The 288,358-nt window shown below is 38.1% G+C and overlaps 5 protein-coding genes across 13 annotated transcripts; 4 read left to right on the top strand and 1 right to left on the bottom strand.

Annotated features, from left to right (window-relative positions):
• Positions 1-9,405: 9,405 nt before the first annotated feature.
• Positions 9,406-27,216, top strand: PRRG4 (proline rich and Gla domain 4). 2 transcript variants are annotated; one of them, XM_060606295.3, is made up of 6 exons: positions 9,406-9,562; positions 10,229-10,353; positions 17,191-17,354; positions 18,939-18,987; positions 20,174-20,306; positions 25,465-27,216. In XM_060606295.3, the coding sequence occupies exons 2-6, from the start codon at positions 10,251-10,253 to the stop codon at positions 25,697-25,699; spliced, it is 684 nt and encodes a 227-aa protein (XP_060462278.3). In that variant the 5' UTR covers positions 9,406-9,562; positions 10,229-10,250; the 3' UTR covers positions 25,700-27,216. The 2 variants fall into 2 exon arrangements, with proteins under 2 accessions (XP_060462278.3, XP_060462277.3); XM_060606294.3 differs by lacking the exon at positions 9,406-9,562 and adding an exon at positions 9,605-9,889.
• Positions 27,217-53,545: 26,329 nt separating this feature from the next.
• QSER1 (glutamine and serine rich 1) lies at positions 53,546-135,067 on the top strand. Of its 4 annotated transcripts, none has more exons than XM_078433355.2 (14): positions 53,748-53,849; positions 55,589-55,690; positions 89,204-89,316; positions 90,370-90,531; positions 93,225-96,905; positions 109,136-109,458; positions 110,414-110,530; positions 111,639-111,772; positions 113,506-113,723; positions 122,005-122,142; positions 124,522-124,619; positions 129,955-130,107; positions 131,339-131,434; positions 132,411-135,067. In XM_078433355.2, the coding sequence occupies exons 4-14, from the start codon at positions 90,435-90,437 to the stop codon at positions 132,549-132,551; spliced, it is 5,196 nt and encodes a 1,731-aa protein (XP_078289481.1). In that variant the 5' UTR covers positions 53,748-53,849; positions 55,589-55,690; positions 89,204-89,316; positions 90,370-90,434; the 3' UTR covers positions 132,552-135,067. The 4 variants fall into 4 exon arrangements, with proteins under 4 accessions (XP_060462282.1, XP_060462280.1, XP_078289481.1 ...); XM_060606301.3 differs by having other exon boundaries at positions 53,761-53,849; positions 55,592-55,690; XM_060606297.3 differs by lacking the exon at positions 55,589-55,690 and having other exon boundaries at positions 53,547-53,849.
• A 20,054-nt stretch (positions 135,068-155,121) lies between these two features.
• DEPDC7 (DEP domain containing 7) lies at positions 155,122-172,216 on the top strand. The gene is made up of 9 exons (XM_060606302.3): positions 155,122-155,265; positions 163,850-164,240; positions 166,068-166,195; positions 167,097-167,286; positions 169,738-169,949; positions 170,716-170,858; positions 171,045-171,170; positions 171,278-171,356; positions 171,894-172,216. The coding sequence occupies exons 1-9, from the start codon at positions 155,193-155,195 to the stop codon at positions 172,085-172,087; spliced, it is 1,536 nt and encodes a 511-aa protein (XP_060462285.2). The 5' UTR covers positions 155,122-155,192; the 3' UTR covers positions 172,088-172,216.
• A 5,260-nt stretch (positions 172,217-177,476) lies between these two features.
• Positions 177,477-209,783, top strand: TCP11L1 (t-complex 11 like 1). 5 transcript variants are annotated; one of them, XM_060606303.3, is made up of 10 exons: positions 177,477-177,575; positions 180,377-180,563; positions 191,056-191,188; positions 192,778-192,898; positions 193,973-194,193; positions 196,471-196,607; positions 198,991-199,187; positions 202,644-202,825; positions 204,568-204,740; positions 208,150-209,783. In XM_060606303.3, exons 2-10 carry the CDS (start codon positions 180,401-180,403, stop codon positions 208,350-208,352), a joined length of 1,530 nt encoding a protein of 509 aa, XP_060462286.1. In that variant the 5' UTR covers positions 177,477-177,575; positions 180,377-180,400; the 3' UTR covers positions 208,353-209,783. The 5 variants fall into 5 exon arrangements, with proteins under 5 accessions (XP_060462286.1, XP_060462287.1, XP_060462289.1 ...); XM_060606304.3 differs by lacking the exon at positions 177,477-177,575 and adding an exon at positions 177,773-177,861; XM_060606306.3 differs by lacking the exon at positions 177,477-177,575 and adding an exon at positions 178,207-178,285.
• Positions 209,784-215,667: 5,884 nt separating this feature from the next.
• On the bottom strand, positions 215,668-288,009 carry CSTF3 (cleavage stimulation factor subunit 3). The gene is made up of 21 exons (XM_060606308.3): positions 287,785-288,009; positions 272,814-272,915; positions 272,596-272,691; positions 236,919-236,951; positions 236,424-236,521; positions 235,355-235,421; positions 235,230-235,264; positions 235,011-235,137; positions 233,268-233,345; positions 231,674-231,836; positions 229,336-229,445; positions 228,868-228,984; positions 228,535-228,609; positions 226,758-226,901; positions 226,025-226,127; positions 221,650-221,719; positions 220,076-220,271; positions 217,815-217,968; positions 216,999-217,093; positions 216,797-216,857; positions 215,668-216,384 (listed from the first exon to the last, which is right to left on the bottom strand). Exons 1-21 carry the CDS (start codon positions 287,809-287,811, stop codon positions 216,182-216,184), a joined length of 2,154 nt encoding a protein of 717 aa, XP_060462291.1. The 5' UTR covers positions 287,812-288,009; the 3' UTR covers positions 215,668-216,181.
• Positions 288,010-288,358: the final 349 nt, after the last annotated feature.

Raw genomic sequence — 288,358 nt, 5'->3', positions numbered from 1 at the left:
GCAACCCATGGGGCGCCTGGGTGGCTCAGTCGGTTGGGCGCCCAAATTTGGCTCAGGTCATGATCTCGCGGTCCATGAGTTTGAGCCCCATGTCAGGCTCTGTGCTGAGAGCTCAGAGCCTGGAGCCTGTTTCAGATTCTGTGTCTCCCTCTCTCTCTGACCTTCCCCCATTCATGCTCTGTCTCTCTTTGTCTCAAAAATGAATAAACATTAAAAAAAAATTTAAAAATGGAAGCAACGCAAATGTCCATCGACAGATGAATAAACAATTAGGTGTATATAAGCACAATAAAAAGGAGTGAAGTGCTGATACATGAAAATGTAATGCTAAGTGAAAGAAGTTGTTCACAAAAGACCATGTATTGCATGGTTCCATATGAAATGTCCAGAAGAGGCAAATCTATGAAGACAGAAGTAGATTAGTGGTTACCAGGGATGATGGGAAGGGGAAATAGGTTGTAACTGCTAGTAGGTATAGGGTTGCTTTTTGAATGATGAAAATGTTCTAGAATTAGATAGTGGTGATGGTTGTTTGCACAACATTGTAAATATACTAAAACTCATTGAATTGTACATTTTAAAATGGTTAAAATGATTCATGTTAGGAGCACCTGGGTGGCTTGGTTGGTTAAGCAATCGACTTTGGCTCAGAGCATGATATTGCAGTTCGTGAGTTTGAGCCCCATATCGGGCTCTGTGCTGACAGCTCAGAGCCTGGAGCCTGCTTCGGATACTGTGTCTCCCTCTCTCTCTGCCCCTCCCCCACACACACTCTGTTTGTCTCTCTCTCTCTGTCTCTCAAAAATAAACACTTAAAATTTTTTTAAATGATTCATTTCATATAAATTTTAAAATTTTATGTTATGTGAGTTTTATGTCATTAAAAAATGGTATTTATATCACTACTCATCTTTGTATCCCCTAGAGTGCCTAAGGAGATATCCTGAAAAAAATTATTTTCTTTTAAAGTGAAAGATATTTAATATGGCCTTTAAGTGCAAAGGTGAACTGATTTGAGTAACTTCTTTAAATTATAGTGATTGCAATTTGCATGCATAACAAACCATAGACAAATGCTAATTTACTACTCTGTAGAAATTCCAATAGACTAGATTCAATTAAAACAAAACAGTTCCAACAATCTTGGGATTACACTTGGTTAAAATACCATCTAACAAAAAATAGTAATAGGGAACTCAAAAAAGCAGAACTGTAAATATCCATTGAATATGTTAAAAAAAAAAAAGGTTAATTAAAACAAGAGGCTATTTTAAGCCATTTTTTAAATGTTCATACCCACCATTGACAATGGGAAATTATGGTCTTTTTGTCATTTCCCATTATATGTAAATGAGCATATACATTTATAACACTTTCTAGAGGGTAATTTGACAACATGTATAATACAGACATAAATTTGTGGCTAGAAAAAGACCTGGAATGATTTATTCCAAGTGCTACACTTGGAGATATAATTAGCCACTTTTTCCCCTTGTCCTTATCCCCTACCTTTGTCTACAATAAGTGTAAGTGTTGCATTTGTAATAGACCATAATAAAAGCATTTCTTAACCAGTTTACTTTGTTGAAGTCAGCTTAACTTTTAAAAAACTTTTCTGAATAAACTACAACTTAATGATAGACCTGGAAAATGACAAATATAGAGATCACTAAGAAGACGTTAGATCTGCAATTAGAGAATGATTCATGAGATACCATCTTTACAAATCAGCAATGCAAAAGTGCAATAGTGAGGTCAATGAAAATAGATGAGTCAATAATCTCTTGTAATGTTTAAGAACAGAATCTCTACACTTATCGAAATGAATTGCTAAATTGCTTTCTAATATGGTTATTCCACTAGTGAGCAGAAAATGCCCTTCTTACCACACCCTTCTCAGGATTGATGTAATTAGCAAAAACAATTAGTCTCATTTTACTTCTCATCTCTTTGACTATAAGTGAAACTGAATGTTTTCTAAGGTTTACTTACTGGCTATTCATATTTCTTCTCTGGGATGTTGTCGGTTCACGTGTTGTATGTTTTTTAAATAATCTTTTTCCTTGTTGATTTGTTACAATACTTTAAAAGGTAAAGATTTTAACTCCTTCCCTGTCATACATGTTTCAAATATTTCCCCCAGTTTGTCATTTTCTTTTTGACTTTAATCGTGTCTTATAATGTGTAAAAATATTTTATTTTTACGAAATCAAATATGTTATTTTTTTCTTTATTACTTTTGCTTTGCTTTTATTATTAAAGAGTCCTTCTCAACTCTAGGAGAACATACTATCCACCTATAAGTTCTTCTAATTCTTTTATGGGATAATTTTTTTCATTTTATTCTTAAAGCCATCTGGAGTTTACTAGGGAGTAATATGTGAGACAGGCAACTAACTCTTAAAAACACATTTTTAATTCAACAAAATTTTCTATGACATAAGCATTTAATCAGTTCTTCAGAGTTCATTTGAAAAGGATTAGTCTGTGTAGAAACAACAATTTTCTTTTGGAAAAGGTATCTTTCTACTAATTAACTTCTATATTATTTGGATGTTTTACAAAGGGTATATATTGCTTTGCTGTTAAATAATTGGGAATTTATTTTTTAAAAAAGAAAGAAAAAGTATCTTTTTCCTTGCATGACAGGTTGACGCCATATGTCAGAGTCAGATCATGGACTTCACCTTTTTGTGACTAAAAGAGAACAAAAGAAACTCTTCATGATTCATAGGGCATGAATCATGAATGCTAGATGATTAAGTGAAATTCTAATACCAGTGGGGTGAAGTGGAAATTCTATTGGGTAGAAACCAGAAATCCTAGTTTCTTTTTTTTCTTTTCTTTTTTTTCAGAAACCCTAGTTTCAATGCTCCCCCTGATTCACTTACTAAATTTCTTAAAATTTCCATACCTGTTTGTCAATGCAGTGAAAAAAAGATCTTGGTTGTTAGAAAAGATGGGCTTATAAATTAACATAGTAAAGTATTAAAGGCACCTTGAACTAAACATCTTCATGGACAGTGTCAGCAATTCTAATCATCCAGGAACTCAGGAAACCTAAAATGGTTTTTAATTAATAAGCCTCCTCTGGAGGACTCTGCTGTTATTTCAGTGTGCGTAGTTCTCAGAGTTGAATTTACATTGAAGATGGTGGATTTTCAGAGGTGAACATTGTGGGAATGAGAGACATTTCATGTTACTGCTAATGAGACTGAAATAATACTGTATTTTAAGAAACCTAACCTTCCTTTCTATTTCTGCTACTTTTAACATATTTCAGCTTTTTGAGATGTTAATCACATATGTATTCACAAATGCTCATAGAGGTGCACACCCCATTAATTTATGTTTACTAACATTCTTGCAAATTTGTGTATAATAATACTGATGTAGGTAACCACATGATTGCCTACTAGCATATCTTCATGTCTATCTTTAGCACATTGATGAAAAGAACAAATAGGGGCACCTGAGTGGCTCAGTCGGTTGATTGAGCATCTGACTTCACAAAGGTCATGATCTTGTGGGTGGTTCATGAATTCGAGTCCCATATCGGGCTTGCTGCTGTCAGCCTGTCAGTGCAGAGCCTGCTTTGGATCCTCTGTTCTCCTCTCTGCACCTCTCCTGCTTGCTCTCTCCCCCAAATAAATAAATATTTAAAGAAAGAAAGAAAGAAAGAAAGAAAGAAAGAAAGAAAGAAAGAAAGAAAGAAAAGAACTAATAAAATCAGGCAATGGGCAAATCTGGTAAGATGATTAATACCTCTGAATCCACAACTGGTAAAGAACTCTCTGCCTAAAGTCATCTAGGCTTTCAGTGAAACTGATGAAAAGGAGGCTTTACTTATTTCTTCATTCAGAAAATAGTAATCTGCCAGGCACTGCACTAGGCACTGAGGGAAAAGATTGGGTTGAACCACATGAAACTGCTGATATTAAGCATTTTCTTATCCATAACAGTGGCAATTTCATGTGGTTCAACCTAAGAAAGTTATAGAAATTCTTCAAAGAGGGGAAAAAAATAAGAGAGTTGAAAATCATGAGAAAAACACAATTTTCCAAAGTAACAACTTAGAAGAAATATGAGAGAATGGCAGGAAAAAGATATTATTGGGGAATGGGAAAAGGGAACACAGAAACAAAATAGAAGAGAATGGTAAAAATGTACGACCAAAAAAAGAATTCCTTTTTAATTTTTTATCTAGGTATAATTTATATACAACATTATATTTGTTTCAGATATACAACATAATGATTCAGTATTTGTATACATTGCAAAATAACCACCACAATAAGTCTAATTAACATCCATCATGACACGTAGCTACAAAAAGTTCTTTTTCTTCTGATGAGGACTTCTAAGACCTACTCTCTTAACCACTGTCAAATATGCAGTACAGTATTAACTATAGTCACTGGGCTGTACAGTACATCTCCATGATGTAATGATGATGCCTGTACCTTTTGACCACCTTTACTCATTTCACCCACCCCTCACTCTATGCCTCTGGCAACCACCAATCTGTTCTCTTTATCTACAAGCTTGGGTGGAGGGATTGTTTGTTTGAAAAATGAATACATTCTTAATAATTAATTTAATTCATTCAGTATGTATTTATTGAGTGTCCAACACAATAGATAATTTCATGAAAGGCACAATATGTGCCTCAAAAGGAAAATTTGGTTGTCCTTAAAGAGGAAAGATAGACCAAAGTGCCCCATGTTTATAAATTCTAAATTCTGAGGGGAAAAAAAAAATGGAAAAAAAATATTGAGGCAGTAGGGGAGCTATAACAGAGGAAACCATAGTAGAAATATAAAAAATATATATAAATTCAATACAAATCTGAGAAAAAGAAAGTAAAGTTGGAAAAAAATAAGAGTCCTGATAATAGAAAAAAGATTCAGCAGCAATGTTACCTGATAACACAAAACTGAAAAGTATAAATCAAGTTATCAAAGCAAGAGAAGCTAATAAAAGTAAAATCTAAAAATATTTTAGTATCCCTTTTGCCACATAGAAAATTATATTAATTTCCCATTTTATATAATTATAAGTGAACAAAGGATAAAATGTGTAATTTGTGTATACAGCCAATTTTAAAATTTATAGTTTCATATGATTACTGTCCTTTTAAGTCCTATATATTATATAAAAGCAAGTAATCCAACACTACCTAGAACAGGAAAGAATAATTAGAAAGTCACTTAAATATAACCTTCTTTACCCTTCTATTATCAAAGGTGTTCAAAGAACCATAGAATTTTAGCATAGGAAGAAATCTTAGAGTTCATTTAGGCCAAATCCTCAATGTCTCAGAAGAGGCAGAGAGAGTTCAGAGAAGTAATTTGTTCAAAGTGATCTAGTGAGAAAGAAGCAATTTTATTCATTCTTTCATTCACTGAGCAGTTAGGAAAGCCTGCTATGTGTTAGGTGAGGTACAGAGATTATTGAATTTTGTTCCTTGCTCTCAAGGACTGTCAGAGTGGCAGTGTTCAGAGTAGAAAAGGGAGAGCCAAAAGTTTTGCTAATGCCATTACTGTACATCAGTAAAAGAAATACTACTTTAAAAGCCACATTTTATATGTCAAAACTCAGTTATTGAGAACTGCCATTTGAAAGCTTCAAGCCAGGGTGGTACAGAAAATAAAAAAGGAGAGTCCTTTACCAAAGAGGGATAAACAGGATCCTGGGTTTTAGATTTCCTAAGAGTTCCTCTGTATAACGTGTCTCTAATCAGTCCCAGTAACATCAATACAGAGTTAGTCATCGTTCTTTGAGGCAGAATAAATGAAAGACACTTAAACGTTGTCAATTGTATGACTAAAAATGCATGATTTGTTTGAACTCCCTTTTCACACATGTGCATGGAAAGCATGGTTTTGCAATCGATGTCACATGACCTTGTATATGAAACAATCTGTTTTTACTTAGAACATCATGATTATATGAACATGGGTTTACAAAAAAAGAAGCAGAAAAAAATTGTGTCAATCAGAAAGTAAGATTATGATGATAAACTAAGTCTGAAAGAATTATAATTGTAAAAATGCTGAAGTTTGAACAAAGAGTGAGAGTTTTGTGATCAACTGTGACATAAGTCCCTGTCACAGGCCCCTGAGGGTAGTTTGGAAGCATGTTGATTCAAGTTCCTATGTGCCTGTAAGGTCTATAAGGATTACCTTTTTTTTTTTTTTTTTTTTTTTTTTTTTTTTACAGCATGGCATATAGCTCTTAGTACTACTCACAGCATGACACAGAACCTGATGACCATGAAATCGGATTACCTTTCACACTGTTCTTGATTTTATTTAATTTTGTTATTAATCATTGTTCTTGAATGATAGAATTAAAAATGAGTTGTAGTCAAAAGTTCCTTTAGAGGGCTTCACATAAATGTTTAAAATTAAATCTTTAGTCCCTTTGCCTATTTGCTGAATTTGAACATACCTGCACTCGAATATATAACCAACCTTGAACAGTAGGAGTCTTTCATTTTCCACCTACTGATTTTACTGGGATAAATTAAAACAGCAAACAATTGCTGTTGAAATGTCAAGGCTAAAATGTCACAGAAACATAAGTTCAGTAAAGTTGTATCTCCTGTTCTGAATAGGATAATGACACAGTCATCAGTGTGTCTATAAGAACGTGGATGTGACCTTACATTGCAAAGCTTCATGGCCGCAACCTTAACATTTCCTGTCACAGTCCCTGAGTCAATCCTCATGCCCACACAGTAAAATGAGTTTTCATTTCATTCTTGAGTTCACACAGGTAAATGGGTGGGTATACGCTTAAACTCAGAGATGCATTATCACATTAATCCAAGTCATTCATCTCATTGCTCTGACTTTTTTCTTATTTCTTTTGAAATCAAGTAACACTTTACCTACTGCCCTCCATTGCTTCTTAATAACTCAGAAAAGCACAGGGAAGGGGCACCTGGGTGGCTCAATTTGTTGAGCATCCAACTCTTGATTTCGACTCAGGTTGCAATCTCACAGTTCGTGGGTTCCAGCTCCAATCAGGCTCTGCTTGGGATTCTCTCTCTCCCTCTCTCTCAAGAATAAATGAATAAACTTTAAAAACAACACACCACTGGGAAGAATCAAGAGCCAGGCTACTACTTGGCCAATGACTATTCAAGACCCTTTACTTCTTCGTGCTTCATGCTTCAGTATCTCTCTTATAATATCTGACCCAATTCCACAGATGGCCAGAATAAAGCACTTAAAATTCCTTGGAAGAAAAGCATAGGAATATTGTGACTTTAAAAAGCAAATGCCACAAAGAAGAAAATGAGCACAGCAAGTAAATAACAGAAGAAATTGGCAGTGTGGACAATTGGCAGTTGTTACTGGTTATTCTCTTTTTTTCTTTGTTATCTAATCCCAAAATATCTTGTAATTCTATAGCGGTTGAAGTTTGTGTGCATACTGCCAAATGCTATAAAATTCCTTAGGATCCAATATTACAGGGAAACATGCAGGGATGTAATTCACCACTGAGAAACACTTTCATTTCTGTATCTGACTCCCCTCTCAGACTATAAACTTTGATATTTGATGAGAGCACAAAGCCTCATTTGTTTTGGTCCAAATATCCAGATATGTGAGTGGATGCATTCTACCAAGGAATGTCACCAAAGTTCACATCTGCTTATTCCACAGCATGAGGCATTGACCATTTGCCTCTCCCCATATAGTGTGAAGCAGTTTTCCTACATGAAAATAAATTGCTTCCGTCCAAAAAAATAATGAATTGAGCATGAACAACATAAAAGGTGCTCTGCTGGGTACCATGGAGGATGTAAAGATAAATAAATCAGTTCCTGCCCTTATGAGAACTTTACAGGCTCACATTCTTGTTTCCTGTTCTAAGATGTCAACCACAAGAAATCATTTCTAGTCTCTTCTTTGTCTGATCTCAGTTGCTTAAAAACGATAAAAGGATTGAAGGAGAGAAGAAGGATCTATCCTAGAAACAAGTTAGAGAACAAGGTGGACAAATGGAAACCGAGGAGGAAAAAATATGGAAAAGGGGAAAGAAAGAGCACTATCCTGAAGGAATCAATGAAGACAACATTTCTGCAGAAAATTTAGGAAGAATTCAGTTAATTCTAAATAATTAGAATACAGTAGGCAATAGCCTTTGTGAGCAGAAAAAAATAATTGGGTGGATACTGAATTAATAAAAAACTAGAAAGGGGGAAAAAATGTTTCCTCTGATTTCCAGCAAGTGCCAAGCCACTTTGGTCAAAGCACAGAATCTTTTTTTTGGTTTGTTTTTTTTTTAATGTTTATTTTTGAGAGAGAGAGAGTGCAAGCGGGGAAGGAACAGAGAGAGACACAGAATCGGAAGCAGGCGCTGGCTCTGAGCTGTCAGCACTAAGACCAATGTGGGTAGAGCTGGAAGTCAGGAACTGTGAGATCATGACCTGAGCCAAAGTTGGAGGCTTAACCGACTGAGCCACCCAGGGACCCCTCAGAATCTTAAGTAATGTTTCAAAGAATTGTGAAGCATGTTATTTGGACAATGAAGGGTGTGAATGTTACCTGAATAGGTCCTCTTACAGCCTGCTGCCTTCATTACTTGAGGCACCAATTCTCAAACGATTGGGTCTCTGGACGCTTTACACTCTATCAAGGGCCCTATAGAGCCTTTACTTATGTGAATTATATCTGATTATATCATATTACATAGTAAAACTGAGATATTTTCAAAATATTATTCCAAACCAAGACAACAAAGTGTACTTTTTTGTTGTTTCCTCGTAAACTCAAAGAAAAGTTCAAGATTTCAAGATGTTTTTGCTTTTGTTTTTTTTTAAATAATGAGGTTACAGTTATCCTGGCAGGTACGATCAAAGACAGCTAAATTACAGTACTGAGAACAAATTAACTTTATTAATCTCTATAGAAACGTACATGTGGATACTTAAACCTACTACCATAGAAAACACAATAATATCCACACAGGCATTCTATTAGAGTGATGACACCATTCACGTCAAATGGCCTCTGGAAATTTCCGTTGTACAGTCGTGAGACAACGGAAGTGAAAAAGGCAAATCATGTCTTTTTACCCTAATGGAAATAGTTTTGACCTAGGAGACCCCTTGAAAGGATCTTAGAAACATCCCAAGACCTGGCGGACCACGATTTGAAAACCAATGCAATCGATTAGTTTTAAAGTCACTTCCCATTTCCTATTACTAGTGAAGTGTATTTTCTCTGGTGAATATTTTGTTTTCGTTCCCGGACCACCCTCTGAGAACCGCTGACCTAAAGTAACCACAAGACAGACCTCTAGCCCAGGAAAATCCAAAGCGACAAGCCCGCGGGATGCGCCGGGGGGCGCTCTGCTTACCACCGAGCACTTTTGAAAATGCCCCCTGAACTCGCAAGCAACGCCGGGTCTAGAAACCAGTCCAAAACCTGCCACCCGCGCGCCAAGGCGGGGCCAGAACTGGCTGCAGGCGGCCGGGCTCGCCCGAGGCTCCCGGCTGAAGCTGCGGCGGCTCGGGAAGCACCCGCGGATCGCCCGCCCGCCGCAGGTAGGCCGGCCCCCGGGGAGGAGGAGCGCGGCGGGTGCTCCCCAGGTAGCCGCCTCCGCCCTCCCTCTCCCACTGCTCTGCTCCGCGGCCTCTCGGGATCAAGGCAGAAACTTAACGCCGCGCGTCCCCGGGCGCCCCTCCGCAGACCCCAGGCGCTTCCACGGCCCGAACGCGGAGGCCACTCCGGCCTTGAGGAGAGAGAGGCCGGGATTGTCGCCGAGATTTGGGGGTCGGGGACGCCGGGACGGAGGGTCTGGCGGCCTCAGGGACCACCCGCCGACGGGGCTTCGGCCCGGGAACTGCAGGAACATGCGCCCAGAGCCTCAGGTGCGGGGCCCGACGGCTTGGCTAGGGCCGGGAACGGGTTTCTCAGAGCGGGGCCCCCTCGGCGGACCGGGTCCGATTGGAACTGAAGGTAGAGGGCTGCCCGCGCCGACAGGTGTCCGCTCAGCAGTCGGCAGAGCCCCGGGGGCGCAGCATTTGTCACTAGGCGCTCTCAGAGCCGCTTTCCGGGCGCTGGTCGGGCCCGGGTGACCGAAACCCGAGAGCGGGACGCAGTCGGGCGGTTGCTGGGAGCGCAGCAGGTGGGTGACTCAGTTCCCACGAAAACTCAAAGCGCTGAGCCAGAGGCTTTTTTGACTTTTTGCTGTTGTTATTTTGTTTCAGTTTGTTTGGCAGTTACCAGACTATGTTTGCACTTCTGGTTTTTCTCAGCCAACTGCACATAGTTACCTTCGCGTTTCCTCATTGCACCAGAAGTCCAAAGGAGTCTGGGCATGCTGGAGAAGAAGGTAAGCATGGCCTCCGTTCCGAGGAACCCCCCCCCCCCCCGGAAACCCGAGCCACGTATTACAGATCTCCAGCGAGAAAGTGTAGTCTTTGAAATTACATGCCCCCATCAATCATAAAAAGCACCAAAATATCCCTTAGTTTAATTTGTGGTTTATTTGGCAATGTTGTGGTTATGTTGGGTACAATTTATACAAATTTATTTCTGTAGGTTACTTTTGATAAATATATATTTAAGACCTTGTTTGTGGTTCACTGAATGGAAAGCCTGTTTCACTTTCTGAAAATCAGTGAGTGCCGTTTTTCTAGATGAGGCTATGTGGTAATTATAATGAGCATAATTACTTGTTCTTCCTGGAAAGATGGACAGGGAGTCCAGGATCTAGTCTGGACTTGTGATGAGACCCTGGGCAAGTTACTTAACCCTTCTCCACTTGAATTTCTTCCTCTGTAAAATGATGGGAGTGGGGAGTAGAATGATCTGATCCCTGAGGTGCTTTTTGACATCATATTGTCTGATTATCTGGATGAAGTCAGATGGTTGTGGGAAGATTAGGCTTGGGGCTTGCTAACCTAGAATTTCATACCTTGCGGGTTCCAGGTCATAAACAGACTAGTTCCTGATCACATTTTAAAAGTCTATCTTAGAAAAAGCAGACAAGAGGGGTGCCTGGGTGGCTCAGTTGGTTAAGCCTTGGACTCTTGGTTTCCGCTCTCTTGGTTTAGGTGAGTCCAAGCCCCACATTGGACTCTGTGCAACAGTGAGGACCCTACTTGGGATTCTCTCTCTCTCCCTCTCTTTCTGCCCCGCCCCCACTTGCACTGTCTCTGTCTCTCTCAAAATAAATAAACTTTAAAAAAAGAAAAGAAAAGCCAGAAAAGAAAAAAAAAATTGGCTTCGGTTTCAGCATCCTTCTCTCTGCCTAGCCATTATGCTTCCCTTCTCTACACATTCCTGTCCCTTGTTCCTTCTCATCAGATCTAGTCTCAGCTCATTTTCATTTGGGAAGGATCTGTTACACTAATACTCCTGGATAACTTATTAATGATTAATAAAGCTGAGTGTATTAAACCTTCCAGGAGGGTGTGTGTGTGTGTGTGTGTGTGTGTGCATGTGTGTGTGTGTGTGTGTATTTTAAGATAGGACATCTTAACCCAAAAGGATAGGTATCTTAACCCAAAGGAGTCAAACCCTAATAGCAGAATTCTAGGCAATGGATAAGCTAGCTAGTGAGTATAGGGACAGATTTTAGAAGGAGATCCTTCTCGGTGCCTCCCAAGTTACACCACATATGTAAGATTGAAGGTCTACACTCAGTGGGACCAGGCGCTGATCCCCAGTATGCTTATGAGTATATTCATTCATTCACATAATACAGACATAAAAGACATTCTCAAGGACATCACAGACTATGGAAGGAATTTAGAGATCATACTCGAGTGCAGAATACTGGAAATATCTGTGGGAAATGTAAACAAGGAATCCTGTATTTCTTAAGTTTATTTATTTATTTATTTATTTATTTATTTATTTAGAGAGAGAGCGAGCATGTGGGGGAAGGGCAGAAAGAGAGGGAGAGAGAGAATCCCAAGCAGGCTCGGAGGTGTCAGTGTGGAGTGTGGAGCCCATTGTGGGGCTCAATCCCGTAAACCTCAAGACCACACCTGAGCTGAAATCAAGAGTCAGATGCTTAACCGATTGAGCCACCCAGGTGCCCCAAGGAATCTTATATATTTAAAGAGCTAATTTGTTCAGTTAGTAATCACTTTATTATCACATACTATGTGCCAGGCCCAATGCTAGGTGCTGGAGATACAGCAGTGAAAGACTAGTCCCTGCCCTGGAAGACCTCTTCATCTGGCAAAGGGGGTAGGATGTAAGGAGATAATCTCCATAAGCTCTGTGACAGAGGTAGGGACAGAGAGCTCCAGAGAGAGGAAAGAGTAGCAGTAACTCTGTCTCTGGAGAGTTGTATGGCACAGAAGCCAATAATAAGTGGTGATATGAAAAGTAAACAGGAAAATAAAGGACCTTCAGCTAAACTCTGATAAAGCCCAAGGGTGGAGTTGAAATGACTTAAAAGGAGTTTATTTAGAAAACATGGCATGAGAGAGGGAGAAGGAGAGAGGGAGCAAATAAAATCCCTGGGTTGGTGGGTTTGAAACATCAGAAAGCAGAGACAGCCTCTTAGGACAGCCTTAACTGGGAGAAATAAACATGGGAAGAGAACCTGAGGAGGCAAATACAAAAGTACTAAGGACCGCATATCCTCCAGCAATGGGCGGAGGGAAAATAGGAACTCTCACAGGAAGTCCCGAATGCCCCAGGACCAGGAGGTTTGCTTCTTTGGATAACAAACAAATTGACAGTTACATAGGACCCAAACAACAAAGGACAGTATTTCTCCTAAGATCAAAAGGGTGGCAGGAACAAGTTTAATGAAGCACTGAAAGTCTGAGGTCAACCACTGATGGAATCAGAACTTTCACACTCAGGGAAGTGGCAAACAGCAGCCCCTGGAGGCCATGTTTAATTTGGGGGTGAAGATTTTACTGGCATAAATATCATCCCAAGAACAATAAAAATGTTTATGATTCTCTCTTTCTTACTTTCCTTTCAAGTTGAAAGTAGTTCTATTGAATCCCATCTGGAGGGCACAGAGTATTTTTTAAAAAAATTTTTAATGTTATTTTATATTTGGGGGGGGGGGGTGCAAAGAGAGCCAGAGACAGAATTTGAAGGAGGCTCCAGGCTCCAAGCTGTCAGCACAGAACCAGATGTGGGGCTCAAACCCACAAGCCATGGAATCATGACCTGAGCCAAAGTCAGACACTCAACCAACTGAGCCACCCAGTCGCCCATGGAGAGCAGAGTATTTTTATAATTCAAATAACCTGCTTGAAGGAAAGACCAACCGTGAGAAATTTGTGTTGCTTTCTTAGCCAATAAAATGTAAAGATCTAGCCACATCTGAGAAATAGCAATACAAAAGCAGATTTCTAATTCTCCATTCTAAAATTAGCTTTCATATAGTAAGTATAGCTAAGTTAGGCAGGCCATGAGTTACTTCATCACTGGTTTAGTATTTTAAACCTACAATAAACTGAGTAATACCAGATTATACCTATGAATTGTTTTAACTAGTAGAATTTAGGTCGAAGAGTTTCTTCCCAATATAGAAAAGTTGAGTTCATTCATTCATTTAGTAAAGTTTTTTGAGTGCCTTGTCTGTGTCAGGAACTGCATGCCTACTTGAATGAAATTTTTTCTTCTAATGAGGGAAACAGTGGTAACAAGTAAGTGGGTAACACATATAAAACACCTGATGGTGATAAGTGCTATGGAGAAAAACAAAGTATAGTAAGGGACAGGGGAGTGCCAGAGGTGGGTGGGTGGGGATGGGAGTTAAGCTAACATTGAACAAAATCCTGAAGGAGATGGAAGAACAAACTGAAAGAAGAAAGTTCTGTTCAGGAGAAAGAGCAAGTACAAAGGCGCAATGGAAGCCAGTGAGGCTACAACACAATGTTAAAAACAGACTGTAGGGAAGCAAGGCAACCCCTTCGAGGGCCAATGTAAGAATCCCAATGAGAGATGATGGTGACTTGGAAATTTTTTCATTTTGTCTCTATTTGGTAGTAGCATAAAATCTATAAGAAGACAAAGGAGAATAAAGAATAGAAAGATTTCATCATACTGGTTGCCTTTTAGAATATTTTTTTCTTTCCTTTTCCTTTTAGAGAGAGAACATGAGCAGGGGAGAGGGGCAGAGGAAGAGAAAATCCCAAGCAGGTTCCACACTCAGCACAGAGCCCAACTTGGGGCTCGATCCCATGACCCTGGGACCAGGATCTTAGCCAAAATCAAGAGTCCAACACTCATCTAGGGGCGCCTGAGTGGCTCAGTCGGTTGAGCATCCAACTTTGGCTCAGGTCAGGATCTTGCAGTTTGTGAGTTTGAGCCCTGCATTGGGCTCTGTGCTGACATCTCAGAGCCTGGATCCTATTTCAGATTCTGTGTCTCCCTCTCTGTGGCCCCTTCCCTGCTCATGCTCTGTCTCTCTCTGTCTCTCAAAAATGAATAAACATTAAAAAAATTTTTAAAAAAAGGGAGTCCAACACTCATCTGACTGAGCCACCCATGCGTCCCTAGAATATTTCTGAAAACAGTTATCAACAGTGATTCCATTCTAGCTTCCCCACCACCCCAGTCCAAATAGCCCATACATGTTATTTATAACATAGATATGTATATGCTGGAATAGTGCAGGCAAATAGAAACATAATGTAAACCACATAAATAATTTAAAATTTTCTTTTTTTCTTTTCTTTTTTTTAATGTTTTTTCACTTTTGAGAGAGAGACAGAGCATAAGGCAAGAAGTGGCAGAGAGAGACACACACAAAGACTCTGAAGCAGGCTCCAGGCTCTGAGCTATCAGCAAATAGCCTGATGCAGGGGGCTGCAAGATCATGACCTGAGCCAAAGTCGGGACACTTAACCTACTGAGCCACCCAGGTGCCCCCAAAATTTAAAATTTTCTAATAACCATATTAAAAATGTAAAAATAATTGATAAAATTATATGTTTTTCATATATTTAATTTAAGCCATTATATCCTAAATGTCATTTCCAAATATAAGCAATATAAGACATTGATATATTTCACTTTTTTAATTAAGTCTTTCGAATCCAGTGTATATTTTACATTTATAGCACATGTCAATTCAAATTGGCCATAGTTCAGTTCTCAATAGCCATATGTGTGCCTAATGGCTATTGTATTGAACAAAATAGCTCTATAAGATTCAGACCTATTTGGAAAGGTGATTGATTAGTGGAAAAAAAATATCTTGGACAAGGTGTGACTGTTCTCAAGGGGCTAAGAATAAATGGCTAACCTGAGATCATTCACAAATCAATATTAATCTTTCAAGCCATGCTCTCTCATTAGTACTCAGTATTTCAGTTGCCCACTTTAATATATTCTTCCTTTATAGTAATGGTTAGCAGTGAGAAATACCAAATTCTTTTAAGCATTTGTTGTAGTTTTCAGTTTCTGAATTCCAGTCTTGGTAATGTGACCTGGAACAAGATTTCTTTTTTTTTTTTTTTTAATGTTTATTATTTATAGTATGCGTGAACACAGAAGGGAAGGGGCAGAGTCCCAAATAGGCTCCTCACTGTCAGTGCAGAGCCCCATGTGGACTTGATCTCAGGAATCGTGAGATCATGGCCTGAGTGGAAATCAAGAGTCAGTCGCTTAACCGACTGAGCCACCCAGGTGCCCCAGGAGCAAGATTTTTTAAGCATTCTTTGTGTGATACCAGAATGAGTTTAAAGTTTGTGGGTTTTTAAAATACTGCCATGGTGGGACATTTTGGTTTTGTGTCAACCTATGCTAAACTCTATCGTGTTTACCATTTACCTTCCCAGAAAAGATAGAGGGAGTCTTATAAAGTATTGGAGACACATATTTGGAGGGTAGGTAGAAGGAACTAATTCTTTAGGAGGGGCTGAATGTCTTTTTTTTTTTTAACGTTTATTTATTTTTAAGAGAGAAACAGAGAGAGACAGAGCACAAGTGAGGGAGGGGCAGAGAGAGGAGAGAGAGGGAGACACAGAACCCAAAGCAGTCTCCAGGCTTGAGCTGACAGCAGCCAGCCCAACATGAGGCTTGAACTCACAAACCGTGAGATCATAACCTGAGCCACCCAGGCGTCCTGGGGCTGAATGTCTTTTAATTAATCTTATAATTAACCTATAATTTTATTAACTTAGAAGTTTAAAATTTTATAAGTTTTTAGTATAAACTTGCTCTAAAATTTTTAATATATTGGGATGCCTGGATAGCTCAGTTGGTTGGGCATCCGACTTTGGCTCAAGTCATGATCTCACACTTTGTGAGTTTGAGTCCTACGTTGGGCTCTGTGCTGACAGCTCAGAGCCTGAAGCTTGCTTCAGATTCTGTGTCTCCCTCTCTCTCTCTTCCCCTCCCCTGCTCATGCTCCATCTCTCTCAAAAGTAAATAAACATTAAATTTTTTTTTTTAATTAGGGGCGCCTGGGTGGCTCAATCACTTGAACATCCAACTTTGGCTCAGATTATAATCTCACAGTTCATGGGTTTAAACCCCAAATCAGGCTCTGTGCCAACAGCTCAGAGCCTGGAGCCTGCTTTGGACTCTGTGTCTCCCTCTCTGTCTCTTCCCCTTCCCTGCTCTCTCTCTCTCTCTCTCTCTCTCTCAAAAATAAATAAACATTTTAAAAATTTTTAATTAAAAAATTAATATAAATGTATGAATTTATAATTTTAAAACATAAAAAGATCTTAGTAATAATTTAGTTCATTTTCCAATTTTACAAATGAAGAAATAGCAAACCAGAGATGTAAGTGACTATCCCAGGATACACAGCCAATAGCTAAGCCAAATCAAAACCGAGAATCTCTGTCTTCTCTTAGTCCAATACTCTGTCCATGACACCAAACTAATTTTTCTCAGTCAAGATAATAGAGAGCCAACCCTTTAGAAGTAGAATAGTCTGACCTGTCATTTCTTGGAAATGTTATTATCTGGAGGGAAAAGTGATATTTAAATAATTTTCATTTATGCTAATAATTTGGGCATAAATCAAAATTATACTTATGCTAGTATATGTATTTCATATTTAACAGAAATTATTTTTACTGATGAGATTTCTTTTTGTCAGGACTTAAAACCATACAAGAAAATTTGGTATAATCTTACATCAAGAGAATTATTCACTTTTCCACAGTTAAAACAGAAATCTTCTGCCCTATTTTTATCAACCTTTGAAATCTTTCTATTTCTTTATTAGTCTTCACATCAAAAGAAGAAGCAAACCTTTTCATACGTAGACACCTCCTATACAATAGATTTGATTTGGAGCTCTTCACGCCCGGTGACCTAGAAAGAGAGTGCATAGAAGAACTTTGTAATTATGAGGAAGCCAGAGAAATTTTTGTGGATGAAGACAAAACGGTAATTTGGTTGATAATGTTAATTGACTGGAAATTATTATTATTAAGTGATACTTAAAGTGTCACTCTCAGTCATCAGAGATTTTATGGTTAAAATAAAATCAAGATTGTATACCTGTTACCCCTCTTTACTTCTTTAAAATGAAAATTAAGCTATTTAAACTTGGTTTTTATATTTGATTAAATGGGCTTGTAGTAATTAGCAAGTTGTCAATTATGCTGTGATTTTGTGTGTTTAATGTTTATTATATTCAAAAACAATTATAAGGCAGAGTGAATTAAATTTTAAGATATTATTTGAGTTAGTTCTCGGACTCTTAGTTAGCTTCAATCATTCTAGACTCAGAAATTTTCCTATCAGTGACCTTATCTTTTCTGATTACTGTTATGTATTAACAATCTATTATGTCAACTGCTCTGCCAAAGACTGAAGATACAAAATATATAGTCTCTGCATTCAGGAGTTTATTGTTTGGTATATCTGTGTAATTCAAGGGAAAAAACTTTCAGAAGTTCTCCCTTTTTAAAATTTATTTTGAAGGGGGTGGGGAGGGACAAAGAGGGAGAATCCCAAGCAGGCTCTACACTGTCATTGCAGATCCCGACTCAGGGTTCGATCTCATAAACCGTGAGATCATGAACTGAGCCAAAATCAAGAGTCAGACACTCAACTGACTGAGCCACCCGCATGCCCCCTAGACGTTCTCCTTTAAAATAGAATTAAATCCTATCTATTAATCTTGGAACAGTACAAAAAAAAAAATGGACAGCACTATCCCTGTATAACCTGGCACATTCTTAAAGAATGTTAAGTGATCCAAATTCTTTACTTTTGTAAATTAAATAACAGCTCCTTTTTCCCTTCCTCAAGAGTCCTGTTTTACTCTTTGGTCAATAAGAGCTCCAGGTATCCTTCAAATGCAGGTATTAATGGAACTTAGTTCCTTTTTCTTCTAAAATTGCTCCCAGCCTCTCATTCCCCACTGATATCTGCCACATCTTTTGGAGAAGGAAAACAAAGTCTGTACTTTGTAGTTGTGCCTGTTGAAATTTTATTCTGTTTGTCACAAACCCATTGAATGATTTTATCATGGTTCCTTAAAATCTGCTTCATTCTCTCAGGAAACACTGAACTTACAGAATCTCAAGGATGTCTTTCTCAATCAATACCTTTCAATAAAATCTAGCAAACTTAGGGCCCACCTAGCACAGAAAAGTTCAGACTCCTTTTCAAACTTGGTAATGGGTCCACGGTTTCAGCTCCCACCTTTGGTGCTGTCACCAACTCACTGATAGTTTCACCTGATGCCTGAGTGGGGACTCTGAGCAGGTGAAGGGAGAACGGCAGGGTACAGCAGTGGGGAGCTGGCACGGCCAGTAATCCCCTGACCAATTTCAGAGTTGGGAGAAACAGTGGTGGGTGGTAGTGCTTTAGTTAAAATGAGTCACACCCTCTAGCTTGAATAAACTGGTATCTTACCTGTGGCACATGCCAAGAATTTACCACCCCTGTGTGGGTCATTGGGACCAAATGAAATGATAATAAAACAATGAAATAAACTTGGCATGTTTGCTTTTCTCTTAGGTGGCATTTTGGCAAGAATATTCCATCAAAGGACCAACCACAAAATCAAGTAAGGCAAGAATTGACCAAATTTAATGTTTTTCCCACCCTCTCTCTATTATAATACATTTTAGTTTCATTGTTTGAGTTTGGTTGTTGCTCAACATACATGCCTTGTAAACCCAGGGAAGATTTCTCAATTATACACTGGGCTATCTAAGACAGAGGAAGCCATGTTCATCTTTACACACTGAAAATCAAGTTTGGTGAGATACTAGGGAAATGAGATAATAGGCTTAAAGGTGTTTTAAACAACTCAGCTAAGTCGAGACTTGCACAGAATAAAAGTAGGACTCCATTAGTTCCAAGTAGTAAGCTATTTTAATGTTTTTTTCTCTTTTACCATTGCAAGTGAGTGGAATACTTCTGCTACTAGGTGAATTAAGAGTGTTAGAATTCAGTAACTTCTACAGAGGGGAGATCCTTTATTTTATCTATATTTATCATTTGTAGCTGCTTTTTAGTCAAGTCTTCTTTGCCAACTCTTTCATTCCCCTCAGGTAGAGCCCCAGCTCTGAGGAGACTTTATTACATTGCTATGCTAGTGTTTCTTAGTACATTTATCTGTGTATTTAATACTGAAATGTGCCTAGTTAGACAAAGAATGTTTTGTTTTGTATTTTTTTAAGTTTATTTACTTATTTAGTAATCTCTACACGCAACATGGGGCTTGAACTCATGACCCTGAGATCAGGAGCCACCTGTTCTTCCAACTTGGCCAGCCAGGCACCCTAGAATATGTTTAGTCTTAAATACTATTCATTTAATATGATCTATTTAAAGTAAATGAGGGGCACCTGGGTGGCTCAGTTGGTTGAGCATCCAACTCTTGATTTCAGCTCAGGTTGTGATCCTAGGGTCAAGGGATTGAGCCCCATGTTGGGCTCCACGCTGAGTGTGGAGCCTGCTTGGGATTCTCTCTCTGTCTCTGGAAATAAAGAAATAAACTTAAAAAAAAATTAAATAAAATAAATGAAACTATAACTAGGACTTTTAGGAAGTGCCATTTACAAATTTTTCAGGTCATGTCGCTAACACAAAGACTTTTTAGAAAAATCAATATTATTAGATGCTTAATAGAATGTTTAGATCCAGTGTTAAATTTATTGAAATCATAGGTAGTGCTTTCCAGTTAGTATATATTTTTAATGATTTTAAAATATTAAATAAATATTAACTAAATGACTTCTCTTAAGATGGCAACAGAGAAAAAATTGATGTCATGGGCCTTCTGACTGGATTAATTGCTGCTGGAGTATTTTTGGTTATTTTTGGATTACTTGGTTACTATCTTTGTATCACCAAGTGTAACAGGCAACAATATCCAGGGTAAGTACCATGTAAAAATATTTAATTCACTATTATACATTCTATATTGTTATTTTATTAAAAACATTTTTGTAATGTTTATTTATTTTGAGAAAGAGAGAGTGTAAGCATGGGAGGGACCGAGAAAGGCGGGGAGAGAGAATCCCAAGCAGACTCTGCACTGCCAGAGCAAAGCCCGATGCAGGGCTTGATCCCACGAACCACAAGATCATGACCTGAGCTGAAACCAAGAATCAGATGCTTAACCAAGTGAGCCACCCAGGCACTCCTCTATGTCGTTATTTTTAAATGGATAAAAGTGGCTGCCTGTTTTTTTTAAGTAAATTTTTTATTTTGGAATAACTTTAGATATACAGGAAAGTTGCCAAGATAATGCAGAGTTTTCCCATCCTTCATCCAGTTTCTCTCATTGTTAACATCTCACATCTCACACTCCCAGAGAACATTTGTAAAACAAACAAACCAATACCGGTATGTTACTGTTAACTAAACTTTAGACCTTATTCAGATTTCACCAATTTTGCCATTCATGTCCTCTTTCTGCTCTAGGACACAGTCAAGATACCACACTGCATTTAGTTGACATGTCCCTCTGGTCTCCTCTAGTCTGTGACAGTGGTTTGGTTGCCTAATTTAACACTTATATAAACAATCTATTGACGCTATTTCCAAGGTCCTTCAAAAGAATATAAGAGAATTCACAAGTGTCAACTTGAGTGTTTAATATTTCCTTCTCAAGCAGGAGGCAGATACCAGTGTCCTCACATTGTTTCCAGAAGCAAGAAGTCCCATCATTTACTCCGAGTCCCAGTATGAGCAGATCTAGCCATGTGGCTACCCAATGAAATCAGTGTAACTAGTTTTAAATTCAAACATTTTATTGATATTTTAAATAAAAATGAATGAAATAAAATGGTTACCACTTGAAGATAATAGCACATTAATAAAGCTTCATAAGGTTTCATAAAAGCCATAATTGTCTAGATAATAGAATCTCAGCATCCTCATAAAAATGAAAAGTTATTCTCCTCTATATTATCTCTATTACCTTCTCAGTAAGTGTAGATGAGTAAGTGTAACAATAACCTCATTTAAAAAAAAAGTACTAAGTGCTAAACAGGCTATTTGAAATTGATGCTTACATATCCCTATTCACACTTTCAAAATCTATGAAAAGCTCATGACCATGACCAGGTGATGAAAGAGTTATGCAAATGGTGGTGATGGTTGAATAACATTGTGAATATAATTAATGCCACTAAGTTGCAACACTTAAAAATGGTTAAAAATGGCAAATTTTATGTTATATATATTTTGCCACAATAAAAATTTTTTCTTCATTGTAAGTTAAGAGTTTAGGACAACAAATGTGGAATTAGGATTCATCTACTGGAGAATAAAAACTAAAGCCATGGGGTGCCTGGCTGACTCAGGTTGGTAAAGCATGTGACTGTTGATCTCAGGATCATGACTTTGAGCCCCACGTTGGACATAAATATTACTTAAAAAAAAACTGAAGCCACGAGAGTAGGCAAATATTCTAAGTGTGATGAAAAGACAGATGGAGAAGGACAGAGCCTTCAAGGATGCCCACAACAAAGGTGCAGAAAGAGGGTGGAGGACAGGGGCAACATATATTGTAATTCCATCCCCGAGCTGGAATTCCTGAACAGCTCCCTGAGGCATTAACATGACCTGTGTGCATGGACAAAGGAGTTTGTCAGAGAGCTCTGTAAATCCTGGAAAATTTTGAGAAACGAGAGAAAGTAAGGAAGAACTTACTTAATTCTTCTTAAGCCACTATCTTTTAAGCTGAGAGACTTTTATTAATTTACTTTATTTAATATAGAAAATGAGCAAGGTCTTTCCATTTTCTAGGACTTTTGACTAATATTTTATTCAGGGTGGCTTTCTCCACAAGTAGGGGAGGGAGTCCTGTAAACTCACAGGCTAATGAAGATACAGGCAAAATTGACTATGGAGACTCTTCTTGCCTTTTATCTTTCTTTTCCACCCCATTCATAATGTCTTTCCCAAAAAGTTCGTGTATACCCTCACGTTTAATAATTGCACTCAAGGTCTGTGATAGCCTAGCCATTATTCAGTGTCCTCATGCATGGCGTTTTCTTCTCTTTTGTTTTTCTTCATCTTTCTACTTTCTGCACCACTACATCTTCTTTCTTACCTTATGCTTTTTTTTTTTCCTCTGAAATCTTGTAGCTTCTTCCCTGCTTTAGGTTAGAAGCAGAATACAAAGGTAGCAAAGTAGTGCCATTATTGTGTATGTTTTCTGTGTATGTTGTTGTAAAATTTAAAAACCCTGAATATCTCTTATTTTATTTTTTAAAGTTTATTTATTTATTGAAGTAATCTCTATACCCACCATGGGGGCTTGAACTCTTGACTTAGAGATCAAGAGGTCCTATGCTCTACTGACTGAGCCCTCCAGGCACCCGTAATATCTCTTTATTTTGTATTTTTGAATGTTTATCCATTTTTGAGAGAGAGAAAAAGAGCACAAGGTGGGAGGGGGAGGCAGAGAGGGAGACAGAGGCTCTGAAGTGGGTTCCATGCTGACAGCACAGAGCCCGACACAGGGCTCAAACTCAAGAACTGCAAGATCAAGACAAATAAAGTTGCTTCCTGGAAAGAAAAAAAAAAAAAAACTGCAAGATCATGACCTGAGCCAAAGTCCGATGCTCAGCCGAGTCACCCAGGTGCCCATCTCGTATTTTGAAAGCAATATTAGTGAGGTGCCTGGCTAGCTCAGTCCATAGAGTGTATGGAGTCTTGATCTTGGGGTTGTGAGTTCAAGCTCCACGTTGGGTATAGAGATTACTAAGAATAAATAAATAAACTTTAAAAAATCATAAAAAAATAAAAGTAGGATTAGTTATTAATGTTAGTGTAGTATAATGCTATACAGTTCACACATCGGTTTTACATCTGTTTTCTCACTTTGATCCCCAGAGCAACCTTTTGAATTTTAGGGGACACTAAAAACTAGGTTTATGAGATATTCTCTTATTTGGGGATTAACTTTTAAACACTTACTAAAGTACTTTTCATCTATTATCCCAAGAAATTCTTCTAGCAGAGTTATTTGTTCTCTTTCTGTATTTCACAAGTCTGGAAGTGGGGGAAGGGTGAGGAAATATTTGAGAAAGAAAAAAGTAAAAAATAAGATTATTGTCAGAAAAGTTGTCTCATTCCTCTGTCCAAACATGCCAAGAAATGGGAAATAAGATCTTTTCATTTCTTAGTTCCTGTATTTTATGGAGAAAAATGGGCATAAGATGATGTCAGTTTATTTGAAATGTTATTGGTGCATACTTTCTGATATGAATCATTTAAGATGTATATAAGAAATCACTGTGTAGATTATTTAATAATTTTTATATTGTCTCTTATATCTTTAAAGTTTGTTTGTTTTGTGAGAAAGAGAGAGAGGGCATGAGCGTGTACACTCATGCACAAGCAGGAGTGGGGCAGAGACAGAGGGAAAGAGAGAATCCCAAGCAGGCTCCATCCTGTCATCTCAGAGCCCAATGTAGGGCTCAAACCCATGAACTGTGAGATCATGACCTGAGTCGAAATCAAGAGCCTTACATGTACCAACTGAGCCACCCATGTGCCTCTGTCTCTATATCTTAAAATTTGAAAGTAGACATGGAAAATTTTATTTGTTCAAATAAAACACTTGTCTCTCCTATTCTCTGTCAGCAAACAAATAGAACTTTTGGTCATAAGCTAATGAAGGTGGCAAGTGACTAGCCTACCATGACTATGTTCCAGATTTCTGGCAGAGGAGGAATTGTGTGGAGCCCTCTAAGTAAGCTTGTGATGGATGCTCTCAGTCACCCCCAGCTAACTGAAAGGCTAGTCATCCTGTCTCCTTCCCTCTAGTTTCATATCTCATTATTACCTCCAAGGAAAAGGTGTTCCAAGGTGCAAATTGACTGCCTTGGTTTGGAAAAGTTTCCAGTATTTTGCATCTGCTTAACTCTTGTTAGGAAGAATATTGTAAATATTGTCTAGAAGTTGGGGATTAACCTATGAATTCTAACTATCTTATCAGCCATAGCTCTATGAACTTGATTTACACATTAAGTGCTTCATGTACAGCCCACTTCACAGTCTAAACCAATAAATTTACTAATGTTTAAATTATAATTGGTAATTCAATAGTGAGAAGGGAAAACAAAGGTTCATAACACCAGACCTGTGTTGCATATTAATTTTCATTGGCTGGTGTAGCTGACAAAGTTTTGTGAAAATGGTGGGGCTTGAACTAGGCCATATTTTTTAAAATTGTTGGTCTTAGGTCAATGGAGTGCGGAAAAGACAATAATCTGAGAAAGCAAACAATGCCAGTGAAAGCACAGAGGCAGGACAGAGAATTCATTGCACATAGTACTTTCGCAAGAGCAAAAAGCTGTAAAAAATAAGGTGAGGCCAGGATAAGGGAGGCTCTAAAAAGGAGGCATGGAGTTGAACTTGACTCAGTGGAAAGTAGGCTTCAGGTTACACTTTTGCAGGGAAGAGGGACATGACAGAAGTGCTGTTTAGGAGGAATGGACCAGGCAGCAGGACTGCAGGGGCAATAGGAGAGAGACAGGCATCACCTGTTGTGATTATCTCTGTGACATCACTTCCCTTGGCTTGGAGTAATGCTGCCTTTCAACAAGAAAGGATTTGGTTTCACAACATATTTTGAGAAAGTTCTCTGTCAGGAGTGGGAGAAAAAGGGAATTAGTATGTTTTGAGCCCTTATTATAGTGTTCCAGACACTGCTTAGATACTTTAAATATGACATCTTTCTGAATCCACACAATACAACTCTGTTGAGGTAGCTATTATTATCCACATTTTATTGAGGGGGAAACTGAGTTAGATTACTTGCCTTTGGTCACGTAGCTATGAAATGATAGGATCCAGTTTCATACCTGTGTCTGACTCCAAAACGCTTGCTCTTTCATCAGAGTTTATGTGTAAAATAAAACTGTTGTTATAGTAATAACAACAACTTTTATGAAAAGTTCAACTTTTGATAAGCTTTTGATCAACTTTTATCAACATAGTCAGTTGGGTTTTATAATATTGCCATTTTAACCTAAAATGCTGCCTTTCTAGATCTAACCGCAGTCTCTCCGTTTAGTTCTTCAGCCACCTATGTAAGAAGGGGCCGGCACACTCCCTCCATCATTTTCAGAAGACCTGAGGAGGCTGCCTTGACTCCATCACCACCTTCCATAGAGGACACAGGATTACCTTCTTATGAACAGGCAGTGGCACTGACCAGAAAACACAATGTTTCCCCACCGCCACCATACCCCGGGCCAGCAAAAGGGTTTCGAGTATTTAAAAAGTCTATGTCGCTCCCATCTCACTAAGCCCATCATGGTGGAAAAGGAGATTCCTGTTATTTGAATGCTTTGTTTTCCCTGAACCAAAGAGACATGTCATATCAGCCCTTTATGACAAACTCTAAGGAGCAAAGAAAGAATAAGCATGTGTACCACACCACAGAAGTTCTGTTGGCATCTTGGACCTGAACTTGATCATTATCAGCTTGATAAGAAACTTTGATTCCATGTCTTTGCAGTAAAGAAGAGAGCACTTTTTTGTTTATTTTAATGGTTCAAAAACTCTGTTATGGATGCCATAGCTAGAACTAGTAAATATCCTTTGTACAGATAAAGGTTATAGATTTCTTGCATTGAATATAAAAAAAATGATTTCTGATCAGTAGATTACCAAAGTCAGCATATTGGACTCACCCTTTATTAGGATTTCTTTTTGGTTGGAAATACTTTACAAAATTTGATACTTCAGTATAAATTGGTGGCCTTAATCACTGGGTTTTACATTTTAAATAATTGCATAGTATTGAACTATAATTTGTAGGTTTTAGTTGTTAACAATTGCTGTCAGTCATGTTTTGCTATGGGGAGTAGGGAGTAATTTAAAGAAAAGTCAGTTGCTAGAGAGTTAGTTCTTCAGAGGGTATAGGGTTGCAATGGCAAGGATTTGCAAGGGCTGTAATACTGTCAAATAAATACATAGGCTTCAAATCTAGGAGTGACTAGAACTTGATAAAGTTGCCCATTCTACTGACATGTCCATTTTCATTGCTAAATTATCTATGTATCACTATATATAATTATTTATCTTGAAAATGTGTTGAAGTTTATAAATAATAGTTTGAGAACATAGAAAATTTAATTTACTTTTCTGCTATTAAAATAATGCTGACTAAGGGGCGCCTGGGTGGCTCAGTTGTTTGAGTGTCTGACTTCGGCTCAGGTCGTGATCTCACATTTCATGGGTTTGAGATCCACATCGAGCTCACTGCTATCAGCATGGAGCCTGCTTTGGATCCTCTGTCCCCCTCTCTCTCTGCCCCTCCCCTGCTTTGCTCTCTCTCAAAAATAAACATTTAAAAAAATAAAATAATCTTTTAAAAAATAATAATAATAATACCGACTAAAGTTATCAACAACCCCTTGTACCTCTTAATGTCTAGACCCGAAACACCATAAGTAATCGTTTTAACCTATACTTTTTGTCTCTTCTTCTAATTGTAGATATGACTAGTCTTCCTTAAGAATGTAGTAGAATATAAGCTATAAACCTCTGGAGTGAGTGTGTTTGCACACATTTATGTAAGTGGGTGTGGATGTAAATGTGAATTTGTTTTCTCTTTGCAGGAACTTAAGAAATAACATACTCCTGGCAAATAAAATAGAAAATTCTGTTCTTTTTGTTTTGCTAGGCATTGCATTTTCCAATTATTTAAGACCATGTGTAAAATTGTATTTTGTTTTATAATTTTTACAGAAGTGAAACTAAAACCCACATGTATTTGGTAATTCCTTCCAATTAAATGTTTACAAAGTATAAATTATCATTACAATATGTGTGTGTGAGTGTATATGTCTCTCTTTTAAGACAACATGATCTTAAGGCGGATATAAGCAAGACCTTAATCATTTCAGACTGCAACCACTTTATCCTTCTAGATTATGGGGTCTCTTTAGTTGCTTGGCACAAAGAAATCATCTAGCAAAATTTAAGTATAATTTTAAAAAGTAGTCTTTTTACTTTTTTATTTTTATTTTTTTAATATGAAATTTATTGTCAGTTGGTTTCCATACAACACCCAGTGTTCATCCCAACAAGTGCCCTTCTCAATGCCCATCACCCACCCTCCCTCCCTCCCACTCCCCATCAGCCCTCAGTTTATTCTCAATTTTTAAGAGTATTTTTATTTTTTTAAAGATTTTATTTTTAAGTAATCTCTACACCCACTGTGGGGTTCAAACTCACAGCCCCAAGATCAAGAGTTGTATGCTCCACAAACTGAGCCAGCCAGGCACCCCAGGAAAAGAAGTCTTAAAAAATTTTTTTAATCTTTATTTTACATAGGTTCCATGCCCAACGTGAGGCTTGAACTCACCACCTTGAGATCAAGAGTCACATGCTCCACTGACTGAGCCAGCCAGGTACCCCAAAAGTAGTCTCTTTAGAGCGTCCTACATTACCTATAAAAATTTTACCATTATGGGGCACCTGGCTGGCTTAGTCAGTAGAACATGCAAGTCTTGATCTGGAGGTCATGAGTTTGAGCCCCACATTTGGTGTAGAGATTATTTAAAAAAAAAAAGAAAATTACTATTAATCATACCTTGACTTCCCATAGGTACTTTTCTGATGTAACTTTGCACTTTGCCCTTATTTTAATTTTCTTTAAAATGTCAGAGGCAGGGGCACCTGGGTGGCTCAGTCAGTTAAGTATCCAAATTCAGCTCAGGTCATGATCTCATGGTTTGTGAGTTCGAGCCCCACATCGGGCTCTGTGCTGACAGTTTAGAGCCTGGAGCCTGTTTAGGATTTTGTGTCTCCCTCTCTCTCTGCCCCTCCTCCACTCACACTCTGTCTCTGTCTCTGTCTCAAAAATAAACATAAATAAATAAATAAAATAAGAACTTAAAAAAAAATAAAATGTCAGAGGCAAATTCTACTTTGCTCATTTTGTAGCAGTCAGACTGAGGTGTAGAAGGATAACTTGCCCTAAATCTAACATGTTGGTGAGAGCTAGGTTTAGAAAGGGCAAGCACACTTTTCCAGGCCCATCTCATACCTATAGAATTATGCTGTCTCAAATTACAAAGAACAGGGACCTTATTACTTAATTCTAGTTCTGTATGAAAAATTGATGACCATTTGTCATATATACGTAAGTGTATATAGGTATATGTATATGTATGTGTCTAGAATTGCATTGTCTCAAATTATGAAAAACAAGGATCTTATTACTTAATACTAAGTCTGTATGAGAAATTTATGAGCATTTGTCATATATGTCATACATATGTCATACATAAACATATATAAGTACATATATTACACATATGTGTACATATTCTCACACACATGTATTTCTTAGGATGAATAGAAATATAAGACAGGCACCTGGCTGGCCCAGTCAGAGGAGCATGCCTCTCTTAATCTCAGGGTCATAAATTCAAGCCCCACATTGGGTATACAGATTATTTAAATAAATAAACTTTTAAAAGAAAAGAAAAATATAAGATAAGATGTATCTCTTATTGAATCATAATTTGAAATATTCCTTGAACTTGTTTACTACCACTGACACACGAGAGTCTAATTGCAAATCTAACTTCAGAAACTATGACAACCCCTCTCTCCCAGCAGTAGCCTAGATTTGTTATATGCCATCATTTAGGGTAAAACAGTTGCTCTAACTTGAATTAATCTAGAATTCATCACTAAGGTTGTGAAATCCCTGGTATTTGTAAAACATCCAATGTTGAGCTCATAATGCTTTATACAAAGGAAAATGTGGTATGAGACTACACCAAAATAAAATGCTTCTGCACAGCAAAGGAAACCATCAACGAAACAAAAAGAGAACCCACTGAATGGGAGATATTTGCAAATGATACATCCAACAAGGAATTAATATCAAAAATATATAAAGAGCTTATACAACTCAACACTGAACAAACAATCCAATTTAAAAGTGGGAAGAAGAACTGAACAGACATTTTTCCAAAGAAGACATATAGATGGAAAACAGACACATGAAAATATGCTCAAAATCTCTAGCCATCAGGGAAATGCAAATCAAAACCACGATGAGATATCACCTTATACTTGTCAGAATGGCTAGTATCAAAAAAGACAAGAAATAAGTGTTGGCAAGGATGTGGAAAAAAAGGAACCTCATGGACTTTTTCATGGGGAATGTAAATTAGTACAGACACTGTAGAAAAGAGTACAGAGATTCCTCGAAAAAGTAAAGATAAAAAACCTTATGATCCAGTAATTCTACTACTGTGTATTTACCCAAAGGAAATGAAAACACTAATTCAGAAAGATAACACTATGTTTTATTGCAGAATTGTTTACAATCACCAAGACATGGAAGCAACACAAGTGTCCATCAACAGATGGATAAAGAAGATGTGGCATACATATAATGGGGTATCACTCAGCCATAAAAAAAAGAATGAGATTTTGCTACTTATGACAACATGGATGGGCCTAGAGGGTATTCTGCTAAATAAGTCACACAGAGAAAGACAAATACCAGATGATTTCACATATAGGTAGAATCTAAGAAACAAACAAACAAAATGAACAAACAAACAGACCCTTAAATGCAGAGAACAGATTGATGGCTGCCAGAGGGAAGGTGGGTGGGGAGATGGGATGAAATAGATAAAAGGGATTAAAAGGTATAAACTTCTGGTTATAAAATAAATAAGTCACAGGGATGAAAAGTACAGCACAGGAAATATAGTCAATAATATTTTAAACATTGGTGACAGATGGGGACTACCTTTATCATGGTTAGCACTGAATAATGTATAGAATTGTTGAACATATGTTGTACCTGACACTAATATAACATTGTATATTAATTCCATAACTGGTAACTGCTTATAATAGAAAAATATCTTAATATAAAATTATTGGCATATATTTCTCTCATTCAGCAGTCTGAATTCTTGTAGTACTTTGGGTAGTGGATTTTTTTTGTTTGATCTGTTTTATTTGTGCTTCTTCCCCAAGAAACCTATTAGCGTTAACCATTAAATCTATTTTGAAATAAGGTTTGTATTTAGGGGCGCCTGGCTGACTCAGGTGGAAGAGCATGGGACTCTTGATCTTGGGGTAGTGAGTTCAAGCCCCATGTGGGGTGCAGAGATTACTTAAACAAATTAAAAAAAAAAACAACACTTTGAAATACAGTTTGTTTTTAACTAGATCATTACAACTCCTCCATTACAATCAGGAAATGATGGAATATGGGTGTAAAAAGGGAACTGGACAAGAAAAAAGACAAATAGGCATTAAAAGGTTATACCTTCAATAGGATATTTAATTCTACACAGAATATTGTTTTTTCAAAATGAAAAAAATCAAAGAGCACAAATTGTGTCAAAGTTTTTCATTTAATAATGTACCCTCTGATGGGGCATGTGGGTGGCATCCAACTCTTGATTTCAGCTCAGACTGTGGTCTCATGGTCATGGGATCAAGCCCTGCAATGGGCTCTGTGTTGATCATGGAGCCTGCTTGGGATTCTCTCTCTCCCTCTGTCTATACCCCTCCCCTGCTTGTGCAGATGTGCACACAGACGCCTCTCTCTCTCTCTCTCTCTCTCTCTCTCTCTCTGTCTCTCTCTCACTTTCTCTCGAAATATATAAATAAACATTAAAAATAATAATAGGAGCACCTGGGTGGCCTAGTCAATTAAGTGTCTGACTCTTGATTTCAGCTCAGGTCATGATTCAGCTCGGTTTGTGGGACTGAGCCCAGCATCAGGCTCTGCGCTAACCCTGTGGAGTGTGCTTGGGATTCTCTCTCTCTGTCTCCCTCTGCTCCTCCCGTACTTGTTCTCTCTCTCTCTCTCTCTCTCTCTCTCTCTCTCTCCCTCAGAATAAATAAATAAACTTTGAAAAACAATATTGTACCCTCCGAATGAATACAGAGTGGGGTAAAAACTCTTGAAACTATAAAAACTAGAACAACAGTGTCTTCTGTATCTTTGGTTTCCCATTGGCCTGTAAAATTCAAATCAATTTTTCTACCTCTCAGATAATTTATGTGTGTGTGTGTGCTTTTCCTATATAGGTACAAGAGAATTTTTTGATAAGAAAAAGTTTGTAGTGCTGCTCAAAAGCTTAATTTTTTGTTCTAGAACTGTTTTTTTTCTAATTTAATGTGAATTCTATTTTTATCAGTTATTATTTTGCTTTGAAATATTGTGTATAGCATTTATACTATTAGAGGAGTGTCTATAATGTCTGTAATTTTTAAAAACTAGGGTCTTTTCCTCTCTGACCTCAGCCGCAGCAATTTCTTACTTGACACATCCCCTAAAGGCAAGGGAATTAAAAGCAAAAATGAATTACTGGGACCTTATGAAGACAAAAAGCTTCTGCACAGCAAAGGAAACAACCAACAAAACTAAAATGGACCCAACGGAATGGGAAAAGACATTTGCAGATGACATATCGGACAAAGGGCTAGTATCCAAAATCTATAAAGAGCTCACCAAACTCCACACCCGAAAAACAAATAACCCAGTGAAGAAATGGGCAGAAAACATGAATAGACACTTCTCTAAAGAAGACATTGAGATGGCCAACAGGCACATGAAAAGATGCTCAACGTCACTCCTCATCAGGGAAATACAAATCAAAACCACACTCAGATATCACCTCACGCCAGAGTGGCCAAAATGAAAAAATCAGGAGACTATAGATGCTGGAGAGGATGTGGAGAAACGGGAACCCTCTTGCACTGTTGGTGGGAATGCAAATTGGTGCAGCTACTCTGGAAAACAGTGTGGAGGTTCCTCAAAAAATTAAAAATAGACCTACCCTATGAGCCAGCAATAGCACTGCTAGGAATTTACCCAAGGGATACAGGAGTACTGATGCATAGGGGCACTTGTACCCCAATGTTTATAGCAGCACTCTCAACAATAGCCAAATGATGGAAAGAGCCTAAATGTCTATCGACTGATGAATGGATAAAGAAATTATGGTTTATATACACAATGGAGTACTACGTGGCAATGAGAAAGAATGAAATATGGCCTTTTGTAGCAACGTGGATGGAACTGGAGAGTGTGATGCTAAGTGAAATAAGCCATACAGAGAAAGACAGATACCGTATGTTTTCACTCTTATGTGGATCCTGAGAAACTTAACAGAAACCCATGGGGGAGGGGAAGGAAAAAAAAAAAAAAAGAGGTTAGAGTGGGAGAGAGCCAAAGCATAAGAGACTCTTAAAAACTGAGAAAAATTGAGGGTTGATGGGGGATGGGAGGGAGGGGAGGGTGGTTGATGGGTATTGAGGAGGGCACATTTGGGATGAGCACTGGGTGTTGTATGGAAACCAGTTTGACAATAAATTTCATATATTGAAAAAAAATAAAATTAAGATATTCAATAAAAAAAAACCAAAACTAGAGTCTTGTAGATCCTATCTACGTGACATTTAGGAACATATATGACATATACTGATACATTCCACTTTCAACCATTGTTTTGAATGCACATTTTTCTTACAGCCTTAATTATATTTTTGTTTTAATGGATTTCCCTAAATCCAGACACTTTTATACATGTAAATAAACTTTATACTAAATAACTATCTGTTGCTTGTTTCAATTAAACATTCTTCTTTTTTTTTTTTTTTTTTTTAATTTTTTTTTTAACGTTTATTTATTTTTGAGACAGAGAGAGACAGAGCATGAACAGGGGAGGGGCAGAGAGAGAGGGAGACACAGAATCTGAAACAGGCTCCAGGCTCTGAGCTGACAGCACAGAGCCCGACGCGGGGCTCGAACTCACGGACCGCGAGATCGTGACCTGAGCCGAAGTCGGACGCTCAACCGACTGAGCCACCCAGGCGCCCCTCAATTAAACATTCTTCTTATGTAATGTGAAAAATATTGTGAATTTAATGTGAACAGCGCATTTCAAAACAGTGTTTACAAAATGGTGTTGCTGTGAATATCTTCTATTTAAGTGGGGTTAGCCTTCTATTTAAACAATTTTGTTACACTTGTGAAAGTGCTATTTTGCTTTTTATTTTTTAAGTTTATTTATTTTGAGAGAGACAGGGACAGTACAAGTGAGGGAGGGGCAGAGAGAGAAGGAGAGAGAGAGAATCCCAGGCTGGCTTTGTACCACCAGCCCAGAGCCCAATATGGGGCTCAAACCCACAAAGCCATGAGATCATGACCCCAGCCAAAACCAAGGGTTGGACACTTAACCGACTGAGCCACCCAGGTGCCCTGAACGTGCTATTTTCTTTGATGCAGTTGTTTTTAAAAAATTTTTTTAGCGTTTTAATTTATTTTTGAGAGACAGAACAGTAGCAGGGGAGGGGCAGAGAGAGAGGGAGACACAGAATCTGAAGCAGGCTCCAGGCTCTGAGCTGTCAGCACAGAGCCCAACGTGGGGCTTGAACTCACCGTGAAGTCATGACCAGAGCTGAAGTCAGTCTGTCAACCGACTGAGCCACCCAGGTGCCCCTTAACACAGTTTTAGCATTTAATATGTTGTTTGAGGCAAATATATTACTCCTTAAAACTGAATTTATTTCTGTGGCCTATATCTATACATAATCTAAAAATGATAAGAAAATGTAGTAATGTTATATTAAATTATGGGAATAACATTACTTCCAGTTTAAGAGAAACATATTAAGTAATACTGAGTATCCAGGCACCTGGCTGGCTCAGCAGAGTATCTGACTCTTGACCTCAGGGTCATGAGGGCAAGCCTCATGGGGGTGTAGAGATTATTTAAAAATAAAGATTTTTAAAAAGTAATACTAAGCATCATACCCATAAATAAACACTGGTTATTATTAAACATTACTTCATGCTGAACATTTAGACTACCTCAAAATTTTTTTGGATCCAATTGAGTTATACACAAATGTTAATACTTATACTCCTTAAAATTATAATTTTTTAAATTTTCTTATTGTTTATTTAAAAAAGTTTTTTGTTTAATGTTTATTTTTGAGAGACAGAGCTCGAGTGGGGGAGGGGCAGAAAGAGAAGGAGACACAGAATCTGAAGCAGGCTCCAGGCTCTGAGCTGGCAGCACAGAGCCAGATGTGGGACTTGAACTCACGAACCTCGAGATCATGACCTGACCTGAAGTCAGAAGCTTAACTGACTGAACTACCCAGGCGCCCCTCCTTAAAATTACTTTAATCAAGGGAACAAGAAGAGAAGCTAGTTACGGGGAGAAAATATTTGCAAAATACTCATCTGATAAAGGACTGTTGTCCAAATTATACAAAGAACTCTTAGAAATCAACAATAAGAAAACTAACAACTCTGATTTTTAAAATGGACAAAAGAACTGAACAGCCACCTCACCAAAGAAAATGTGTGGATGGCAAGTAAGGATGTCAGCATTGTATGTCATTAGAGAATTGCAAATAAAAGCAACTAAGAGTTACCACTACACGCCTATTTAAAATGACCAAAATCTATAACACAAACACTAAGTGTTGGTGACAATGTAGAGCAACAAGAACTCTCATTTATTGCTGGTTGAAGTAAAAAATGGTACAGTCACTTTCGAGGACAGTTTGGCAGCTTCTTACATAACTAATTATGCTTACCGTTTGATCCAGCAATCATGCTCCTTGTTATTTACCCAAATGAGTTGAAAATGTACATCCACACAAAAACCCTCACATCAGTGTTTATAACAGTTTTACTTACAATTGCTAAAACTTGGAAGCAACCAAGATGCCCTTCAGTAGGCAAATAAACCATGCTACTTTAAGGTAATGGAATGGGGGGGGTGGTGAGCCTGAGTGGCTCAGTTGATTAAGGCTCCCACTTCGGCTCAGGTCATGATCTCACGGTTTATGGGGTCTTTGTAATTCCTTTATCAGATGAATCTTTTGCAATTATTTTCTCCTAGTAACTAGCTTTTCTTCTCATTCCCTTGATTGTGGGGTTGGGCTCTGTGCTGACAGCTTGGAGCCTGGAGCCTGCTTTGGATTCTGTGTCTCCCTCTCTTTCTGCCCTTCCCCCACTCACCCTCTGTCTGTCGGTCTCTCTCTCTCTTTCTCAAAAAATAAACAAACATTAAAAGATAATGGAATAGAGGCATCTGGGGGGCTCAGTTGGTTAAGCATCCAACTTTGGTTCAGGTCATGATCTCACGGTCATGAGTTCGAGCCCCACATCAGGCTCTGTGCTGACAGCTCAGAGCCTGGATCCTGCTTCAGATTCTATGTCTCCCTCTCTCTCTGTCCCTCCCCTGCTCATTCTCTCTCTCTCTCTCTATCAAAAGTATACATTAAAAAAACGTTTTTTGAGATAATGGAATATTATTCAATGCTAAAAAGAAATTAGCTATCAAGCCATGAAAACACATGATGGAAATGTAAATGCATGTTACTAAGTGAAAAAAGCCAATCTGAAAAGTCTATATCCTGTATGATTCCAATTTCGCCTGGAAAGGTGAAACTATGGGAATAGTAGAAAGACCAGTGGTTGTAAGGGATTAGGGGTGATAGGTGGAGCAGAGAGGATTTTTAAGGCAGTGAAACTACTCTGTATGATATTTTAATGGTAAATACATGTCATTACATGTTTGTCCAAATCCACAAATTGCACAACAGCAAGAGTGAACTGCAATGTAAACTATGGACTTTGGGTGATAATGATGTGTCAACATAAGTTCATTGATTAAAACAAATGTACCACTGTGGTGTGGGATGTTGATAGTGGGGGATGTTGTTTGTGGGAGGAGGACAGAGGGTATTGGGAATTCTCTGTACTTTCCAATCAATTTTGCTTTGACCCTAAACCTGCTCTAAAAAGTAAAGTTTATTAATAAAAACAAATTTTTAAGACAGAGTTTTCCCAGGGCCAATTGAAAGGTTTTTTTTTTTAAATACTTCTTTATATGCTATTAAAGATTAGGGGGGAAATGAATTGGCTTAGTAATTATTTTTGTGTATATTTAACTAGACAAAGTGAAATTTCAAGGGAGTCAAAAATATATCCTAGATTTTGATTACTGTGATGAGATTGTGAAAGAAACACAGATACAAATTTTTAAAAACTACATGGCATAGCCACATCATCTAAGGAGGAACCTGTCCTAACAGTTTAGTGAATATGCTTCCAACAGAAACACTAATTTACAGGGCACCTAGATGGCTCCACTCATGCTCTAGCGCCCTCTCTCAAGAATAAACATTAAAAAAATAAAAGAAACACTAATATGGAGAAGAAGAACTTTGGGGATTACAACCATAAAGATTTAGGAGGTGGGGATGATTAGAGATACCCTTACAAAGTTAATGCAATATTGTCTAGAATCCATTGCTGATTCTAAGCACATTTTTCCTCACTCAAAGATTGGAAGAAATGATGCAGTCACTTGTAAATTGGTTAGGAGACAGGTCTAAAAGATAGAAGTCAGAACTCTAGTTGAAAGTCACAAAAGCTTGGGCCACCTGGCTGGCTTAGTCAGAAGAACATAGGACTCTTGATCTCAGGGTCGTGAGTTCCAACCCCACGTTGAGCATGGAGTCTACTTAAAATAATAATATTTTTTTTTAATAAAAAAAGATTCTAAAAAAGGAAAAACACCAAGATTCTAATTGGCCAGGCATGGATCATATTTGCGAGCAGGCCTGGTTCATGTACCTATCTTGTATCCAGAGGGCAGCATATTTTGATTGGAAGTTGGGGAGAGACAGTTCCCTGAAAGAAGTGGATGCTATTACTAAATCAGGGGCAAAAGGGTGTTGAGCAGAAAAACCAGAAGCTCTCATCAGATCAAAAACCATCCTTGGGGAGCTTGGCTAGTTCAACTGGTAGAGCACAGTAGAGCATGCAACTCTTGATCTCGGGGTTGTGAGTTTGATTTCCACGTTGGCTATAGAAATGACTTAAAAATAAAGTCTTAAAAAAAAATCATTCTAAGACAGGTGGCGAGACCAGTTAGGATCTCTTGTACCAAACCAGATGAGGTGGGGCAGGGACTAAACAGTCCAGAAACAACAGGACAGTCAGAAAGAAGGCTATTAGGGGTACCTGGGTGGCTCAATCGAGTAAGCGTCCAACTTCAACTCAGGTCATGAACTCATGATTTGTGAGTTTGAGCCCCGCATCAGGCTCTGTACTGTCTGTCAAGCTCTGTGCTAACAGCTCAGAGCCTGGAGCCTGCTTTGGATTCTGTGTGTCCCTCTCTCTCTGCCCCTCCCCTGCCCCTCCCCTGCTCATTCTCTCTCTCTCTCTCTCTCTCTCTCTCTCAAAAATAAGTAAACATTTAAAAAATTCTTTAAAAAAAAGAAAAAGGCTATTAGACAGTAGCCCTAACCTCATTTGCATTTCAAACCGATTACATTTGTTGAGGACTGTAGTCGTTTTCTTTTGCTGTATAACAAATTTAATGCCTTCAAACAATACACATTTATTATCCCACAGTTCCTGAGTCAAGAGTCCAGGCGCAGCTTACAAGGTCCTCTCCTCCGTGTCTAACAAGGCTGCAATCCAGGTGCTGGCCAAGCTGTGTTCTCATCTGCAGGCCTCAATGTGGAAGAACCCACTTTCGTGCTCACTCAGTTTGATGGCAGAATTCAATTCCTTGATCTGTAGGACTGAAAGCCCTTATAGGCTGGAAGCTAAAGGCCGACCTCAGCTGCAGAGGTTACTTGCATTTTCTAGAAGCTGTTTGCAGTTCCCTCCACATAGGATTTATCAACATGGGCACTTTATCAACCCAGCTGAGAGATCTTTGGAGTGTGTCTGCTAGAAAAGGAAGCCTTATGTCATGTAACATAATCCCAGCAGTGATATCCCATTACCTTTGCTACTTTCTATTGGTTAGAACAAAGTCACAAGTTCTAATCTGCACTTGAGGAGAGGAGAGTTACAAAGGTATGAATACAGACCTGAGGAATCATTGGGGATCACCTTACGGTCTATATACCGTAAGCATCTATCATGTGCCAGTTTCTAGGCCAAATAGTTTCTCTATTATCTCTCAGTTCATATGAGTATGTTAAAAAGTCTTTCAGTTATAAAGTGTTATAGAAATGTGAGTAAACACCTAATACTAATATTATTATTGTTTCTTGAAGACTTTGTAATGTCTCAGTATTTACCATTTTCATTCATCTTGTTCATTTTCCTACAATTGTTAGCATTAAACAGTCTTGAGTAGGTTAAAGTGTTTATATAAAAGACAATATTTTTTAAAGTTTTTTTAATGTTTATTTTTGATAGAGAGACACACAGAGCACGAGCGAGGGAGGGTCAGAGAAAGAGGGAGACACAGAATCCGAAACAGGCTCCAGGCTCCGAGCTGTCAGCACAGAGCCCGATGCGGGGCTCGAACCCACAGACCGTGAGATCATGACCTGAGCCAAAGTCGTACACTTAACCAACTGAGCCACCCAGGCACCCCATTTACTCTCACATTTGATTTACAATTTGTTGTGTGTAATGTTCTAGGTTAAAAATCATTCTCCTTGGCATGTTGTAGATATTGCTCTAATATCTTTTTTTTTTAATGTATTTATTTATTTGTGAAGAAGAGAGAGAGAGAGCATGAGCAGGGGAGGAGCAGAGAGAGAGGGAGACACAGAATCTGAAACAGGCTCCAGGCTCAGAGCTGTCAGCACAGAGCCTGATGCGGGGCTCGAACCCACAGACCGTGAGATCATGACCTGAGCCGAAGTTGGACGCTTAACCAACTGAGCCACCCAGGCACCCCATTTACTCTCACATTTGATTTACAATTTGTTGTGTGTAATGTTCTAGGTTAAAAATCATTCTCCTTGGCATGTTGTAGATATTGCTCTAATATCTTTTTTTTTTTTACGTTTTTATTTATTTTTGAAGGAGAGAGAGAGAGAGAGAGAGAGCATGAACAGGGGAGGAGCAGAGAGAGAGGGAGACACAGAATCTGAAACGGGCTCCAGGCTCTAAACTGTCAGTACAAAGCTTGATGCGGAGCTTCAACTCACGAACTGTGAGATCATGACCTGAGCCAAAGTCGGACGCTTAACTAACTGAGCCACCCAGGCACCCCTGCTCTAATATCTTTTACCATCTAATTGCCATTAAGAATTCTAATAGCATTCTTGGGGTACGTGGCTGACTTAGAGGAGCATGTGGCTCTTGATCTTGGGGTTGTGAGTTTGAGCCCCACATTGGGTATAGAGATTACTTAAAAAAAAAATCTAAAAATTTCTAATAGCATTCTCATTCAATTCCTTTACATATGACCTTTTATTTCCAATAGAACCTTTTTTTCCCCTTAAACCATGAAAATTTATTTTCTTACAATTCTGAAGGCTAGAAGTCTTGAGATCAACATCAGCAAAGCTGATTTCTTTGGAGGCCTCTGTACTTGGTTTGTAGATAGCCATCCTCTCTCCATGTTCTAGATGGCCTTCCCTTGATATATGTCTCAGTCCTGATCTCCTCTTCTTAGAAGGACACCCATCAGGAGTGCCTGGGTGGCTCAGTCAGTTGAGCCTCTGACTGTTGATTTCGGATCAGGTCATGATCTCTTGGTTGGTGGGTTTGAGCCCCATGTCTGCACTGTAAGTGCAGAGCCTACTTGGGATTCTTTCTCTCCATTTCTCTCTACACCCCGCCCTGCTCTCTTTCTCTCTCAGAATAAATCAATAGACTTAAAAAAAAAGAAAAGAAGAAGGACATCAGCCATATTGGATTAGGGCCTACCCTAAAGCCATCATGTTTACTTAACCAACCCTTTAAATATCCTATTGTCAAATCTAATCATATTCTTTTTTCTTTTTTAATGTTTATTTATTTTTGAGAGAGACAGAGACAGAGCCTGAGCCTGGCAGGGGTGGGGAGTGGGGGCCTGGTTCAGAGAGAGAGGGAGGCACAGAATCCGAAGCAGGCTCCAGGCTCTAAGCTGTCAGCACAGGGGGCTCAAACTCACGGACTGTGAGATCATGACCTGAACAGAAGTCGGACGCCTATCCGACTGAGCCACCCAGGTGCCCCAAATCTAGTCATATTCTTAGATACTGAAGGTTAAGGCTTCAACTTCAGTTCATCCCATAACACTGGTCTCCTGTTTTTGTTCTTGTCTCCTAAAGTCCAGTTTCCATCCTCTGGAACCTTTTCAAATCTTTTTATCCCTGGTGATCTCCAATTCATTATTCTGAGTCTTGGTATAGGTTTTCATTTATTGTTCATGGTATCTAATATCTCCTTTCAATATAGAGATCTGTGTCCCACCTCCACACCCCCAAATCTAGGAAATTTTCATCTATAATTTTTGGCTTCATGTATAATTTTTTCTTCTCCTTTGTTTCTTCCACTTTTTGTGTGATTCCTAATGGTTGAATATTGGACTTCCTGAATCGATCTACTATTTTCCATTTCTTTCTCCATTTATCCTACTTTCTGCATAAGTTCTTATACTTTAACTTCCAACTCTATCAAATTTTAACTTTTTTTAAGATTTTATTTTTCTATATAACCTCTACCCCCAATGTGGGGCTTGAACTCACAACCATGAGATCAAGAGTTGCAAGCTCTACCAACTGAGCCAGCCAGGCACCCCGAATTTTAACTTTTTGAGATTGTCATGTCTTTAATTTCCAAAAGCATTGTTTGTATTCTATGAATTGTTTCTGACATTTATAACAACTTTACTTGTGTATAATTTACATGTTATAAAATGAAGCCATCTTCAGTGAGCAGTTCCATGAATTTTAACAAAAATAGACACCAATGTAATAATCATCCCAAGTGCAGAAAGTTCCCATTTGTCCCTTTCCTGAGTCTCTAGCCTCAGGCTACCACTGATCTACTTTATGTCACTATAGATTAGTTTGCCTATGTTAGAATTTTACATAAATCGAATCACATGACATGTATTCTTCAGTGTCTGGTTTCTTTCATTCAGCAGAATATTGTTGAACATATTTGTAGTTTATTTCTATTTATTGGTGAATAGATTTTCATTGTATTGATATTTATCCATTCATCTGCTGATAAGCACTTTTGAATAAAGCTACAATGAACATTCATTTATGAGTCTTTGTGTAGATACATGCTTCCAGTTCTTTCGGGTAAATACATAGGAGTAGAACAGCTAGTAATAGGTGAGTGTATGCTTAACTTTATAAGAAACTACCAAGTTGTTTCTCAAAGTGGTAGAACTATTTTACACTCCCAAAAGGAGTGTATAAAGGTTCCAGTGGCTCCATATCCTTACCAAGTCTTGCTGTTATCAGTCTTTTAATTTTACGCACTCTGGTGGGTATGTAGTGGTATCTCATTGTAGTTTTAATTTGCATTTTCCTGATGAGTGATGATAGAATATACCTTTTTATACGCTTGTTAACCATTCATGTAACTTCTTTTATCAAGTGTTTATTAAAATCTGTGAACACTTGATTTATTTATTTATTTATTTATTTGGGCGCGGGGAGCAGGCAAGCATGGGGAGAGGGCCAGAGGGGGAGGGAGAGAGAGAGAATCTTAAGCAGGCTCCATGCTTAGCGCAGAGCCCAACACAGGGTTTCATCCCATGACCCTGGGATCATGACCTGAGCAGAAATCAGAAGTTGGATGCTCAACCAACTGTGCCACGCAGGCGCCCCTCTGTGGCCATTTTTTAAATTGCCTTGTTTATCTTAACTTTTGAGTTTTAAAGAGTTCTGTATATGTTCTGGAGATAAGTCTCTTGTCATGTATGTGTTTGGCAGATATTTTCTCCTAGGTCGTGGCTTGCCTTTTCATCTTCTTAACAGTGTCTTTCAAAGAGCAGAAGAGTCCAATTTATCAGCTTTTCTTGTAATGTTCATTGTCTTTTTGTGTGTCCTGCCAAGAAATTATTGTCTGCCCCATAGTTGTGAAGATTTCCTTATGTTTTCTCCTGGACATTGTGTAGTTTCAGCTTTTACATGGAAGTCTAATTTTTATGTGTATATGGAGTTAGGGTCAAGGTTCATTCCCCATCCCCCCCATCAAACTATGTAGTTGTGTTAGCAGGATGTATTTACAAGGCTATCTTTTCCCCCACCAAATTATCTAAATTATCTTGGAGCCTTTTGTCAGAAATCAATTGAAGATACATTTGGGGTTCTCTGATCCATTGGTCCCTATCCTTATGCCAATATCATACTGTTTTGCTCACTGCAGCTTTGTAGTTGAATCTTGAAAATAAATAGCATAAGTCTTCCAACTTTATTCTTTTCCCGAATTACTTTGGCTATTGAAAGTATTCTGCATTTCCATATATATTTTAGAATCAGCTTGTCAACTTCTAAACCAAAATACTTTGGAGAATTTTACTAAGATTGAGTTTAATTTATAGAAAAATTTAAGGAGGGGGTGCCTGGGTGGTTCAGTCGGTTAAACGTCCAATTTCAGCTTAGCTCATGACCTCAAAATTCTGTGAATTTAAGCCCCACCTCGGGCTCTCTGCTGTCATTGCAGAGCCTGCTTCAGATCCTCTGTCCTCCTCTCTCTCTGCCCCTGCTCCACTCATATTCTCTCTCTCTCTCTCTCTCTCTCTCTCTCTCAAAAATAAACATTTTAAAAAAAGAAAACTTTGGGGTGCCTGGGTGGCTCAGTCGGTTAAGCGTCTGACTTCAGCTCAGGTCATGATCTCGCAGTTTGTGTGTTCAAGCTCCACATTGGGCTCCATGCTGACAGTGTGGAGCCTACTTAGGATTCTCTCTCTCCCTCTGTCTGCCCCTCCCACAATTGCCCTTTCTCTCTCTCTCAAAATAAATAAATAAACTTTAAAAAAAAAGAAAAATTTAAGGAGAATCAACCTCTTTTTTAAGAGTTGATAGCTCAGAGCCCCGATGTGGGGCTTGAACTCACGAACCATAAGACCATGACCTGAGCCGAAATAGAGTCAAATGCCCAACTGACTGAGCCACCTAGGCGCCCCACTCTCTCTTTTTTTTTTAAGAAGAATCAACTTCTTAACAATTGAGTCCTCCATTCCATAATACATTTTTCAAGATATTGAGGCCTTTTAAATTTCTTTCATCAATGTTCATAGGTTTCAGTGTAGAAGTGTTGCATATATTTTGTTAAGTTCATCTTTAAGTAGTTCATGTATTTTTACACTATTTCAAGTGGTATTTTAAAAATTTGAATTCTAACTCCTGGGTGTATACCCAAGAGTATTAAAAACATGCATTCACACAAAAATTTGTGTACAAATAGTCATAGCAGCATTAATCATAATGACCAAAATGTGGAAATACTCAAATGTCCACCAACCTATGAATGAATACACAAATGTGGCATATCCATTCAATGGAATATTATTCAGTGGTAAAAAGGAATGAAGTGCTGATATATGCTGCAACATGATGAACCTTGAAAACATTATGCTAAGTGAAAGAAGTCAGACACAAAAAGGCCATTCATAGCATATCATTCCATTTACGTGAAATGTCCAGATTAGGCAAATCCACCGAGATAGAAAGTAGATTAGCAGTTATCAGAGGTTAGAAGAAAGAGGGGATAGGGAATGTTTGATGATGGCTATGAGGGAATTTGGGGTGGTGGTGGTGGTGATGTAAATGTTCTAGAATAAGATACTGGTGATGGCTGCACAATCTTATGAATATACTCAAATCCACTGAATTGTATACTCTAAAATGGTGAATTTTATGTTTTGTGAATTATGTCTCAATCTTTAAAAATCTCATTCTCCAATTGTTTATTGCTACTATATACAAATATGATGTTTTTTATTTATTGACTTTGTATCCTGTGATCTTGTGAAATTCAATTATCAGTTCTACTTTTTTCAATAAATTCCTTAGGATTTTCAATGGCATAATCATGACATTCACAAAGAGAGTTTTACTTTTTTATTTATATTTCCTCTAATTGCACTGACTAACCCTACAAAATGGTGTATGAAAGTAGGAGATATTGGAAGAAAATGTGGCAAATGTTAACATTTATGAAATGTTAATGAATGATTTAAAGGTATTTTTTGTACTATTCTTTAACTTTATGTCAAATAAAAAGTTTAAAATCAAAAACCAAAAACTATGTGTGTGCCAAGCACAGTTCTTTTTTTTTTTTTTAATTTTTAAAAAATGTTTATTTATTTTTGAGAGAGACAGAGACAGAGCGTGAGCAGGGGAGGAGCGTGAGTAAGGGAGGGGGGGAGAGAGAGAGGGAGACACAGAATTTGACTCAGTCTCCAGGCTCTGACTGTCAGCACAGAGCCTGACGTGGGGTGAACTCACAAACCGACCTGAGCCAAAGTCGGACGCCCAACCGACTGAACCACCCAAGCGTCCCTGTTCTAAGCACAATTGTAAGTGTATATGAAATTATTTAATTCTCTCAACACTTTGGTGAAGCAGTGGAAACGGAGACCCAGAAAGGTTGAGTAGCTTACCCAAGGTCACACAGTAAGCAGCAGAAGCAGTATTTGAATCAAAGCAGCCTGGTTCCAGAATCTATGCTCTTTAACCATTGTGCTATTCTGTCTCTCCAAAGAGTGCATCTTTAGTTTGTATTTTATTCACAAGGACATTCATAGTAGGTCAGCCCCTCTAATTTATTTAGTTTCCATTAGGTTATGTTTCTCAACTGGAATTCCTCTTAATCTCAGGTTTTTGTTTTGTTTATTTATTATTAATTGTGGCAGCTGGAGAAGAACCACTGAACTTTATTGACGTTAGTAGATAAGTGTCTGAAAAAAAGTGGTAGAGAGTTGTCACTCAAATCAAGATGGCACAGAAGGTGAGGATGCTCAGGTCACAAGGATACCTTGTATAGTGCTTGGGGCAGAGGGACTTATGTCTGAAACTAACTGTAAAGAGAAAAGGGACCAGTTGTGATTCTAAGCTCATCAGTACTATAAAGCAAATAGCACAAGTGTGGCTGCTATGACCTTAATTTCAACAAAGTAAGTCTAAATGGATCCATGCATTCATGCTGACATGATACACTCAACATAGTGCTCTCATGGACTGTCAGTGGAAGAGAAATTGATACACTCTTTCTGGAAAATAATTTGACGATATGGATCGAGGACATGAAGGAGCAGTCATTAAGGAGCATTGAGGAGCATTTGTGCTCCAAGACAAAGAAAGTCCACTTCTAGGAATATAGCTTAAAGAATCAAAGGATTACATATTTTCAGAAAGTTGCTCATTGCAGTGTATAAAGTAAAAAATTAGAAATGAGGGGAGCCTGGGTGGCTCAGTCAGTTGAGCATTTGGCTCTTGGTTTCAGCTCAGGTCATGATCTCACAGTTCGTGAGTTTGAGCCCCACATCAGGCTCTTTGCTGAAAGCATGGAGCCTGCTTTGGATTCTCTCTCTGCCTCCCTGCTCATGCCCTCTCTCCTTCTCTTGAAATAAATAAAACTTAAAAAAAAATTAGAAATGAATGTCCAACAACAGTTGAAAAGTTAGTTGAATTATGTCAATATAGTAGGACTATGATGTAGCTATCAGCATTTTAACAAAATAAGAAAACTATTATAGATAAAATTTTAGCACTAAGAATTAACCAGCCACTGTTCCATTTCCTAAATACAAGCAACTCTTATTTTGGGGCCCTGTTTTTGCTTTCTGCCTGAGCTCTAGCTACTTTTCTAGCCCTGTACTTTTGAAACCAACTTCATAGAGGCCTCAGAGTTTTATAAGCTGTGTTGGTAATTGCGTGTGGGGAGCAAAGGAGAGGGCCAGCAAGACTCAGGATTCCACTTTTATCAGTATTATATACTAAGGGGGCATGTAAGCTTTCATTGGGAAGAACTACAGTGTGTTTTAAAAAAAGACCCAAGCTCACTTGTTTCACGCTTTATATGGATAACATCTTTGGGATTGTCTGCCCCAGTTCTAACCTCTTGAACATGCCTTTAGAATGTAGCTTTTAGCACTTTTAACAATACTCCTTTACTCTACCTTGTTGCCTATGTCAGTCCACACCTGAAAAGGGAAGATTCAATAACAACGTTGCCTTGGGAACAGCCACTTATAAAAACATACATAAAAATTTAAAGTGCTAAAATTAAGTAGTTATATCAAATAATAGTATAAGACATGTTTCCCCGAAAGCAGAACCCGAAATAATGATTTGAATGCAGGTAGTTAATTGGGAGGCGGCAAGAATGACTGAGCAGGGAGTGGAACTGGGCAAGAGGACAAACTAAAGGGTATATTATCAAAGTTGTTGCTGTTAGCAACAATGGCTCCCTTCCACTAGGACCACTGAGAAGGGTGCAAAATGCCTCCCATAGCAACCCATCTGGAACCCGGGAGGCTGACTTATTCACTGACTTCTGTTCTCTATGATGGGAGAGATGCAAACTCCTCTACACTCCAGCAAGCTCCAGTGGTGTCACAAAAAGTGGAATACAGAAAGACACATGCAGTGTCTTGGGATAGAATGCTGTGAGCATGAGGTAAGTCAGAACTGTCTCAGAGGTGAGCCAGGGGATGTGATGTGGGCACCAGAGGGGCCTGCTATAACATGTCATGAGCAATGCTTCCTCTGAGTTTTTAAACTTGTGAGAAAGCAGTCACATTACATGAGCAGCATAAAAATGAGCACATACACATAAATATAATAAAATTGGTATAATGAATAGTCCAGCGCTTACCTTGCTACTTTCATAAATGTTCTCCATGAGTGGATTTGTGTGTGTGCATGCACACGTGCATAACTATGAAGAGACTGAGTTTCATTTTCTACCTTGAACAGAGCCATCACTCCATAGAAGCAGAAAAAACTTGAAGATACATTGAGCAAGAGGGTATAAGTTTCCCCAGAATTTGCAGGTATTTGGGAGAAGTTTTGGACTTCCACAAGGTATGTGAGCCTACCATATCTAATCTTAAGTAACTGAGAAATTCCATATGACAAAATTGAATCTGTTACCAAGTAATGAGATGCTAGTAGTTAGTAACTATATACTAACATTAACATGCATGAAAGGGGTGCTGGGTGGCTCAGTTGGTTAAGTGTCCGACTTCGGCTCAGGTCATGATCTCACAGTTCGTGAGTTCGAGGCCCCACGTTGGGCTCTGGGCTGATGGCTCAGAGCCTGGAGCTTGCTTTGGATTCTGTGTCTCCCTCTCTCTCTGCCCTTCCCTTGCTCATGCTCTGGTTCTCTCTTGCTCAAAAATAAACATTGAAAAAAAATCGTGCATGATAATTAGGTGAAGTGTAGACCACTCCGAACTATCTTCCTTTCCCACTACCATATCTAGGGCTTTGGGACAAAGGGAACAGAGAAGTAACAAGGGAGAGGATATAAACCAGCATTGCAGGGGGCTTTCTGTTCAGGCAGAGCATGCTTTGGGGTCTTAAACTTAGGCTGTAGCTGAAGCATCTAGAGACTTGAGAACACATGCTCTACCATCCCTGGTTGAAGTTCAGTCCTTCAGCAGCAAAACCCCTGGAAAGTATTTGCCTCACATTGTATTTATAAACAAGTAGGACAACAGGAAAATAGTGGGACTGTCTTAAGTAGTGAAATGTTTTTTCTTTTCTTGTTGTTGTTGTTGATGGTGGTGGTGTGTATGTATGTGTGTAAATCTATGAAGGGCCTCTGCTTCTCATGTTGGTACACCGATGTTCCATCTAGCCTGAAGATATAGACTACAGTGGGACATTAGGAAGGGCAAGGGAGTGTTTTCCATGGTTTTGATCATGTTATTCCATGCTTAAAATGTTCTCATGGCTCCTTAATGTGAGGAAATTTACTAAAGTAATTGTTTTGGTATTGGGCCAAATATGTGATTTGAACATAAAAATAAATAAATATGGCAATGGATTATAATCCTGTGTTCAAGGACCCCCCCAAGACCACCTTCACATTAAAAATCAATAAGTATGGTAACAGATTATGACCCACCCCCGCCAAGAACACCCTCTTGTTCAATAATTTATTATAGGAATTCAAAAGTCAGAGAAGTTGTTATACTGATGGTTATAGTTTATTACAGTGAAAGGTACAGATTAAAATTGACAAGGGAAAATGGCACATAGTGCAGAGGGTAAGGGAGACCAGGTGCAGCTTGCAGTGTTCTGCCCAGTAGAGTCCTGTGGGCATTAATCAGTGAAGTACTGCCAACCAGAGAAGCTCACCTGAGCCTTGGTGTCCAGGGTTTTTACTGGGAGTGGGTCACATAGACATGACTGACTGCTCTGGTGGCTGACCTTAATTCTCCAGCCCCTCCAGAGGTCAAGCTGATACTGTGTGGTCCAAAGACCCCCACCATAAACCACATCATTAGCATATCTGGTATGAACCAAGGCCTCAGGTAAACAAAGATACTCTTAATGGGCAGGGTATTCCAAGTGCTTAGAAGTTATTGCCCTGGAACCTGGCAAGGGCCAAATCTTTCTTTACAATGTACAGGATTTGGACAAACTGGACCTGCTTAGTTAATCCTTTACTACACAAGTCCATCGAATAAGAATCCATGAGTCTGTACTGAAATAGATAAGGAAAATTCCTTCCTGTAGAAGAATGATCACCTATTATAGAACAAATGATGGAGTTAGAAAAATTACTGTTTGGTAAACATAATAATAGTTGCTTCAAGAAAGAATCACTAGTGGATGTAGCACTGAGTTGATTGGTGACCCCCTAAAAGATGTGTCCATGTCCCAATCCTCAGAACATGTGAATGTGACCTTATTTGATAGAAGGGTCTTTGCAGGTGTAATTAAATTAAGATCTCATCTTGAGATGAGATCATCCTGGATTACCCAAGTGGGCCCTAAATCCAATGACAAGTGCTCTTATAAAAGACATAAGAGAAGGGGTACCTGGATGGCTTAGTCAGAAGAGTGACTCTTGAGAAAAAAAGAAAAAGAAGAGCAAATCTTGATCTCCAGGTCATGAGTTCAAGCCCCATGTTTTAGTAGAGATTACTAAAAATTAATTAATTAATTAAAACAAAACCCCCAAAATGTAAGAAAAGACAGATATACAGAGGAGAAGGCCTTGTAAAGACTGAGACAGAGATTGGAGTGCCATGGCCACAACCCAAGGAATGCCACCAGAAGCAGGAAGAGGAAGAGATGAATTCTTCCCTAGAGCCTTCAGACGGTGCACACAGCCCTGCAGACATCATCATTTCAGACTTCAGAATTGTGAGACAGTAAATTTCTGTTGTTTTAAGCCAGTTAGTTTGTGATAATTTGTTGCAGCAGCCACAGAAACTAATAAGGAAGCTAAAACCAGTGGTAAAAGAAGAATGCCTCAGGAATTCATGTAGTCTTAAAGTGCCCACAAGATATTAATTATAAATTTTTTGTTTATTTTTTGAGAGAGAGACAGTGCAAGTGGGGGAGAGGCAGAGAGAGAGGGAGACACAGAATCTGAAGCAGGCTCCAGGCTCTGAGCTGTCAGCACAGAGCCCCACGTGGGGCTTGAACTCACAAACCATGAGATCATGACCTGAGCCGAAGTCAGATGCTTAACCAACTGAGCCACCCAGGTGCTCTGATACGTATTAATTATAAAGGAAAATATGGTAACTCTTCAGTGGAGAAACCTGGCAGGACCAAGCTTATGGAGTTTTGGAGTCAAACAAACATAGGTGGCCTGAAGCTTCACTTGCACCATCATCAATTTGTAACTTAACTTCATTAGCCCTCAATTTCCTGTAAAATGGAGGTGATAAAAACCAATACCCACATCTTAAGGATATTTTGAGGATTAAGTGTAATAATCTATGTAAAGCCCATAGCACAGGACCTAGCACATACATATTCAATACTTACTGGTTTTTCTTTTTTTAAAAGATTTTTGTTGTAAGTACTCTACACACGACGTGGGGCTTGAATTCACAACCCCAAGATCAAGGGTGGTACAGTCCAACAACTGGGTAAGCCAGGTGCCCCTATTTATTGGTTATTTTGATGAGAATAGCTATCATCTACAGAATGAGGTTAAAATTTCCTGTAATCTATTCAAAGAGATAAGAGATACACTCAATGAAAGACTTCATGATCAGGCCATACCTGTATCTTTCCAGGTCATACTTAAATTGTTCTTCATCCCCAGACCTCCCGGTCTTCTACCATTCAACCTTCCTTTTTCTAGACTCCCGATCAGCTAAGCCATTCATCAGAGCCTGAGTCCATCCACATCCATAGCTCAGACCATTTCTTTATACATACAAAATTGATGATCAAGTATGCTTCTTGAAGTTCTGCTCACTGAGAGGAATGTGCCTTATCACTGTCTTTCAGTGACACCTCTGAGTGAGGCTGTGGCTTCCAAAGAAGCAGGCTCTTCTGACTCCATTGCTAGCTCCCCAATGGATACGACAGGCAATGGAGAGCAGTCGAAGATGACTGATAGGGTTAAGCCTCATAGAGAAAGTAATAGTGGGACTTACTGTATTTCTGATATTTTAATTTCTGATGCTGACCTAAGGGACTAGAATTAGGGTTGTCCTGGCAAAGATGGGGCTTATGCCAGAAAAGAAAGGAAAAATGAATAAGTAAGCCCCCTCCATCATCAATCCATTTCCCACTCCCGATATACTTGGTAAAACCACAAACTTGACCTCCTTGGATCTTTCCAGTTAACAGCTGGTCTGTTTGTAACATTAAAATATATAAACTCATTGACTGCATTTCCAGTTAGGCAAGCCCAAATTCTGCTTTTCCCAACAAACTAATAAACAAGGCTGCCTCAGTGGAGATGGAGTTCCACTGTTCTCTCCTCCATCTGATTGCCTCCATCACCTTAAAGCAAGTGGCTGAACGCTGGGCCTCTGTTTCCTCAACAACAAAATAAGGGTGATGAGCTACCCAGTCTAACTCCAATCTCCCTACAAGTTGAAATACTTTGTGATTTTTCTAATGGGAGGGAGGAAAGCTGGAAATGTGAGGACACCATTCATGATATATTCTGAGGCATTAATAACTCCTAGACAATAAACTCAGAAGGAAGTGAAGATGGAGGTGAGGAAGAGGAAAGACTCCTTCTGAAGTGTAAGATTTCAATTCCTCTTGCCACCAAACTGTCTTTGATTGCATTGATTTTCAAAACTTGCCCCTAATTTTAGAATTGCGATAGAAATAGCGGGCAAAGGAACATCATATATGATGACAGAGGAATATTATTTTTAAAATATTCACCAAAAAGTTCCCTTAATTTCTTTTCTGATTTATATGACATAAATAAACTACATAAAGGTGTGAGGGACTATAAAGGTTTTATTACCACTTGTTTGGTATTGCCTGCATATCTGAGTACCAGTTGTGGGTATCTCAAACTAAGTGCCATAAAACATTTACAGCATGCCACCCCACTTCCTACACTTTCGGTGAAGACAAAACTTGAGTGCTCACAAAAATACTTATAAATGTAATAGTTAGTAGTGAGAACTTTCTTCTTTTATTTAGATTACAGATCTTCAGTCTGTAGCAAGAAAAATAAATGTTGTAAGGAAGATTTATGTTACTTCTCGGCAGGATCTCAGATTATCTGGCAAATTCCTTCCCCAAGGAAAACTACTTTTCAAAGAAACCCTCAGTAAATGCATACTGGAATTAACATAAAATTGGCAAGATCACTTGTGTCTAGGTGTTGGAATTCATTTGTAAATAACGACTGCTCACTTCCTTGCTTCCCCACCCGGGGACCAGACTCCCAAGCATTACAGGTGCCGAAAGACTTAGAAAAAGAAAGGAATAGGAACAAAAGGATGTTGGCGCCAGGAGGAAAACAGAATCTCCCAGAACAAAAATAATCTCAGAAGGAATAGCAGAGTCAGTATCAGGTATTACCGAAATTTAAACTGGCTCTTAAAATGGTGAACAGTTTTATTAACTAGGTCTTCTATTATGCCTGTCTGTTTAAACTTTTAAGCTTATCTTGAGGGGCAGATTTCGGTGCTAAGCACGTAATAGTTATTAAACTAATATTGACTTTTTTAAGGGTGATGGTCAATAAATATAAACTTTACTGTTTAACTTTTACTTTATGCCTTAAGGACCAAACGATGATTTCTATGATCCCTAAAGTTCACTACTCGTGAGTTATAGAAGAAACACAGCTCTGATATAAACACAGAAGATCTTCAAATAATAATTAAATTAACCCCTGCCAAACAGCGTGGTCAGATAGGAAATGTTTGGGTAGAGTCTTGCTGAAGTCCCAAGACTCAAACAAAAAACTCCAACACAAAGTGTGAACAGTGAGTTTAAATATATTGTAATTAAAGTCATCCAGATGGTAGTTGGATTAATCAATGAAGAGGCAGTATTTACCTTGGGATAGAAGATTCTGAAATCCAGAATGAGAAAATCCCTAAGGTGGGGGTGGGGACAGTTAATAGGAGCCCCTGGGAAAGGTCTTTTCAATGAGGATTGGAAAATAATACGTTTGAATTTGAATCTCTTTGAATATAAATCTCCCCTAACAGCAGGAAAAGGGTCCTCTAGCCCAGCAAGCTTTGTGCAGGAAGGGAGTAAACGGAACTGTAAAACAGCCCGCTCAGCTGTTTCTGGTTTGGGACTGGGAGCAGAGAAAGAAATCGCGATGTGGGAACTGAGTATTTGAGACACTCAAAATAACTCGAAGGGTCAAATAACGAACTCCAGGCAAAGCGTTGACAAGCCTCCCCCTTTGTAGCACCTACGCTGGGTTTCCGCTCAATTTCCCCTCCCTCGCGCTAGGACAACTGCAGGCGCGGCCCCTTCCCACGCGGGACGCGGCGAGCGTGGACAGCTCCCCTTGGAGCAGCCGAGGGCGGGAAGTCCGCGGCCCGTTGGCTACGGCTGGCGGGCAGCCCTCCGGGTCCCCGAAGCCGGCTGGGCTGGCAGGCCTCGAGCCTTCTCCGCCCCGGCTGGCCTGAGAGAGGCGGCCGGTGGCGGCAGAGGCCTCGCGGGCCGCCCGTCTGGCCCGCGAGCGGCGAGCGCGGGGCGCCGAGGGGAGGCGGGGCGAGGCCGTGGGGCGGAGGGGGGCGGGAGGTGCATCCTGGGAAATCCACCAACATGGGGCGAAGCGGCCACCGCCGCCGCCGTGAGTCCCGGCCGCGGATGCCGCTGCTTCCCTGACGCCCAGCTGGGGCCTCGCGGCGCGCCGCGGCCTGGGTTCCCCTGGCAGAGACCGGCCAGCGCGCCCTCCGCCCGTCCTCCCGCCGGGGCCATGTGAGGGGGCAGCTCCCTCCGCCGCCGCCTCCTCCTCCTCCTCTTCCTCCCCCCGCCCCCTCCCTCCCCTCCCGCCCCCCTCACACTGGGCCCTAGAGGAGCCCCCACTGCTGCCCGCCCTCCCTACGCAACCCCCACGATGGACAGGAACTACGCGACCTCCGGCTTCGCGGACCCGCCGCCGCCGCCCGCGCCCCCCGCCGCCCCCGCCACCGCCAGCGCCGCCGCACCACCCCCCGCCCCCGCCTGGGCCTACGAACCCCGAGCCGCGGCGGCCGCCGCCGCCAGCAGCAGCTGCAGCAGCGGCAGCAGCCCCAGCCTCAAGGCCAGGTAGGGAGGGTGGGCGGCGGGGTCGTCGTGGGCCAGGAAAGGCCGGGGATGCGTTTGGGGCCTTCGCTCCTGTGCAGCGCCGCCCAGGGGTCCGGGCCGGGCGGAGAGCCTTCCACTCTTCTCCTAGCCCATGCCCGCGTCGGGAGAGGCTGCTGATGACTCCTATGAGGTGGTCTTGGGGTGGGTGGGGGCGCCCAGTGCAGGATTCGCGCCCGGGGCTGCTCGGGGACTAGGAGTAAAAGGGAGGGCTGGGCGGGAGTCGTGGGTCTCCGTCACCTCGCGGGTCTTGGGCTCTCTCACATGGTGAAGTTTGGGTTCGTGCCTGAACTCGGCGATCAGGGAGACCCGGGACTGGCTCCGGGGGGCCGAGGGGGGCTCTGAGGAGTTCCGGGCAGTGACATTCCATTGTATTGGAATGGACAATGTGGTTGGGGACCCCGGCAATGTGAGGGTGGGGGAGGCGCGAGAGGAAGAGGCGTCGAGCTGTGTCTCTGACATTGGGAGACCCGGGAGGGCTGGATTGCGGGAGAACCCCTGGGGCGTGGGGGCCCGGGAGAGGGCCTGGAGGGGCGCGAAAGCTGCGAAGGGGCTGGGTGACATATGTTTGCGGTGGTGGCCAAGACTAAGCTATTTCTCTTCCACGCGTTCAAAGTTACTGTTGGGTTTCCTCCCCTTTTAACAACAGCAGGAAGTAAGGGAGCTTTTTTGCCTTCTGTATCTTGGGGAGACTAGGAGTTGGGAAGAAATTGGAGCGGGGGGTCAGCGAAGGCCATAAAGGTTGAAGAACAGAAGCATGCTTCTCCATCTCGGCTTCTGAAACCCCGGTTCATTATGTAGAGCGGGGTTCGGTTCAAGAGTTCATCTTTGCTCCATCATGACCAAGAGAATCTAAAATGTTGACTCTTACTAGATATTTAAGCTCGCGGGAAATGTGTAGTAGTGCCACACTTTGAAATGGTCCATTTGAATGATAACTGGAAGGCGTGGTCTGCTTTGGAAGATTCGGGAGCGGGGTGTTTTAAAGCCACCTCTGCCGAACAATGCAGAATCTGGTAGGTGCAGCTTCTGATTACAAGGACCAGGGAATCCTGGGTTGCTAATGACTTCATCCTCAGCTACCAACAGGAAGCTTCGTGGCTTTATGATCTCATCAGATTTCTTCACTATTGTCACAACAGAAGTGAACTTTTTTTTACTTTATATATTACACTGTTCTAGATTATCTTCTTTGTTTTGATCAAAGTTCCACGTTCGTGATTTGGAAAATAATGTGTGAAGAGTAGCTGGTCTTTTGTCTTAAATACTACCTCGGGATGATTCTGAGAGAATGAGAAAAATTTGGTTCAAGAAAAGGGAAATAAGCTTTCTTAGAAAATTTTAGGTCCTTTGTTTAAAAGAGCTGGGATTTAAAAAATAATAATGTGATGTGCCAATTTGGAGCTAAATAATTGAAACTTTTCAGAAATAGTCATAACTTTGTATTATATACAATTAAGACATTTCAAGGAGTTTTATGAAAAATGTTTGGCACTTTTCCCATTGATTTTTTTTTGATGCTAATTTTACTATTCGTTTTTCAAGTGGCTTTTGCATTGAGTACGATAATTTACAAATTAAAATTACTTTCTCTTCAGTAAACAGTAATGATAGGTATTTGTGTATCATTTTTTATGTTTTAAATTAAAAGTATTAGGTAAATGGAACAATTTCTACCTAGTTATTTCTGTTATTTCTTTTAGCAGAATACTTCTGAGGCAAGAAACTAAAATCTACTTGTCATATTTTCCAAATGTTATTTATCACAGTAACAAAGAATGACTTCCCAAACACATTTGAAAACAGTAAGTAGATTCATTTGGGACACGTAATCTAAAAGAGATTTATTTTCTGTTTTTTGGAAGTTATTGATTCTTAAATGCTAAGCCCCCCCCTTTAAAAATATGTATTTTGGGGGTGGAGTCAACTAAATTTTAGCATAGAACATGCAGGTTTTCCCCCTCCCCCACCAACTTGCTTTGTTAACATCTTGTGTTAGGATCAGGCCATCTGTACAGGGCTACGCACACTTCTTAATTGTACCTCATTTTATTCTTCAAATTGTGCAATGTCCTCTTTCATTTCAGTTATATAGAAAATACTGAATCTGAAATATGGCTTGTAAGTCTTTAGCTATTCTGCATTTTTAGAAGCCTATTCATATTTTTATAACATTTTTAAAAGCTTTTTCATAATTCATATATCAGTTGAATGTTTTTGTTCCCCTTTGCGGCAGTTTCTTCTTGAAGGTGCAAATGAGTACTAGTGTAATGATATATGGATACTTATCCATAAAGAATTAGTCTGTCACCTTGTTTCCAGTAACCTATTCAGAAGTGAACAGATGGTAATGACATTTAGTTGTTACTGACATGGGATCTAACATCCTACTTGTGTCTTTGCTTGGTCCTGAGATGGAACATTTTCATCAGTTGATGGGAAAGAACGTGGTAAACAATTTTTCATTACTTTGAAATAATACTTTTTTGGTATAACAGCTCCATCAGATACGAGGTATTTCTCTTGTTTTACAATTAAAAAATAAAGAGCTAATGGGAAACTCCAACCGTTTATCTTAGGGCGTATAGAGGGTTTTCTGAATATTTCTGAATATATCTGAAATACTTGCTAAATAAATGGGAAATTCAGGGATAAAAATTGGTCCTATAAATCTCCATTTTTTTTGGTGTGTTCTTCGTTAGTTTTAGGGACTGAATGACTGTATCTTTGCCTATCACCATGCATTTGGAAATACTTTTGTGGGGCTGTCTTAGATACCTTTGTATACCTTTTGGAAATAAGATGATCATCAGGAAGCTGCATACCTGCTGCCTTTTCTCTACCTGTTATTTATATCATGTACAGAACATCAAGAGGCTGTTTCCATCATAGTGATGATAGATATGTTTGTATTTGAATATGTACCAGAAAGTGACTAAATAAAAATGCTTTGTTTAAAGTAGGTTTATATCTGTTTTTGTAATTTTGTCACTTGAAACAGTCTATTTTTTTGCCACCAGTTTTTAAAATTTCCTGATACATAAGTTCTTTCTGATCGTATAGAATGTGTAATGAGTAGGGATAAGTACCCCTCCAAAAACCAGAAAAATAATTAACTTCTCTAAAACTGGTCAGCTATCTTGAGGACTTTTTGGGTAAGTTTTAAATCTAGAGTTTCTCTCAAGGCTTTTGGGAAAAGACCTTGTAAGATCACAATTTATGAGTAGAGACAATCCCAAATTAGTGAAGGGTTATTTCAAACAAACTTTTGTTATTCACAAAGTATTTTCTCATAGAGACCATGTTGTAAATAATAATAGATATATTTACTGAGCTAATTTGTGCTAGTTACTGTTTTAAGTGATGCATATGTGCATGCATACACAAAACACACACACAAACATGCTTAATCTTAATCCTCTGAGGTAGGTATTATTTTTACCTTTTATGAATGAGGAAACTAAGGCATAGAGGCATTAAGTATAACAAAGTCAAAGTATAATTAAGTGTAATATATTTATAGCCACCTAGTAAATAGGGGAGCTGGGATTTAAACCTGGGCATTGTGGATCTGGAGCCTGCATGTTTAATTACTATATTGGACTACTTCATGGTAAGATAGTCTAACAATGTAATCTGCCTATATTATGAGTTAAATGAGCTTTTATAGCTGGCCTAGAAACCTACCATCATTAGTATCATGTCACTGTTGACCTTTTTTTCCCAAGGGAAATGTGCTTTTTTTTTTTTTTTTAAATTCTTTTAAATGTTTATTTTTGAGAGAGACAGAGTGTGAGCAAGGAAGGGGCAGAGAGAGAGAAGGAGACACAGAATCTGAAGCAGGCTCCAGGCTCTGAGCTGTCAGTACAAAGCAATGCGGATCTTGAACCTATGGACCGTGAGATCATGACCTGAGCCGCAGTCAGTCGCCCATCTGACTGAGCCACCCAGGCGCTCTGAAACATGCTTTCTTTTACTTTCATAGCACTGTACTTTGCTGGTTTTCCTCTTACCTTTCTAACCCACTGCTTTTCCCTGTTCTTCATTAATTCTTCCTCTTCTGATCTCTACGTGTCGCTTGCTCAGGACTTTGAACTGATACAATTTCTAGTGCTTTCTCCTGAGGATAATTACATCCATGCTATGACTTCTGTTTTTTTAAGTTTATTTATTTATTTTTGAGAGAGAGAGAGAATGAGCTGGGGAGGGTTAGAGAGAATCCAAAGCAGGCCCACACTGTCAGTGCAGAGCCCGATGTGGGGCTCAACCCCACAAACCGTGAGATCTTGACCTGAGCTAAAACCAAGAGTCAGGTGCTTGACTGACTTAGCCACCCAGGTGCTCCATGCCTATGACTTTAAATACCATCTCTGGAGATGCCTATGTATATGTCTAAGGCACAAACCTGTTCTGATCACCTAATCACATAAACAGCTACCTCTCTGAGCTTTTACTTGGGTATATAAGGACCATTTAGTGATGAACTCCTGCTCTCCCCACCTATTTCACCTCTGCTTCTCTAATAAGGCCTGTCTCAGGAAGTCACACTTTTGTCCATATAGTTACCCAGGTCAACCTGGGAGTTGTGTGTACTTAGTCACCAATCCCTCCTGCTTTTTTTTTAATCTCTTAAATATATCTTGAAATTGTCTACTTCTTTCTACTCCTTTCCCTTCTACTGCTCCACCCTGATCCAAGCCACCATTATTTTTCACAATAACTGCAGTCTCCTCCAAACTAAACAATCTTTAACCTTTTCTTCCTTCAGTTAACTCTTAGAGAATTCAGACTGATTTTTTTTTTAAACATAAATTTGCTAGTTTAATTATGTTGCCCCTTTGCTTTATAAAACCTTTCCATGGTTACTCCTGCATCTTAGGATCAAGTTTTTAAAATTTATAAAAACAATGTATATGGCCCTGCATTTACTGGTCCATTTTAAATTCCTTGGGCCATTCTAAATTCCTTCCTACCTTAAAACTTTCATACATGCTGTTACCTCCACTTAGACAACTCACTCTTTCCCTCCCTCTTTACCTGACTTCTTAAGGTATTTATGTCAGAGACTCACTGCCTTCCAACCTCTGTCCCATGTTGTTTTGTGCAATGGTATATATGTTTTCACACTGTATTTTAGTGTACTTTAATATAATTCTTAGAAATATCATATACTTATATGCTATTTATGTAATAGATACCTTCCTCTTTAGAACGGAAGTTCTTTGAGGGACAGTTTTGTGTACTGCTATATATCTAGTACTTACTCTAGTGTCTGGCATATAGATGGTGCTTAATACATATTTATGACACAAAAGCCTGAACTCTTGAGTTAGTTTGGTAATTGGAAGCCCTTTCCTTCCTGCTGCAGCTTCTACTCCTTGACCCTGTAGTAGGAACCAAGACAAAGGGCTTAGGACATTTGTGATTATCATTGGTTAGAAGTGAGGATGTGGGCTGCTGCTTGTTTTCTACATTTCCTTGCTATGCTCTCTGGAACAATGAATACTAAACTGTATCTAGCAAAACTTAGTCCAAGTTTTTTTTCCATTCATTAAACAAATATTTGAGTGCCCAAAGTACGCGAGACACTATTGCTTTATCCCAGGTATTACATATTTCTTCAGTGAAAACTTCAGAAATCATTCATTTGTGCATTCATTAAAATGTATTGAGCATCTTTGAGTTTCTGTTACTGAGCTAAGTTCTATAGGCTACCAAAAAAAAAAATGAAAAAGACACTGCTTTGCCTTTCAAAGAACTTGTGATCCAAAGAGGAAACAGGATAATATCACTTGCTGCCTCTCTGCTTGGTTTCTAAATGTTGAAGTGCCCAGGGGCTTGGAGTTCCAGACTTTTTCCTTCTCTCCTCACTTACCCTGGGTGAAGTTGCCATACACATCATTTAACTTTCAAATTTATATTTGTATATTCATATCTAGTTACAACGGGGCCTCCGCATCATCTCCACTTGGGTATTGAGTAGGTATTTCAAACATACTATATCCAAAACATGGTTATCACCCTAAGCCCTAACCTGGTCCTCCTTTAAGCTTCCCAACCTCAGTAAATAAGATCACTTGCTTAGTAGTGCTGGCCCAAAAGACTGGAGCCACCTGTGATTCATTTCTTTCCGCCCATATTCATCCCCTCGGTAAATCCTGTTGGTTTGATCTCCATATCCATAATTTCCCACAGGACTGTGCAGTCCCTCCTATTGCTTTCCTTGTTTCCACTTTAGCCTTCTAGAGTTTATTAAACATGCAACAGCCAGTTAACATTGCAAAATACATATCAGGTAATGTTGTGACCCTGCTTAAAACCTTCCATTGTTACTCAGAGGAAAATCCAACGTCTTTATCATGGCCTACAAGGCCCTGTGTGATCTGAGCCTCAGCTAATTCTCCAACCTCATTATTCTACTCCCCCTACCATCCTTCAGCCATGCTGGCTTTATGTCTGTTCCTGAAACATGTTAAGATTATTTGTGCCCTAGGAATTTTGCGCTGGCTGTTCTCTTTATCTGGTATTCTTTTCACAGGTCTTCCGCTTTGTTGCTTCTTCTGGACACCCAGGTCTTCACCCAGGCCTCATAAAGGCCTTCTCTGCACTATCTAAAGTAACCTCTCATCATTGCATCATATCATAGAGTTTTGTTTTCTTCATAGCATTATCACTGTCTGAAGTAGTTTTGTAGAATTATGTGTATTGTTACTAACCTTTCCTCATCCCACTAACTACCACTAATAGAATGTATATTCCATGAGGACAGAGATCTTGTCTGTCTTGTTCACCTCTGTAGAAGGCAGCTTGGAGTAGTGGTTGATAGCATAAACTCTGAAGTCAGAATTTTTGGGATTCTATTTTGACTCCACTTGCACTATGATCTTAAATAAGTTTCTTAATCTCTCTGTGCCTGAGTTCCTTGTATAAAATGAGCATTTTTGAAAAAATTTTTTATGTTTATTTCTTTTTGCGAGAGAGAGAGAGCGTGAGCGAACATGAGCAGGGGAGGGGCAGAGAAAGAGGGAGACACAGAATGTGGCAGGCTCCAGGCTCTGAGCTGTCAGCACAGACACCGGCACGAGGCTCAAACCCACAAACTACAAGATCATGATCTGAGCCGAAGTCAGATGCTTAACCAACTGAACCACCCAGGTACCACAAAATGAGCATACTTTCCAGAGTTCTTGAAAATTAAATGAAATAACTCAGAAAAGTGTTTAGAATGGCATCCATATTCTGAACTATATAGAATATTAGCTTTTTTAAAAAAATTTTTTTTAATGTTTATTTTTGAGAGAGAGACAGAGCGCGAGTTAGGAAGGGGCAGAGAGAGAGGGAGACAGAGAATGTGAAACAGAGATCATGACCTGAGTTGAAGTCGGACGCTTAACCGACTGAGCCACCCAGGCACCCCTAGAATATTAGCTTTATTGTCAGCACTTAGGACAATGTCTGGCAGGCACATTATAAGTGTCTGCTAAACATTCAGCAAATGAATTGAAGCCCTGTAGTACTAAGCAGAATATTTGTTTCTTTTTAAGTGTTACCAAAATGCTTTGGGGACTTAGAAGGAAAAATTAAATAAAGTTCAAGGGGATCATGGAAGCCTTGTCAGGTATATTACATACATCTGACCTGAATTATTGTTAATGTTGCATGAATAGAATAAGGGATGAGCATGAAGTAGGGGTGCCTGGGTGGCTTAGTCAGTTAAGTGTCTGACTTCAGCTCAGGTAATGATCTCACTGCTCATAGGTTTGAGCCCCGCGTCAGGCTCTGTGCTGATAGCATCAAGCCTGAAGCCTGCTTCAGATTCTGTGTCTCCCTCACTCTCTGCCCCTTCCCTGCTCATTCTCTCCCCCCCACCTCTCTCAAATATAAACATAAACATTAAAGAAAAAAAATTTTAAAAAGGAGGAAATGGAATCAGACCAGTTAAGGGCTGATCCTTAAACTGACAGCATCACTTACGGTCAAAGCAGTTCTGGGCCCAGTGTAGAGTTATGGGAGAAAGACTATACAAAGGTGTGTTTCATTGGGGAGGTCAGCAGAGTAACACTCTACCACAGTGTATTAGTGCTAGACTTGGACAGCTTTGATGACAGACTACGGAGTATAGTCTGTACATCTCAATAGGAAGCTTTGAAAGGTTTTTGAGAAGGATGATGATGATATGAGCAAATAAGTGTTGTAATATTATTTTCTCAGTTAAGTACATAATGCATTAGAATTGGCAGAGGTAGGGACACCTGGCTGACTCAGTCAGTTGCACATCCAACTCTTGATATCAGCTCAGGTCCAGGGTTGTGGGATGGAGCCCCGTGTTGGGCTCCGTGCCGAGCATGGAGCCTACTTGGGATTCTCTCTCTCTTTCCCTCTGCCCTCTCCCCAACTCACTTGCTCTCGCTCTAAAATAATTTTTTAAAAATTGGCATAGGTATAACACAGATACCAAATGAGAGGCAATTCATCAGTCCAGACAGGAGGGAGGTTGTATTAGTCAAGGTTCTCAGAGAACCTTGATTCTCAGAGAAATATTCTCTGAGGTTCTCAGAGAATATTCAAGGTTCTCAGAGAAATATATGATTTGTAATGGATGTGGATGGAGTATATGTATATATATATGATAATTGTGGTATCTATCCATGTATGATTTATTATGAGGAATAGTCTCACACGATTATGGAGGCTGAAAAGCTCCATGCTCTATTCTTTGCAGTCTGGAGACAAAGAAGGCCTGTTGTGTAATTCAGTCTGAGTCCTAAGGCTTGAGAACGAGGGGAGCCCATGACATAAATCCCAGTGTGAGGGCTGGAGAAAATGAGATGTCCCAACTCACACAGTGAGGCAGGAAACGGGGGGCAGTTTATTTCTGGGGAAAAGGAGGCAGAAACATGCTTAATCTGGGTACCCAGTGGCCAGTGAAGGTGACCTTGTCATCTTTACACCTGTAGGCATCTATTTAATCTGTACTTAATCTCCAAATAAAGATAACAGTAAGATCATAATTTTTTCTAGCAGGATACAACTATCCTGTGTACAACTGAAAACCTGCCAGTCCCTTCCCCAGGAGAGCAGATTAAGTCCTTGAGTGATGTTTATTCTTCTCCTTGATATCCTATAACTTAAATACTGTGATGTAAAATTAATAATACTTAAGTACTGTGATAGAAAATCAGTACATCTTATGTCACATGATAAGGAAATAAGAGGAAAGAAAACAAATATACATGGACACAAAAACATAAGCAAAATAAGGAGGAAATACTCATGACAATTATAGTCCTGTTTCTTTAGCTGGTTATATACTCATAGTTAGTATTGTAACTACCTCTTCCACTACCCATTCTGTTTGCCTTCAGCAAGTATCTCAGCTGCCTGTGGTTCTTTACCTGGTCGGGTGACCCAACCTTCATTTCTAAAGGGCCTGTACCATTATGGTCCTGTTTGGACTTAGTTGTTTTAGTTTTCCGTTGACTTTAATTACAGGGCATGGTAATACTTGGGCATCACCTTAAGGGACTTCCTGTATTCCACACATACTCATCATTGCTTGCATTGTAGAGTATTTCAATTTCCCCTTGGTAGAGTAGGAATTCCTTTTTTTGTCTGTTGATTCAGAGGCATGAGAAGAAGCCCAAAGTGGCCGAGTGGCAGTCTTAACTTCCAGTCCAGTAGAATCATTGTTGAGTCTCCTAATGAAGCATTTTTCCTGCTGGATCTTAGACCTCCAGGCCAGCAGAGCATAAAGTCACTGAAACTGGGAGTTTCACTTAGTGGTTCACTAAGGATGTTAATGAGTGGTGACACTCTAATTTCTCCCTTGATTCCTAGGCCCATGAAAACAATACTAGGCAACAGGATGATGATTCAGAACATATACAGAGTTCTAGAGAACCTTGCCCCAGTCCTAGTTGGTGCTTAAATAGTCTTCAAGAGGCCATTCTACCATTCCATCAAGCCAGCTGCTTCAGGATGATGGGATACATGGTAAAACCAGTGAATTCCATAAGAATGGGCCCACTGTTGCACTCCTTTTGCTGTGAAGTGAATTCCTTCATCAGAAGGAATTCTGTGTTGGAATACCATAATGGTGGATCAGGCATTGGCGTTCCATAAGTCCACAGATGATAGTTGTGGCAGAAATCCACATCCAGAGTAAGTATCTATTCAAGAAACAACAAAGTGTTGCCCCTTCCATAATGGAAGCTGTTCAGTGTAATCAACCTGTCACCAGTAGCTGATCACCCTGCGGAATGGTACCATATCAAGGGCTCAGTGTTGTTATCTGTTGCTGGCAGATTGGGCACTCAGCAGTGGCCATAACCACGTCAGTCTTAACATGTGGAAGTGCATGTTGCTGACCCCATGCATAACATCCATCCCTGCCACCATGGCCATTTTGTTCATTAGCCCAGAGTGGCTGGTGAAGAATGTTCTCTGATATCCACAGACCAGGTCATTCTATCCACTTAATGATTAAAATCCTCCTCTGTTAAGGTCACCTTTTGGTAAACATTCACACAGAAAACAAATCTTTGATTTTTTTGCCCATTCAGGTGTGTATCCATATACTTTCTTTGTCAGCAGTTTTCCAGTTATGTTCCTTTCAAGTCCCAGGCCATCCAGCCAAACCATTGGCTGCAGCACCTGAATCAATATATAATTGCTCTTCTGGCCATTTCTCTTTTCAAGGAAAATGGACATCCGGGTACTCTGCTTGATGTTCTGCCTACCAGGAAGATTTCCCTTTACCACTGTTCTTCAGTGATATCCCAGAAAGGGACTGTAGTGCAGCAGCTGTCTCCTTTAGCTAGTGCTTACATATCTTACAGATAGGTAAACCAGGCCTAAGTCTTTTCTTCCTCTTTCAATGGATTGTAAGGGTATAGGCTGGGAGAGAGAAGGCAGAGTAACAGGAATGGGGACCATGGGGATTTCGGCCACTTCTTTTTTTTTTTCTTTTTTTTTTTTTTTTAAGGTTTTATTTTTATGTAATCTCTATACCCAAGGTGGGGCTTGAACCTACAACCCTGAGATCAAGAGTCACATGCTCTGCTGACTGAGCCAGCCAGGTGCCCCTGGGCTACGTTTTTTTTTTTTTTTTTTTTTGGTAATATTTATTTTTGAGAGAGAGCACGCGCACAAGTGCGTGAGGGGCAGAGAGAGAGAGAGGGAGACAGACTCCGAAGCAGGCTCCAGGCTCTGAGCTGTCAGCACAGAGCCTGACACAGGGCTCGAAGTCACAGACCGTGAGATCATGACCTGAGCTGAAGTTGGATGCTTAACTGACTGAGCCACCCAAGTGCCCCCTTGGACCACTTCTTTTTTTTTTTTTTTTTTTTTTTTTTTTTATGTTTTTGTTTATTTTTGTTTATTTTTTTTAATTTACTATTTTTTTTTAATTTTTTTTTTAATGTTTATTTATTTTTGAGAGAGAGAGAGACAGAGCATGAACGGGGGAAGGTCAGAGAGAGGGAGACACAGAATCTGAAACAGGCTCCAGGCTCTGAGCTGTCAGCACAGAGCTTGGCGCGGGGCTCGAACTCACTGATCGCGAGATCATGACCTGAGCTGAGGTCGGCCACTTAACCGACTGAGCCACCCAGGCGCCCCTGTTTTTGTTTATTTTTGAAAGAGAGAGTGCAAGTGGAAGAGGGGCAGAGAGGGAGGGAGATACAGAATCCAAAGCAGGCTCCAGGCTCCAAGCTGTCAGCACAGAGGCCCATGCAGGGCTCGAACTCACGAACCACAAGATCATGACCCTAGCTGGAGTTGAACGCCCAACCGACTAAGCCACCCAGGCACCCCTCCCTTGCACCACTTTTTAATGTAACTTCTCCCTTCGGGGCCTGCTTGGGCCTGATAGGTTATGTACTATGTCCATTTGATGATAGAGTATTGCTGTGCATATCCATCTTTATGGCTTGGTGGATCAGATAACACCCAGTTTATGATAGGTATCTTGGGTCCCGTGGTAACTTGGGGGCCCATGGTTAAATGTTCAGTTTCTGTTGAGGACCAGTAGTAGGTCAAGAGCAGTTTTTCAAAAAAGAGAGTAGTTATCTGTAGATGATGGCAGGGCCTTGCTCCAAATCCTAAAGATCTATGGCTGTAATTCACCAAAAAGGGCCTGCCAAAAGCTCTAAATAGCAGCCCTATCTGTTACTGACACTTCAAGAACCAATGGATCTGTTGGCTTATATGGCCCAAGTGGCAGAATAGCTTGCACAGCGGCCTGGGCCTGTTACACATCCTTTCTTGTCACTCAAAACTAGCAGTTTTTTGGGTCACCCAGTAAATGGGCCAGAATAACACACACCCTAGTAAGGAATATGTTGCCTCCAAGTCCCACTAGGTACATCTCATGCATCCTTCTTAGTTGTATGAAGCCCAGAGACAAAAAACCTATCCATCACCTCAGTAAGGATATTTCAACATATCCCATACCACTGGGCTACTAGAATTTCACTGAAGTAGAACACCCCTGAATTTTGTATTTTCCACCCACTGTGATATATAAATGTCCTACCAGTAAGTCTAGAGTATTTGCTACATCTTGTTCAGTTTGTCTAATCACCATAATATTATCAATGCAAGGTGATCAAGATCTGTGCAGAGTAAATTATGACCTAGAGCTACCGAATCAATATAGCCCTGAGGTAAGACAGTAAAAGTGTATTGCTGGCATTGCCAGCTGAAAGCAAACTGCTTATGGACAGGTATGGAGAAAAAGGAATTTGCCAGATCCATAGCTGCATACCAGGCACTAGGGAATGTGTAATAATTTGCTCGAGCAATGAAACCACATCTGGTACAGAAGCTACAGTTGGATTTGCCACCTGGTTAAACATAGCAATCTGCTGTCATTTTCCAAGACCCGTCAACCTTCTGTATAGGCCAAATACATATGAATGGAGATACGGTGGAAATTACCACCCCTGCATCATTCAAATCTTTGCCTTGGTAGCACCAATCCCTGCAGCCCCTCTGAGGATTTAGTATTGCTTTTGGTTTAATTTTTTTTGAGGTAGAAGCAATTCTAATGGTGTCCACGAGGCCTTATCCTCCATAATAACCCTCACACCACAGGTCAGGGAATCAGTGTGGGGATTCTGTGAGCTGCTAAGTATGTCATTCCAATGATGCATTCTCAACCTGGGAAAATAACCATAGAATGAGTTCAAGGACCCACTAGACCCATGTGAGATGAACTTGAACCTGACCTCCATAAGCCCCTACTCTTTTTAAAAAAAAAAATTTTTTTTTCACGTTTATTTTTTTGTGAGAGAGGGAGACAGTGTGAGTGGCGGAGGTGCAGAGAGAGGCAGACACAGAATCAGGAGCAGGCTGTAGGCTCTGAGCTGTCTGCACAGAGCCCGACATGGGGCTCGAACCCACGAACTGTGAGATCATGGCCTGAGCTGAAGTTGGATGCTTAACCGACTGAGCCTCCCGGCGCCCCAAGCCCCTACTCTTGACTACTGGGCTACAGTGATGTTTTGGGTCTCCTGGAATTAGCGTCAGGTTATAGCCCACATCCAGTAGTTCCTGAAAGGTCTGACATTATTTCCTTTTTTCCAGTATACAGTTACCCTGGTAAAAGGCAATACATACATAGGTCCCTTTGGAGAAGACTGAGAGAAAGATTAACAGTATACATTTTCAGTAATGTACTGCGGTCCTCCCTCATGGGGACTTGGCCTCTTTATTCAAAGACTTCTGAGTCTGGGGCCCCTGGGTGGCTCAGTTGGTTAAAGTGTCTGACTCTTGGTTTCAGTTCAGATCATGATCTCACAGTTTATGAGATCAAGCACCACGTGGGGCCCTGTGCTGGCAGTGCTGAGCCTGCTTGGTATTCTCTCTGCCCCTCCCCAACTCACGCACACGTTTTGTCTCTCAAAATAAATAAAACTTTAAAAAACTTAAAAAAAATTTCTGAGTCTGCAGTCTGGTTCAAGTCTGGGAATTGACTTAAGGGCTTTTTTATTATTTGAATTAGGCTTTTGTTCACTTGACCTAGAAATTTTGTGCTTATGTAGATTAAGAATTTGGTTGGCTTCCTGTCTGTTTTACTTTCAAGGAACACCATAATCAACATCAAAGGTCTAAGTGATTCAGACTATTCAGATTGCTGCTTTGAGTCTGCTGTCCATTACAGTAACCATGTCCACCTTGCCTTTTGTAGTTGATTGACTCTTGGCCCCTGCTACCCTGGAGTCTAATTATACTCATTGTATTTAGGTTAATTGACTACAGTTTCTACAGTGAGGTTTGGCCCACAGAGATGGGTGGTTACAGAGCACTCCACAGATGTCAGGATTCCCTTCACAAATTTAGTCCTCACGGTATTGGTGAAAAGTATGTCTTCTGGACCTTCCCAATGTGGGGAAGTAGGTCTTGACAAACCTACTGGAACATTCTAATCTCCATAAGCCTTTGAATCACTTCTTCTACATTAAACCAAGGCATGTGGGCATTTCCAGTTTGCTCCTGGTGGCTGGCTGCCTTTTAGTCCATTCTTCAGCTAACCAGCCAAAATGCTAGAGCCTTTTCCAGCTCCCTAAGCTGTGGCATTAAATGCAGAATCTCTGCTTAGTGAGCCCATGTCAATAAATTTGGCCTGATCAAACCATGTTTCTTCTACCGTTAGATCCACACACATGCCCATTCCCATACATGGTCCTCAGATTTTTGTCTATATAAGTTAGAAATCAAAGTATTTCTTTTAGACTGTAACATACTTCATCCTGGACCTGACACATTGTGCCTCACCTTTAGGGGCCAGTTGGGACTTCAGTCTAGTTATGGGTCTAGAAACACAGAGAGGTGGTAGGGATGGGTCCTGAGGAGAATCAGCATTGTCTTACATAGCAAGTGCCTCAGGGGAAACCATTACAGATTCATCAGGCAGTGCAGAATTAATCCCATCAGATGGAGAGGATGCTTCTACTGCGGGTGGGGAAACCTCTTCCACCAGTAAAGAAGACTGGTAAGAATTTAGAGGCCCAGTGTCTCCAGCTCCATCAGATCTTCCCACATCTTGCCATCCCAACTTGCAGGATCTCATTCTTCTTTCCCAGTCAGTGCCCTTACTTTAACAGTAGCCGCCCTGTGACGCTGAGAGTTCAACTCGTGTTGTAATTCTACCACAGGATGAGGTTCTACATGGACTTTCAGCCATTTCAGCCCAGTGGCTACAGGAGGTAAGGATCTCTCCTTCAGGAACACCTAGAAGCTCTTAGGTCATTTACTGCACTAGAGCTGGGAATTTGAATCACTGAGCTCATCCTCTCTTTTCACCACTTTGTCCAGTGACATTAGGAGCAACCAGCCAATGTCATATTCATTAGTTTTCCAAAAAGGTTTCAAAGTATCACATACAGAGTCATTTAGCTCCTTGATGCTTATAAGGGGATGATGAGGAATATCCAGTGCAGATATTTTGCGTATCTCTATAAAATAGAGTTCATGCCATGGACTATCATTGCTCTTTACAACTGGAAACTTTAATCAGATTAGAGAGCCAATTGAGGAAACCCTAGGACCATTTCAGAAAACTCATCCTTAAAATTCTCTTCCTCTGTAACCAGTCTTGGTACCAAAATCTATTGGTCAGATGTTTTCCAGAGAAAGAGAACCACTAGAACGAATACACACACACAAGTATATATAAATGGAGATTTATATATATAATGCAAATTTATCATGAGGAATTGGCTCATGCAATTATGGAGGCTGAGAAGTCTCATGATCTGCTGTTTGCAGTCTGGAGACCCAGGAGAGCTGATGGTATAATTCAGTCAGTTGTAAGGCCTGAGAACCAGGGGAGCCCATGGTATAAATCCCAGTTCGAGGGCAGGAGGAAATGAGACAAGATGTCCCAGCTCAAGCAGGAAAAAAGATACAAATTCCTCCTTCCTCTACCTTTTGTTGTATTTAGGCTCTCAGTGGTTTGGATGATTCCCACCTATATTGAAAGGGGCTATCTCCTCTACTGACTCCATGGATTCAAATGCTAATCTTACCCAGAAACACTTTTTTTTTATATATTTATTTTTTGAGAGAGCCCCAGTGGGGGAGGGGCAGAGAGAGGGGAACAGAGGATCTGAAGTAGGCTCCGCACTGACAGGCTGACAGCAGTGAGCCAGTGGGCTTGAACTCACGACCCAGGAGATCATGACCTGAGCTGAAGTCAGACGCTCAACCAACTGAGCCACCCAGGTGCCCCTCACCCAGAAAACAGTCTTACAGACACACCTAGAAATAATGTTTAATTTGGGCTCTCTATGGCCAGTCTAGCTGACACATAAAATTGACCATCACAGAGGGTGTAGAAAGGAAGAGATGGGTATAAGAGACATTCAAGATAAAATTGCCTGAGATTGTTGAAAGGGTATGTGTTAAAAGGTAAGCAAAAGGAAGTACTGACCTTTTTCTGGTGACTGGAAGAAGAATGGTGCAATAAAAACAAGTAGAGATGTTCATTCATTTTGGTCAGCGAATACACCATACACCTCTTCTAGGCTTATTGGGAGTTCTAGGCAATTAAGACGGACAATTAAGACAGACAAATATAAAGTCTTGTGGAGTTAATATTCTTGGGGTGGGAGATCAGACAAGCAAATAAACAAGAAAATGTCCTACCCGAGGAATTAGTATTTCCCCAAGATTTGACGAAAGGGCTCGTGCAAATGTCTGATGACAGAAACAAGTCTGATAATTCCCCTCCCTGACATGATCTTACCCTAGATCAGTGGTTTTCCAATTTACGAGTCCTTCAGATCACCCAGAGGGCTTGTTGAAACACAGGTTGCTGGGCCTAGACCTAGAATTTCTGAATCAGTAGGTCTGGGGTGAAGCCCAATAATTTTCATTTCTATGTGATGCTAATGTTGTTTGTCATCTTATCATCCTTGGCTTCTTGGCATTGTCTCTGCTTAAAAATAAAGTATTTGTCCTCAGCCAACAAGACCAGAAAAGTTAATATAGGAGTCTGAATAGACATTTGTGTAGAAGACAACAGTAGAATCTTAGAGATTAATATTTCTGAGAATGAAGAGTAGATGGCTGAGAACTGAACGTAAGCTGTTGGCGATAAGTAGCATTTGTTGAATACCTACCCTGTGCTAGGCACTGTTCTGATATTTCTGTTACCTCATTAAATTTTCACAAGTCTGTGCAATAGGTCCTATTAGCCCATTTTACAGACAAGGGAACTAAAGCAAAGAACTGTTAACTTGTTCAAATTCACATTGCTGGTCAGTGGCAGAGAAAGGATTTAAACCCATGAAGTGTGACTTCAGTGTGCTGTTAATCACAGGGTGTTCATCCCTTGGGGAAAACTTTTGAGAGGGGTGGGGGTTTAGGACGAAGTCAAATTGGCAAATGAAAAGAAGTCAGAGCCATTAGTGATGGGAGACTTTTAACAAGAATATTGAATCTCTTGGAAGTTAACATGTATGCTGGAAGGTTATGCTTTCTCAGTTATTTTAAAAATTAGAATAATTTTTCCACAACATACTTTCACGAAAAGTTCTTGAAGATAACTTGGATACGTGAGTTTATATCAGATTGAATGGTTGCCATAAGGTATGGGAATTTCAGAGATTTTACCAAGCACCTCTCATATATTAAATACTGGGGAGTTTGGGATATATCAGTGAACAAAACCAGGATGCCTGACCTGGAATTTAATTTACACTGGAGTATGTGGAGTGAGACAGATGATAAATAATAAACATAACTAAATTATCTAGTATGTTTGGAGGTGATACAAGAACAAGAAAACATGGGGTAAGGAGGAATGGAAGGTGGGTTGTGAGGCAGTGTGGATTAAATAGTTTGGACTGGGCAGGCTAATTGAAATAGTGATATTTGAACAAGGACTTGAACGTGGTAATCTTTTGAAAAGAGAAGAAATATTTTACATTGAGAATAGTACATCAAAAAGGGTGTTTTGGTTTTGTTTTCTTTTTTGTGCACTAATTCAAATATGACTACATGTTTCTGTGGGGTTTTTTTTTTTTTTTAATTACCTACTCCTTTGCTAAGCTTGCTTACAAAAAAAATCATTTCTTTGTTATGTGTTTATCCTTGGTTGCTGCTACTGACTGCTGTTTTCATTTTTAGCAACATGCTAGATGACTTCTTGTTACAGGGCTGCTCTGATCAGTTTCCTTATTTTCACTCAGACCAGCAGAGGCCTTTGCAGTTGCAATCAATTCTCTTTTCATTTTGGTCAACAGTAAGCATTTGTTAACCAGTGTGCTAGCTGTATGCTAATATGTGTGTACATATTGCATAATATGAAGAGGTAAATGGGAGGACACGGGCTTGTTTACCTTTCATTTTTTGTAGAACATGACCTCAGATTCTCCCTTCCCCTCTTGTTTTATCTTTGAATGAAACATATTTTTCATTGTTTCTTGAACAGTAGTAGGTATGCCCTTACCATGGGGTCTTTGGGCTGTTTCTCGGCTAAGACCAGTCTTCCCTCTGATAATCTGCATGGCTTTCTCCTTCAATTTATTCAGCTCAAAACATCACATTGCTAGAGGCCTGCTTTTCTAGTACCCTCAATGGAAGGGTGTACCCCCACCCCCATCACTGTATAGCCTAGTACCTTACTTGAAGTTTCTACATAGCACTCATCAATCCTTGATGTTAAATATTTCTCTGGTCTTCTTGTTGGTCCATCTTCATTAACTTGGTGGTTTCTTGACCGTCTACCTTGAGCAGTTTTTTTTTTTTTTTTTGCCATGTATCTGTCATATAATAACTTCAATAAATATTGATTTACTAAAGAATATATTTAATGTTGGCATATATTCGGCTTTGACTTGTTATCTCATATTCAGAGTTGAAATTTGACATCCATAAGTTTAAGATTCTTTAGCAATCCTGACCACATAGCTTGCCTATGTTGGTAAACCTGTCAGCATTTATGGGGTGTAGCTAAACATAAAATAATGAAATTTTCATATGACTTCATTCTCATTACTGTGTGATCACTGATCCTATTTAAATAACTTGAGACCAGATTTGTCTGACCCAGTGAAGCATGACAAACACAAAAATGTGGATAAGCTAAAATACTTTTGCTTGGATCTGCTTAAATTAGATGGCTTAACATTTTCAAACATTTCTCATACTGAGCAGACTGCAAAATGAGTATTTCTCTGGTAAAGCAGCTGGTACTCTCCTCAGTTAAACAGACATTAGACTAAGTTGATTTGCCCAGAGCCACTAAGGGTCTAGTGGAATAATGTCAAAATAAAAGTGTGAATGATTTGGAAGGATAGAGGATTTAAATAGAATGGTGCATTTAGTCATTCATTGGTTAATATCTTTGTATTACTTTCTTTTTAAACAAAAGCAAATCTCTCTGCCCCTCCCCTGCTTGTGCTCTTTCAAAATAAATAAATAAACTTAAAAAAATTAAATAAGAGCTAGTCTAGTATATCAGCTAGTTAATCTTGATCTATTGTGTACCTTATTATGGTCAGCTTAGCATCATCTTCATAAAGTATACTTTGGGTGAGTATGAATGTTATTCACACTTAACAGATATGTTTATCAGAAACTTTAAGATAGTAGGTTTGTAAATTAAGAAATTGTTTTTACCTGTTGTTTAAAAATAGGGTATATACCTTTTCTTTAATGTTCATTATAATTTCTTACTTTGCATTAATCATTGTTGTGAACCAGAAATCCAGAACATAAATTAGCTACTTGGAAGTTTATTTTTCTACTACAGACAATAACATTTTTATTAAGGAAAATTTCCAACCAAACACATATAGAGAGAATGGTACAACAAACCCTACATATTCATAGCCAGCTTTAAAAACTTTAATACATGGTTAATCTTTTTTTTACGTTTATTCATTAAAAACTTTTTTTTAATGACTTATTTATTCTTAGAGAGAGAGAGACAGAGCATGAGCAGGGGAGGAGCAGAGCGAGAGGGACACAGAATCCAAAGCAGGCTCTAGGCTCTGAGCTGTCAGCGCAGAGCCCGACGGGACTCGAACTCACAAGCCTTGAGACCTGAGCCGAAGTCCGATGCTCAATGACCTGAGCTCATGACCTGAGCCGAAGTCCGATGCTCAACTGACTGAGCCACCCAGGCGCCCCTATTTATTTATTTTGAGAGAGAGAGAGAGAGAGAGAAAGAGAGAGAGGATCCCAAGTTAATATCGTGGAGCTCGACATGGTACAAGGCTCAAAGCTACTAATTGAGAGATCGTGACCTGAGCCGAAACCAAGAGTCAAAGGCTTAAATGACTGGGCCACCCAGGTGCCCCCCTACATGGTTAATTTTGTTTCATATATACCTCCAACTGCTTTCTCTCCCTGCTTTGTATTTGTTTTGTATTTTTTCAAAGTAAATTTCAGGACATGTATGTATCTCTTTCAACCATAGTGTGTCTCTGAAAGATAAAGGTTTAAAAATTTTTTTTAACATAACTTCACTATATAGGATATTTTAAGGCAGTCTATTTGGTCAGTGGGGTTATAAATTTCTGGAAATTTCCTTAAGCAGAAGTAGTGAGCTTATAGATGATTTCTGATTAATTTATATTAAAATTTCTAGAGAACAAAAAAACAGCATACTGAGTATCAAGGTGAATAACTTTGGATTTTGACTCACCTGGGAATCTTTTTTTTCTGCTCCAAAGCGTTATTAGGTTCTTATATTAAACCAAAGGTGTATAAATGTCTAGAAATCTAGTGTATAAATGTGAATTGTCGTGATGAATGTATATTAGACAGACTTGACTTACCTAATGCCAGAAATCCTAGATCACATGAATAATAGTGAACAAAATTGTGACACAGTAAAAATTCAGCTGTACTAGTTTCTCATAAAAGGAAGAAGTTTAATTTGGTAAGGGAACTGGGCCACAAGATACAATGAAGAAGCTAAAATAAAAAAAACATTTCATAGCACCTATACAATTGAATTATGGAAATTTGAACTCTGTTATGTGTTGTGAGAAATAATCAACTATATAGTAGTTCATTTTTAATAATTTCTTTAGAGCCTGAAATGAAAGATAATCATGAAAACCCACACGACCATTTTTGTCTACTTCTTAAATGAGTATGTTAATGTCTGGAAATTACAGGTAGTTAATACATTGCAACAATTTGAATTACAAATTAATTGGCTTTGACAAATGTATTTGGGTTTTTTTAAATTTAAAAAAAATTTAATTTAAGTATAGTTGACCTATATTATTATATGAGTTTCAGGTGTACAACATAGTGATTTGACAATTACGTACATTACGAAATGTTCACCATGCTAAGTGTAAGGGACATCTGTCCCTATACAAAGTTATTGTAGTATTATGTAGTGTATTCCGTATGCTATTTTGGTCATCACTGTGGCGTATTTATTTATAACTGGAAGTTTGTACCTATTTAATCCTCCTCACCTATTTCACCCCTTCCCCTTTGGCAACTACCAATTCTCTGTGTTTATGAACCTGTTTCTGTTTTGTGTTTGTTTTGTTTTTAGATGCCACATATAAGTAAAATATAGTATCTGTCTGACTTCTTTCACTTAGTATCCATGTTGTTGCAAATGGGAAGATATTCTTTTTTATGGCTGAATACCACATCTTTTTCCATTCATCTGTGGATGGACACTTAGGTTACTTCCATATCTTGGCTGTTGTAAATAATACTGCAGCAAACATAGGGGTGCATATATCTTTTCTAATTAGTGTTTTAGTTTTCTTTGGGTAAATACCTGGAAGTAGAATTACTAGGTTGTATGACATTTCTTGTCATAGATTGTCATTCCTAGACTAGACTAGTAATTGTCATACTAGATTGTATGATATTTTAAATTTCTTGAAGAACCTCCTCCATGTGGCTGCACCAGTTTTCATTCCTACCAGTTGCACATGAGTGTTCCCTTTCTCCACATCCTCACCATTAGTTATTTCTTGTCTTTTTAATTCTAGCCATTCTGACTCGTATGAGGTGATAATCTCATTGTGATTTTGGTATGCATTTCCCTGATGATTAGTGATGTTGAGCATCTTTTCATGTGTCTGTTGTCCGTTTATATGTCTTCTTTGGGAAAATGTTAAGATCCTCTGTTCATTTTCTGATTGGATTGTTTGTTTTTTTGGTGTTAGGTTGTATGAGTTCTTTATACATTTTGGGTATTAACCCCAAATGATATAACCCCATATATCCAAATGATTGGATATATCATTTGCAAATATCTTCTTCCAGTCAGTAGGTTGCCTTTTCATTTTGTTGATGGTTTCCTTTGCTGTGCAAAAGCTTATTGGTTTGATATAGTCCCAGTTGCTTTTTTTTGCTTTTGTTTTCTTGTTTAAGGAGACAGATCCAGAAAAATATTGCTGAGGCTGATGTCGAAAAATTTACTGTCTTTGTTTTCTTTCAGTTTTATGGATTCAGATCTTAATATTTAGTTATTTAATCTATTTTGAGTTTATTTTTATGTACGGCCTAAGAAAGTGGTCCAGTTTCATTCTTTTGCATGTAGCTGTACAGATGTATTTCTTCTAAAAGAAAAGTGCTCTAGAAAAATACTGGAGGTGGGAAAAGTTGGATCTGAAAATTTTGTCTTTGTTGAAAGGAAAGGTCAGTAATGCAGGTGATGACAGAGATAAAAAAGGAAGATGATGAAATGGAATTTTGGAATTGTGTCCAATCCAGGCCTTGGTGCCTCTTGTTATGAATATAGCCAAGCATATGCCACATCACCATCACATTTCATTTATTTCCTGACAGAACAACAGACGGAAACTCTTCATAGCCTTGACTTTGGCATCGTTTTTCTTGGGCATCTGTTACAAATGCCAAAATCTGTCTCTCTGTGTGAATAATGTTTGGAACTGATAGACTGATTAGTGAATATGCTCTACCACTCCACCTAGGCAGGAAATACCATACCTTTCACCTTCTTAGTGAAAACAAAAACACCTTTTAGCCAACTTTATTTAGTATTATCGTTTGTATAAAATGAAGCAGGATTGTTTTGGTAAAGATCATTAAAGATGTATATAACAGTGAAAACAAATTTACTTATTTCAAGAAATCATACTTGATTTGACAATAACTTGGTACAAAGTACCAATTGCACTTCCTTTACACCAATTATCAGTTAAAGGGCCCTGCCTAAAACATAATTTTGTTCCTTTCATTCATCTGAGGCCTCATATTAATGAGGCCCAGTTTATAGTTGGGGGGCAGGGTTAAGGAACCAAAATAAGGATAATGAGATTTTGAATGAGTTGCAGCAGTGTGAAGCCACTTTTAGGCCCATGAAGGGGCAGGACAACAAGTTATTGGAGTCCAGACTTAGCTGTAGTTGTAGAGGGATGCAGCTTGGCTGGAACCATGGTTGTGATGGAGGGAATGAACAAATAATGCTCAGACTTCTGGGGCGCCTGGGTGGCTCAGTAGGTTAAGCATCTGACTGTGTTTCAGCTCAGGTCATGATCTCATGGTTCTTGAGTTTGAGCCCTGTGTTGGGCTCTGCACTGACAGCATGGAGCTTGCTTGGGATTCTCTCTCTTCCTCTCTTTCTGCCCCTCCCCCACTTGTACTGTGTCTGTCTCTCTCAAAATAAATAAATAAACTTAAAATTAAAACAAAAATAATACTCAGACTCCTTTCATCTGCCTTCTGATGTTCTGCAGAACATATTTCTAATGGCCCCGAATGAACCAAGGTGATGCAATGAATAGAAGTTACTTGTGCTCTGAGGTAGTCTTAAAAATGAGCAAATGAGGGGTGCCTGGGTGGCTCGGTCGGTTAAGCATACAACTCTTGATTTCAACTCATGAGCTCGCAGCTTGTGGGTTCAAGCCCCACATTGGGCTCTCCCACGCTGATGGTGCAGAGCCTGCTTGGGATTCTCTCTGTCTCCCCCTCTGCCTCTGTCTCTCTCTCTCTCTCTCAAAAATAAATAAATAAATAAACTTAAAAAAAATTTTTAATGAGCAAATGAAGGCTCGGAGAAGCTGTAAATACATTGCTCAAGGTCCCCTTAGAGATAGTGAATCTAAGCCATTTGACTCTTCCAGCCCTTTTTTAAAAAAAGTTTTTCTTAGTTTATTTTGAGAGAAAGCATGAGTAGGGAAGGGGCAGAGAGAGAATTTCAAGCAGGCTCTGCACTATCAGCATGGAGCCTCATGTGGGGCTCGAACCCACAAACCACGAGATCATGATCTGAGCTAAAATCATGAGTCAGACACTAAATGGACTGAGCCGCCCAGATGCCCTAGCCCCCCCTTTTTTTAAATTAACAGCTTTATTGAGATTTAATTTACTCACCATGAATTTCTCCTATATTAAGTTTACAGTGATTTTTAGTATATTTACATCACTACAGTGTCATAACAATCTAATCTTCAAACCTTTTCATTACCCCAAAAAGAAACCTTGTGCACATTTGTAATCACTTCCCATTTTCACCCCTATCTAGCCCTTGGTAACCATTAATACCATTTTCTGTCTCTTTAGATTTGCCTTTTCTGGGCATTTCATATAAATGGAATAATAAAATGCATGTTCCTTAGTTTCTGGATTTTTTGACTAAGCATACTGTTTTAGAGATTCATCCATGTTGTAGCATATATCAATCAGTACTATAAGTACTTACAGCAGAGTAGTATTCCATTGCATAGACATAGCTCATTTTATCCGTTCAGTAGTTGTTGTATATATGGGTTGTTTTCACTTTTTGGCTCTTGTGAATAATGCTGCTGTGAACATTTGCATGAAAGTATTTGAACATATGTTTTGTTTTCCACCTAGGAGTGGAATTATTGGGTCTTCTGGATATTCTGTGTTGAACATTCTGAAAAACTGCTAAATTGTTTTCTGAAGTGGCTATACAATTTTACATTCCCACCAGCAATGTATAGGGGTCTGTTTCTCCACATTCTTGTCAATATTTGTGATTATCCTTTTAATTATAACCAATGATACCCTGGAAAGTTCATCATTTTTAACCCATAGATTTGTCTCTTCTATGATTTTCTACAAAGTTGAGTACAAAGGAAAGGATTATGTTTTCTCATCAACAACTCTGTTATTTTCATTGTTTTTTACAACTAAAGGACATTACAATGGAATTATTCAGCAGTTTATAGCCAAATTCATTAAACTCTTCATCCCTTAACATTAATTTTTAAAGCAACTTTTAGTGAAACTTGGAGGTATTTGGGAAATAATGTGTATATGAGGGTAGGAGTTGACACTGAAAGGTGTATTTGATTTTAGGATTCTCTTTGCTTTCAATTTTAGTTTGAGAACTGAGGGAGTTTTGAAGCAGCAGCCAGTGTTACCTTGTAAAAATGTATTTAGGCACTCTCATACCATTGCACTTGGAATAAAATCCAAACTTTACTATGCCCACAAGGCTTTTACATGGCCGCCTGTTAATCCTCCAGGTAAATAAGGCTCCTGCTACAGTCCCCTTCCCTCAGTACACTCAAAGCATGTTAGTCTTCTTTCAGCTTCTCTATAATAGCAAACTCTTACCTACTTGAGGCCTTTGCATAACTTTTCTCTTCTCTTCCTCTGGTTTGGCACAGGAATAGTTTAATATTGTGGAGACTTTGCCTGATCACTATATCCTCCAAAAGCAGTATCCCCATAGCTTCTGTCCTCAGCCTATTTCTCATGTAAGACACTCTTGGGCATTTTCACCCACTTTCATGACTTCAAAAATACCCAACTGGTAATGATTCCCAATTTTTTATTTTCATCTTGGACTTCTTTCCTGGGTCTTAAATGGGAATGTTCATTAGTCTGCTTTAAAAAAAATTTTTTTTAATGTTTATTTTATGTTTGAGAGGGACAGAGCACAAGTGGGGGAGGGGCAGAGAGATAGGAAGACACAGGATCCAAAGCAGGCCCTGGCCTCTGAGCTGTCAGCACAGAGCCCAACATGGGGCTTGAACTCAACGAACCATGGGATCATGACCTGAGCTGAAGTTGGTGCTAAACCACTGAGCTATCCAGGCACCCCTCATTAGTCCACTTTTGATTATTCCTCATTCTATCTCTTAAGAACACCTCACCTCAAACTTAATGCATCCAGAATTGAACTCTTCCAGTTGGATTTGTTCCAAGGAACAACTGTTCCTTATGGGTGGTTCACTATCATTCATGATTCCTCTGACTTTTCCCACAAATCTTTTTTGGCCAAACCTTGTCAGTTCTGTTTGTTTTTAAGAGTTCTCAAATGTCTATCTGTGGCCACTGTTCTGTCTTTACAGCCTTTTACTTGGATTTCTGCAGTAGAATCTTGACTTTCCTGCTTTCAGGCTTTCTCTGTCCTTTTTGTTTGTTTGTTTGCTTGTTTATTTTGAGAGAGAGCATATGCTGGAGAGGGGCAGTAAGAGGGAGAGAGAGAATCCCAAGCAGGCTCTTCACTGACAGTGCCCACACTGGGCTCAATCTCACAAACTGTGAGATCATCACTTGAGCATCCAAGAATTGGACACTTAACTGACTGAGCCATCCACGTGCCCCACAGGCTTCCTCTGTTCTTCACACTGCTTATCAGATCATCTTTCTAACACGGTGATTCTTACTGCTAGTACATGGCAGAATTGCTTTAAGATTTTTCAAAGTGACTTACAGAGTCCTGTCTCAGAACTATTAATAAATAACTTCTGGAAGTGAGAACTGGAAAGGTATATTTTGGAGGAAAAACAACAAGAACAACAACAACTACCAGATGATGCTAATGGGCACCCCTGGTTAAAAACCACTCTTTTAAAATACAAATTTAATTGTTTAACTCTGATTAAAATTCTTTAGAGGCTTTTGATTCCCTTGAAGGTAAAATATGAGATCCTGGGGTGCCTGGGTTCCCAGGGTCACCCTGGGCTCCATGCTGAGTGTGGAGCCTGCTTGGAATTCTCTCCCTCTGCCTCTGTCCCTCACCTGCTCCCTCCCTCTCTCTCTCTCTCTCTCAAAGTAAAAGTAAAAATAAATAAAAAACTTAATTTTCTTTGTTAAACAGATTAAAATTAAGTTTAGGGAAAGAATGTTCAGACCTAAGGTAGAGAGTGGTAACTGAATAATCTTTTGGCTCATTTTAATTTTTAGGAAAATGTCATTTTTTTTAAATTTGGCATTTAAAGTGACAACAGCTGAAGGAAGATGATACTTCCCTTGCAAAATTCTGATCCTTCTTATCTTCCACAATGAGTCTACCCTACTTTGAGTGTGTGGAGAAGGGATAGAAGATTGAAGTTTATGCTAGGCTGGGAATATGAAGATTAAAACAACTGCATCTCTTATCTGTTGGCTCCTTCCTCTTCTCTAGGCCTTAGCTCCTGTAATTTTTCGATTATATATGGGGATAGTATAAATTCTCTGTCTTTATCCGTACCACCCATCCAGACCTGGGGGGCTAGGAGGACAATACCAGGGTAAGTCCGATATTAAATAAATGTATATTTATTCAAAGGAAATCTTTTATTGGTTCAAATATGGGAATTTGTTGACCATGTTTTGAGACATATTTTTTTACCAAGATAATTTTTTTTAATCTGGCTTTTGTTGGGGCTCCTCGCTGGCTCAGTCAGTAGAGCATGTGACTCTTAATCTTGGAATCATGAGTTCGAGCCCCACATTGGGTGTAGAGATTACTAAAAAAACTTAAACACAGATTTAAAAAAATAAGTGATGTCAACAAACCAGTGACTATCAGATTATTGTCAGGGTTAAAATCTTTCAACTTTGGCCAATGAATGCTCATTCATGTTTTTTATTATTAAAGAATTTCAAATTATATTCAAAATGAGTAGCAAAAGAATAAAGTTGGACTCCTACCTTATAGTATGTACAAATATTAATTCAAAATGCACTGTAGACCTAAATGGAAAAATTAAAACTGTAAAACTCTTAGAGGAAACATAGGAATAAATCTTTAGGACCTTGGTTAAGTAATGGTTTCTCAGATATGCCATCAAAAACACAAGTGACAAAAAAATCTATTGAACTGCATCTAATTTTATTTATTTAATTATTTTTAACTTTTTTAATGTTTATTTAATTTTGAGAGAGAGAGCAGAAGCGGGAGAGGGTCAGAGAGAGAGAGGGAGACACAGAATCCAAAGCAGGCTCCGGACTCCGAGCTGTCAGCACAGAACCCAACATATGGCTCAAGCCCAAGAACTGTGAGATCATGACCCCAGCCAAAATTGGATGCTTAACCGACTGAACCACCCAGGTGCTCTTACCTGCATCTAATTTTAAACTTAAATTTTAAGGGGCACCTGGGTGGCTCAGTTGGTTAAGCATCCAACTTAGGCTTAGGTCATGATCTTGCATTTTGTGGGTTTGAGCCCTGCGTCGTCCAGCTTGCTGCTGTCAGTGCAGAGCCTGCTTCATATCTTCTGTCACTCTCTTTCCCCCTCCCCTGCTTGTGCCCTCTCTCCCAAAAATAAATAAAGCATTAAAAAAAAACACAACAAGGTTGAACTGAATTGTTGGATGGTCACCCAGTTGGTGTCCAGAGAGTTGGAGAAGTGGATGTTGGTGTAGGAAAAACAAAACAAAACAAAACAACAAACTCAAACTTTAAAACGTTTGGGCTTCAAGGGCACCTGGCTGACTTAGTCGGTGGAGCATACGACTCTTGATCTTGAAGTTGTAAGTTTGACCCCATGTTAGGTGTGGAGATTACTTTAAAAAATCTAAAAAATAAAATAAAACAAAATAAAAAATAAAAATTAAAAAAAAACAAAAAAACTTTCAGGCTGCAGATTACACCATCAAGAAAGTGAAAAGATAACTTACAGAATGGGAAACAATATTTAAATATCATGTATTTGTCAGGTACTTGTATCCAGAGTGTACAAGGAATTCTTCTTACACCTTGATTTAAAAAACAACAACAACCCAATTTTAAAGTGGGCAAAGGATTGGAATAGACATTTGTTCAAAGAAGAAATACAGATGGTCAGGAAGCATAAAGATGTTCAACATCATTAGGTAAATGCAAATCAAAACCACAATGAGATACTATTTTATACCTACTAGGATAGCTATTATAATAAAAACACAGGCTGTAAGAAGTGTCAGCAAAGATGTTGAGAAATTGTAACCCTTAACCATTGCTGGTGGGAATGTAAAATGGTACCACTATTTTGGTTGGCCATTCTTCAAAATGTTGAACATATTTGAGTTGCAATATGACTCAAAAATTCAACTCCTAGGTATACACCCAAGAGAAGAACATACATCCACACAAAAACTTGTACATGAATGTTCCTAGGAGCATGATTCATAATAGCCAAACAGTGGAAACACCCTAAATGTCCATCAACTGTTAAGTGGCTAAATAAAATGTGTATCTATAAAATGAGATATTATGCAGCCATAAATGAAGTGAAGTACTGATATATAGATGTTGTAACATGGGATGAACCGTGGAAACATTGTGTTAAGTGAAAGAAGCTAGTTGCAAAAGGCCAGGTATAGTATGATTCCATTTTTGTGAAATACTTTGAGTAGGGCAAATCCATAGAGACAAAAGTAGATCAGTGATCGCCTGGGGCTGGGTGCCAGGGGATATGTGGAATGATAATGGGTACAGGTTTATTTTTGAGGCAGTGAAAATATTCTAAAGTTAGATTATGGTTCTGGTTGCACAACTCTGAATATTCTTAAAAAGCACTGATTTGTACACTTTAAAAGGATGACCTTTATGGTATGTGAATTACATATCAATAAAGCTATAATTAAAAAACATCTAGAACAACATAACAAAAATGAGATACTTAGGGATAAATTTAACAAAATACTGGGGTGCCTGAGTGGCTCAGTCGGTTAAGCATCCAGTTCTTGACTTCGGCTCAGGTCACGATCTCCTGGTTCGTTAGTTCAACCCCCATGTTGGGCTCTGCACTGACAGCCCAGAGCCTGCTTGGAATTCTCGCTCCCTCTCTTTCTGCTCCTATCACACTCATGTGCGCGTACTCTTTCTCTCAAAATAAATACACTTAAAAAAGAAACTTGTAAAAAATTTAACAAAATACTTACAAGAATTATGCACTAAACACTACAGAAGACTGCAGAGAGAAATTAAAGACCTAAATAAATAGATATACTCCTGGATTAGAGTCCTCAGTATTTCTAAGGTGGTGGTTTTTCTGAAAGTCATATATAGATTCAGTACAATGTTTTTTGTAGAAGTTGACAAGCTGACTCAAATTTATATGGGAATACCTGGCATACCCAAAATAGTTGTGAAAAAGAACAAAATTGGAAGATTTGTCCAACCTGAATGAATCATTTACCAGGCTGTGTTTTATTGGCCTAAGAACAGACACATTGATGTAACAGAATAGATAAGAATAGAACCACAAATATATGGCTAGTTTTTTTAAAGAAGAGATGCCAAAGCAATTCAATGGGTAAAGAATAATTTTTTTCAATATATAGTACTGGGATAATTGCATATCCAAATTTTTTAAAAAAATGAATCTCAAGCCTTAACCTCACACCATGTACAAAAAATTAACTCCAAATGAATCAGACTTAAATGGAAAAAGTAATACCATAAAACTTCAGAAGGAAACAAACCTTCCTTCAAGAGGAAAAAGGAGAAAATCTTTGAGATAGTGGATTAGGCAAAGATCTCTTAGCAACAATAGCAAAAATACAATTCATAGGGGCATATGGCTGACTCAGTCAGTGGAGCATGTGACTTTTGATCTCAGTGTTGTGAGTTTGAGCCCCATGCTGGGTGTAGAGATTACTTAAAAATAAAATCCTAAAAAAAATCATTTAAAAATGGTTCTCTTCTAACTACATTATTATGAGGATGGATGAAAGCCACAGAGTGGGAGAAATTATTTTCAAAACGTATATCTCACCAAGGATTTGATGATATCAGGCAAAAGATTTGAGTAGATATTTTACCAAAGATTTCTGCATGTTAGATGAGCAAATGATGCTAAACATTGTTAGTAAGGAAATGCAAATTAAAATCACAGTGAGGTACTATTGCACACCAATTAGAATGGCTAAACTTTGTTTTTATATTTAAAAAAATTTTTAAGTTTATTTACTTTTGAGCGAGAGAGAGAACAGGGTAGGGGCAGAGAGAGAGGGAGACAGAGGATCCCAAGCAGGCTCCATGCTGTCAGCACAGAGCCTGACGTGGGACTTGAATTCATGAATCACATGAGCTCATGACCCGAGCTGAAACCAAGAGTCAGACGCCTAACTGACTGAGCCACCCAGGCGCCCCTAGAATGGCTAAAATTTTTAAAAAGAAAAGAAGCAACTTACAAATTGGTAATACTTAGTGCCAGTGAGGATGCAGAGCCATAGACCAGACATACAGTACTAGGGATATGAGAAAAAGGATAGCTACTTTGGAAAACAAGCAGTTTCTCTAAAGTTCAACATTACCTTGTTACCATACCAGCCATCCCCCTCCTATATGTTTAGTCAAGTGAAATGAAAACTTGTGTTCACACAGAAACATACACAGGTGTGTGACAACTTTATTCATAACTGCCGAAAACAGGAAGGAACCCGAAGGTCCTTAAAGTGATAAAGGGATGTAAAACAAGCACTAACCTCTGATGCATCCACATAATGGAATGCTGCTCAGCTATAAAATGTAATGAATTACTGGTATAAATAAAAACATGGATGAATCTCAGAGGCATTAAGCTAACTGAAAGTAGCCAGACACAAAAGGCTACACAACATGTTAAATTACTCTATTCATTTGACATTTTGGGCAAGGGAAAACTATAAGAACAGAGAATAGATCCTAGGGAGATGGTGGGAGGATCTAACCATAGTTGGGCATGGGGGAATCTTTTATAATGCTGGGACTGTGCTCTCCCTTAGTTTTTGCAGTATTTACATATTTTTTCAAACTCACTGACCTGTACACTAGAAAGGGTGAATTTTATTGTATGCAAATTATGCCTTAATTTTTGAAGAAATTTAGAAAATGAACCTTTACCCTTACCTTACAAAATTTATCTCAAAATGATTTGATACACCTAAATATAAAAGCTAATACTTAAAAAAAAAAGCTAACACTTTAAAACTTAAAGAAAATATGGGTGAATATATTAGTGACAGGATACTGAAAGCACTGACTTTATAGAAAAAAATATAATTCAGGTTGATCAAATATTAAAACCTTGTTAGTCAAACTCAGAAGCAGAGAATAGGAATGTGGTTGCCAGAGACTAGAGGAAGGGAGAATTGGGGAGTTGTTCAAAGAATATAGAGTTTCAGTTATTCAAGATGAATAAGCTCTAGAGCTCTGCTGTACAACATAGTTAATACTACTGTATTTCACACTTGGCTAAGTGGGTAGATCTGTTGTTAAGTGCTTTTACCACAAAACTGATGAAAACCTTTTACTGAAAGACACTAGAGGGCACCTGGGTGGCTCTGTTGGTTGAGCATCCAACTTCAACCCGGGTTGTGATCTCAACGGTTCATGAGATCCAGCCCAGCATCAGGCTTACTGCTGTCAGTGCGGAGCCCTCTTCAGATCCTCTGCCCCTGCTCTCTCTGCCCCTCCTCTGCTCATGCACATGCTCGCTCTCTCTCTCTCTCTCTCTCTCTCTCTCAAAAACAAACATTAAAAAAAGAAAGACACTAGAAAGTATAAAGGAGACCATCAGACTGGAAGAAAGCATTCACAATACATATATCTGACAAAAAAGGTAGATCCAGAATATAAGAAAAGTGCTAACAACCTGAATTTTTTTAAAGGCAAAAATTCAGAACGAACTTTACAAGAGGAGCTGAAAGAATAGCCTGTTAGCATATAAAAAGATGCTCGTCATCATTTGTTATTAGGAAATGCAAATTATGCTGTGGTGAGATACCACTATACCTACTAGAATGACTAAAATTAAGAAGACTAAAAATATCATGTGGTGAAAAGGTTGCAAAGTAAAAATGGGCGCCTGGGTGGCTCAGTCGGTTGAGCGTCCGGCTTTGGCTCAGATCATGATCTCACGGTTTGTGACTTCAAACCCCACGTCAGGCTCTGTGCTGACAGCTCAGAGCCTGGAGCCTGCTTCAGATTCTGTGTCTCTCTCTCTCTCTGCTCCTCCCCTGCTCGTGCTCTGTCTCTCTCTCTGTCAAAAATAAACATTAAAAAATTAAAAAAAAAAAGTAAAAATGGAAATTTGATATATTACCTTACATGGTAATGTAAAGTAGTACATACCCCTACATTATGACCCTGTAATTCCACTCCTAGCTATTTAACTTAAGAGAAATGAAAACATATGTCCATGAAAGACGTATACAAATGTTGATAGCAGGGGTATAGTCAATAATATTATAATCATGTTATAGGAGATAGGTGGCAACTACATGTATCATGGTTAGCATTCCATAATGTATATAATTGTTGAATCACTATGCTGTACACCTGACACTAATATAATATGTCAACTGTACCTCAATTTTTAAGTCTGCAGCGATATATTTAAAGTGTAAGGTGTTTACATTTTTGAAAAATATTATTAAAATATAAGTAAATATGTATGTACATGAGAGAAAAAGGGGGGAAGCTGATTTTTATTTTACAGAAGAATACTTTTAAATATTAAAGGAATGATGTAATTAGAAAACTACCATTTCCAATCTCCAAGGTGGTAATTTAATTAAAGATGGATGATGTCTGAAACCTTTGCTTTTGGGAATAAGGTATTTACTAAGTCTTAAGTAACATTTCCCAATTGCATTTCAAAGGAGAAAAAATAACTACCTGGAGAGATCTGACATGTACCTTACCCACTTTAAGATTAGTATCACCAACAATGAGACAAACTGACATTATGTGTATCCTCATATGAGGCAATATGAAGTACAAAATATCGTTTATGCACTTCTCATGAGGTATCCTTTAAAGTCAGAATTTGGGATAGTCTACATTCAGCTGACTTGTTTTCCTCAACAAGTCTATGTCATGAAATCAAGACAAAAGGGATCTGGGATTAGAGGCAGGGTAGAGGCATTGTTCTAAATTTAAAGAGAAATAGTCAAGTGTAATTCTCCTTTTTTTAAAAAAAAGTTTATTTTGAGAGAGAGTGTGCACATACATGTGAGTGTGAGCAGGTGAGGGGGAGAGAGAGAGGGAGAGGAAGAATCCCAAGCAGGTTCCGTGCTGTTAGCACAGAGCCTGACATGGGGCTTAACCTTATGAACCATGAGATCATGACCTGAGCCGAAATCAAGAGTCAGAGGCTTAACCCACTAAGCTGCCCAGACACCCCAGCAAGTGTAATTCTTGAGGTTTTCATTGGATCCTACATAGAAAAGCTTTAAAATCCCAAACATTTAGGCAACAATTGGGAAATTAGAATATGACCTCTGTATTACATACTGTTATTGACTCAAATTGTTAAGTTTTTTCAAGTCTAATAATGATAATTATAATAATAATTAGCTGTATAGGAGAATGACCAATTCTTAGGAGATACAGCTGAAGTATTTAAAGATGTAGTGTCCTTATGCAAGTTATTTTCAAGTGGTTTAGTAAAAAAAGAAAGGTTTAGTAAAGAAAAGTGTATATATGTAAAGAAAAGTGTGTGTGTATATGTGTGTGTGTGTGTGTGTGTGTGTGTGTGTGTGTGTGTGTAGAGAAAAATAAAACAAAGGTAACACAATGTTCATGATTATTGAGTCTTAAGCAACAGGTGTATAATATTTTTATTGGACTTTCCATTCTTTTCTGGGTTTAAAATATTCAAAATAAATGTCAAGGGGATAAAAAATATCTTGTTCTGAATTACTCTCAATATGTACAAGCTTGAAATTGTCTAGGTGAGTTATTTAATTATCAGTTTATTTGAATTATCTGATACTCCATAGAATGGTAGAATTAGAGGGACCTTAGATCATCTTCTCTAATTCTGTATTCATACAGATGAAGAATTCAGTCTGACATTAAGTCTTTTATTCAAATGATACTGTAAGCAGGTGGTAGAGGTTGTATAATGAATTCAGCTGCCCTGATTTCCAGGCTATTGCTCTTCCCACTGTACCATGTTATTTCTCTCCCAGTAAAAGGAAGTAAAGTTAAATTAAGGAATATACTGTGTATCATTTTTCTTCCTAGTATATCTTCAATATATTTCCCCATTTTGACAGTATTGTCAGACCGTATTTGATCTATTAATCAAATCTATTGAATTTAGTCAGAGACTTTTGCTACTTTTGATAATTGCTCTCCTAGAAATTTTTTGATCATATGGTTTGAGCTGTGTTTTTGGTCACTTATTTTTATTATCCTCTAGTTTAAGCTATGAAGAAGGACATCCCTCACACTCTGAAACAGATCTCCTTCAGAGACAGACTTTTGCAGCCTCCCATCAGCTTCCTGGATATGCTGCCACACCTCAGCCAACTGGTAAAAATGCTCTTGTAAAATTAATCTGGCTACGTTTAGTGAATAAGAAGAAAAATCAGTTTTCATATTTTGGGTTATGAATGTGGGCAGAAGAAAATAATGGAGCTGTGGGAAAAGTGAAAATGAAATTAAAAGCTTTGTCTTTTACTGATAGGGAATATCTGTATAATTAATTGGGAGATCTTCCCAATCCTTGTAGATTTTTTTTTAACTTTTTTCTACCTTTTTTTTTTTTTTTTTTTGAGAGACAAAGCACAAGCAGGGGAGGGGCAGAAAGAGGGGAAGACACAGGATCTGAAACAGGCCCCAGGTTCCGAGATGTCAGCACAGAGCCCAATGCAGGGCTATAACTCATGAGCTGTGAGATCATAACCTGAGCTTCTGAAGTTAGATGCTTAACCAACTGAGCCATCCAGGCACGCTGATTTTTGTAGATTTTATATTGTAACCATGCTTCATCAAATTCATGTGTGTTTGCTATTTCAAAATAAAACAGTTTAGGGTTGTAGAGGTTTTGGCCTTAAATTTCAGGGATTCTTTTTTATTTATTTATTTTAAAACATTTGAGACAGTGCAAGAGTGCATGAGTGGGGGGAGGGGCAGAGAGAGAGGAGAGAGAGAATCCCAAACAGGCTTTGTGCTGTCAGCATGGAACCCTATGCCAGGCTCAGTCTCACGAGCAAGGTCAAGACCTGAGCCAAAATCAAAGAGTCAGACGCTTAACCGACTGAGCCACCAAAGCACCCCCCTGTTTTTATTTTAAAAAGGACTCTCTGGGGGCACCTGGGTGGCTCAGTCAGTTGAGCATTCAACTCTTGATTTCAGCTCAGGTCATGGTCCCAGAATCATGGGATCAAGCCCTGCGTCAGGTTCCAAGGGCTCCATACTGAGCATGGAGCCTGCTTGGGATTCTCTCTTTCCTCCTGCCCCTGCTCCCAGGTACACTCTCTCTGTCTCTCAAAAAAAATAGGTAAGTTAATTAAATATGAACAGAAATATACTTTTGTATTATTAAATATTTTACTTTGTGACATATTTTATCTTCAAACATAGGTCTTTCTGGAATATTTGATACTAGTGTGAACAGTGCCAGCACTAACACTAAAGAATCTTCAGTGATGAATTTTCTCTCTGCTGTTGAATCCCGAACTGCTCAGGCTGCTTCTTCAGGAACTACTCTTTTACCACAATTCAGGGCTCCATCCTGGCAGACAGGTGATTTTTTGTTTTCACAATTTTTTTTTTAAGTTTATTTATTTATTTTCAGAGAAAGCATGAGTGGGGGAGGAGCAGAGAGAGACTCCCAAGGAACCATGAGATCATGGCCCAAGCCAGGATCAAGAGTCAGATGCTTAACCAGCTGAGGCATCCGGGCACTCTTGTTTTCAGAACTTATAAGTGCAGAAAAAATACTGATGAAAATTTTTATGGCCTTGTCATTATATAGTGTAGCTGAGAGTAATTACTGGTTTTCCGGTGAAATTTAAAACCTGGAATTTTTCACAATTTTAAGTTGGACAAAACTCAGATTTGTCACTTTGGTGAAAACTTAACAGATTGAAGAAGATAGATAATTATTGAAGATAAACCCTAGGTATAAAGTTCCTATCTGGCAGTTTATGTAGCTACTTGTCTACTTAATAAAAGCAAAAATTAAATTTTCTTTTATTTTTCCATTTCAGCTTTATTGAAGTATAATTGATACATAAAATTATAATATGTTTAAAGTGTACGTTGTGATTCACCATACATTGTGAAAGAATTACCCCGCAGTTGATTAATTAACACATCTATCACCTCACATATTTATCTTTTTTGGTTTTTGGTGAACGATTAAATTCATTTATCTTAGTGACTTCAGGTTGAGTAGATGATACAGTAAAAAACAATCTTGAGACTGATTTCATCATTAGAGTTTAATGTAAAGTTATCCAGAATTGAACAGATTAAATCACTATTTATTTAAAGTTCTGAATTACTCTCAAAATGTACAAGCTTGAAATTTTCTAGGTAAGTTATTTAAATCAGTTTATTTGAATTATCTGATATTCCATAGAATTAGAGGGGCCTTAGATTATCTTGTCTAGTCCTTTATTCATACAGATGAGGAATTTAGTCTGACATTAATTAAACTGTAGTGGACATTACAAGCTGATATTATATTTTCCCTGTTTATATATACATTCCATTTTTCACTTATTTCTCCCCCAAAATTATGTGTATGTTTTTACTTTTCTCAGGGTGACAGGAAAGTTAGGTGTTTTTTTTTTTTTAAGGCTTTGTTTTAAATAATAAGACATGTCATCTTATTATTTGAGGAGATGTTTTATTTTTTAAATGTTTATATTTTTTTGAGGGAGAGTGTGAGCGGGGGAGAGAGGGGGACAGAGGATCCCAAGCAGGCTCTGGGCTGATAGCAGCGAACCTGATGCAGGGCTGGAACTGAGGAACCTGTCATGACCCGAGCCAAAGTCAGATACTCAACCAACTGAGCCACCCAGGTGCCCCAAAGAGATATTTTTAAATAATAGCTATAGGAAATAATACTTTACTATTCTGATATAATTCCATTAATAGAGCTCCTCAATTTAGCAGTTTTTTTTCTGCTTCCAAGGAGATAATTAATGTTTTAATGTGAAATAAAGGAGAATATTAAGAAACAAAGTAGCTTCTTCCTTTTTTGCTCCCTGGAATAACTGTACATTACACATAATCAGTTAGGCTTTCTATTCCAATTTCTATGATTATATTATTTTAAACACAAATACTAAATGTTTATTCTTTTAAGTATAACTAGATTACTTTTCTGTCTTTGTAGTAGCAATATTTTTTGACATTTAATGGGAAGAAGTGAGAGAAAAAGGTTTTTGAAAGGGCCAGAGAATCTTTTTTCCCCCTATTTTTCTAAAATAAACAACAAAATTTTAATGGAAGCTCACAAAAAACATGGAAACAACAAAAAAGTTACATGAAATGGAAAGTGATACTTCCTAACTACATTCCCACTTTTGTAGAGAAGAGTTAACAGTTCTTTGATATCTTTGTATATCAAAACATCTATATTCATGTACTCAGGGTTTGTAGCAATAGTATTAATAGGATATGCCATAATTATTTGATCATTCCATGTTGGTATACATACGGGTTGTTTCTACTTCTTACAGACAATAACTATAAGAAAGTATCTTGTATAGATATCATTGTGTCCATGTATTGCTATATGATAAATTTCTAGAAGTAGAATTTTTAGATCATAAGAGTATATGTTTTCACTTTACTATATGTGGCTAGAATGGTTTCTTGAAATGTTAATAATCTTATTGATAATACTTTATTAATTTCTGATCAGCCTTGTATAATAAGCACACATCTATTGTCATTGGAAGTTGTTCATAGAAAACCAAAATTTGGAATCCAATGATAAAGGAAATTGCAGGGTTAACCTCACTGTTTATTTTTAGATTTATTTATCATGTTAAATGTAGAGAGTTTAGTTTTCATTTTAATGTTATGAACATTTTAGTTTGTTGCTATTGCATTGAGATTTCAGGATAAATTAATCACTAGAGATTGTGTACATTTTTACTGGTTTCTTAATTTTCAGATGGCATTATCTAACTATAAACTCATTTCTATAACAATTATAGATACAAATTGCTAATACCTTTGTAACTTTGTTTTTGCTTTTAAGAAAGCTAGCTGTCTTGAAATGTAATTTTTTAAATTTACATGTAGAACTAGCTTATCAGGCTTTTCAGTCTTACAGAGATTTTTTCCCCCGCCCCTTCACCCTTACAGAGATTATAATGGGTTATGGGTACGTAAGTCTCTACTGTAAAAACGTGTGTGTGTGTGTGTGTGTGTGTGTGCTGTGATTGCTTAAAGTTCTTTATGTTTTCTCTTCACAGGTATGCATTCCTCAGCAGCAACTGAGCTGTTTGTTACTGGACCTTTGCCAACCACTGGAACACTTCCACCCTCTGCCCTCTCTGCTTATCAGCATCCCACCACCTTCAGCAATAGAAACTTTGCTACCACCTCACCTTTGGTGCTTCAGGATTCGTCTTTTAACACTACATCAAATGGAATTTTAAATCCTCATGACCCTCTGCTACAAATCAAGACTTCCCAGGGAACTGTTCCAACTGCTTTGGCATTTGAGCGCCTGGGCAGTTCTGCGTTAAGTAACAGCATACCACCTCAGTCTTCAACGTATCGCTCAGCGCAAGAGTCTGCACCCCATCTTTTACAACCTCAATTTAGTTTGTTGCCTTCAGCACTTGGGGGAGCCCAGCAAACTCCTCAAGCCTACAGTTCAACTCTCTTTACTAGTTCTACTGCTTCCATTGAAAGAGCTCTTCTTCGAGAATGTAGTGTTATTAAACACCATCAGCGGCCTTCAGGTACCCAGTCTATTCAGGCACAACTGACTGGTTCACAGCATTCCTTACATAGCTATCTGTCAAATGCAAGTGTGGTTAATTTTCAGGAAACAAGTAGGCAGTCATCTTTATCCTGTAGCCCAGTTGGAGATTCTACTCAGGTGAGCAATGGAGGATTACAACAGAAGACCTCCCAGGTGTCAGTGGAACTTGCTCAGTCTTACTCATCTACAATTCCATCATCAGGGTTTCCTCCATCTGCTACAAAAGTAAAAAGCTGTTCTACAAAACAACCACTAGCATCAACTAAGACCCCCAAACCTCAAAGTGTAATTCCTCCTGTGCAAACATTAAGCTATTCCAAACCTTTACATAACCAGAGTTCTGTAATATCGGGCCAAGCACAAATTTATTCTACAGCGCAGCTACCAAGCCTTTTATCAGTTAGTCAGTCCCAAAATTATGGTTTAGTACAGCCACATAATGTGCCATCTATTGTTCATTCACAGGTTTATAGGTCCAACAAAGTTGAGAAGTTGCCATCCTTATATAAAACATTGACTTTTTCTGGATCATCTCAGACTATAACTTCTGAAAATCAGACACTTAATTATTCTTCTAATCAACAAGAAGTATTATCTTCAGTTACAAATGAGAATTACCCTGCCCAAACAAGAGATCTGTCTTCAGTTAGTCAGTCTCAAAGTTATTCATCTAGTCATTCTCAGGGTTTACCACCAGTTAGCCAGACACAGGTTAGTTATTCATCTCAGTCACAGGTGTTATCAGTTGTTAGTCCTTCAGAAAGCTATGCTTCAGGGCAGTCTCTAACATTAACAGCCCCTTCTCTTTCTTACTCTTCTGCCACTCGGGCTCAGAATTTGCCAGATTCTAGCCCAACCCAGAATTATATTTCCATGCATTCTTCCCAGAATGCTCAGACTCAAGGGTCATCATCTCCCCAGTCCCAAAAGTTTTTGCCTGCTGCGCAGTCATCATCTTTTGCATCCTCTACTCACTGTCAGACATTACAGAATAACATACCTTCCCCTGATCCAAAGTCTTATGCTGAAAGAAAACTTGATTCAACTGTGTATACATCTTCAAAGCAAGAAGAGGATTTTCCAATGCAAGAGTTGCAGGTATTGCAGCCACAAGTGTCTCTTGAGTCATCAACCCAAAGGCTGTCAGATGGAGAAATTAATGTTCAAGAATCGGCTTATAAGGTGTCAAAGGCAGATGACAGGTATTCTCAGAGTGTAATTAGAAGTAATTCTCGTCTTGAAGATCAGGTTGTTGGGATTGCTCTACAAGGGTCAAAAAAAGAAGAAAGCATGGTTGGTTCAGTGACACAGCTTACCCAACAAATTGGCCAAGTCAGTGCAGCAACCCTTGATATTAAGAAGGCAACTAATTTAATGCAAACTCCACAAATAAGGTTGAATACTAAAGACCTCAACCCGCAGCATTCTCTTATACATAAGGTACATGAAGCCAAGGTCCAGGAGCAACATGATCAAATAATTAATGCCTCATCTCAGATTCAAATTCCAAATCATGCTTTAGGGCATGGCCATCAGGCATCTCTTCCTAACACACAGGTCCTTTTAGATTCTGCCTGTGATTTACAAATTCTTCAGCAGTCAATACTGCAGGCAGGTTTAGGACAAGTAAAGGCATCTTTACAAGTACAGCGTGTTCAAAGTCCTCAACAAATAGTACATCCTTTCCTTCAAATGGATGGTCATATTATTCAGAGCAATGGTGATCATTCTCAGCAGCAGCTCCATCCTCAAACTTCTGAAATTATGAAAATGGACCTCTCTGAGTCTTCAAAACCATTACAACAACATCTAACAGCTAAGGGCCATTTTAGTGAAACAAGTCAACATGATTCAAAGAATCATTTTGTTTCTCTTGGATCAATGTGTTTCCCAGAGGCAATGCTTCTCAGTGATGAGAGAAATATTTTATCAAATGTAGATGATATCTTAGCAGCTACAGCAGCAGCTTGTGGGGTTACTCCTTCTGATTTTTCCAAGTCAACTTCAAATGAAACCATTCCGGCAGTTGAAGATGGTGATTCTAAATCTCATTTTCAGCAGTCATTAGATGTTGGGCATGTGACTTCAGATTTTAACTCTGTGACAGCCGCAGTAGGAAAGCCACAGAATATAAATGATATTTCCTTAAATGGAAATCAAGTTGCTGTAAACCTGTCACCAGTACCAACCCTCCAGTCAAAAATGACTCTTGATCAACAGCATATTGAAACTGGTCAAAATAAAGCATCTAAAGTAATTTCACCTGTGGTTGGACCAAGTCATGATGTCCAGGAGCAAAGTTCTGGCTCATTCAAGAAACAGTCTGCTACCAATCATGAATCTGAAGAAGATAGCGAAGTTCCTATGGATAGTACATTAAATAATAACAGAAGCCAAGAGTTTGTTTCTAGTAGAAGTATAAGTGGAGAAAGTGCTACATCAGAGAGTGAGCTCACCGCTGATGACAGCAGTGTGTCAGTGAACCCAGCTAGAAGTACACTTGCACTGTTGGCCATGGCCCAACCTGGGGAGGCCATCGGTGTCAAGATTGAAGAAGAAAATCAAGAATTAATGCATTTTAACCTTCAGAAGAAAAAAACTGGAAAGGGGCAAACAAAAGAGGAAGACAACAGTAATCAGAAACAGCTGAAAAGACCTGCCCAGGGCAAACGCCAGAATCCAAGGGGAACAGATGTGTATCTGCCATATACTCCTCCTTCCTCAGAGAGCTGCCATGATGGTTATCAGCATCAAGAAAAAATGAGACAGAAGATCAAAGAAGTAGAGGAAAAACAGCCAGAAGTCAAAACAGGATTTATTGCCTCTTTCTTAGATTTTCTGAAATCTGGGCCCAAGCAGCAGTTTTCCACTCTTGCTGTACGAATGCCTAACAGGACTAGACGACCAGGGACCCAGACTGTTCGTACATTTTGTCCCCCACCACTTCCAAAGACTTCTTCGACAACACCCACACCTTCCGTGTCTGAAATTGGGGGTAACAGTCCATCAGAAAAAGTTGATAATGAACTTAAAAACTTGGAACATTTATCTTCATTTTCTTCTGATGAAGAAGATCCTGGAGTATGTGGTCATGATATTTATAAAAGCGCCTCTACTACCTTAACTACTTTGGATGCTACTTCTGATAAAAAGAAGAAAGCAGGTAAAGTTTTAAATTTTGGATTCATAATAATGGCTTTCCACTCTTATTTTTATGGTGACAGAATGGGTTTTAAGCTTTCTTGAAGCAGGTCTGCAAATAAATTTTCAGGACAAAATGCATAGGTAGGTATTTTAGGTACTTTTTTTTTTTTTTAATGTTTCTTCCCTGTAGGAAAGTTTTGGGGTTTAGGTTGAGAACTTCTGTGTTTTCTTGACTTTTTACCACATGATACATAATTTACATAGTGTGTATCCAGGGTTCTCTAATCTGAGACATCTTGAGGTGGGTTATGGACATGAGGCATTTGTACTGGGGGCCCTGTTGTAGTAGTAACTAGCATATTTTCTTGGTATGTCAATTTTACATGAAGACTAACATTTTGCTGTTAAATATTATTATACTATGTGTAGCATGCACATTAAGGTAAAATTAAAAATTTTTTGTGTTGGCTTCAGACTATACCCAAATCTTTGGGTGTGCTTTCACTTTACTCTGTAGTTAAATGAACATTTGGAGGAACTGATTTAAGAAGCTCTGCCTCATGTGAACTATTTTAAGGAAGATGCTAAGGAAAAATCTTTATAACAATATAGTAGCCACCACCTCTGTGCTAGGAACTAGTAGCAGTGTTGTGAGATCTGCATTGTTCTCTCCAATATCAGATGGTATAACCAAGAGTGAATGAATTGTGCAGGTCCATACAACTAGTAAGCGACAGAGCTGGAGTCTGTACTCAGGTTTGTCTGATTGTAGAGCCTCTATTCCTGGCTAGCTCTTTTGTATAAAGTGGTGCTTTGAAAGTTAAACCCTGTTTTGCGATGTACCTTATTAGTTTCTCTCTGGACTTGAGACTACCTTTAACTGCTGAAGTGATCTGAAACAACCTGTATTCCAAATAATCTGTTAGCATAAACATCTGCTAATTCATTTCTAAAGAATTCACATTTTGTTATACAGGGAAATCAGTATAATGGAATGTCAATGTTAGAGCCAAAGACATTATGTACGTGGATAATCCTAGTAAGATTTTACACTCCTTTTCCCCCAATTCAGGTTGCTTTGCAATTGTTATTATATTCCCTCTTCCATTTGTAGAACAATGCTTTTATAATTTTTGTTCTAAAATAGGAATCTAGGGACACCTGGGTAGCTCAGTTGCTTAGGCTTCCGGCTCTTCATTTCAGCTCAGCTCATGATCCCAAGGTTGTGGGATAGAACCCTGAGTCGGTGCAGAGCCTGCTTGGGATTTTCTTTCTCCCTCTCTCTCAGCCCCATCCCTGCTCGTTCACACTCTCTCTCTCTCTCTCTCTTTCCCCCCGCCCTCTCTCTCTCAAAATAAATAAAAAAAAAAAATGAAAGGTCCAGCACTGAGAGGGCCCTTTCATTTAAAAAAGAGAAGTAAAAATAAAATATGAATCAAATACGAAAAATGAATATAAATCAAATCTGAAAATGTGAGCCCTGCGCCCAGCATGAGGCTTGAACTCACAACCCTGAGATCCAGAGTAGCATGCTCTATGGACTGAGCCATTCAGGTACCCAAAGTCTGACCCTTCTGATTTATTTTTACAGGAGGTGAGGTATGGGTTGAAGTTAATTTTTTTAAATATGCAAGTCCAGCTTTTCCAGCACCATTTGTTGAAAAGAGTCCTTTCTTCTTCTGTTGCCTTTGCATTTTTTATAAAAAATCAGTTGATCATATTTGTATGAATCTATTTCTGGACTGTCAATTCTGTTACATTGATCTGTGTGTTTATGCTTTTGAAAATAACACAGTCTTAATTGCTGTAGCTTTATAGTAAACCTTGAAAAAGAGCAGTTGCGAATTCAAATTTGTTCTTTTTCAAAATTGTTTTGCCTTTTCTAGTTCCTTTCCTTTTCCATATAAAATTGCAAATCAGCTGTATCTACCAAAAAAAATTCTCACTGGAATTTTGATTTTGATTTCTTTGAATCTGTAGCACTTTGAGGAAAACTGAACTATTAACAGTGTACTGAGTGTTAACAATTCATGAACACATTTGATTTTTCACTAGTCTTTTATAGTTTTGGGCATATAGATCCTGCACATGATCTATATTTAGGGATGTAGAGCCTAAATATTTTTGGTGCTATTTATTGTAAATGATGCTTTTTAAAAATTTCTAATTTTAGTTATTTATTGGTAGATTATAAAAATTGTCATATATATGTATATTATATACATAATATATATATTATATATAATATATAATATATATATTATGTATATAATATACATATATATATATATATATTGCTGATCTTAAATCCTACAAATCTGCACAACTTATTCTAGGGGTTTGTTGTGTTGTTTTTTTTTTTTTTTTATTCTGTAGGATTTTTTATGTAGAAAATTGTCATCTGCAAATAAGGATGGTTTCATTTTTCTTTTCCAGTCTTAATGCCTTCTTCATTCCTGTCCTAATGTATAGGAATAAACATTCCTATACAATGTTTAATGAGAGAGTTGAGTGTAGACATTCTGAATATGTTCTTGATCTTTGAAGGAAAAAAAATCAACCTTTTGCCATTAAGTACGATGTTCACTATAGGTTTTTTGTAGATGTCTTATCACATTAAAGAAATTCTTTACATTGCCTAGTTTGGTAATGTAAAGTTTTTATAATGAATGGAAGTTGAATTTTGTCAAATGATTTTTCTTCATCTGTTGAAATGATCATGTAGTTTTCTTATTAAGTCTTTAAATATGGTGAATAACATTGACTGATTTTCAAATATATTCATGGCCTTGCATTCCCAAGATAAACCTCAGCAATTGTGATATATTATCTTTTTTATACATCAGTGGATTCAATTTTCTAATTTTTTTACATCCATGTTTGCAGTGGATATTGGTCTGTAGTTTTCCTTTTGTAATTCCTTTGTTTGGTTTTGGTATCTGGTTGTTGCTGACCTCATAAATGACTTGGTGATTCTTCCCTTCTCTGTTTTCTGCAAGAGGTTGGGTAGTACTATCTCTTCCACAAATGTTTGAATTTGTTAATGAAACCGTTTGAACCTGGAGTTTTCTTTGTCAGAAACTTTTTTGCTATGAGTTCAGTTTCTTTGATACAGAGCTGTTCACCTTGCCTGTTTCTTCTTGACTGTGCTTTGGTAGTTTGTATCTTTGAAGGAATCATTCCGTTTTAATTGAGATGTCAAATTTATCAGCATAGAGTCGTTGGTAGTATTTCCTCATGTTAGTAATTTGTGTCTTCTCTCTTTTTGTCATGGTCTGAATAGAAGTTTATTAATTTTATTGATTCTTTTTCTCCTTTGTTGGCAGTTTCACTGATTTTTGCTCTTCTCGTCATTTCCTTTTTCCTGCTTGATTTAGGTTTATTATACCCTATTTTTCTAGTTTCTTTTGGTAGAAGCCTAAATTGTTAAGACCCCTCTTCTTTTCTGCTATATGCATTTAATGTTACAGACCTCTCTCTAAGCCCTGCTTTAGCTATGTCCCACAGACTTTAATTATTTATTTTTTATTTATATATTATTTTTTCAGTTCTTTCTCTCTCAAAAAATAAACATTAAAAAATTTATAAAAACAATATTTCAACTTTAGTATTTCATTTTTAAATTTATCTCTGCTTTCTCTGTATCTTTTTGTACTATGCTTCTAGTGTTTGACCTAGTGATTACCATCCACATAGAATTAATATTTTTATGATTCTGGCACACCTGGATGGCTCAGTTGGTCGAGTATCAGACTCTTGATTTCAGCTCAGGTCATGGTCTCATAGTTGGTGGGTTCAAGCCCCACGTTGGGCCTTGCCCTAACAGCGCAGAGCCTGCTTGGGATTCTCTCTCCTCTCTGCCCCTCCCCAACTTGCACTCTCTCTTTCTCAAAATAAATAAATAAACATTTTAAAACAATATTTTTATGATTTCAAGTAAAATGTCAAAGTCTAACGACCATACAGGTCCCTTTACCCTTGCCCTTATGTTATACATATTTGGCATATATATTACATCTATCTACATATATTGAAAACTCTAATAGGGGTTTGCTTTCAATAGTCAAATACGTTTTAAATAACTTAAGAGGAGGAAGAGAGCCTATTATATTTACTCACATATTTATAATTTCTGTTGCGGTTCCTTTATTCCTGATGTTCCAAGTTACCCTCTGGTATCATTTGCTTCCCATTAGCCCAAAGATTACTTTTTCTTTTTCTTTGGTTTTCAGCAATGTGATTGTTTATCTGGGTAGGGTTTATCCTGTTTGGAGTTCACTGAGCTTCTTAAATCTGCAAAACGTATGTCTTTTACCAAATTTGAGAGTTTGGGGACATTACTTTTTCTGTACCAATCTTTTTCTCCTTACAGGACTCCAGTGACACTTCAGTGACACAAATGTAAAACCTTTTGATATTGTTCCTGACATTCTGTTCATTTTTTTCAATCTTCTTTTCCTCTCTGTTCTAAACATTGTATAATTTCTATTGGCCTATCTTACAGTTCATTGATTTTTCAGCCTTCTCAATTCTGTTACCGATCCCATCCAGTGAATTTTTTATTTCAGATATTTTTTAAATTATAAAATTTGTTTTGGGTTCTTTTTTCTAGTTTCTGTTTCTCTGCTGAGAATTTACATATTTCCATTCATTTTAATGTAATTATTTTTTTTTTTTTTAGTGTTTTTTTATTTTGGGAGAGAGAGAAAGAGTGAGTGAGAGAGGAGCAGAAAGAGAGGGAGAGAGAGAATCCCAAGCAGGCACCATGCATGCTCAGTGTGGAGCCCAAATGGGGCTCAATCTCATGACCTTGGGATCAATCATGACCTGAGCTGAAGTTAAAAGTTGGACACTCAACCAACTGAGCAAGCCACTCAGGCACCCCTTAAAAAAATATTGTTTCATTTCTTTTTTTTTTTTTTTAACATTTATTTATTTTTGAGAGAAAGAGACAGAGTGTGAGTGGGAGAGGGGGCAGAGAGAGAGAGAGAGAGGGAGGGAGACACAGAATTAGAAGCAGGCTCCAGGCTCTGAGCTGTCCAGCACAGAGTTCAAGCAGGGCTCAAACTCACGAGTGGTGAGATCATGACCTGAGCTGAAGTCAGACACCCAACCGACTGAGGTGCCCCTTTTATTTGATTTCTTAATGTTGAACCTTTTTAAGAAAATTCTACCATAAACTCTGCTTGGTCATGCTGAATTATTTTAATCCATTGCAAGATTTAAGTTGCTAGTGTTTTATTTAGGATTTTTACACTTAGATTCATAAGTGAGATTAACGCTTATAGTGTTTTTTTTAAGTTTTTTTTTTTAATATTTATTTTATTTTTGAGAGAGAGAGAGACAGAGCATGAGCAGGGGAGAGGCAGAAAGAGGGAGACACAGAACTCCAAGCAGGTTCCAGGCTCTGCGATGTCAGCATAGAGCCCAACGAGGGCCTCAAACTGTGACATGAAACTCACAAACTGTGAGATCATAACCTGAGCTGAAGTTGGATGCTTAATTGACTAAGCCACCCAGGCGCCCCTATGCTTATAGTGTTTTTTGCCTTAATCTTTTTATTGCTATATTTTTGGTTTTGTGTTTTCGTTTTTTGTCTTAATATTCACTTTTGTAGTCAGGAATATGCTGGTCTTATACATTGAATTGGGAGAGTTTGTTTTTTTTTTTAATTTTTTTAACGTTTATTTATTTTTGAGACAGAGAGAGAGCATGAACAGGGGAGGGTCAGAGAAAGAGGGAGACACAGAATCTGAAACAGGCTCCAGGCCCTGAGCTATCAGCACAGAGCCCAACGTGGGGCTCGAACCCACAGATTGTGAGATCATGACCTGAGCCGAAGTCGGACGCTCAACCGACTGAGCCACCCAGGCGCTCCGAATTGGGAGAGTTTTTATATTTGTCTAAGCTTTGAAAAAATTTACCTACCACATATAATAGGGGTTTGGTAGAACTTTCTTAGAATATATCTGGGACTTTCCAGTTTTTTTCCTGAGGTAGTTTAATCTATCAAGATCAATTTTTTTAAAGGTATGGTATTTTCTAGTAAAATCATCCCTTTCATTTAGATTTTTTTAATCTGTTATGAAGTTGCACATAGCATTTAATCCCCTCTGTTTCTATACATATGTTCTCTTTCTTGCTCCAAATGTGTTTGAATCTTTTTCCTTACCATTCTGTGAAGTTTACCTATTTAATAGTTCTTTTCAATGAACCAGTGTACTTTTTATTTATTCCTGCTTTCATTTTCTTACTCACTTTTTCTTTACTCAGTTCTATTTCTCTATCTTCCCTGGGTTCAATTTAATATTCTCTCTCTGGCTTCTTGAGTTTAATAGTTTATTTTTATATGTATATCCTTGCTTTTTAATGAATGGCATTAAAGTGTAAGGTTTCTTCATTGCAACACACTCCGGCTCTATCTATGCCTTTGGTTTCAATTTGTAATGCTCTCACTCCTTTCTAAATGCTTTGTCATTTCAGTTTTAATTTCCTTTTTAACCTAAGAGTTATTAAGAATTGTGTGTTTTTGCCTATTTCCTAATAGGTTTCTATTTTTGTTGTTGGTACTCATTTATTACTAATTTATGGCCCTACTGTATTTTGGTCAAAGGAGTGCTTCAATAATGCCTGCTTTTGGATATTTATGAAAAGTTTGCTAGTGGCTTGGTAAATGATCATTTTTTATAAATAATTCATGAATACTATGTGCTATAGATTATATTTGGTAATGCCGTTCAAATCCTTTATATCTCTTTTTTTTGTTTAATGTAATACATGACATTAGGTTATATAAGAAAATTTATGTTTGTTGGACCTAAATGACAGGTCTAGAATTTGCCTTGAACTATCCCAGCAAATATAAAATGGGTGATGGAAATATGAAAGAAGTATACCAAAATGTTCGTAGTAGTTACTATAACTGGGTTATGGTATTTGAGGGTTTGTATTTTCTACTTTTATGTATGTTTGAAATTCTGAATAATAAACAGTTTTTTAAATCCTTCCTATCCTTATTTGTTTTTAGATTGCTTGATCTGTTGATTCCTGAAAAAGGTGTGTTAAAGTTTCCAACTATGTTTGATTGTTTCTCTAATACTGTTTACTTGATATGTTTCAAACCCATGTGATCGGGTACATAAAATTGTACTAAGTTAAATTTCCTTTTCATAAAATCTTTTTCTCTTTTAATTTCTCATTTCTGTTTTTAATATTGCCATACTAATTTTATTGTTACTGTTTTGGTATATTTTCCCATATCTGTTTTCTTTCAAAATATTTTCTCTTGTGAAATATAACTCACATATGGAAATAAATATAAGACATGTAAGATAACACACATACAATTTCTATAAATTTGAAAATGCAGACATTACTTAAGCCATATTCCCTGACTATAATGCAATAATTTTATAAATAATAGTTGAAAGGAAAAAAAGAAAAGGACAAAGAAATAAAAAGTTTATTTTTAAAACTTCTAAATAACTTCTCCTAAATAACTCATGGCTTTCAAAAGAAACCAAAACTGAAATGATTAACTACTTAGAAAGGACAGTGGAGCATTACATTTCAAAACCAATGAGATGTGCCAAAAGTGTGGAGCAAAGAATAAAATTTAATGGTGTTAAATGCTACTCATTAGAGAACAAGAAAGTACAAAATTTGAATATTATATTAATTTTTTTAATGATTAGTATTTTGAGAGAGAGACAGAGACAGAGTGCAAGTTGGGGAGGGGCAGAGAGAGAGGGAGACACAGAATCTGAAGCAGGCTTCAGGCTCCAATCTGTCAGCACAGGACCTGATGCAGGGCTCGAACCCACAAACTGTGAGATCATGACCTGAGCCAAAGTCAGACGCTCAACCAGGTGCCCCCAAATTGAATATTATACATTAAACTCAACTCATAACCTCTAGAACTAACCACTATCTTAGTTGGGGGTGGTAATCACTTCCTTGCTTTTCTTTTGTAATTTTATCACCTGTGTATGCATCCCTAAATACTATACCTTTGTTTTTTTAAGTTTATTTGACATACAATGTTATATTAGTTTCCAATGCATAGCTTATTGATGCAACAATTTCATACATTTCTCAATCTGTCACCATACAACATTAATACAGTATTATTGACTGTATTCCTTCTGTTATTTTCATCTCCATTACTTACTTTATAACTGGAAGTATGTACCTCTTAATCCCTTTTATGTATATTATACTATACTACACCTGAACACTCTTCTTACCTTTGGTTTGTTTTAAAGCTTCATAAAAAGAGCATCGTAGAGTATTTATATATAGATGTTTCCCTTTACTAATTTGAAAGTTAATACATTCTTTTATTTTTATTAAAAAAATTTTTTTAATTACTCAGCAATCAAAAAGAATGAAATCTTGTCATTCGCAACTATGTGGATGGAACTAGAGGGTACTATGCTAAGCGAAATTAGTCAGAGAAAGACAAATATCATATGACTTCATTTGTATGAGTACTGTAAGATACAAAACAGATGAACATAATGGAAGGGAAGCAAAAATAATACAAAAACAGGGAGGGGGACAAAAACATAAGAGACTCTTAAATATGGAGAACAAACAGAGGGTTACTGGAGGGGTTGTGGGAGGGGGGATGGGCTAAATGGGTAAGGGGCATTAAGGAATCTACTCCTGAAGTCACTGTTGCACTATATGCTAACTTAGATGTAAATTTTTTTAAAAATTAAATAAAAATTAAAAGGAAAAAAAACTCACAGTGAAAAGGAAAATGTATTTGATGACATGAGAATTTAAAAAGTCTGGATGCAAAAGCTCCATTGATAAAATAAAAATAATTATACACTGGGAAATAAAAATAAAAGAGAAATAAAAAAATTTTTTTTAATATTTATTTTTTGAGAGAGAGACACACACAAAGTGTGAGCAGGGGTGGAGCAAAGGGAGACACAGACTCTGAAGCAGGCTCCAGGCTCAGACCTGTCAGCACAGAGCCCAACTTGGGGCTTGAACTCATGAAACTCAAGGTCATGACCTGAGCTGAATTCGGCCACTTAACTGACTGAGCCACCCAGGTGCCCCAGTTATACATTCTTTTAAAAGAAATATTTGCTTAGTTTTTTACTCTGGACATTTTCTTTTTTTGTTTATTTTTTTATATGTTTATTTTGAGAAAGAGGGAGAGAGAGCACACGGGCAGGGTGGGGGGGAGTGGCAGACAGAGAGGGGAGAGAGAGAGGATCCCAAGCAAGCTCTGCACTGTCGTTGCAGAGCCCGATGTAGGGCTTAATCTCGTGAACTGTGAGATCATGACCTGAACCGAAATCAAGAGTCGGACACTTAACTAACTGAGACACCCAGACACCCCTAAAATTTATTTATTTTGAGAGAGAGCACATGTGTATGCACGAGTAGGAGAGGGGCAGAGAGAGAGAAAGGGAGAGAGAGGATCCCAAGGAGGCTCCATGCTGTCAGTGCAGATCCCGAAGTGGGGCTCAATCCCATCAACCATGAGATCATGACCTGAGCCAAAATCAAGAGTCAGATGCTCAACCCACTGAGCCAATCAGGTGCCCATGGACATTTTCAAATATAAACAAAGATTGATATAATTAAACCAATGTATGTATCACTCAGTTTTTTTTTTTAAATTTTTTTCAGTGTTTATTTTTTTGAGGGAGTGTGTATGCACATGTGCAAGGGAGGGGCAGAGAGAGGGGGGTATAGATGATCAGAAGTGGGCTCTGTGCTGACAGCAACGAGTCCAGTGGGGGGCTTGAACTCACAAACAGTGAGATCATGACCTGAGCCAAAGTCGGACACTTAACCAACTGAGCCACCCAGTGATAGGTACCCCTATCACTTAGCTTTAATAATCATTGATACGTGGTCAGTCTCGTCTCATTCCTGTATTCCCAACCCCTCATTATTTTGATGAAATATTTCTGTTCTTTTCCTGGTTATAGTAGGAATTACAGTATGTATTTTCTGCTTCTCAAAATCTGTTAATATCTTTCTCTCCTCCTGGATAATAGTAGACTTTTGAACACTAGAACTCTCTGAACAATGTGTATAGTTTTCAGAAGGGAAGCTTTATATTTTTCTGAAATTTATTCCCAAATATATTTTTTTGATGCTATTATAAATGGAATTGTATTCCTGAATTCTTTTTTTTTAACGTTTACTTATTTATTTATTTTGAGAGAAAGAGTGTGCCTCATGTGAACAGTGGGAAGGCAGAGAGAAAGAGAGCGAGAGAGAATCCCAAGCAGGCTCCATGCTGTCAGCTCAGAGCCCCATACAGAGCTCCATCTCACAAACCGTGAGGTCATGACTTGAGCCAAAATCAAGAGTGGGACACTTAACCAACTGTGCCACCCTGGCACCCCCCTGAATTCATTTTTGGATAGTTCGTTGCGAGTATATAGAAATACATTTGGGGCCGCCTGGCTGGCTCAGTTGGTACAGTATGTGACTCTTGATCTTGAGGTTGTGAGTTCATGGCCCACGTTGGGTGTAGAGCTTACTTTAAAAAAATACTATTGATTTTTATATATTGATTTTATATTCTGAAAACTTGCTGAACTTATTAACTCAAATAGTTTTTTTAGGAGATTCCTTTGGATTTTCTTTTTTTTTTTTTTTTTTTTTAATTTTTTTTTTTTTTTAAACGTTTATTTATTTTTGAGACAGAGAGAGACAGAGCATGAACGGGAGAGGGTCACAGAGAGAGGGAGACACAGAATCGGAAACAGGCTCCAGGCTCCGAGCCATCAGCCCAGAGCCTGACGCGGGGCTCGAACTCACGGACCGCGAGATCGTGACCTGGCTGAAGTCGGATGCTTAACCGACTGCGCCACCCAGGCGCCCCTCCTTTGGATTTTCTATATACAAGATCATGTCATCTGCAAATAGAGATTATTTATTTCTTCAGACATCTTTCTTGGGGGAAAGCATCTATCTAGTTTTTTACCATTAAGTCTGATGTCAGCTTTTGGGTTTTTGTAGATGCCCTTTATCAGGTTGAAGTTCCCTCCTATGTTCAGCTTGTTGAGTATTTTTATCACAAAAGTGTTTAAATTCATGTTGCTGAATTTTGTCAAATGCTTTTTCTGCATCTAATGAGATGATCCTTTGGTTTTGTCCTTTGTTATGTTAATATGATGACTGATTGATCTTTAGATGTTAAAACCCATTTGGTCATGATGTATAATTCTTTTTATATGTTGGTTGATTTCCTCATATGTTGAAGATTTTTGTGTATATATTCATGAGGGATGCTGATCCTATGGTTTTTTGTGTGTGATGTTTTGTCTGGTTTAGGTATTGGAATAATACTGGCTCTATAGAATGAAGCGGGAAGTGTTTCCTTCTATTTTTTTGGCTTATGATGAATTGATATTAATTCTTACTTAACTTAAAATTGGTAGAATCTATTTGTGAACCCATTTGGGCCTGTGCTTATCTTTGTGGGGTGCTTTTTAACATTTTTTTATTCTCCCTACTTGTTGGTCTGTTCATATATTGTATTTCTTCTCGAGTCCTTTTTAGTTTTCATTTTTCTAGGAATTTCGTCTTATTTGTTAGCATACAATTTTTCATGTTATTATTTTATAATCCTTTTTATTTCTGTAGTTCTTAGAGCTTTTTCAAAGTATTTTGGGGTGTTGTTTTCCCTTCCCACATCCAATTTGCTTTTCTTCTTCTAGGAATTCTTCACAGCTTTGGTCAGCTGATCCTTCTTATCTTGCATCCCTTTTGTGTCTCTGTTCTTCTAAAAAATTTTTTAATGTTTATTTATTTTAGAGAGAGAAAGACAGAGAATGAACAGGGGAGGGGCAGATAGCGGGCAACACAGAATCCAAGGCATGCTCCAGGCTCTGAGCTGTCAGCGCAGAGCCCAGTGCAGGGCTTGAACCCACAAACTACAAGATCATGACCTGAGCCAAAGTCGGACCCTTAACCGACTGAGCCACCCAGGCACCCTTCTGTTCTTAAAATAGCTTTGTGCTACTTAATGGACTCAGGGGTAAGAGTAGGTTGATGGAGGCCCTCAGTCTGATTGTCATCCAGATGTAATTCTATCACTTTGTTTCTTGGAAATTTACAGCCATATTTTAATTTCTTACTATAGTGTTCATTGTTTCAAACAATTGATGGTAAAAATAATCAAGTCTTTCTTTTTACACTGTTCAGATTTTACTCCAAACAAGTAAATATTTGTTTGTATTACTGATTTGCATTTGCTTGATCTAGTTTCAGAAGCCCTACGGGTGGCAACTACTAGCCCAACTGCCAATACTACTGGTACTGCTACCTCTACCACTGTGGGTGCAGTTAAACAAGAACCTCCCTGCTCTACTTCATCTGCAATAAATATCCTGGAAAATATAAACTCTACAGAACCCCCAAAGCCCTGCGAACTTGATGGGCTTCCTTCAGACCAGTTTGCAAAAGGACAGGACACTGTTGCCATAGAAGGTTTTACAGATGAGGAGAACACAGAAAGTGGAGGAGAAGGCCAATACAGAGAGCGTGATGAATTTGTGGTAAAGATAGAAGACATAGAGACTTTTAAGGTGATTTAAATGTTCACAGGTGTAAAGGTCATAGTTTAGTGGGCATGTCCTATACTAAGCCTTCATAATGACTAATAGTATGCCTCTGGCTTGAACTGCAAAAAGTTATATTTTTATAGTTATTCTGTTGTAATTGCTAGATAATAAAATCAAACTAGCAGATGTCAGATATTTTGAAAAAGCAGTTTAAAATTATTTTGACTTTTTCTGAGTTTTGCATATTTCTGACTAGTCAGTATGCTGCATTTAGGTGCTAGTAATGAGAGCAGTTTTGAAATGTTAATGTTTTTGAAGGCTCCCAACTCAATTGTATTGTTAAGGGGTTGGAGAAAATGGTTATTTTTTTTTATTTAAGAGTTTAAAGAAAGTAATAGGAATATAAAATAAACACAGAATTCACTTATTTTCATAATTTCAAATTATAGAACCATAGGTAGAATGGTAAATTTCATACCAGGCAATTTTAGCTGTGCTTAAAATAATATATTTTTTGGGTTTTTGTTTCCTTGCTTTTGATTTTATTTTTGAATTGGGGTGGAGAGGAATGGCATTAAAAAGTATAATGAGGAATATAATATAACATTCGAATTGTCTATATGCCTTCCATTCACAATTAACTACTGTTAATATTTTAGCATATTTGTTTCTGGTCTTTTTGAATATGTACATACTCTTGTAAAACTGCACAAATAATGTATCAAAATATCATTAGGGGAAAACTTTCCAGTAGTTACACAAAAGGGTAATGAGCTACTGTACATGTTGGTGTCCTCCCTGTTTCTGGAAGAATTTTAGCAGAGATTGAATAGCCACCTTATAAAAATTATTGCAAAAATTCAGCTAGGTTAAAAATAATAGCTATATAGGTCATTCATTTTTCTTTTAGTTCTAAGATTCTATAAATCTAGAATATGTTGCCAGTTTTTAAAAATGTAACTGATTCCACATATTACAGGAGGCTTTAAAAACAGGAAAAGAACCCCCAGCTATTTGGAAAGTACAAAAAGCTTTATTACAGAAGTTTGTTCCTGAAATTCGAGATGGACAAAGAGAATTTGCTGCTACAAATAGTGTAAGTAAAATGCTTGGTTATATTAGCCTTCCTGTTTTTTTGACAAAACAGTTATCCTGGGAAAAATAAAGGATGACTTAAATTTAAATGTATTTTTATTATTTTTTTAAATATTTATTTTTGAGAGAGAGAGAGAGATAAAGAGAGATCAAGAGCAGGGGAGGGGCAGGGAGAGTCAGAGACACAGGATCCAAGCAGGCTCCAGCCTCTGAGCTGTCAGCGCAAAGCCCGACACGGGGCTCCAACTCAGGAGCTGTGAGATCATGACCTGAGCCAAAGTCAGATGCTTAACCAACTGAGCCATCAAGATGCCCCTAATTTTTTTTTAATGTTTATTTATTTTTGAGAGAGAAAGAGAGAGAGGGAGACAGAGTACAAGTGGGGTAGGGACAGAGAGAGCGAGAGGCACAGAATCTGAAGTAGGCTCCAGGCTCTGCACCATCAGCACAGAGTGCGACACGGGGCTCAAACCCACGAACCATGAGATGATGACCTGAGCTAAAGTCAAACACTTAACCAGTTGAGCCACCCAGGCGTCCCTAGGCACCCCTAAATTAAATGTATTTTATATTAAGCATTTCTGATATAAAATTTGATAATATAATACTCTGATAGTCTGATTATAAAACAGAATCAGTATGTAAATACCAGTTTTTAAAAATTAAATCACTTTATACTAATATATATATATATATATATATATATATATATATATATATAAACCTTTTTTAAAAAAATGAATTAGTTATTAGTCTATAAAAAGTTCATACGGAATCAGGGGCTGCTACTATATTGATTATTCTGCCAATCAAACATCCCAATTTATCAGAAGACTTACAAAAGTGATTCTTTTATACTTATGTAGTTATTTAACAGCATTGAGTAAGTAAGCATCTGATGATTAGCCAAATGATTAGCCAAATGTAAGCTTCTATGTAAGGGCTGACAGTCAAGAATGAGACTGAGATCATTTTTATTGAGGGTGAAAAGTAGCTTGGCCAGAGATGCATTTTGAAAAACTTAAAGGATGCTAATGTAATAGTCAAGCCAACAAATATTTTATGTACAGAATGTATAAGTATGTAATTCATAGTGTTTCTTTCCTTAGTACCTTGGATATTTTGGAGATGCAAAGAGTAAATACAAAAAGATATACGTGAAGTTCATTGAAAACACAAACAAAAAGGAATATGTCAGAGTGTGTTCCAAAAAGCCAAGAAGTAAGCCTTCACAAACTATCAGGTATTTATTTTCATATGTAATATATATATGAAAGGCTTATTTTTGGCAATGTCTCTTATTTTAAGTTAATTTTATTTTAGTAGTCTCTACACCCAGCGTGGGCTTGAACCCAGAACCCCAAGTATGTGACCCCAAGTCACATGCTCTTTTGACCAAACCAGTCAGGTGCTCCAGCAATGGTTTTTTTTAATTTTTGTTTTTAATTTTTAATTTGTTTTTAACTTTTGAGAGAGAGAGAGCACAAGTGGGGGAGAGAAGCAGAGGGAGAGAGAGAAACAGAGAGAGAGAGAGAGAGAGAGAGAGAGAGAGAGAGAGAGAGAATCTTTGGTAGGCTCCGAACTCAGTGTGGATCCCATGACCCTGGGATCACAACCCAAGCCAAAATCAAAAGTCAGACATTGAACCAACTGAGCCATCCAGTCATCTGCCCACACCCACAATGTCTTATACAAAGAATCACATCAGTTAAAGAGCCTAACATTTTTTCATTATATACAAGTCTAAAAATTCAGTGTCTGCTATAATAAGTGATTCTTTTTTTAAAAAAATATTTTAATTTATTGTTGAGACAGAAAAAGAGCATAAGCAGGGGAGGGGCAGAGAGAGAGGGAGACACAGAATCCAAGGCAGGTTCCAGGCTCTGAGCTGTCAGCACAGAGCCCGACGTGGAGCTCGAACTGAAGACTGTGAGATCATGACCTGAGCTGAAGTCGGACGCTTAACCAACTGAGCAACCCAGGCGCCCCAATAAGTGATTCTTTTTGAAGTAATGAGACCGGAGCCGTAAAGCTCATGACCATCTATGGTGGGATAGGTACTCTTCTTTCCCAGAAACCTTTTGGTGTCACCCTAATGTAATGGAGGGAAAATAGATTTAGAGTCAGGAGGTTTGAATCCAGCTTTTTATGACCTAGAGTAACACAACCTTTTTGAAGCCCTCTTTTTTATCCATAAAATGAAAATTAAAATGGAGTGTCAAATTTAAAATGAAATAAATTTTGAGAAAAAACTCTAAAACCTATACATTACCAGGCAAGTGTACAATAGAATTATCATATATTAATGTGATCTGGGTTGTCTGGAACATGGATCTGGAAGACAACTGACCTAGCCACATTCCTGTGATCTGTATGGGAAAAGGGGGTATGACCCTAGATATTCTCAATCTAGTGCTGGTAAGGTCTAGTTTGATTAAGATTCCAACTTATTAAAAGCAGTACACCTTATTTTTATGATGGAATTTTATCCACTCAAATCTCCAGAACTAACACAGCAAATCTTGAAGGGCTCTAGGACAGATGTAGTTGGTCTCCACACCAAAACTTGCTACCACAAGAATCTGAGAGTTTCAGATGGTCAGAGTTACTACATATGGCTATTGGTGGTTTATCATGCATTACTTCCCAAAGCCCTTTGATCACCTGTTGTTCAGCTTCATCCTCAGGAAAATTAGTTCATAAAGGGAGAGAAGGAGTGAAGAGAGAGAAATAGGGATTAAATTAATAGTCCCTTAATAACTGAATACTGAATGTCAGTGGTTAGAGGGTATTTCAAGAATTTGTCGGGAGGAGGGTGGGAATCATCATTGGAGATGTATGGGACTTGGGCTTTATTTTGGAGATGTTGGTGAGGTAATTATACTTTTTTTCACTAGTGTTATTCATATTTGGTCTAATTTATTTTAATCTGACAAGATTGCAGTGTGTTAATGAAGTTTGTTTGTAACATTGCAGAACTGTTCAGGCTAAACCAAGTAGTAGCAGTAAAACTTCTGATCCTCCGACACCAAAAACTACAACTACAAAAGCCCCTTCAGTGAAACCCAAAGTTAAACAGCTGAAAGTAAAGGCTGAGCCACCACCAAAGAAGCGGAAGAAATGGAAAGAAGAGTTTTCATCATCCCAATCTGACTCCAGTCCTGAGATCCATTCTACTAGTAGTGATGATGAGGGTAAGTTCTCTATGAAGTGAATACCTTGGTAACTTTAGATTATCTACATGAACAGAGAGAACCAATGATATTCACAATTCAAAATTGTTTTATTTCTCAGGGGATTTACCTACCTAAGTTCTGCCTAGGCTTTTATAAAAATACATTAAAAAATAAACACATATATACATACATAAATTCTCATTCCTTGAACACTAATTGAAGTACACTTTGCCCATACATGCAGCCTTATAAAGTAGAAAAGAACAGTGAACTGAAAGAAGACTGCTGCCATAGTCATGCCAGTTATCTCGCCTCTTTGGGTAGGATGGGGATTAGATCAGATCATTTATGCTGAATCCTGTAATCTCTGTAGTTCTAATCTTCAGAGTCTATGTTTATGCTGGAAGAAAAGAGTAAAATGAGCCTAGGAGGCAGCAACTCTGAAACTATAGTTAATAGGGTGTAATAATGTATATAATAATGTATACTTATATGGAATATAAGTATATGGAATATATGGAATATATTTGTTAATTATATAATATAATGTATACTGCCGTATGTCTGCCACTAGCCAAGCAGTATCTAGGTGACCTCTCTGTGCCTTAATTTTTTCTCTTTTATAAAATGAAAAGGTTGAAATAGATCAGACTTTTTGACCTTCAAACCCTTTTATACTCTTAAACTTGTTAAAAGACACCAAAGAGCATTTTCATTGGCTAGATACAGATACAAGTACATTGATTTATTAGAAACTAAACTGAAATAGTTGTAAAACACAAGAATATACTAGTGCACATTCCATTAGCCATCAAATTGTTGTGAATATAAGTAAGAAATACCAAGCAGTTCATTCTAGAGCAAAAGTTGGCAAACTGGCCAGTGGGTCAAATCTGACCTGCAGCCTATTCTTGTAAATAAAGTTTTAATTGGAATGCGGATTAATTTACATATTTTCATATAGTTGGTTTTCTACCACAGTGGCAGATTTGAGTCATTGCTACAAAGAATATGTGACCATTACAGCCTCAAATATTTACCACTTGGCCCTTTACAGAAAAAAGTTGGTGACCCTTCTAGAGCATAAAGTTGGAGGTAGGCAGAAAAAGTTGAAAGGATGATAGAAGGCCGGATATGCCAAGCTAAAGCTAAAAAGCCTGGGATCCTGTAAGCAAAGGAGAGTCCCTGGAAGGATTTGAGTAGGGAGCAACATGTTAAAATTGGAATTTGTATTACAAGACCTCATAGTTCAGGTATAAATTGAAAGTCTGAAGTTGGGGCAGTAGGGATGGAAGAGGGGGACACATGAGAAATTCAGGTTGAATGTAAATGGTGAATTATGTGTTGGGGTGCTGTTGAGGTTGATGACCAGGTTGGATTCTGACATTACAAGCTCATTGCTTGGGAGCTTATCTTAAAGCTTATTTGAACAGAAAGAGAATGGTGGGGCATCTGGGTGGCTCGGTTGGTTAGTAGTTGAGCGTCTGACTCTTGATTTTGCCTCACATCATGATCTCAGGGTCAAGCCCCATTTTGGGAGCCTATTAGAGATTCTCTCTCCCCCTGCCCCTTTCCCCAGGTCATGTTCTCGTTCTCTTTCTCTCTCTCTCTCTCTCTCTCTCAAATTAAATAAAAATAAAAAGATAAAAGCTACTCATGAAGTTTGCACATCAGAATTTATAAAGAAATGCAGTGCTTTGGGCCACCTGGGTGTTTAGTCTTGATTTTGGCTCAGGTCATGATCTCATGGTTTGTGGGTTTGAGCCCCGTGTCAGGCTGTGCACTAACAGCACAGAGCCTGCTTGGGATTTTCTGTCTCCCTCTCTCTCTACCCCCCACCTCCCCACACCCAAAAATTAAAATGGAAAAAAATTTTTTAATTCTTTTAAAGATTAAAAAAAAGATATTCAGTGCTTTGAGTGTGTATGGAAGGCAATACTTGTAATTTTTGTAGTTTGCTTTCCTTTCTATGGTTTAGAATGGAATGGTTTAGGTTCTGAATTTGCACGCAATTATACCGCTTCCTTAAATGACATTCAAGATGTTTTTCTTTAATGGTGACTTGAGTTGCCACTAGGTGTCACTAATAGGTAAGCGTTTTTATTGTTTTTGATTATTTCTTAAAAGGCAAATATTGATAATAAACATAGATTTATACATTGGTGGTTTTTTAAATTATTTAAGAGTTTTTTATAATCTTCAGATTTATTGAGGATTCCAAAATACTTGTGCTTTTGTGGGCTATATGTATTGATATTTACCAAATGTCTATTAAGATAATTTAAAAAAATTTTTTTAATGTTTATTTATTTTTGAGAGACAGAGTATGAGCAGGGGAGGGGCAGAGAGACCCACACACACATAGAGAACCTGAAGCAGGCTGCAGGCTCTGAGCTGTCAGCACCAGAGCCTGAGGCGGGGCTCAGACTCATGACACCACGAGATCATGACCTGAGCTTAAAGTCAGACGCTTAACCAACTGAACCACCAGGGTGCCCCTAAAACAAATTTTTATTTTATTTTATTTTATTTTATTTTATTTTATTTTATTTATTTATTATTTTTTTTTTTTTTTAGAATTTTATTTTCTTTCATTTTTTTTAATGTTTATTTATTTCTGAGACAGAGAGAGACAGAGCATGAGCAGGGAAGGGGCAGAGAGAGAGGGAGACACAGAATGTGAAGCAGGCTCCAAGCTCTGAGCTGTCAGCACAGAGCCCGTCGCGGGGCTCGAACTCATGAACTGGGAGATCGTGACCTGAGCCAAAGTCGGACGCTTAACCGACTGAGCCACCCAGGCGCCCCTAAAACAAATTTTTAAAATATTTATTTAAAGTAAACCAAGGGCCACTCAGGTTGGCTCAGTTGGTTAAGCATCTGACTTTGGCTGAGGTCATGATCTCGCGGTGTCTTGAGTTCGAGCTCCGCCTCGGGCTCTGTACTGACAGCTCATAGCTTGGAGCCTAGAGCCTGCTTCAGATCCTGTTTCTGTCTCTCTGTCCCTGCCTCGGTCAAGCTCTGTCTTTCCCACTCTCTCAAATATAAAATAAACAGATTACAGGGGTGCCTCGGTGGTTCATTCTGTTAAGCCCCCGACTCTTGATCTCGGCTCAGGTCTTGATCTCATGGTTGTGAGTTCAAACCCCGCGTCAGACTCTGCTGACAGCTCAGAGCCTGGAGCCTGCTTCAGATTCTGTGTCTCCCTGTCTCTCTGCCCCTCCCCCACTCGCACTCTGTCTCCCTCTCCCTCTCTCTCAAAAAAATAAAAATAAAAACTTTTTTTAAATGTAAAAAAATAATAAAATAAAATAAACCCATTACTTATTAATATTTTTAACTACTATATTTTCCTAAACTAACAGAAGAGTAGCATTTTCATGTTTGCTTCTACATATATTATTTCAGCTAATGTGTAAAAAGAAAACCCAGACTTATATAGATTTTTTTTTAATTTTTTTTTAACGTTTATTTATTTTTGAGACAGAGAGAGACAGAGCATGAACAGGGGAGGGGCAGAGAGAGAGAGGGAAACACAGAATCTGAAACAGGCTCCAGGCTCTGAGCTGTCAGCACAGAGCCCGACGCGGGGCTCGAACTCACGGACCGTGAGATCATGACCTGAGCCGAAGTCGGATGCTTAACCGACCAAGCCACCCAGGCACCCCTATATAGATTTTTAATGACCTTTTCAGACAATTATGGATATTTTTATTATTTGATACTCAAAAGTTTTTTATTTTATAAACTTGATCAGTAGTAGCTTCTTCAACTTCTCATGCTTATTACATTAAAATTTATTGGTTTCTCTTACCCCTTGAATGTATCTTTAATCTATGAATGATTTTATCCATTCTGCGTGTGAAAATATCTGTTAGCTCATTGAGGTACATATTCTATTTCATTTTTTTTCCACATTTTATAAACTTGGGCTAAAATATATATAACATAATATTTGCCATTATAGCCATTTTTAAGTGTACATTTCAGTAGCATTGATTATATTCACACTGTTGTGCAACTATCACAACTATTTTCAAGACATTTTCATCACACCAAACAGAAACTTTGTAACCATTAAGCAATAACTACTGATTCTCTCTTTCCCCCAGTTGTTGGTAATCTCTAATCTAGTTTCTGTTTCCATGAATTTGCCTACTCTAAATATCTCATATAAGTGTATCTGTCTTATTTCACTTATAACGTTTTCAAGGTTCATCCATGTTACAGCATGTATATGAACTTAATTGCTTTTTACGGCCAGCTATTCCATTGTAAGTTTATGCATTGTATGTTCATTTATCTTTTCATCTTTTGATGGACACATAGATTATTTCCACCTTTGGGCTATTGTAAAAGGTGCATGCAATGAACATTGGCATACAAATATGTTTGTGTCTTTTTTTGATTGTTTTGGGTGTATACCTAGGAGTGGAGTTGGCTGGGCCATATGATAAGTGTATGTTTAGCTTTTTGAGGAACCACCAAACCTTTGAAATACCCCAATGATTGCACCATTTTACTTTACTGCCAGCAATGCGTAAGGTTCCAGTTTTTTCACATCCTCACCAACACTTGTTATTTTTTGTTTCTGGTGGGTTGTTTTGTTTTATTTTTTATTGTAACCATCCTAGTAGGTATAAAGTGGTATATGACTGAAGTTTTGATTTGTAGTTCCTTAACAACTAATGTTGAGTATCTTTTCAAGTGCTTACTGTCCATTTCCTTATCTTCTTTGAAGAAATGTCTATTCTGATATGTTGCCTAGTTTTAATTAGGTCATTTCTTCTTTTGTTCTGAAGTTGTAGGAGTTCTTTATATATTCTAGATAATAAACCCTTACCAGATGTAGGATTTAAAATATTTTATCTTATTCTTTTGATAATGTCCATTGATGCACAAAAGTTTGAAATTCTGGGGCACCTGGGTGGCCCAGTCAGTTGAGCATCCAACTCTTGATTTCAGCTCAGGTCATGATCCCAGGTTTGTGGGATTGGGCCCTGCATCAGGCTCCACGCTGAGCTTGGAGCCTGCTCAAAATTCTTTCTCCCTCTGCCCCTTCACTGCATGCTCTCTCTCTCAAAAAAAAGTTTGAAGTTCTAACGAAGCCAAATTTCTTTATTTTTTCTTTCATTGCTTAGACTTCTGGTTTCATATTAAGAATCCATTGCCAAATACAAGGTCATGAAGATTTACCCCTATATTTCCTAAGAGTTTCATGACTTTATTTTTTTTAATGTTGGTTTGTTTTTTTTTTAATTTTTTTAAAGTTTGTTTACTTCTGAGAGAGACAAAGCGTGAGCAAGGGAGGGTCAGAGAGAGGGAGACACAGAATCTGAAGCAGGCTCCAGGCTCTGAGCTGTGAGCATGAAGCCCAACACGGTGCTGGAACTCACAAGCCAACTTACAAGCCACGAAATCATGACCTGAGCCAAAGTCAGAAGCTTAACTAACTGAGCCACCCAGGTGCCCCTAAGGTTTATTTTTGAGAGAAAAAAGAGTGCATGTAAGTGGGGGAGGGGCAGAGAAAGGGAGACAGAGGATCCAAAGCGGGCTCTGTGCTGACATCAGAGAACCCAATGCAGGGCTCCATGAAATCATGACCTGAGCTGAAATCAGACATTCAACCAACTGAGCCACCCAGGCGCCTTTAAGAGTTTCATGATTTTAGCTCTTACATTTAGGTCATACATTTTTACAGTGTAACACTCATATTACCACTGATCTCATCAGTGAATTCCTTAAGTACGGGGATGTTGTCAAGCTCACAGTTGTAGATACATGTTTTCCAGAATTCTCATTTTCATTTGAAACCTGAAATTTTGGGAGTGCCTGGCTGGCTCAGTCATGGAGTATGCGACTCAATCTGAGTCGTGAATTTGAGCTCCACATGGGGTGTAGAGATTACTTAAAAATAAAATCTTTTAAAAAAATAAAAAAATGAAACCTCAAATTTTGTCATTGTTAGTAAATGCTGTCATTTGTTTTCTTTGAATGACAGGTTCATTTCATTAATTTTTGAGAGAATGTCTGCCAGATACCTGAGTCTGAATAGGCATGGTGTGTCTGGCAATCACTCTTTCAAGTGAAAATGGTTGTCCCAAGGGGAGAAAAGGGTCTAGTTCATCTTGTAACTCAAACAATTGCATGGATGCTCTTCCTGGAGATAACCATCATACTTTAAAACAGAAGTGCTTTATTTGTACCTCTAATTTATCACACAGAATATTGAGACATTTACTCAAGAGTAAAAAATTTAATGCAATTAATCATTTTTACTGCTTCATGAAAAACTATTTTTTTCATTTTTTTAAGTAATGTCTACCCAATGGGGCTTGAACTCAGGACCCAACATCAAGAGTCACACACTGCACCGACAGAGCCAGCCAGGCTCCCCAAGGACTATTCTTTAAAAAAAAAAATTTTTTTTTTAATGTTTATTTATTTTTAAGAGAGACAGAGTGTGAACAGGGGAGGGGCAGAGAGAGAGGGAGACACAGAATCCGAAGCAGGTTCCAGGCTCTGAGCTGTCAGCACAGAGCCCGATGCAGGCCTCAAAGCCACAAACCACAAGATCATGACCTGAGCCAAAGTCAGACATTCAACGGACTGAGCCACCCAGGTGCTCCTCCTCAAGGACTGTTCTTATTTGAAACTGGCTTTTTTCCCCTTTAAATGCATGTCAGGGAGATGGCAAAGTATATGGCTACTAGTGCAATTTGGTGCCACTGCTTTGATTCATACTAAGTAAGGCACCAGCATTTTTACCCATCATTATTTTTACAAATGTCAACAGAGTAAAAAAGGTATATAGCATTTAATATTTTTATGAAAACAATTTTGACATCATGAAAAGCATCTTGGAGGAAACCTCAAAAGATCCTTGGACCATACTTTAAGAACTGCTTTAAAGGCTGTGATAATAGTTTGTTAAATAACAAATATTCAACCAAGTAAGTTTTAAACATATTGGCTTTTTTATTCAATTAATGGATCAGGCAACATCCCATCTGGCAAGTAGAGGGGAGCTCCAAAGGGCTATAGAAAAGCAAAGGTTTTAGGGGCGCCTGGGTGGCTCAGTCGGTTGAGCGTCCGACTTCAGCTCAGGTCACGATCTCGCGGTCCGCGAGTTCGAGCCCCGCGTCGGGCTCTGGGCTGATGGCTCAGAGCCTGGAGCCTGCTTCCGATTCTGTGTCTCCTTCTCTCTCTGCCCCTCCCCCGTTCATGCTCTGTCTCTCTCTGTCTCAAAAATAAATAAACATAAAAAAAATTAAAAAAAAAAAAAAAAGCAAAGGTTTTAAAAGTAGAGAGGGAGTGGTAAAAAGGAAATTATTAGCAAAAATCTACTGTTTTAGGCAAGGTCACCCTCCTAAGTGGAACAAAAAGGATCTATCGGTAAATTTCCTAGTGCTGACCAGGAAATTCCCATGTTAACTGGGTAAAGGTTACATTTCTGGGGTTTGAAACTGCAGTTAGGTTAGGTATTATTATGTCCTGGCTTATGTCCTGGTCCTGTTATTAAGTCCTGGTAATGACTTGAGGCCTTGCCCTAAGTGACACCATTTTGGGCCTGTGTGTGTATAAAACAAACAAACAAACAAACAAACTTTTTTTTTTACAAGTTATGTATTTTAATCAAAAAAGTAAAAATTGAGACATTTCTAATCTTGAAGTTCTTGCCATTGAACTTGAGTGAAGTTTTCCTTGTGTATGGGCTATTTTATATATTTTTTAAAAATGTGTATATGCCTTGGCTCTAGACCAGAATTTTACAGTAATTTAAGTGTAGAATTAAAAAAAGAAGAGATGGCTGTATATTAACTCATGCATTAGATGTCTTATGTAATTTCTTCAATATAGAGAAACCATCAGTTCTGGAGTAGTACAGCAAGGGGAGAACAAACAGGTTCCTGTGGGGCTGATGTTTACCAATGCTGGGCTAGTATTGGGCTTCAGAGTCACCTGGGAACCTTTAGAAGTATAATATTTAAACCTCATCATTACTGCTACCACCACCTACCCACCCACCCCCACCAAAAGATTCTGTTTTAATAGTCCAGCAAGCTGATTTGTTTTGTTTTGTTTTGTTTTGTTTTACGAGCTCTCTAGTGATTGTGATGTGCAAACCAGCTTTGAGAATCTGTAACCTGGGGTGTTTTTAAAAGCCAAATGTGAGAAGCTTGAATTTGAGGAAATTTTATCTACAACCTTTTATCTGCTTGTAGGCTCTTTTTATAAATAAAAGTGTTTTTTTTAATTTATCAGGAAGAATATTTAATATTTCGTCTTTTCACTCTCTCAGAATTTGATCCTCCAGCTCCCTTTGTCACTCGTTTTTTGAACACAAGAGCGATGAAGGAAACCTTTAAGAGCTACATGGAATTGCTTGTTAGCATCGCTTTGGACCCTGACACAATGCAAGCCTTAGAGAAGAGCAATGGTACAGTCTGCTAAGTAGTACTTTCTTGGTAGTGCTTCATGGATCTTCTTTATTCTTATCTGTTAGTTATGTGTTTAGTATGTAGGTTTTCTAATAGATATCTGTATATTGTCAGTTCACATGTTCATGATACTGATTCTATAAAGTATTCCTGTCTTTTCATGAATTGTCAATATTTGAACAAATTTATATTGAGGGTTTTTTTAGATTGAATGTATTTTTATTGATTCCTACTCATGGGAAAATTATGTAACTACCCACTAGTTTCTTTCAATTCTAAATCTTTGTCATCCTTATAACATTTCACTAAGTGTCTATGTTACACGCAAGGTCCAGAGGTCAACACATTCTGCTTTCTAATGATTGGAAAGGTGAAGTGGATAATAATGGTATAAAGATTAAAATCACATTATTTGTGTCTCATAAAAGATACATCACCAAATAATTATATTCTAATCAATTAATAATAAAACAATGTATGCATTAGGTTATATTCATTAATATTATTCCTTTATATTCTTCCTTTAGTAACTTTTCCTTACAGTAAAATAGAGATGAGATTGATATCTGAAATAACTGGTGACTCATATATTTAATGTTGCTTGCTAATATTTACTACTCATCTACTGTAGCATTCACCAAGGATGCTAAAAGAGGGAATGAAAGGGTTGTTAATGAGTCAGTTCCCATCACCCTCCTATCAAAATGATTGTATGCATGTATGATCAAAAGATAGTAACAAAAATCACTAACAATATACTTCAACAGTAATGCCTAATAATACATATGTTATTTCCACATACTTTGATATACATTATTGTTTTACTCCCAAAACAATTCAGACAGCCATTTTGTGGATGAAGACAGTGAGGCACCTAGAGGTTAAGTGTCTTGCTTAAGAGCCCACAATTTGCATGTAGCAGAAAAAGGATTACAATCTCAAGTCTTCTAATTTTTGGTCCATTGTTTTTTGACCGTATCAGAGACAGTAATCCATTCATCAGTCTAAAATTTTAGAGTCATGTAGACCTGGAAGAGACATTAGAGATTATCTAGTCTAAAACATTTATTTTGTAGACTAAGGTTCAAAAAGATTAAATGTATTTCATAGTTATAGAACAACTTAATCATTGAATAACCACAATTAAAACCCATAGTTAATTCCCCACATCAGTGTTTTCACCATTAAATGTTTTCTCTCAATCAAAACTCCTTGCATCATACAACATACATTTCTTAGTAATGGCAATTCCTGGGTAGTTGTATTTTAATTGTTTTTTTTTTTCTGTTGCTTATCATTGTTTTCTGATTTTTCTCTATTTGATATAAGGGGGAAAGACTTTAATGGTTATATTTTATTTTTTTTAATGGTAACATTTTTAAAATATCCACAGCTGTTTAAACCTTGTTTTGTGAAATGTAAATTCTTACAGTTTTTGAACAGATTTAATCACTACTAGAAAGATAAAAGAAAACTATCACAGTGTGTATCTAAGGTGAGTGACCTCAGAATGCATTCCTCACTAAGGACTTTTTCTTCAATTAGAGGAAGTGTTCTTCTGCTGGTCACTGCTTGTGTTTGTATTCCAAATATAAAGAATACTTTTATTCATCTATGAAATTAGCGGCCAGATTCTGAGGATTACATATACATTTTCAGAATGGTCATTAAAGGTAGTGTTATAAAATATATTATTATGCTGATAATTTGAGAAATAATCTACTAACCTAAAATATTTAATACAGCACCAAAAGTAATTAATTCTCCAATGAAAGTGCTTTTTTTAAAAAAAGATCTTAAAGTTTTAGAGGGGTGAAAAAGAAAAGTAAAAAGTTTTGGTTAGAAATCTTTATCATACTTTTACTCTCTCCTTTTCTGAAATAACTATTTTGACTCTTCTCTTGTGTTTTTGAAACTGGATTTTGATCATTTTTCTTCCCCTACTTTTTCTTTGTCCCAAACTACAGTTAAATTAAGACTATCATATTTGGTATTTTATAGATTTTTATAATGTCAGATAAATCTATATTTTGTAATATGATTATTGTTCAGATGATAAATGAGGTCTGGAGAAACTAGGCAGTCTGCTCACTGGTCATGTTAGCTGTCATCAATGAATTCTGGTGGCAGAGACAGGGCTAAAACCCAGGACTTCTGATCCTGTCCTCATACTATGCTGTTTCTTTCTCAGGTTGGCTATTGCAAACCTATTTTTTCAAGTTACCTTTTGTTCAGAAAGCTACATGTCCAGTATTTTTAAAGTAATATTTACATACACCAATGAATTTAATATCTTAACTTTGAGGAAAACTTGGATTTTTAACAAGTTTTTATGTTGATAGTTTATCCTGTTACAATAAATTTTTATCTTGTTTTAGATGAGCTCCTTTTGCCTCATATGAAAAAAATAGATAGCATGCTGAATGATAACCGAAAGAGACTTCTTTTGAATCTTCATTTGGATCAGCCATTCAAGGTATTTCCTTCAGATGATTTATTAGCAAACTCACTGGCAATCATAGTCTTAAGAATAATAGGCAAGAAATTTATGAAAGTCACTCTCAGTTTTATAAAATTTTTCACCAAACGAAAATTTAGTTTTTATTCATTATGAGTCTGTTTAGCTTGTCTTTTCATTTTATTAAGCAGATTCTTAGTGTTAATCATCTGCTTTTTTTTTTTTTTTTTTTTTTTTTTTTTGCTTAAGTTCATTTTTTAGGCTTTTATATTTATCTAGAATTCCTGCTACATAATAATTTCCAAATATTTTCACAAGTACTTCCTTGGGGTGCCTGGGTGGCTCAGTTGGTTGAGCAACCAACTTCGGCTCAGGTCATGATCTCACGGTTTGTGGGTTCGAGCCCCACGTCGGGCTCTGTGCTGCCAGCTCGGAACCATGGAGCCTGCTTCTGATTCTGTGTCTCTCTCTCTCTCTGACACTCCCCCACTCATGCTCTGTCTCTCTCTGCCTCAGAAATAAATAAACATTAAAAAAAATTAAAAAAAAAAAAAGTACTTCCTTTAAACTACCAAATTCCAGTCTTATTTTTCTTTTAAACCTTTTCAAAATTTTCACATTTCATCTATAGTTAGAATTGGCCTTTTCTTAGCATAGTTATAAAAATTTCCTTTATTTGTCTGATTTACTCAATATCTGAGGAAAAGTTATCTTAACATAATGGTAGATATATATAGTTTAAATTGGTCTTGGTGTCATCAGAAATATAGAACAATAAGAAGCTAATCTAAACACAGAAAATTTATCACAGAAGCTACTTAGTCAAATTTTTCCAGCTTTTCCTTTTTTTCTTTAATTTTTTTATTGTTTATTTTTGAGAGAGAGCACATGCGTGCTCACACAAGCGGGGGGAGGGACAGAGAGAGAGAGAGAGGGAGACACAGAATCCGAAGCAGGCTCCAGGCTCTGAGCTGTCAGCACAGAGCCCGACGCGGGGCTCAAATTCACGAGCCGTGAGATCATGACCTGAGCCGAAGTCGGACGCTCAACCAACTGAGCCACCCAGGTGCCCCGAAATGTTATATGTTATACTTTTAATAAGAAAACCTGAGGGGCTTCTGGGTGGTTCAGTCGGCTAAGCATCCGACTTCGGCTTAGGTCATGATCTCACGGCTCGTGAATTTGAGCCCCGCGTCGGGCTCTGTGCTGACAGCTCAGAGCCTGGAGCCTGCTTCGGATTCTGTGTCTCCCCCTCTCTCTCTGCCCCTCCCCCGCTCATGCTCTGTCTCTCTCTGTCAAAAATAAACATTAAAAAATTTTTTTTTTAAGTATAACATATAACGTTTAGAATCTTTTGATCATATCTACCTTGGGAAAAGTTTTTTTATACATTTGTATATCTTTTAATTTTTATAAATAGAATTTATTTTTTATTTTTCTTTAATGTTTATTTTTGAGAGAGAGGGAAGGAGGGGCAGAGAAAGAGGGAGACAGAGAATCTGAAGCAGACTCTGGACTATCAACTATCTGATATCAGTGCTGTCAGTACAGAATCTGATACGGGGCTTGAACCCACAAACTGTGAGATCATGGCCTGAGCCAAAGCTGGATGCTCAACTGACTGAGCTACCCAGGCACCCCTGGACTTTATTTTTATAGCAGTTTTAGGTTCACAGCAAAACTGAACGAAGTACAAAGAGTTCCCATCTACCCCACATGAACAACCTGCCCCATTATCAACATCTCCCACCAAAGTGGTATATTTGTCACAATTGATGAACCTACATTGACGTATCTTTATAACCTGAAGTCCACAGTTTGCATGGACTCTCTTGGTGTTGTACATTCTATCAGTTTGGAGAAGGTATAATGACATGTTATCTACTATTAAAGTGTTATACAGAGTACTTTCACTGCCCTGAAAATCCTCTTTGCTGTATTCATCCCTCCCTACCCACTTAACCTCTTGCAACCACTGATCTTTTTACTCTCTCTATAGTTGTACCTTTTCCAGAATGTCCTATAGTTGAAAACTATACCGTATGTGGTCTTTTCAGTTTGGCTTCTTTCACTTACTAATAAGAATTTAAGATTTGGGGGCACCTGGCTGACTCAGTTAGTAGAGCATGCAACTCTTATCTAGGGGTCATGAGATCAAGCCCCACATTGGGTATAGAGCCTACTTAAAAAATAAAAGGGTGCCAGAGTGGCTTAGTCAGTTAAGCATCCAATTCTTGATTTCAGCTCAGGCCATGGTCTCACAGTTAGTGGGATTGAGCCCCCGTCCCATAACAGGCTCTGCACTGACAGCGTGGAGCCTGCTTGGGATTCTCTCTTTCCTCTCTCTCTCTCTCTCTCTCTCTCTCTCTCTGCCCCTTCTCTGCTTGCACACATATGCACACACACTCTCTCTCAAAATAAATAAACATGAAAAAATATAAAAAAATAAAGATCTGTAAAATAACTTGTTTTAAAAAAAGAATTTTTTCTGCCATGTCTTTTTATGGCTTGGCAGCTCATTTCTTTTACCACTAAATAATATTCCATTGTCTGAATGTACCACAGTTTATCTGTTCATCTACTGAAGGACATATTTGATTGCTTCCTAATCTTGGCAGTTATCAATAAAGCTAGTATATAAACATATGTGTGAAGGTTTTTGTGTGGATGTAAGTTTTCAGCTCATTTGGGTAATTTGTATAGCTTTTTCACATTCCTATTTTATCCAGACTCCACATAAAAGTGAAAATTGACTTCATTTTACTAGGTAAAAATTAAGGCTCTGAGATTGAGTTCAAAGTTAAATGACACCAGAGTTGCCTGGCTGGCTCAGTCAACAGAGCATGTGATCCTCGGGGTCATGAGATCTAGCCCCACGTTGGTTGCAGAGTTTACTTAAAAAAATCAAAAGTTAAATGACACTAAACTACTAATAGTCCTGTATCATTCACAGACGTGCGCTTACAGAGAAAAAAGTTAAAAGGTAGTAAGAAGCCCAGTACTAAGAATTTGGTCTGCAGACTACAGTCCAGTATTTTCTGCTTAACTGCTATTATCAATTGAAATTTAGAAAATACCTTGCTTTCTGCAGAGAAGGGAATGCTTTTAGATGTGTGTTTTCTAAAAGTTTACCAAATCTTAAAAATGAGCAGTTTGAGGTACCCCCCCCCTTTTTTTTTTCAAGTAATCTCTATACCCAATATGGGGCTCAAACTTCCTCCCTAGAGATCAAGTCTCCCGCTTTACAAACTGAACCAGCTAGGCTCCTCTTGGCTAGCCATTTAGAAATGTTAAACCCGTTCTGGGGCACCTGGGTGGCTCAGTCAATTAAGCGGCCAACTTCAGCTCAGGTCATGATCTCAAAATCATGGGTTCGAGCCCTGTGTCAGGCTCTGCACTGACAGCTCAGAGCCTGGACCCTGCTTTGGATTCTATGTGTCCCTCTTTCTCTGCCCCTCCCCTGCATTTCTTCTCTCTCTCTCTCTCTCTCTCAAAAATAAATAAACGTTAAAAAAAAAAAGGAGGGGCGCCTGGGTGGCTCAATCAGCTAAGCGTCTGACTTCACCTTAGGTCATGATCTTGCAGTTTGTGGGTTCAAGCCCTATGTTGGGCTCTGTGCTGGCAGCTCAGAGCCTGGAGCTTGCTTCAGATTCTGTGTCTTCCTCTCTGTCTTCCCCTCCTCACTCACTGTCTCTCTCTCAAAACATTTGTGTGAAGGCTTTTGTGTGGAAAAAAAGGGGGGGGGGGGAATGTTAAACCAGTTCTCTAATAACTTGTATTAAAATAAAGCCACCACTTGAAATTTAATAGACTCTGTAGATATTTAAAGCGTATGCGATAGTTTATAATGAACAACTGAAAAATTAGTTTTCATATTATTTTCACAGAAAAAAAACAATTTCTAATTTTGAAATTAGTTATTAATTTTTATTATTTTCATTTACAGCATTTTGCATTTTAAAACCAAAATACAAACAGTAGATTGTAAAAGATTGTCAGTCCTTTAGAAATAATTAACACCATTACTCATGATGATCTTAGTAATTTTAGGAACCCTAAAGCTTTTTGAAGTAAATCATGTTCTGTTTTCCTCAGAAATCCATGTGCTTCCAATCATCTTTAGCATCTTGTCACAGAAAGTACTTGGGAACCCATACAGAGTTTGGAAGAGGTGGCCCTAAAGGTTGTAACTGTTTATAAAACAGTATAGCCTGTCAAATGGTAATTACATTCTGAATAGAGGCACTTGAACCTGTATATTGTCAGAATTCAAAATAGTAAATGATAGTGGTTACTCAATTTAATCTTTTAAAACAACTTTTTCTTTCTTTTTTTTTTTTTTTTTTTTTTAAGTAAACTCTATGCCCAACATAGGCTCAAACTCACAACCCTGAGATCAAGAGTCACACACTCCACCACCTTAAAACAATACTTAAACTAGTTAAATTTAGCTATAAAGATCATTCGTTATTGTTTGTGGCTTTTCATGATTTACCAAGTAGGTAAGGGCATAAATGTGCCAGTGACTTTTAAAGAATGGATTAGAGGAACACTTGGGTGGCTCAGTCAGTTAAGTGTCAGACTTTTGATTTCAGCTCAGGTCATCGTCTCACAGTTCCTGAGATTGAGCCCCATGTCAGGCTCAGCACTGAATGCGCAGAGCCTGCTTGGGATTCTCTCTCTTCTTTAAAAATAAATAACAATTAAAAAAAAAAAGTATGGACTAGAATTGGTTTGGCTATATGACCACTAACTTGTCAGTGAGTAACTACTGTGTCATTGTGGCCAAAAAATTCATCAAGACCTGTTTTAGACTCTTCTTAACACAACTGTAGTCAAAAAAGGCAGAGGAGTAGTGAAGCCAGAGAAGTATTATGATGCTGCTCATTTTCACTGTTCTCATTCTCACCTGTGATCCAATGAATTCTTTACAGCAGGGGTTGGCCAAGTTGAATTGGTAGAGCTTTGGAGAAACATATGTCCCTCTTTCCCCTACTTCAAACCCACAGAGAGGCATTACTAGAACTCCCTGCCTCATTAAGGAGTCCCTACAGTGCCATGTGCTGTTGGCATAAAGCAGGTCATAAGGCTCACTCAAATTTAAGGGATGAGGGAATAGATTCCACATCTTGATGGAAGAGCTACAAAGAATTTGTAGCTATGTTTAATACCCGTGTATATATCTGTATTGTATAGATTTACCACATGCCATCTGTACCCTCTGCATATTCGTGTGTGTACTAAGCATAAATGTATGTATGTATTTTTTTCTGTATTTTTTAAAATAAAATTTGAATAGCTGAAAGTAGTTTAGTTTTCTTCTGATGTCAGTTATTTTTGCTTTATTTTAAAGAATGCTTTGGAAAGTTTTCCTGAACTAACAATAATTACCCGTGACTCTAAAGCAAAAAGTGGGGGTTCTGCTATTTCTAAAATCAAAATGAATGGCAAAGCTTATAATAAGAAAACTCTAAGGACTTCTAAAACAACCACCAAATCTGCACAAGTAAGTAGATATTGATAGATAAAATTATACCTTTTCCACTTAATATAATTCCTATTTAAAACATTGAAACAAGCAAATATTTTACTAAATTTTGTTGTAAATATGAAATCTTTTCAGATACGCATGAGCAGCTCCAGATCAAGGAACAGGGATTTGGTCTTATTCTTTGTGTTTCTCCGTCGTTCAGCAGGGTATCTGCATGTAGTTAGTGCTCGCAGATTTTTAAACTAGATTAATAGGCAAGGAATCACCTGATGCCTGTATTTATATTTTATATATACTTTTTACCATTGGATACAAATGCATATAGATAAGTGAGCATACACATTTCCATGAGATGCAATATTCCATATCTGTAAAATTATTGAAATTGGAATTCACTCATTTTCAAACATAGTCTAAATTATTGCCTTTTCAGAAAACAGTTTTACCAATCAATTCCACATCAAAAATTAATTCTGTAGAAACACATTCACAAATGCATAAAAACGTATGCCCTTGCTCATTGTGCAGTTGTTTGTAAGAGCAATCCAGTTATGCTTTGCCAGTAGGAGATTGGACAAAGAGCCATCCAGATAATGTAATACTATGTACTTTTTAAAAAGAGACTCATTCATTCTTTCAGTAAAATATTTTGAGTGCCTACAGTTTGCAAATACAGTTCTAAGTACTAGGAATATAACAGTGAAAAATGGTCAAAAATCCCTGCCCTCATATCATTTATAGTGGCAGGGGGGATATATGTAATAAATAGATATTCAAGTTTTAGTTAGGAAAAAATAAGTTCTAAAAAATAGAGTTGCAGAACAATATGTATAGTAGGATTTCCTTCCCGTTACAGAATGAGAGTTATTAATACGTAGTATACATCGAGGGAAAATATGAAAGAATATATACCATGCTGTTAACCTTGTTTATCTCTAAAGCAAGAGATTATAGATTCTTTTACTTTATAAGCCATCTTACATGTTTACTGTTTAAATTTTTTCTATGTTTAAACTTTTTGAAATAGTGTGTGTTTATATTCAGGAAAAAGAGTGAAGGTTTTAAAATACAATTTAAATTCTTAATCGAATAAGCCTCTTGTCCATATTTAAGTGTATATCTAACCATATTAGATATGGTTTATTTTTAAGATTTCCGTTGAGACTTTTGGAATACTTGGAAAAAGTATTCGCAGCTCAAACATTCCATGAAATAAATATACCTATAAACTCTTTTCTTTTTATAGGAGTTTGCTGTTGATCCAGAGAAAATACAGCTGTATTCTTTGTATCATTCACTCCATCATTACAAATATCATGTTTATCTGATATGTAAAGATGAGGTAATTTTTTTCACTTATTTAAAAATGAAAATTTTTTCTGAACTTTTAAGGATTCCATACCTATCGTGGTTTTTTAATGTTTTAAAGAAAACTGTTGAAAAATATGTCTCTCTATTGTCCTGTAAATAATGTTATTCTGAGTATCTCTGTTATGTGTTGTGCTCATATTAATCTGAGGCTCTTAGGGAAGCTGTAAGTGGTAATGTTTTTAAGCTATTATGCTTACTTACCTTGCCATAATAAATGGTACTTTATTTCATTTTCTTCTCCCATAATACAGAATGATCCTGCTTTAATTCACTTCAGTCACTGCTTTGACATCCTGCTGTCTTCCTTATCACTAGAATGGCCTTATCCCACTTAATTGCAGAGAAAGGGGTTTTTGTGCCTTGGCAGGAAGAAATGATAGTTAAAATTTAATTGTAACTTTTAAGTATCATAATTGAGGTTGCTCAGAAATTATATATGACCATATTACCACTTTGTAGGTGGGATAATAAAGTTCAATTTCCTCAAAGGTTTAATGGTTCTAGACAGTAGTATCTTTTTTGACTAGCACTACCAGTTTTTTAATAAAGAGTTAAGTTGGCCCAAGGCTATACTTGATGTGTTTGATGATAATGTGCTGGAAAGATGGTCGTGCAATATATGTTGACTATTTTTACAATGCTCTGAAATGTAGAATTGACCCCAAAATTGGTCACTTAAATTTAACACAACTGGAAGCAATTGAGAAAGTTTGAGCCATTTTTTTCTAGCTTCCTCCTTGCCCTCCTGGAACTAAAAATGATAGGATTAGACTTCACCTGAATTTATGTGACATAATCATTCTCCATGGATGGAATTTGTTTTTTAAAGCAGTATTTGTAGGTGGATTCATAAATCCTTTTCATTCGAGATCTAGAAACAGTGAGCTCTTATTAAGAGCTAATAAAGGGATAAGTATAAGCTAATGTGGCAATTCTCTTTATTTTAGATTTCTTCTGTGCAGAAAAGAAATGAAGACTTAGGACAGGAAGAAATTGTTCAACTTTGTATGAAAAATGTAAAATGGGTAGAAGACCTATTTGAAAAATTTGGAGAACTTCTAAATCATGTACAGCAGAAATGTTCCTAACATTTCCACAAAAATTCCGTCTATTTTATAGCACTAATGAACTGGCAGAGGCGGGTGGTCGAAGGGGGTGCAGAGCCTCAGATAATTGAATGTCAGGCAGTGGTCTCCTGCGGGCACACCTGCTTTGACCATAGAACTTGCATCATGACCTCTGCTGAAGGGCAGCGGTGCTGCCCAGGAAGTCAGTCCTTTGGAAATGGACCTAAAACCCTACCACGTTTTTATCCTAATGAATGACTTTTCTATTTTGTAAACCATTGGGTAACTGAGTTTTATTTTCAGAAATGTTTTTTGACAAATGATGAAGCATGCACTAAATATAATTTTTCTTTATGGCTAGAGAAATAACACTTACGTAACTTGATTATTTTTTCCTGACTCTGACTAAATACCAGAATGAAAGAGAGGTGGCACAGAAAGCATATGTTTATATTCATGTCTGGCCACAAAATGGAAAGTATTGTACATTATGTAAACAGATCTGGTGTGATGTGACATTTTGTATGAGAATATCCTCAATTTAAAATATGAAATTCAGAAACTGCATTCTGCTTTACGAACTCCTTTTACTCTTAACATGTTCAGGAAACTGGATGTGGAATTGGTGCAATTCTAGGACTGCTTTTTGTGTCAAATTATATTGTAATGAGAAAAACAATGACATACTATTTTCCCTATCTCGAAGAATATTTTCGTTTATACTGTTTTTCCTTTGGAAAAATTTTCAATTGTACATTTTATTTCACTAATAGTTGTATTTTTCACAAGGAAAATGTTGTGGTTATAATTAAGTTTGATGTATCTGTACTACACTTTCCATTATTTTCAGTAAATCTTATTTAGTTATATATGGAATTTCTATTGTGAATTCTATCTTGAGGTAACCATTTTTGTTTATACAGATTTGCTTCAGTGTTATCCACAATATGCATTCAGTACTAGAATTAGTTTAGCTTTATAAATGGAGTTGTGTTAGACACTGCAGTAATTTTCTAATTCATGAAAGTAAATTTCTTACTAAACTAGTACTTGATAAACTGATTTGTCAAATCAAAATTCACCACGTTATACGTTTGGAAGAATGAAATTTATGATTAGGCTACATGCAGTGTTAAACACAGCTTACCTAACTCTTAGAACTGCAAGTGGTAGAACTCTCCTTTGGTGCCTTTCCAACCTTTATACATGCTGTTGTAGCTTTCTTTAGTTTGATAGCTAGTGTTTCAAGTAGTATAGCTGAGACAGTGAATGTATTAGGTTCAACATGACCTTTTGTTTTATTTGTGTTTGCCAACAGGATGCCTTATTTGTTTGAGAAAAAGATTTACTAGTGTCCTTCTAAATGATCTCCTTTTTTAGGATTCTAAAGAGTTGTTAATCATCATACTTTTTGTTTATTTTACCACCGTTTAGTGCCTTAAGCCCTATCAAGAAAGCAGTGTTACTGCTCAATGCCCAAATAAGACATGCTTATGTGGACATTGCTGTTGTCTTGATTTTGAGTTAACAGGCCAACTTCTTATACTTAAAACCTTGCTAAATTGGCAAAGAATTAAAGATAACATGTGACTTGATTTGAGAGTAAAACATTGTAGCATTGGGTAGAAAATGAGTGAGTTAAGCTTACATATTTATTTTTGATGGTTATCTTATTAAAAGCAATAATTCTTAATCCAACAATCCTTGTACCTGCCATTAGATGAGTTAATAATAGAAGTTTCTCTCAAGGGTTAAATGTTCCACTTCTGAAAGTTTCTAAAAAGACCTGTTTAAACAGTTGATTTTGAAAACAAAAGTAACCTATTAGATTCATTTTGCCTAACTCAAATGAGAGACTTACCAGTGAGAGCATCATAAAATTAATTTCACCAGGTGGAGAAGAGTAGGAAGCAGCCATATTTCTTTCTGATATTGACTCTGGACAGAATTGGTTTCTTTCGTTTCCAAAGTGCAGAGTAGATAACTACATCTCCTAATGTAGTGTTCTAAGTACATAAGTACATGTCTTTCCTCCCGCAGTTTAACTTTCCTGAATCATTGATGGTTGAAATGCCATCATGCATTTAGGTAACACTTGAAGTACATGTTTGAAATCACTCACCACATTTCCTTGTTAAGGCCCATGGAAAACAGGTACATTTCCTTAAAGTTAATCTTATGTTTCCTATAGAAAATAACCCATTTCCTCTTCAACTGAAGTTGTCCTCAAAATGTTTGCAGTTGTATTCATTTTAGTAAAACAAGTGTTTTCATAATGTCAGAGGCCAAGTCTGTGATAACTGCCTGAAGGAGACCCAGTTGTTTGGCACTGTCTTCTCTCATTTGATCATTAATATAGGCAAGGGCCTCAAACTCGGGCCTTCGCAAAAAGTGGGACTATTATTATGATAACCATTCATGAGTCCTTTCTTTGTATGAAGTTGAATAAATACCTAGCTGATTAGCATTCACATTCCTTGCCACGGAGTTTGAAATTTGTAGTATAGAAATAATTTTAGGTTGTAGATAGAATTAAAGAGGTAAAGCACACATTGCCACAACCCATGAAAAACATTTTTAAGAAAGATTGGATTTTCCTTCCTGCAGATATATCTGGAAATAATATAAAAAATCAGTTTGTGTTGGTGTTTATTTGTAGTTCAGACTGGTGGTTGTAGAAGGAGCTTCCTTGTTCCCATTTTCATAATAATCCAGTTTCCACTTATTTGATCTCTAATGAAGTCACAAACTTATGATGATGTGAATTTATCATAGTAAGTCAACAATACAAACTGTCCACTCTTCTTTTACACTATCAAATAGAAAACATTGGTGAGGTGCAAAAATCTTAATTTAAAACAGGAGACGTTCAGGTTATCTTTAAGTTTCTAAATTTCTTTAAGTTTCTAAAACTTGAAAATGATAGGTGACTCATACATTATTACTGGTTTCAAAGCTTTCCTCACATTTTTTAAAGTCTCACTTTCCTTTTAATATATATATTTATTTTTGTTGAAACAGCTGTTTTCCAATCTATGATTTTGAAGATACACCGATAAAAACCCAATGTAGCAGCAGGGTTATTAAATCAGCTTTGGGTCCCAAAAGTTGCTTCAGATGTGCAAGTTGTGAATTTTATTGTATTTGTAGAATACAGTTTTTGTTTTGAACTACAGTTTCATCTGCTTCTCAAAAATGATTTTCAAACAGAGTGAACTGTCCCGGGATAATTGCTTCTACCCATGTCAATTGCATTTGACACGTAACTGCACAAATGAACAATGTACACTATTGGTTGTGCATTAACTTACATGTACAACTTTTGGCATCTATGTTCACAAATGCATGTTTTCGAAAATCACCTTTATTTATAAGTGACAATGATTGAAGTTAAGGATACAAAGAAACCTGCATTTGTAGCCCAGAGTTTTAAGTGGTCCATAACACAATGTATGGAAATGTGAAAGACAATTTTGTATATTTGTTTGTTACTAACTCAGATCATTAAAATGAAAACAATTTTTTAAACAACAAAATCAGAATGTTTTGAGGGTTTGTTTTTTTTAAGAATTGAAAACTGAGGTATTCTATTATCCAAAAGCATCATCATGTTATAGATTCTTCACACAACACCTATTTTGTAAAGTCCTATTGTAAAGTTATTAGGTACAAATCTATATTAACTATTGAATATGTAAAAACGAGTTTATCCTGATTCATTAATTTTCAGAGTAATAATATCCTGCCTTTACCTTCATGTGCTATTTTAAAACATTAAGTATTTAAGTAAATACATGCTCAGCATATTTGCTGTGTTTTAAAATATTTTTTTCCAAGAATCTTTACACCCAACGTGGGGCTCAAACTCATGACCTGATATCGAGAGTTGCATGCTCTACCAACTGAGCCAGCCAGACACCCCAATTAATTTTGATTGTAAAAGCACTTTTCAATCCTTGACTTATTTTACATTGTTCAAAACCAAATCTTCAATCAATGATCTCTATCAAAAATTGTTTTAAAATTTTGTAACGTCCCTGTTTTATTCTCCATTGGTTGCTAAAATTGTGTTAATTTTCAGAAATAGTCATTATTCAAATATCGTAGAAAATAGTCATTAAAATTGTATTGCAAACCTAAATGATAACACTTCTACACTGCTTTATTAATGTCTTGTTACTTTCTGGTTCTTTTTATTAGTGTTTTATTTTTTATTTATTTTTTTAATGTTCTTTTAATTTTTTTAAGTTTATTTTAAGAGAGACAAAGAGTGCAAATGGGGGAAGGGCAGAAAGAGAGGGAGAGAGAGAATCTCAAGCAGGCTCCCAGCTGCCAGTGCAGAGCCCAATGTGGGGCTTAACCCACAAAACCGTGAGATTATGACCTGAGCTGAAACCAAGAGTCAGACTGAGCCACCTAGGCGCCCCTAAGGTTTTCTTTTCTAATGTTTATTTTAGAGAGAGAGCATGAGCAGGGGAGGGGCAGGGAGAGAGGGAGACACAGAATCCAAAGCAAGCTCCAGCCTCTGAGCTGTCAGCACAGAGCCTGACGTGGGACTCGAACTCAGGAACTTTGAGATACGATCTGAGCCAAAGTCAGACACTTAACCAACTAACCAACTGAGCCATCCAGGTGCCCCATTAGTGTTTTTTAAAATGAATTTTGTATCTCAGAGGAGCTCTCTAAAATCAATTATTTAACCTGACTTTCTCAAGAAATATGTGTAATAGGAGACTTGTTTTCCATATGGAAATGTTTTTATTACCAGAAAAATAATAAAGTTACATACTTATTGCATGAAAAAAAGTCACAAAACATGAAAATGTAAAGAAAAAGGTATAAAGCACTCTCAATATTAAGTCTTAACATCAGCCCAGAACATGCTTTCAATTCCCAATTTGGGATGGGTCACAAAATTAGGTATTAGCGATTAGCCCTTTTCTGTGGTGTGACTTTAAGTAAATTCTTAGATTTCAGAGATACTTGTGTTTAAATGAAAATGAAAAGGCACATTCCAAAGGGAAATAGAAACTATCTGGATTATTGTTCATTTTAGGTTATATATATATATATATATATATATATATATATATATATATAATCTGTTCAGTTAGCATGAATAATTTAGAGCTGACCGGTTTCAAATAAAAGGAAGATAGAATTACCTAGTAGTCTGTTGTTAAACCTTACCTATTTTGTGATGTTAATCAGGAGTCCAGAAATTGCTTTGCAAGAATCACTTCTGTTTTACATATAATTTACCTGTAATACACTGAGATGTTTTCACCTGTAGCAAATACAGATTTTCTTTTAATTTAGCTCCTTACAATATTTAGAATAAGGCAACAATGAAAATCATTTAAGACCTAGAATAAAAAATAATGGACATGGTAGAAATTTTTCTTAAATTGTAGCAAGAAGGATCTTTTTCTTCCTTGTCCTTCCTCTCTTCACAATGTTTCTGTGTCTTTTCATTGCTTTTAACCCAGACTCTCATAAAGTTAAAAGCACTTTATGAAATGAAATGTTTCCTCCTTTTTTTCCCCATTTGTGGCCTAGGCTTAAGGAACATCTTTAAATTCCTCAAATGTGTGTTTTTTCTTGCCTCTAGTAGTTCTTGTTCCCTCTGCTGAACTAGTCTTCCTTCATCTTTTAATTCTTCAGGTTTCACTTTAATATCACTTCTTTTGGATCAGATTAGGTTTTAACCCTCTGGCCCAGATTATGTGCCCTGTGATTCCTGTAATGTAGCATTTACCACACTTTGTTATGGTTACTTGACTGGTGCTCTTTACTGTGATATGATAGGACCTACGTGTGTTTTGCTCACCATTGCACTCCCAGCATCTGGTGCAATATCTGATCTCATTAAGTATTTAATGAATAACTGGATATATGAAAGAAAAGTTACATGGAACATTAAAAGGTAAAAACAGGAAAGTACTCACTGCATTTTGCAATAAAGGCATTAATGACTTTAGTGAACAATGTGCAACTGCAGCGTCAGAAGAAAGCGACAATACCAAGAGTTTGTACAATAGAATATTGGTATTTTATGAAAAAGTGCAATGTAGTGGCCATTATTTTTTACATTGTGTCTTCATCTGCAGAGACAGCCCAGGGACCCTGATTTCACATTCCTCTCTTTTGGGCTTGAGACTCCAGCTGGAATAATTAGAGAACAAAGTTCCAGTAAAAGTGAATGAATGTTTCTGTTAGAAGTACTCATTGTGAGCAAAATACTCGAGAGGGAGTGTTTATCTACTTGGGGAGCATCCTGCAAAGCTTCGTGGAAGTAGTAATGATTAAGCCAAGTCTCAAAGGTTGGGAGAAATTTTACACAAAGCTGGATGAAGAAAAATGCATAATACTTTGTTTTCAGGAAAATGGTTTCTACTTGCCACTAAACTAGCTCTGTCCTCAGACATGTTATGTGAAGCCTAGTCTGTGTCTATTTTCTCATCCTGAAAGTGAGGTAAGAAACAAAGTCTTCTAAAACTATTAATGTTCTTTGATTCTATAGAGACTGGAACATTGGGAGAAATGCAGAGTTGTTCAACAGTAGCACCAAAGAGAGCAGAACAGGAAGAATGACTTTACCACATTATTTCCAAGCTTTCACTAACTTGCAAGACTTAGATTAAAATCATTAAGCAGGTATTTTATACACACACCCCCCCTGGCAGCGCTTAGTTTACCTTGTGACAGTATAAGATTAGAAACATCTGCTCTCACCAGTCACTTGTGAAGTACTTAAGGTCATATCTACATCATCTTCACCTTTCTAGCTCCAACAGCACGAAGTATTTTACACAATAGGCTCTTAATAGGTATGTGTTGAATAGATGTGTGATTTATACATGAGTGTTCATTTGGACAGTGTTTTCAAGCTGGCCTGTAAGGAGCTCAGAATGCCATTAGTATGGTGCCTGACTGGCTCAGTCAGGGGAGCATGTGACTCTTAGTCTCAGGGTTGTAAATTCAAGCCTCACGTTGGGTGTAGAGATTTCCTAAAAATAAAATCTTAGGGGAGCCTGGGTGGCTCAGTCGGTTAAGTGTCCGACTTCAGCTCAGGTCATGATCTCACGATTCATGAGTTCGAGCCTCTCATTGGGCTCTCCGCTCTCAACACAGAGCCTGCTTCAGATCCTCTGTCTCCCTCTCTCTCTCTCTGCCCCTCCCCCACTCACTCTGTCTCAAAAATAAAACAGTAAAAATTTTTTAAATAATAAAATCTTTTTAAAAATGCCATTAATGTCAGTGGTCCATTACCTGCTTTCTCTATCTTTAAAAGAAAACCTCTCATCACTGTGCTTCTCAACAGACCAAAGTCCATTCTCTTAATTTTTCTATTTAATTTCCATTTAATCTATGGAAGTGAATGAGCTATCATCAGAGAGCAGCTGTCTTTAAGCAGTGAAGCAAGAGAATTAAAAACACTAGCAACAACTTAGCCGAAAGAACTTGGCTTTCTAATGTATTTTTTAAATTAACCTTGTTTACATACTCTTTTCATCAATGACTTAAAAACTGTTAATGGGCCAATCAGTAAAAGTCTTTTCAATGCCAGTCCTCCTTTGAGTTTATTAGAAGATAACGTTATTTGATTTAAATAGAAGTCAGAAAAAAAAAAAAAAAATAGAAGTCAGGAAGTTAAGGTTTTTTACAAATGCATTAATGTTATCACAGGAGTTTGCAAACAACTCACTATCAAAAAGATTATGTATTAAAGCACCATTCACAAAGCATTGCAAAGCAAAAATTTGTCGTTTTAAAGAATGCCCACACTCATGAGCAAATACTGTGCGATCCAAATGAGAAACACGAGAAGTCATCACTGACTGGTAGCTGAGCACCACTATATTAGCTTTCTTGGGCTGCTATCACAAAATACCACAGACTTAGGTAGTTTAAACAACAGAGACTTACATTCTTACAATCCCAGATGCTGTCAGTCCAGATAAAGGTCCAGCAGTTGAGTTGATGGTGAGGGCTCTCTTCCTAGCTTGTAGATAACTACTTTCTTGCTGTGTCCTCATATGACAGAGAGACTCTCTGGTGTCTTCTAAGGGCACTAACCCCAACATGAGCACCCCAAATTTACGACCTCATATAACTCTAGTTGCCTTTCAAAGGCTTCACTTCCAAGTACCACCACATTGAGGGTCAGGGCTTCAACATATGAGTTGGGGGCAAGGAACAAAAACGTTCAGTCCATGACAATAACTGAGGTGTCAGTTATGACCGAAAAGCTGAAGCCTGCCCTGCAAATAGTCAGCACTGACGGGCTTAAAATTATCTCTGGTCTGGGGTGCCTGGGTGGCTCAGTTGGTTAAGCATCAGACTTAACCATGATCTCACAGTTTGTGAGTTCAAGCCCCACATTGGGTTCTGCTGTGACAGTGCGGAGCCTGCTTGGGATTCTCTCTCTCCCTATCTCTCTGCCCCTCCCCTGCTCACTCTCTGTCTCTCTCAAAGTAAACAAACTTAAAAAAATTATATTAAAAAAAATATCTCTGGTCTATCCAGAAGCAAGAACATAGTTCATATATAACTCTTCTACCATAGAGAAGTGACCACAGTGAAACTCTCTTAGCATAGAGGTCAAAGCCTTGCCACTTTGAACTTCACACAGGCAAAAACAGACTATCAGTTCCTTCCTAAATAAACCCCCCTTTCCCAATTTCTCTCTTCCCCAATTTTCACACCTTTTCTTGAATAAACGTTTCTTCACCTTTTATTTATACCTAGGACCTTTTAATGTTTTTTTTTTACCCTATTTTTTTTTTGAGAGAGAGAGAGCATGAGTGGAGGAGTCGCAGAGGGAGAGAGAGAATCTCAAGAAGGCTCCACACTCAGTGCAGAGCCAGACTCAGGGCTCAGTCCCACAACCCTGGGATCATGACCTGAGCCAAAATCAAGAGTCTGATGCTAAACTGAGCCACCCAGGCGCCCCAAATGTTTTTTTTTTAAGAATTTATTTTTAAGTAATCTCAACATGGGGCTTAAATCTACAACCCCGAGATCAAGAGTTGCATGCTCCACTGACTGAGCCAGCCAGGCACCTCAAATTGGTTGTTTTTTGAAAATAACTTTTACCAGTTTACTGGTTAATGGATCAATGGAACTCCTCACACTATCATGCCAGATGTCAATCTCCAGCTGTTAAAAACTTTAACTGTATGATTTTATGCAAAAAATTCAATGGTCTATACCATGAGTTTTATACCATGTTTGCATGTGATAAAAATAATAATTAAATGTAATTAAAATAATAGGGAGCATCTAGCTGTGTCAATCCATTGAGCATGCAACTCTTGATTTCAGTTTTGTGGGTTTCAGCACTACGTTGGGTGCAGAGATTGCTAAAAATAAAATATTTTAAAAATTTTATAAATATATATATATACACATAATTTTATATATAACTTTATATATATATATATATATATATATATATATATATATATATATATATAGCTTAAGCAATAAAAATAATTTTTAAAATTCAGGGGTTTTTTGGTAAACTTTTAATTTTTGAAAAAAAATTTTTTAATGTTTATTTTCTTTATTTGTGAGACAGAGATAGAGCGTGAGCAGGGGAAGGGCAGAGAGAGAGAGGGAGACAATTCCAAGCAGGCTCCAGGCTCTGAGCTGTCAGCACAGAGCCCGACACGGGGCTTGAACTCATGAACCATGAGATCATGACCTGAGCCCGAAGTTGGATGCTTAACTGACTGAGCCACACAGGCGCCCCAGATTAGTTTTTTTAAAGGTATTATTATAGGTATGAAATATTAGGGAATACATTTCTCTTTTACCTTTTGTTGTCCCTTAGTCCTTTTTTTCATGTTCCATTTTTTTCTTTTTCTTATTATATGTAACATTTATAAATATTAACCTTAATAGGAGCAAGGTCTGGTTTTTTCTAAATCAGAGAGCAGCAAAACTTCCTTCAATTGGGAATTAAACATTACTCCAAATACGCATGTTGGCATGATTAGGTTTTTATTATATATTGAGATTATAGGAAAGTGATTTACTAACTACATTGTATCCAGTTCTTTAAATAAAAGAAAGTTTTGTCATTGGATTTAGGACTGCTTGTTCTGAACTTTGAAGTCACAATCTGACATCCCACTCAATGTTTATCTTGGTAAGTATGCCATTATGGTCCATGCCCTAAGTGCTCTGTGTGTATGTATTTTGTTAAAGAAAGTAGATGATTAGCTTAGTGGGTGTAATTTACTATTAATTCACTGTCTATAAAGACATTAGCTCCCAAGCCCCATTCTTTGTAAACAATATTATTTTTTGGCTAACTGGAAAACAATATTTATAATTCATTACCTAGTTTATAAAGTACCCATTCCGTACAAGGTGCTCTGCTTTTGAGATTTACACCACAATAAAAATTAGGATGAAGATAAGCTAAGATTTATTAACTAGTAGTGAAAACAAATTATTTCTTCTTGATACTTGGGCCAGTCATCCTGGGTCCTTTTATTTTTTATTTTTTATTTTTGAGGATTTTTCTTCTTTAATCTCTACACCCAACATGGGGCTGGAGCTCACAACACTGACACTGATTTCAAGAGTTGTGAGCTCTACCAACTGAACCAGCCAGGCACCCCAGTCCTGGGCCCTTTTATTTATTTTTATATTTGTTTAATGTTTATTTATTTTTGAGGGAGAGAGAGCACACAAGCAGGGAAGGGGCAGCAAGAGAGGGGGGACTGAGGATCTGAAGCAGGCTCCATGCTGACAGCAGAGAGCCCATCTTAAGGCTCAAACTCACAAACCATAAGATCATGACCTGAGCCAAAGTTGGACCCTTAACCGACTGAGCCACCCAGGAGCCCCTTGGGCACTTTGAAAAATTAGGAGTGGGGGCACCCGAGTAGCTCAGTCAGTTAAGCATTCAAATCTTGATCTCAGCTCAGGGTTCTTTTTTAAATATATATATATATATATATATATATATATATATATATATATATATATATTTTTTTTTTTTTTTTTTTTTTTTTTTTTTTTAATTTTTAGAGAGAGAGAGTGATCAGGGAAGGGGGTAGAGAGAAAGAGAGAGAATCTTAAGCAGTCTCCACCTCAGTGTGGAGTCTGATGCAGGACTGAATCCCAACCCCTGAGATTGTGACTTGAGCCAAAATCAAGAGTGGGATGCTCAACCAACTGAACCACCCAGGTGCCCCTCACCTTAGGTCTTGTCTCAGGTTCATGAGTTCAAGCCCCCTCATTGGGCTCCACACTGGATATGGAGCCTACTTAATTAATTAATTAATTAAAAAATAAAAATTAGGGATACATAATACAACAGGAAGAAGAAAGATTTCTTAAGCATATACTATGTGTTAAACAATTAGCTTAATAAACATAACACTTTAATAATGTCTGGGAATATCTCAATTTCTCCTTTATTTTTTAAAGAACAGTTTTGCTAGATAGAGAAGTCTTGGTTGAGTCTTTTTCTTTCAGCACTTTAGAATATGTCTTCTTTCTGCACTTCATGATTTTTGATGAGAAGTTAATCAAATTGAGCATCCCATGTATGCAATGAGACATTTTTCTCTTGCTATTTTTAAGAGTCTCCTTGTCTTTTGACAGCTTATGTTTGGATTTCTTTGACTTTATCCTACTTAGAAGTTGTTAAACTTTTCAATGTGTTGATTCAGATTTTATCAAATTTAGGAAGTTTTTTTGGTCATTAGTTCTTGAAATATTCTTTCTAGCCCTTTCTGTCTCTACTCTTTTCATGGCAGTCTCATTATGGGTATGTTCACACACTTGATGGTGTAGCACATGTCTCTGAGGTGCTCATTTTCTTTCAGTCTTTTCTTTCTCTTTGTGAGACCCAATAATTTCAATTAATCTATCCTGAACTGTGCTGATTCTCTCTTCTGCCAGCTCAAATATGCTATTGAACTCCTCTACTGAATTTTTCACTTCAGTTATTATACTTTTCAACTTTATTTTATTTTATAACTTCTCTTTATTCATATTCTGTATTTGATGAGATATTGCTCTCATAATTCCTTTAAGTCTCTAAACATGTTTTATTTCAGTTTTGTAAATATATTTATAATAGCTGATTTTAAGTTTTTGTCTCATAAATTGAAAACACTTTGTGTCCTTAGGGTCAGTTTCTCTCTCTGTCTCTCTCTCTCTGTCTCTCTCTCTCTCTCTCTTTTGTTTTTTAAGTAAGCTCTACACCAACATGGGGCTTGAATTCATGACCCTGAGATCAAGAGTCACATGATCTTCCAACTGAGCCAGCCAGGCGCCCTTGGCCCATAACTTCTAAGAGCCTTAATCAAATATTTCAGTCAATGTCCCAGAGAAATGTAAGCTAAAAGTACATGTATCTAAATGCCACAAAAAGGGTAAATATAAATAAAAGATAAACAAAGATCATTTTAAATTTTTTTAAATGTTAATTTAAAAATTTTTAATGTTTATTTATTTATTTTTGAGAGAGACAGAGCGCAAGTGGGGGAGGGACAGACAGAGAGGGAAACACAGAATCCAAAGCAGGCTCCAAGGCTCTGAGCTGTCAGCACAGAGCCTGACGTGCGGCCTGAACCCACGAACGTGGGATCATGACCTGAGCCAAAGTCAGACACTTAACCAACTCAGCCACCCAGGTGCCCTAATAGAAATTTTTTTTAATGTTTAATGTTTATTTATTTCTGAGAGAGAGAGAAAGAGAGAGAGAGAGAGTGTGTGTGAGCAGGGGAGGGGCAGAGAGAGAGGGAGACACAGAATCTGAAGCAGGCTCCAGGCTCTGAGCTGTCAGCACAGCCTGACTCGGGGCTCGAACCCATGAACTGTGGGATCATGATCTGAGCTGAAGTCAGGGGCTTAAGCAACTGAGCCACCCAGGTGCTCCCTAACAAAGATTTTTAAAAACAGTTTCCGTTAGTGGTGTCTGGGTGGCTCAGCTATTGGCTGTAAATGGAGAGCTGGAGAGAGTGTTTTCCAAAACACATTTGTTAATGGCAGAGCCCTGACTAGAAACAAGTCGTCCTACCTTCAAGTCTTCATACCTGGCTAGAGGGAGCAGGCTTTTGCAGGGGCTTTTTTGTCCATGCTCATTGGTATCCAGGTTCCTGGCTTCTTCAGCTCTAAGCCTGGAATATACAAGGTAAAAAAAAAAAAAAAAAAACACAAAAAAAACAACGCAGCATCATGTCATTCTTGGTCCCTAGCCAGTATGTCTTCTTTTTCTACACCATTCAGAGTCTTCTTATGTTTGTTTTATAATAGTATCTAGAGTTTTTAGTTGTACTTACTAGAAAGAACAGGGAAATGTACTTCTATTCCATCCTTCCAGAAACAGAAGTCTGTAACCAATTTTGAATTTATAATTTTGTATTATCCTCCTCTTTCCCTTCCTCCTTTTTTTCTCTTCCTTCTCCTTTTTTTTTTTTTTTTTTTTTTTTAAAGAGGGCTCACATGGGGCACCTGGGTGGCTCAGCTGGTTGAGCGTCTGACTCTTGATTTCAGCTCAGGTCGTGGTCTCCTGGTTCATGCGATTGAGCCCCACTTCGAGCTCCACACTACTTGGGATTCTCTTTCTCTCTGCCCCTCCCCAGATCACCTCTCTCACTCTCTCTCTCAAAATAAATGGGTAGACATTTAAATAAATAGATAAATAAATAAATAAATAAATAAGACTCACAGATTTGTGATAAGTTTCAGGCCTCACAGAGCCTGGATCCACCTGTGGGACTAGCACATGAAAAGAAATCAATACATATTTTTTAAATGGATAAATGATTAAATCCCATAATTAAGATCTAATAAAATTATGGTACTCAATACTGAATCCTATAAAGAATTGTTCCCTTAAAATATTGGGAAATAACAAGGAAAAAAACCCCTAATTTGAAATACCCCTCAAGCAGTGATGCTGGCTGGATACCTTCAGTATCTCGGTATTCTGGGTAATGTGTTTTGGTTTTGAAAAAAAAAAAAAAAATGAACTGCAGCAAAAAAAGGAGCTAAGTGGTGACCAGTTGAGGGTCCTGCTTAATTGCTCTCAGGTACATTTATAATCAGCACAAGATTTTGCCTTTCCTCTAAATCCTAAATACAAGCCTCACTGATCGATTCCAGCAGTCCCCAAATCTGGCTGCATCCTGAAAGCATTTAGAAAGCTCCTTTCCAAGTGCAAAAGAGATGGAAAATTTTTGTACACACCCTACTGGCAATTATTAAATTATATACTCTTTGACTTCCGAGCACCAATTTATAATTGGTTCCTGCCAAACTGCCACTGAAAAGACCAGAGGAACTTAAAAATAAGGAAAAATCTGCAATAACAAATAGATATAATCCAAATGCTCCAAACTTAAAAAAAAATCTGCTAAACACAGTGTTGAATGAGACAAGATTGAAGAGAAATACCAGAGATAATCTTCAACTCTTCCGAACAGGGCAGGATGTTGCTAGGGTGAGTAAATGGAGATCTTGGCAGACTCCAGCTATTAACCCCTAATTCAGAGAAATAAAGGGTGGCAGAAAGGATAGGTCATAAGACTTTAGTGGAGCAGTTCAATTAAAACACCCTCCCCACATTCAAAAGGCCTTCCTTCCAAAGCCACAGGTGTTGGAAAGCCTCAGGGCACATACCTCCACACTAAACGTAAACCAGTAGGTGGCGAGGTAATTCCCCACCAGGAGGAAGTTGCAACAGGAAAGACACTGAATACAGTCACACCATGTACATGGAGTGGGAACTGGATCAAATATAAAGTTAGAAAGCTGGCCCTTGTACAAATATTTCATCAAACACAGAAAAGAAGCTCTCGAGATGTTGGATTACAGATCTAGTCACGTAAATGTACACCAATGAGCTCTTGGTCGAAAGATTGGAATGAAGGCATTTAACAACACAACAGTGTATAACGTGGAGATCCAAGAAGGATCTCTTTCCCCTGTTTTAAAGCAGATGTTAGACTTAAAAAGACCTCTCCTCTTTCAAGAATGGAAAAAAAAAAAACCTGAAAAAACTCAAAATGGAGTTTATGGGACAATTCTGCAGTGTAAATAAAAGAACCTAATAGCATGGAAAGGACAGTCTCGTTTTCAATCCTTAATTCATCAACTATTCATTGAACACCTACTGTGTGCCTGGCACTCTTCCGGGTACTCAGTCTACATCAATGTATCTTACCCACATAGAGATTACATTGGGGAGGGGAAGGAAATAGACAATACACAATAGATTTTTTTAAAAGTATATGTGGCTCCTGAGTGGCTCAGTCAGTTAAGCCTCCAACTCTTGATTTCAACTCAAGTCATGGTGTAAAAGTGTTTGAGTTCAAGCCCAGAGTCGGACTCTGTGCAGAGAGCACGGAACTGCTTGGGATTCTCTGTCTCCCTCTCTCTCCATCTCTCTCTCTCTCTCTGAAAAATAAATAAATAAACAATTTTTTAAAAAGTCAATATATCTATTAGAAAGAGATAAGAAATCGGTAAAAGAGAGAAAGACCTAATCAAGAGAGACCCAGAGTGCTGAGAAATGCTACGGAAGATGAGGTGGTGACTGCAGTATTTAAATAAGATGGTTAAGGAAACCCTTGTTGAGAAGGTGACATTTAAACCAAAATGTGGAGAATTTGAGAGAAGTAACCATGTCTGTATTTGGGCAAGGAGCCCTGTAGGCACACTGAACAGCCATACAGAGGCCAGGAGGTAGGAGTGTACCGGGTGTGTTCATGGAACAGGTTTGAAAGGTAGTGTAGCTGGAATGGAATGAGGGAAAGGTATAGTGTAGGTAGCCTTTGCAGAAAGGAAATTTGTGGCATAACATCACTTATGTTTTAAGGACTACTCAAGCAGCCTTGTTAAAAGATTGAAAAGGGTGGGGACAAAGAGAAAAGCAAGGTCAACAAGGAAGCTACTGCAGCAGTCCAGATAAAAGACAGTAGTGACTCAGGCCAGGGTAGTAGGAAGGGAGGTAGTGGGATGTGGTCAGATTCTGGATATATTTGGAAAATGGAGCCAACAGATTTTCTCATGAATTGGGTGTAGGGAGTGGAAGAAAGAAGTCAAGGATGACCCCAAGATTTTTGGCCTAAGCTACTAGATAGCTGGCACTGCCATGAACTGAGCTGGAGAAAGTTGGTATGGAAGAGATTTAGAGGGGGGATGATCAGGAGTTTGGTTTGGGGCATGTTAAGTTTGGGGTGTGTACTGGACATCCAAGTGGAGATGGAGAGCTGGCAGTAGATAAATGAGGCTGGAGTTTTAATGAAGTGTTTAGAGATACAATTTTGGAAGTCTTCAAGAGGTTTTTAAAAACACAAGACTGGACAGGGAAGTGAATAATAGAGAAGAGGACAAAGGACTGAGCTCTGGGACAATTGAACATTAGTAGGCAGAGAGAAGAGGAAAGTAGATATCAAAGGAAAGGAGACAGAGGAATAGCAACCAGTGAGACAAGAGGAATAGTTGGAGTACTAAGCTTTGTGGTTTTTTTTTTTTTTTTAATGTTTATGTATTTTTGAGAGAGACAATGACAGAATGCGAGTGGGTTAGGGGCAGAGAGAGAGGGAGATACAGAATGCGAAGCAGGCTCCAGGCTCCGAGCTGTCAGCACAGAGCCCGATGTGGGGCTGGAACCCATGAGCTGTGAGATGAAGTTGGATGCTCAACCGACTGAGCCACCCAGGCATCTCCTAAGCTTTGTGTTTCATGGCTATTGGCAAAGGCTGTTCTTATCCATTTTAGTTTCAGGATTTTAAAGATCATTTGAAAAGAAGTTTGAGGTAGTTGACTTTAAATAAGAGAGAGAGAAAACGAGTGGAGGAGGAGTAGAGAGAGTGAGAGAGAACCCTAAGCAAGCTCCGAGATGTCAGTACAGAGTCCAACTCAGGGCTGGATCTTGCCAACCAGGAAATCAACACCTGAGCCGAAATCAAGAGTTGGGTGCTTAACCTACTGAGCCACCCAAGCACTCCAGCTTTGGAAAATGTTTACCCATTTTAGTTTTAGGATTTTAAAGATCATTTGAAGAGAAGTTTGAGGGACATAAGCTATTCTTAACTGATGTTGACTCTTGGGTAATAAACAGTATCTTGACTTTTTTTTTTTAAGTGTATTTATTTTGAGAGAGAGAGAGACAGTGTGTGTGGGAGGGGCAGAGAGAGAGGGAGAGAATCTCAAGCAGGCTCTGCACTGTCAGTGCAGAGCTCAACATGGGGCTCAAACTCATGAACCATGAGATCATGACCTGAGCCCAAATCAAGAGTCAGACGCTTAACCAACTGAGCCACCTAGGTGCCCCTTGAATTCTTTTTTAATTAGAGGAATTAAATGCTTATGAATCTAAAAAGTTTTGTATCTTTAAACACCCAGTGGTAATGTGTTAGACTTTGCACGTATTGCTTCAGAAGAAAAATAAAGCTATGTCCATTTTATGGGGAAAAAAAGAAACACCATTTGTAAAAGAGAAAATGGTTGATCTAAGCCAAATTTGGGGGCCTGAATAAAATTATGAGGTCATAGTTTATCTCTGTTTATTAGTTCATCTGCCCAAAATAGTCACAGCACTTTGCTACATGCATTATTACATTCTAAATATTAGTCATGATACATATTAGTTTTTAATTTATTGAAACTTGTATAGAACAAAAAGTAAAACAACCATTTAGTGTATTTCACTGTTCCATGAGAAAGGCCATTGTTGATTTGTGGTCAACATAAAGAACAAAGGGGGTGGACTGTGGATAACAAATATTTCTACAAAATACTTATGATAAACATAGTTTATTCTAATTCTTCCATAGCACCCACAGCTTTCAACTAATAAGAAAAGTTTAAAAGTCCTGTATTTGAAATCACATGAATGGCAAGTCATTACTAATACTAATTTTAGGGGCTCCTGGGTGGCTCAGCTGGTTAGGCATCCGGCATCAGCTCAGGTCATGGTCTCGGGGTCCATGGATTTGAGCCCCACGTTGGGCTCTGTGCTGACAGCTCAGAGCCTGGAGCCTGCTTGGGATTCTGTGTCTCCCTCTCTCTCTGCCCCTCCCCCACTCATGCTGTGTCTCTCTCTCTCTCTCTCTCTCTCTGAAAACTAAATAAACATTAAAAAATTTTTAAAAATACCAATTTGGTACTCAATCTTCTATGATTTAACTTTCCAAGTAAAATTGTACAGAAGTTTACATTAAAACTTTTATGCTTCTTAAAACAGAAAGCTTATGATATACCATTATATCAAGTAAACTATGTATACAGAAAATTATACATATTTTTCTTGATACTTACTGCATCTGAAATATTTTATTTTTTTCAGGCATTTACAAAAATTGTTAAGAGCTAATTATGAACTAGGTTCTGAACTATGTACTGAAGATATAGCAGTGAAAAGACAAAAATTCCTGCAGTCTTGGAACTTATAACCTATGAAAAATGTCCTATCAGGGAAAAGGAAACTTTGAGATTTTAGAGAAGTATTTCTCAAAATGTGGTTCACTGACATTCTGCATTCTGCATATCAGTGATACATGTTAAATATGATGATTTGTCTATTTTTGCCATAGTTAAAAAATGATGAAGACTGTCAGGGACACCACCCCAGAAGCAAGAAATCAAAAAGTGGGGTGGAAGACATGAATCTGCATTTTTTTTTTAATTTTTATTTTTTATTAAAAATTTTTTTTAGTGTTTGTTTCTGAGAGAGAGACACACACAGAGTAAGAGCAGGGGAAGGGCAGAGAGGGAGGGGGACACAGAATCCAAGGCAGGCTCTAGACTCTGAGCTGTGAGCACAGAGCCCGACGCAGGGCTCGAGCTCACGGACCCAGAGATCATGACCTGAGCCAAAGTTGGATGCTTAACCAACTGAGCCACCCAGGCACCCCACTTACGTGCATTTTTTAAAAGTATGTAATGGTAGAAACCATTGTCAGAATATTTTATTGGAACTTTTATTTTAGACTATGATGTTTCTTTTTCTTCTATTTCTTTCTTTTTTCTTTTTTTTTTTTTAAGTAAGCTCTATGCTCACCATGGGGCTTGAACTTACAATCCCAATATCAAGAGTTGCATGTTCTGCAGACTCAGCCAGCGACATGCCCCTAGACTGCGATTTTTAGAGTATCTTTATTTTATTTAATTAATTTGTTTGTCTATGCAATCTCTACACACAATGTGGGGCTCAAACTCACAATCTTGAGATCAAAGAGTTGCATGTTTTTCCAACTGAGCCAGCCAGGCACCCCTAGAGTATCTTTAAAGTCCTGATAGACCCAGGGTCAAAAAGGCCATTGTAAGGACATGCAAATCTAAATTTTTTTTCTAAATCATGAGCGATGGATTCAAACTTGTTGAATGCACTCATTTGAACTGACATTAATCTAAATCAAATAATGCAAACTACCTCTGAAAAAAATGTTCCTCCTAGGTAACAGAAGAGGATATTTTCAGCATCATGTATATTTACTCTTTAAGCTTTTAAGACTTTGTAATAGCCTAAATGAATAAACATTTTATTTATTTGTATGTCTGTTCATTTATTTTGTTTTTAATTTATTTCAATTTGTTTTTTTATTTTGTTTTTTCTATCTATATGTGAAATCATATGGCATTTGCCTTTCTCTGACTTGTTGAACTTAGCATAATACCCTCTAGTTCCATCCATGTTGCCATGAATGACAGGATCTCATTCTTTCTTATGGCTGAGTAATATCCCATTGCGTGTGCATATATATTAAATACATAATACATTAAAATATATATTATTTATAAATATATATAATATAAATATGTATATATATTACATCCTCTCTATCCACTCATCTATTGATGGACACTTATGTTGCAAAGCTGATTTTTTTTAAGACTGTATTTTGATAAGGATAATTAAGAGATCTATTATATGTGTAACACTAGATACTAAAAGAAATCAGTAAGGTTAAAATATGCTCTCTGCCTGCTAAGTGGAATTAGTCATTCAGAGAAAGACAAATATCACATGACTTCACTCATATGTGGAATTTAAGATACAAAACAGATGAACATAAGGGAAGGGAAGCAAAAATAATATAAAAACAGGAAGGAGAACAAAACATAAGAGACTCAAATACAGAGAACAAAACTGAGGGTTGCTGGTGGGGTTGTGGATGGGGGGATGGGCTAAATGGGTAAGGGGCATTAAGGAGGGCACTTGTTGGGATGAGCAATGGGTGTTATACATAGGGGATGGATCACTGGAATCTACTCCTGAAATCATTATTGCACTATATGCAAACTAACTTGGATGTAAATTTAAAAATAAATAAATAGAGAAAAAAAAAATGCTCTCTGCCCTTGACAATTTTCCAATTTTGTTAGGCAATCAATGTGTGTATGCTTAAATAATTAGGTAAGATCTGCTCAAGCTGGGGGAGGGAGCACTAAATAATAACGTACTTGGTAAGTGCCATTGGTGGTCAGAAAAGAAATACATCAGAGTACAATCTGTCCAGTGAAGATGGTGGGATTTGAGTTAGGCCTCCAGGGTGCATAGAATGTGGTTAGGTCAGGAAAAAGAAATACAGCATTTCAGGTGAGATAAACAAATAAAGCACAAACTGGTAAAAATTATTTGAAATGTTATATAAATTATCAAAATCATCATTAAGGTCACCTGACTTTTTCAAAAGACCCAATACTAGTGTTTGTCAAGATTTGTTTTCAAAAATAGTATGAGCTTTTTCTCTCTCAAGCAATGAGGATGAACTTTTTTTTTTTAATGTTTATCCATTTTGGGGAGAGAGAGCATGAGTCCGGGAGGTGCAGGCAGGAGGAGAGGGGGGAACAGAGGATCCGAAGCAGGCTCATGCTGACAGGACAGAGCTCGATGCTGGGCCTGAACTCATGAACGGTGAAGGTGAGATCACGACTTGAGCTGAAGTTGGACCCTCAGCACACTGAGCCACGCAGGTGACCCTGAACGTGTATTTTTTTAATGTTTATTTTTTTTGAGAGAGAGAGAAAGCAGGGGAGGGGAAGGGAGAGAGGGAGACACAGAATCTGAAGCAGTCTTCAGGTTCTGAGCTGTCAGCACAGAGCTGGGCTTGAACTCATGGACCCAGACATCATGACCTGAGCCAAAGTTGGACACTTAACTGACTGAGCTACCCAGGCCACACCACCCCCCCACTTTTTTTTTTTTTTTTTTTTTAACTGAACGTGTATTTTTATTCATTTATGCAGCCTGGGACAGGCTAAAGCTAACTGGTCTGTTGAATGCCTGAAACAGGTCCTAAATTGTATCTTATCTCTGCCAGCAGGAACCAACTGAGAAATTACAGAGGAAATTGCTTGAACAGACCTGAGGCCAGGTTTTACTACCACCAGGGGGAGAGAGCACATTAAAAAAAGGAGAAACCAGTTGGCAATCTTTTCTAAATCTTCAGATTGCCCCTGCCCCACGCACTAAATTGGGATTCTGGGTCACAGCTTCTTAAGTATGTATTCTTTGAAACAACCACATGTCTATATTCTTAGAATTGTATTCTCTAAACCACATGCAGGGGCTTCTTCCAATAAGCAAAGTAATGAATTCACACCTAAAAGCATTCTAACTTATAACCTGATCACACAGGTATCCTCCTTAACCAGATATTTATTATATGTACCAAAGTTTTAAAATGATTACAAAATACCCAAATTTGGGGCAAAAAAAACCCAAAAAAAAAAAACAAAAAAAAAACAAAAAAACCCAGGCATGTATCTGGCAATTAATTATTGGTCCCTTACTTAGATCCTTCACCCTTTCAGAAGTACCTCAGCAGGGCACCCCTGGATTCCCCAGTTGCAACTTCCCATTGACAACCCTCCCTTCCCTTCTTTTTTGGCCTTCACTCCATTTTCATAGCAAACTCTGTCCCTATCCTCCTGACCCAGAGTTACTTTGGAGGAGGCACCGATTTTCTTTCCATGGCCAGCCAGATGCCCTCCTAACCATGACCTCTAAACATTGCTCTCCTGGGCCAGATAAAGATTTGTTTTTGTTGTTGTTGTTGTTGTTTGTTATTTTTCAGAGAAGGATGCGTGAAAAATTCGACGCAAATACCATCGTGACATAATTTTAAGCATTAAAGTTTCAGGACCAAGTACTAAAATTCTTAACATGAATTAGTTTGTGTAATCTTCACAAAACTCTACGCCACAGGTGAGGGCACTCAGGCACAGAGCAATTAAGCAACTTGCTAAGCCTCAGAGCTCATCAACTGCGTGTCGTGGTTTGCACCCAGGTGGGCTAACTCCTGCTGGGGCGACGCTGAGTGGCGGTGGGATGGGAGTGCCGGCGCCGATCCGCGGCTCCCACACACAAATGCTCTTTACTTTGCTACCGCCCGCAACACAGCACAACGGTGCAGTCCGGGGCGGGGGTGGGTGCGGTGGGGCGCCCGGAGCCGGGGCCGAACCTTTTCCGCCCCCGCGGGCTGCAGGTTAGGCGCAGCTCCTGCAGGCACGTGACCAGTGTCGAGCGGCGCGCGGCGGCCAAGGCGGGCAGAGCCTGGCCGGGGGCGGGGCCTGACGGGAGCTCCGCCCCGCCCCGGGCCAGTTAACTGGCGGCCGGGGCGCGGGCGCGCACTTCGCCGTGCAGCGGTCGGAAGAGCTGGTGGCCTGGCAGCTACGGCTATGGCCACGGTGCGGGAGAAGGCGGCGGCTCTGAACTGTTCAGCTCTCCACAGCCCAGCGCAGAAGCCTCCAGGTAGGTGATGAAGACCCCTGTCCGGGACGTGTGGGGGTCACAGGGCGGGCTGGGGGGCTCAGGATGCGGTTCTTGCGCGAGGCTGGCACGCCGCCGGGTCCAGCGGGCTCCACGCAGCTGTGCCCCCTCGGGCTAGTGCCCAGGCTTGTCGGCGAATTGGCTCCCTCTCTCGCGGGTGGGCTGTAGCCGGCCGACCCTGCCGGCCTCACAGCCCAGCTTTCTACTTAGTCCCCAACTTGAACTTTGTTGCGCGCTTTTCAGTGGCCAGCTGCGTGCCAGGCGCTCTCACTAGGTCTCCAGATAGGCTCCACGTCGTTACTCGTAGAAAGTTTATCTGGACTTGTATGGCTCTTTGCCTTCTGTCTCAGCCACAAGCCTCGGCTCCACAGTATGGCCAGGAACCGAGCGCCTCTCTTGCCCGCTCTGTTCTCCAGACTTCCTGGGCTCTGTTCAACGGGCAGGACCTTGGCAAAAAAATATTTGTTCGTTAAATTTTCTGGATAGGCAGTATTTCAGTGAATAGAAGTTTTGAACTCTTTTTAATGGCTACATGACATTAGGAGAGACGTTGATGAATTTCTGCCACGAGCTTAATCGTGGCTTGGCTTTGAGAGTAGTTTGCTTAGCCTCTTACTTTCTTTGAATGTCCAAACAAATGAATGGAATGGATGATAAGTTCTAAAAATCTGATCTTAGCATATTACAACTCAGTAAACAAACAAACCACAACAAACTATCCAGAGAACACTTGGCTCTTTTTTTTTTTTTTTTTACTTTCTAGAGAAGTTACACCCCTACCCTCTTCTGCATCTGCTCTGTAGGGTGTTCTACAAATTGGTTCCCTATCTGACAAAAACTTTTCCTTTGGAAAATACCAACCAGTGAAACTGGCTCCTTCCTCAAGGTGACAGTAGTCAGTGAATTGACTTAGGTCAGATAGGTGCATCTCAGTGGCTCCAGTCTTGTGTTTGACTTATAATGACTAATGCCCCTTTTAATCTTCAAAACTCTAATAAATTGTGATGAGAACTACTTTAGGAATAATACTGACCTTATTCCCCAATTTAAAGGATTCAGATAAGCATATGATGGCTACATTCAGAATTTCTCTGTGTTTTACATTGTGAAAAGAGTTGTTTTATATTCATCACTTGAGAATTCAAAATCAAATCGTATTGGAAACAGACTTGGGAAATCTTTAGGCTTACTTTCTGAGAGAAAGAAATTGCCAAATTTTACATGATTAAAAACATGGCACGCTGTCTTCTCTAACAGCTGAAATACCAGTTCTGAGCTTTGGGCATTTGTGAACAGGTTCTTAGATGGCATAAGCGAACAAGTATTCAAAATTAAGTAGATGACTTTCAGAGGGAAGAGCTAAAGGGCTGGTTAGCAGATTTGAACACATGGAAAAGACCAGTGTCCTGCACAGCAGCACAGTGGGCAGAGAAAAGCCCACTGCCTTTTCTCATCTGTTTTGCTTGCTAGGGTTGGAACCCTACCTGTTAGCATTTGTTAATCCCTCTTACACCCTTTAGTTGCCTTCTCACAGTCCCAGGGAACACAGTAATAGGAGCCTGTGCTTCTTGGTTCCTTGCTATTTCCTTTCTGTATGCTCAGGCAAGCAGCTTTCTACTCTTAGTTCTCTACCTATTCGTAACTCTTCCACACCTTAAAGGGGCTGTAACAACCAGGGACCTGGTTTATGTAGAAGAAATAAATGCCATATGCTAACCTTCAGGACATACCTTAAAGATACTTGCCTTTTAATACAGACAAATAAGAAAGTGGCATGTTATCCTGTTTTCCTTTTATACTGTAACCCAATTCTCTGAATTCACCAGGTATCACTTTTCCAGGGAGCTCAAAGTACTTCCCATATGCTAGCTCATTAATCTGTGTGAATTAAAGTAGGGGCCAGTGCCTACTTGTATTGATAGTTCTTTTAACGTATTTTAAAATTGTTCTTATTAGAAGAGATTTCTTTTACATTCTTTACCTGCTTGCAACCTTCTTAGAGGCAGTCTCTGTCTTCAGCATGACATCTCTAATACTAAATAAGAGGAAAACAAACTTTGAACTATCAAAACCAATATGCAGTAAAAATGTTGTATATTGGTATCAGTGTATAGCAGCAGGCTTTTCCCACTTAGTTACAGCTGCCTATTTTAATACCCCAAACTCAGTTCTCTACATTTATCTATTTTCATAAGGCTTTGGTTAATGTCCAATAGATGTAGTTCTTTTCCTTTGTCTTGAAAACTCTGTAATGTTTTAAAACCTCCTGAAAAAATTCTTAACATTATCTTAAATCCTAAATGACTTAGGATTTACATATTATTTTCTGATGAAGAGTTAAATCTTCTGGTATGTGACACATCTTGCCTTATCTGCTAACAGTCTTTATTTATTGAATACTGTTTGGAGCTTGACATCATCAGGTGAGGTGAATAGGTAAGGGATAAACTCTTTGAAGGTAGGAACTCTGTCCCCTTAGTTCAGAGGAAGGAAGAAGAAAGATACCTTCCTTTTTTACTTTTTAAATAAATTTTTTAAATTTTAGAATAGACTTAATTTACAAAAAAGTCACGAAGTTAGTATATAGAGTTCCCATATGCTCTTTACTCATTTTCCCTTACTATTAACATCTTATATTAGAATTGTATATTTGTTGCAATTAATGAACGAGTGTTAATGCATTCTTATTATTAACTGAAGCCCATACTTTATTTAGAGTTCCTTAATTTTTGCTTAAGGTTCTTTCTCTGTTCAGGGATCCCAATCAGGTTTTTCCATTACATTGAGTCCTTAGGCTCTTCTAGATTGTAAGTAACCGTTTCCCACTTTGTTTTGAAATATACATCTGTTGGATGCTGGGTATTGACATATTGTCTCCTATGATCCTGATGGTAACAGAGATCAGTGCAACTAGGTCTCTTTTGCAACAGAAAAATAACCTTGTTTGCCCAAGATTGCATTATAGTAAATGATGGAGCCAAGAATAGAACCCAGGTATCTGGGACTCCAAAACTCATGCTTTTGTCTTACTCTTTGTATCCAGAGAAAGGAGGACTGTACGTCCTGCATTAACACAGGTTTTCATGTGTAACTAGTGTTCACTTAACCCACAGTTTCTGAACTTTGGGCACTATTGACATTTTCTTCGTTGTGGGGGTTGGCCTGTGTTTAGCAGTGTCCCTAGGCCCTCTACTCACTAAATGCCAGTAGCACCAACCCCTCCTTTGCTTGTGACAACCAAGAATGGCTCCAGACATTGCCAAGTATCCAGTTGGGGTAAAATCATCCACTAAGAACCACAGCATTAACTCTCTTTTCAAAGTTTTTAGTAGTTGGCAATCATCTACAAGTATTGAATAACCAAATGTATTTTGTGAGGCAGTTTATAAGGCAATTAAATAATTTGAACTTTTGCAAACTGTAAGGACATTTGAAAAAAAAATAAGGCACTTACTTTTCACTGTTCAAGTTTGTGGAAAATTGCCTAACATGAGCTATCTGAATTGTTTTGTTTTGTTTTGTTTCCCTGTGGGGTGGGGACAGTCTAATGCCTAGGAATAAAACGAGATCGTTACATGTTAATTTAGAAGTAGCATGTTTTGGGGGGTACCTGGGTGGCTCAGTTGGTTAAGTGTCAGACTTCTGCTCAGGTGATAACCTCGTGGTTTATGGGTTTGAGCCCCCAGTTGGCTCTGCACTGACTGTGGAGCCTGAAGCCTGGGTATTCTGCCCCTGCTCCCTTTTGCTCCCTCTGTGTCATTGTCTCTCAAAAATAAACATAAAAAAAATTTTTAAAGCATGTTTTAATAATTGTGTTTACCTTGCATCAGGATCCAGTTTTGTAATGTATGTATTGATCTTCTACGGAGTTCAGTAATCCTTCGAATTTGAAGTGATGATAGAATTTGTTTTTGCCTTTAAATAACACAAGCAGGGCCATGGTAGAGGTGCTGCACAGATCGTGGTTGAAGCTGATTATCCCTTTGTGACTTTTGAGTAAATGTAATTTCTTGACATATCTGCCTTATGGCTTGATTTTTAGGGAATTATTGTAACAACTTGTTTATTTAGTGTATATTTATAGAAATGAAGATGATTATCAGTAGTATTACAAACATATATCAGAGTTCAATATTAGAAATTTAACTTTTTTAGTCTTGGTAAATTCTTTTGGGTAGATTTCAAATACATGCAAAGAACAGGTCTTTGCCTTTGAAAAATAACTATTTTCAAACAAAAATGAATCTGCTTGAAAAGTGAATGTTAACTAGTCTAGATTTATATAGTGCTTAAGAGTATGTATAGTATATTATATATCTAGTTTAAAACAATTTCTGAGCCTCTTATTAGGCTCAGACATCTTCCAAAAAGCTTTGTATCTGATAAGGTCACATTTGTTCCTATGCTTCATTTCTTACCATATTTTATGTCGTGTTCAATGTCCATATCTAAGTGGAGATGGGGTAGAATTTCAATCTCTCAAATCCTATATTCAGCAGTTGAGACTGGAAACTAACCTTAAACACAGTGTTCCACTCTTGTATCAGTAAATGAAGAAACCGACCTATAGAGGTTAACTCTCTTATCCAAGGTTATCACAGCTGATCTCTAGACTCTTTGATCCTTTGGTCATGATGCTTTTAGAACATGCTTGACCAAATATAAATTAAATAAGGAAGTTTCAAGGATGCAGATAGTGATGAATTTTAAAGAAATGTCTAGCTCATATGCTAGTGAGGGCTGGAGACAGGCTGAAATTCTGATTGCTAGATTTACAAAGCATTCATTGTATACTTCTGGTCTCTTGAATTCTGGTTGGAAGTTGCAGTAATTTGTCTTACTGGGCCATGGTCTGCTATACCAATATTCATTTCAGCTCTTAGATGATGATAAATAAGTTTCAAACCAGCATGTGGGGGACCTGTGTTCAACTGGTGAAGTCAGCATTAAAAAAACAGGTTATCCTGGTGTGGGTTTTGGCACATTTACTTGTCAAGTCCAGGGTATATTATGTATTAAAGTATCTGTATGAACATGAGCTACTTTGGGTCTGTGGGTGGTGATGCTTGAGGGGAAATATCCCAGGATGCAATGGTAGGGAATTAATGGTCAGTGAGAACAGAGGGGACCTGAAAGGGCTGAATTGTATCATGCCTGGAGGACTCTGGAAACATTGTGTGGTTCATAGGTGCCTAGTATCCTGCTCTAACCTGTTCTTTAATCTTTTATACTGTGTTATCCAACCTGCAAAACTTCCTGATTTCCCATATTTAAGCAGCAAGTTAATATGGGGAAATTTATTCTTAACTCCCCGGTTGAAGATTAGCCTTTTCCATGTCGCTGAAACTGAGTGTCCCCTCCCTCCCACTCCATTCTGTGGTCTTGTTGATCTCAAATTAGTGACTCAGCCTTATTTTTTAGGATTTGTATACTTACCTACTTGTAGTTCAACTGTTAAGACTGATGTGTTTCAGATTTAACATTATTACCCAGAAGTCTATTTCAATCTACTTGAAAAGCACTCTGATCTCTACAAGTTCAAATCTTATTTTCCTTTCCTGTCCTACTCCTGCATACTGTGACTAGTATATATTATGGAATTTATGATATCCTCTATTTTAGGACTAATAAATACTGTATTTATTTAATGACTACTGTTTTTAAATATTTTTTAAATGTTTGTTTATTTTTGAGAGCAAGCACAAACGGGGGAGGGGCAGAAGGGGGAAGGGGAGACACAGAATCTGAAGCAGGCTCCAGGCTCTGAAATGTCAGCACGGAGCCCAGTGTGGGGCTCGAACCCATAAACTGTGAGGTCATGACCTGAGCTGAAGTTAGACGCTTAACCAACTGAGCTACCCAGGCACCCCTTGAATTTTGTTTTTATTTTTATTATTTTTTAAGTGTTTGTTTTTGAGAGAGAGAGTGCACGTGCAAGCATGGAAGGGGCAGAGAGAGAGGAAAGGGAATCCCAAACAGGCTCCACACTGAGTGTGGAGCCCGACTAACTTGGGGCTTGATCTCATGACTGTGAGATCATGACCTAAGCGGAAATCAAGAGTGGGATACTTAACCGACTGAGCCACCCAGGCGCTCCTCTGAAGTATCTTGAATTTTAAAATATAAAAACAGTCTTGCTGATTATTTTAAATGAACATTAAAGTAATTGGTAGATAGTTGAATTACCCATCTACTTTTGGTATTGGAAATATACAAATAAACAGTAAAGGGCTTTGTGTGTATGTTAGTAACTTAAATAGTGAAGATGTTCAAATTTCTAGTAGCTACAAAATGGCACTGCAAGTGGATACAGTGTGATGGTTCACTGTGGTTCTTTTATGTATTATAATACAAAAGACGAATTCCAGATGACCCACTTAAAATTTATGACCCTAGTGCATTAAGTGGAGTTTTAATGTCTTTCAGGAACTTATCTTTGCTTTCATCTTATACCTTATATTTTATCTAAACATGCAGGAAGATAATTTCAGGTAGCAGTTTCTGTAATTATAATTCTCTTATTCCTTAGAGTTGTAGTGATACAGAGTTTTCCTTTTTACATGACCTTAAGGGAAGTAGTAAGTTTTCAACTTCTCTGTCAGAGAATCCTAAAAATAAAGGAAGTGATCCACTTAACAAAAATAGAGGCTTAAAAATTAGAACCACTGAATATTCAGAGCATCACTGAAAATTGTAACACATAAAAAGGCACAGTCTGTGTTTATGTAAAAAGAGAGCAAGCCACCCAGCCACCAAGCTTATGATTAGCTAGACTCTGTTCCATCAGCTTATTAAACGAAGGTCTATGTTTTCCTTTTTATTGTTTCTCCTTTTCTTTGTAGTTTTGCCAAATACCAGTTTATTAAAATCAGGAAAAACATGATAAATCTTTGAAAGCATGTTTTCTGTTTCCTGTCTTGCTGAAACCTTGCTTTATCTCTGTGCTTTTCCTATCTTTGTGGTAGGTTGTAAGCTCCTATCAGGCAGGAACCAGTTTTCCCTGTTACAAAGTGCTTAACTCCTAAGCCTGCATAGTAGGAAGCTTTAAAAATATTAGTTTAGGGGCGCCTGGTGGCTTAGTCTAAGCGTCCGACTTCGGCTCAGGTCACGATCTCACGGTCCGTGAGTTTGAGCCCCGAGTCAGGCTCTGGGCTGCGGGCTCGGAGCCTGGAGCCTGCTTCCCATTCTGTGTCTCCCTCTCTCTCTGCCCCTCCCCCGTTCATGCTCTGTCTCTCTGTGTCTAAAAAATAAATAAACGTTCAAAAAAATTTATTAAAAAAAATATTAGTTTATTCCAACTGCTGTGTGTATGTATGTCTATAATTATACATCTATTTACTGATAAATGCTTTAAAATCATATAGACCATGAACCAAATTCCAATACCATCTCTTACAGTATAATGTTTGGAAGTTACATTTAACCTCTGCGAATCTATTTTGCTTCTCTGAGATTATATCTACCTCATACGGTTGCTAATGTTGTAATGTAATTCATAAGGCACTTAATAGAGTTCCTTACACATAATTGGTAACTGCCACAAGGTCCTACTTGATACCCCACCCCAAAGACCATTTCCACTCTCCTCTGATCTCATTTCCTACTGTTCTTTCCCTGGCTACCCACACTCGGTTTCTAGAGCCTTTGCTCTTTCTGTTCTCTTTCCCCAAATATCTCCACAGCTTGCTTCCTGGTTTTACTCCAGCTTCTGCTCAGAAATCACCTTGTCAGATCTTTCCTGACATCCATCTGAAATAGTGTTCTTTCCTCACCAGGCTTTATTTTTCTTGTTAGCATTCATATAACATGTACATATTGTCTGTATCTTCCCACAAAGTATAAGTCCATGTAAACAGGGATTTGATTTTCCTCACCTTTGTATCCTAGCATGTAGGACAGCGTTCAGCATATAGTAGGCACTACATTTTAAATGAGTTGCTACTAATTAAAATTTCAGTAATAAGCTGACCTCATAATTGTTCCTTAGTAATAACTTTGGAAATTGCTACTTTTTTAAAGTTTATTTTACTTATTTTTGAGAGAGGGAAGAGAGGGAGGGGCAGAGAGAGAGAGAGAGAGAGAGAGAGAGAGAGAGAGAATATCCCAGGCAGGCTCCATGCCACCAGCGCAGAGCCTGACGTGGAGCTTGAACTCACGAACCGGTGAGATCATTACTTGAGCTGAAACCAAGAGTTGGATGTTTAACCAACTGAGCCACCCAGGCTCCCCTGAAATGGCTCCTTTTTTTTTTTTTAATGTTTATTTTTTTTTAATGTTTATTTTTGACAGAGAGAGACAGAGCATGAGCGGGGGGGGGGGGGGGGGGGGGGGGGGCAGAGAGAGAGGGAGACACAGAATCTGAAGCAGGCTCCAGGCTCTGAGCTGTCAGCAAAGAGCCTGACACAGGGCTCGAACCCACAGACAGCATGATCATGACCTGAGCTGAAGTCGGACGTTTAACCGACTGAGCCACCCAGGTGCCCCTGAAATGGCTATTTTTTTGTTTAAGGATTGCTTAGACCTTATTATAAATGAACAAGGTTACTCTGCGTTTTTCCCATTCCAGGTTTCAGCGTGGCCCAGAAACCATTCGGAGCCACCTATGTGTGGAGCAGCATTATAAACACTCTTCAAACACAGGTGGAGGTGAAAAAACGAAGACACCATTTAAAAAGACACAATGACTGCTTTGTTGGTTCAGAAGCTGTGGATGTCATTTTTTCTCACCTAATTCAGAATAAATATTTTGGTGATGTAGATATTCCTCGGGCCAAAGTGGTAAGAGTGTGTCAAGCACTTATGGACTACAAAGTATTTGAAGCAGTTCCAACCAAAGTCTTTGGAAAAGACAAAAAACCTACATTTGAAGATAGTAGTTGCAGCCTTTATAGATTCATAACCATACCTAACCAAGACAGTCAATTAGGCAAAGAGAATAAACTATGTTCACCTTCCAGGTTAGTATATAATGTTAGATTATCCTGGGGGTATTGGCAGGATATCATCTACTTTTTAGCAACAGGCTGAATGATTTTATATTATTTTGGAAACCATAAATGAGGCTAAAATCTGGGTCTGTGGGTAAATTTGATAAAATACAGTGAACTTTTGTTTATTCAGTATCTCCTGGAATTCTTGCTTGTTCATATTTTATATCTAGCAGAAACAATCAACAAACTTTGATTTTTCTGCTTCAAGTTACAATTATAGCGTAAAAGTATGTTAGTTTATGCACAAAGTGGTATGAGAACAGAAAATGTGAAGGTGGGCAGGTAAGTTATCACTAGAATCTAGGAAATGGCAGATGTGAAGTATGAAAGGCATGTGGGACCCAGAGTGCGGAGAGTTTCATATGACTTGAGTTTGCAATCGATCATACAGATGTTGGGGAGGCCACAAAAAAATGACATTATATTTTAGAAAGGTCATCCTGGTGGCCATCTGGACATCCTAATGGGGAGAGCTAGTTAGGAATCTATTGCAGTATTGCAGTCTATAGACGGGGGTGAAGTGGGGATTGTGGTGAAGAGGGAATCAATTAAAGGGAGACTGGGGGACAGAATTGTAGAACCCAGTGACTGAAATGGATGAATGTGATAAGTACATAATTAACTTATTTGTCATGAAGTAAAATGTTTCCCTTTTATTTCCTTGAGCTAAACTGTGTAGAGGGGACCATGCAACTGAAGCCTTATAATTCAGATCTGACCTAAAGAGTTTTAGTCTTCCCGACTTTCAATTATTTTTAGTGTATTGTGTATCAGATATTGTGTATTTTTAATGTCTTTAGTGTATCAAATATTTTAATGTATTAACTTTCAAAACTTTATATTTAAAAGATGATAAAATTACCTCTAAATATAGGAAGGAGATATGAGGGTGAGATAGGGCAAAATCCCTGCTTTCCAGATACAGGTCCACATACTTTATCTGAAACCTTTGGGGCTATATGCATTTAGCAATTTGGAGCTTTGGAGATCTTAAAAAGATACTTTTGTATATAGACCATATGTTTGGTAACAGTCCTGGAGGGATCCTGGGCAGCATCTGGTAACCGAACGTATTAGTATTTCTTCAGTAAACAAAATACTCCTCTAACTGGGAGAAGGAAAGGCTATGATAGTCTCAGGTTAGCTTTTGCCATCATATGAGTTCTGAATAAACTTTAGATTTTTCACAGCTTTTTGGGTTTGAGAATTGTGGGTAAAGGATTATCAGCTCTGTATTTGGAAAATGATGAGCACTATCCACCCCAGAAATAGACATAACTGATAAAAAACAGCATAATAAAGTTTGATTACGTTCTAAAATAGGAGACCAAAATTTTAATCATCAAATTACTTAAATCTAAATGTTCAGGGGTGCCTGGGTGGCTCAGTTGGTTAAGCGTCCGACTTTGGCTCAGGTCATGATCTCGCGGTTTGTGAGTTCCAGCCCCATGTCGGGCTCTGTGCTGACAGCTCAGAGCCTGGAGCCTGCTTCGGATTCTGTGTCTCCGTCTCTCTCTGCCCCTCCCCCACTTGTGCTCTGTCTCTCTCTATCAAAAATAAATAAAATGTAAAAAAAATTTAAAAAAACATCTAAATGTTCAAAGGAGAATTTAGAGTGTGTGTATTTAGACTTGAGAAAGAAGGTGCATGTTTTTGTATTCTGTTGTTAGAATTTGCATTTGTTTTGTTTTTGTTCTGAACTAAATAAACTTTGTAGAAACTCTTAGCTTTCTAACAGTAAGATATTTCTCTGGGCTTACTACTAAACATTAATTTAAAAAAAATTCATTTTAGGTGTTCAGATGCATTATTTAAGTCGTCTGATTCCAAATCGGCAAGTTTAGAGGATCTCTGGGAAAATCTGAGTTTAAAGCCTGCTAACTACCCTCACATAAACATGTCTACAACCTTGTCTCCACAAGGTAAGTAAAGATGATACAAGCAAGAAATACAGAAGACCAACTTCAGATAAAGTTAGTTATTTAAAACTTTTCAGTCTTAACCTTTATTAGAATTTAAATATTCAAACCACAAAGAAAGAGCACACTGTGTATTAAAGCTGTTTATATTAAGTTTTAACAGAGGTCTATTATCTTTAACAAATAGATCAGTGTTGCAATTCTTGAACACTGACTTTTGTCCTATCAGCTGGCAGAGGTTCAAATCTGCAGTGTTTTGCGTGCAGATTTTTATTTATTTAAAATATGCTCTCAGATATTTCTTTCTCTAACATTTTATTAGGCTAAATAAAATTTTGAAAATTACATTATTAATGTTTAACATTAACAGAACTCTTATGTTCTTCCTGGTCTTTGGCAAAGGATTGTAGACTCATGACCGATTTCCACCTTCCCTCCCCCATCCTAGTTGTGGAAACCCTGAGTGGAATAATCTGCAGCCAATAGTTTCAAACCAGTTTTCAGATTGAATAATGAATCATTCTTTCTTCCAAAGTCCTTATTAACATGTTATATGACTTGATCTCTTATCTCTGCCATATTGCTTTTTACAGTACAAGAATGAAAAGAATTCCTGTTGTCCAAGTCTGTTCTCCTACACTTTAAACAAATCTTGAATTGTTTTTATTTTCTCATAAGAAACCACTTCATAAGATTGACTTTTTTCCCTTTCCTTTTTTTTTTTTTTTTTTTTTTTTGCCACAAACTTCTACCTTAGACTTCTACCCTTTCCTTTTTTTTTTTTTTTTTTTTTTTTTTGCCACAAACTTCTACCTTAGACTTCTACCTTACTTGCCTAGACAAATACTGTGGTGAGCATTTAATAAATATTGTTACTTTTTACCTTGTCATTTTTCCTGTGTAGTTATTAATGAAGTATGGCAAGAAGAAACAATTGGACGTCTGCTGCAGCTTGTAGACCTTCCACTTCTTGACTCTTTACTCAAACAGCAAGAGGTTGTATCTAAAGTTCCTCAGCCTAAGAGGCAACCTGACTTGATCAACAACAGTAACTATCTGGATCGAGGGATTCTCAAGGCTTACAGTGACTCTCAGTATGTGGAAATACATCCATCTAATAATTTGAGTGTGTTTTTAGGAAGATTATAGATAATGGTTTGAAGATAATCCTTTGAGTTCTGTCCACAGGATCAGAGAGATGCATTAGTCAATTGATAATTATCAGTACTTGGGAAAGTGAAGAACAAAATTACCTTGGTCAAAATTAGAAACAGATTTAATTTTCATTATTTTTTATATTCATTTTTGTTTCACACATACCTTCACTTGCGCATCAAGTGAAGAAGATGATTATGTTCCATCTTCTCTCTGTTAAAATGTAGGGCAGCACTGGGGGTTGTATGGAAACCAATTTGACAATAAGTTTCATATTAGGAAAAAATAAAAGGAAAAAAATAAATGGAATAACACAATATAAAAAAAAATTTTTTTTTTTTTTTAAATTTTTTTTTTTTTTCAACGTTTTTTATTTATTTTTGGGACAGAGAGAGACAGAGCATGAACGGGGGAGGGGCAGAGAGAGAGGGAGACACAGAATCGGAAACAGGCTCCAGGCTCCGAGCCATCAGCCCGGAGCCTGACGCGGGGCTCGAACTCACGGACCGCGAGATCGTGACCTGGCTGAAGTCGGACGCTTAACCGACTGCGCCACCCAGGCGCCCCAAAAAAAATTTTTTTAATGTAGGGCTCTCTGGTCTTCAAAGGGCTTGGAACAAAATTAACAGATTTGGCAAATTCTCAGAATCCTTTGCCTACCTATATTTTTATACTTCTCCAGAATATCTTGAATATGTATTTTTAATTGTTTTGTTAAAGAAATATAATGAAAGTAACTCTTGTTCTCATATCTGACCATCATTCTTCCAAATATAAATCTTAAGGTATGAAGGCTTCACTTCAGGTGCTAAGGGAAATATGATTTTTTTTTCCTTAAGGAAGAGTTCTGTATTCCTTATAACTTTGAAACTCTTCTCCTAAGTAAAACTATCACATGTTAAAATCTTGTATTTTTTTGTTTCTTATAGCTTATTTAATTTTTAATTATTTTTGCCTTAGCAGATAGCATTCAGTAGTTAGGGAGATAGAAATGTTTCAAAGGAATGCAACTTACATTTTCAGTACTTCATAAGTTCTACAGTCCAATGAACTATTAACAGTTGAATGTCAAAAGGTAGTTTAAAACCTTATGCAAAAAGCAGTTAATCCCAACATACTAGTTATTGACTCTGTGTATACAATAGGAGGCTTATTAATAAGAATTTTAGAGTTAAAAAAGATTAAATCCTACATAATTCTTTAAAAAAAAAAAAAGAATTTAAATCCTATTTCTACAATCTAAAGTAACATGAAAACATTTTTTATTTTATTTTATTTTGGGAGAGAGCGAGCGCGTGGGACAGAGGGAGAGAGAGAGAATCCCAAGCAGGCTCCACACTGTCAATGTGAGATCATGACCTGAGCCAAAATCAAGAGTCAGCTGCTTAACCAACTGAGCTACCCAAGTGCCCCTGAAAACATTTTATAATTACCTTAAATTTTAAATACAGAGTTAGAAACTGTGTTAAAAATGACCTTAAAGGGGCGCCTGGGTGGCTCAGTTGGTTAAGCGTCCAACTCTTGGTTTCGGCTCAGGTCATGATCTCATGGTTCATGGGTTCAAGCCCCACGTCAGGCTCTGTGCTGACAGCATGGAGCCTGCCTGGGATTGTCTCCCTCTCTCTCTGCCCCTCCCCTGCTCTCTCTCTCTCTCTCTCTCTCTCTCTCTCTCTCAAAAATAAATAAACATTAAAAAAAAAAAAATGACCTTAAAGATCATCTAGCTGCATTTTACCATTAACTTGATGAAGCTGATGCCCAGAAGGGTGACTTGACCTGTCCGATATAGTGCACCTGAGTGGTGACAGAATTAGTTGTCCTGAGTTCATGGCAGTGGAGTGCATGATTTTTTAAAAACTATATATAAAATACATATGTACATTAACAAGTTGAATACTAAAAGCTATTCATTCTATTTTTTGAACTGTAGCATTTTTCTGAAGTTACCCAGCTGGCATTTTATTAGAAGTAGAAATTAATATTTAATTATTTTGAAACCCTACCTTATCTTCCTCTATTCTCTCCTAGCCAAAGTGTGAGATGATTGATCACACACAGAGCTGTGGGACCCTGAGCATGTAACTCAGTTTCTGGGCCTCTGTCATAAATTTCAAGAGTAGACTTTGAATTTTGATGTCCTTCTTAGTTTATATTGTAGTGGATAGCTTCTGTTTTCCCTTCAAAAGAAAAAAAGAAAAAGAGAGAAGACCTATTAAGCCAAGCTTTTGGTCTGTGATACATGATCTACCAATATTTTAAAAAGAATTACATGTATCTTTAAGGGTATAGAAATCTATCTTCATGGCAGACTTGAGATAGGTAGTAAGTACTGTGTGTACATTTGTTGCTTTTTTGCTTTTTAAAATAAAATAATTCTTTTTTCCCCATAGGGAAGATGAATGGCTGTCTGCAGCAACTGACTGCTTAGAATACCTTCCTGATCAGATGGTGGTGGACATAAGCAGAAACTTTCCTGAGCAACCAGATAGGATAGACCTAGTGAAAGAACTTCTGTTTGATGCCATTGGCAAATATTACAGTAGTAGGGAACCTCTGTTAAATCATTTATCTGATGTTCATAATGGCATTGCAGAACTCTTAGGTAAGTAAGAGCTTACTGGATCCTGGAATGTGTCTTTTGGAAAAAACAGGAAGAAGTTAATTATCCTCAGAATTAACCAAAATGGCACTACTTCAGGCTGGGAGTGGATCTGGATTAATCCATGGAAAGTATGTTTATTCCAAAACTTCTAGGGCTGATTTGGAAAGAGGCTTTAATAAGCTGTAAAGTTACGCAGGAACTTCTGTTGGCACAGGAGAATGCTACCCTCATTCACTGGAAGTTTAATAAGTACAGCGTGGTAGTTCTCTTCTGTAGAAAGCACACCAACATCACCACTCTTCCCACTCCGTTCTCTTCAAAATGGCAGACACTCTGTCCCTCTACCAGTGAGCCAGACTGTTCCTCATGGTTTGTTGAAAACAAATCAGGGGTTTCAGAGAATCCTGTCTATTTTTCTCAGGTAGAGTTGGATACATCAGTACTTTACACATAGTGTACACTTGAAATGTATTGAATTAATGAAAAGCAGGCTGGGAATTTATTTTCAAAGCCAAGAATTTGATACAACATCCTAAGATTGTTAATTTTGACAAGGATTTAGTGAATGAGTTGTCAATTTGAGAACAGGCTGTCTTGAAGGTTGGTATTGGTCATTTATTGTAATTCCTCGTCTTTTTGTTTTGTTTTGCTTTTGAAAATAGTTTTGAATAAGTTTACTGTTTAACTTAAGCTTTAACTTGAATTTTGTTCCTTTAATAGTCCCTTTTGGTCAAAATTAAAAGCCGTTTTTTTCTTTTGGCTGAAGTGAATGGGAAGACTGAAATAGCATTAGAAGCTACTCAGCTCTTTCTAAAGCTTTTGGATTCCCAAAATAGAGAAGAATTTAGAAGACTACTGTATTTCATGGCTGTTGCAGCACATCCTTCTGAATTTAAATTACAGAAAGAAGTAAGTCTTTCGTCTAAATGTTAATTGCATTCAGTAGCCTTAATACTTACAGGATGCACATGTCAGATTATTTTACATTGGCACCAAGTATGCTGAAATGAATAGCTATTAATACTTAATATTGCCTTTTATATTAAATTTAGTTCAAATATACACTATTGGGTGTGTTTTGTTTTATTTTTATAGAGCGACAACCGAATGGTTGTGAAAAGGATATTCTCAAAAGCTATTGTTGACAATAAAAATTTATCCAAAGGCAAAACTGATCTTCTGGTACTCTTTTTAATGGATCATCAAAAAGATGTTTTTAAGGTAAAATTCTGAAAGTAGTTAAATTGAGCTTATGTAATAGATCACTAGATTGCAATGCATTTGAATAATGTCCCATGTCCCTCCTCTTTTTTTTTTTTTTTTTAAAGATTCCAGGAACTCTACATAAAATTGTTAGTGTTAAGCTCATGGCCATTCAGAAAGGAAGAGATCCAAATAGAGATACAGGTAATCTGAGAAATAGTATTTTCATGATCTTTCAAAGCTAAATTCCTAGTATTTATTTGAAAGTCTTGCTGTAAGTAGTTGCACTTTAATTTCAATTAAACTTTAAACTCCTTGGAGTTACCCAGACTTGGCAGAGACCCTCCTTATGTCAAAAAGTAACTTGACCTGGGGAGCCTGGGTGGCTCAGTCAGTCAGTCAAGCGTCTTACTCTTGACTTAGGCTGGGGTCATGATCTCATGGTTTGTGAGTTCGAGCCCTGTATCAGGCTCTGTGCTGACAGCACGGAGCTTGCTTGGGATTCTCTGCCTCTGTCTCCTTGCCCCTTCATGACTTGTGCTCGCTCTCTCTCTCTCTCTCTCTCTCAAAAATAAACTTAAAAAAAAAAAAAATAACCAGGGTTAGAAAGTCAGCAGTACTTAGCATCTTCATTGCATTTTAAAAACTGGGGAATAAAAATAGAAATGTGAAAATATTATTTTTTTAGTTAAATCTGAGGAATAGATTCATTAATTGAACTTTTTACTTTTAAACTTGAAGGATATATATATTGCCAGAGAATTGATCAAAGTGATTATTCTGACTATACACAGAAGACAACTAAGGATGAACTAATGAATTTACTAAAAACTATTGATGAGGATTCAAAACTATCTGCCAAAGAGAAGAAAAAATTGCTAGGTCAGTTCTACAAGTGTCATCCAGACATCTTTATTGAGTATTTTGGAGACTGAGTTTTTTAATGTCTGTGTATAAATTATGTATTTTAAGAATAAATTATGTATCCCAAATACCTAATCACATTTGTAATCTTGGGTGTTCTAAATATGAAATTGTACTTAATAAAATGTTTTTTGTATAAACTGAGTCTTAGATGGTGTATTGCTGTTAAGTATTGACCTGTTTAGGGTGAGTTGATTTATAATTACTCTGCCCAATACTTTATAGAACATCATAGGAATATAATGATATGACATTGCAGTGTTTACATAACAGTATTAAATAGTAAGGAAGTCTAATTAACAGTTAATAGGACTGTGGTTTTTACCTTGAAAGGTACTCCTTAAAGATATAAAATAGAAATTCAGGCTATGATAAAATGAATTTGGTAATTACCACAAACAGTAGACAAGTCAGAAATTGAACTGTCCTAATAATGATTTTGAAAACTTCATCTTTTTAAGTTTATTGTGGAAAACTTCAAACATATATAAAAATGGGGGAGAATGGAATAATAGAATAACTTCTACATACTCATTATCCAGTTTCAACAATTGCCAACTGATGGCCAATCTCATTTAATCTATACCCCCATGCATTCTTTGCTCCCACCCCAGCAAACTTCAGACATATCACTTCATGTATAAAAGTTCAGAATGTGTAGCTAAAACAGGACATTAAAAAATTAACCACAGTATCATTATTATATACACACAAACCCACAATTCCTTAATACCATCAAATATGCATTCAGTAGTCACATTTTCTGATCTCACATGATTTTGACAGTTTATTCAAATAGGGATCCATTAAAGTTCATAAATTGCAATTGATTAATGAGCTTTGTAAGTCTCTTAATTTATATGTTCTTTTGAATCTTTCCCGTTTCTCCTCGCGCTGGGTTCTATGCTGACAGCTCAGAGGCCTGGAGCCTGCTTCGGATTCTGTGTCTCCCTCTGCCCTCCCCTGCTTGTACTCTGTCTTGTCTGTAAAAAATAAACATTGAATAAAATGAAACTAAATTTTATCTACTTAGAGATACTGCTGCCTACATTTAAAGAGAGGTAGGGAGGAGTGCCTGGCTGGCTCAGTCTGAGCATGTAACTCTTGATCTCAGGGTTGTGGTTCGAACCTCACATTAGGTATAGAGATTACTTAAATTTTTTTTTGAAAAATAGAGGTAGGAAAGACTCAAATGACGAGCCAATATGCTGGCATGTCAATCTTTTATTTTCTAACCTATAACTGATACTAGTCTTTAAATGGGAGAAAGTTGAGGACTCCTCTATAATGTACCTGTGATCCCTAACCTTGTGAGGTTTTTTGTTTTTTGGCTTTGTTTTCATAGGCAAGAAGGGAAGGTAACTCTCTTTACAGTGTAGTGAAAAAGAGAAGATAAGCTTGTTTGTGATTTAAGTGTGAAGTTTTCAGAAACTACTGAAAGTGCAGTGAGACCATATGGGGAGTGTGGGGGTGGTTCTTACCTGGCTGCACACTGGAATCACCTGGAAAGCTTGGCAGTTCTTCTCTGGCATCACCCCTGGAGTTTCAGATGATAGTTTTAGAACTCCTGCCTGCCCCCCCCCCAGGAGATTCTAAGGTGTAGTCAGGGTTGAGAACCACTAATCTAGAGACTCTGTACATTAGTACAGAGCAAAACTGTGTGTACTGACTTGCAACCTTTGCACGTAATGATTATTTGGCAAACAAAACTACCATCTCTCTTTCAGGGGAAGGCAGAACTTCCTAGTTATAGTCGTGGTCCTAGAAGCAGCAGCATTCTAATGGGATGATAATTCCATGGAAAATCTAGTAAGACCACAATTTACCTCAACCTTCATAAGCAAGAATAGAATAAGGTTTTAAGAAAAATTGGTCATGTTTACTGCATGGTCAAAGTTTTAAACTGTGGGTTCTGTGCTACCCTGAATACTGTGGGAAGCCCTCCTGTACCACTAGAACTGTATGTTGTTTGCTATGTGCCCTCATTTATTCATCCAGGATAACCTCTTGGGAACCCGTCCTCACTTACACAACCTGATGCCTAGGAGACTGAGCTTTACCACTACCCTAGCTGGGTAGAAGAGGGCTAAGCACTGATCGACAGCTTACCTATAGGCAAATGACTTGAGTTTGCATAAAAATCAGCTTGGGCAGTGAAATTCTGTATAGAAAAATCCAAATTAGGGAGCAACAATTAAAGTAAGCTAGTCTGTTTTATGAAGGGAGTACAGGAGACTGCAGCGAGGAGCAGAGGTATGATGAGAGTGATCCTTTGTGTCTAGGGGAGTTGATAGGATAGTACTGATTTCTAGAACAGCTGCCAGCTTCTTTTTCAAAACCCTAAGTGGCCTTTCAGTGAACTCCCTTTATTTTGAGGTAATTTGAGTTTCCAGTCCTTGCAACCCAAAAAATCACAGAAGGTGTCAGTATGTTTTTAATATTTTTTTTTAATTTTTTTAATATTTATTTTTGAGACAGAGACAGAGCATGAACGGGGGAGGGTCACAGAGAGAAGGAGACACAGAATCTGAAATGGGCTCCAGGCTCTGAGCTGTCAGCACAGAGCCTGACGCGGGGCTCGAACCCACGGACCGTGAGATCATGACCTGAGCCGAGGTCGGACGCTTAACCGACTGAGCCACCCAGGCGCCCCTGTTTTTAATATTTAAAGGAAACCAAATATATCAGAAGATTACAAGTAAGCCACTGCAAGTCAAATCAATAGTTTTGATAGTGTAACAACATCCCCTCCACAAGTGAAAACTGTATATTAATCCTTAAAAGAAGGTAGTGGATTCTCACTAGGTGTGTGGACATAGAGGGTGGGTCTCCCTAGGGAGGTAGTTCTTGCCTGGCTGTATGTTCAAATCACCTGGAAAGCTTAACAGTTCTGCCTTGGCATCACCCCCAGAATTTCAGATGATAGTTTTAGAACCCTCCACACCCCCAGATTTTAGGATGTAGTTAGGGTTGAGAACCACTAGAGACTAATGGTATATTAGTCTGGACTTGGAAGTGAGAACTGAATGTTTTCTTGGTGAATCTTTGTTCCAGTTAGTTGAGTATTTTAAGGATTTTTTTTTTTCTCTAAAGTGAATCCTCATCCGAGGACTTTTATGCGTGTGTGTATTTAAGAAAAAATACCCAACGTGCTAGTTTGTGAATGGTATGAGGGTGTTGTATTGCACTCAGCCTTCAACACTTTAGGAATAATTGCCCGGGTGTGATCTATTTAGAAATATTGTTTGACAGCACTAACTTCACTTCATCTTGCTTTGTTCTAGTTATTTAAATTTAATGAGTTTTATGGGTTACAGGTGAGAGACTTAATTATTACCTTCATTTGGTTTAGGACATACATGACTTATGCTCAGTCTTAAAGCATTTTTACAAATGAACAATCACATAGCCTTTATTTTTTAAGACTAGGCCCCAAAACTATTTTTTAATTAACTAATTTACTATTTTTTGAGAGCGCACACGAGAGCAAGCGGGGGAGGGGCAGGGAGAGAAGGAGAGAGAATCCTAAGCTGATGGCACAGAGCCTCATGCTGGGCTTGAACTCACCAACCATGAGATCATGACCTGAGCTGAATCAAGAGTCGGATGCTTGGGGCACCTGGGTAGCTCAGTCGGTTAAGCGTTAAGCGTCCGACTTCAGCTCAGGTCATGATCTCACAGCCCATGAGCTTGCCAAGCCCCGCGTTGGGCTCTGTGCTGACAGCTCAGAGCCTGGAGCCTGCTTCGGATTCTGTGCCTCCCTCTCTGCCCCTCCCCTGCTCATGCTCTGTCTCTTTCTGTCTCAAAAATAAATAAAAACACACACACACACAAAAGAGTCGGATGCTTAACCAACTGAGCCACCCAACGACCCTGGCCCCAAAACTTTCTATTCACATAGTTTGCTACAAGGTGAGAAAACCATGGTTTTCTTGGAGCAGCCACTAGTCCAGCACCAAGATAAGCATAGTCCCTGCTACCTGTGATGGAGGGAGATGAAGCTCTAAAACAAGCTTGTTTTAGCATGAATTTTTTTTTGAAAAATTTATGGTCAAGTTGGCTCACATACATTGTAGTCTTGAATTCAGGAGTAGATAGATTTCTGTGATTCATCACTTACATACAACACCCAGCTCTCATCCCAAAAAGTGCCTTCAATGTCCAGCACCCATCAACCTTCCCCCCCGCCCCATCAACCCTCAGTTTTCTCTGTAGTTAAGAGTCTCTTATGGTTTGCCTCCCTCTCTGTAACTTATTTTTCCTTCCCTTCCCCTATGGTCTTCTGTTAAGTTTCTCAAGGTACACATTTGAGTGAAAACGTGATAATTGTCTTTCTCTGACTTCACTTAGCAGAATACCCTCTAGTTCCATCCACATTGTTGCAAATGGCAAGATTTCATTCTTTTTCATTGCCAAGTAGTATTCCATTGTATAATATATACCTTTATCCATATAAATATATGGATATTTATATGGATATAAATGGATATATATATGGATATATATAAATATATGGATATATTTCCATATATACATATATGGAAATATATAAATATATTTCCTTTATCCATTCAAGCATGATATTTTTTCCCTTCTAAAACACAGTTCATAAAACGCCCAAAGTGCTTACTGTTTCTGTACCTACACCAAGTGGAACCCTCATGGAAACTGCCCCCTGCCTGGCGTCTTTTCAGGACTCAAGTCTCGCTCTTCCTATGGACAAGTGTGGCATCCGCTTGGATAAAAGAAATGACCTCAAAACCAAAATGAGTCTGTGCCATTAAAGTGAGGCTTGGCTACCTAGGTGGTGGGCGTGACTTTTTTTGTGTTTGTTTGTTTCTTAGCCCAAATTAGAGGAGGATGATAAATTATGTGCACCTAGAAGACATGATGGTAATGTTTAAATTTGAAAACCCGGGCGGGGAAGGCTTTGAATGCGGTTGTGAATGAGCGGCCTATCGCTTTCTTTCACTTGACAGACTCCGTGCCAGCTCTACCACGCGTTCCTCTCCCGCCTTACACTCTCTCAGAGGCGCCCGCCGTTCTGTACGGAAACATGGCGCCGCCCTGCGTGGGGCGGGCACCTCCAGGTCCCGAGACACCGCCCACTGTGCCCCCTCCGCAGACCCGGAGCCCACCTCTCGCATCTACATACGGAAACAGGGCGCCTCCTAGATTGAACCACCTCTCACTAAGCACCCTGGGTCCGGACAGGGCCGCGCCTCCCGCCTTTCCGTACAGAAACATGGCGCCGCCCTGCATGGGGCGGGCGCCTCCCGGCTAAAAGGCTGCCTCCCCCTTCCCGACGCTTGAGGAACGGCCGCTTTGGCCGCTACCCACCGGAGTCGGGTAGGGAGGACGGCCCTCAGCGCGGCGAGGGATGCGGCCTCGGAAGGACAGAGGCTGAAGCGTCCCGTGCTCGCCGCTCATCGCTCCGCGCCTCCTCCCGCCTCATTCCCGGCCCGAGCGGCAGGAGGGAGCACGCCGACTCCGCGGCAGGTGAGGGAAGCGGGCGCGGAGGCTGGCAGCCCTGCGGGGCCCGCACGGGAGGCGTGAGGTGGAAACCACAGGCATTTCTTCGCCTCCTCCGGGGAGGTCGGGTCCCGGTGCTGTCGGGTGGAGGCGACGGAGTGGCAGGGACGGCGGCGTGTTGCGGCGTAGGACGGCCTTTGTCCCACCCCTCGAGGCCGTGCTCAAAGCGCACCCCGCTTCCATCGCTTGCTGCTGGCCCGCCACTCCCTCGCCGGCCTGAACAGTTGTTTACAACGGAATCTGGACGCTGAGAGTGAGTGACACTGGGTGCCAGAGGAAGCGGTTCCCGGCATCGGTGGACAGACCCCCTTTACTTTGCTGAAAGACCCTTTCTGGTGGGGAGTCTCTTGTGGCAGCTGGGGCCCGGCATGTAGCTCGGATAGAAGGTCTCTAGGGCAAGTGCGAGAATCCTCCTGCCCTCGGTTCCCTTCTGAGGCGGAGCAGGAGTTAGTGATTGTTGAATGAATGAGCACGCTGTAAGCAATAAATGGTTCCTTGCTGCATCCTGTAGCCCTATAAATATAGCTTCCATTTGTGGAAAGCTTGTAGTGTGCCAGCTGCTGTTATGCACGTTCTGTCGTCTGATCTTCCCCCAAATCGAAGAAGTGGGTAGCTGCATTTTACAGATGAGGAAACTGAAGTTTCACAGTTAGCAAAGAGCCAGAATCGGAACCCAGGTATGTCTGAGGCCAACGCCCATCCTTCCCACACACGCTGACATCACAGAGATGACACAGCTGTCAACAAACACTTACTGGGTATCTGTTTGGAAGATATACGGATGGAGCATATGTGGGAAATATGGTTGGTCTTGGGCATTAAGAAGTTAAAAATCTAGGTGAAGAGTTTTGTTGTTGTTGTTGTCGTTGTTTTTAATAAAACTAGCAATTTTCCAATCTTGCCCCAACTCATCTTTCCCTCTTCATCACCTGCCACTTGTTCTTCTGTTTATTTTCGTGTGCCTTCACGTGTGCCCTTTGAGTGAAATGCTTCCCTTTTCACCTTCTCTCCCACTCCGGACATATTTTAATTGGACGAAATCCTGCTCTTTTCAAAAAAAAACAAACAAACAAAAAAAAAAAACAGCTCAAATGTCACCTTTTCCGGGAAGGTTATCCCAACTCCTTACAGGCAGAATCAGTTTCTCCCTCTACTATGTTCCCCTAGTGGTTTCATAATGCCATCAAGGCTTCAGTTTCGCTCTGTTTCCTTGTAAGCATGTCTCCCCCTCCAGACCTATTTAAATAAGTATATTTTGAATTGGATCTAAGGCTATGGTGCATGCTAGACACGCAGCAACTAGCCCTACAAGAGTTCAGAGAAAGGTGCACGCACTGTGGGGAAGTGTCCTAAGAGGAGTAGGACTTGAGCAGAATCTTAAAAGGATGGGGTTAGTTTACTGAGCTGAGTATTAGAGACCCAGAAAGCATGCCTTCCTTGCAGAATGAGTTACTTCATCCTTTCTGAGCTCATTCTCAGCATGTGAAGAGGATAAAATTAGAAGTGTATTTGTTTGTCCTTTCTCAGAGAATATGCTGGCAATGTTGTCTTTTGGATCTTGGAGCATTTCCAGAGCCTGATAGGATTTAGGACAGAGGAGATGGGTGTCTGGAGTGGGATGTTGGAAGGTAAGAGGGAACTGTATTAAAGAAACCTTCATATTAATAATACAGGCCTAAAAAAAATAATACAGGCCTGGAAATGTCAATTCCAGTAACTTCATTCTATTTAATGGAGGGATCTGAAATTTTAGATAATTATATCAAATGATTCTTCTCTGTCTAATGGGCAAAAGAGAGTCTGCCAGACCTTTTCGGAGCTGCCAACATTTCTTTTGATCCCTGGATTACCCTCCAGGTGTATAATAAAGTCTAATTAGCGTTTATGAAAATGTTTTGTGATCTCCAAGTGTTGATGATACAAATGCTAATTATTTGCAGTATTCTTGTGAATGCAGAAACATTGTGTCTGTCTTCTCCCTTAATTAGGAACACCTTAGGAAGAGAAAACTCTAGGAAAAAAACTCGGGGAGAAAAGAACTTGACAAAAACTTGTATGGTAAAAAGAGGCTAGTATTCCAGGCCTTTTTTAACTGGCCCAAACCAACACGTTAAGTATGATTCCTGTTCTAACCAGCAACTAAAAAAATTAAAACCCGACCCAACCCCATACATCGTGGTTGTTTGCAACTTCCTACTTATCATCTTTTCCTGCCGACTGACAAGTTAATAAAAATATTGGCCTCATACGTTATTCCTAAATGCTTCATATGCTTCTCCCTTCTAGGTGTCAGCCCCAGGTATCTTATCCACATAACAGGATCAGAGAACCAGCTCCATGGTCCAGTGTATTCAACTGGAAGCCCAAGTTAAAAGCATGATTTCCAAAGGCTTTTCCTCTCTGCTCTCAGGAAAGAGAGGAAAGAATTGAATTGAATCACTCTTTGATCAAAATAGAAGCAGGCAGTTTATAGTGTTATCTTCCAACAGTGTAAGATCCTGGTTTTGACTTAGGAGTGGGACAAAAATACTCAAACCTGTCACTCTGTCTGAGGTACAGGTCCATGAATTTGATAAATTGTGTCATTTTACAGGTATCTGTTTAATCATTGAGGTAGAATATGATAGCTGGATAAGATCTTTGCAAGCCCACTCATTATTACACATGAGAAATGGAAACCCAAAGAGAATAAATGATTTGCCCAGAGTCAACTGCCAGTTAGTAACAGAGCTAGAACATTTTGGTTCACTTTTTTTTTTCTTTCCTAGGAAAGTGAGTAAACTTAATTGAGAATGTCTGAAAACCCTGACAAGCCCAATATAAATGAAGCAGGAGAATCAAAATCAAGTGATTCTGAACAAGGCCTTGAAGATGCTGTGGAAGGTTCTGATGAAGCTTTACAGAAAAATATAAAGTCGGGCCCTCCCAGCACCCAAAGAATGCAAAGACCTCACTGTAAGCAAATTTAACTTTGGTTAGAAGGAATATTATCATTGTTTTTCAGGTGATATTTTGATTAGGCTTCCTTATACTTGTGACCCTGAGCTGGGTTCTTATCATTTGAGAACATTGCCAATAACCAGCATTTAAGAATAGCAAGTTTCTCAACTGGCAGCCTAGTCACTTGTGGGTTTTCAGTTGCTTGAGAAATTAAAGTTTTAGAATAATGTCCAGAATATTTCTGTCTTCCTCTAGTGTCAGTGACCTTCCACTTTCTCTGAATTGCTTTGAGAACTAGGAGGGTGGAGTGCAAATTGTAGCTTTAATTAAAAAAGCATTTGAAAAGTCTCAGGCAGATTCCAGCCAGGACTGTGCTCGTGCAGGCTAAAAAAGGTTTTGAATGTGAGTGAGGTCACCACACCCTAACTTCACTGCCTGGGGGCTTAGTTCCCACGAGGTTGAGGGGATTCAGTTTGCGGAATGTATGGTGAAGTCATTTCAGATCCCTGACTGGGAGCGGGCCTCACTGATGAAAGGGTGGCAATTTCCACAAGTATTCCCAGCAGTTGCCCCAACTCCTGTCTTTTATTAAGAATACTTAAGCTTTTTGAAGTGGGTCCAAAAAATGAAAGTTTTAAGAGGGAGTGTCATAGTCTAAGAATGTCAGTGCTGATGTTATCTCTTTAAAGTGTAGATGATGGGTAGTTCTGCATATTTGAAAGAAGTATGAACATTTTTTGGGTTTGAGGTGTGTTTCTTTTAAAATGTTCAAAGCCCTTCTCAGGTAATTTATTAGTTCCCATAATATTCTTTTCACTTTTATTATTTTTTTTAAATTAAGTACACTTAATTACTTAACATGGGGCTTGAACTCCGACTCGGAGAACAAGAATTACATGCTCTGCTGACTGAGCCAGCCGGGTGCCCCTCAACATAGTATTCTTATAGCAAACATTAGTAGGCCCCATTTTATTGTGGCTTAGTATCACATAGATTTTGATGGATATACTGCTAGGTTCATCCCAGCACACAAAGTGTACAAAGACCTCACTACAAGCAAATACGACCTTTGGTCCTCTTGGTCTCCAATATGTATACTTAGAAAGCTTCTGTTTTCCCATTTTTACTTATTTTTTATTTTTTTACTTTTTATTTATTTGTTTTTAAGATTTTATCTTTAAGTAACCTCTGTACCCGATGTGGGACTCGAACTCACAACTTCGAGATCAAGAGTTGTATGCTCTACTGACTGAGCCAGCCAGGCATCTCTGTTTGTTTGTTTGTTTGTTTGTTTATTGCTTATTATTTATTATTTTTTAAGTAGGCTCCAGGCCTGATGTGGGGCTTGAACTCGCAACTCTGAGATCAAGAGTCACATGCTCTACTGACTGAGCCAGTCAGCCTCCCCTGTTGTCTCATTTTTAAAATGAGGAAAATACACTTATCTCTTAGATGGTTGTAAAGATTAAATGAATTCATGTAAAGCACTTAGAACAATGCTTGGCATCTAATAAATGTTCAATAAATATTGTTAATACTACATGTCATCTGTTGCATTTAAAGATACCAGGACTGATTGCTGTAATATGGATGCAGATGGCCAACATGATGGTTTTATCACTACAGTTCCTGATAAAGGAGGACCTTTGGTTTAGATCTTTAGTCATTCTTTAATTGATGGCTTTGCCTTTGGCATCCTGTCAGTCTAATGGCATGACTCCAAATTAATATCAAGCCAACACTAGACTACATTCATTATCTTCAACTGTATGTAGGTATGTCCTTAAGGCAAGAGTCCTTACGCTGGGACCCATGATTAAGTGTTAGGGGATCCAGGAACAGCCAAAAAAGTTTATCAACATTTGTGTGCATATGCATTTTTCTAGGAAGAAGGTTATGGAAGATTTAATTAAATTCTCATAGAAGTCCATACCAAAACAGAATATAAAATCAGTGCCCTAAAATATTCCTCTGGCTTCCTTGCTCTTTCTCCTTATAATAATAGGTAGGCACAGGGCTGTGGTAAAGCTCAGGCCCCACAGCCTGGGGGCCACATCAAGAAGCATCACTGTACATGTACAGCATAAATAAGAATTTATAAAGTATGAAATCATCTCTGCAGACTTTTTTTCCAAACTGTGTAAATGAGTAGCTACTGAGTTTCTAGTAACTCTAAAATCCCTTCTGGAATTCTACAAATTAAAATGTAAATAGCAAAGAGACAACCTTTAGTCTTGCAAGTTAGAGTAATATTTTAAGGGTAGAATTGCTATTGGTAACTATGATGTTGTGATTAATAATAAGAAATATATTTGGTCTTTGTCCAGTTTCTGGCAAAGAGCGCCTTTGGAATTTCCTAAGTGCTATAAGTGTGTCTTTTGTTATGTTAATGAGGCGACTTTTGGAAAGCACCTAGGTAACCTAATGATGGGGGCTGGTTGCCAGGGGACCCAGCCCTGTGATTAGAGGGTTGGAACTTTCAGTCCCATCCCCCAGCCTTCAGCATGGGGAGAGGAGGGGGTTGGAGGTCGAATCAATTGCCCCTGGCCAGTGATTTAATCAATCATGCCTATATAATGAAGCCTCCATAAAAACCCAAAAGGACTGTGTTTGGAGAGCTTCCAGGTTGGTGAATACACAGTGGGTGGTGCTGGGAGAGTGGTGCGCACCCTCAGGGCGGGGAAGCCCTGCACCCTTTCCCCATACTTTGCTCTTATGCATCTCTTCATCTGACTGCTTCTGAGTTATATCTTTTTATACTAAACCAGTAAACCTGGTAAGTAGAATGTTTCTCTGAGTTCTGGGAGCCACTCTAGCAAATCAAACCCAAGGAGGGAGTCATCAGAACCTCTGGTCTATAGCACCCATGACCGCCTGGACTTGCAACTAGGGCAGTTTTGTAGAACTGAACCCTTAACCTGTGGGGTCTGACAGTATCTCCAGGTAGATAGTGTCAAAACTCAATTGAATTGTAGGACACCCAGCTGGTTTCTGACAACTGTTTGGTAGTGTTGGGGGGAAGCACCTCACCCCGCCCCTGTACACATTGGGATTTGGGTGCAGAACCTTCAGTAAGTGATATAGAATATTGAAAAAGGATGAGTGGCTTCCTTGTAGGAATTGGCTGGCACTAGTCTGAGATGGTGCTTTGATTCTAAAAGATAATCTGTTCTGTAAACATAGAGATGTTTACATCTCTAAAAGTAAAGATCAGTGAGCTGCAAATTAATGTCTCCCCTGAGATTCTCTACTTCCATATACTCTGCTCACAAAGCCTGTTCTGTTCTGGTGTTTAATCACCTTTTGACCAGTAGAAGATGCTGTATTCAGATGAAAAACTTCACATTGTTATCCCAGTTAATATTTGCCATTTAGCATTTTGGTTTATTAAATCAGGTCTTTGTGAGTTTAATTAGTATATCCCAGTCATCCTTAGATAAATGGATGGCACAAGTTCTTAATTTTTTTTTAAGCCTATTTATTTAGGTGCTCTCCGCACTCAGTATGGGGCTTGATCTCACAACCCCGAGCCAGCCAGCTGCCCGTAAGTTATTACATTTTTTAAAAATGTTTATTTTTGAGAGAGAGAGATAGATAGTGGGAGCAGGGGAAGGGCAGAGAGAGAGACACACACAGAATCCGAAGCAGGCTCCTGGCTCTGAGCTGTTAGTACAGAGCTTTACACAGGGCTCGAACTCATGAGTGGTGAGATCATGACCTGAGCCCAAGTCGTACGTTTAACCGACTGAGCCACCCAGGTGCCCCTAAGTTCCTATATTTTTAAAGCTCATGACTAGACTTTGAGTTGTAGTGTCTCTGTGTTTAGTCAGTGAGTCAGTATTTATTGAATGCGGGGTGCCCGGATGGCTCACTCGGCTCTTGATTTCAGCTCAGGTAATGATCCCAGGGTGGTGAGATCGAGCCCCGCATCAGGCTCCTTGCTAGACAGTGCTGGGCATGGAGCCTGCTTAAGATTCTCTCTCTCTGCCTCCCCCTCTGCCCTTCCTCCACTTGCGCGCTCTCTCTTTCTCTCAAAAACAATATTTTTTTCTATTGAATGAATATTATGTATCAGGGATACAGCAGTGAGTCAGGCCTACAAGGTCTCTTACCTCATGGAGCTTGCAGTGTAGTGAAGAAGACAAAATAACAAGCAATTTCTACAGTGCAGTAAGTTCTGTGGATAAACTTTACCCTTGCTTCACTATGCTCCCTCTATAGTAGTTTTGGGTGACATTTGCCATCTGCCATCCATAAATGTCCAACCACTTGTCTGACTAGAAGCGTATCTTTAGAGTGTATGGACTTCTCAGATTACAGAACAACTCAGTAAGGAAAGGTAGAGAGTAGGAACATTCTGAATTAGGTTTTCATTTTATTTTGAATCTATTCACCAGCTTCCCAAAGGGCATGTTTACTTGGTTTTCAGTTTCTTTAACAGGGTATCAGTGCACAAATGCTATAAGGGAATCAGCAGCAGCTTTAGCTTTATATTGCATAGTAAAATAAATTCCAGGGTAAAATACATGTGACCTTACCATTTTTTATGGCTCTTATTACAACTCTTCACAGGTTCTCTTCACAAGTTGAAGTGAAACCATGTTGTCCACTAAATTGTATCTTTGTGTTCTCATGAAATTGGTAAATTTGAGAATTCTCAAAACAAAACAAAAAATCCCACCCACAACCCTGTAATTAGTATGCAGTGACCAGTTTCTGTGTATGTAGACCTGTAACCTATCCTGATCCTATCTTAGAATTGTAGCTTTTAGCTTTTTTGATCAGGTATCCTTCATTAATAAGTTTGATTAGTCTCTAACTTGGACAGCTCTGTAAATTTTCTTCTTCCTGGTGTCTCATGTTCTTAGCACTTGGTACAAGTTGTTTTATCCCAAGTGTGCCCCAAATCATGAGAACACACTTGTGTATAATTTGGAAGAGTCTCATCTTCTATGGAACATTCCTTTGGTTTTACTATCTTCTTTTTGCATATTAGGAAATAATGGCTGTGGAAGATTTAAAATGACTTGTTCAAGGTCACATTCAAGAGTCTGGAGGGAGCTGAAATTCTTCCTTCCTCTGTCCCTTGTGTTTCATGACTAGGTAGCATAAAAACACTGTGTATTTATCATTACCCAAATGCCCTAAATTGTTGAAAAATGGTAAATTAATTGTGAAAACTTGGCGTGTTTCTATTATTTTCATAAATTTAAGATGATTAGACATTTGAAGATTTTTGCAAAACCAGGGTCAAAACCAAACTTGGAAGCCCTGATGATGGGGCTTTTTTTTTTTTTTAATGTTTGTTTATTTTTGAGAGAGAGAGAGAGAGATCCCTAGAGGGGGAGGGGCAGGGAGAGGGGGACAGAGGATCCAAAGGGGTCTCTGGGCTGACAGCAGTGAGCCCGATACAGGGCTTGAACTTATGAACTGTGAAATCATGACCTGAGCTAAAGTTGGACGCTCAACCCAGGTGGTCCTTCTGAATCTCTTTTTTTTTTTTTTTAATTTTTTTTTTTTAATGTTTATTCATTTTTGAGACAGAGACAGAGCATGAACGGGGGAAGGTCAGAGAGAGAGGGAGACAAAGAATCTGAAACAGGCTCCAGGCTCTGAGCTGTCAGCACAGAGCCTGACGTGGGGCTCGAACTCACGGACCGCGAGATCATGACCTGAGCCGAAGTCGGACACCCAACTGACTGAGCCACCCAGGTGCCCCTGAATCTCTTTTTAAGAGATAAGAACTTGGCATGCCTGGCTTGCTCAGTTGGTGGAGTGCATTACTCATGATTTCAGGGTTGTGAGTTTGAGCCCCACATTGGGTGTAGCGATTACTTTAAAAAAAAAAAAATCTTAAAAGGGATAAGAACTCTATGCAGTTTAATAATTCCTGACGTTTGATGTTGATATATCACAGTGAAAGTTCCATTTTCTGATACATGGTAACAGAAAATATTAGCTTGAATAAATTTAATAGTATTTAATAGTATATATAGTATATAGTATATATATATATAGCAAATTCCTGCTAAATGTCTTTGAATTTTTTTTAGTTTATTAAAATTTTTTTTTAATGTTTATTTATTTTTGAGATAGAGAACATGATCAGGGGAGGGGCAGAGAGGGAGAGAGAGAGAATCCCAAGCAGGCTCTGTGCTGTCTGTGCAGAGCCTGATGTGGAACTGAAATCCGAAGCTTAACTGGCTGAGCCACTCAGGCTCCCCTGAATTTTTTTTAAGTTTATTTTTTGAGAGAGGGCACAAGCAGAGCAAAAGCCGAGAGGGAGAGAAAGAGAATGCCAAGAAGGCTCCACACCACCAGCGTAGAGCTCAATGCGGGGCTTGAACTCACAAACCGTGTGATCATGACCTGAGCCAAAACCAGGAATCCGATGGTCAACCAAGTAAGCCCCCAAGTGCCCCCCGCCTTTGAATTTTTAATCAACTTTATTGAGGTAGAATTTATATATAATAAAATTCCATTTTAAGTGTGTAATTTGAGTTTTGACAAATGCATTTATAGTTGTGTCGCTACTACCACAGTCCTGCCCCTTGACAGTGAATCTTTCCACTGTCTTCTGGCCTTTGGCAGCCACTTACTTTCTATCTCTATAATTTTGCCCTTTTTATGATTTCAAATAAATGGAATCATACTGTATATAGTCTCTTATCTGACTCTTTAACTTGGGATAATGCTTTTAAGATTCATCTGTGTTTTTGCATATATCAGTTTCTTCCTTTGTTATTGCTGGGTAGTGTTCCATTGTATGGTTATACTATTTATTCATTCTGCAGTTGATTGACATTTGGATTAGTTCTAGATTTTGCCTGTTATGAAGAATGCTGGTATTAACATTTGAGTACAGGTCTTCATCGGGCCATAGTTTTCTTGTGTAAAGACCTAAGAGTGGGATTGCTGGGTCATGTGATAAGTGTATGTTTTACTCTATAAGAAACCAAGACATTGTTTTCCAAAGTGACCGTACCATTTTTTATTTCTACTGTTTGAGAGTTCCAACTGCTCTGCCGCTATGTCAAGACTTGGTATGATCAGTCTCTTTAATTTTGGCCATTCTAGTATGTATGTAGTGGTATCTCAGTGTGGGTATTTTTTTTTTTTTAATGTTTATTTATTTTTGAGAGAGACAGAGTGTGAGCCGGGGGAGGGGCAGAGAGAGAGGGAGACAGAATCTGAAGCAGGCTCCAGGCTCTGAGCTGTCAGCACAGAGCCTGACGCAGGGCTCAAACTCAAGAACCATGAGATCATGACCCGAGCTGTCAGACGCTTAACTGAGCCACCCAGGTGCCCCTCAATGTGGTTTTAATTTGCATTTCCCTGATTATAAAATAAAAGAAAAAACCTACAATTTTCCACCTGTGTGGGGCAAAACCCAGTCCTTCCTCCTGTGTTTTTCTCCCGGGTGCCTGTGTCTCTTTAGTGTTCACATAGAGTAGATCACTTCTGGCCACCAAATGTGTGGGGTCATTTTCCCCCACCAAGTAATTTCCTGTGATACTACCTGAATTCCTATAATTCAACTCAATTCTGACACTATTTATGCAGAGATAACATCAGATCTCACAGGTGAAGGGCTTAGTCCCACACCCATCCCTCCACTTTGGACAATAGTCACAAATCTAGGTTATTACCTGTGCTTTTGACCAACCAGCTATAGATTGGAGATTCTAGTGTCCCTTTCATAAATTCTATTAATTTACTAGAGTGGCTCACAGAACTCAAAAGATAAATAAAAGTGAAGAGCTAGATGAAGAAATATATAGGGTGAGGTCTGGGAGGGTCCTGAGTGCAGGAGCTTCTGACCCTATGGAGTTGGGGTGCATCACCCTCCTGGTAGGGATGTGTTGGACAACCTGGAAGCTCTCTGAACCCTCTACTATTGGGACTTTATGGAGGCTTCCTCATGTAGGCATGATCAATTATTAACTCCATTTTCAGCCCTAAGTATGGAATCCTCTCTGGAGGATAGGGCTGAAAATTCCAACCTTCTAATCATGGCTTGGTCTTTCTAGTGACCCACCCCCATCCAGAAGCCATCCAGGAGCTCAGAGTCATCTCAGTAGAACAAAATATGCTGCTAGTGCTTATCACTTAGGGATTAAGAAAGGTTTTAGGAGCCCAGTGTTAGGGAGGGGGTCAAAAGCCAAATATTAAAACAAGAGATGCACCTAGTGTTCTTATCACTTAGGAAATTATAAGGGTTCTAGGAGTTTTGTGCCAGGAACCAGGTTCAGAGAACAATATGTATATTTTCTGTTATCTCTCACTGATGACTAATGATGTTGAGCATCTGTTCTTGGCCTGTTGTGTATCTATCTGCTTGAGAGAAATGTCCAGACTTTTTGTCTACTTTTTAGTGGTTGTCTATTATTATAAGAGTTCTTAATATGTTCTGGATACAAGTCCTTTATCATATTTGTGTTTTGCATATATTTTCTCCTATCTGGCATGCCTTTTATATTCTTTTTAGGAGTCTTACACAGAACAAAAGTTTTAAATTTTGGTAAAGCACAATTTATCAATTTTTTTCTCTTTTATGTTGAGTTTTTTGTATCTTACTCTAAGAAATTTTGCCTAACTCAAGGTAGATTTCACCTGTGCTTTCTCCTAGAAGTTTTACAGTTTTAGCTCTTGTATTTAGGTCTGTGGTCCATTTTGAATTTGTTTTTTACTTATCTTGTTCAGTAAGGGTTGAGGATCATTCTTTTCCATACAGATAGCTAATTGTGTCAACACCATTTCTTGCTTATTGACCACATGTACACGTATGTGTGTATGTATGTATGTATCAGTCTATTTCTAGGTCCTCTGTTCACTTGCTCTGTATATCTGTCTTCATGCCAGAAACACACTGTCTCAATTGTTGCAGTTTTATTGTAAGTCTCGAAATTAGTTTAAGTCCTGCAACTTTATTCTTTTTTCAAAATAGTTTCCACTTGTCTAGGTCCTGTGCATTTCCATGTAAATTTGAGAATCAGTTTGGCATTTTTTTATTAAGGTTACTTTATTTTGAGAGAGACAGTGAGAGGAGGAGAGAGAGAATCCCAAGCAGGCTCCACACTGTTAGCACAGAGCCCGATGTGGGGCTTGAACTCATGAACTGTGAGATGACCTGAACTGAAACCAAGAGTCTGATGCTTAAGCAACTGAGCTACCCAGACGCCCCTCAGTTTGGCATTTTCAACAAAAAGCCTGCTGGGATTTTAACTGGGATTGTGTTTTATCAGTAGATCAATTTGGCAGAAATAGAAATTCTCAGTATTATGAGGTTGTCAATCTGGGCTCTGATTTTTATATATTCATTATATTTTGCCAATATCCATGGAGCAAATTTTATTTATTTATTTATTTATTTATTTATTTATTTATTTATTTAGTATTTTTATTAGTAGTCTGTGGAAATACAGAGAAGGATTTTTGTTGAGTGTTCCCAACTTCCCCTTATGTGACTGGATAAAGATTTTTACCAAACAGGATATGACTAGCTCTTAGATTTGGTTCCTTTTTTGTTGTTGTTTTTTGTGAGTAAAAGAAAAAAGTAAAGAGGAAGGAAAATAATTTTTTACTAACCTAAGATCTTCATAATTGTTAAACCCTGTGCAAACTAGGAAATTATTTATCTCATTTTAAGCCCAGATCTTATCACCATCACAGAAAATTAATATAGTCCTTTTCCAGGTCAGTGCTTTTCAAATTACGGTTATAAAACATTCTTAGTATCCTATACAGGGTAGTGGTTTTAGCATTCTCTGAATAGCACTGGTACCCTAGACTACTTGATGAAATTTTAATTTGACAAGGTTCATTCCTGGCACAGTATTAGTGGTGGAGCAAAATATAAACTGCTGATGGGAGCAAATGAGGAAATCCTAAATCTGGTGTCTCCTTTTTAAAATTTAGGGTAGATAGGGGCGCCTGGGTGGCTCAGTCGGTTAAGCGTCCAGCTTCAGCTCAGGTCATGATCTCACAGTCTGTGAGTTCGAGCCCTGCGCTAGGCTCTGTGCTGACTACGCAGAGCCTGGAGCCTGCTTCGGATTCTGTGTCTCCTTCTCTCTCTGCCCCTCCCCTGCTCATGCTCTGCCTCTCTCTGTCTCAAAAATAAATAAAAACATTAAAAAAAATTTTTTCTAAATAAAATTTAGGGTAGACAGAAAGCAAAGGGATCAGAAAACAACCCTCAGTGTATTGGGAAATTTGATAGTCTGTGACTTTAAAAGTTTGTCTCCATTTAATTTAATCATTTCCACTGACCAGTCTTAAGTAAAAAGTCCAGATATTTTGAGAATTGGAAATGGTCTCTGCTTTTGGGACTCCAGGTTAAAAGAAAAATGAAATAGGTAAAATTCTGTTGTTGGAAATTGCCAGAATATTTTCATAAATAGAGGCATAGCTGAAGTTATTAGCTGGTACCAGAACCACTGCCTTCTCCTTACTTTAATAGAAATTTTAATCTAGAGAAGCGAATCTCTTACACTGGGTTTTGTTACAGCTAGTCCTCCTCGATTTGTGACAGTAGAAGAACTTCTAGATACAGCGAAAGGAGTTGCTAACATGGCTCTAGCCCATGAAATTGTAGTAAATGGAGACTTTCGGATTAAACCAGTTGAATTACCAGAAGACAGGTAAGGTGGTTACTGAGTTACCTTGTTTAGTGGAACTCTGCCATTTCCCAATTCTGGAAAGGTCTTCTCCACTTGATGTCAGTATATTCAAATGTATTTTTCCTTTTGTATATAGTTGCTAAAAAAATAAAATGTCTATACTCAGAATTACTAGTGTTTGAAAGTTGATCTCAGGACTACTGCTCCTAAATAAAAGGTCTAGGAAATCTCCTGTGGAAACCTTTCATGTTAGCTTCTCCCTATTGCATAGGGCCTAGTGTCCTATCTTGTGTTTTCATTGTATTGTTTCATTCATTTCTTGTAACTATCACATCATACTATAGTTGTTGGTTTCCTAGTGTTGGTTTACTAGTGTTCTTCACCAGATTATAAACTTTACAAAGACAAAGGATTATGCATTATTCTCTATATCCCTAGCACCTGGTACATATCCTATCAAATCTTAAACTCTATTGATTGTAAAATGTGTCTTTTAAAATGTATTGTCATAATAAAAATCATTGCTCATTATAATTGTAAAAGTGCCATCATATGGGGCACCTAGGTGGCTAAGTTGGTTGAGCATCCAACTCTTGATTTTTTGGCTCAGGTCATGATCTATTGGTCTTGATTTTGCTCAGGTCATGATCTGTTGGTCATGAGATCAAGCCCTGTGTTGGGCTCTGCACTGACAGTGGGGAGTCCGCTTGGGATTGTCTCTCTCTCCCTCTCTCTTTGCCCCTCCCCTGCTCATGTGTGTGTGTGCACACATGTTCTCTCTCTCTAAATAAATTAATTAATTTTAAAAAAAAGGTGTCATGATAAAGATTGGGATTCTGTTAACCAAGGAGGGAGGAGGAATGACTGCTGGGTTGCCAAGCTATACTGTCGCCCACGTGAGTCTTCTAAATATAACTTTACAAGCATTTCTTATATGTTCTGCAAAGAGAGTACTTTTTCACATTAAGAATGAAGAATTACCTGTTTTGCTCTTACAATATAAAGATTTTTTTTTTAAGATTTTATTTTTAAGTAATCTCTATATCCAACATGGGGCTCGAACTTCCAACCCTGAGATCATGCTCTACCAACAGCCAGCCAGGTGCTCTTAGAGACCGGTTTTAATGAGATGTTATATGTTGGTTGTTAATTTGGTACCTAATTCAATAATTGTCTCATATATCATATAGGAATAGGGTATTTTCTAGAAATAAAGTCCTTCAGCCTATATACATGCTGAGTTGTTATCTTAAACTACTTAATCATAAATATCTTAAGAAACTTTCTGGTAACAGGGAAAATTAAGAAAACAGCTCTGAACTTTCCAGTATGCTTTTATCATATGACCCCTTATATGCTATTAATTGGTCTAAAGTCATCTGTGAAATTAGTTGAAAGTTATTCTGTCCAGTGAGGTACTTACTGAAATAAATCACTAAACTAAAAATAGCATATGTGACTGGTATAAGTATATCTGGGAAATCTTTCCTTCATCTAAATTATTTTTAAAATTTCTCACCCTAAACCCATAGAATTTGTGCTTTTGAAAGTGATTCGAGCCTCAAATATTTTGATTTTTTTTTTTTCTTCCTTTTTTCATTTGCTTCCAGCTTGGAGAAGAGAGTAAAGGATATTGTACATAAAGCTTTTTGGGACTGCTTGAGTGTCCAGCTAAGTGAAGATCCCCCAACATATGACCATGCCATCAAACTTGTCGGAGAAATCAAAGAGGTGAGATGGAGGGCAAATTGTAGTGCTTTTCTGGTGTATTAGGAGTATTCAACCTGTCTTTGTTACTGTGCCAGAAGACTTTAAAGAAATTGAAGGATTGAGAGGTTAACATACCTGCTGAATTGTGGATTAAGACTTTTTTTGGCTTAATGCCTTTTTAAAAATTTCAAACAAGCTGTGATAACCCAAAGGCTTTACTTTTGTAAATGAAGGTTTATATTTTTTAAAACAATTATTTAAAGAAAACAAGTTATTTGACCAAGTACAGGTGATTAATAAAAATTTTAATCGGCTTAGATATGTTTAATTTATAATGGCCAAAGAGTGACTCAGTCTGTGGGATAGAGAAGGTATTAAATGGAAGTTAAGACTCTTTCTGCAAATACCTTTAGCAGTAGTTGAAAGAGAAAAATGTATCCATGGAAACTGGCATCTGTATTTGGTTCAGAGGCTCACGTTAATTACTGTGTTTTTTCTCACTTTTAACAGCTTGTTCATCTTTTATCCTGTTGATTGCTACCTAGACCTTAAACAGAAGCTTAAATAGGTCGTCTAAATGATTTGCAAATGGGTGCCTGGCTGGCTCAGTCAGTAGAACATGTAACTCTTGTTCTCAGAGTTGTGAGTTTGAGCCCCGTGTTGGGCTTAGAGCTTACTTAATTAACTTACTTAGTTAAATAAATGAGGGGCACCTGGGTGGCTCAGTTGATTAAGTGTTATGGCTCAGGTCATCTCATGGTTTATGGGTTCAAGCCTCACGTCCGCCTCTGCACTGACAGCTCAGAGCCTGGAGCCTGCTTCAGATTCTGTGTCTCCCTCTCTCTCTGCTGCTCCCCTCCTTGTGCTCTCTCTCAAAAATGAATAAACATTAAAGTAAATAAATAAATGATTTGAAAACATGTTTTTCTATAGATTTGTTAAAAGGTTAAAATGTTTTATAGTTGCAATTGTATTATGGTATTACAGTAACTATTGATAAAGCCTTATTTGGGTAATTGTAAATTCCTTTGTGTATAACGAAAAATGATGTCTGACTAAGAAACTTTGATTAAACTTGGCTGTGCTCTCTCGTAGACTCTCTTATCTTTCTTGCTGCCTGGTCACAGTAGACTGAGAAACCAGATAATGGAAGTCTTAGATCTGGATCTGATCAAGCAAGAAGCAGAGAATGGGGCCTTAGACATTTCCAAGCTGGCAGAATTCATTATTGGCATGATGGGGACAGTGTGTGCACCTGCTAGAGATGAAGAAGTTAAGAAACTAAAGGACATTAAGGAAATTGTGCCCCTTTTCAGGTATGGGGATTGTGTTAATCACCTTCAGTGCACTTAAGATACAGAGCCCGTTTTCAGATTTAGACTTCAAGTGTAGATACTCATGAATTTTTAAAAAGCAAACATTTTTTTTTTTTAATACAGAAAAGTAGAAAGAAGGAAAAAAAATCACCCACGGTTTCACCACCCAAAGGCAAAATCACTGCTAATCATATTGATAATTTAAAAAAAAATTTTTTTATTTTATTTTGAGAGAGAGCTTGAGCAGGGGAGAGGCAGGGAGAGAGAGAATTTCAAGCAGACTCCACACTGTCAACATGGAGCCCAATACGGGGCTCCATTCCGTGAACTGTGAGATCATGACCTGAGCCAAAACCAAGAGTTGGACGCTTAACTGACTGAGCCACCCAGGCACCCCCAACTTATATTATTTTTTAAAACTCTCAAAAAATAAATAAATAAAATAAAACTCTCTATAAGCATTTTCAATGGCTGCAAAATCTTCATTTGCATAGGTATAGTTAACTAGTACTATGTTAAGATGGACAATTAGATTACCTCTAATTATTTACTGTTTAATCCTGCCATGAACATCCTTGTGTACAAAACTTTTTTCTGTATTTTAGGTTATTTCCTAACTATAAGTTCTTAAAGTGGGATTACTGTATCAGAGGATAAGAACAGTTTTAAGACTCTCATTGCATGTTAGCAAGTTGCTTTCCAAAAGTTTCTTTCATTTTCAGCTTCTTTTATATCATATCAATATTTGGTACATATAAAAATGCTATGCATCATGAAGTTACCTCAGGGTTCCGAAAGCATTGAAAAGACCTCCTAAGAAGGGGTGCCTGGCTTGCTCAGTGGGTAGAGCATGTGACTCTTAATCTCGGGGTCCTGAGTTTGAGCCCCACATTGGGTGTGGAGATTACTTAAAAATAAAATCTTAAAAAAAAAAAAGACCTAAAAATTGATTTGTTCACTCATTCAACAAGCTCATATTGAGTATCTCTTATGTGCTGGGTATGGTGCTAGACTTTAGAAATAGTAAGAGCTTCTAATTTGGCCAAGTTAAGGGAGGAGTTTCCTAGGAGGTGAGACCTCTGGGGAAGATAGCTTGCAGCAAACTCAACCTAAACATAAATTCCTACTGGAAAGAGAATGGAGCGGGGAGCCTGGCAAAGTGGGAGTACATACACTGTTAAAAGGAGGCAGTTGATTGTGGCCATGAAGAAATGTGGGTCCATGTTGTCAGATCCTTAGATTTTTTTCAGGAGAGGCTGGAAATGGAGGTTTTTAAAAACACTTTGTGAGCACAAACATGTTCATGGGTTACTCCAGTCGGTGGCCGCCAGGTGGCAGTTTCCAGCAGTCTCTCATCTGCAGCGGGTGGTTTTGGGGAACCTCTACGAGTACTCAGAGGAGAGGCAGAGTGTCCCCCAAGAAGTGGGCTGTCCCATGTGTTTGGGAGGTAGACAGGATGGCAGGGAAGGGACCCTGAATTGTTCCTCAGACTGTGTGTCCTTTCCACACATAATAAACTCCCACACAGAAGGTAATTGTGTCATACAGTTCAGTCAGTCCCAGAGGGCGTCAGGGGACTCAGGACATTTGACCCTGTTCCCCCTTGTTTGTAGGGCCTCAGCCAAACCTGTACCTTGGGTTCTCAACCACCTTCTGCAAGTAGGTCACTCAGCAGTTTCCCGCCTCTGGAGAAATAGCTATGGTGTGTGACCTGCAGGATTGAAGGCATCCTTAGCATCGAGTCAGGTCTGCCCACTGGGTACATTCAGAGTGTGAACGTGCAGTTCTGCCACCAAAACTAGAATAGAAAACATGCCCTGAAACGAAGAGCCTGGGGAGAAAGGAGAGGAGAAAGGAGAGAGTTCTTGTTCTTTCTTCCTGGGAAAGTGAATTAACGTGTGTGAGAGAGTGGAGACCCAAGTGGTCAGCTCTCTGCCCTTGACCTTGGGTCCTGGCTGTCCTTCATCTGTGGTTGCTGGGAGGGCCGACCCAATGCCAAAGAACAGGTCCCCAGGCAGTGGGGGAGCTGTGTTGGCTTGGGGGCAGGGTGTGTGTGGGGGGAAGGGAGAGGGGACAGAGGCGGCTTAAAAATCTGCAGTCTTTTCAATACATTATTTAGATTTTTATGTTTTCTTAATCTACACTCTCAAGATTTTTCGAACTTGCTGCCCTTTCTGAAATGAGAAGCCTCTCTCAGATCAGCTCCCCTCTTTCCTCTAAAACAGTGCTTGCTTTACAAGTGCCTTGTTCTAAATCCTTTTCTTCCTTTTCTCTCAGGGCAATTTTTTCCGTGTTGGACCTAATGAAAGTGGACATGGCGAACTTTGCTGTCACTAGCATTAGGCCACATCTCATGCAGCAGTCAGTTGAATACGAAAGGAAGAAGTTTCAGCAGCTTTTGGAGAAGCAGCCAAGTACGTCTAATGCTTTGTGTGCCCTTTCATTGTGTGTTTTTCCCATTCCAGTTCTGTAGCTTTTTGTACGACTGTTTTCAAGACAAAACTAAAATTTAGTATGCGACCATTCTAATTTGAAGGTTTAAAAGCACAGGACTTTGGACCTGAAAAAACTTTATTGACAAGCAAGAGAAGTAAAAGTAGGATATAAGAATAGAAATTTAAAAGCATGAAGTCCTAAATTAAATGTTTCTTTTTAAATCTTTCTTTTTAAAATGTTTATTCATTTTTGAGAGACAGAGCGTGAACAGGGGGAGGGACAGAGAGAGAGAGAGGGAGACACAGAATCCAAAGCAGGCTCCAGGCTCTAATATGTCAGTATAGAACCCAGCGCGGGGCTTGAACTCAGGAACTATGAGATCATGACCTGAGCCGAAGTCGGATGCTTAACCGACTGAGCCACCCAGGCTCCCCAAAATGGGTTTTTAATGAAAACACCAGTTTGAGGTAAATTGTATGCTTGGCTGTGATTTTTAAAACATGACACACTTCTTGTGATTATTTAATTCACTTTCTCCTCTAAGGTACATGAAGAAACTTTGCTTTGCCTCTGTTCTATATGCAGAAAATCTTTCTGGTTTTATACCCATAAAAAGTCTCATTTTTATAAGCCTCTCAGATGACTACAGGAATACAGAGCACTAGAGAACCCAAAACTGTGTTGCCTTTCAAGGGTACTCTTTTTGGTCTCTGCACTGGCATCTGATGTTACGATTAAATTGCAATCTTTGGATCCTATTTATTCATATATTAAGTTTATTTTGAGAGAGAGCAGGGGGAGGGGCAGAGAGGAGAGAGAATCCCAAACAGGCTCTCCACTGTTAGCACAGAACTTGAAGTGGGGCTCAATCTCAACAAGCTGTGAGATCATGACCTGAGCCGAAATCAAGAGTCAGATGCTTAACCAACTGAGCCACCCAGGCGCCCCAGAATCCAATTTATTATGAGTTCTATTTAGCCTATAACTTTGGTGGTCCCGAGATGAAAATGGTGGTCTCTGGATAGATTGTGTTTCCTGACCAAAAGAGGTAATGCAGTGTCCAGAGCAGGTGTTCATCCAGCTGCCAGCAGAGAAGGCCGAGATGGTTCAGGAGGGATCAGGGAAGAGCAGAGTAGAAGAAGCAGTACCAGAAGAAGATTGGCTGATGGTTACTACCTACTAGGCATGTGCCGAGGGTGTGTGCGCATTATCATATATAACCCTCACCAGTAAGACTAGGAGGGAAGCACTTTTTTAACACCATTTTGCAGATGTGGAAATCAATTTTGAGAACTTTTTGACCGGAATTGATTGACCACATGGTTCACTTTCTCAGCCAGTGTAGTACTGCCCCTCAGGAGGCATCAGGGGTGCAGGCTGAAGAGCCCCAGTGTGAGAGCCCGGTGCCAGCAGCCAGGGCCCAGTGAAGGACCCACTGCTGCGATCCCTGAGCCGGTCAGTCTACTGCTTCCTCCTCACATGTACAAGCTTGTGGGCTAAGAGCCTGCCATCTGCAGAAGGCTATCGGGATGGTACGGCTGGCCACAGAGATCCGTGCCACCGCTGTTATGACAGAGCCAGAGGTGCATCCTGCAGCAGCGAAGAGTGGACCCCCGTCATACCCTGGGCCACCCCCTTAGTTTGAAGGTGGCCTCCACTGGCAGAGCTGTAGCACGTTCTAGGACCTGTCAGAGAGACTTTCTCCCATATGGTGGAGAAAAACCTCCTCTTTCTCTTGTGTCCCTCAGAATCCTCGCTGCGTTACTCAGCTTAGAAAAGGAGGAAGCCTATGAGAGCAGATGAAAGACACTCCAGGTTCCCCGACAGAACTCCAGACGCTGCGTAGTACACGTCCCCTCCCACGAGGCTGGAAGCAAACCAGATTGACAGGAGACTAAGATCTAGACAAGGAAAAGGCCTCCTCTTCAGCGTGGAGGAGACTTTACACTGGGAAGCTATCCCCAGTGCCTCCTCCCATCTGTCTCTGGGCGAGAAGTTTTGCATCTCCCTGAGCTGGAGTCATCAGAGCTTCCAGCCTCCGCTCCTGCAGCGGTCGGGGTGGGAGAGAAGGGAGTGGTTTGTTGAATATCTGCAGGTGGCAAGGTCTGGCTACATGCTCTGTGTTAACTGTCTTGTTTAATCCTCACAACTGCCTATGGGGTGGTATCGTACATTTCTTTGTAGTAGGAATCTGATAAACCTCAGCTAGTAACCGGCAGTGCTGTGATTTGAACCAAGTTTTATTTGATTCCAAAGTCCGTACTCTATATACACCACACCTTCGGGATGATCTTCCTTAAAGTCATTCCGAGAAGAATTCCTCCTGAGTGTCACAGTAATGTTCGTAGCCTTGTTTTTCAGATTCCCTGGACTTTGTCACCCAGTGGCTGGAAGAGGCCGCAGATGACCTTATGAATCAGAAGTATAAAAATGCCCTGCCAGCTGAGGGAGGGACCGCTGACTCTGGAGACAGTCCCATGCCAAATCCTGTGGCTGTCCAGAATTATGCATACCTGAAGCTTCTGAAATGGGACCACCTCCAGAGACCTTTCCCTGAAGTAGGTGCTCCACAGCAGTCTAACTGCTTCTTTCTTTCTGTGCTGCTGAACTTTAAAAAAATTATAGTTTTGTTATAATCCTCTTCCCAGAAAATTGCCCCTTTTACATCGAACAATTCAGCAGTTTTTAGTATATTTACAGCTATACGACCATTACCAATGATTTAATTTCAAAACTTTTCATCACCCCAAAAATGAACCCTGTGCCCATCAGCAGTCACTACCCTTTCCCCACTCCCCTACCCCCTGGCAACCACTAATCTACTCTCTGACTCTATGAAATTGCCTGTTCTGGACATTTTGTATATATAAATGGAATCCTACAATATTGGCCTTTTGTGTCTGGCTTCTTTAAGCAAAATGTTCGTGTATGTTGTAATGTGTATCAGTACTGTATTTCTTTAAAGTTATATTTTTTTACTGTAAAATATACACAACAAAATTTACCATCTTTTTTTTTTTTTAAAGTTAGCTCTACAGCCCACGTGGGGCTCGAACTCACAACCCCAAGATCAAGAGCCGCAGGCTCCACCGACTGGGGCAGCCAGGCGCCCCAAAATTTACCACCTTTAAGTGCACGGTTCAGTGTCATTCATACGTTCACATGGTTGTGCCGCCATCACCACCATCCTTCTCCAGAATTTTTCCATCTTCCCAAACTGAAACTCTTTAAATACTTAACGCCTTTAAACATACCTCATCCCTTCCTCCCTCGGGCCCCTGACAATCACCATTCTACTTTGCGTCTCTGGATATGAATGGAATCCTACAGTACCTTGTGCCTTTGTGTCTGGCTTATTTCACTCAGCATAGTGTCTTCAAGGTTCATCCATGTTGTGCTGCTGTGTGTCAGCATTTTCTTTTTGAGGCTGGATGATCTTCCGGTATATGGCTGTACCACATTTTGTTGATTCATTCATCAGTTGATAGACATTTGGGTTGTTTCTACTTTTTGGCTATTGTGAATTGTGCTGCTCTGAACATTTGTGTACAGGTTTTGTAGGGGCATGTGTTTCAGTTCTCTTGGGTGAATACCGAAATACGGAGGATGAGAATTGCTGGATCACATGGTGACTCTGAGTTTAACACCTGGAGGAACTGCCAGACTGTTTCCCGCCACCCCCCTCCTGCCTCCCGCCCTGTGTAGCAGTGTAAGGGGCTTCCAGTTTGATTCAAACGGTAACAGCGATGCTGCTTTTCAGTTTTATCTAAGAAATACTTCTCATTCCACGTGGAGCAAGATTTTTTTCCTTTTCTGTTTTTCACAGTAAGTACGTGTAACTGCAGTAGTCCTTTAGGAAGATGACGAGCAAGGGATCTCCCCCACTTTGTCTGTAGACTGCTGGTTTGGTGTGTAGACTGCCTTCTGGTTTTTGAGGGCACTCAGGCCTTTTATCTCCAGCCTCAGAACGTGCTACTTCTCTAAATCTTTCTCATCTAAGTTCCTTATTCTTCCTTTCAAGACGATGTAAGCTCAGGGTATCACCTCTTGCCTCTGAGTTCCCTGTTTTGTGCCAAAGGAGGCTATACAGAGGGTGTTGAATTGAAGGGATAGAGGGAGGCTCCTTTCCGAATAGTGGCACATTCTCTCCTGGGGGACAGTGCACAGCCCGACATTTCGTTTAAAAAACAGCTGTGAGGAAGATAGTGTTTTCATTGGACACAGATGTCTGCCCTCAGAATCGATCCTTGGAAATCTTTTGTATCCTACACCCAAATCCTGGCGCAAAACAGGGATGCTGCTGTGTAACAGTGAAATCAAGACAGAGGCTCAGTCTGTTGAAGCATCTCTGTTTAACAATAGGGGATCTTGAATCTTCAAAAATTGTTTTTAGTTCTTGAGAAGAATTCTAGGTTAAGACCCTAAATTGTTAATGTCTTGATTTGGTGTGTCAGTCTCTTATAGCAAGATGGTTCTTAACATTTGTTTGGTTAACCTGTAAAAATCCAGATCACATGCCCTATCTCAGGGTCCCTGGCTGGCCCAGTCAGTAGAGCCTCTGACTCTCAATCTCAGGGTCATGAGTTCAAGCCCCATGTTGGGCATGGAGCCTACTCAAAAAAAAAAAAAAAAAAAAAAAAAAAAAAAAAAAATCAGCCTTTCCAATGCTCTTTGCCTCATCCCACACAGGGGACATTGGCCTGGCAGGACCCAGAGGTATCTAACATGGGGGATGCAGTCATGGAAATTCACTCACTGACTGCTTTCTGGGTGGCTTTAGGTTGTTATCAGTCATTCCGCCTTTTTCTACTTACTTTTATTTTCATTTCCTTTATTCACTTACTGATTCTTGAGGGCCTCCTTTGTGCTGGATACTGAGGGGGAACCAAGGTGAATAATGCAGGCTCTCCCTTCAAGCAACTTCTACCCTCCTCCTCTCCAGTGCTCTGCCTAGGGTGACTGGCTGCCTGGTTTGTCCAGGACTTGGGGGCAGAAAGTGTTCACAGGACTTGGGAGTTCCAGCTTTAAAGCCAGGACATCCCCAGACGAACTGGGATGAGTTGGTCATTCTAGCTCATTGCCTCATTACTCTTTCCTGTTGAAGGATATAAGTCCTAGTTATCCGGGGTTGGCTCTGCCAATCCCCTTTATATCCATGGTCATCTTCCGTCTTTGAAACAGCCCTGTGAAGCAGGAATCCCCCTTTTGTTGTTGTTGTTCTTTTTAATGTTTATTTACTTTGTGTGTGTGTGTGTGTGTGTGTGTGTGTGTGTGTGTGTGTGTGTGTGTGAGAGAGAGAGAGAGAGAGAGAGAGAGAGAGAGAGAGAGAATGCAAGTGAGGTAGGGGCAGAGAGAGGGGACAGAGGATCCCAGGCAGGCTCCATGCTGTCATCACAGAGCCCAACCCAGGGCTCAACCCCAGGAGCCGTGAGATCATGACCTGAGCTGAAATTAAGAGTTTCTCAGGGCGCCTGGGTGGCTCAGTTGGTTAAGTGTCTGACCTCAGCTCAGATCATGATCTCGTGGTTCGTGACTTTGAGCCCCAGGTCAGGCTCTGCACTGACAGCTCAGAGCCTGGAGCCTGCTTCGGATTCTGTCTCCCTCTCTCTCTGCCCCTCCCTCACTCATGCTCTGTCTCTGTCTCTGTCTCTCTCAAAAATAAACATTTAAAAAAAAAAGTTCCTCAACCCACTTGAGAGCCACCCAGGTGCCCCAGGAATTCCCATTTTGCATAGGGCTCAGAGAGTAGAAGAAGAAATTTGCTTGAGATTATGCTATTTAAATGTCATTCAGCCTCATGTTCTTAATGAGCATGCTTTACTCCAGCCTTTCTAAGGGCAAAGGGGCTCTGAGGTGGAAGGATTGTTCATACAGCCCTCCATTTAAGGCTCTGTAAGGACTAGAAAATCCTGAGGGAATCTGTGGAGGCCTGTGTGGGGGCTGTGGCCCCACTGCCCTCTGCTGGCCAGCCTGAGCCTCCAGCTCAGGGACGATTTTTTTTGTATTCACTACAGACAGTTTTGATGGACCAGGCTCGCTTCCAAGAACTCCAGCTCCAGCTAGAGCAACTGACCATCCTGGGAGCCGTGTTGCTGGTGACGTTCAGCATGGCAGCCCCAGGAATTTCCAGCCAGGCTGACTTTGCTGAGAAACTCAAGACGATTGTGAAGATTCTGCTGACAGATGCTCACCTGCCGTAAGTGGCTGCAAGCTGTGGGGCAGACCCTGCGAGCCAGGTCGGGGGCGGTGGGTGACAGAGAGCAGATGGGAGCAGGATCTCCTGGCTGGTGTGGGGCAGAATCCAGGGCCACTGCCTCAGAAGTGACAGGAAACTTTACACTCTGGTTTTTCACCGCAGCAGAATTCATTCAGGTTCCTACAAAGAACGTTAGAGTTCACTGTAGGGTTCGCAGGTCTCCATGAGAGTGGCTTTCAGATGTTTAGGACCAGGACACATGGTAAGAAATTCATTTTCTGTTGTGACCTAGTGCACTCTTTAGGCACATGTAACTGAAATAAAAACTTCACAAAGTGAAACTTATCCTAACTGTGCTTAGTACAAAGTCTTAAGACATTAAAAAAAAAAAAAAATACTGGTTGCTACCCACCGAATTGCTTTCACAACCTGCTAACAGTTTGGGTAACACAGCCCTAGGGAAAGGTCCTATAAGAAGCAGGAGGTGTTTCCCCACAGTCATCGGGCTGTGAGTACAGATTTTTGCCCTTGGCACATTCTTCGTGGCCATTTTGTGCTGCGTGTAAATGGATTGTTTCCTCACCCAGCACAAACCCACACCTGTGCGAGGGCAGCTGCTGTAACTGCTCCTGAGGTGAAGTCCGATCAGGTGATTTATGTGGTTCACAGCATATAGAATGATGGTTGTAAGTAAACACTATCTGACAAGGTCCAGTTCAGAAGATTCTTCAAGGGAAATGTTCCCCAGACATTCTCATCCTTACATAACAGAGGAATTTTCCTGCTGAGTCTGCACCAAGCATGCGTGTGTTCGGTATGGTGAGGGGTGTGTGCACATGTTGTGAGCAGGGATTCAGTAGCATTGACTTAGGCCAGGAGGGGTTTGCTGAGCAGATGCCCTTGCACAGGGGTAGCCCTTGGCTGTCAGTGAGTTCTCCCACAGCAGATCTGCTTTGTCTACTGCTTAAAGCTACCGATGAAGGGGCCCTGTCTGGCGCCTTCTTAGCAGTCCAGCCTCGCGCTGCTGTATCTACCCTGGTACTCGGGGGCTGACACACACCTGGTTCCGGCAGTGAGTCCCAGGGCATGCACATTTGCTCCCACTATTTAATTGGCCCAGAACACGGGCAATTGCCTTCTTGTAGAAAACCTACCAGCAGGAGGGCTCCCCACAGATACTCTAGGAGAGCCCAAGGGCCCCAGGAAATGAAGGTGCTAGTTTTCTTAACTTTGGGAATTCAGTTTTATTTATTGTTTTAAAGTAGTTAATACACTCTCATGTTTCAAAAATCAAAAGGGATAGAAGGGTATCCATTGAAAAGTTTCTCTCCCACTCCTGTCTCACAACTACCTAATTTCTGGGTTCTTGTGTTTTGTTCCAGTGGTGTTCAAGATCTTCTTAAGCCAAATCCAGGCTTATTTCACCATAGATGCTAGTAAGAACTTGGGTTTTGAGTAGTTAGCCCTGGTATAGCCTGGTATAGAGCCCTCCCCTTCCCAGTGTTCTTTCTAGCCAAGAGAGGAAGAGGGGGAGAGAGAAAGTCACCTGAGTCATGTGTACACAGCCTGAAAGGTTAGTGGCAGGGGAGAGAGTCACAGATTTTCTCTTTGAACATGTCAGTCCATGCATTGGTGATTGTGACTCTTATCAGGGCTGGGGCTCTTCCTGGGCTTGAGTTGGGTAGATGTGCACTTTGTTTATGGGCCCTTCTCTGCCTTCTCCTTTCCCTTCTCTGCTCAAGTTCCTTCCATCTGAAGGATGCCCTGACTACCATTGGGGAGAAAGTCTGCCTGGAGGTGAGCGGCTGCCTTGCCCTGTGTGGGCTCACTCCGTTTACCACGGAAAAGGAGACTGTGCTCAAGGGCCAGATCCAGGCTGTGGCCAGTCCCGACGACCCCATCCGCAGGATCATCGGTATGTTTGGGCAAAGACGGGTAGCAGGGATGTCCTTTTGGAGGGCTGGCAGACAGACCCCTCTGAAGAAATCTAGAAGGATCTGATAGGTTATGAGTGCTGATGAGTGAGGGGGTGAGTGATTAATCACCACCGTGCAATTAGGGCAAGCCAGAGGTCTGGACAAGTGACCAGGCAGCTGTCATTGTTCTGAGGGCTCTGACTTTGGAGTCACAGGCTTTGTTCAAAACCCGGCTCCAGAACTATGAGGTAATAGAAAATACATGGATTGGTCTCTGCCCCCGTTCCTGGCACAGAGCCCCTGAAACTCTTGTAGTTTCCTAAGTGATAAGAGCACTAGAGTATCTTTTATTCTAATATTGGTCTTTGACCTGGATCCTGACACAGAGCTCTTAAATCCTTTGGAATTTCCTGGGTGATAGGAGTGTCTTTTGTTCTAGTGAGGCAAGTCTGGGTGGGCTCCTGGATGGGGGCTGGTCACCAGAAAGACCAAGCCATGATCAAAAGCTTAGAATTTTCATCCCCACTCCCTCATTTTCCAAGAGAGGGGAGAGGGGCTGGAAATGCCCATGTGATGAAGCCTCCATAAACACCCCAAAAGTTCAGGTTTTGGGGAGTTTCTGGGTTAGGGAACTTAGCCAAGTAATGGGAGGGTGATGTACCCCAACTCCACAGAAACTCCTGCTCCCCGAACTCTCCCAGACCTTACCCTCTGTGTCTCTTATTCTGGTTTTCATCTGTATCCATATCCTTTATTCTATAGTAAGCTAGTAAACATAAGTGTTTCTCTGAGTTCTGTGAGCCTTTCTAGCAAATAATCAAAATCCAAGGCAGAGGAGGTTATGGGAACCTCCAGTTTGTAGCCAAATCAGACAGAATTTGTGAGTGTTCTGGGGACCTACTACTTGTGGTTGGCATCTGAAGTGGGGGGGGGTGGGCAGCCTCATGGGACTGAACCCTTGACCTGTGGGATGTGACACTCCCTCCAGGTGGTGTCGCAATTGAGTACAATTGTAGGACACCCAGCTGGAGTCGCAGAGAACTGCTTGGTGTGGGAACCCCTCACCCTCACCCACATCTGGTGCCAGAGTGTTGAGGATGCTGGGTGAGCGTGAAGGAGGGGGCATGGGTTTTCTTCACAAGCACCTGCTGTGGTTCTTGAGCGGGTGACTGGATGCTTGAGACTCCTCATCTCTCAAAGGGGTAATACTGACAACCCTATGCAGTTGCTGGGAGGACTGCAGGGCATGAGATCCATAAAATGCTTGTCATTGTATTGGGCAGCACATCAGAAGTACTCACTAGAGAGGAGCTGTGATTAAAAATATTACTCCATGTGGTAGCTGTTACTTTTCATCATCACAGCAGTAGCACTGTAGAAAATTCTGGTTGATCGAGGAATACAGTGTTCATCTAATTTTGGGGCACCTGACTGGCTTAGTTGGTAGAGCATGTGACTCTTGATCTTGGGGTTGTTAAGTTTGAGCCCCATGTTGCCTGTAGAGATTACTTAAAAATGAAATCTTAAAAAAATGTTCATCGAATTTTTAAAATTCCCATTTATCTTTAATTTTGAAATAATTCTTTAGCTTCTTTATGAAACTAGATAGATGTTCAACATGTAAATGACAATTAGGCTTCAGGCAAAGGCTGAATGATCCATGATTACCAGATTTCAGGTTGGAGTAGAGGCTAAACCAATGACATGAGCCTGCTTCTAATACCATGACTTCTTTTTTATTCTTAAGTAATATTTTATGGAAAAAGTTACAGGGATTGATGGTTTTTTAAGAATTAAATGATTTCATCCCAGTCCTGCATCGGGCATGATGTCATGTGTGGGTCACTTGGGAGAAGCCTCTTGCAGAGGTATAAGGATCATCAGGATTAATGTTACTGACCTTGGTAGAGATGCAGGAAAGTGCAGTAAATAGACCGCTGGCTAATAAGCTACTCTGTGCCCTGCCATCTTGGCTGTTTACTAACAGGCAGTTACAGACCTGGGGGTAAAAGCCAGCCCTGGAGTAGGAATGATATGAGGATCTCCAGGTCTGGGTGAGGCTTCCAGCTCTGAGAACCTTAGGAAACCAAACTAACTTTGGAAGAGGGGTGATGGGACCCATCTGGTCAGCAGTTGCTCTGTCAGTGTGTATTGGGATCCAGAGGTCATTTGCACTTGAGAGGGTGCTGCAGGGCAGGGGGTAGGCATGCAGTTTGAAAGAACCCATTTAGGGGCGCCTGGGTGGCTCAGTCGGTTAAGCGTCCGACTTCAGCTCAGGTCACGATCTCACGGTCCGTGAGTTCAAGCCCTGCGTCGGGCTCTGGGCTGATGATGGCCCAGAGCCTGGAGCCTGCTTCCGATTCTGTGTCTCCCTCTCTCTCTGACCCTCCCCTGTTCATGCTCTGCCTCTCTGTCTCAAAAATAAATAAACGTTAAAAAAAAAAAAAAAAAATTAAAAAAAAAAAAAATAAAGTGAAAGAACCCATTTAACATAAATGCCCCTATTGCTTTTGTAATAAAATCTGCAGGAAATGTGGCTTGCATATTCTTTTGGTTGATGAGGACAGGGCAAAAGCATCATAGAGAGGAATGGGCTAAAAAAAAATCAACCTAAATTATTTCTCAGAGTAGTCCAAGTTTGCAAATGCCCACAACTCCATGGCCTTCCACTGTAGGTATTATTATTTATTTATTTTTTTTAGAGGTTTTATTTATTGAGAAAGAGAGGGAGAGAGGGTGTGGGGAGAGGAAGAGAAAGAGGGAGAGAGAATCCCAAGCAGGCTCTGTGCTGTCAGCACAGAGCCCGACTTGGGGCTTGAGCCCACAAACCTGGAGATCATGATTTGAGCTGACATTGGATGCTTAACTGACTGAGCTGCCCAGGAGCTCTTCTTGTTTTGTTTTTGAACTTGTAATTCCTGCGTTAGTCCTCTCCCACCCCATTTTTTTTTTTTTTTTTTTCTCCCACCCCATTTTTTATGGGATCTTCAGTAATGGCTCACGGTGGTCTCAGTGTATCTTGCTCCTTGGAGAGGAGAACCTGTCAACACTCTAGTCTCCCTTTGTTCATTGACGCATTTATTCTTCCTTTCCAAATATATTTGGAGCTTTTACTGGGGGCCAGGTCTCATGCCAGGCCCTGTGCTGGGTGCTGGCGAGGGTGGGGGAGGGGATCGCGAACAAGATGAACGTGCTTCTACCCTCTTGGAACTAACTAACTAGACAGGGAGAGGAAATGTTATAAATGGGGTAAATGTTCAGAATGGCAAAGTACTGTGGGTACTTGCACTAGGGGTGGGCAGGGAAGACTTGCCTGAAAAAGGGATGTTTGTGATAAACACTGAAGCCTACTCAGAAGTTTGTAAAGTCATCCTGAACAACAACTGACTGCTTTCTTTTCTATCACAGATTCCCGAATCCTGATCTTCTTAGAAAGCTACCTTGCCTCAGGTCATCAGAAGCCATTGCCTACGGTACCTGGGGGATTGGGTCCGGTTCAGAAAGAGCTGGAGGAAGTTGCTGTTAAATTTGTCCGCCTGGTCAACTATAACAAGATGGTCTTCAGTCCCTACTATGATGCCATCCTCAGTAAGATCCTTGTCAGACCCTAACACGTACGTGCGCTACAGTAGCAGTATTAGCCTCTTGATACAGAATACCTGTTCTCAACTATAACGTTGCTTTGGAAAATGGCTATTTAGTACATGTCTGTGTAACATCACTGATTCCAAAAGGAAGAGTATTGTGTATCACTGTTGAAAAGAGCTGTTGAAAAACGCACTGAATTCAATTCTATTTTGCAGGTTTGTATTTATGAGTGCAAGTTTACAAATCAAGAAGCTTCTTGTTATCTTGAGTCTCCTAGGTAGCACTTGACTTTTACACGGTGAACTGCTGTGTGTCCACCCGCACTGTGTCCTGATTGTAGCTGCCTTGTCTCTCCCAGGAGGCTGGGGCCTCTCTCCTGCTATCCGGGTAGTTTTTCTTTCAGACCCCTAAGAGGATCTGCCAGCCACCCAAGAATGAGACACCGAGCCGTGACCGTGTTGAGACTCTCCCCCTTCTCTGGCACAGACCCCCAGTCCTCCCCCAGCTATTTTGTGTTAGAAGGGCTATATATAGTTTTCCCGCCTCCCCACCCCCCCCACCCCTCCCATTTATTGCTTTCTCCCTCCTGGTCTAGCCAGTGCCCCAGAGCCCTTTTGTTCTAGAGGAGAATTAATTGATTTTAAAAATCTTATTCTTTTATACAGAATTATTCCTGAGCCTGGATGATAGCAGTTATGACTTACAGAATCCAGAGAAAGGAAATTCTTTGACTTTTAAGGTTTGAAAGTTAAGGAGGAACTATTTTTTTAAACAATATATATGTTGATGTCATGTAAAAGAAGACAAATGTCTGGAGTTTTTACTGAAACGTTCACTCATACAATACGCAGATGTATTGATTGGATTTGAATTTCAGAAATGGATTTAAGTGTTTTCAGATGAAATAGCATAGTATAAGCTCACTTATTTCTATGATAAGGAAGTCATGGAAAATCCCTGGTTTTTGAGCAGTATTTTTTGAGGAACTTCAGGGACCAGAATTCCTGACCTATCCTGTGACTGAAAGGGTAGCTGGGGTCTCACAGATGACCCGCTCTGTTCAAAAAATAAAAATGAAAGGGGTGTGTGTGTGTGTGTGTGTGTGTGTGTGTGTGTGTGTGTTTTAGACAGGGACGTTATGTTAGAAGCAGAGCCATGAAGCTGGAGTGAACTCCCAAGAGCTGGAACAGCAAAAGGCAAAATGATGCCAGGAATCCCTTCTGCTGAGGGGTAGGGTGGGACGGGAGGCAGGTGGGGCAGCCACCAGAGGAACCTTCACTCTGTGAGAGCTGTCACATGTACAAGCTTCGGGAGAGGGAATGGTTATGCCAGGGGGAATGTGATTTCTCCAGATACGTGCTACAAACTGTGTTCTAATGGTGTGTTTTACTTGCAGTCAGAAATGTATGCTGTGTTATGTGGTCAGAAGTCATATTATTAAAGTTAATACTCAAGGACAAATCTCCCGTGGTTTCGTTGGAAGGGAATAAAAGTTCAGTAAGTAGAACTTTTAAAGAACAAAACCACAGTCTTTTATAGTGTCTTCAATGAGGTCCTTCCTGGAATTGTTTCCAGAGGTAAGGTTGCTTATTGGTCGTATGGTATATACCCAGGCTGAGAAGCCCAAGCACTCTTTTATTTTTTTTTTTTAATGTTTATTTATTTTTGAGACAGAGAGAGACAGAGCATGAATGGGGGAGGGGCAGAGAGAGAGGGAGACACAGAATCGGAAGCAGGCTCCAGGCTCTGAGCCATCAGCCCAGAGCCTGACGCGGGGCTCGAACTCACAAACCGTGAGATCGTGACCTGAGCTGAAGTCGGACGCTCAACCGACTGAGCCACCCAGGCACCCCCCAAGCACTCTTTTAAAGTTGGCTGCACGCCCAACATGAGGCTTGAACTCACAACCTCGAGGTTGGGCTTGAACTCACAACCTTGAGATCAGTAGTCCCATGCTCTATGGACTGAGCCACCAGGCACCCTCCCCTACCTCAGCACTCTTTTGCCTGCCTCAGCTTCAGAGTGTTTGGGGTTTTGTCCCTCCTGATCCAAGGATGAAGGAGAGGAGCTTTACCCTGAAATATATGGGGTGGATCAGTACTCCTCTAGTTATTCTTCCCAAATCTTAAAAATTCTTTTTGCCTTCTTTTATAGGGGTTAATTGTTTACAAGATTTTTTTCTTTCCCCTAATGTGTTCCTAAATTGACAAAGTTAAGTTTGGACCATTTGAAATCTTGATGCATATATTACAGGGACCTGCACAGACTCTCATGCCCCCTGCTACCTTAGTGTCCACTGGTGGAGTTCTCTAAATGGCAAAGCCAAGAATGAAGGAGGCAAAGTTCTGAATCACAATATTCATATTGAGTTGTGTTGTCGCTCTTTGAAGATAAGTGAGCTACTTTCTTCCTGGAATCTCACAGGATTATCACTAAGGGCCAGGAAAATCCATTTAGTTCATTTAGTCACTCAGGAAATGTTTTATTGAGCATCTCCTTGTAATTCCCCCCTACAGCTCTCCCTCCAAGATACGTACCCTTTGGAGGGGAAATTATCCTTCAGAATTGAACCGGTTCTATATAATGCAGTCTGATTGGATTTGACTTGATTTTCTAACAGGTTTGTGGACACAAGCATCTTTTATGAAAGTGCTAAGTTTATTTGGCTGTAGTACTTTACCATGGATAGACTGAGCGCCTTGAGAGTTAGGTCCGTTACAGACAGCAAGGCTGTTAGATTTATTTGATGGTCTCATGAATGAATGAATGTCTAGAACAGTAATTGCTACTTTGTCAGCCCTTGGCTGGGTGGGTGGGTGGATGGATTCCCAGTTTAGATGTTTTTTGAAAATCTCATTACTTTTAAAGCAAGCTGTATAATGTGATTGTTCATGTAACCATATAACCCAACTATAAATATACTTCGGTAAGGATGTCTCACTGATTAAATACAGTAGGCAGGTGCATAAGAGCCTTTTTGTCTGAAGAAAAAATATTAAGTCTGACGTACGAGGTGTGTGCACATACGTGTGCCAGTTCTAAATGGATTTTTTCGCAGTTCTGTTTTTGTGGAGGTGCTCGTGTTCATTTCTCCAAAACCTTAAGATTTTTAGGCATAGAGAGGGGCGGCTGCCACCACCTTTCCTGCTGCTGAGTTTCAGGGGGAGTAGGTGTTTGCTGTTGGACATCCAGTGACCTTTGGCATGCACCAGTTTGTATGTGCAGAACATTTGTATTTCTTTTAATTTTGAGGCAGGGTGGCAGAGTGGAAAGACTGGGAGCTGTCGGGAAACCAGAGTTGTGACTCCATTTCTGTTAGGTCCTGATTTGCCCCACTTAGTACCTATTTCTGGCACATGTAAAATGAAAGGACTAGACTTGATCTTTAAACTGCTTTCCAATCCTGACCTTCTGTGATCTGTCTTACTTGAGTGACTTAAGATTACTGCAGTAGGATTGTGCACAAAGCTCCTGACTGAGGGGAAGATCTGGGTTGGAGTCCTTCCTCTCTTGCCTTCTTACTGGTTGTGTGATACTGGGCCAGTCATTGTCCCTTGGGCCTCAGCATTTTCATCTGTAGAATGGGAAAATGACTAACCCTTCCTGTGAGGATTAAATGTGATAATGGATATTAGAATGCTTTGGACACGGAAAAGGACTATAAATTGCTTTGTTAACAAAGGAGAGCATATAACCGTCTGCCTGTATTCGACTTTTGGAGCCCAGCCTCCCTGCAGTCAGCACATTCTACAGGCCTGAGGGAAGGTTCTCCACCCGGCCCAAGACTGATACTTCCGTCCTCTCTTCTGTGGTAAAGCTACAGTCTTCCTTTTTCTCCTCTTGCAGCCTCCACCCCGGTAACTTCTCCCCTTCCTCTCCTCTGTATTATTTGAACTAAATGAATGCATGAATGAACAAATGAAGGACAGTAGATGATGGGCTGTGAAACTCTTACTTAAAGGCACGATCTCATTGAAAACATAATCTAAATAAAGAACCACCATGATGTTTGCAATTGTGTATTATGTTGGATTTTGTATTCTATAACTATTTTAATGGATAGCTTTTTTATTCATAATATTCAAAACAACTTAATGGGATGGAGGAGGAGATACACTCTAAACCCATTAAGCCCTTTTACTCTGTCAAATGCTCACTGATCCTTTCAGAAATAGCTAGAGCCCTGGGAATCAAGTGTCAGAAACCTCAACGGGCAGAATGTAGTTACATCTGCCTGTGGTGTGTGTTTCTGTTTACATTGACTTCTGAACCTAAGGACCAGAACTAATCTGTAGGCCTGGTTTGAGTTTGAAATCACATGTGTCTGATTTTATCTCAACTATAAACACTGAGAACCTTTAAGAGTAATTTTTTTTTTTAATGTTTGAGAGAGTACAAGTGGGGGAAGGGCAGAGAGTGGGAGAGGCAGTGTCCCAAGCAGGCTCTGTGCTATCAGCGCAGAGCCTGACTCGGGGCTCGATCCTGTGAACTGTGAGATCATGACCTGAGCTGGGCCTCTGCTCAACCCACTGAGCCTCTCAGACACCCCAAGCAACTTCTGACCTAAACGCAACCCTGGAATTAAAGAAGCTCCCCCATTTCTGTCTTTTTCATTCATGCCGCCTCTGCTTTCTAAAGTGTGGTCTTCCTTGTGCTCAAAGCAGAACTTTGGTCAGGTCTCAGGGAGGAAAATTTACAAAATGGATGAATTGTTTTTCTTGATTTTTATTCCCAAAGCTTGGTAAGATGGCCCTTTTGTTGAATGTATAAGATTTTACTTAGAACAGGAACATGGTACCTGAGTTTTGTTCCTTGGTATGAATTGTCAGGACTTCTGGGATTTTCATTACACAGAGCTTCGCTTGCTGAGTGTCAGGTAAGAGGACCATCAACATTAATGTAGTTTGCTTTGGGAATTATAAAAAATTTATGAACATGGTAGCTATGTTTTTACTATCCTGTAAATGAACTCTTGGTTTTACATGCTAAGTATAGGGGAATAGAGGGTTCTAAAACTACCAAATAAATTAATATTGACCAAGATTGATATGCTGACAAAAGTGTATTTTTTCATTCTTTCCTAATAGTATGATTTGGTTGTTCAGTTTTACAGTCACTAGGTAGTTACAGCCTTTTACTTTACTCGGTGTGGCAACAGATAAAACCTCTTGAAATTCAGTGCTAAAGGCTGGGGTTTCACTGATTTTTGTTTAGGAAGGACCTAGAAATCCTTACATCTTACCCAGTTCTAGAATTGTCATTGTTATTTTCCCAGTTCTAGAATTGTCTAGAAAATGTCATTGCCTTGATAAAAAGGAAAAATATGGATCTCTTTTGGAAATTTCTTCTGGGTCTAGCAGTATGGATGTATGACAGTTTCTGCACGTGTGGGACTGGCTGTGGCATGAGTGTCTGCACATTAGATTTCCCAGAGTAAGTTCAGCTACTTGTTCAACTGTGTCTACAAAAGGAAATGTCAATACTCAGAATCCTGTTAAAAACTAAAAATCCATATGTATTTACAGCAGAACATTAGAAAATGATTTCTTTTCACAAATAATCCTTTTTATTTTTAAAGATCAGATAACTCTCAGGAGAAAAAAAATCTTATACAGTAGGAATAAATGTAATACACATAATGGCTGCTAGTGGCACTTTTCATCAAGGTAGGGAGGTTGTGTGTGTGTGTGTTTGTCTTTGTTATGGTGTTAAAACAGTCATTTTTCATGCATTTGTGTAGCTTTGCTTTGCCGTTCATGCAAACATCGTTGCAGGTCATCACTGGCATTTGGAGCCATTCTTGTCTTTACAACACTACCCAAAGATAGCACCTCAGGAAAGACCCCGTACCTCTGTACTTTAAAGCCTGCAGTGTATTTGGCATTACTTGTACCTTTCAGATTTGTTGTTGAAAACCATTTTTAAAAAACGGCTTAAACACGGCTCTTGAGGACAACAGAATCAGAATTAGAGCCAGCAGGCTTCGAAGATATTTTAGATTTCATGGGAAAATACAAAAGACACATGCTTGTGATTAATGTGTAAATATTACCTGGCTATGTATACATTTATGTAAGAAAATGATTCCAGGTAACCGTTTTTCTATTATAAGTCAAAATTTTATAGAAATATTTAAGGCTGATTTTAAAATGTTGGCTATTTAATCAGTTTTGAATTTAAATTCTAAATTGGGTGCCCAGTATGTAAGGATTTCTTTATAACTGTAATACTTTTCCTTTTTTTTTTTTTTTTTTTTTCCTTACTGACTTTTAGCTTTTATTCTGAATCACAGCCCTTAGGCTCAACTAGTTTTCTGTCTAGCAGTTTTTCTTTGTCTTTTTAAGTTTCTATATTTATTTTGAGAGCGTGTGTGAGCGGGGGAAGAGGGAGAAATAATCTTAAGCAAACTCCACGTTCAGTGCAGAGCCCAACACAGGGCTTGATCTCACGATTACAGTATCACAACCTGAGCTGATATCAAGAGTCAGATGCTTAACTGAAAGAGCCACCCAGGCACCCCTGTCTAGTGGTTTTTCTAGAAATGAGTCAGAGGAGGTACTGTTGCTAACAAGGAGTGGAACCTAATTCTTTGGACTTACAATTTAATGCTGTGTGTAGGTCATAAAGAACTTGTTCTTGAGCACTAAGCATTGCTTTTAAGAGAGATGAAAGGTAAAATATCTGCCTCAGATTGGGATAAGTATGTTCATATTTGAGGATTTCTGAAATGTTTAATTTGCCTCCTAACGTTAGATCCCTCATGTTTTCAGTTAGTACTAAGACCAGGAAAGGACATGTAGTTATGTATACATATAGTAAATACAAGGTGACTTTTCTTTGTATTGTCATCTATTTTTAAATGGTATTGGTTGAATAAGTTGCTGCTTTATTATTTATTTATGTTTGTTTGTTTATGAGAGACAGGGCACAAGCAGGGGAGGGGCAGAGAGAGAAGGAGACACAGAATCTAAGCAGGCTCCAGGCTCCGAGCTGTCAGCACAGAGCCCGACGCGGGGCTCGAACTCACGAACCGTGAGTCGTGACCTGAGCTGAAGTCAGACGCTTAACTGACTGAGCCACCCAGGCGCCCCGTAAGTCTCTATTTTAAATACATTCTTCTTAAAAAAAATATTTGTGAGAAAGAGTGAGCAGGGGAGGGGCAGAGAGAGAGGGAGAGAAGGAATCCATGCTGTCGGCTCAGAGCCTGATGTGTGGCTTGAAGTCACGAACTGTGAGATCGTGACCTGAACTGAAACCAAGAGTCGGATACTTAATTGACTGAGCCACCCAGGTGCCCCTTAAATACGTTCTGAATGGAGGAAGCAGCAGGAGGCATGACATTTTTGAGATCCTTTTATTTTTTAAAGGATTGTTTTAAAATTTTAAACTACAAAACAGATTCCATACATTCTGCCATAAATAAAAACAAACAATAAGGCAGGACTCTACATAAGCAAACCGAGAACAACTGTTTTCAGAAAATGTGATAAAATGCTTTACAATCATAAGCCATCCAGTTTTTAAAATAAAACTGTTGAAAACTCACAAGTCTTCAAGCGGCACATACAAGACACCCTTGAAGAGGGAACAAAATGTGGTTCTGCCATTTTGTGCTGTTCTCACATTTTTGAAAACCTAATTCTGCTTACAGCATAGGTCTGTTCTGTATTCTAAATTTCACACAGGTTGGTTTGTTTTTTCTCAAGAACCATATGATAGAGGCACCAATGACAATACAACTTTGTTTCCAAGGACCTTGTAACAAAGCATTGTCTCTTTTAAACATATGACTTAAGAGGCAAAAAGGGAATCCTGGATAAGTTTCCTTTCAGAGGCAGGACTGGAGCCGGCTTCACCGAATTCGCTTCTGCTGCCGCGCTCTGTAAATGTCATGAACAGGAGGGACGACAGCTCCCTTTTCTTCATCTTCGTCTGAATCCTCGTTGGGCCTTTTGACGGCCTTGGCGAGTACTGCGTTGCTTTCCACTGGGCCATTGCCCTCTACAGCCAGCTCCGGGGCGCCGCCGGTGATGATCCTCACAGCTTCCTCCACAGCTACGCAAACAAAACGGAAAGGACTGTTGGAGGAGCTTTCAGAGTCCGCTCCTGTGAAAGACTTTCCTGCTATTGGACACTTTACAGTTGATTTCATAGCCTACTATTAGCAGAGCAAGGGAGAGCAGTAGTGATACTACATAATTAAAGACCAAAGCTGCTCTTAAAATTACTTTCAAAAGCCAACTCGCAGTGCATGTTCACATGAATAGAAAAGACCCACTTTTTACTCAGTGACATTAGGATATGAACAAGCCTCTCTGTATCAAAGAGGGTTTGGATCGCTCTGAGGGTTCATTGTACTCCTGCAAGATGGCTAGCTGGATTGGGAAACCTCAGTGGCAAAGAATAACCATCTCCTGCCTGGGAGATCACGTGAGTTCGGCTCTAGGGTGGAGCTGTCGTCACTTACTATTTGGTATCTTGCATCTTCGGAAAATCTCCATCAGTTCATCCACTTGTACAAAAGGACCCTGTTGTGACACAAATTTTAATCCCCAATAATCGGACAAGTTAGAATTGTGCTACTTTACATTTCCCGTGAGACAAGAAAAGAAGCACACAGTTTTTATAACCCATAGAGCAAGCATCTATCAGGAAGACAATAAACAAACCTGGAAGCAGATGGGAGGAGGGAGAAGTTTCATTAAAACGACGGCTGCAGGTGGTACTGGGAATACGCCACCGGGGACCGGGTGTAAGCCTGGTGCTGTGAGAGAAGAAAGGGTGGGAATCAAATAGGATGTAAGAATTTCTATAAACAGCTGAAATAAATCCGTAAGAAGTAATTTATACATAAAGTTCTAGGTCTATGTTGTTTTGTTCTGGACATCTTAAATTGTTTTTAGTGCTTTACGTGTTTGACCAAACTAAAGTGGATGAGACAGAGCAGTCTCAACCCCATGGCCACTGGGAGGCAGAAAAGTTAACAAGTGACTTTGAGTAAGACAACCCGGGGGCTGAGCTTGAGTCAGTTTTTGTCAGAGACCATTTCTAAGCCTCATAAATCAGGTGTTCAGCAATCCTGTTTAAAGTCCATTACTCAACAACATAATCATAAGGGCCTTGTTCCCACACAGGATCTAGAGGGGCTACTACCCATCAGTAAGTATAAATGATACCAAATAGCATCACGCAGTAAGTTTCCAGTTGTACAGGTAACTTGTATGTAGCAGCATTTCTGAAGACTGTCTAATGTCACTGCCAAAATGGGTTACTAGAATCTGGATCATTGAGGGTTTTTTTGTTGTTGTTGTTTTTAAAGACATTCTTAACTCTTCTTCAAAGATTGCAGCCAAGTCACTTGTCATGGTCACCCTGAGTCTAATAATTAATCTACAATGGAAAGGTCACATCACTCCCCCACCCCCACCTCTGGATTTAAATCAACAAACAGAGGTCTCAGTACTGGATCTAAAGTCATGGCTTACGTGCTAAATGTCGTGGCTGAAATGGAATCATCTGCTGAGTGTCTGGTTTAGGGTATTCTGGTTTTCTATCCACTTCATCTTTCAGAACAGGCACTATAGAAGGAGCTACAACTGGGTCTGGAATTATAGCTGCTAGCTTAGCCCGGGAGACATCCTGAAAATGCAGAACAGAAGAATCCTAAACCTGAAAAAGGGACTTAGAGTATAATTGTGCAGTTCTACAGTCTTGAGGATACACTGTGAATCACTGGGTTAAAACCACAGAAAGAGAACCAAGAGGGATAAGTAAGAATCTGATGGTAAAGACGGTTAAATACTCAATAAGGAATGCTACGCAGGTGTTTCATAACCTTCCCCTAACCCTGGGTAAGAAATCATTAGACTCCATGTTACCAGGTAGGACATTTGTGGGCTAGATACAAGATTTTCTGGGTAGATACTTAAGACTGGGCCAGGTAGAGAGTGGGGTAATTTACAATTTTAGGTATTTTTCTGACTCTTCCCTTCTACTAGAATTGAACAGTATGAATTTAAGTGAAGCTGGGTTAAGTGAAGTCCTGCTTTCTGAAAGCTAAAACAGTCACTTAGTTATAAGGTTTTGTTAGCAAAATAAAAGATTATCCCCAACCTATTGTTACAGGGGAGAAGAAATATATATGGAGCAGCCACTATTTGTCCAGATGGTTTTAGCCATTTATTCCCTCTTTGATGAGCCCAATAGTAGCCTCTCCATTTTCTAGAAGGGACTGAAGCTCAAAGAGGGTCTGATATTTTCAAGGTCCTATAGCTAAAAAGTAGAGTGAGGATTGGGGGCACAGGCCTCTGACCTCAAACCCATCCACCATCCTCTTTTATAGTTTATCAGCAATGCCCCACCAGGGCTGAGAACAATTCTCTAAGATGGATGAAAAGGAGCAGTGTGGCCACCTAGCAGTGGAGGCCCCGTCCCCGAGGAGTTCCTCTGCTACAGGCACTGGCATCAGCCTGCCTGACCACAACCAGAAGAGCCCCTTTTGCCACCCTCAACAGGTAGAAGAGCATTTTGCTTTCTCAGCCTTTGTTCAAATGCAGTTGGTGGCAGATCTAAATGAGTAGGCCCACTGGGAATTGCTTTTTTTCTCTTCCCTTCTCCCATTATATATACACTCTAGTACATTTAATCTTTCTCCCCAAAAATGAAAGAGTAGAAATAGAAATATTAGATGGAGAATTCATATTTAAGAAGTAGTTCTACTTGGAAAGAGTAAGGTCTATTTTCCTTCATTTCCATTTTCATCTTGGTAAAGTTGAAATGATCTTTGCTAATAACTTCACATAGCGGGGTCTTAAAAGGTCTTTTGCTTTTCATTGAGAAGTACTTAAACTAGAAGTAGAACTCAATCATTCCTGAGCAGTAACCCCTAGTTACAGAATAGGGATCTGGGACTGGCACAGAACTGGGGTTTCCATTAATAAAAAGGTCTGAAGTTCATGTATGGGTAATTTTTCTCAAACATTTAAATCTGGTTCACACACCAGACCAGCAAGACCTGGTGAGGAAATGGAGAATGATAGGAACATCTTAATGTTGGTTGGCATAAAGGGACCAACCTAAGATTCTGTGGATATAGCTTCCCTTTGGGTTTCCATCTTGGTCTTTGTTTTCATGACACAGGGGGGGAAAAAAATCAAGAAATGATAGAATAATATTTTTCTCAGCCAGGGCTATTATTGACGGAGCTGTATAAACCTTAATATCTTTCCCCCTGACCTGAACAGGTTCAGGGCCAGATTTCTTATGACTCAGATGTCTATGAAGAGTTCCATTCCTAGATAAGCTAATTTCCTGAAGAGCCCCCCTGAAGTACTGTTTTGAGATACAAATCTCTGAAGGAACTGTACTGATTTATAAACAAGTAGTGAGGGTTCTTCATTATACCCACAGGAACTACATTTGGTTTAAGAGCTATCAAAACACGTTCATCGTTTAAAGTATTAGAAATTTTCTTCCTTCCACAATACCTCCATCTGCCCACCGGACAGAAGATACAGGGTGTTGACAATGTCATGGGAAGGACGTAAAGCATTTGTTAAATTTCATTCTTTTGAATGAGTGTTTCAAAATCAAGAAAAATCCCTGAACTTTTTTCCTGTTTTCTGGAAAACTATTCTGAAACTAATTTCTATTTCAGAATTTGCTTTAGAGGTATGTGTATCCATGAGCTATTCTAAAACATGGGAAAAGTAGGGACACGACACACATCTTGATCCTAAGTACATACCTTATAACCAAGCGCTTTTAGTTCACTTGCAGAGCAAGGATATAAATCCATGAACTTGTATCTGTCCACCAGCAAAGCTGTTTCTTTGCCTTCATACTCTTCTTTGAATGCTGTAAACCGTCTCTTCTCCACTTTCAGTATACTAGCTAGATCACCGATATTGCTTTCGAAAGCTAGAAATCGGGCCCAGATTTCTCTGTAATAAGTATAATCAGCACTTCATTATTCTGGGTTTGGAACAGGGAGCCCATTTACAAAAAAAGCCTTAAGGTCCCGCCTTCCCTTTTAATTACAAAAAGCTCTTATTAAACTATAGGGCAGTATAACAAATACCTACATATCATCATTAAGATTTAATCGTTAATATTTTGCAGTACTTAATCTTACTTTTGATGAAGTATTTGAAAGTGAATTATAGACATCATAACACTTCGCCCTGCACAGTAGTATATATATAAGCCCTTTTTTGAGTTTTTGCTTATTTAGCACATTTTCCTATCCCCTGTGGTAAGAGCACATTTGCCTTAAAGAAGGTAAACTTTAGCAGGGAGAGCTGAAAAAGGAACATACACAGATTTCCAATTTCTCCTGAATAATGTGGCTTTTTGTTTAGTGGCATGAATTATTCTGTAGAATACATTCTTCACTCAATGTATGAATAAAAATATATTCTAAAATCTAATATTGCTGTTTTTTCTTAACAGATTATTTGGGACGTATTTTTACCTCAGCACTGTTATAACAGCCAAAATTAATTCTGAGACTCTACTTAACTGTCACTAAGCACCTGTGCTAAAGTAACATACTGAATGCCTACTACATACCAGGAATAGGGCTATCACGAAAAGTCCACAGTGGTAGACATTATTGTTACTCAATGACATAAGGTTTGGAAAGGTCATGAAATCTGCCCAAGGTGTAATCAAAGGGCTGAGCTGGAATTTGAACCCAAGACTCCAAAGCCTTATTTATACTGTAGCTCTACACCATGTTCCTCTGGTAAAACTGATGATGGAGTCAAAAGCATAAACCAGGGATGTAATATGTCTGGTGTAACTTTTAATATGTAAGAGTCACTGCTCTCGAGTAACATAAAACTTTCAGAACTTTATTTGTTCATGTTAATTTCTAGAGGCATAGTCAAGTAGGAAGATACATTAAAATAATAAATTGCTAACACATCTCTTAAATATGTAATCAGTAGGCAAACACTTTTTAAAAATCTTAAAAAAGAGGGTGTCTGGGTAGCTCAGTTAAGTGTCTGACTCTTGATTTCAGCTCGGGTCATGATCTCATGTTTTGTGAGATCAAGTCCCGAGTCGGGCTCTGTACTGATAGTGTGGAGTATGCTTGGGATTCTCTCTCTTCCCCTCCCACTCTCGCACTCGATCAAAAATAAACTTAAAAATCTTAAACAGGTATGAAAATATTACAGGTAGGCATTTGTAAAGTAAGCTTCAAGGGAAAAGGGAAACATCTCCTGAAATTATACTCAAGAAATGTTCATCCACAGATCACAAATTCAAGTATTAAAGCTGCCATTAGAACCCAACCAAGTTTTCCCAACAGCTTACCCAGACTTCTCTGGAGGAAGGCTTCCAGATGTTAAAACGCGTTCAAACAAAACTCGTGTATTATTGTCCTCTAGGATATTAAAAAAGATATTAAATATTAAAATTGTTTTATAATCAACAGTGTATTTGCACATGCATGATCTCCTATAATTCTCATAAAAGTCCTATGCAGAAAGGTAACCATTACCCCAATGTTTATAGATGGGTTAACCTGGGGTTCAAAAGGATTGAGTTGATCTGGCTCACTATTACTGAATAACAGCTGTAACTGGAAGCCAGGTCTTTTGACCTGTAGTTCACCCCTCCTGTATATACTGCAGTTATAATGTCTAATGATTTATAACAGTATGATATCTAAATGAGGTATCCCACTGGCCTTTTAAAAATAACAAAAATTAGGGGTGCCTGGGTGGCTCAGTCAGTTAAGCATCAGGCTCTTGGTTTTGGCTCAGGTCATCATCCCACAGTTGTAGGGTTGAGACCCATGTCAGGCTCTGAGCTGACAGCATGGAGACTGCTTGGGATTCTCTCTCTCTCTGCCCCTCCTCCACTCATGCTCACGTGCTCTCGCTCACTCTAAGTAAATAAACTTAAAAACAATTTTTTTAAATAAAAATAACTTATGTATGTCCTGACATTGTGTCAGACTACTGATATTTTTTAAGTACGTGGACTGTGATGGGTGGCACGCTCAAATTTATATACTGGTGATTTTCTTATTTTGCAGTACCAGGACTGCTCTCTACATAACTACTTTAAATTCTTATATAGGTACAATTAAAACTGAAGTCTTGGGAGGTCCTCTGTAGCTGGAAGCAGGAAAATAACACTTCTTGTTAAGGGATATATTAAAATTTAAGAATTCAGGGGCACCTGGGTGGCTCAGTTGGTCAGGTCATGATCTCACAGTTTGTGGGTTCAAGCCCTGCGTCGGGCTCTGTGCTGACAGCTCAGAGCCTGGAGCCTGCTTCGGATTCTGTGTCTCCCTCCCTCTTTGCCTGCCCCTGCTCACGTGTTCTCTCAAAATAAACATTTAAAAAAAATTTTTTTAAGGAATTTTTTTAAAGAATTCAGCAGTAAATTTACTAACAATGAATTTTATATTTAAAACAGGTGCACTTATGGTATATAAACTATACCTCAATAAAGTTGTTTGAAAAAAATCCAGCAGTGTTAGTTTTTATTGACTCTAGGTAGTTATTCAGTTTTTACTACATGACCGTATGCAAACTAAAACCAAGAGATTAAAATATTTTATTCTTTTCACTTTAATCCAAGCTTTGCTCCAGACACTTTCTACCATTCCACATAAGTTTCCCACTGCTTTTCATGCTGTGTTCTCTACCGGCAAGAATGCATTTTCCTACATCTTTTCCTGGCTAACTATGTTCATCCTTTAAGACCCATCTCATGTTGCCTCTAGAATGCCACTGTCCAACAGAAATACAATGCAAGCTAACATAAGTATTTTAAATTTTCTGCTAGCCCCATTTAAAAGAGTAAAAACAGGTGAAATTAATTTTAATATATTTTACTTAACCCAATATATCTAAATTATTTTAGCATGTAATTAATATGAAAAATTAAGATATTTTACTTTTTTTTTCTTTTTTTGGTATTGAGTCTTTGAAATCTGGTATGTATTTTATTTATTTATTTATTTATTTTAACGTTTTATTTATTTTTGAGACCAGGAGAGACAGAGGATGAACAGGGGAGGGTCAGAGAGAGGGAGACACAGAATCTGAAACAGGCTCCAGGCTCTGAGCGGTCAGCACAGAGCCCGACACGGGGCTCGAACTCACGGACCGAGAGATCATGACCCGAGCTGAAGTCGGCCGCTTAACCGACTGAGCCACCCAGGCACCCCTGGTATGTATATTACACTCACACCACATCTCATTTTGGCCTAGCCACATTCCTTTTTTTTATTTTTTTTTAATGAAATGTTTTATTTATTTATTTATTTATTATGTTTGAGACAGAGTCAGAGTGTGAGCAGAGGAAGAACAGAGAGGGAGGGAGACACAGAATCTGAAACAGGTTCCAGGCTCTGAGCTGTCAGCACAGAGCCCCATGAGGGGCTTGAGCTCACAAACTGCGAGATCATGACCTGAGCTGAAGTCCGGCACTGACCCAACTGAGCCACCCACATGCCCCTGGCCTTAGCCATATTTCGAGTGCTCAATAATCAGTAGTCTAGTGGCTGCTATAACTGCACAGCACAGCTTCAGAACTTAAATTGTACTTTCTTCTCTGTGCTTCCAAAGTGCTGTACTTCATTCAGGGCTCTATTATAGCAGAACATTTTTTTTATGATTTTGCCACTATCATCATAACTAGTTCACATTTACAGTATACACACCACATTCCATGTAGAGGTCAACCACATGCAAAAACCCATTTAATCCCCATTTAATCCTCTCAACAATCCTACAAGAGGCATTCTTATTATGACTGGTCTGCAGATGAGAAATTGGAAAACAGATTTACACCTAACCCAAGAACTAATGCTACAATTAAACACCAGACATTGATATAGTTATGTTTACACATTGGATTCCCTCATGAGAATGCTCTGATAGGAATAGAGTCCTAGTCACCTTTGTATTCCTGGACTCTAGTAACCAGAAGGTCCTGAAGGTACTGAATAGATGATGAATAGATAGATGGATGGATGGATGGACGGATGGATGAACAAATGAATGAACTATGTAAAACACTGATGTTGGAAGACAATGCTTATATCATATATCGGCATTTAAAATTTTTTTTAATGTTTGTTTATTTTTGAGAGGGAGACAGAGTGCAAGTACGGGAAGGATAAAGAGAGGGGGAGACACAGGATCTGAGGCAGGCTCCAGACTCTGAGCTGTCAGCACAGCTCGAACTCACGAGAGCGGTGAGATAATGACCTGAGCCAAAGTTGGATGCTTAACGAACTGAGCCACCTAGGCGCCCGGCATCCACATTTTTAGAATAACATATATATACTAGTAGTTATTCTATTTTTTTAAGTTATATTTATTTTGAGATAGAGGGTGTGCCCAAATTGGGAAGGGGCAGAGACAGAGGGAGAGAGAATCCCAAGTAGGCTCTGTTCTGTCAGCATAGAGCCAGGGCAGGGCTTGAACTCACTAATGGTTGAGATCATGACCTGAGCTGAAATCAAGAATTGGATGCTTAACTGAGCTGCCCAGGTGCCCCTACTAGTAGGTATTCTAAAAAAATCAAAATAGTTTGCAATTGGTGAGGAACATTAATTCTATATGAGAAAATTAATTTTTAATTAAATGCTCCATGTCTCATTTTCTGGAGTTCAGTCCTTTTCCAGAGTGTAGAATCACTAAGCTAAAATATAAAATCATTCTTAAGTTTTATTCCTCTCTACTTATATAAAGAATGTTATCTCATTCAAAGCATTGATATATACCTGTGATATCTAACTCATTTACATGACTCATAATTGTATATTTCTTTATTAAACCAATTTCTATACCAGATCACTGCTGGCCAAGAAATTACATATCCTGGACTGTGGGTAACTAGACCAAATGAGACATCTACATGTACCTGAATCCCCTAGCTCAGTGCCTGGTAAAAGGTCGATCTCAGTAAAGGATGGCTATTATTATTAATACAACAGGACAGGGAAATAAAGATGGGAATAAACCTAATGTTTCTTTTTGAAATCTCTTCCCCAGTAAGCTGTAAGCAGTTCACTTTACTACTTTGTCATTTTTGAGTTTTGGTGGCTAGAGATTTGTTTTGTATTCCTCCACCCGCACCCAGGAAACAAGAGATGATTTGCCCAGAGTCGTTGGAGATGACCGTAAATAACTGTGTCTCCCAAGTCTGAATTTGAGGCTTTATCCTATTACTGATGTGACTTCACTGATGACGTATTAAAGATCATTCTGTAGAGTCAAAAGGCACTTACCATTACTCAAATACAAATTCACGGTTGATAGGCAACAGATATTTCTTGAGTGCTTATTAAGTGCCTGGTTCTGGTGTGATGACAGAATTGTAATACATTTGAGAAAGAAAGAAACCCATTTTCAGAGAATGATATTGATGGTTTAATATTACATAGCCAGGGGTGCCCCCGCATGGCTCAGTCGGTTAAGCATCAGACTCTTGATTTTGGCTCAGGTCATGATGTCGCGGGTTTGTGCAATCAAGCCCCGTGTCGGACTCTGCACTGGTAGTGTGGAGCCTGCTTGAGCTTCTCATTCTCCCTCTCTCTCTCCCTTTCTCTCTCTCTCTCTCTCTCCCCCTCTCTGCCCCTCCCCCACTCACACTCATGCTCTCTCAAAATAAATAAATAAATTTTAAAAATTACATAACCATTATAGATCTAGAATTGACTTACCATTGAGGTGAGAAAGATAGTCAATATAGGCCAACACATATTCTGGAATGTCTCCATATTTCTTTAGACCCAGTTCAAAAATTTTAAAGGCAACAGATTTGTCCTAGAAGTAGAGAGGAATGTACTGATTTCCATAAAATGTCAGAAAAGATACTCAAAAGAATATTAAAACTACAACACCTAAACAAGTTACATTAAATATTAAAGTGGAAACTAAAATCATATTAAGTAAAAATTGCTGAGCTAAAAAAAACCAAGGGGCTTAAATAAGGTATAAATAAGCAGGCAGTGGGGATTTGGATGATGTTTCATATAATTTTACACAGATACACTTGGACTTCCTTTATGATATGGAGCAATTAAAACTTAATGACAGGGGGTGCCTGGGTGGTTCAGCTGGTTAAATGTCTGATGTTTGGTCTTGGCTCAGGTCTTGATCTCATGGTTGTGAGTTCAAGCCCCATGGTGGGCTCCACACTGGGCGTGAAGCCTACTTAAAAAACAAGAAACAAAAACAAAATAACAGAAGGGGCTGGCTCAGTCAAAAGAGCATGTGACTTTTGATCTTGGTTGTGAGTTCAAGCCCCATGTTGGGTGTAGAGATTACTTAAAAATATCTTAAAACAAAAAACAAAAAACAAAAAACCTTAATGACAGAAACCAGGACTATCTATCTTTTAATTAATGTATCTCAGATGAAGGAAATATTTTACCTTTATATTTCAGCACTTACCTTACTACAGTAATACTCCATGAGTGCTGCAGTAACATAGACATGGTGGCGGGTTCTGGTATCTTCTCTTGCTTTTTTAAATATCATTCTTCCAGATTTGATACCTTCTGCTCTTCTTGCAAATTTCATATATTGGATATATACCTATGGAAAAACATAAAATGTTTATTTATTTTTGAGAGAGAGAGGGGAGAGAGTGTGAGTTGGGGCAGGGAGGCAGAGAGAGAGGGAAACACAGAATCTGAAGCAGGCCCCAGGCTCCGAGCTGTTGGCACAGAACCCGACATGGGGCTTAAACTCATAAGCTGCAAGATCATGACCTGAGCTGAAGTCAGACACTTAACCGACTGAGCCACCCAGACGCCCCAAAAGCATTTCTTTTCTACAGATTAGCCTAATGTGATCCCTGTAGCATCCAATACAGTCTCACTTTATTCCTATACTAGTATGTTTCCTATCTAAGAAAGCAATCTTGAATACCCAAGACAACAGAAAGTAAGCTTATAGATAGTGCTCTACTTAAATCCACAAGCAAAGTTTTTCTGGTATTAAAGATGTGTACAAATAAATTTTTAAAAACTGATACATAATTCACATACCACAAAATTCACCCTTTAAAGTGTACAATTCAAGGTCTCTACTATATGCATGAGGTTGTACAATGAAAACTACTGCCTAAATCCAGAATATGCAAATTAAATTTTAAGGAGGAAATAAAAGTGAAACTACTAGAACACACTTCATTAATAAATTCCAACACCTAAAAAGGTTTGATCTAATACAAGCATGTTTAATAATATATGTTTAACTTTATACTTTCCTGGTTTATTGCTTTAAAAGCCCACTACTCTATTTTTCCAAAGACCATATAATGTAACTTTACTGATAAACTGTTAATGAGTCATTTTATACTCAGCACCACAGAGTGCTCAACACATGATAAGTATGTCATATTTGTTCAGTGAACAAATGTTTCTGGAATATGAGTAGGGTCCTGATTTGCCCAGTTTTGATGGTGTTAAACTGTGTTACCCAGTTTTGACAGGTGGATACATGAATGGATGAACGAACTAGGAGTTCCTTGAGGAAAGAGATTTCCTCCAGTTTGTTGTTATAGTTCTGGAATCTAGCACGGTACACAGCACAGAGCAGTTTGCTAAATGAATTTTAAAATGATGAATAAATGCAAGCAAGTACAACAGTGGAATCCCAATACAAACAAAAAAGCAGTGTAGATTTCACTTGAGGCAGAGGGTCTCTAGGGCCGCATACATTGGCCTGTTCCCTTCTCCCGATGAAAAAGCTTCATTGCACTTCTATAGAAACTCAGGACTTTGAAAATCACTATTATACAGCAGAATTCAGGATAAAGTGAGTTGCAGTCCAATTCTTTTCCAGAATATTGGTTTCTCTTGCTTCCATTTATTTAAAAAGATTTATTTATTAGGCAACAATTATGTGCCATAAATGGCTTTAAACTGTGATCATGAGGAATCCCCACTGTTTCATTCTGCTTCATTCAAAACAAAGCAAAACAAAACAAAACAAAAAAACAACTAAGAGAACAGATCAGACTACGAAGGGGGTCACATCATGGAATTTTTGCAAGGTGACTGAAGTGTTTTGTATAATTGTGACAGTGGTCCCATGACTCAACGTTATTGGTCAAGATTCACAGAACTATATCCAAAAAAACCAGTGAATTGTAATATGTGTAAATTAAAAATTTGTTAAAGCTGACAGCAAAGGTGTTAAAGACACTTATGATGTTACTCACCAAGGTGGGGTCAATATCCTCAATTGCCAAAAGTCTGTTATATATACTGTGAACTTTCTCATACTTCATGCGACTCTAAGGTGGTAGAGAAGAAGTGGATATAAATATATATTCATAAACAAGCAGGATTTGAGCTCTGAGGAATCCAGAGGCTGTACCCCACAATGGCACCTGCTTTGAGCATAAATATATAATGAGCTGAGGACTAATACCTGTTCATTTTGCATCGTCTCTACTAAAAGCAAGATGCCTGGCAAAGAAGCAGCCAGAAAAGTAATTCAGTCCTACAGTAAAAACTCCAATTATAAGAAAGTTCTAAATATTGTTACTGACCTCTTCATAATCTGCATATGCAAAATAAAGAAGCATATTCTTCTTTAATAAAGTGCTTATGGCTCTTTCATATATATTAGCAGCTTCATCACTAAATAATTTGGCATTATTCATATCCTAGGAGAGGAAAAAAAAGAAAGCTCACTCTTCAATAATTTTAATACAGTTGAAAGAGAATGAATATACACACTCATATATATACACATACGGACACATATGCATGTCTGGATTCTAAAAAAAATTCCAAAGACTTCTTCTGTATATTACTTAACATACAGTTTTAATGCCTTAAGAAACAGCCCCTATAATTTTGACTAAGTACTCTGAGTGTCACTAAGCTTCATACTAACAGAAGATTAAAATTTTCAACACCTATACTTCATTACCAAAAATCAGTGTTATATTTTTAGCAAATTATTGCTATATTAAAACCATGAAAAGGCCAAAACGGGGACGAGGAATACTTACCCCCTTTTCTGCAAGCAGTTTACTTGACTGTTCAAGATACTGGGCAGCTTCATACCAAATATCAGGGTGATGGCCCAGTACAAGCAGGCACTGTTCATAAGCAAACATAACTAGGGAAGACATTCATAACATTCAATGGAAATAAATATTATTTATGAAACTATCAATACAAGCATCACAACTAACTTAGTAGGCTAAAACAGGTCCCTCGATAATGAATGATAATTAGAAATACAAGCTTTAGTGATTTCAAGCACCATTATCCACCCAAGCCCCATCTATCCATCCATTGTTTTTTAAAGTTTATTTATTTGTGTGTGAGAGAGTGTGCACAGGTGTGCAAGCAGAAGAGGGGCAGAGAGAGAGAGAGGGAGAGAGAATCCTAGGGCAGGCTCTGCATAGTCAATGCACAGCCTCATGTGGGGCTCGATCTCAAGAACCATGAGATCAGGACCTGAGCTGAAATCAAGAGTTGGATGCTTAACTGAGCCACCCAGGTGCCCCCATCCATAATTTTTAAATTAGTATTTACCCAGCACAAACTATATGCTAGGGAATGTGAGAGACACTGTGAACATATCAGTGACTAACACTTCCTATACTCAAGAAGTCTACAGTGTGTTCGGAAGACTGATAGTACAAAAGCAATTATAAAAATTAGTAGCTATTATGATGAGGAAAATACAGTGTACTCTTGAACTCACAGCAGTCAGACTTAACATCGTTTAGGGACTCAAGAAAAGCTTCACTAAGGAACTGACATCTAAAGCAAAATCTGAAGAAGGGACTGATCAGATCAGATCAGAAGAAGAATCTGGTCAGATGAGAGAGTAAGTGAAGTGCAGGAAGAACCAGGAAAATGGTATAGGCAAAGGAAACTACCTACAAAGGCTTATAGGTAAGAGCAAGGCCAGACTGAGAAAAATTCTAGTTCTGGCAGCAGCAGATTTGTTTCTATCAGACTTTCCTGAAAATAAAAATCATAAACCAAAAAATACAAAAAACAACTATCTAAAGGTGCAGGAGAATGACCAAAAGAAACCAGTGGCCAAAACAGAAACCAGAGAAGATTGAGCCCTTAAAAAATCAGAACCACACTGGCCAAGATCCACATTTAATATGGCTTTTCCCCTCAGCAGCAATCCCTGTGTGTACAGTTCTGGGATAGCTAGATCTCAAGTCAAATACTGAAGTCTTACTAGCTAGAAGTAGTTAACATGGCATTCTGGACTACGAGAGCTGCTAGAAAATTAAGTGGGGAAATTCCCCAAAGGAGAGAGCCACAGAGGGTGGAGTCTGAAAATCAGCAGAAATGCCCTTAAATCTTTAGCAGGCCTCTGAAATATACATACACAGAGAAGAATACAAACAGCTCCAGTGAAAAGCAAAGCTGGAAGACTGAAAGAGCGGAATAGGTTTCTCAGCAGCTACCCACTGTCACGGAGACCAAGTTTAGAATTTGAGTCCCATCAAGTTAGAGGGTCTGGGTAAACACCTTGAACTTTCCATTCTTTTTTAGGAGTAAAAACTTGGTCCCAGGACTAAGAGATTTACCCTGAGATTAAGGGCAAAACTAAAACAGATCCATTCTAACAAGGTCCAGGTAATCTGACAGTAACTTAACTCCCTGCTAAAATAAAACTCAACATTTTTCAAAGGCAGATGGCAGGATCCAGTCTTTATAATGTATCGTTTGTATATCTGTACAATGTCCAAAAGAAAAAAATTAACTGTCTAGACTATGACAAAACAGGAAAATGTGACCCGCAGTCAAGAGAAAAAGAAACCAACTCCCTGATAGTGCAGACATCTACAATTAGTAGATGAGGACTTTGGAACTGTTATAAATATGTTTAAGGACATAAAGAAGAAGATGGTAATGGACATGGAGGAATCTCAACAGAGAAATGGAAACTATAAAAAAGGAACTATAAAAATACAGGGGCACCTGGGTGGCTCAGGTGGTTAAGCGCTGGACTCAATTTCGGCTCAGGTCATGATCTCACCATTCATGAAATCGAGCCCCACAACAGGCTCCGCACTGACAGCTCTCCCTCTCTCTCTACCCCACCCCCACTTGCACTCACTCTCTCTCAAAATAAATAAATATACATTTTTAAAAAATACAAATATTTCTAAAACAGAAATTTATGGAACTAAAAAGTATAATATCTGAAACAAATAATTGACTGGATGGGTTTAGCAGTAGATTGGATATGATAAAGGTAGATAAAGGTAGAACATGAAGATAGATCTATAGAACTCATTGAATCTGAAGAACGTAAGAGAAAAAAAAGACTGGAGGTAACAAATAGCCTGTGGGATAATATCAAGTTACCTCTTTTTGTGATAAGCGTCTGATCTTCCGTACGAAGAGGGTTGCTCTTTTCCCACTGTATGTATTTCTTCCACATATCCACCTGCTGGGCTTCTTGGGGAGTATTCTGAGGAGGCACTGAGGGAGCATTACGGTCCAAACCTTTCATTACTGTCTCATATTCCTAGACAACAAGCATTTATAATTCTGTGGTGAGCCTAGGAACAACTCAGATATACGGAATTGAATTGATCAGTTTAGAATACTTTGTTCAAAATGCCTATTTTTCCCAAATACCACTTTGTTAATATACTCTAAAAACTAAGAGCAGGGAGAAAGATAACAGAGGAATACTTACCCGTGAACAAGTTCCCAGGCCTGAGTGAACAGAACACCCCTGGGCCCTCTCTGCAGGTGATCTAGGAGGTCACTCTCCAGGACAGAGGAGTTGACAGATCAACATGACTGATGATCTGGTGGCATCATTACTGCCATCTTTGGAGACACTGTCTGTCTTTTAAAATTTCAATAGTTGGTATTACTAGGCTATCTTCCCTAACTTCTAACAGTGTCAATGAATGGAAAGGTATGCCCACAAGATAAAAATCTGTCCCTGAGACCTGTGAGACCACAAAGTAGTACAGTATTCAAATATGTATGAGCAGATAGGAGGGAAGCATAAGAACTGTTTCATCAACTGTAGATAGAACCTTGTCTGTATATCCCGCTCATATATTTTAATTTTTTTTAATGTTTATTTATTTTTGAGAGAGAGAGAGAGAGAGAGAGTGAATGGGGCAGGGGCAGAGAAAGACAGGGAGACACAGATCTGAAGCAGGCTCCAGGCTCTGAGCTGTCAGCACAGAGCCCAACACGGGGTTCAAACCCATGAATCGTGAGATCATGATGAGCTAAAGTCAAACACTTAACCACATGAGCCACCCAGGTGCCCCCTGTTTATGTATTTTAAAAAAATTTTTCGGGGCGCCTGGGTGGCTCAGTCGGTTGAGCGACCGACTTCGGCTCAGGTCATGATCTCATGGTTTGTGAGTTCGAGCCCCGCGTTGGGCTCTGTGCTGACAGCTCAGAGTCTGGAGCCTGCTTCTGGTTCTGTGTCTCCCTCTCTCTGTCCCTCCCCTGCTCATGCTCTGTCTCTGTCTCAGAAATAAATAAATATTAAAAAAAAAAAATTTTTCCAGGGACACCTGGGTGACTCAGTTTGTTGAGTGTCCAACTCTTGATTTGAGCTCAAGTCATGATGCCAGGGTCATGGGATCAAGCCCCATGTCACGCTCTGTGCTCAGTGTGGAGCCTGCTTAAGATATTCTCTCTCCCTCTCTCTCTCTCCCTCTCCCTCTGTCTCTCTCTGAAAAAAAAAAAAAAGAAAGAAAGAAAAAATTTTTTTCTAAACTTGATTTATTTTATTTTTGTCCTTTAATATGTATGTAAAGAGGTATTTCATTTCAAATATATCATCCATTCAGACAATGCAATTAACTGTCACTGGTTAAGATTGCTAATAATTGAAAATGTCAAGAGGAACATCAGACAGAGAAAGCTCTTGTGTAAACACCATACTCATCATTATAGTAAGTGCCCTGTCGGAACCCCATACCTTTGCTACACGCCTAGCATTCATGTAATCTCGACTCCGATCTTCAATCATTTTTTTAGCTAAATGAATATTGATACCCTAGGAAAAAACAAAGGGAAATGTATATTATTTTAAAATTAAGTATATTTTAACATTAGCATAATACAGTTAATCTGTTCATTTACTAAGTCACTTTAAATTCTTTCTTTTAAAGGACTTTGTTAATAAAATAAAGATTCAATCACATTACATGCTTCAGAGATCAAGGAGGATCTGCTTATATCTGTTAGGAGCTGGCAGTAAGTCTCCATGTATCAGGAATTTCTAAAGATAAGGAATCATTTGGAAAGGGTCAATTATTTCATATAAGATTATACTAATAAAGAACTCTGTACAGATTCATCAGGGTGAATAGCCATCGCTTCACTTTAAAAGTCCTTTTTTAACTAGGTCTGCATAACTTTAAAAACAAATGCCAAAGTAGCATGGAGATATAAACATTATCTTTCACGCTTAGTAATTCTCAAAAAGTAGTCCAAGGAGTCCTGTTCCCTAAGACCCTTTCAGGGGTTTTCAGAGGCTACATGATGTTATTAATATCATAACACGTTGAATTTAGAAGCAGATATGAAAATCTTCCATTAACTTCTATTAAGTTAGGTAGAGATTCACAAAAATATAAAACAAGGCCACTCTCCTCACTAAATTTTTCTTGCTTTGAAAAAGACAGTTTGTTTTAATGCTATTTATGTTAAAATTTAAAATGTAAGGAATTTATTATTGTGAAATACAAATGAAATAATAAATATCTTGGAAATTTCTCAGTTTTAATCTCAATATGCTAAATACTAATAGATAAAAGCCACATTAAAATTAAAAGTTCTTTGTAATCTTCATCAATTCTTAAAATCCCAAGACCAAAAAATTTGACAATCACTGCTCATGCCTATGAGGGAACAGTTTCAATACCCTACACAGTTCTTCCCTATCACAATGGACATATCAGAAATTTTGTTTTAACAATAGAGCTTATTGGCATGTATGTTTACATATATAAGCCGATTAGCTCAGCTGGTTAAAAAATATGCCAGTGATGGGCACCTGGGTGGCTCAGTTGGTTAAGCATCTGACATCGGCTCAGGTCGTTATCTCACAGTTCAAGTCCAGTATCAGGTGAGTCCAGTATCAGGTGAGCTCAAGCCCTGCTTCGGGTGAGCAAGAGCCCCGCTCCTCTCTCTTTCTCCCTCTCTCTCTCTGCCCCTCGCTCACTTTTGCCTTCCCTCTCTCAAAAAAAAAAAAAAAAAAAAAAAAAAAAGCCACTGAGACAAAGATCTTGGACTGCAGCCTCCCTGCATGCCAACAATCACAGCACTATAACTACATGAAAGACAAGCAATGCAACTGATCATTACTCCTGGAAACAATTCTAATAAGGTCCCATTTAATAAGAGATGAATGGCAATGTGTATGCATGACCGTGTGGTTTAGCACTGAATACAAGTGGTTTTGTAAGAATTATAATTTCTCCCAGGGTATTCTCTAAAAAATAACTCAGTAGTATTAGGAGACTCTCAAAACCTTCCAAAAACATTAGGAATGGTTCTTTGATTACAATCAATATAAAAACAAACCTGTGTAGCACTAATATCCAGGCACCTTATACTAATGAGGCCAGAATCCACAAATCCACAATGCATAAAAATTAAAAACAAAAAAACTAAAAATGGCTTAGCTATAATAATAAACTACTCTGGCCTAATTTACCTCTTCATACTTGTTATAGTCTCTCCAGAGTTGTTCAATATTGATCATTGGATTAACACAACCTCGTTGATAAACTCTTCGGACAGCTGTTATTCTCTGATTTTCTGCATAAGATCCAACAGCTTCCCTGGCATTGGATTAAAAAAATGCTATCAATTATATTACAGCTAAAGCCATTATTCACATGGGAAAAAAAAAAAAAACTATAAAAATACTTACACGCCTTTTAAGAAATTAATGTAATCCACCCAAATCTAAGAAATAAAATAAAATGTCAGTATCTTTCTTGATATTTTCAAATTTATTACGTGTATAGCATATATATGGAAAAAATTTAAGTCTACCTGATAAGACATAATTTCCATTCCAATTTTATCCAGTGCAAAGTCATATGCTTGAGCCATTTTTTCTCTGAAATAAATGTGACAGACATGTATTTAAATTATTTATTTTCTAAAAAGGTTTTATTATTATTTTAAGATTTTAGTTTTAAGTAATCTCTAATCCAATGTGAGGCTTGAACTCACAACCCAAGATTAAGAGTCATATGTTCTATTGACTGAACTAGCCAGGCACCCCAAAATACATGTTAATAAACATTCATTTATTATTAAAATATATCTACAAATAAAACATACGGGGCACCATATGTCAGGTCAGAGTCTGTTTTGGATCTTTTGTCTGCACCCCTCCCCCACTCTCTCTCAAAAATAAACATTAAATATATATATATATATGTATTTTTTTTTTAAGACACAATCATAACTTCTGATCATAAGATGAAAACAGCATTTGAACTTTTTGTCTAAGCAAAAATGTAAAGACATCTTTGCAAATATCTTTCTTTTGTGTTTAGTTTGTCAATGTCTTTAATGTATATGCTTTATTTTTTTAACTACTGCTTGTGAGCTTATCAAAACTAAAGCCCATATTTCACTTATTGTTATATTCTTTAAATTGCCTAATCTTACATGTAGCAGATTCCAATTGGAAATATCTGATTCTCTGATTGAGGAGGTACACTGTGTCTGAAGATGTATTAGCTCTGAAGTAAAATATAGGAAGAAAGAACTTCCTCTTCAATATAAGATAATAAAAGATGAGGAACAGAAATACAGAATTCTAGTTATAGAAATTCTAGTTTGACAACAAGCCTGCCAACAAAGTGACTGGGTGTTAACAAATGTACAGTGTTTCAATATAGAAGAAGGGCTTGGGTGATTTGATTCTCCAGAATAAGACCGACACCAGTGGCTTTCTTTGAAGCGCTTTTCCCAAGGTTTACTGACTTCTCCGAGAACCCTGACTTTTTGAACTCTTAAGTCTCCCCTAAGTTAAGAGAAGGTGTGAGTTTATGTGGGGTTGACTGTGTGCCTGGAGACGACTTATTCTTAAGATCTTGTTTTAACTTACTTGTAACTTGGCAGTTTACCCTTAGTTTCTCGAACGTATGAAAGATAACACTTCCATAAATCAATGTGCAAAACCTTCATAAGGCATCTTTGAAATAGCTATAAATACAAGAAAATATTATCAGAATCTATGGTTAGATAAATTTCACATGTATGTGGGTGAAATGGAACATTAAAAAAACAAATTCAGCTATTTTCATTAATTTATTATCTTGTTACAGATAAATGGCAAATTTAACAAATCCCTCCTATTTTCAGTTTAGATAATCAAAATCATTCTCATGATTTTGGTCAGTAGAGTATAATTATTTTCTTTTCCAAAATTTTTATTGTGAACATTTTCAACCATACAAAAAACTCAAATAAGTATAATGAACTCTTATATAATCAATACCTAGATTCAACAATTGTTACCATTTTACTAGATTTGCCTATATATGGTAAGTCCTGAGTTAAACTTTAGCATAAAATTCAAAGTATGTTTATGAGAACTCACCTTTTCAACCTTGTCATAATTTTTAGCTTTTATCTGAAGAGAAAGAGAAAAATGTAGAATTAACATTATTGTTTTTAGAGTATTAAAACACCATGCCTGAGATTTTTGACTAATCTTGCAAATTCATCCTTACACTTTCCTACTAATTCTGCCTTACAAAAATAACAAATAGAATTTTGAGTGCAACATGGGTAATTATGCACTGTAAATGTGCCTTATGTAAGCTGATTCTACACAGACAGCTTTTCATCAACTATTTATGTTTAAATTTTATAAATTTCAAAGTGTAAGTCACAAGGTGAATACAGAAATATATACAAGACATACAGAGCTTTATGTATCCAATGAAGACAAACTTAAAGCTTTATTTTCCTTGAATAGCTAATTACTAGAACAATCTGAGTACAGTTGCAAAAAGATTTGCTAATTTCGACTACAATTAAATTTCAGTCACCCAGTCAACCTCCTATATCCTAGGCACTATGGTAGGAACTGTGGCTACCACAGTGAACAAAACAAGCATAGTCTGCCTGTGTCCTCATAGAATTCACAGTGTAATGGAAAAGTATGTCAAGATGAGGAAAATACAGGGTGCTCTGGGTGCATTTAGAAGAAGCCTAAAACTCCGACTTGAGTAGTTGCAGAAAATTTCCTGGAAAAAGTGAAGATGTTAAGGATGAGGTGTTAGGCTGGTAAAGGGAGGGAGGACTTATTCCAGGCAAGAGGAATAACACGTGCAAAGACCAAGGTTAAATATGATTAGATTTCCCTTTCTCTGAATATTTTCATTAGATGGTAGGTGGGATCAGTTGCTCAACTGTGATGTATCAACAAATCTTTTTCACCCAGATAGGTGGATAATTTGATTGGTTAGAGAAATCCTGTGGTCCTTTTCTCTCAGCAGTATGTATAAATTTTCTATTTTCTGCCTTATGGTGATGCCGATGAGAACTTTGATGACAAGCTCTTTTTCTTTTGCTGATAACTTGGCTTTCTCTCTGGAACTTGTAAGATTTCCCCTTGATCTTCAGAGTCCATAAATTTTGAGAGGATATGCCTAAGTCTTTCCACTTTGAGGCAGTTTAGTCAAGGCTCTGAAGTCAGAACTCTCGGATTTACACTGACTATCCACTTAACCTCTTTTTCCTTATCTGAAAAACAGTGATAATAATAGCTATTTTCTAAGGCTGTTGTAAGGACTCAAAGAGTTAATAAATGTGAAGCCGTTAGAACACTGCTTGGCAAAGTGAGCACATAGTAGGTGCCATTTATTATTCTATTAGCACAAATTCTGCGTGGAATTTAGCCTGTCCTTTGAAAAATAAAGGTATTTTTCAGCTCAAGAATTAAAAAAAAATTATTGCCTCTCTTCCATCTGTTCCTTTTCCTTTTAGAACTCTTATTATACATATTACATCTCCTTGTTCTATCCTCAAAATCTGTCATTTTTACCCTGTCTTTTGCATTTTTGGTCTAGGCTTAAAATTATTTCTTCCACTAGATTTTCCAGGCCAATTATTTAGGTCTCCATGTTACCATTCTCCTCCATTTGACTTATTACTGTAGTTAGTTAAAAAATAATGGGTTTTAGCTCATTTTTTAAAAATCCTGCACTTCCAGTGTCACTGTATTCATATCATTTTGTGGAAGTTGTTGTCTCCTCTATTCTGTTGGGGGCTGTCCCCAAGAGTTTAGTTAGCATCCTTTCTTGTTGCTGGATCCTTAGACGTGTAGTTGTTTTTTCTGTCAGTTCAATGAAGCTGTGTTGGCAGACTGAGTGTAGCAGGTGCCCCTTTCTCTATTGTGACAGCTATGTAGCAGGGGTAGACAGCAAACAGGCTGTTCATGGTCTTTGGACAAAGAACCAGAAAGAAATCTTTGTTCAAGAGTAGGGAGGATTCAGCCTGCTGGTTCTACTCCTTTTTGGTTTCTTGGAAGCCACGCTGATGTCAACTTTCCTCTGGGGTTAGAAAGGCAGTTGAGGGGTTCCACGTATTTTTATGGGTTACTTTCTTACTCTTTGCCTTAAGCTCTCCACTAGCCCTCTTCTTTGAAGCTGCCATAAAACCTGAGATTTCCTTGCATCCACCTGCTTGGCTCGGTAGAGGTAAATAAGTTGAGTTGAAAGTGGAAGTGAATTCACCAGCTTCCCAAATGCAGATGACAGACTATATAAAGTTCTCACAACTGGCCAGGAAAACCAATACTCACAGAGAAAATTGGCAAAGGATACGAATAGAAGATCCCCAGAAGAGAAAATGCAAATGGTTAAAAATAATATGGCAACACATACAAACTCCCAAGATGGGAAAAACAAAATAACAGATACCACTTTGTACCAATTAGTATGGTGAAAGTTTAAGAATATTATTACCACTACTGATGTGGTAGGAGGAAAAGAGAGTTCATACACTGCTCAAGGAAATATGAATTGTTATGGCCCTTATGGAAAGCCATTGGCAAAAGCTATTCAAATAAAAAATATGTATCTTTTGACCTAGCAATTCTACTCTCGGATCTATACTACAGAAACAAAAGCACCAGGATATAAAGGTGTTAAACAAGGTTATTTACTGTTAAATTTGCAGCAGGAAAATTAGTTAACAAAGTAAATATCCAAAACAAATTACCTGTTAGAGCTTTAATTCATTAAAATGAATTAAAGCTCTAACAGGTAATTTGGGAGAATTTCCATAAGATTTTATTGAATGAAAAAAGATTAAAATGTGTATAATATGATCCATTTTTATAAAACAATGATCAAAAATAAATATTATTTGTACATATATATGTTTGCATATGATTTTATGAGCATGGAGAAAATATGGAATACAAAGTTGGTGATATAGTTATGGTGGGCAGAGTTGTATGGATAGGAGGAAGAACAGAGACAAAAAAAAAAAAAAAGGAGACTGTACTGCGGAGACCGTACGTATACGATTTATCTATTTTTGTATAAGAAATAGAAAACAAAGAATCTGGCTTTTGTCTACATAAATTGGTCCTATGTCTTGGATTCATTATTTATTACTTCAACTGGCATGATGTTCAATACACATATGTAGAAAAACTATAGAATTCTCTGGTCTTAAATACCTGGCCACTGTCATTCATTAATTCAATCAGTAAACATTCGACAGCCCCTCTCTAAAGCCTACACTTATGGCATTAACACAGCAGCCATAATCTCATTACTTCTTAAACATCATTCAAAATTTTAAAGTATCAACCTGCTTTGGTAAAGCAGTGTGATAAAAGAATTTAATCACCTTGTATCAAATGCTGAATTTCTCCCAGCATCAGTATTTCCATTTATAAAACAGGGATGATAAGAACATGTACTATAAAGTTTCCAAGGAATGAAAACAAAATAAAGCATCTAGACTTTCCAGATGCATAAATCATACAAATTTACAAAATCATGAACTAAAAGAGCAAACACTTTTCATTACATATTCTCTAAACAGATCTATATAAACCAAGTAACCAAATCGAGGACTATTATTATAATTGGCCCCATTTGAGAGAAAAACAAAGGTTATGCTGCAGGTCATATTCAAATTCTATTTTGGTGAAAAATTCCATATTGGTGAAAAACCAGCACAAGAATATGTCAACACCCTGCCTTTGGTATTCCTACTAGGCCATTTTTCTTCTTCAAAACATTATTATCCAAGGTATTGTTTACTAATATTTACATGAATACATCTAGAAGTTAAATATTCTTAATATTTAGCATAGTTATGTAGGCTTGTACAAAATCTACCTGATAACAAAAGCTTGGTTTAAATTTTTTAAATACTAAAAAGTTCTAGATACTGCCTTGAACTTTGACATCAGAGATTCTTGATCTATTGTTAACCAATGGAAAATGCCTCCATTTAATAAGCCCATTATATGCATACACATAATTTTACAAAGCTCACTAGAATTTGGCTCATATCTTATCTATTAAAAGTATCTTATGGGAGCACTTGGCTGGCTCAGTTTGTAGCACATGCATCTCGGGGTTGTGAGTTCAAGCCCCACATTGGGGTTAGTGTTTACTTAAAAATAAATAATAAAAGTTATGTAATTTTGAAATGAAACTAACAGGCTCTTAAAAAATTATCTTTTGTCTTCAGCTCCCAAACTTTAATGTGCAAATGATCACCTTAGATGATGATCTATCAAATGTGGATGTCTGGGGACACCTGGGTGTCATGATCTTGTGGTTTGAGGGTTTGAGCGCTGCATTGGGCTCTGTGCTGACAGCTGAGAGCCTGGAGCCTGCTTTGGATTCTGTGTCTCCCTCCCTCTTGGCCCCTCCTGCACTCGTGCTCTCTCTCTCCCAAAACTAAACATTAAAAAAAAAATTTTTTTTTAAAGAAATGTGGATTTCTGTTTTATAACAGGAATCCCAAGTTATACTAATGCAAAGATTTCTTAAAGTGGTTGGAAATATGCTAAAATATGAATAATTTATGTGTGTGTGTGACAGAATGACAATTTTATCACAATTTCTGATGTGGTTACATTATATATATTTTTTAAGTTTATATATTTTGAGAAAGAACACAAGTGGAGGAGGGGGAGAGAGAAGGAGAGAATCCCCAGCAGTTTCTGCACTGTCCGTGCAGAGTCCTCAGCACACAGCCTGACAGGGGTCGTGATGAGATCAAACCATGATGAGATCACGAACTGAGACAAAATCAAGAGTTGGATGTTTAACAACTGAGACACCCAGGTGCCCCTAATGTGGTTGTGTTATTTTTATAATTTAAAAAATCACTATAAGAAAAAATTAAGGATAATTTTTAATACTTATCCTTCTGATATATCTACTGTTTATCATAAGAATTTGTCATTCAGTTACAATTTTACCAAGACAAGAAAAGTTGCTGTGGAGGGAAAAGAATAAAAATTTTATAAGTGTCAGGGTGCCTGGGCGGCTCAGTTAGTTAAGTGGCCAACTCTTGATTTCAGCTCAGGTCATGATCTCATGGTTTGTGAGCTCTGACAGCACATAGCCTGCTTGGGAATCTCTCTGCCCCTCTCCTGCTGTGCGCTCTCTCTCTCAAAAAAAAAAAAAAAAAAAGATGTTGCATAAGTGTCAACTTCCTACTAATTATTTTTATTTAATGAAGGGGGGAGATAAGTGAAATATTTTAATTAAACTTTAATTGAATTCAAATGAATGGTTTTTGGGGCAGAATAAAACAAGTGTAGAATATTGAGTAAACATAGATCTGTGCCTAACACTTTTGAACATTTATTTCCAGTCCTTTCTTAATGTCCACAATTATTTCTCCAGCATTAATGAACACTGTCTTTTGGAACTAAAACTATCCTCTGACTAATTATTAGAAGTAATGATCACTTGCAACAGATTAGGCATTTTGGCCTATTTCCTCAAATTTAATTTTTTTTCTTATAATATACCTTTGGAAAACAAATCCCATATAACATCAGAATTTAAAAAATATATTTGCAAATTTGTCAGTTATAATAATCATTAATAAATAACTGTATAATTAATTTTAAATGGCTCAAAAACATATTTGACAAATAAACCCAAATGACATGGTACCTCCATAAACAAGCAAAACAATATGAAAGAAAAAGTAAATCTCTATTTTCTTTGTTTAGGTTATTTATTTATTTTTATGAGAGACAGAGATGGGGTTGGGGGGGAGAGTATGAGTGGGGGAGGGGCAGAGAGAGAGGGAGACACAGAATCCAAAGCAGGCTCCAGGCTCTGAGCTGTCAGTACAGAGCCCAACACAGGGCTTGAACTCATGAACCATGAGATCATGACCTGAGCCAAAGTCAGAAGCTTAACTGACTGAGCCACCCAGACATCCCTACTTTGTTTAGGTTTTTATAGAGCAACTAATTAAGAAAAGTCAGTGCTTATGGTGTTTCTTAAGATTTTATTTTTTTTGCAATCCCTACACCCAATATGGGGCTCAAACTTACAACCCCCAGATCAAGAGTCACATGCTTTACTGGCTGGATCAGCCAGGTATCCCAGTGCTTGTGCTTTAAGACACTACTGGACTACATAGCAGAAGCAGGGCTAGGGCCTCATCTCAAGTGAATTTACACAGCAGTGCTTATGATAAGTGTGATAAATAAATGAATTAATTGTAAACCTATATTCCTAATTTGTATCTTTTCCAAAGTAAACCACATGCACTTTTGTGGAATTTAAACTGAGTTTGAGCTACAAAAGTTGCCTCATTCTGCTTGTCTTAATTATCCAAAAGGTTTGGCCCCAATCCTAAAACCTACAAGCAAATGGAATCCTAATTATAAACCCCATCTTCCATTCTTTTACTCTTTCCCTACTCTTTTCTGGTGCTCTCCAATCTCATATCCTAAAAAATAGGTGTTGGAAGATTACATAAGATATATAGTTTTTAAGTTGCTGGAGTAGCTGAAGTCCTTTGCACCACCTAGTTCCTATATCAGCAAAGGACTGTCTATAAATATATTCATTTTTTTAAACAAATAATTGTGTGTCTATGTGGTAGGCTCTATTCTAGCACTGGAGATACAGTGGTGTATTAAACTAAGTTTTAAAAGTCATGGACTTCTATTTCAGTGAGGGAGTCAGGTAAATAAAGAAACTAGGTAGTTTAAAATTTTTTTGCTCATCTGTACTTCCTACTTTTCCTACAATAGATTATATTATTTCTACAATTTGTAATTTTTCTACTAAATATAGTTACAAATGATGTCTATATATGCATATACAGTTAGATAAACCTGTTCCTGTCCCATAAATTTTCAATTCTCTGAGCACTTAAAATGTGTCACAGAAATAATATATTGTTAAATATGAGTAGAAAGTATAGACCACTGTTACAGTCTCGTTATGAATACAATTAAAATGTACTTAGCAAAAATAAGATTACCTTCAGTTCTAGATTGTTTATATTCATTTTGATTCTTCATACTAACCAAATTAGGTATTAATTGATCTCCCACTTTTCTGAACCAACTAAAAGGTATCTTCAGTGTGTGCACAGGATTTACCAAATGGATACAAGAATATGAAACTTAATTCTATTAACAAGCTTATAATCTACTTGAATACATAAAAGTAATTATTGGAAAGAACATAAGACTAAATTTAAATTATTTTGTATACATTCCATGTCCTATAAAATTCAGAGGAAAACGAGTTCTACGCAATGGAGTTACCAAAGAAAGTTTCACTTAGCAGGTGGAATCCAGGCCATTAATGAGAAAAAAAGGTTTGTGTAAATCAATGACATGAGTTTCTGGAATTTTCTGTGGAACAGTGAAGACATCCACACCTGAAAGAATAAGTATTAGGAAAGTAGATTGCCTAATTGTGGTAGAGGTCCACTACAAAGGGCCTGAGCCAATCAGAGTTTAAATCTGATGCACAAAAAAATTGTCACCCAATAATGAAAGTACAGAAACTATGGCTTATCCACATTAGGGTGGGAGGTGGAGGTGAGTAAGACTGAGATGGCTTTAGTGCTATGGGATGAGGCAAGCAGGCACTAGCTGAGAGAATAATAGCTAAGAGGCTGTTGCTGTATCCTTAAGTAGGGTAATAATGGCCTGATCTTGGGGGAGAGGAAACAGGGAAAGAAAACCAGTAATACAGAGGGAAGGATAATGGAGGTTTTTTTTTTGTTTTTGTTTTTTTTTTAATGAGAATAAAAATAAAAAATGTTATGGTAGTTGCTGTAAAGTTTACTTTTTTTTAGATCTAATATGAGATGGCCATACAATTTCTACAGGCAGAAACTGGTTAAAGTTAGGAGATAAGGTATTTGTTTTCAAGTTAGACTGGAATTAAATAATATTTTTATCAGTCATTTGTTTTAAATGAACTTACATACATACCCAGAGTATATAATGCCTAAGACATTAGGAATATTGTCTAAAGCAGAGAATATACACAATTTTGGAAAAAACATGTATTACCAGGCAGAAAAAAAGAACAGAACTAAAGAGTACATAAGATGAAAGAAAAAGTACAAAATCCCATTTAAGAGGTCAAAAACATTATAAGAAAGAGAACTGGTGGACGGTAGGATATGCCACAGGTCAAAAGGAATGTGGGTTTAAAAAAGGTCACTAGATCTGGTAATAATAAAGTTATTGCTTACCTTTTACAAATTTAAATTTCAAAGTGAAAACAATTCAATTTCTTAGAAGTTGAAATCAATGACAAAATACTAATACTAGCAGCACTTATTAAATACTTAATGTATGTTAAACGCTACTCTAAGAAGAGTTTATATGTATTAACTCATTTAATCCTAGAACACCACTCAAGTAAAGTACTATTATGATTTATTACTTAAAGATGAGAAAACCAAGGCATAGGAAGTTTTAGTAACTTGCCCATGATTGCACAACTGAGCTCTTAGCCACTACACTATTCTGCTCTTCATCAAGACATATGTATGAGGATGTTCCCCAAAAGAGTGCTTCTAATACAGAAACTTGGGACACTTAAATGACCAAAGGCAGAATAAATTATGCTTTGTCTTAACAAGAGCATAGGGTATATACATATGTACATAAAACTTTAAAAGCAGTGACATATATTTATAATACTAAATAGAAATAGGTCTACAATATACTATTTTAAAAAGTAGAACTTAAAAAATATATACACATTTGCTATGTTTACCCATCTACCTCTCCTCCTTATTGTTCCCCCACCACCCATCCAGAGTACAAGAGATATAAACTAAGGAGAAATGCACACAAAACTGTTGGTCAAAACTGTTATCACTGGGAGAATTGAGATCTGTCTCAGTTACTATTTCCGTAACACATTTTCTATTAGCACAAGTTTACCCCAGCAGAGATTGGGTTTTTGTTAAGCGAAAAAGAAAATCATAACTTATTTGGGGCAGTAAACTCCTCTTCTGAGTAATTAATTGATATTTTTCCCTGGCTATAAACAATCTCCATTTTAGATTCATTTTTAAATGCTTTGAAATTGTCAGTCAGGCCTACAAAGCTAAAAAAGTTAAATAATTTATAGGTAAATCAGGCAAAATTGATTTCAATCAAAATTGTCAAAGGTAAAAAGTCTGACCTATTTTGGTTTTGCCCTAATTTACAGGGCATCTGTCAGCAACCATCAATTCCCATCTATAGAGGCAGTCTGTTTTACTATCTCAATTCTTTGCTCCCAGTAAAAACATTTTGTCAACACTATGCCAAACACTATTTTTCAAAAATAACTAACCTTCAGATTTTGAGTAAATCTTCAGATTTTGAGTAAAATAGAGCAGGATATTTTACCTTTTGAGGAAAATACTTTGGTCTGAAGTATCAAAAGTCACTAATCATCAATGCCTCAATTGGTCTGGCTACTCTAGTGCCACTACGCTTCCTCCCATCACTTCCCCAAAATTGTGTGGCATAGAAATTGTTTCTAAACAGTACATTAAAACCAAGAACGAGAAATATGTATAATCGTTTGAGATGTTTAAGCTAGTACAGGAACGTCAGAACACCAAGTTTATAAGCTACTGATCTCAAAAACAGTATCAATTCCATAATGCGCAGCATGAGTTGTGCTCAAGCAGATGTACTGACTTGACTCATTTCCCCCAAATGTCTTAACAGTTTCTTTCCAATCTATTTATACTGTTTTCTACCCTGTTACCTTAATTTTCAGCTTTTATGAACTGTCCTCTTAATGAAATGGAAATCCTCCAGGCAAACTTAAAATACTACTCAATAATACAATTTCTCTAAGATTATGTACCTTAGAACATATCTCAGTCTGCTCTCATTTGCTGAGTTAATCTTCCATTAGTATAGTCATACAACCTTTTTCTTTTTTTTTTTAAATGTGTGGAGGGGAATTATTTTTTAAGTAATTTCTATGCCCAATGAGGGGCTCAAATTCACGACCCCGAGATCAAGAGTTATATGCTCTTCGGACTTAGTCGCTCCTGGAGGGGAAAATTTTTGAAGTGGAAAACCATTTACATAAAACTCTTTACAATCCTTTCTTTTCTTACTGCACTTCTCACTACATTTGCAATTTCACAAATTGAGAATTGCTATTTTTAAAAATTAACAATTGAATTATCACTGGACAAGAGCCAAATTTTAGTCACTCCTCTACTGTGGATCATTCTAGTTTCACTAATCAATTTCCTTCCCATTTTGATAGATTCCTATCAGAATACCATTTCACTTGCCAATTTTCAATGGCATCATAAATTTTTCTATGCATGTCCTTGTCACTAATTCTACATATGATTTTACATTGCTAAATCACATATAACATTTATACTAGATATGTACATATCATGGATAAAGCTTCATCCAGATTTTCTCAAGATCACTTCTGGAAAAACAAGATTAAGCTTCCATAATGAAGTGATACAAATTTAGTGGATTATATTTCTCTACTTTTTGAACAACTTGCCTCCTCTTCCAGGATCTCCTTATCAACACAGATCCATGAATGTGGAAAAAAAAACATCCATTTCCTCATTCTACAACACTTATACAGTGCATTCCTCAGACTAAAATATCACATTTTTAAAAATCATTGCTTCTATTCAAATACTCTTAATTTTAGATCAGAAGTTATAATTAAATTTTGGAATTCTGCCCTTCATACCCTTATCATTTTATCCAAAAAAATAAAATCAACATTTGTATTATGACTCAATTCCAGCTTTTTCAATCCTACATGCATAGTTTGTTATCAAAATGACCTAATTCCACACTGCATTTAAAAATGTTCACCAAATAATCTCCTAATCTTTTCCACCAAAACTGTACACTTAATTTTTTTATCTCTACTCTTGGACAAACTATACAGTGGTCATTTTTACTAAATTCTGAAACAATTTAAAAGGGCATTACCTGGCTCATTTGAAAGATCATGCCAGCAATGTTTGATAATGAAATATCAATTCTGAAAAGTTGATCTAAAAAAAATTATTATAAATGTATAAAGGTATTTAAGTAAAATCATATTTATATTAATTGCTTATAAAGCCAAAAACTGGAAACAATATAATGTACAATAAAGGGCTGGTTAAATAGCATATTATCTAGAATGGACTATTTTGGCATATTTAAAAGCAATTTTGTATAAGTAACACAAAAATATGCTACCATGTGGAAAACATAAGTTACAAAAAGTTTCTTAAGATTTTACAGCTATATCTAGAGAAGCTAACAGTGGTGAAAGGTAGTGGGAATAACGATTTTCCTCTTTATATTTTTCTGCAATAAACACATATTACCCTTTTTAAAAAGAAAAATACACATTTTTTTTTTTAACTTTACAGAGTGAGAATGAGGGGTAGTGGAGGGGCAGAGGGAGAGGGAGAGAAAGAGAATCTTAAGCATGCTCCACACTCAGCACAGAGCCCAACACGAGGCTCCATCCCACGACCCTAGGATCACGACCTGAGCCAAAATCAAGAGTATGACGCGCAACCAACTGAGTCATCCAGGCACCTCCCAAAATACAAGCTTTATTTTCCCTTTTAAATAATGACAAATTCATTTTTCCTCTCATCTATCTTCTAACTTCCATTCATTTGATGCCACTTCATTATGCTCCCCTTTTAAAATTGAACAATTCCAAAATGTTTATTCACCCACATATTTAGCTTCAGTGACAACTGTACATAACGCCTACTGTAATAACTCTTTATCTTTTCAGTATTCCTTCTAGATATTATTCCATTGGCTCATCTGAAAACAAATGCATCAACATCATTTGTGTGAGTGCCCACAAGGGAAGTGACCATCAGTTTAATTCATAGCAATACTAGAACACTAGAATACTGCCTAACATATAACATTCAATAAACAGTTGCTAAATGAGTGTAGATATACCTAACATTGATTGCATATTCAAAGTTAACTTGTGGAATTATTATACTAACTTAAGTATCCATGGAAATGTAAAAATATAAAATTTTTATTTATTAAAACTTTAGCTGGAAAATCCCACCTCAATAAATGGTTTAGAAAGAATATTATCTTGCCAGTCAATTTAGAAAAACAATTTTATAAAATTAGATTAAGGACTGAATAAAATGCTAATGTGGATTTTGAAAGTAGATTTTCACATGGTTTAGACAATTCCATGTGAACACCAAAATTATTTTCTCATTAATTCACTTAAACATTTCCCATGTAACACTGCTTCAAATAATCACCTGAAAGATGAGAAATTGGGACTCTGAAAATAAGTTTAAATAAGCAGACATAGCTAACAAGTGATAAAAACAAAGAAAATCTTCAGGTAAAAAATACTAAATTCCACAAAGAATCAAGAAATAAGATTGAGACCTACATCTTCTTCCTCTGTGATAGATATGTTCCAAATTTCAAATTATTGCTCCATTTTTATGAGTTAAGTCCTGCTTTAAAATGTTGTGTTTATAATCTCCAGAATGTTTATAAAATAATCTAACAGGTACTTAAATTTTAAAACTTTTTCCCTTATTTCCTAAGTATATTTCTCCAAGCAGGCCTATAAAGCCTTCACAAAAGCATGCCCTTTATTCTCTGCAATTTGATTTCTATAGTTTGAAATGTTTGGCTTATATTTCACATTTTATCTCCTTACAAATATATTTGTGAGGACACTTCCCAAAGTGATAACACCAAAAGTAAAGAATTAAGTTCAAAGTCTATATGGAACACTGCCATTAAAATTTCAGTAGACAAGAACAAAATAAGATTGTACTCGCATTCCTGCTATAAAAAAAGAGGCCCTCACTGTGCCGTCACTTAAATGTAAAGAAAGGTGAAGGGGAAAAATGCTGAGTAGCAAGCTCTGGATAAAAATAGTATTTTAGCTTATATATTAAGTCTGGAGGAAGGCTCCTGTAATCCAATAAACGGATGGCCATTCTTTCTAGTGGATTCTAATATACAGGTCAAGGCAGCACTCAGATTATCAAAATTGGTGACACATAAAAAGTAGTAAGAAAATAAGTCTCCTACCGCCCAGTTTCTCTAAGCTGAGCTGACAGCCCTTTTCTAACCACTACCTAAACCTGAGGGAGGACAGAGGGGAGGGACAAGACCATTGACATTTTCCTCCCCACATCGCCCTCATCAAGCAATATGCACCCAAACAAGCCATAAAATAATGTAAGGATGGACTTCCAAATTGCTACATTTGAGATACATTGTTGGATAGGAGGACATGCATGTTGGAAACCCAGATTTTATGAAGTGTTTAATTACTTCACCACTGGGAACACTAGTTGAAAAATGTTTAATGTTAAAAAATAAAGACAAAAATAAGGCATGCCTAGGTGGTTCAGTCAGTTAAGGATCTTGATTCTTGATTTCAGCTCAGGTCATGATCTCAACTGTTGGTGAGCTTGAGCCCCCAGTGCCATGTCCTCTGCGCGGATGGTGCAGAGTCTGCATGGGATCCTCCCTCCCTTTCTCTCTGCTCCCTCTCCCACTTGTTCTGTCCCTCAAAATAAAGAAACTTAAAAAAATAACAAATAATTAAAAAGTAAAAAATGTTTAATGTTAAATAATACATATATCTGTATATCAAAATTTCACTTCAAAGGGAACTCTGCAGGGGTGCTTGGCTGGCTCAGTCAGCTGAGCATCCAACTCTTGATTTCAGCTCAGGTCTTGATCCCAGGGTTGTGGGATTGGGCCCCAAGTCAGGCTTTCCACTGAGAGTAACACCTGCTTTAGATTCACTCTCTCTCCTGCTGCCCCTTTCCCTCACTCACATGCACTCTCTCTAAAACAAAAAACAAAGAGATCTTTATAATCCTTGAAAGTGCCTTCATGATTTTGATGCCTTTTTAATTAATAGCTCAAGAAAACTTGTACTGTGAATTGAGAATGTTCTTCACAAGTATTTTATAGTCAGATCAATTTAAGCGTAAAAATTACGTATCTAGCAAAAGTATACCGTTATAAAATCTACTTAAAACTATTATCATTACATACAGGTATTTAAGTCTTCTCATGTCTTTCTAATGTTGAGTTGCAAGAATATGTTAAGTTCAAGACATGAGAAAAATGATTTGCAAACCTAAGATTTAAATGGGAAATTATAGGTTTGATCAACTAAATGAAAATCTAAGCACAAAACATGTATTTGAAAAAAGTATTGACAACAAGCCAAGAACACAAACAAGGAAAAAGATTGGTTTTTCATCTCAGAACATATTTATCATTCCTTCCAATCGGACACTGGGAACAGCATAAGCAATAAAGAGAACATACAATTTAAAGGTTTTGTCAAAATTACTTCAACTTTAAGGGGTGCCTGGGCGGCTCAGGAGGACGGATAAGCATCCAACTTTTTTTTAAATTTTTTTTTTTAACATTTATTCCTTTTTTGAAAGACAGAGAGAGACAGTGTGAGCAGGGGAGGGGCAGGGAGAGGGGGAGACACAGAATCTGAAACAGGCTCCAGGCTCTGATCTGTCAGCGCAGAGCCTGATGCGGGGCTCGAACTCACAAACTGAGATCATGACCTGAGCCGGTCGGAGGCTTAACCGACTGAGCCACCCAGGCGCCCCAGCATCCAACTTTTGAGTATGGCTCAGGTTATATCACAGTGGAGCCTACTCAAGATTCTCCCTTCCCCTCTCCTTCTGCCCCTCACCTGCTCACGGGCACACGAGCACATGCTTGTTCTCTCAAAAAAAATTTTTACTTTTAAATAGCAAATTGTGAAGTTGCCCTTAACTCCCCTAATATATGGTGTTTCTGCAAATAAGAAAAACAAACAGAAAACGGGATAAGGATATCAGGTCTCAGAAAAAGAAATCCAGAGTCTTTAAACATGCAAACATGCTCAATCTCATTCATAAGAGAAATGCAAATCAAAACCACTCGGAGATTATTTACCTATAAATACTGGCAAAAGTTTTAAAGTTTTAAACATTGCATAAGAGAATGTTGAGGAAGTGGGGTTTTTCAAGGATTGTCAATGGGATTTTAAATTGTTATCACCTCTGTTGAAGGCAATTTGTCTACAGAAAAATTTTAAAAATCCCACATATTCTATGATCGAACAATTCTTCATCTAGGAACTTAATCTAGAACATAGTTACACAAATGAAAATGACATGTAGAAAGATATAAAGTGCAGTAATGTTTGTAATAAAACAAGTCTGGGAAGAACTCAGTAGGAGTTGTGTTAAAATATAAAGTACTTGTAAAAAAAATGACCTTTAAAATTTACTTTAAACAAAAAAGAAAGAAAAAGCAAAATGCAAAACAGAACATAAGAGGCCATTAGTCATGTAAAAGGAGAAGAAAAAACATAGGTTGAACATTTGTCACTGGGGAGGGGAACTGGGTGGCTCAAGGAAAGGTAGATGAAAAATTTCACTAGGTCCTTTTGGTATCTTGGATTTTTGAACCGTATTTTAAAAAAGATTATGCATTTTAAAACTCTAAACAAACCCTCCAAATACTCTAAAAATGTACAAAAGACATGGGATATGTATTATGCACAGAGAAATAAGATGTAGAATATTAAACTATTTAACTAACAATATATTCTAAGGCAAAGGATTACTTTTGCAAATCCTAAACACCTAAGAGAATTTAGGCATTTTTAAAAGAAATCTATCTTAACACAAATACATAAAACAAAGTACAGAAGTACTACTCTAAAAGTTTAACTCAGATAATTTTCAAACCTAGAAATGGGTGTTAACTAATGAAATAAAACACTGGTGTAACTCAAGATTTAAAGTGTTTTATAAGGTATTTATAACATTTAACAATATTACTGAAATGATTATACATGGGTAAAAATATGACTGGAAGTTAACACTTAAGGAACTGTTGAATACCATAAACTTCATAAAATTCAAGCACTATGCAATCAAATAAGATCTACCAAATTTATTTTATAAACAAAAAACTAAAATTCATAATTGCTTTCTCCTTAAGAAATCAAACTATACATATATCATTAATTATAATTCTAATGAAGGCCCATTCACTTATGAGAACTTTCATTAGAACAGAATGAATTTGGGGGAGTGAATTTAATAAAACAAATATCCAGGATAACTTGATGGATACTTTACTAAAGATTCCTTAACATATACATATTTTTTTAAGCTTGAGGAAACTCTATAAACGTCCCAAAACACACGTGTATCTCTGAAATGCCAATGTTATTTTATTAACCTTGCCTAAAATGTCTTTTTAAATCCCCATAAAGACTTCTTTTCTGGATATAGAACTTTGACAGCTATTTTCTTTCAGCGAACTGAAGTGGCAATTTCACTGTCTTCTGGCTTCCATTGTTGCTGTTGGGAAATTGATCAATCTGCCATTCCTTTGGTCATCTGTCTTTTTGTATCCAGCTGCTTTGGCGATTTCTTGGTCTTGTCTTCTATAGTTGCATTTTCATGTGTCTAGGTAGGGAAATTTTTCTTTCTTTTTTTTTTTTAAATCTTATTTGGGATCCATTGAGCATCCTGAATGTTAATTCTGGAAAATTAGGTTTTCTCTCTTCAAATTGTGCTTCTGCCCAATCTCTCTCCTCCACTTCTGAAACTTCAATGAGACACATTTTCACTCTATGCTTTGTGACTCTTAATCCTCTTTCATATTTTCTTATTGTCTCTTTAAATTCTAATCTGGATCTCTTCAATTCTCTCTTCACTGTGTCTAATCTGTTTTAACTCAATTCAGTTTTAGCTGAAGTCTTGGCAGATCTGTTTCTGTTACATGTGGTTTCCTTACATGCTTAGTTTTTAACAATTAAAATCCTTTTCCTTGGAAAAATATTTGTGGAGATTATTTTGTGGCTTCTGATGAAGGCACATTCCTCTGGAAAGCGTTTGAGTAAGTTTATCAGTTTATTAAAGCCTAACTCAGGTTGAGTCCACCTTATATTCATGGTTTTTTTTATTTGGTTGTTTTTTTTTTAACCACCAAATGATGTGTGCTTGGGTCATGAATTCAGGGCCAATTTAGTGTTGTAACATACCAGGCCTACCCCATTCCATTCCGCTCAGAATCACAGCATATTTCCTCAGTCTCCTAAGGTTAGGAAGGTAGCATATTTTTCTGCTTCATGGTCACCCTGAGTATTGCCTGCACAGTTTTAAAAGGGGAGAATGTCTTGTTGGGCAGGACTTGGGCTTTGACTTTTGCTGCATGAGCTCTCAGAAGCATTCAAAATCACAGCTTAAGTTCTCCCAGTGTGGCCAAGATTCTCAGGGTAAAAACAGCCAAGGTATTCTGCTTATATCCCAGTGTTTCTATTTATGATTGTTTTTGTATTTGCTTTCCAATTAGTTTTTGGGCTGGCAATTCCTTACTGTCCTATCGGTTCCTCAATCAAGCTTTTAAGATACTTTTCAAATACAGTCCAGCAGTCTTAGTTGCTTTCAACTGAGTGAGCTGATCTGAGTAACCAAGTTTACCATCTTACCCAAATCCACTTTAATATATTTTATTAACATCTAACTTTCAAAAAACTTGAGAAAATATTTTCTATGCAAACTCTTTAAAAGTAACTTAAGGGTATGCCTGGGCAGCTCAGTCAGTTGAAAGTCCATCCAACTTCAGCTCAGCTCATGATCTCAGTTCATGGGTTCAAGACCTGCATCGGGCCACTGCGGTCAGCGCAGAGCCCACTTCAGATCCTCTGTCCGCCTCTCGCTCTCTCTCAAAAAAAAATTAAGTTAAAAAAATATATATATACATATATTTTAAAAGTAACTTAAAAACTTTAAAATCCAAAGTTCATTGAAAGACTAAATCCCAAAGGTTAAAAAAATTGTAGAATTCAACTAACCAAATATATTTCCTATATGATAGAATTCAGTTCTCTGAAACACTTTGTGAATCTAGCAATTTGAGTTTACCTTTAATGTTTGCTATGCCTAAGCAAGTGAAGCTTGGGTGGAAATCACAAACAAAAAGTAAAATGATAAATAATATTTAACACTGAATTCTACAGCTTTTATAAAAGACAAAATCTAGAGTAATTCATCTTTTATATTTGTTTTTAAAAATAAATTTAAAAGTTAAGTTTATGGATTAAAACATATTTTAATTTTGGGGTGCCTGGGTGGCTCAGCTGGTTAAGCATCCAACTCTTGGTTTTGGCTCAGGTCACGATCTCACAGTTTGTGAGTTCGAGCCCTGCACTGACAGCACAAAGCCTGCTTGGGATTTTTTCTCTTCTTCTCTCTCTGCCCCGCCCCCACTCAAGCTTTCTCTCCCTCAAAATAAATAAATAAACTTTTAAAAAACATTTAGTTTTAATTGCATAACATCCAATATCTTAATATGAATATAATTTGATATTTTAATATTTGTAAATGAATTCCCACCCATCAATCAGATGTTGGCATTGTGCACACACACATCAAAGTTGTGAAAGGGATGGGGAAGAATGAGAATGTCTATGCGTTACCAATTTGACAAAACTACCTATGAAATATGATAAATCAGCATGTGAAAACTCAAGTTTTCATCTCATATATACACAAACAAATGTCTCAGAAATTTCACTCCAGTAGAATACACCTAAAACTTTACTGTAACTAGTCAGGCCTTTATCTTGTATCAGATTTTTAAGTTTTATCTGAAACTGTTTCAGAATCACAACAATTAAAAAAAAAAATAGGTACTTCAAAATGGTAGCTAAATTAGTAATGGCCTTTAATTTGAGTAATTGCTTAAAAACACTTTTGCATCATAGATCAAGATAATTCTAAATGTCAATTAACTTATTCTATAATACCTAAATATCTGGGGTATCAGACAAAAACACTTTTGTATTTTTAGAAAAACTATAAAAACACTTTAACCTGTTAACAGTGTATCTATCAGACTTATAATTTTACAAAACTATGGTCATAAATTGGTATCATACTCTAATTCTTAGAAATTAAAATTTAAGTTGTAAAACAATATGATAATGTTTTACTTCCCACTGCAATTTTTCATCCAACAAATATTTAGAGTGCTACTATATGTCAAACATTGTTCTAGGTTCCTGAAACATCAGAGTATAAAAGACAAATTATAAGCACAATAAGTCAGTCATTCAGTATATTAGGAAATGATTAGGTATTACAGATGAAAAAAATAGAAGAATGAGTTTTGACATGTTGGGAATTTTTAAACATGGTTCCCATAGATCTCACTGAAAAGACAACACTTTTGTCTTGAAGATTTGAAGATTTAGTTGGCAACTACCTGCATAAACATCTTTAGAGTAGGCAAAAAAAAAAAAAGCTAAAATAAAGAAAATATGGGAATATCTATAACATTTAAGGAGGCCAGTGTGACTGAAGTAACTTTACTATGTGAATGATCTACCATACAGATATCAAGCACAAAATTTTATACTTAATTTGGTATACCAGCATTTACTCATCACAAATTGATTAAAAACTAATCAACCTATCTGAATTAAACTAAGAAATAACTGACTCCTGGGGGGCCTGGGAGGCTCAGTTGGTTAAGTGATCACAACCTGAGCCGAAGTCAGATGACCTGTGTGAGTTCGAACCCTGCGTTGGGCTCTCTGCTGATGGCCCAGAGCCTGAAGCCTGCTTCAGATTCTGTGTCTCCCTCTCTCTCTGCCCCTCCACCATAGTGGTGTCTTTCAAAAATAAATGTTAAAAAAAATTGTTTTACATAACTGATTCCTAAACCTATAAAATTTACAGATATAAATGCATTTAAAATTTATGAATTTTTTCATTACTATACCAACATCCACTTGGAAGAGAACCCTGGTTATTCTAATAATTTTTAAGATTCCAGAAAGTAGCCAAACCCAACCAAGAACCAGAACTAATTCAGTGATCAAAGTTCCAGAATAATCCTCAATTATTTTTACAGCTATAAAAATAGCATTATTTCATGTAATACTATTCTTTTTAAAAACATACATTATCATTATCACATCAATGCAGTTCTTATTAATACTTCCTTCATTAATTTACCTTATTGCTGTAGGTAGGTAATGTTCCTACCCTAATGGATTTTTGGACTTTACAAGAACTTGAAAACTTAAGAGACTGGCATATGTTTACCAAATATAGATCTTTGGAAACCAGCTCCTGTGCTCTTGTTTTTTTTCATTTTAGCCAGTCTATAAGTATTCCAAAAATATTCACAAGACATGAGGACATTAGTTCCAGGGTTGTCTTCAAAACTAAGTTTCAGCCTTTGGTATTAAATCAATACAAGTATAAGTGGCATTTAAAAATCTCGGTTAATTGTCCCCCTGGTACAATTGCCACTTTTAGTGCACACTTGCACATTAATCTCTATGTTTAACCAAACTGAGGGAGTAAAGTATCATAAATTCTTTTCATTAATAAAATTCATACAACAAATGAGCCATCTTCTTGTACCATGCATAAGTAGTCTGGAAACTGTGTGTTACTGAATAAACTAGACACAGGCATATGGTGTCCTAGGACTGGCATTAAGTAAGAATGTATTTTATTTATGGCAGAAACTTTTCTAGGAATCTGTTTAAAATAACCACTCAGGTTTTATCTACCTATAAAAAAAAAATAACTAGTTTTACCTTTAGAAAAATCTTTTTTCTCTTTGAAAATGAACACACTGGCCAATTGTTGCATTTTCCTCAAACTAATGAAGACTATTTAAGAGATTAAGAACTCTCATATCTTAATTCTATTAGTTTCTTAAGACTTAAATGCCAAGTAAAAATTAATGAAACCAAAAGAGAATTTCTAACATGCAATTCTTCTTTGAAAAGTGAAAAGTAAACTTCCACTCAGTTAAATTTATGTAGGCATGAGTTAAAACAAGAGCCCAGAATTATCTTTTCTCAATTTGATTTTCCTAGAGCAAAATTACATTCACCTTATTATTCTAGTCTCAGACATTCAGACTTTTTTCTTCAGTTCTATTTGCTGACAGCTTGGCTGCAATTCTTAACTATCAAGCTCGTATGTTTTCTGTAATGAAGACATATTCCACCTAACAGTCACAAGTCATCTGCTTAAGATAGTGGGGAGGGCTAGGAGCAAAATTCAGCTTACCAACTATCAAGCTGTTTCAACTCTTCAAATAAAGCACATGTTTTTTCTTGCCTTTGTTGAGGCCACAACACTAGCGGTTCTTGTTGCCAGGGATTCTATACAAATTTCAGGCCTCTTTAGAAGTCTTGCTGTTCTATTTCCTGGACCAACCCTCACATATTCTCCATTTTCTCTATGATAGCATCTACCAGTCATATTGTAATTTCCCTACTTTATCAAATTGTAAACTTGTTCACTGAGGTGTCCATTGCATCTTAGTGCCCAGGATGCATTTATTCAGTACATACTTGAAAGTTAACTCCCCCTTCTTCTCCTGATACATGAACTGAAAGCCAATAACCTGAAACAACACTTTTCATGTTTTGCCGAAGCCACATAAAAAACTATGAAAATATACAGATGGTGTGGGGCCTGAAAACATACCTGATGACTTTTGAGAATCTATAAATTCAACAGTCAATTGTACTACAGAAAAATAGTATAACACTTTGGGCGATTTTAACTGGATATAACCCAGACAAATACAACAACTGATATCTGTCAAGTCTCCATTCTAGTATACATCCACTGTTTTAGAGTACTTTTACAGACCCCACATGTAAAATTACTTGCCAGAAGGGTTTGCTAACAAAATTCTGCATATTTTAATCTGCATAGAATCTCCTGAAACTTAAAACTAGTTTATACTTTGCTCCTTATTCAAAAAGGATTAGAATAAGCATCACTGAACACACTGACGTGAATGTCTACAGTTCTTCAATTATGAGAACCCTAGAACTGCAAACAAAACTGGGGCATCTGGGTGGCCCATGAGTGTCCAACTCTGGATTTAGGCTCAGGTCATGCTCTCATAGTTGTGAGATCAAGTCCTGCTTGAAGCTCACTTAAGATTCTCACTCTCTCCCTCTGCCCCTCCCCTGCTCACATGCACAGTTTCTCCCTCCTTGAAAAAAGAACTACAAAACTGTTTTATAGGTAAGTAATTTGAATTTTTTCATAATGGTTGTTTAGAATTATTTGAGCAGTATCAGGAACCTGAATAAAGATTTCAGTATTCAATGACACAGACTAGAGATGTACTCATAGTTCTTAAATTTCTAAGTCCAATAAACCTTAAATTACAAATAACTGGAAATGTTGGTCCAGTTTCAATAAATACGATTTTCCCATTAACTATAGGAGTCAAGATCCTCTTTCATGATTTTTTAAAAAGACCACTAAATACCATTGTGCCCGTCTGGCTTCAATATTTCATTTTTACTTTTTCATTGTTTTTTTCATAATTTAAAATACAGGAAAACCTTGGTTTGTGAGCATAATTCATTCTGGAAACATGCTCGTAATCCAAAGCACTCGTGTATCAAAGCGAATTTTTTTTTAATATTTATTTTTGAGAGTGACAGACAGCGTGAGCAGGGGAGGGGCAGAGAGACAGGGAGACACAGAATCTGAAGCAGGCTCCAGGCTCTGAGCTGTCAGCACAGAGCCCAATGCAGGGCTCAAACCCACGAACTGTGTGAGATCATGACCTGAGCCAAAGTCAGAAGCCTAACCCACTGAGCCACTCAGGCAGCCCCTCAAAATGAACTTTAAGAACCACTGGCTCAGCTGTGATCATGTGATGTTCATCATCATGTAGTAGTCATATTGCAAGACATCACTCATTTATCAACTTTATTATAAATGTTTATTAGAAATGTTTGCTCACTTTGTGGAACACTTGCAGAACTTACTCGCAATCCAAAGTTTTACTGTATTTTAAAGATTTCCCCTCCAAAAAAACCCACAATGAATAAAAGTCTATCCTGTCAGAATACTTATTTTGCAAGACTTCTACATTTCTATAGTTCAATATTCTTTACTAAATCCTAAATTCTGACCTTAAGAAAATTCCATCCCAGGGTGGCCTGGGTGGCTCAGTTTATTTAGTGTCTGACTCTTGATTTCAGCTCAGGTCATGATCTAAGGGTTGTGGGACTGAGCCCAGCATCAGGCTGAGTGTGGAAGCCTGCTTAAGATTCTTTTCCTCCCTCTGCCCTTCTCCCCAACTCACGGGCATGCACATGCTCTAAAATTTAAAAAAGGATTTAAAGAATATTCCATCCTAATAAAACTCACAATTGCTCAATAAGAACTAGAAGGTAAAACGTATTGTTCTCATATTAATGTTGAATATAAAGTTTTAAAGAATGAGTTCTTATAAATTAAAAAGTCCAGAATTACTAAGATTTGCTGTGTTCAGAAGTCCTTTCTGCTATTTGAAATTAGACCCAAATATGTATTGCTAATTTTTTTTTACACTGTGAAGAGTAACAAACAACAAAGTAAGATTTTACAAATTGTAAGATGAAGCTGCATGGAAGTTATTGTACCATGCTTCTTCAAAAACATTTCTAACAACTGTATGTGGTTGTGAGTGGCTATACATTATCTATTTTTTTCAAGGGACTAGGAGCCCAGAACCAGGAATTAGAATACTTGACTGTAAGCCCCTTTCCCACTTACTTAAACATTAATTTTGTTGATCCTAAATCTCAGTAAAGCTGACCATCTGGAAAAAAAGGAAGGATAATACATACCTACCTCAAAAGGTAAACTGTGATTAATCAGATATCCCATATAAAGTACTGAACACAGTACCAGAATATGTTAAAGGACCCATAAATCTGAGCTATTCTCGTTGGGGCCAATAATCAGAATATCAAAGGAAAAATTCACTATCAACAAGATACAACTGAAAATCAACAACGGATTTTTAAAATGTAACCTGAACTTTTTCCTTCTAAAAATTTTAAGAAAAATCTTTTACCTATAGAAGTATCTTCCTCATTTACTTTTTTCCTTTACATAGTGTCCATACAGAATATTGTTTTCCATAAAATTTAGTTTTTGTAGATCTACAATGAAAATGTAACATAATTGAAAAAACATTTGCTTACTTTTAAGAACTCAATTCAATTCCATGCATATTTCAGACTATAATCTTTAAGTTACTGCAAATGTATTTAAACTTAAAATAAGTTGCCTCTTGGGGCACCTGGGTGGCTCAGTCGGTTAAGCGTACGACTCCAGCTCAGGTCATGATCTCACGGCTTGTGGGTTCGAGCCCTGTGTTGGGCTCTGTGCTGACAGCTCAAAGCCTGCAGCCTGCTTTAGATACCGTGTCTCCCTCTCTGCCCCAGCCCCGCTTGTGCTCTGTCACTCTCAAAAATAAATATTTAAAAAAAAATTTTTTTTAAAGTTGCCTCTTAGTGGTAAAAAATAAAAAAATTCCCACCTACTCCTTAACATTAAACAGTTCTGGGGGCCCCTGGGTGGCTCAGTCAGTTGAGCATCTGACTTTGGCTTAGGTCATGATCTCACAGTTCCTGAGTTGGAGCCCCATGTTGAGCTCTGTGCTGACAGCTCCTGTGCTGACAGCTCCGAGCCTGGAGGCTGCTTCAGATTCTGTGTCTCCCTCTCTCTTTGCCCCTCCTCTACTCACGCTCGCTCACTCTCTCTAAAAATAAATAAACATAATAAACATAAATAATATAAAAACATAAAATAAACATAAACAATAATAATAAACATAGTAATAAACATAAAACATAATAAACATAAAAATATTTTTTTTAAAATTACAACAGTTCTAAAGACAATTCTTGTCTGGAATGGTTAATGGGACTTTTCCATTTATATACAGATTACTGGAAACAACACTTTGATTCACATTAGTTTTTCCTTTTCACGTGAGGAAGGGATAAGAGTGAGAAATAATATAAAATCTAAAATTTTACTTAAAACACAAAGCACAGCAGAAAAAGGACCATAAGGGCATAAAATTCAAATGATCTCATCCATCATAGAAATGGAGAATTTTAGTAACAATGAATCTGGGACAGTTGAAAAATGTAAACATGAGCTGCATATTAAATTATATTAGAACACCAAGGTTCCTTTTCAGTATAATGGTTATTGTGGTTATGTAGGACAATATATAAACAAGAGAAAGATAAAGCATGTATGGCAAAACATAACATTCAGTCAAGGAAGAAGGTATATAGGTATTTACTATAATATTCATACTATTCTTTCAACTTTTCAGTTTCAGAATTTTCATAATAAACATTTGAAAAGCTGGGAGGTGCCTGGCTGGGTCAGTTGACTCTTGATGTCAGGGTATGAGTTCAAGCCCCCCCTTGGGAATGGAATCTACTTAAAGAAACTAAAAAACAAAAATGGCTTGCCTAAGATGACAGGAATTCAATAGAAGAGCTTAAAGTATAAAATCCTAGGTCACCAGATTTCAAATTCTGGGCCATTCCTATTCCTCCATACTACCCTTTATAATCTGCAGATTTCCTGCATTTCTTTCAAGAAACTACCAATTCTTCAAATATATCTTTTCTGCACTAATCAAAAACTGATGCTACTGCTGCAGTAAAAGAATTCTGCTGTTGAGACACATGGCAAATAACCCCCTTTCCGCTATTAAAAGGATATCACAGACACTTATATAAATAAATTCTTTGGACTTGGAATGTCTGTTCTTTAATTATAAATCTATTAACTCAGGAAATTCAAATTTAATCAAACAGCCTGCTTTTAGGAAAATACCACTATCATGGTGTAAGCAATCTTTAATTGCTAGTAGAGAAATTATTTCCTTTAAAGTGGTAACTTTCTAATTTGTGCCTCAGGCAGCAACGAAATTATTTAAGTACTTTAAAGATACAGCATTTGCAAATACAGTATTTATCTGGATGATTTTCCCCCTTACTTTCCAACCTGTTTTAAAGCCAAAGACCTAATAATTTTTTTTAAATATAAAATTATTTGAAATAATTTGCCATTTGGCCAGCTAATAAATCAATAAAAGATACTCATTTCCTATGGCCTCCAGCAGTTCTTATAAAAATATACAACTAGTTAAGTTTCTATAAACCTAATGAGTCAAGGAAATGTTATCTTTCCCCTATGTGATTTATGATAGAATTTAAAGGCATTACTAATAGAGTATACGATCTGGAAAACTTGCTCCTATCATAAACCACCGAAATCGTATAAATCATCACCTTTCTAACAACCCTTACTACTAACCTGTTTAAAATGTGGAAGGAAAGAAAAGCTACTACTTTCCAGTAGTTTTCAAATACAAAAAGGCTTGAAGTTTGAGTCATCAATATAGAGTACATATTTACAACACTCAACGATAAACATACCAAAAAAACTAGGTAATGTCAAAAAAAATCAATGATTCCTGCAAGAATTGTTAACAATTTCAAAATGAAGTGGGTAACTGTTTAATGAGAAATAGGATTTTTACAGTTGCAAAGTATCTCCTATTTTATTAATTATGAAAGCAGTAATAGTGACTACACAGTGGAGAAAATGGGCACCGATGACATCACCAATAAGGGGTAAATAAACATCATGTGCCTCTGGATGAGAGAGTGAGAACACACACATCATTTGCAGCTTTTCAGCTAATATGTGTATTTCCTGAATGAGGAAATATCAAACTTAAAGCTGAGGAACTGTTCAACATCAAAGGAGGCTAAAGAGGAATGGCAACTATGTACAACTTTGGATTAGATACTACTAATTTAGAAGAAAACTGCTATAATACACTGAAAATACACTGAAACTGTATGTTAAACTAAAATTTAAATTAAAATAATAAAAAAATTAAATGGAAAAAAAAATACACCAAAGTATAAAGGTTGTGATGTATGCAATCCAATCTCCTATGGTTCAAGAAAATATAGAATTGATAAAGAGTATGTGAAATCTTAAAAGCTGGCCAATCAGGGTAAAGCATATATAAATTCTTTGCATTGTTCTTGCAACTCTAAGTTTAAAACATTTTTAAAAAATGCAAAAATGTCAGTTTATTACCCATAAAAGCTCTAACTTGCTATTCAACCCATAACAAAGCAGATCATAAACCATGTGGTCCCCAGTGGTTGGCATACAATCTGAATCTTCAACTCTAAATAATCTAAATAGTGATGTTTTAAGCATTTCTCACCTACTAACATATCCTAATTAAGAGAACCACAAAACCTCAAAAATTCACTCATTAAACAAGTTAAAGGATTAATAATAGTAATAATAATGGTAGATGAGGGGATTAAATGTACAGGGGCAGATGGCTGGCTCAGTCAGGAGAGCATACGACTCTTGATCTTGGAGTCATTAGTTCAAGCCCCACGTTGGGTACAGAAATTAAATAAACAAAGCTTTAAAACATAAAATTGGGGTGCTTAGGTGGCTCAGTTAAGCATCTGGACCCCATTATCTCATGGTTCGTGGGTTCAAGCCCCGCATCAGGCTTTGTCCTGTAAGTATGGAACCTGTTTAGGATTCTCTTCCTCTACAATTCCTACCCCCCCCCCCCCCCCGGCTGCCATAAATGTACAGTGCAGGAAACAAAGTTTTTTGTTGACAATCTCCCCCAATACTTGTAAGCTCCCTCCTATGACAGTGTACATTTTCACAAGGGATTTCATTAAGGTAATGTTATTTTTGACATTTAAGTTTTATGAAATTTAGATATACTACTCCAGTTCTTCTACGAATATCACTGCTGCCAAAATTCTCAACTATCAGATGAAAATAAGTCAACTCTCCTAAGGACAGGTATCAACCAGAAATACTAAAATCACCATTTGTTAAAAGCCGTATTTGATTTAAAAGCTATCAAAACACACTAAGGGAGAAATTTTTTTTTTAAATAAGGAAACAAGAGTTAAAAATGGTTGAGAAACACTGCACTCCTCTGTGGGGTGAAAAATTCAGAAACCTGACTACAGAAATAGCTAGGAATAATGACTGGTTCTTTGTTAAAACACTCCATCATCTCCCATCTTCCAAAAGAATGAATAGAACTTACATATATTCAGGCACTAACTAAATGAATGGATGGTTAGCTAATAATCTGAAAAGAAGATGTGGTATTCATGTTTAAAGACTCTCTCAAGAGTTAAGGGTGGGGCACCTGGGTGGCTCAGTCAGGCAAGCATGAGTTTGGCTCAGGTGACAATCTCACAGATCTTGAGCTGAAGCCCTGCACTGGGCTCTCTGCTGTCAGCACAGAGCCCATTTGGGGTCCTCGGTCTCCCTCTCTCTCTGCCCCTCCCCAGCTCACACTCTTCTCTCCGTCTCAAAAATAAACATTTAAAATAAAAGGATTTAAGGGTTAGTTATCAAAAAAAGCTGCAGTAATTTTAAGCCATATTTTCCAGTTTAAGTGGTCCTTCCTGAATACATGACGCTCTTATTTGCTGCTACTTAAGTAATTATTATTTTTTTTTAAGTTTCCAGGGCTAGAAAATTGGGTTTCAAACCCAGGAATTAAGTCAGCAACTAAAAAACTGTCAATGTTCAATAACACTACCATTATCCTGATTGCAGATCTAATAAACAGTCACCACACTGTTAGGAATACTACTAAGCACACAATGCATGCTTCTAAGATTACTTCTAGATTGATTCTATATTGAGTGATCTATCACAGTGTAGTCAAAAAAGCCAGGAGACTAATAACTTCATAATCCAGGCAAATAAAGGTAGTATTCTGTGAGATATGAAATATACTCACAGCAGCAAGACTCCTTTATTGTCTTTTAAAGCCTCAACTCCAAAACTAGTTGCCAGAAACACCGAACAGTAAGTTTCCATGTGCCCATTCTGCGGAGATGGAGTCAGCAATAATGGTATGCTAATTGCCAAGCTTGCAGGTTTTAAAAGCTTCCCAGGTGATCCCATAGCACTATAGTTTCTAAACTTTGATTCTAAGGTAAAAAAAAATAAAAATTAAAAACATAAATTAAAAAATTAAAAAAAGGGGGGGGGGGCCTGACTTCACCTCAGGTCATGATCTTGCGGTCTGTGTGGTTTTGAGCCCTGCGTTGGGCTCTGTGCTGACAGCTCAGAGCCTGGAGGCTGCTTCGGATTCTGTGTCTTCCTCTCTCTCAAAACTAAACATTAAAGAAAAATTTAAACTTTGATTCTAAGGGATAATATCTTGCTTTATGTCACTCACATATGAAGTGGCTAAATTAATTCACCTTCCCACTCTGAATTTCAGATTCAAACTTAATATCCTTGGGGCGCCTAGGTGGCTCAGTCAGTTAAGTGTCCAACTCTTGGGTGTCAGCTCAGGCCATGATCTCATGGTTGTGAGTTTGAGCCCCACTCTGGACTCTGCACTTACAGTGCAGAGCCTGCTTAGGATTCTCTGTCTCCCTCTCTCTCTGCCCCCAACCCACTTGTGCTCTCTCTCAAACTAAACCAAAAAAAAAAAAATTAAACTTAAGGTCCTCTTTGGGTTTAAATATACAGCACTAGGAGGGGTGCCTGGGTGGCTCAGTCATTTAAGCATCTAACTCTTGATTTTAGCTCAGGTCATGATCTCATGGTTCATTGAGTTCAAGCCCTATGTTGGGCTCTGCGTTGACAGTGTAGGGCCTGCTTGGGATTCTCTTTCTCTGTCTCGACTCCTCCCCTACTCATACTCTCAAAATAATACTTAAAAAAATAAATATACAATACTTGTATATTCAGTTGTTGAATTTCAAGGAAACCATCATGGCAAAATGCTCAACACTCCTTTTTTCTTAAAATTCAACATGAAAGGGGCACCTGGGTGGCTCAGTCGGTTGAGCATCCGACTTTGACTCAGGTCATGATCTCATGGTTTGTAAGTTCCAGCCCCACATCGGGCTCCGTGCTGATAGCTCAGAGCCTGGAGCCTGCTTCAGATTCTGTGTCTCCCTCTCTCTGGCCCTCCTCCACTCATGCTCTGTGTCTCTCTCTCAAAAATAAACATTAAAATTCAACATGAAAAAGTTAAAAGAAAATGTCACCATAAAAGACCTTTTTCCTTATCACTGTGTGAGGTGATGGATGTTAACTAAACATTGTGGGTATCATTTCACAGTACATACATTTACCAAATTGATATATTGCACACCTTAAACTTATGCAGTGTTATAGGTCATTTATATCTCCAGACAACCAGAAGAGAAAAAAGACTTTCCCATATAGAAATATGTAGACAAAGACTTACAATAATGTTATCTGTATATGCTAGAGCTAAAATTTTGTATTTAAAAAAATGTCATAATGCAGTATCACATAAATAAATGTACTAGAAAGCTTAAAAATAGCTTTTGGGACAGTTATACTGGCCTTATTACATTTTGAAGTATTATTCCAAAACCACATGTCAATCCTGTCTTTGACATTAGATTTTTGTTTTTAGAACTATCACTTAACATTACCAAATGGAAAATTTTTCTTTTGGGGGGAGGGGTCTCCTAGCATACAAAATGGTAAAACTTACCCCATGTTATGCTTCCCTGAGCCTTAGAAAAGCCGTTTAGTTTCTCAACAAGTTGTATTCAAAGCAAATATTCACAATTTTGTTGGAACTGCTGTGGATTCTGAATATGTGGGGGAAAAAATTTATAGACTTCAATGTACCACACCATCATATTAACCACTACACCACCATATTAACCAACTGTTTTCCACTCCAAAGTTGCTGAGAGCAAAACTGTTTAGTAATAAAAATTAGTTCAAAAGAAAATTATTTACAGGAAGAAAAATGCATTCTTGTCCACATCTCGAAATACAGCTTTTAATAGACATCATCAGTATATTTTAGACATCTTCATTTCTTGGAAGTGCCTTGAATCAGACTCATTCAAAAAGGAACAGCTGTTTGCAAGTAGAAAGAACACACTAAACAAAATAAAAAACAATGAACCCATTAGAAAAAAACTGAGCCTTAGACTTTAAGATTTCTTTGTTTTTTAAAGAGAAAGTCAATTAATTGCCACCTGGTTCCTTTATGCTCAAGTTAGAACCAAAAATGCAGAGCACCCTCAAAAGGCTTTTCTGTTAAGATTATTTCCAGTATGGAGGTTTCACTTCATAATGTTATGAAGGGCTTATGTGTTTGTGTTTATTCATGGATGCCATATTGGAGCATAACTAATACCTCCCAGAATAGGGGAAGTGGGTCATATACCAAAATAATCCCCTAAGACCTTACTGATTACAATGCCCCATGGTTAAAAAAAAAAAAAAAAAAAAACAACAAAAAAACAAAAACAAAAAAAAAAAACCCACTAAATATTAGGTATTATATATTAAGTATTGTTATTCCATAAATGCCCAAGAAACTTAGGCTAGAGCATTACCCACAGGGAAAACTTAAAACGACATGATCAAATAGCCCTTTTTGTTCCATAATAAATTTGAGAACGTGTGTACTTTTTTATTAAAATCTGGTCAGAGATGCCTTTTCCACATTTTCAGAATATACCATAAATCTTATTACACGCAATGAAGTAGAATATGAAGAAGCTATCTTAAAAATCTGAGTCTTCGCAAAGGAAAAAAGAGGACCATTATTTTTTTAATTTGTGTATCAGTGACTGCAAAGATTATAATTTTCCTTTATAAAGTGGAAAAATATAAATATACAGGCAATTAGGCTGATTAGTACAAGGTTTTGCTTGAAAATAAATCACATTTCACATAAAATACTAAATTATCTAAAGACAAAGAATAGAAAATAAGATTTTTTTAAAAAGAAATTTTATCTAAATTAGCTATGTCCTTTTGCAAAATAGTTTTATTATACAATGCCTGGGTGAAGAGAAAAGGCCTCAAGGAAAAAAAATGTATAGATCAAGTTAGTATCACTGACAAAACCTAAACATCTATGCTACAATAATGGAAGGGAATATGGACAGAATACGGTATTTCAGTAAAACCTGAAATAGAAGTTTACTACTTACAATAATAAACACACAAATATTTCATTTGGTTTAAAAAATAGTATGTAATTATTCAAAGCACTTTCAGATATCTGATTACTCAGTTCTGTGTTTGCAAATCAGTCCTGTTTTCTTTTATACCCCTACACTACATTTATACATGCATTTAAGAAACTATAGATTAAAGAGCATGTTGCATTTTAGAGTACAATCTGAATAATCACACAGACATGGACCAACATTTATTACAAACAGGAAAAGAGCAGATCTATAAGAAAAGAGTACAGATGTTTTTAAAAAGAGACTGCAAGTTGAAGTATAGAAAAGAAATAATTTATATGATAATGCAATAATTTTATCTGCATTTAAAAAATCACATTGCTCAAAATATACAAAACATTGTAACAACAGTAGTTTGAACTGCTACTTAGAGATATTAAAACAGTATCGACAGTGGAGAAGTTTATTTCAATTTAGGTCATTCATGTTCCATCCTGAGTTCACTTCCATTTTCCAAGAAGAAAGGTATTTTTTAAGAGTCATTTTTCCCAAGTAGAAAGGTTATTTTGAAAAACTGAAATGTATACTTTACAACCCATTTTAATAAGGATTCATGTTTTTAAAATCTTTTAAAATAAAAAGCCATCAATTCTCTATATACTTTTATTAAAGAATTACAGCTTTCACAGATAGCAAGATACATTGTTGCTATTACCAGCAGCATTACCTTCTTCATTTCTCCTTCAGCTACCAATAAAAACCATCATCCTTTTGTAGAAAAATTTCTTATGAATGTGGCCTAATTCAAAACAAATTACTCCTAACAGTAAAATATTGTAGCTTATGTGCTGTCACACTGATTACCTAGCTATTATGAATAGCTACAGAAACCACAAAGGGAAAAACAACTTAAAGAATATGGCAAAACCATAAATTTTCGCAGTTTTGTGATACTTAGTAACCCTTTTAACCACCCTAAAAAGTGGGTATTTACAGAGCACTGAGGCTTTGACTGGGTATCCCACTTAACTCTGGTGTTTCTATAGAATTAATATGTACAACACTAAAGTAATCTGGCTTAATTTTGAAATTATATAATTATAACAAATACACAGATATTGGTTCTAAGTGCCCTTTCATTAGAACAAGAGAATTTTATATCCAACAATTTCTATGCTTTAGCAAAAAATTAAAAGTGGGTAATGAATTAAGGATGATAGTTCAATAAAGCTCAAATTTTACACAAGTAGCTAGGTATTATAAATGCCACTGATATGAGAAAAGCTGATATACTTGCAAATACTGAAAATATCAGATTAGTGTCACTAACTCCTTTCCTAAAAATTATTTATATTATGCTCTCATTTGCAACTTATGTTTCAAATTTAAAAGCAAAAAAACAAAAAAAACAAAAAACCCCAAAACCGAAAAACTCATTTTTGCTACTTGTTCTTAGTAGGACTTACAACTTTCTCTGGGGAAGCAAATTATCTGTTGTTATTAATGATGTATGTATTTTCATTAGAAAAGTACTAAATGTATTTGGACTCACACACATTGGTTTAACTGACCATAAATAAACAAAACATAATTTTCCCGCCATGAAGTACTGAGTTACAACAAATGTATTAAAAAAACTTTATTTTCTTGAGAGTGCATACAAAATGTTATGTAAACACTGTTAGTATTACCTTTAAAGACATTCTAATTATTACTTCAGATTTTAATGTATTATAAAGAGGTTATGTGTCTCCTCCAGAAATATTAAAGGCCACACTGGGTGAAATGACCAAAGAAAACTTTAGCCTCTTACAGGCTAAACAAAGTACAAAATGTGAAAATAAAAAAATAAAGAGCAAATCAGGAAAAGAGAAAAACACAGCTCCGGGTATGCATTTCTAAATCAGCAATTTTAACATTTTAATTCCTAAACCAAAAATGTAAATTTTACAAAACACACATATATATATATATATATTCTTTACCATTTTTTCTCAAAAGATGTTTTATACATACATTCATATTTATGTGTGTGTATGTGTGTGAAATAACTGCAAATCTTACCAATTAAATAAATCGGGCAACTGCTAGCAGCTCTGAAATATTAAATGAAATGAGCCTATTATTTAAACAATTTCAGCCTTGAAAGAACATGTGGTCCGTCTTAGAATTCTTTTTTATAATGCATTTCATATCTTTAGTTAGGAATGGAGTATCTGCCAGTTTCAGTTTAACTTATAATAAAATGCACAAATACCTGAATATTTGAGAACTTTCTAAAACTAAAGTACTACTTCATTATATAAAAACTACTATGCATCAATTATGTTCATGTCTGATGAGTTTGCATATAAGTTAATGTGTTTGTAAAATCAAACCGAAATGTAGACCAAGTACAGGTGATCCACGGTTCCTTGATTTAATGAGTATTACAAAGCAGCACTGGGTTCAGCACACTTCAGACAGGCCTATTCACTCACCTGGTGAATTCCATGTCAGTCTACTCTGATGATTAAATATATTAAGGAAAGAAATGGTCCCAAAGGGTAACTGATGAAACCTTAAAGTCTTGGGCCAAATCCACAACCAAACTCCATGTAAGGTACAATCTCTCTCACACATACAAACACACATACCACATACACAACCACACACAAAAAATTTAATACACACACACAATGTTCCTGTTATTGTCCAGTAATCTCCCCTCACCCCAAAGTAATATACTATAAACCATAGCACAAATACAGTAAGTACACTGTAGCCTCAATTTAAACTGGCTATTGGTTGGGTCCATTATGAGGAACACATCACAGGTGACACTGTGTCGTGTTAAACTGTTTAGTACTGCTGATGACTAAAGCCCTTTAAACAGGTCCAAAACAGACCCATAGATCATCAAATTTTAGTTATCATGGAGAACGTTAAGATGAGGCTGCAGTGTATTTGATTATGTTGAGAATTTATAACATTCAAAATAAGAATACTTCTTAGTATTATAAATTATAAAAAGAAATGGATAGAATTTTCAGCATAATGTGGATATCAATTATTCCCATCTCACCCCTTCCATCCCATTAATTTATAATCTGAAAGATGATTACTTGGTGCTATTGTTATCGATACATTAATGCTTTATTATCATCTTGACTGCTAACCTCAGTTGTCAAAAATGAACATTTCCCTTCTAATCATAATCAAGAATGAGGCCCTTACTCTTTAAAATAAACATGCCTGACTTAAAATTTCAAGACAGTTAGAAAGCAAGGAAAAAAAAAAAAAGTATCACTGGGTGAATTATGATTACACAAATTTGAATCACATTAGCTTATTCCCAAATAATGGAAACTTTATCCCCTTAAAAAACTTTAAATTACTGAAGTGCTTACATTTATTGACAAACCATGCATTTTCACAAAATTAAAACCTGAAACAATTTTTCACCTACATGTTTCACCACTCAATATACCCTATAAAACTAAGTTAACATTTCCATATTTTCTCATAGTACCATTCATATTAGTTTGTAAGTAGGAATAAAAAGAAAAATGAGTTCTAAATAAATGACACAGGAGGCAATAAATTGACACATGACAAGTAAATAAAAGGCTAAAGCACTCCAATACCATTGAAACTGTTTTAATGTTGTTGCAACTCCAAAATGCAACAATCATCAGCTTGTAAAGACCCAAATTTCAAAAATTCACTTTAATTACTCCTTCATACCTATTTTACAAAATAAAGGCAAGAGACATTTAAATCCTCCTTGTCCTAGTTGTGCTATCTATGTTCCTAACTTGTTTTCTATCACACTAGTGTATGCTGCAATTCCCATCAGATGCTATATAAGAAAAAATAAAATAAAATATTAACCTCTGCTTCAATGTATAGTTTCCAGAATCTGCCAGAACTGGGGAACTGGGCAACAAGGCGTTCATAAGTCTTCCGTGCTTTGTCTATAGGTTGATTCTAAAATTGAAAACCAATAAACAGCATTTACAATGTTAGGATTATGAAAATATTATTTACTGCAGAACCAAGTAGTGTGATTGGACCCATAGAGAAGGAAATGTAATCCTATATCACTAAACCTGTGCCTCTCGAATGAGAATGCTCCAAGCGTCAAGGTCATATGGATTCTCTTCTAATTTCTTTTCAGCTTTCTTCACCTTCTCTGGGACATACTCAGCTGCCTGGAGGAAAGAAAAATAACAAACTGATGTTACTGTTTTAAAAATTTCATGCCTAAATTAATCCAAGCACAAGATTATCAGTCTCTAATATAAAACCATAAAAATGTCCTCTTACAAAAAAGGCCTGCATTTTCTATAATCTATATTATGCTATCATAAGTCACCTGCATAAAAACAAAATCTAATGATCACATAGTTTTAAAAAACATTTTAAAATTTAAACCCATTTTTCACATTAAATATTACAGAGCAGCCGTTCTCAAACTCTGTGGTCTAAAAAACATTTTAAAATTTAAACCCATTTTTCACATCAAATATTACACAGCAGCCGTTCTCAAACTCTGTGGTCTTAAGACGGACCTTTTATACCCTTAAAAATTACTTGGTATGCCAAAGAGCTTTTTGTTTATGTGATTATTTCAATATTTACTATATTAGAAATTAAAATGGAAAAATGTTAAATATTTATTCACGTACAAATAATAAAATTATTTGCATGTTAACAAATACTTTTAAGAAAAATAAATTTAAAAATTCAGTCAATACCCTTGTATTATGTATTTTCAAATCTGCTTAATGTCCAATTGTTTTAAATGTAGCTGGATTTTTATATCTGCTTCTGCATTCTATCTGTTGTGATAGCACATGTCATGAGAGATTAAGAGTGATAAGGCAAAAACATCTTAGATTTATTATGGAACAGTACAAACTCACAGAATGAACCTCTGAAAGTCTTAGGAATCCCTGGGGTCTGTGGACCAACTTTGAGAAACACTGCTATAGAGCATTCATCCTGAGCCACAAAAAGGAAAAGCATGAAATGACATGGAAATTTTATTTTTTTATTTGAGAGACAGAGACAGAGAGACGGAAGGGCGGAGCGGGGGAGGAGGGAGAAGGAGAGAGGGAGAAAGAATCTTAAGCAGGCTCCACATTCAGCATGGAGCCTGATACAAGGCTCAATCCATGCCCCTGGGATCACGATATGAGTCAAAATCAAGGAGCAGGCATTCAACCAACTGAGTCACCCAGGTGCCCCTGGAAATTTTATTTTGATGTAAAGATTTTAAAAACAGGACTCACAAATGATTTATACAGCATCACTAAAACTATAAAAGAAACTTGCAGTAAGAGATTTATAAGACTGTACTAAAATGTCTAGTGGTAATGTGTGGGTGATGGGTGGTAGTTTTATTTTTATTATAGAAATATAATCTTAAAAAAATTAATGCCTAAAATAGTAGCTAGCACCTGAGGCAAAAATACATCTACTTCTCAAATTGTTGTTCAGAATACTACTATGTACCACAAAAAGAAACTGATATTCAAATAAGTCAGATACATGTTAACCTGTAAAAGTTTTGTCTTTTTGCAGGACTTCTTGAAATCTGTAATATGGCAATACACAATAATGTTCGAGATAGACAGGGAAACACTGCCGCTAAGAGCTTTCTTTTTTTCCTTTCTTCAGTGGCAATTAATATCTCATAGAAAATTACTGTCAAAACTCCAGTTGGGAAAAAACACTTTAAATTATGAGTTTAGAAAACAAAATTACCAAGGAGAAATAATACTCTCTTCTTTGGAATAAATTATTTAGAAAGAAAAACATGTTTTAAAAGATTAATGTAAATTTATATCAAAATTATGATGTTTTACTAATATACAAGAGCTTCGTAAGCAGGCCAGCTTAAGAAGCTAAAACTGGAAAAATTTAATGAAGAGGACTACTGGCTCCAACCATATGTTATAACACAAAATGACAAGGCAAGTTTGGTAATGGTGACAAACCAATCACTGGTTCAAGATGATTAAGAAAGAGAATGATATATGGAAAATGAACAAATAAAGGTGATATTTTAAATCAGAATGGTAGATTATTTAATGTACAGTGTTAGAATAACTGCAGTCAACTTTATCAAAATAAAGCTGAATTACTATTTTATCCTTTCTACCAAAGTAAATTTCAGATAGATCAAAGATTTAAACACAACAAAAAAAGAACTAGAGGAAAAAATAACTGAAATGTATCTGTGCATAGAAAAAACTTTTCCGGGGCGCCTGGGTGGCTCAGTCAGTCGAGTGTCTGACTTCGGCTCAGATCATGATCTCGGGTTCTTGAATCTCTTGAGGTTGAGCCCCACATGGGGCTATGTGCTGACAGCTCAGAGCCTAGAGCCTGCTGCGGATTCTGTGTCTCCCTCTCCCTCTGCCCCTCCCCTGCTCATGCTTGCTCGCGCGCGCTCTCTCTCTCTCAAAAATGAATGTCAAAAAAAAAAAAAAAAAAAAAGAAAAAGCTTTTTAGAAGCCTTTGAAGAGTAAACTTAATTCAGTGTAAATTTGTGCATGAAAAAGTATTACAGTCAAAGTCAAAAGACTAACCTAAAAAACATCCCAACTTATTTGGCATAGTACTAAATTTATTAACGTACAGTCAATAAAAGACCAGCAGCTCAGAAAGAAAATGGGCAAAGTACTGAAACAGTTCCCAGAAAGAGAAGTTAACAATGACCTTTAAACACTCAAAAGAAATACCAATGTAAACCGTAAGACAGAGACCAAAGTGTTTTACAATCAACATTGCACTGGCAAGGGTATATAAAAAGACATTCTCACATTGTTGGCAGGGGCAAGTAATCTGATCAAAATTTAACATGAATGTCTGACCCTGAATTCCACTCCTGGCAACTTCTGCTGCACACATGCCCAAAGATGTGTACTAAATAAAGAGTCAAGTACTTGGCTGTTTGCTGTTACATAAAACTAGAAGTAATTTAAATAATCATGTATACAACAACTGGCTAAATATAGGAATTTGCAGTCACTAAAAAGAACAGAGCAAGACAAGTCTATAGATAGTAACATGGAACCATTACCATAACACTGCGTCAAAAAAAAATTGGAGGTGAGCTGGGGAGAGACAGACACACACACTTACTTTACAATGTATATACTCTTCTACTGTTTAAATTTTTACTATTCACCTTAAAAGTATTTGCTCAGTGCTTAATATGTGCCAGACATTGTTGACAGGACACGTGAGATACAACAAATAAAGACTTTTACTTTCAAAGGATTTGTTTACTTCTTGAAAAAAAAATTAAAAAACTATCTTAAAAGAAAACTAGGAGTCGGGCACCTGGGTGACTCAGTCAGTTAAGCGCCTAACTCTTGATTTCAGCTTGCTTCAGGCTATGCGCTGACAGAGGGAGCCTGCTTGGGATTCTCTCTCTCTCTACCCCTCCCCCACTCACATGGACTCACTCTCTCTCTCAAAATAAATAAACGTAAAAATAAAATAAAACTAGGATCTTAGTTTGTAAGATACCAACTATAATAAAGTGTTAATGATAAAATAAGAAGTAAACCTGATACAAGTACTTTAAATCAGCAAGTAAAAAACTAACCAATACCAGCTTTAGTTAAATCAACGCTAACAATTAGGGTTTCAAAGCAATCTGATGGGAAGGCAAATCATGATCTGAAAATTAACCAACCAAATTAGATAATGTATATCACAATCTGTAAAACAGCAGAGAAAACTCAGGAAACAGTGTCTAATACTCAAGTGCCAAAATTGCAGCAAAAAGCATAAATGTCTCCCTGCTAAATGAAACAAGCCATTCCCTTAGTGATTCTCAAGCCTGGCAGCACATTAGAACCACCTGGGTGAAAGAGGATTTTAAAAAGATGCTCAAGCCCCACTATCTACATGAATTAAATCAGAATCCCTAGGAACTGGCCTGGACCATCACTACTTTTATTTTACTTAAAAAAAATTTTTTTAATCACTACTTTAAAAAAATTCCCCAGATGGTTCTAATGTGCAGTCTCAGTTGAAACCACAGCTCTCTGAGGGTTTCATAACCCTTTGTAGTACCCCAGAACTTTCTTACAGTCTAGTGAAGCCTGTGGGCTCTTTCTCATAAGTGTTCTTTTTTTTCCCCCCAAAGGAGGTACTACACCCAACATGGGGCTTGAATGCACAACATCAGAAGTTGTTTCCTCTACAGACTGAGCCAGCCAGGCGCCCCTCTAAGAATAATGTTCTTAAATACACAAAATAAACAGATACCTCAAAGGAAACCAATTACATTGAAATATGATTACTGAAATATTTTTAAACAAAGTTTTACACAATAACAGACACAACACATTAAATAAGATCTAGCAGTCAGTCTAATGATAAGGGCAACAATATTTGGAATATTTATGTCCAATTACAGCTGTTGCTAACACTGCTAATGTAAAGGTATCTTGCCTACATTCATAAGGAAAGGCTCAATTTCAGTTAGACGTTAGTAAAAACAAAGAGTTTTCCATACAACTTCATAGAATCCCTGCAATTCTATCCAGACACCTGGGGGATGGGGTTACAATGGACTAAGAACCGATGCAAATGATGTTGGAGATCAGATGTAAAAAAGTTTTTGAGCATCTACAATGTAAAACATTAATCATTCTTTGTTAAGTAATAACCCCATTTCATAACAAGAAATATAAAGTACATGAATCTACCCAAAGTCTAGTTAGAATCTGACAGAACCATAGCTCAGCTCTTTTCAGACTGTTACATCCCTAAATATTTTCCTCTTGCCAAGGATGCAGTTAAATGTTCATAAAATAATTTACATAGATAATTCTCAATCAACTATATTAATTAACAAGAAAGCTACCGAAAATAGCCAAGAATATAGTCTAGTAGTTTTGCGCAATGGATAGCACATTGGACTTCTAGTACTTTGGGCCACATTTAATTCCTACAATAAAAAGTCATTCATCATCATGAACCAGTTAGGTGGCCAATGGCACAATATTTTTGTTCTCTGGCCTGGGCATATTTCCATACGGCAAAGGAAAATTGAACAGTTTTCTACTATCCACAAGGAGACTGGACCTCCACAAGGAATGGAATTGTGTTACTATTTCCTAAATCTTTTGCCCAAAGGAATAGGTCACTTTAAGAAAACTTAGGACAAGTTTCCAGTGCTCACTTGTAATGGAATGAGTTCAGAACTCAGCTTGCTTAGTGTAGCAAAAGAACAGCTGTCCCATAGTTACATGGCCCCAAAATTTATTACTATAAGAAACTCTATTACAAATCCAGCTTTTGCCTTTGGAATAAACTACAATCCTATTACCATTCTTTAAGAATGTTAATGGGCAGTGGGATGGAACCCCAATAAGCAGAACAAAAGATGGACTAGTTCCCAAGGCATGCACATTACCAATGATACTAGAACTTTGAGAACTCCTTTGATTTGCAAAATTTTAAAAATCAGAAAAATTACACAATTGTATGGAGTATACGGAGATACATACCAACACATACTATTTCAAATGGGTACAAAACCCAGAAAAATTATGAACTAGATGATATATTTTTTTGTATAGGGACAAGATGTTACTCAGGAACTGTCTCTAGCATCTGTTCTATGAACTATTTTTCTAGTAGTAGCATACTGCTAAAATTAACAACTCTTATTTTCTTTGGTTACAACAGTAACCAATTTACAACTGGCTAAAAGTCTGAAGGTAAGGTAAATCCATTGTGTGTTCAATCTTAAAATTTTCTTTAACAATGGCTTTTTGGAGACATAATCATATATAATTCACTCATTTAATGTATACAATTCACAATAAGTTTTTTAAAACATTTTATCACCCAACAAGAACCATACCCATTAGTCATTATAATTTCCCAATCCCCTAGTCCTAAGCAACCACCAAACTATTTTCAGTCTCCATAAATGTGCGTGTATTTCATGTGAATGAGATTACATAACGTGTTTCTGACTTGCATTTTGAGTGTTTTCAAAGTTCGTGTTTTATCACGTATCAGTATTTTCCTAATGCCAAATATTTCATTGTATGGATAATCCCACATTCTGTTTATCAGTGATGGCCATCTGGATTGTTTCCAGTTAAAAAAAAATGATTTTGCGGGGGGTGCCTGGGTGGTTCAATCGGTTAAGCATCTGATTCAGCTCAGGTCATGATCTTGCGGTTTGTGCGTTCGAGCCCTGTTTCGGGCTCTGTGCTGACTGCTCAGAGCTTGGAGCCTGCTTTGAATTCTGTCTCCCTCTCTCTCTACCCCTCCCTCCATTCGTTTTCTCTCTCTCTCAAAAGTAAATAAACATTTAAAAAAATTAATATAGAAGGATTTTTTTAGGTTTATTTATTTTGAAAGAGCCCATATGAGTGAAGGGCAGAGAGAAGGAGAGAGAATCCCAAGCAGGTTCTGCACTGACAGCAGGGTTCGATCCCATGAACCATGAGATCATGACCTGAACCAAAACCAAGGGTCAGACACTTTACCAACTGAGCCACCCAGGTACCCCGGATTGTTTTCAGTTTTTGAGTAGAGTTCATTTTGTGTTTTGTTATTCTTAGAGATATATGTATACACACACACACACACTCCTACAGGTAATATTGTTAGGTTATATGGGAATTCTATTTTTAACATTTTGAAGAACTGTCAAGACTGTTTTCCAAAGTGACTGAACCATTTTACATCCCCACGAACAGTGTATGAGGGTTCCAATTTCTCCACAACCTCACCAACAGTTGTCTTTTGATGACTATAACCATCCTACTGGGTATGAAGTGGTAACTCATGGTGGTTTTGATATACATTTCTCTGATGGTGAACCAAGTTCAGCATTTTTTGATGTTCTTATTGCCCATTTGCCTTATCGGCCTACCCAGATTCTTTGCCCATTTTTAACTGGGCTATCTTTTTATTGTTGAATTGCAAGAGTCTTTTGTATATTATAGCTACAAATCCCTTATTAGATACCAGATTTACAAAAATGTTCTCCTGTTGACTGTTTTCACTTTCCATGCTTAACCTTTTGTTTGTCATGTGAAGCTAACCCAGAGAAAGAGAACTTGACAAGACACCATGCACTTTCAATGGTCCTCAAACTTTTTGTAAAGCCTTAGTTTGCATTCTTAAAAATCGAAGATCCAAAGAAAAAATTTTTACATGTGGGTTATATCAATATCATTAAAAATTAAAATGGAAAAAATTTGTTAATTCACTTTAAAATAAAACAATTTTATTTAAAAATATTTTCCAAAACAAAAAAATAATTAGTGGAAATAATGGCAGTTTTATGTTTTTGTGATTCTTTAATGTCCGGCTGCATAGAAGGCATTATCTGCTTCAGCTTTCAGTCTATTGCAATATATTGTTTTGGATGAAATATGACTATGTAACTACAGTTATGAAGTACATGACTACGTATGTAGTTGGAAAAGGGAAAAGCACTTTTAATACCATTTTTGAATCATTGGTAGTCTCTGAGAAACTAAATTAAGCTTTACTAAAACTGCAAACCAGTTTCTATATGGCAGCTGAACTAATTTAGGAGGTTGGATAATTGGGGATGGAAGGGGGGGAAATGACAAACACGATTAACGGCTGAAAGAATAAAGTAATCTAATTTCTTCCTTCCATTCCCACCAGGGAAGTAGAAATATAACTTTCACAGGGGAAAAAAAGGGAAGGGGGGATAGGTCTCATTCAAATAGCTATTTTCATGGTAAATGGGAAGGGTGTTATGCTAGAGGTCATACCAACATTCAATTAAAATGGAGACCAATGAAAATTTAATCCAACTGATAATTATCATAAGTACGGGGAGAAGGTGGTAAAATTAAAAAGATTTAAATCTATGTAAATATCTCCTGACCATGACCAACAGAACTAGAGGATGAGTCTCAAATAGAGTTCTGTAATGAGTATTTTCCACTAATAAGGGTAATGGCTAAATACAGTAGAGGGAGGACAATTTTTGTAAAATAGTATCAAAAGCCTAACCATCCTCAAATAATCTGCAATATTTTTCTCCACTTATTTTATCAAGAGTGTATTGGGGCGCCTGGGTGGCTCAGTCGGTTAAGCATCCGACTTCAGCTCAGGTGACGGTCTCGCGGTCCGCGAGTTCGAGCCCCACGTCAGGCTCTGGGCTGATGGCTCAGAGCCTGGAGCCTGCTTCAGATTCTGTGTCTCCCTCTTTCTCTGCCCCTCCCCCGTTCATGCTCTGTCTCTGTCTCAAAAATAAATAAATGTTAAAAAAATTTTTTTATTTTATCAAGAGTGTATTCAAAAACAACTTTTAAGGGGCGCCTGGGTGGCTCAGTCGGTTAAGTGTCCGACTTTGGCTCAGGTCATGATCTCACAGTCTGTGGGTTCGAGCCCCGCGTCGGGCTCCGTGCTGACAGTTCAGAGCCTGGAGCCTGTTTCAGATTCTGTGTCTCCCTCTTTCTCTGACCCTCCCTGTTCATGCTCTCTGTCTCAAAAATAAATAAATGTTAAAAAAAAAAAAAATTTAAAAACAAAACAAAAACCCCACAACTTTTTTTTAACGTTTTTTTTTTTTTTTTTTTTTTAATTTTTTTATTTTTTTATTTTTGAGACAGAGAGAGACAGAGCATGAACGGGGGAGGAGCAGAGAGAGAGGGAAACACAGAATCTGAAACAGGCTCCAGGCTCTGAGCTGTCAGCACAGAGCCCGACGCGGGGCTCGAACTCACAGACCGTGAGATCATGACCTGAGCTGAAGTCGGAAGCTTAACCGACCAAGCCACCCAGGCGCCCCAACAACTTTTAAGGTTCGGGTATCTTTAACCAGTAAGTGGTTTGCAAACTTTCATTTACATAAAAATCACCTGTGGTACTTGTTTCAAATGAAGATTCTCAGCCTCACTAACAGAATCTGTTATACTAAGTCTGAAATTGGGGTGTAGGTACCTATACTTGTATAAAGCACCTAAGTAATTATGATTCAATGGACCATGAACTCCGTTTGGAGAAATACTATCTAATCTACATGTCCTGTAATACATTTTTCGAAATGTTGTTTCCTTAAAAATAAAGTGGCATCAGACCTAAGTCATTCCATTTTTTTCATAAAACATAATAAAGCTGCATGGACTATACTATCTATATGAAGTCTTAATTCTCCCTTGGTAGTTAACCTTTATTTATAATTAAAAATAGACTAGAGTAACCCTTTTCAAGACTATCTGCAAGTAGTAACCAAGAAGATTCATACGCCTAGACAATGAAGCAGTTTATGTGACAGGTGATGTTAGGACTGAATGCCAGCTTAGTCCTGTGTGCCTTTACCAGCGCAATGGAACTCTACCAGATTTTTGGTATCCTGCATATAATCCCTTCAATCCTTCCAAAGACTAAAAATCTAAGAAACATGTAAACAATTCAAAACTTAAGAAAAAGTAGGCTAAAGATTATTGGCCCAAATGACACATATCACATTTCCTTATTAAATTTGCTTATTCATTCCCTAGGAAACAGATGCAAACTACAAATAAAAAATTGAGTCTTTTAGAATTTAAAAAATGTAGCTTTAGACCAAATGTAGCCAAGATATTAATTCTCTAGATTAAGTAAAATGTTAGAAAAACATCAATTAAGAAATAGTTTTGTCCTTCTGGCTTTAAGTATTTACTGATTATAAGCTATCCACTAATCTAAAAATTTACTAACTCAAATTCCCCTTCCTTTTTTTAAAAATACATTTTAAAGAGAAAGAGAGAGAGAGTGCATGCGCTAGAGTGTGGGAGACTGACAGAGGGAGAGAGAGAGCATCTCAAGCAGGCACCACGCACAGCATGGAGCCCAATGAATGCAGGGCTCAATTCGACAGACCCTGGGATCATGACCTGAGATGAAATCAAGAGTTGGATGCTCAATTGACTGAGCCACCCAGGCGCCCCAAATCTCTTTTTACATCAATTCTCACACCATTACCAACTGTCCAGCAAAACAAAAAGACTCAAATTCACAGCAAGGTCTTGGCTAAAGAGAAATAAAGATTTAGAGACAATGGGAGAAAAGCTCAAAACTAAGAATTGTGTTTGGCAATGGTCCACTTAATAGGTACAAACATCTGAACACAGATTTTGCAACTCTGGGAAGTCTATCTGGGATGTAAACTATACTCCCCGAAACGCCTATATTCTTAATGTTGAAGGAATGCAATCTTTCTTAACACAGCACCTTTCTGTTGTACTTCTAAAGAAAACCAATACTTCCGTAAATACAGATCAATCTCACTTAGGAACAATGACTGCCAACTATAGTATTCTATACAGTCGAAATATTAATAAAGATGAACTCAATTTTAGCTGCCCAAACTGTTATACTAAGTATCACAACACGAGGGAGGAAAGTAAGAAAGACTATTACAGAAAGATTGTTAAAAACAGAAAAGAATAATTGGGCCCAAGAACAATTGGGCCAAGATGTGTATCATCTAATACACATACCTGGCCTTTCCCCCTCCCTATTCCTAACTGCCGCCCACATCCACTTTGGCTTTGAAATTGTCCTGGTGCTAGCACTACCTTTTAACCACTGGTAAGTATTAATGGTACTCAGCAAAGCCCTAAACAAGGTTTCAGGCTTCAACACTTGTATATATTTCATCTTTCTTCCTTCATTAATAAAGCAAAACAAGGATTAATCTTTTTAATTACTACCGGTAATTATGCTTCTTCAAGTCATGCAATTTTTCCAAAGTGAGGATCATTTTGTTTATATTATAGGCCTTCCTAATTCTAGGTAGGTTATAGCTTGTTTCAAAAGTGAAGTCTTATTTCTATTTTTTTTTTTTTAACGTTTATTTTTGAGAGACAGAGCGCCAGTGGGAGACACAGAATCTGAAGCAGGCTCCTGGCTCTGAGCAGTCAGCAAAGACCCCAACGTGGGGCTCAAACTCACTGTGAGAGATCATGACCTGAGCCAAAGTCAGACACTTAACCCACTGAGCCACACAAGTGCCTCGTGTCTTATTTCTAAAAGACGAGTGTAAAAACAGAATTTTAAGGATTTAAAGGTTCATATGAATTGGCCTGGCTGAGAACATCTCTCTCCATCCTCTTATCTAACACAACTTTAGGAACCACCACTTTTACACCCAAAATATTTTACTCTGTATTATTTGTCCATCTGTCCTCCCAAGATTAAACTCTTTGAGAATTTGTACTGTATTGCACAGAGCCTAACTGCAAAATTCATCCATTCATTTATCAAACACCTTTAAATATCAAAGAGAATTTCCTAGATTCCTAGATGCAAGGATGAATAAATAAGGCCACCCCTTCAACTCAGGCCTAAACCCAGTGGAGGAACTCTAAACAATAGCTAAATGCTGTAAGGGTAGTGCACAAAGTAAAATGAAGTTAAGAAAGAATGAGATAAAAAACTGAACCAAGCAGTGAAAAAAAACATATGCAAGACAAAAAAAGAGCCATAATTCCACACAGGAACTAGATGTGTTTTCATTAGGGAAGGGGGGGAGGGGACTTACAAACAAAGTTTTGTCACCACGGAACTGGCAAAAAACGGTAATCAAGAATACCCATGAAAACTGCTAAGGTAATTTAAATAGCTCTCTATATGCAAAATGGAACCTTCTCACAAGAGCTAAAAAAAAAAAAAACCAGAAACAAAAACCAATAAACCTTAGCAGCGATTTTGCTTGTCTACAGTCATTTTCCTCTATCAAAGGGAAATCTAGAGATTCAGTACCAAGAAATGACCATGCATAGTTTTGAATAACTAAGGTATCAGGTTTATTCAAAAAAACTTTTTTTTGCGCTTCAATGCTAAAAGGGTAAAAGAAATCTACACCTCCTATCTTGCCAGATTCTTTGTCCATCACATCTCTTGGCATCTTTCTAAAGCAAATGCACAATTCAGAGTGGCTTTGATTTTTTTCTTACTAATCTTCAGCTTTGTTTGGTCTCTTTTTCTTGTCTATCATTGTAGGTACTCTCTTTTCCTATAAATATTCACTGACCAGTTAAAAGGTTACTGAAGAACACAATATCAACCCACAAATTACTAATTGCAAAGGGGAAAATAATCCTTCACAAGGAAGAAACCCAGCAGTCATCACCCTACCTAAAGCAAACTAGTTGATTTGTATTGTCAACCAGGTCACTATTGAAGGTATCATTTAATTACCACTTCAGTTAAAGTTGAATAGTACAATCTCTGGGATTTGCCTGAAAGCAATGAGGATAGGGAGAGTAAGTGAAAGTATGGGGGAAAAAAGATTAAGTCATCAGTTACAGCTCTATGATAGAAACATCATTCTACTTGTTTGCATGTTTGAAATGTTATCATTACAAACTTAAAGAAAAGATAGTATGTGTTTTAGGTTGATGAAAGAAAGATACAGGAGCCACCATAAAGGTTGGGACAAGTTGAGCATCAAAAAGAAAAATAGCTATCGCTTATTTTTTTTCTTTTAATATTTATTTTGAGAGAGAGAGAGACAGAGAGAGACAGAAATGGTGCATGTGAGGGAAAGGCAGAGAGAGGGAGACTGAGGATCTGAAGCAGGCTCTGCGCTAACAGCAGCAAGCCTGTTGTGGGGCTCGAACTCATGAACCACAAGGTCATGACCTGAGCCAGATACTTAACCCAGTGAGCCACCCAGCTGCCTCACTGTTTAACACAGTAGATACAGAGAAACCCATGAATCCATAGTGATCTCTTTTATAAAGAAAAACAAAGAAATTTCTTCTTTACAGAAAAGTATGAGCCAGTCAGTAAAGACATAACAGAATTTTCAAAACACCATTTGCCACCTCCAATATAATAACTGATTTATTCAAGAATTATCAACCGATGACAAATAATAACTAGTTAAAAGGTTACTGAGGAACACAATACCAACCCACAGATTACTAACTGCAAAGGGGAAAATAATCCTTCACAATGAAGAAAGCCAACAGTCATCACCCTATCCAAATAAACCTATCCATCACTAATAGTGGAACAACCTAGCATGAAGTGCTTTCTAACATAACACTCTAAGTTACTCTACCCAAAAATATTTAACCCAAATATTACCAAAGCTCTCAGTTTAGACCTAACCAAACACAGTTTTCAGGAAATAACACAAGATGAAGGGTAAAGTTAAACAACAACACACACAAAAATCAAATCAACTCAGAAAATTAGAAGTTTTACTAGAAAATTGTCCTGGGTTCCTCAAACAATAACCCTGGGGAGAAAAATGGGGGAGACTATTCAAGAGACGTTAACTAAATGATGCCTGTAAATCCAGATAGATTCTGCCTTAAAAAAAGGAAAAGAAACCCTACAAAACATATTCTTGGGACAACTGGGGAAATTTGAACACAGACTGGGCTTTAGAAATGATAGTATTACTATTAATTTTCTTAGGTGAGAAAATGGTATGGTCGTTACATAACTGCATCAATGTCCTTATATAAAAGAATGCTGAAATATATGAGGCTGAAATATGTGTTGGCTTACTTTCAAATAAATATGTATGGAGAGATACAGCAAGTATGGCAAATGGTTAACAATTGTTGACTGTGGGTGAATGCAGGCATTCATTGCACTTTTCTTTCAACTTTTCTCTATGTACTAAACTTCACACTAGAACTTTAGGGTTAATTTTTTTTCTGTAAGTTTTAACCACCTCTGCCATTTAAAACACCACATATCTGAAATATTCAAAGTCATGACATTGCAGTGTCTTTACAATTTTAGATAAACGAAAGAATTAACAAATTCTGGAAATTTTCAATGAAACCTTAGGAGATCACTCCTTGACTTTCAGGTGACAAACTATTAGCCCAGAAAAATGCTAGGTATACATAAACAGATTTGATATAATTTTGAGAGTTTTCATTCTTGGGCATTCTGACAACATGCAAAATACAAGCACAGAAGATTTCAGTACTGAAATCAGTCAACAAGCAAACACAAAATTTAATTTAGGAAGCTTTTCCTGACCTAATGAAATTTACAATCATACAGACTATTCAAGAGGGACTGCAATTTTGCCTCATCTCTGTTAACCTCCAAGAACAGCCTCTACCTTCTAAGCTGGGGACTTAAAAAAACAAAAACCTAAGTGTAGTTCGTTACCATGGCAACAGGAAATTTCAGGAAATTGAGACCCTGCAGGCTAGCTAGCCTCCATTTTAAAAACTATTTACCTGAACATACCATGACTTTAAGTCGAAAAACAAATTGAATGACATCTTTCATAAAATGCCAGTTTCCTCTTTCAAACTAAAAGGTAAATACTACCCTACAAAATTCTGAATAAAGAGCAAAAGAAACAAATCATTTATTTAAATGTCTGAATTTTAAAATATTTATATGTCACTTATGTCCAGTACTAAAGCAGATGCGTTTATTCACAGTGGCCAAAACAGACTCCTCATTTCCGATTTATCAAATTCTGCATTATGTGTCGGTTGAAAACCGAAAATGAAATGTGGACAAAGAAAACAAAAAGAAAACCACAAAATTCCCCAAGTCTCTGCATAACCATGCTCTTACTCCTAGACTGCTTCCTTCTTCATTCGCTCTGGCAAGACACTATTTCTCCAGATGAGTTTCATCTCAAATTATTTTTCAAACTGGTAACCTATTTCTGCGTATATCGGAGTGGGGCAGGAGGAAACATTGACAAGTTTTTCGAGAACAGCGAGTACACGTTAAAATAATCAATTCCCAAACACCCTAACATCAAAACAAAATGTTATCAAAGGAAAGCATCCCACAGGAGTAGTCCCACGAACCTAAACAGGACGAAGCAGCTTCCTGGCTATTGTCTACATCAAGTATTTGTTCACATTAACGCCTAAGACAGAGAAGCCAAAAAATAACTTCAAATCTCAGTCAGCTCTTGCTCCCCATTCCCACCATTCTTCTGTACCCGGTCCTCTGGGTTCATTAGACCCCGATTCCTTCCTCAGGCGAACATGGCTGGAGTACTCGGACGAACAGAGACGTGGAGAGAAGAGGTCGCCACGAGGCCCCACCACTCTCTTTCCTCACCTGCTCCGGGGCTCCGTCTCCTGACATGGCCTCAGCTGATTAGAACGTGAGAACTGGCCCGCGATGCGAAGCTAGAAAAGAAAAATTAAACTAAAAGCCCCCCAAGCCAGTAAAGTTACCCCCAGCCCAGCGGAGCCAGACCGCCAACACGAATCGCCACCGCCCACTCAGATATGAATTAAAATGGCTGCGCCCCTGCTGGCCGAGGAGAGAGGTGTGGCTTCTGCATTAACTTCCGGGGCAGTGGGCGGGGTTAAAAGCTCAACTCTCCAGTTACTTGGCCGCGCAGAAGCAAAGAGAACCCAGAGGTGGGCCCAAAGCCTGCGCTGACGTCACGACTCTGGGTTTAGGGAAACTGTTGTTGAGCTGGCTACAACCGGCTGGGAGGCGGGAATCTGGTTAGCCTGGAGGTTTGCGCGCCTTACAGAATTTAATTGTCAAGCTTTGAAACCTAGTTCTTCACTTTTTTTTTTCTGAAAAATTTATTTTATTTTTGGGCGTTAACAGTAAATTTTATTTATTTATTTTTATATGAAATTTATTGTCAAATTGGTTTCCATACAACACCCAGTGC

This window comes from Panthera onca, chromosome D1 (assembly GCF_046562875.1).
Source record: "Panthera onca isolate mPanOnc1 chromosome D1, mPanOnc1 haplotype 2, whole genome shotgun sequence".
Classification (NCBI taxonomy): domain Eukaryota; kingdom Metazoa; phylum Chordata; class Mammalia; order Carnivora; family Felidae; genus Panthera; species Panthera onca.
This window is presented reverse-complemented; position numbering and strand designations above follow the sequence as displayed.

Coding starts and splice junctions, on each gene's coding strand:
- PRRG4 (XM_060606295.3), top strand. CDS start 10,251: ATGTTTGCACTTCTGGTTTTTCTCAGCCAACTGCACATAGTTACCTTC. Junction 18,988..20,173: donor AGGACCAACCACAAAATCAA/GTAAGGCAAGAA, acceptor ACTTCTCTTAAG/ATGGCAACAGAGAAAAAATT. Junction 20,307..25,464: donor AACAGGCAACAATATCCAGG/GTAAGTACCATG, acceptor CTCTCCGTTTAG/TTCTTCAGCCACCTATGTAA.
- QSER1 (XM_060606297.3), top strand. CDS start 53,659: ATGGACAGGAACTACGCGACCTCCGGCTTCGCGGACCCGCCGCCGCCG. Junction 96,906..109,135: donor TGATAAAAAGAAGAAAGCAG/GTAAAGTTTTAA, acceptor TGCTTGATCTAG/TTTCAGAAGCCCTACGGGTG. Junction 111,773..113,505: donor AAGCCTTCACAAACTATCAG/GTATTTATTTTC, acceptor GTAACATTGCAG/AACTGTTCAGGCTAAACCAA.
- DEPDC7 (XM_060606302.3), top strand. CDS start 155,193: ATGGCCACGGTGCGGGAGAAGGCGGCGGCTCTGAACTGTTCAGCTCTC. Junction 155,266..163,849: donor CCCAGCGCAGAAGCCTCCAG/GTAGGTGATGAA, acceptor TTCCCATTCCAG/GTTTCAGCGTGGCCCAGAAA. Junction 170,859..171,044: donor AATTTAAATTACAGAAAGAA/GTAAGTCTTTCG, acceptor TTATTTTTATAG/AGCGACAACCGAATGGTTGT.
- TCP11L1 (XM_060606303.3), top strand. CDS start 180,401: ATGTCTGAAAACCCTGACAAGCCCAATATAAATGAAGCAGGAGAATCA. Junction 191,189..192,777: donor GTTGAATTACCAGAAGACAG/GTAAGGTGGTTA, acceptor ATTTGCTTCCAG/CTTGGAGAAGAGAGTAAAGG. Junction 199,188..202,643: donor TCCAGAGACCTTTCCCTGAA/GTAGGTGCTCCA, acceptor TATTCACTACAG/ACAGTTTTGATGGACCAGGC.
- CSTF3 (XM_060606308.3), bottom strand. CDS start 287,811: ATGTCAGGAGACGGAGCCCCGGAGCAG. Junction 235,422..236,423: donor GGTAAACTGCCAAGTTACAA/GTAAGTTAAAAC, acceptor CATTTATTTCAG/AGAAAAAATGGCTCAAGCAT. Junction 217,094..217,814: donor TCAGCCACGACATTTAGCAC/GTAAGCCATGAC, acceptor CTTCTCTCACAG/CACCAGGCTTACACCCGGTC.